General features: G+C 41.1%; 1 protein-coding gene across 1 annotated transcript; it reads left to right on the top strand.

Annotated features, from left to right (window-relative positions):
- The first annotated feature begins 106,625 nt into the window (after nucleotides 1–106,625).
- On the top strand, nucleotides 106,626–232,150 carry pcdh1a (protocadherin 1a). Its single transcript, XM_058076818.1, has 5 exons — nucleotides 106,626–107,136; nucleotides 122,850–123,664; nucleotides 123,760–125,943; nucleotides 196,834–197,053; nucleotides 225,370–232,150. The coding sequence occupies exons 2-5, from the start codon at nucleotides 122,870–122,872 to the stop codon at nucleotides 225,741–225,743; spliced, it is 3,573 nt and encodes a 1,190-aa protein (XP_057932801.1). The 5' UTR covers nucleotides 106,626–107,136; nucleotides 122,850–122,869; the 3' UTR covers nucleotides 225,744–232,150.
- Nucleotides 232,151–284,597: the final 52,447 nt, after the last annotated feature.

Below are 284,597 nucleotides of genomic sequence, written 5' to 3'. Positions count from 1 at the left end.
CATGGTTGCAAGGCAGGGTTGTGCCTGTAGAGGGCAGCACATGTCTGTAATCATTTTATCATAGCATTATGGATATGCTCCCCACCCTTTTAAGACACCATATTCTCATAGGGAAATCAATATTTACTATTTTTAAGCCGTTACCACGTGCCGATAACTAAAATAATGTCACTACTTCTTGAATGTAGTACTTTAGGGGTATTATGGTTCACTACTGTTAAAACACTTTGCTCTCATGATTACGGAACGTTTCAGTTGATATGAGTTTTTATTGATCACACTCGATGAGCACAATTTAAAAGCATAATTTAGCTGAGATTCCCATAAGCCTACGTACTGCCCTCACCGAGAAATTGCATGTCTAATGTAAACATTATGTAGATTCAGAAAGCACATTATTCTTGACACTGCATTAACCAAAATGCAAATAGTCAGAGAACACTCAATGCCGGGAGCAAAGTGTTCCACAGCGTCATTTATGTGGTTCCTTCTCGAGAAAAACGCAACGCTATAATCGTTCTGACAGACGGATACTGCATTCAAACGGCGTATTCAGCGGAATGAAAAGCAAACCGACACACGTGTAAATCGAACATAAGTTGCCAGGATAGCATGTGCTGGCTAAAATAGGCTAACATACAAATGCACGCTGTTAGCAACAACTTCATCTTTTCATGCAGGGGCCTTCAAACCTTTTCCAGCGAGGGCCACCCAGTGAAAAATTCCCACTTTGATATTTTGTAAAGCAACACGAGTAGATATGCTAACAAGTTAGCTTCATTATATAGTGCAAAGCCCACAATTACTAGCAACGTCACTCTTTGCTCTTTCACCCCACATTTTTGCTTTTTGTTTAAATTTCCAAATATTTTAACCCTCTTAAATGATCTTTGTAAATTTTCTTTTTTGGATTATTTTGACTTTATTCCCATAAAATTATAACTTCCTCATAATTGCAGAAAAGTGTGACTTTCTCGTTATAACATATACATAACTTTCAGTATTTCAACTCCCTTCTTGTAAATTTTCCTCTTGTAATGGCTTTAATCTTATATTTTATATTTTTATTTTTGGAACATAACAATTTCTGCAAGTTAATTAAGTTAAATTTTTTTTGTTCTTCATAATTTGAGGACTTTAAAAATGAGTTTTTTTTAATTTCCGTTTTTTTTCTTTAAAATATCCTTATTTTTCTCATAAAATTACCAATTTATCCTCATCAAATTGCAGCTTTTTGTCATTATGAAGAGAAAATTATTATTATTATAATTATAATTATTATTATTATTAAATTATTTTCATTAAATTCCAGCTGTTTTTGTTATGACTGGCATATGACCAGTAGTTGCACCCCAATGTGGAGAAGATAAAAAGGAGAAAAGGAAAAGAATGCTAGGGCAGCAAGAAACCAGAAAGAAGCTTGCCCTGAAACCATCTGGCAACTTCAACTTATTAACTTATTCGCTTAAAATGACAACTTTTTTCTCTTTACTCATTCAATCCCAGCCCGAAACATGTAAACATGAAATGGAACCAAGAGAAATATTAACAGAAAACGTTCTGTTAACGTCAACAGAAAAAAAGTAAATTTCCTTCTACACGCTCCACTCCTCCACGCTCTCGGACTTCCTCCTTCCTGTCATGTGTGATTCCTCTGTTGGCTTTTATCACATGCATGTCTGCCACCTTGTGGCCGCTTTTATGGCCTAAATGTGGTCTGACATGTTAATGCCTTAGTGCAGAGGTGCATCATCAATGCTTTTTGCCTTTCTCACAAAAAAATGGGATTGGGCGTTTGGGATTATAAAAATGTATAAATACGTCTTTGGTATTGGAACAGTTAATATTACTGTATTTTAAGTCACACTTTTTTCATAGATTGGCTGTTTATATTTGTATGGGCTTATAAATGAAAAAAATGATTTTGTTACATAAACACTGGACACTTGATTTTATTGTGTTAGCATATCTTATGTACACCTATTCAGCCTGTTCTCTATTCTTTTATTGGTAGAACTTGCCTTCTAAGAGGACGTAATGTCTGTTTTGGTCAAGTAGTTTGTAAAATAAATTACTCACAAAAAATGTGACTTATACTCCAGTGCGACTTATGTATGTTTTTTTCTACCTAATTATGCATTTTTGTCCTTGTGCGACTTATACTCCAGAGCGACTTATAGTCCAGAAAATACGGTATTGCTAACAAGTTATTGTTGGATTTCCTATCTTTTTTTTGTAGTTTTCTGGTTAGATTATGTTTTTAAGAGCCGCGAGTGGCGGATCACTCCCACCGGGCCGCACTTTGGACACCCCTGTATGAATGGTTTCATCGCCGCCAACTAAAATGCTGAATATTACGTGGGAGATCTGCTTAGACACGGTGTCATGTGATCATCTGTTATTCTTGTTTCTGTTGTCTCCGAGGCTTGAGGAGTCTAATTCATACGTTGAAACCCTCCAACACCAAAAGCACGTGTGGCAGTTGGCAGTGTAACATTTACAAAGTGCAAGTGAGAGACGTGAACAGCATGAGGTAGAGTACATACTCCACTTAAAATATGCAGAAGGTGTGCTATTTTAGCTCACTCCTTCCCTTCTTAAATTCTAGCCCACATTCAGGAGGGCTCTATCTTGCCAATTAATATTAGCTGGAATCGGTCAAAGTCAAAACATGCCAAAATGGATTATTGACTACATTTATAACTTTATAACTAACGCCTCAAGGTAAGTCTCTAACTTATACATCATATTCCAATCTTTCTACTCTAATTTGCAAATTAATTTTCAACAAAATGGGTCACATTTAGGTGCCAAACTCCTCTTTTTCTGTCTTTTAAAGACTGTGAATAATAGGAAAAGGCTGCACAGAAATAGCCAAAGTGACACTGTGTGTCTTTGGAAAGGTCAGCGTGTAAGGCTGCCTCTTTGGAGGTGTTGTTGGACATGTTTTGGATTTGGCCCCCATTCTGGAAGGGATATCATGGTTTTGTGCAGACACAGTGTATTAATTATCATACCAAGTCAAAAGATGAACATGAGACCAGATTTTATTTGCATCTGGTTCGGATGGAAACCACTTGATGTGGCACAGGCGTGTCCTATTATATTAATTATTCAATCAGTAAATAGCACTGAATTGCAGTTTCAAGCTTTAGGTTTTGCCTGTGCAGACGGCATTTAGAGGTTAAAACAACATGAAAATCTGTCTATGGCCAAAAAACACGCAATTGTGAATCTGAATGAAAATGGAAAATCAATCTGAGCCATTGCAACATTGAAAATAGCCACCATTAGCATTTGGAATGCACTGAAGAAGAACTAAACCACTGACATCGCAGTTGATGTCCAAATATAAATACTTCTTGCAGTCATTGTTTTATATTGACAAATCTCCAGTTCCTCGATTAGCACACCAAACCAAAAAGTGACTGGAAATTAAATTCCATTTTAAATATCAAACAGTTAAAAGCTCTTCTTTACGTGAAACCTCTAATGCACGACTTCATCCAATCTTCGACTTAGGACATATACAAAGGATTCACATGACTCTGTTCTGGGGGGAACAGTGTTGGGTAACCTCTCTACTGGTCACCCTTTGGCTGGTCTAAAATGTACTAACCAGAACCAGTAGAGATCATATTTGTGAGTGGTGGCCCGAGTTGTTAGCATGTAGGCCACACAATCAGTAGATCGTTCCAACTTGAATTGGAATCCCAGCTTTGGCATCTCTGTGTGGAGTTTGCATGTTCTCCATAGCTGTGAATGCAAGTGTGAAAGCGGCAAAGAAAATAAATGGATGGATATTGTCATGTCTTTGGGTCAAAGACATTAACAATTCATACGTTTCATAAGTTAGTTAAAATGAAAGTAATAAATAGCTAAAAGTTCTAATAAATATTGTTAAAAACGCTCAGGTTAAAAAGTTTACAGAGTGAGACATCATCTCTAGAAAGTATCGTTTTGGGCCACTAGAGAGTGCTCTCGTATATAGACAAGCTTTGTTGTTTGCTGTCGGTGAAAAGCAGGCTGGCCTCACAACAGAAACGAAACAGGAAAACCTCATAAACACGCAGAAAGTTGCTATAAATGCTTCTTTCTTGGGAAATTATCGTCTTTGTAAGTAAATTGGTATATAAAGCACTTACATAGATGCATCTTCTATTTCAAAAGTTGTACTTGTTTGTCAAGTTCGCTAACTTCATGCTACTGCTAGCTTGCATTTGCAGTTGGTGTACGTGTGTTAGCTAACTGTTAGCTGATGTGTGTTTAGCCTTCAACATGAGCAGTATTGGAACTTCATTTTATTTTTTCTGTATGTTTCAGGTACCACTTATTTTTACAAGAAAGCTTCATAAAGCAAGAACAGCAAGCCTTTGTATGCTGAGTTTTCCTTATTGGTTTGCTGGCTGTCTAGCAGCACACAGACACATTTTGTGAGGACAGCACAGATATTTTTGTTGTTACAGCATAGAAAAAACATTTCTAAATACATTTTAAAGCCTCTAGACATGAAGTAACACCCCTATAGTCACTTTTTGAGCATTTGTGGTGTCACTCTAGGTTCTCCAATGTACCCCAGGACAAGTTGGCCTCTCAGCTGGCCTGGGAAGACCTCAGGATCCAGAAGGAGAGGCATATGTGGATGGATTTAGCGAGATGAAATATAATCATATCAGAGCAGAATTGTTTGCTGATGTTTTTGGCACCACCTGGAGGCACCTGGGGGTTAGGCTGGTTAGGCTGGTTAGGCTCCATATGTCCAAAGTCCAGTCCAGTGTTGTTGTACACAACAGAACCAGTTTCGGTAAATGAAAAGCCAAATGCCAAATAACCATTTTTCATGCTTTCTAGCCCATTTTTGTGTGCCGTGTGTTGGATTTGAAAGGAGTCAGTCAGTGGAAAGATGAAGCTGGGGTTGGCAGCCTGGCTCCAAGTATTGGGTATAGAAATTGCCAAAGCAGTAGTCAGAGCCAGCGAAGAAGGACTAATTCCGCCTCCCACAAGTCCTCCAACAGTTGATTGCCTGGGTGGGCAGCGTGCAGGCAATCCCTGCTGCCCTCCTCTTTACTTTGGTGTTAGGTGACTAGCTCAGTGGCGAGCTACTGGCAAACAATAACGCTGTCATTCGGAAAACACAATGCAGTTTTTTTCCCCCTGCAGCAAAAAAATGGGATTGTGGCATGAGCGGAGGATATCAGGACACCCGTGACTCTTTACCGCCTATTCTGTATTCTCCTTTTTATCTCCTACTTGTGTGTTTTTTTTTAGAGCCATACCTTGCTTTTTGACGCTCTCTATGACATACTGGCTATTTCTATACTGAAGAATAACATTTAAAGAAGTATGTAGCTCTGTTCTGCTTAAAGACATAAAGAAGAAATATCCTTACTGGTTACAGGAAATATTCCTCTTGATAAAAAGATGCAATTCTAGATAGATGCTGAAAGCACAATAAAACACATTCTCTACATCTGCTGGGAAATTCATGATAGTACAGCACGAGGCTCTCAAGGGTTCCATCAGGAGTTCAGTTGATGTCCAGATAGAATAGATGTCTTAACATGAAAACACTTCAAGAGGATACTGTATTTTTTTCCATGTTAAAATGACACAATGTTCAAAAGTCACACTGGGGGCTAAGGGCACCCAAAGGGCACCCAAAGGGCACCCAAAGGGCTCCATCGATGTTCCGACAAGCTTTGGGCAGTACAAGCGGCCAAATGAGTTTTCTCTGCAGGGTGGCTGGATTCTCCCTTTAGAGATAAGGTGAGAAGCACCATCGTTGGGAAGAAACTCAGAGTATGGATGCTGCAGTTGAGGTGGCGCCGACCTGGTACATCTGACCGACAGGAGGCCTCGGGGAAGACTCAGGACACATTGGAGAGACTACATCTCTCAACTGGCCTGGAAATGCCCCAGGATTCGCCAGGAGGAGCTGGATAAAGCAGCCAGGGAGAGGAAGGTCCAGACTTTTCCGCTTTGGCTGCTGCTCCTACGACCCAACATTGGCTAAGGATGGATGGATGGATTCACACTCGTTAGCATTGGGAGAGTTTGGGAACGGTTTCTGTATGGTACTTCCTGTTGTGACTATTGTGTCATCATTGTAACATAACTGACACCTAGACCACTGTAGAATAAAACAAATTACTACATGCCTTTGAATGCGTCTTCTGAATGCCTTATTTTATTTTGTTTCATTTAGTCATATTGATGCTTAAAAAGTTTAATTTGGGCTAAAATACATAACATTTGCTTAAATATGCATATTTTTGGGCTGCATGGCGGTCGAGTGGTTAGCGCGCAGACCTCACAGCTAGGAAACAAGAGTTCAATTCCACCCTCAGCCATCCCTGCGTGGAGTTTGCATGTTGGATTTTTTTCTCCGGGTACTCCGGTTTCCTCCCACATTCCAAAAACATGCTAGGTTAATTGGTGACTCCAAATTGTCCATAGGTATGAATGTGAGTGTGAATGGTTGTTTGTCTATATGTGCCCTGTGATTGGCTGGCCACCAGTCCAGGGTGTACCCCGCCTCTCGCCCGAAGACAGCTGGGATAGGCTCCAGCACCCCAGTGACCCTCGTGAGGAAAAGCGGTAGAAAATGAATGAATGAATGAATGCATAATTTTGGACTAATACTAGTCCATGAGACGGCGAAGTCGTGAAATTTCAAGCGAAATGCCGTGAGGCACGAGTGTATTGGAGAAAATTCCCAGTTCCTTTATTCTGACAGAAGCCCTAAAAGCTCCAATATTACATGAAAGGACATCCACTATGGAGGATTTTCCACTTATCATGAACTCCTACAAAACAGTACTCATTCCGAACTTTTTGCAAGTTTTGATTTTACAGAGGCTTAATGGTGAATATCAAAGACAGATTAGTCCTACTGGTAATGCTCGTACATCAAATAAGTGTCACATTTGAGGGCTTGACACGAATGCAGCAATTCCTCCACTTGCACATCCAACAGCGAACATGCAGTCACTAACACAAACCAGCAAGAAATAGAAGTGCTGTATAAAAAGCGGCTTTACCAAAACAATATGCTAACCTTTACTTTGGTTACATTTGCATTTTATAGCTTCCACCCTCACTTTTGTCGCTTGGGGTTGAATTAAACCCCACAATTTTCCGCTTTTTGAGATTATATCGGAGCTGTAACGCAATGCCGAGTTGTGAACATCTGACACCCAAGACTCACTTCTCCGGCACTGTGTGGTGGAACGCGGCTGCTTCCAAATGACAAGTCACTCATTTTGGTGCTAAATGTATGCAGACTCCGCCTCCTGCAACGTGTGCTTGAAGGTTGCTCTCCACACCAACACACACCACTTCCTCATTATTCTGCAATCGCAGTCGCGGTGAGGTGAAATCACAAACACTGGAATTATGAACGTCAACATCACAACTTGGCCGCACGGCGGACGAGTGATAGGCTAGGAGACCCGAGTTCAATTCCACCCTCGACCATCTCTGTGTGGAGTTTGCATGTTCTGTGGGTTTCCTCCCACATTCCAAAAACATGCTAGGTTAATTGGCCACTCCAAATTGTCCATAGATATGAATGTGAGTGTGAATGGTTGTTTGTCTATATGTGCCCTGTGATTGGCTGGCCACCAGTCCAGGGTGGACCCCGCCTCTTGTCCGAAGACTTCTTGTTGCTCGCTGTCAGAACTGTTCCAATGGGGTGGCTAAGGTGAGACAATTGCTCAACATTTTTAGAGAAATGTTTGACTTAAGGGGCTGCGCAGACCTCACAGCTAGGACACCCGGGTTCAATTCCACCCTCGGCCATCCCTGTGTGGAGTTGCATGTTCTCCCCGTGCATGTGTGGGTTTTCTCTGGGTAATCCGGTTTCCTCCCACATTCCAAAAACATGCTAGGTTAATTGGTGACTCCAAATTGTCCATAGGTATGAATGTGAGTGTGAATGGTTGTTTGTCTATATGTGCCCTGTGATTGGCTGGCATTTTATAGCCTCCACGCTCACTTTTGTTGCTTGAGGTTGAATTAAAGGCCACAATTTTCCGCTTTTTGAGATTGTATCGGGTGGACGCTGCCTCTCGTCCGAAGTCTTCTTGTTGCTCGCTGTCAGAACTGTTCCAATGGGGTGGCCAAGGTGAGACCATTGCTCAACATTTTTACAGAAATGTTTGACCTAAAGTGAAAAACAGCACAAACCGAGGCAAACACTCCGAGATACCACTCTAATTATATTTTTACACTATAATTATTTCAATCGTCCCGTTGGTGGCTGCAATGCTAAGGTGAGAAGGAAAATATTCCATTATTATATATATTATTATTATTATTATATTATTATATTCCATTCCATTATAAATAAGGAATCACTTTGCGGAAACCAGTTAACCGTGATAAACACACAGTTATTGTACGTGTACCACACGTACCATGATGGAAATAAACCAAATCATTCTGAAGAAGGTGCATGTCATGAATTTGCTCCATGCAGCTGCTCCTAACGAATTGTGCGACAAGTGTATACAAACAATCTGGGATATTGGCAACCTCCATCAATAAGCAGCAAATAAATGGTGGTTATCACGATGAAGCTTTCTGATAATGGCTTCAACTTCCTTGTTGAGCTAATGGGGGGAATCAAAAGCAGGAGCTGAAAGAGACTGCAGAATCAATATGAAGCACTTATTCTGATTGGGCACAGTCCCCACAAACAAGAAGCCGGAAGGTGGTAGGTCACTTTTATTTCCAGCCTTTCTGAGAAAAAAAAATGCTTCCAGAGAGACTCAAAAATGGCGTAGTTTAGAGAGCTACATGAGTTCAAGGACATTCATCGTACATCACCCATGGAACGTCCGCTAGCTCGCTTTAAATGACCGTTATCTAGCTGTCAGCTATCATAATCTACATAGAGTGTTGTGTAAAAAGAACATGGCCCCTGGCCTGGAACATGTTATCTGTGTCCATTAACAAATGTTGAGCATATGACAGCTCATCAATAGCCCGGCTATTTTTAACTCTGCTCAAACACAACAGCCTGGGGGAGAAGGGTTAGATGAAAAAATATTAATCTCTCTCAACAAGTCAGTCTGTTCAGGACGAAAAAAACAAAAAGGTAGACGAGGCATACCAATCAATCAAACCGTTCCATTTTGCTGGATAGTGATGTCAACATCATCAAGCGGTTCCCAGACGTATGAAAGCGAATAGAAAGCTTTATTGTCATACGCTACATGACGTGCTTTTTTTTTTTTTTCTCATCAGAGCGATTGGTATACGGAGCGCGTAGCAGCGGTGTTGATTTGTAGCTTTGAGCCGGGCGCATGTCCATGATGGAGTTGAGTCCTGCATCTCGCCACTTTCAAAGAGCCACGGCTCAATGAATCTCACACCTTTCAGCTTGATGTGCACTCACAACCAGGAACACTCGCTCACTCTCCAGTCAACCCCCCCGCCCGCTTAAGTGGAAGCTTTCAATCGCAAATGTATGCATGACCCCACGCCGAATAAGCGTTCTTTAATGGATGCAGGTCAGCTTGTCCGATACGTTACTTAAGGGTCTTATAATAATTACCAGGTAATTGTTCTAGGCTGCGTGATCACACACCCATCACCACACACTCATTTCATAATATTATTTATTCACGCTAAATGCCAACTTTGGAGACTTTTTCTTAGGTGTCTCACATAATAAATAATAAATAATGCCCGTGGAATTAACACAGGCTGGCTCCTCCCAGCCCAAACCTCTTCTGTGTGAATGCTGTGTCTCAATCAGAATCACAAAAATCAGCATTATATACTCGTCATGCATATTTTTCACATTTGGATTCATTCATGGACGCAAAATAAGACAAACAGAAGGATGTTTATGTTTTTTTTTTGCTTTCATGAAAGAGTTCACCTGGAAGACCTTTGGAGACGAAGCAGCCAGCCTGCATCACTTATTTGGCGCCGTGACGCTGGCGCTGTGACGCTAGTGACTTCATGTTTTGCTTTAGATTAAAAAACAAATGATGATAAAAGGTTATTTGAGACGCTGAGTTCACCTGGTGGAGGTTTGGAGGGGGAGGAGCCAACCTCCGTCACTTATTTGGCACCGTGATGCTGGCGCTGGGACGCTAGTGACACTAGTGATGCTAGTGACTTCACTTTCTGCTTTAGATTAAAAACAAATGATAAAAAAGGTCATTTGAAACGCTGAGTTCACCTGGTGGAGGTTTGGAGGGGGAGGAGTCAACCTAAGTCGCTTATGCTGGTGCCGTGACGCTGGCGCCGTGACGCTGGCGACGCTGGGGGGTTCATTATTTTGCTTTAAATTTAAAAAATGACAAAAAAGGTCATTTGAGACTTTGAGTTCGTTATTTTGCTTTAAATAAAAAACGAATTATGAAAAAGGTAATTTGAGGTGCTGAGTTTGCCTGGTGGAGATTTGGAGGGGGTGGAGCCAACCTGCGTCGATAATACTCGCCATGACGCTAGTGCATAACTATGTTATACATTTTGGTGTACGTTTGGCTACTTTCAAAACGTGTTAGCATGTCAGCCTCCAAAGTTGCCATTCCTCCTCAGTCTTCTTCTACATCCGAGTCTACTCGATAGAGTCGAGGAATACACACTGTTTGAGTCACTCGCAGCCACACTACGCTCAACACTGGACCATCGCGACCGAAGGTCCTCTATTGATCAGGTCTACCCAGACGCTGTAAGGATAACAAGGAGGCCGTAAGACAATCATTTTCATTTAATTCTTCTTTTTAGAGTTTTATTGAGTATTTTGTGTCCTTGGTGTGTTTTGTGTGCAGAGTGAGTAACTTAGGAGTTAATTTGACAATCATTTATTTATCATGTCCGACGTAACCCGAGGATCACGTGTATTACATGCCTGCTCATTGTATACATCTTTTTCCTCTCAATATATCATTTATTACCTACTCTGGATGCCTTGAAGGCAAACATCGGTGATGTCTTTTGTGTAGATGATATTCATGGGAGACGCAGGGATAATGTAACTTCTGGCCTTTGAATGCTGTGAATTAGCTCTGAATATACACCAATTGTAAACAGCGGCTTATTATTATGAAGGTCAAGTTTGCTGTTGAACTGGTGTAATGTGTTTGCCAAAGGTGAACACAATAAACTGTCAGAAAAACAACAACATATTTACAGACTTGGTATACTGAATTTGTTCTCAAACACAACTGGCGGCTTTTAATGGATCAAACGGCTCCGCAAAAGTGGTGAGAACATTTGAATTAGACCCCCTCCAACCCTGGTAACATATTCAACGTGCATCCCCTTCTCTTTGACAAAGCTAACTCGGTGCCAACTTATCTGATGTCATCATGGAGTAATGACAGTCTCCCATTTTCCCTTTTCGGGTGTGTAATTTGGAATCTAAAATGATGATGCAATTTATAGTAATACATTCAATGCAATTAGAAAGTGAAGTAATTGCCCGCGGCTACAGCAGGTATGAAGTAACCGTTTTTAAAACGATATTTCTGTAGACATTCATCTTAAGAAGTCTTTTTTTGTACACTTTGACCTACCGTGTAACACGTGACACGTGGTGAGGGTCGTAGATGCCAGGCACCGACGGGTTCCTCATTTGGTTGAATATGAGTTTGAAAAACTTCCTATTCCCATTTATTCATTTTTCTAATGAACTAAAATCATCTGTGGTTTTACCTTTTTGTGCCATAGAGAAAATTTTCAACAAAAGTTCTTGATGACCTTCTGGTGAGTTTGGGTGTACAGTGGAATCGACTCCCCCATTAGTGTGTTTTTCAGTAACCTCAGTTAGTGGGCTGGTGTCTTGTCGTGTTATTAATACACTGAGTGAGTCCGACTTTTTTCTTAGTGTATTTTTTTTAATCACAAAACATGCTTAGCCTCTAATAAAGAAGCTAGCTTGCTAACAAAATGGAAGTCAAACTCGGAATCATTAACACAAAACACATTTTTATAATTTACAATAAATGATGACTCAAAGGGTTCAATGAGCATTTAAGGTTACTTTGACCTACTTTTCTTGACGTGAGTCTTCCCAAAGACACCATTGTGTTGTCATTCCATTTGGAATTGTTTACTGCATGTAAAGCTAACTGTAAAACCATGAAAACGTGTTTTGTGTTATAATTTTTTTATTAAATTTAGATCATTTCTTATGAAAAATTTTATTCACTTAGGCTACCCTTGGACCTTCTGGAACAAATTAATGATGCTAAACAATTATTTAATTGTTGCTGTCAAAACAATCCTGCTCGCTTTTACACCCTATGGAAGGACAGCAGTGACAAGCACCGTCCAGCTCATACACGCCTCACTCCTCTATTTTATTGTCCAATTAGCATGAATATATTAGCATGAATACATGACAGGCAATATACGGCCATCTCTGTGTGGAGTTTGCATGTTCTCCCCGTGCATGCGTGGGTCTCCGGTTTCCTCCCACATTCCAAAAACATGCTAGGTTAATTGGCCACTCCAAATTGTCCATAGGTATGAATGTGAGTGTGAATGGTTGTTTGTCTATATGTGCCCAGTGATTGGCTGGCCACTAGTCCAGTCCCGCCTCTCGCCTGAAGACAGCTGGGATAGGCTCCAGGACGCCCGCGACCCTCGTGAGGATAAGCGGTAAAAAATGAATGAATGAATGAATGAATATACGGGCTGTCAAAGACTGAAGTGTAGAATAAGTCTTTCTGCAACATTACAATAGTGGTGATGGGGGGTACGTGAATAAAAATTAAAAAACAATTACCGCCTAACACTCAAAATTACGAGTGCGCCTGAACCCCTTTTGATGCGAGGAAGGAGACAGAACAACACAGATGCTCTGTGTGCATCATATCAACAAATAGTAAGTTTGAATGATGACTTTGTGCACCTTGAAGATTCCATTTCTATTGGCGTTCCAATTCGTCCCCACACGGCCACAGTGGTGACAACCTGGCACCCCAAAATGAGGCTGTATTGTTGGTTGTATGTATTTTTGTATTTTAGATACTTTTAAGATGGCGGAAGTGGTTCTTTTAGAGTTGGGACACCATGGAAAGATTCCAGTCAGATCACGGACACTTCATAGTCAACAAGCAGGATCAAACTGCTGTTATCAGGTGCATCACGTAACTCCTGGGACACAATCAGGACTAGGGGGTACATTTCTGAAGGGCTACCTTCAGGGAACCACTTCACTAAACCAAGAGGAGACGCTGGTGGCAGCCTCATATTAGCATTCTGTCTTGTCTAGCAAATGTACAAATTCAGCAATTTTTACTGAAGAACTTTTTGACAAAGTTCAATGGATGAATATTAATATTTATTGCTATCATTGTCCATATTTTATTTATCAGCATTTGCAAAGGTTTGAATTTGTGTTTTGACATTTGATTCCAGATGTGTTGGGAATAAAAGATAAGCCATAACCTTTGAGAAATATGTTAAAAATCCCAGCGAACCTTCCATAGACCTCCATGAAGCCATTCAACTTAGCTGTTGCTTTCTAATATAAGCCAAGGCGTGAGGTCGACTCGCGGTTTTTCATATATAAAAGTGGTTAAAAAATGAAAAGCTTGAAAAAGTGTGTAATGGGTGACCTAGCTGACTTTCCCTAGTGGAGTTATGTTCGTGCCTCAAAAAGGGACTTTAGACTCAAGGACGTGGAAAGAAAAGAGAATCACTCGTCACAATTTGGCAAATTAATGTTAGCCGTGTTTGAGCGTACAGCCTATCCCAACCACACAATGAGAGCGCCTTTGAGTGCGTTGGACATGCAAGCGCATACCACATGGCTGTGTGTAAACGCCATCAACGCCTGTTAGCAATCGAACTCTAAAAGACCCGACTGAGCAAACTGAATGTGTCACAGGTCAAAGTTACATGTCTGATGTCCTCCTATTTAATTTCTGTTTTGATGTTTTTTCACACTAGAATATTTTCATAGGTACAACCGTGTAAAGATAAAGATCATAATCGAGGTTGTGATGTTAAGGAAGTTATTCTTTCTCTAATTAAATGGTAGTTACTTTACACAACTTCATGTCAAGGAGTCCATACATTCCATGACTTACTTATTACTTGGATGATTTTGATTTTGCAACCACATGCCGCTAATTTGATATCATACTCATCCACAGGCATTAAACTCCCTACTGAGGGCACTTTCTCTGTATAAAAATGATTAGCGCTACAAATGTAAACAGTATATGCCATAATAACCATCAAAGGGTGAATACCAACATATCATTTATATTGAGAACATTTAGAAGAGCACGGAGATGAATAAAGTGGTTGCAAATACATAACTCTATCCTGCTATATTCAATTACATTTATTGCATTTGCCTTTTACTGCAGGTATAAATTGTCTCATCAAGTTTAATGATCATGTCATTTACTACAAAATTAGCCACACAAAAAAGAAAATGTTCATCATTTTTGACTGGCATGTCCAGTTACATTTGGTATGGTGACCAAATGTCCTGTTTTCCCAGGATTAATGTTTTATCCTGGCTAATAATAATAACTATAAAAGCAATCTTCACTCGCTAAATGTACTGCAAAAAAGGTCAGTAAGGATAATTCATAATGCCGCCTACAGAGAACATACTAACTCCTTATTTCTAAAATCACAAATACTTCAACTTGCTGATATAGTTCATCTTCAAACAGCTAAAATAATGCATAAGGCTAAAAATAACCAATTAGCTAAAAATGTCATCCAATACTTCTCGACAAGAGAGGAGAAATACTTAAATACACGTACTTCGGTACGTGACAAAAAATAAAAAAATTAAATAACAAAAATACAATTAAAAAAAATTTAATTTAATTAAATTATATTAGGAAAGCAGGAAGTGAACAAATGTAACAGTTACTGATTATAAAAGTACCAGATGGAGGGGTAGGATTTAATAAGCTTTGCTTCTTCCTACTCCTTTTGGACATGTGGAACTGTGAACTGATTATGGGATGCACTCAATTGTAATCTGATGCATGTTCAAATGAAATTAAACCATTACCATCACCATAATTGCCCTTGTCCTTCCATTATTGTTTTAAACCGGCTTCTTAAGGAGTGTAAAGGGGTCTTTATGGCCTACATTTTGTCGCCACCGCCCCGCCCCCCACAGTCTATTGCTATGAAAAGATGTTTTTATAAGATGCATAATGCTTTACAGCCTTGTCACTATCATGGAATACTGTTTAGAAGACATTATCTAAACGAGACATGACTTACTTCCTGAAGTGTCCTTTTTTAGAATGCATTTATAGCGTATTCTCAAGCTAAATGCTTGAAAGTCATCAGTGAAATGATCACTGCAAAGAATAGAACCCAAAGTGGCCGTCCATCTGTCTCATTTGCTGCACTGGCTTCATCAATGTATGTCTTAAACCTTTCTCTTTTGGAAAACAACACAAACTTACAATGTCACTCGGATATTATGAACATCCAGCAGCAACACAACATTTTGGCACGACTATTTTGATGAAAAGTGTAACGAACCAAGTTGAAGATCTACCTCGAGGAGCATTTGTTGAGTCTGCTTTAGCCGAGAGGTGTCACCTCAATGACGTAACTTCCGTAAATGAAGCTGAACTGCAAGAGCGAGTTAATCATGGGTGGCATCATCAACTATAAATGCTATTTTCGCTAATTTATCATTCAAACATACAGTATTTAAGCAGAGTCGATAAATCGTGTCAGGCACCAGGATGTTTGATCACCTTATTCTGCAATACCAAGTCCATATTTTGCCATGTATTGTCTGTTTGCCTAATGATTTGTCTGGATGCCAGGAGGCAATACCGACCTCTCAGGAGAGCCAATGATATAACACATTTATTCCTCAAAGAAATAAACATTGTGAGAGCCCACAAATGGCAGGATAGTGAAGAAGAGCTTATCTCTTTACTGGGAATTGTGTATGGCCATGTCCAATACCTCCGCAACACTTTCAGCAAATAAAGGTTACGGGAATGAATCACTCCGATGTTGATTATTGGAAAACAGCCAAGCGAGGGAAGGATGGAAAGGCTTTCATTGTGCTTGGAAGCAAGATGAGTGCAGGGACTGGATTGATTCATTTACTTCTTAAAGTGTCAAAGCAGAGGATTTGGTGATGGGGCGAACGTTTCAAATATTCAAAGGAGTGAATGTTCTTGGGAATAATCTATTAATCATTGAGATTTTTAGCCGTGGAGATGAATTGCGTTGTCTGGATTCTGTGCCCACTGCCACGGAATCATTAGCTTCCACAGTCGCTCACTCTGCAGCATACACGGCAGCTAATCAGCAGCTCTAATGGACACACTTCATAACTGTCAATCTTTGCTGTACGGGGGAGAGACCTACAGTGGAAAGACTTTGAGCAGACCAGCAAATGGAAAGGTGATGTGTCCACATACATTTTAAGACACGGCGCTGCAGTGGATTCAAACTCCAAATGTGCTATTTATTGAAGCAGGTGAGCTCCCAATAACGAAGGTAACCTTATAGACGCACATACACGTATGAGTACCTGCCGTTGTAGATGTTTCATCTTTATTAGCCGATGCATGGTAAGTCTAGCTCTTCATGCGCTAATCCCCAGCTAAAGAAACAGCTTTCAAGGAATTAACATCAAAAGTAAAGCTTTGCATGCCAACGGGGGAGCTTTCAATAGAGCCTGCCTCAACTATCTTCTAAGTATTTTCAGAGCCTCGGGGATGAAATGGAAGTTAAGTTTAACTTGCTCGGTGCTCTTCTTCAAGTCTTTGACCTTGTTTTCAGGTCTCTTCATAATCCCTGAGATGCTTGAATCTGTGCAGCATACGGGGCATTTCCATGGGGCACTGCCCGGGGGGGACGTTGGTGGGTTTTGTTCCCCTTCAAATGAACTACCCACAATAAGACCGTTTATATTACCTGCAGTAGTGCCTGCATTGTCATCTACCTTGCCAGAGATCTAGATTATTTTATACAGACCTTGGTCCTTACAAATTAGCCATTGAAATACTGATTTAAAAAGAAAGTTCACATTTTAAACATCTTCTGCTTATCCTGGTCCGGGTCATGGGGGCATCAAACTAAAGAGAAAAGCCCGAACTTCCTTCTCCCTGGCTACCTTGCCAATCTCCTCCCAGATGACCCTGATGTGGTCTTCCCTGAGGTCTTCAACCGGTCGGTACGTAGCTTGAAGCTGAAGATCCTGACCTGATGAATCCAACACAACCACATCATCAGCAAGAAGCAGGGACCCAGAACCCAAACCCTGCAGCCACCAAACCGCATCTCCTCAATATCTTGCCTGCGCCGATACCGTACTTTGGTGAACACACTCTGTCAACATTACAGTAAATCATTAAATCTGTCATTTGGGGGTCCCTGTGGCCATAAGAGGGGCACCATTCTATATACTATTTATTACGGGACGTGATTTCCACATTTGCAATGAAGAACGTATGGTTGCACTCAAAATTATTCATTCATTCATTTTCTACCGCTTATCCTCACAAGGGTCGTGGGGGTGCTGGAGCCTATCCCAGCTGTCTTCGGGCGAACGGCGGGGAACACTCCGGACTGGTGGCCAGCCAATCACAGGGCACATATAGACAAACAACCATTCACACTCACATTCATACCTAGGGACAATTTGGAGTCGGCAAACCTAGCATGTTTTTGGAATGTGGCTGAGGGTGGGATTGAACCCTGGTCTCCTAGCTGTGAGGTCTGCACGCTAACCACTCGCCCGCCGTGCAGACCTGATTCAATTATCCTCTTTGTAAATTCTTTTGACAGTCAAAACTCTGTCATGAAACACCCCAGTTTTTGTATGTTTTCCCAGTTTTCTGCAAATATTTTCGCCGGGAGATGACTTGGGGACGACCCAGTACAGGATCCGCCTGGAGGAGCTGGACGAAAGAAGCCAAGAAGAGGGAAGTCTGTGCTTCTTGGATTAGGCTGCTGCCCCCCCAGACATAACTTGGGATGGGTGGAAGAAGATGAATGGATAACTGTATTTCGTACACTGTCTTGATTATTGTACAATACAGTTGTATTGTAACAAACTGTTGTATGTTATCCTTTGGTACGTTGAATCTTGTGGTACTTATTAATAAAATCTCATTATGAATTTAGACACAAAGGTTACAATATATAGAACAGAACCATTTCATCTGATTCCATTGGATTAGATTCAATTCTACCATGAATGTACATATGTTGACATTAAGACATTAATTGTACATTATAAAATAACATAGCAATTATATGAAAGTGGCATTCTCACAGTACATTCAATGTATAAAAGTTCAAGTTCAAAGTTCAAAAACACTTTATTTATCCCAGAGGGGCAATTTAAAGGACACAGAGAGCAGCATATGGAATAAAAATGTAAGAAGCAGAAAAGGACAAGTTAAAGAGCAGACACTACTGAACACACACATACCTAATAGAATAAATAGTAATTAAATATTTTAACGTCACATCACATCCCAAGCATGCCGTAAGGAAGTGGAGACAATAAAGTCAACACAATAACATGTTTCAATCAATAAATTCCACTAAATGCCTACTCCCTGGTTCAGATTGGCTGATTCTTATTGATACGGGAGGCTGTTACCAAACGCTGACACAATACTACATAGTTTACACAACACTGCAGTATCCTGTAAGGCCCAGTCAAATTAAAATGAGAATATTACACAAGCTAGTGTAAGGTACATAAAAAATAAGGTAACATGGTTTAAAATGCATAAATATGGTTTAGAGCATTTAAGAGGAGTAATAGTTCATGTCATAAATATAAAATTCAGTTGTAAAAGAAAAAAAGACACCCTACTATTTTTTTATATGTTTGTTTCTAAAATAACCAAAACTCTATTGTTGGCGTTCGGGTGTAATACCGCAAGGTCCACTAGGGAGTGCTAGCAGCGATGGTGGTATAGAGTAGGTGACAAAACGACAGAGGAAGAATAAATCGTGAAGGTGAATATATGTCAAGTCATCTTGGATTGTCTTCCTTATTCTGTACCACAGGTTAGTACAAAGTAGAGATAATTTATACTAACGGCTGTAAAGAGTTTAGAAAGTTGCTAGAGTAAACAGCTGACTGCATAATGTTTGTTACACAATGTGTTGTAGAGCATTTGAACGTCAGCAAAATGGCTAATGCTAGCAAGCCTGAATGTACAGTTGATAGCATGAAGCAGGCTAATTGAAATATGTGAAATGTGTCTGGAAACAAATGGGTAATTGTCGATCATCTTATGATATCTGAAGTGTTGTTATTTTGGATTGTCTTCTTTATTCTGTACCACAGGATTTTCAATGGCGACCCCTCTCCAGGTTGTGGAGGGTCAACACTAGTCTGTTTAGCACATTAGGAATACATTCCATCTTTCCATCAAGGAAGCTAATGGAGTTAAAAAGGTAAAGATGTTACAAAAGATCACAAATGACCAAAGATTAATTAATTAATTAATCCATGGGGAAATTTGCTTTGGTTTTCCTGGTGCCACTCAGTGTATAAACATGCAGCAGTTTGCATTAAACCGACAGACCAAACTTGGACATTTATTCATAGTTGGTACATTTTCAAAATAAATGTAACATGGAATGGAATATTCTTCACTGCTTACGGCGTGTTAAATTCTGGCTAATGATGCTGCTATTACCCCACCCATACTTAGACTTGTTCACGATAAGTGACAAACAGCATAACTTCCTTTTGCATATGAATGGAGTTGAAATAGTGCATATACAGTTCACTGTTAATCTCCACAGTGTGCGTGCCTAAAGGTAACCATGAAAAATCAGCGTTTCCTGTACCTACATACAAGGGATGCCTTTGCTCCTGCATATTTCCCTTCAACACGTTTAGTCTTTCAAAGAATGTGCTCAGGGACGGTTGTGATTCTTTCCTTTTTCTTTCCAAAGTACATTCAGAGAAATTAAAGGAGTGTGGCAGCTCTGCTTTGTAGCTTAAAGCAATAACACACTCGGCGTCTCATATCTCCTGAGGTTCTGCAAGAATTCTCTGCGGTAAAATGAATCGCTCATCAAATGGTAGCCCCCCCTCCGACGGACCATCTTTTATGCTTCCAAATTTGTTGACAACTTTCTTGACAGAGGGTTATTTAGGCCATTTATTTATTATTATAGGAAGTTATGTGCCTTTGAAAACCACGAAACAGCAATACGATGTCTCCGTTTGAGGCTTGGGCTGGAGTGGTGCATTGTGTTAGACTACACACAAATCCCTCCTTTATGGTGGGGAATTGGTTCCAGACCCCGCCGTGATAAGTGAATTTCGACAAAGTAGGATGGAATATTAATAAATGTAGTATTTTCATACTTCTGGAAAATAACATCTGTGTACAATTTATCGTTATTAGAGGTCTCAAGACATGAAATACTACTCCTATAGTCCCAATAAAGGCCACAGGGACCACTTTGGTAAATACATTTCACTTCCTCAAACGAGATTCATAATCCAACTGTTTACAGAAAGTATTGAAAAGAAGTCAGAGAGAATAGAATCACAATTTTTGGAATTCTGGGCTCAATGTGTCTTCTAATGTCCTCGAGCAACATCCTGATGAGAAGAAGAGAGTCACCCCCAAATTTTTTTGTAGGCATCTTCCAGACGGACGTGTGCGACTTACCTTCAGTTTCCAACAATCCACGATGAATGTGTTAAGTCACTTCCGTCAAGGTATCTTCCGTGGTCTTCTGTTAGCAACGGTCTCTGATTGGATTTTATATACATGCCTGCATCACGTCCAGGTTGACCTAATAGTGTTGTTGACCAGGTGTTTTACTTGTATTTCTATCTATCTATCTACTTGTAATAATAAATGTACTGCAAAAAAGGTCAGTCAGGATAATTCATAATGCCACCTACAAAGAACATACTAACTCCTTGTTTCTAAAATCACAAATACTTCAACTTGCTGATATAGTTCATCTTCAAACAGCTAAAATAATGCATAAGGCTAAAAATAACCAATTAGCTAAAAATGTCATCCAATACTTCTCTACAAGAGAAGAGAAATATGATCTCGGGGAAGAATTACATTTGAAACACTTCTATGCTAGGACTACGTTAAAAAAAAGCCATAGCATTTCAGTATGTGGAATCAAACTATGGAATGGATTGAGTAAGGACCTCAAACAATGCACAACGATGAGCCAATTCAAGAAACAATACAAGCAGTTGATGTTTGCTAAATACAAGGATGAAGAGTCTTGAACCAGTCATGATGTGCTATATATATCACTATATTGACACTTACTATGGTACCCATTATGGCATTGGATGCTCATATCACTTCAGTACTTCAGTACGAGGTGCATTATTTAAAAAAACAAACAAAAAAAACCTTAAACTGTATTATGGAAAGCAGGAAGTGAACAAATGTAACAGTTACTGATTGTAAAAGTACCAGATGGAGGGGTAGGATTTAATAAGCTTTGCTTCTTCCTACTCCTTTTGGACATGTGGAACTGGGAACTGATTATGGGATGCACTCAGTTGTAATCTGATGCATGTTCACATGAAATAAAACCATTACCATTACCATAAATGTTACATCTATCCAAGTGTACTATCCTATGCTACCTTCACGTTTATACTACCCAATGTAGTAGATAAACAGTATAACCTACAACCTAACCTATCTAGTCTGACTATCGTTTGTCCCCCCGAGTCTTTGAGCATGAACGGATGAAGCCTGCTCGGATGACACACAACCCGACCATTCCAGTTGCAGTCAATAAAAAACCCTGAGAATACAACGATCCGGATGAATGAATACTCACAGACATGGAGATATATTGTAAAGAGTATAAGAACCATCATATACTGCAGACAACAAAGAATATTTTATACACAGGCTTATTTGTCATCAGGATGAATATGCCCCCCCCCCCCATAAAGATGACTATGCTGTACCTATTTATGTCTGTGTGTGGTTTTACTCACACAAAGCACTGCAGAAGCTGACTTCAACTCGTCGGCTTGCTTTGTTGTGGGCAAATAGAACGTGAAGTCAGTTTGGATCAAGTGTCAAGGGCACAAAAGCAGAACTTTAAAGAGTAGCACCGCGGTGACAAGCTATTGCACTCTGAAAGGAACAATAATGTTTGTTGTTGTTTTAGCTTGAGAGAAAGAAGAGGAGAGCTGAAGGTGAGGCTCCCGAGAAGGCAGCCTAGATGTTCCCTCATAACCTGCGAGAAGCAACTCTCCCGGGAGCTGCCCTGTCTCTTTTTGCCCATCAATCACGGCAGACCAAATAATAGCAGAAGTTCTAATCCAAGGTAACAGTTATTGTATTATTGTTTAGGGCAGAAAGCCCTGCAGCTGAATCTAATATCATAATTCCAACTGCCACTTTTATTGCAATTGTTGATCAGAGAATGTCAACGGATGCCACGTTAACGGAAGGGTTTAGAGGGGGGTGAACCAGCCAGACGGCCATTTTTATGTTTGGTTTAGGTAATTCATTCATTCATTCATTTTCTACCGCTTTTCCTCACGAGGGTCACAGGAGTTGCTGGAGCCTATCCCAGCTCTCTCCGGGCGAGAGGCGGGGTACACCCTGGACTGGTCGCCAGCCAATCACAGGGCACATATAGACAAACAACCATTCACACTCACATTCATACCTATGGACAATTTGGAGTGGCCAATTAACCTAGCATGTTTTTGGAATGTGGGAGGAAACCGGAGTACCCAGAGAAAACCCACGCATGCACGGGGAGAACATGCAAACTCCACACAGAGATGGCCGAGGGTGGAATTGAATCCTGGTCTCCTAGCTGTGAGGTCTACGCGCTAACCACTCGCTAACGGCCAAATAAAACAACCCAAAACTCAGCCACATTCCCACCAAGCAGTCCAGTTCTGGTCTGTTTATGAGGATGGAACCCTGGAACCATGATCAGGCATGAATTCCCTTTGTGGGAATTGCTAATATGCTAATACTGTGTGAACAGTAAACAGGTTGATGCGATGATGAGAACCGCAACCAACACCCAGATGATAGAATACCGAAAAGAGAATTTGGTTTGATCATTTGGGTCTCTGGGTTCTGCTTTGTGAAATCAAGGCTTTTATTTTCTATTAAGGCAATGATTAGACTTCCTCTTTATGAAGTTCCTCCTCGTTCAATAGCTAATAACCTGCTCAATAAAGACCTCCAAATTGGGCTGCATATTACCCCCACTAATGAAAATCATTTTAAAAACAATTTAACTTCTAACTCATTTTATCATCAAACCTGTGCAATCGCTCTAACGCTATTAAATACGTCTAAATGTATAAACAGTGTGCTCCAAAAGTATTGGAGAATATTTGGGTTTGACATCCAAAGACGAATACAAGACCAAAGAGCAACAGGTCAGCTGTTGCTGTTGCATATTTAAAATCACGTATTTCCCTCGCACGCCTCCACGCTCCGCTCATCGCCGCCCTCCTGCTCGCCCAGCGCCGGGAGGGTTGTGTCCCAATTCGCGCGCCACAACGCGCCGATCTCCCCCTGCCCTTTTCCGGATCCCCGTTGCCTCCTTTGCAACACGTACAGGAGCACGCCGCATGTTCCCCTCCAGTGCCCAAACCACGCAGTCCCAAGGTTCAGCAAACCCTGGCTCCCGTGCCAAGCTGTGTGACGCCCCAGATTCCCCCCGTGCCTAAATCTCACAGTTTCAAGCCCCTGCAACCCCTGGCTCCCGTGCCCAGCGGCTTGATGCTCCAGACCCCTCCAGAGCCCAAACCCCATCTGAGGCCCTCTGTAGCTCCATTCGGGGAGGCTGGAACTTAAAACCCTCCTCCAGGTCCCCCTCCTCCCTTCCCTGGTTCCACGTCCAGCAGCATACAGCGTCTGGAATCGGCCTTCGGAAGGGGGGGCTAGTACGACCAGCCGTGCGTCTCTCTTCCACATCGGGACGACACGCCTCCTGTTCCGGCGTCACCTCCTCCACGTTGAGTCGCCACGCCTCTGGCCTCCCCGGCCAGGCTTGCCACCCTGGCCGCCCAGAGGGGTCCAGAGCGCCCACCAGAGGCCCCGCCCCCTTTAGGCCACTCACCTCTCAGGCCAGAGACCTCCAGAGAGGTCAGCCCAGCAACCCACATCTGGTCCCCCCACCTCCCACCCCTCTTTGCCTCTTTGCCAAGGATCTGTCCTTGAGGGGGGGGGGGGGGGGGTACTGTCATGATTGGGCTTCACCACCTTGTGACAGCTCTTAATTTTCCTCTTTTCCTCTGTTCCTGTATCTACGCCCTTATTTTGCCACTACTTCCTTTGTTCATTTTCTAGCTTAGTTTCCCCTAGTATGCTTTTAGTTTGGTACTCATTTCCTGTCTTGCCTCATTTCTGTTTCCTACCTTCCACACCTGTTTCCTATTTCTCCCTCTCCTATTTAGTTCAGGTGTGTGCCCCCTCAGTTTGCTGGTTCCTTACCTATCTTATGTTCTATTTGGCAAATCGCCGTTATCCCACTGCTGCAAAGCCATTGTCAATAAAGAAAATACCTTTTTATCTGCAACTTTGGTCCTGCTCTTTGCATCCTGGGGTCTCAACGCAACGACGTACCCGCCATGTGTGACAACTTTCATGCAATTGACCCAAACTATCTTGGTGATCCACCGTAATGGCCCATTACGATCTACATAATGGGCAACCCCGGGGTAGAGCAAGGAAAACATCAGTTGACGACAGAAACATTATTAGAGCAGTAAAGAAAGACCCTTGTTTTATGGGTCAGCAACAATCTGCAGAGGGCAGCAGGTAGAACTATCTGCTCTTCATAGAAGTGCAATGGCTACACTAGAAGATGCTAACCACATATGAGCATGAATAATTGGAAGACCAGGCTGGAATTTACCAAAGAGGACAGTGATCAGCCTCAAATATTCATCAGTCCACAAAACATTTGTCAATGAAAACAACACCATACTATTTATGGAGTCCAAAAATGTTCCCTAAAATGCTTCCTTTGTAGCCATGTTTCTGTTTATTCCCAGTTTATAGTTCAGGAGCTTCCCTGAACCTTCCTGTTGCAGCTCTTCCAAGGGTTGAATACACACATCAAGGTAAGTTTCTGATGTTTTGGACATGTCCAAGGAGTGTCTCACTCAGCTACAGTGGCCGCTATTGAATTAGGTTGCTGGGTATGATTCCATCTTATAGTTTTATGGCCCTTCGGCTAAATGGTGACAATAAAAAGGAAATAGCACGCTCCCATTAGCATCGCTATGATGTCATAGAGCACTGGTAAAGGGTAATGTTGCAGTTAGAATTGTGTTTTAATCTCTCATGCTGAGACAAGACGCTGGGGCCGGCTCCGTGCACAAAGGGGACAACATTTGCAAATCCGCACGCGGCACACTGTGCAAAGTATGCTGGACACAGAATCACGGATTCTTCACGGAAGAGTGTAGTGGGTCACCCTGCATTAAAACAACATTTCACAATGCCGTTTGTCACATGTTGTCACCGCTTGTCCTTGGACTCTCGCACATCGTTTTACTCCCACCGCGCTCACTTATCATCTTCCCCCCTTTGTTGCGTCTGGTCTATTCATGATTGTTTCCCTCAAACCACAGTTCCAACGTTGGTCTTGGAGTCAACGCAGCCGCTGGAGACATACCAACGTTTGTTGCGATCTTAATGCAGTGTGTGAGGTGTGTTGACCAGTCATAACATGCTGCTTCTAAAGCAGCTTTAGCTGAATTAGAATACATGAGTTGATCTCGTGTGGAGTTCTGGCAAAGGTTGTTCATACTGTATATACGTAGTGTAGCATCTGTGCTATCTTATTATGTCTCATGTAACAGAAGAAAGAAAATATGTTTGCACTGTTGAATGTTAAGGAGGACCGAAGTAGGGCTTCAAAATGCAAAAATAGATAGATAGATAGATAGATAGATAGATATATAGATAGATATATAGATAGATCTTTATTGTCATTGCACAATAACACAGCAGTGAAATTGCCAACGAAATGTCGTTGCCTGGCTCCCATATAATAATAAATAATAATGTGGAGAATAAATAGATGACTTCAAATATGAACAATGTACAGCGTAAACAGTAATTTGTACAAATAATTTAAATAATTTAGAAGAAATAATAATAATTTAAAGTTTTGCGTGTGTGTGTGGGCAGGTAGAGGCTTATTTGGCATTGAGCAGTCTGATGGCCAGGGGGAAGTAGCTGTCTCTAAACCTGGTTGTTCTACAGCGGATGCACGGTGGTTGAGTGGTTAGCATGCAGATCTCACAGCTAGGACACCCGAGTTCAATCCCACCTCGGCCATCTCTGTGTGGAGTTTGCATGTTCTCCCCGTGCATGTGTGGGTTTTCTCCGGGTACTCCGGTTTCCTCCCACATTCCAAAAACATGCTAGGTTAATTGGCCACTCCAAATTGTCCATAGGTATGAATGTGAGTGTGAATGGTTGTTTGTCTATATGTGCCCTGTGATTGGCTGGCCACCAGTCCAGGGTGTACCCCGCCTCTCGCCCGAAGACAGCTGGGATAGGCTTCTGCACCCGTTGTGACCCTCGTGAGGAAAAAGCGATAGAAAATGAATGAATGAAAAAAGCTTATTTTTTCAAGTACTTTGAGCATCGTGAAAACATTTCCCAGAAAGTGTATCAGACCTGGACTCCCTTATTTTGGTTCTGAACCGTCCGTGTGCTGGCTGGCGACACGGCTTATTAAAGCTTGTTGCATGCACGCTGCAACAGTGATACCGTAGCTTAACGTGCTTCAGTCATCAGCAGCAAGTTCTTTGTTGCACAGTTAGCACACCAAACACTCTCCAGTGGAAGGCTGAAGTTCTATGTTCTTTGCAACATGTTATTTTTTTTCTAGAATTGTAGTTAAAGTCTCAGTTCTAATGTTACTTTGGTAAATAACACGTCAGCCCTGTCGGATTGACCACAATTGATGTTTTCCAAATTGGGAAATCAGTGGCTATTAACCACAGTCTACAGTGCTGGCGACTAAGTTTGAGCTGTTCTGCATTGTTCTAGTTAAGATGTGGCATAGAAGGCAAGCAAGTCTCCCAGAGAACGCTGCAAATAAACACTTCCACAGGAGATAGTTTGATACATCCGAGCGTGCACTGGGGTAAAAGCGGCCCTGAATAGTCGTGATTTAATGAGTAGTGCAGGGGCCTGACAGGCACGTCTCTCATTAGACAGACAGAGTTTTAATTAGAAGGAGCACAGCAGTGCTGCAGGTGTTTACATTTAGTGAGGGAATCTATGCCATGAGCTGAGGGGCTCACACGGCTCACACCGTCACGGAGCAGTGCGAACGAGACGACACCGAGATGAGCACATAAAAACTTCTTTTAACAAAGCAATGCAATGCCTGCATTCATTAGGTCTCACCCTTCCTTCAAACGACCAGCATTTGCAAAAGACACCTTTAAAGGCGCAGAGTATGTTTTCCACTGGTACTTTTGTAGCCCTGAGCAAAATGTAATGAAAGCATTTTATGATAACAGTGCATCAAATCGATACAAAATGTTTTCTTTTTGTGATTAGCCCATATATTGTTTAGTTACCGTAAAGCTTTATCTTTAAGGCACTCTACAAAAGTACACACAAGTTTGTTGATGCACCTTTGGCATTTATTACATCCTCAAGTCCTTTTCATGCCACAAACGCAACACGTACCATTGGACTTAGCAGCACTTCTGAAGCTTCCTCAGTTTGGTTGGGAAGTGTCAGAGAACAGTCATTTTCAAGTCTGGGCTCCAGCTGGGTCCCTCAAGGACCTTCACAGCATTGTGCTGAACAAAGTCCTTTGAGCTGGCTGGTGTTTGCTTGGGATCATTGTCCTGCTGATAGGTCGAGAGCACTCTGGAGCCGGGACATCCAGGATGTTTCTGCACACTCATCTTTCCCTCTATCTCGACTCGTCTCCTGGTTCCGTCTGCTGATGCTGCAGCATGAAGAAGTCACCACTGTGTTTCAATGCTGTGGAGATATTGGTCAGGTGATGAGCGACGCCTGAATTCTTCACAGCAAATAATTTATTTGTTCTGCTGGTGTCTGGCTCCTCTACCATGCAGGCCTGATTGGTGGATTTCTGCAGAGATGGGTGTCCTTTACCCACAGAGGAATGTGGCGATCCGATCCCAATCACTCAGTTTGAATGGCCGCCGGGTCTAGGAAAGCTCTCTACGTTTCCAAACGTCTTCCATTGACAGATGGATGTACTCTACCCCAGATTTGCACTTGAGTCAATCGTGTCCCGGAGGTCTACGGACAATGTCTTTGACTTTGTGCTTGGGCAGGCACTGTCAACTGTGGGACTGTCTATAGACAAGTATGTGTCTATACACACTCACCTCTCGGGGTCTTACAAGTGAACACTGGTGCCATGTGAGCACTACACAGACCAAAGACATTGTGTTATTAAAACAACACAATGCTGATTATCGGATGACCTGACAGTCAACATGGTACAGTTCTAAATCAGCATCGGAAAAAAACGGTACTCTATATGTGGCTGTGTTTTCATCCATCCATTTTCCTCATTGGGATCAGAGGCGAGGTCCGCCCAGGACAATCCCAGGCTATATATACTGTAGACTCACATTCACACCGCTACAGGGCAATTTAGTCTCTGATATGAATGATTTGGTGGATGCTGAAGAAAAGCCGCAGAAAGTCCTCGCATCCGCAGGGACAACATGCCAACTCCGTACAGAGATGGTTCTTCGGTGATCTCCAGAGTGTGAGGCCAACATGCGAACCGCTACATAGACCAATCCACGAGGTGTTTCACTTCCTCCCTGTAAGCCAGTTCGTTGTTGTCCTGAATGAGGCCCACAACTGTTGTGTCGTCCGCGTACTTCAGGATGTGGTTGCTTCTGTATCTGGGGCGACAGTCATGGGTCATCAGGGTAAACAACAGGGGGCTGAGAACACATCCCTGGGGAGATGACACTGGATGTGTTGTTGCCCACTCTGACATACTGGGTTCTATTCGTGAGGAAGTCAAGCAGCCAGTTGCAGGTCTTGCATACCAGGTCCTGGGGGATGATTGTGTTGAATGCTGAGCTGAAGTCCAGGAACACCATCCATACGTGAGCTCCAGGCTCAGGTGGAGAGCAGTGGAGATGGTGTCCTCAGTGGAGCGGTTTGGCTGGTAAGCGAATTGGAATGGGTCGAGTGATGGTGGGAGTTTGAAGGTGAAGGTGGAGGTATGCCACCACACATGACCCTGCTCGGTTAATATTGCCAATGACATCCCTGTATCTGCCCCCATTGAGACAATATTTTAGAATCCCAAATGCAACGCATAAAAATGACTTTCTGTGGACCTCACCCACAATTTGGTTACGGGGCAAGCGAGCCAATTGAGATGTGTAGTTTTCCAACTGTCATTGTTTTTTACATACTGTCCTACTATTCACAGCATGACTTAGGGAGAGAATTTGTAATACGATGAAGAGAAAAAGCACACACACTCATATGGGCTGGCGGGCAAATGGTGTGTATGTGCAGCATTTACTAGGAATTAATACAGTGTTCAGTGAAGACTAAATTGCATTTGAAATGTTCATGATCATGATTATGCACACTTATGTAAAGCCTCAATGATTCCATAAGGATGTCAGATGTGCAAAGCTAAGAATGTTATATTTTACGATCAAAACGCCATCATTATGCTGTTTTTTTTTTTTTTTTTTTTTTTACCCAATAGGAGGTCACATTTAGACTTGCAAATATAAGCCCCCTCCAGGGGATGTCAGCGTTATAGAGGGTGACATCACAGCATTGTTTGTTTGTGTTTTTGAGTCCCTTCACTGTCGTTGTTGTGTTATCTTGTGGTAACATTGTCATTTTTTTGTTGTGCCCTGTGGTTGTACGTAGTTCAGCTATTACATACAATACCCGTTTAGCTTGTGTTCATCCTTTAACGAGTATAATGTATACAAAAGTGTACAAATACAAGTATTTTGTATTTGTGTTTTATTAATTTGTGTTTTATGTGTTTTGTAAGTCTGAAGTTTTTAACCAAGTTTTGAATCAAGTCTCAAGTAAAGATGAGCGATGATTGACTCATGACCCGAAGTCATCAGCTCAAAATTCCCGATGTACCACAAACTATTACATTTGGAAAATGCAATGAATGAGAACTGAACTGTTTGACTTTTTAAATACAATAAGACCAGTGTGACATACCTTGTGTGAATGAAAAGAGTGCTGACATCATGTAATTTATCATAACAATCACTTGGAATTCTTTGAATGGGGACACATTTGATTTCATCACACAGAATCACTCCAAAGGTATTTTCAAGTCATCAGACTAAAGTCCAAGTCAAACCCGAGGGGACGAAAGACAATTTTTAACAAACAGAGGATCACAGCAATCTTTTTCAAGTAGCTGGGTATAAACGTTTGTTGAGTCTCTGGGGTAACGGTTGATTGAGGAACTCCACTCTTGAGTCCACTTTAGTCCACTATCCACTGGGAGCCAAAAGAAAGATAGTCCCACCAGTTCGCTGCCGCTTCTGAAGGGCTTTCTTCAACAGTCCATAAAAACCTGATCTGTACAGACGTTTATTGAAGGGCTTTTCAATCAGCCAACCGGCAGTAAATTAGCAACCCCAAAAAACATGCATTTCCTTAATGGAGTTCAGAGTTAACGGCGCGATGGACGCTAGCAACCAATTTTCGTGCAACATATCTATGTAGCGGCCACAGACGTGGCTGGTGAGAGCGAAAAGGTCTGACTGCAAAGTTGTTTTCCAAAAGTGTTGTGAGCGTGCCGCTTGTTGTGACCAGCCACAGCAGGAGCCGCTGATTGCCTGCACCTGCTGGCACTCCACTGTTTTCATGCAGCAACGAGAGCGAATCAGGAGGGAACGTCATGTCATATGACCGCTTCTCCTTAGTGCACTTTGATGGTATTGTCAAGTCCAAAGACATCAAAAATGTGACTGAGCGCCACACTTCTGGTTTGAGGGAACGACCCCTGCCTGTATCGGTAACGGTAAAGAGGTTGGGTGGAAAAGAAAACCACACAGATTTCCAAGATGTCTTTTTACCCGCATCTAAAATTTATAGAATTTAGCCGGATATAAAATGCTGGTTAATTCATCACATTATTCAAGAGCAATCCCCAGATGCCAGATGTAAATCCTTCCCGACAGGACGGGGTAGGTCTTCTGGGGTCTCCTACAGCACAAAAACATGCATTTTACGTTAAGCAGTACAGAAAATGGATGGACGGCCATCTTGTGTGAGGGTAGTAAGGCACACATGTTTTCTTTCTTTCTCTATCATGATTACACAATTTACTAGGGCATGCCTCGTTGCATACTGTCACTTTAAGTCTTTATGGAGACAGGCATGTTCCAAAGCTCAGATTAACAACCAACCGGGTGCAGGCAACTTCATTATATTGATCGCTGATTAATTACATGGCATCCACCGGAGTGAAGTGCTTGAATGGTGTGATCAGTGCTGCCTCCTGCCCGTCCAAACAGAGTCAGAGATGGAACTAGACTATCGCTCCATGTTGGCTTGACTGGAGTATCAATGTGACCCAATTGTCCAACGGAGCACAATCCAAGATTATGTTGTGTGAACTCTTATGTGGTCACGTCAGTACATTATTAATAAATGCCTTAACAAGCCACTGCGTGCTTAGCAATCAGTTTTGAATGACGTTCCAAGCAGCGCTCAATATATTCCTCAAGTGGTCCTCATTACTTGTGTACTGCTGTGTCCAATGCAACAATACAATTATAATTAACAACTCTGATTACGCAGCCAGACAATCACTGCTTGCTACAGAAAGAGAATGAAAACATACATAAATAAGACCTGTTGGAGATAATTGCTGGGGTGCAACCACGTGACCAAGAGGCTGTCCGCATCACTGGGGTATTTACTAAGAAATAAAAAAAAGCAACAGTGAAAATTAAAAAATCAGTATTTGACAAGAATAAAGTCAAAATATCAAGTAGAAGAAACTGGAAACTAATGAGAAAAAACTGTAATAGTTTGAAATAACTAATAAAATATATGAAATATTTAATAAATAGCATTTATATATATATATATATATATATATATATATATATATATATATATATATATATATATTTATATAATATATATTTTTTAAACAGATGACTTTTTACGATAAACAAAACAACAAATAAAGTTAAAAACACATGCGGGTTTAGTTTGATGTCATTAAATAGATGTGGAGGCAAACCAGCATTTTCATCATTGTTTCTGTTTTTTACAGCTGATTTTATTTGTATAGCGCTTTTCAAAATACTCAAAGACTCCACAAAGAATGGAGTTGAATAAAGCAAGTAAACAGAGTAGAAGACACACCAAAATACAACATTCATTGGTTAATACACAGTTAAAACATGAGTAAAAGCGGGGCGGGGCACAGCAGTCAGATATAAAAAGTTAGACATTAAAAACAGATTTAAAGAGGTGAGTTTTTAGTTGTTTTTACTCGTGTTTTAACTGTGGATTAACAAATGAATGTTGTATTTTAATGTATCTTTTACTCTGTTTACTTGCTTTTATTCAACTCCGTTCTTCTGTAAAGTGTCTTTGAGTATTTTGAAAAGCGCTATACAAATAAAATGTATTATTATTATTATTATTATTATGATTCCCTATAAATTGTACCCAATAGTCACCTGTCCAAAGGAGCTGTCAGAAGACCTCACAAAGAAAGTTCTAGAGAAGCACAGACATGGGCAAAGCTAAGCAGCCATGGTAGCTGCCGTCAATGTGCCAAAAAGTACTGTTGCATCACTGGTCCAGAAGTGGAAGCGTCATGGTGCCACTGACAACCTCTGAAGAACAGGGCATCCCCCCAAATCACGGCAAAAGGCAGGAGAAACTGCTCAGGTAACTCCTGGAGGCCTGAAGCAGCCTCTCCAGGTTGCTGGGACTAATGTGCACAAGTCCATATGTCCCGCACTTTACACAAGGAAGATCTCCATGGGTGTTTTGCAAAGAAAAAAACATACCTGAAGAAACAACATCGCAGTAATGTGGGAAAGAGTGATCTGGTCAGATCAAACCAAAGTTGAACTTTTTGGCAAACGTAGACCAGGAAGTATGTTTGATGCAAAGCCAACACAGCTGATGAGCTGACTCATACCATCTCTACCTTGGGTTGTTTCTCTTCCTCTGGTCCTGTAGAAGAACGTCTTCATGTTTGCAAAAAGCCTGAACCTCGAAAGGAGGAATCTAAAAAAACACAGCTGGAGTGACACAAGAATGGCTCAGGAAGAAGAAAGTGAAGCTTCTATGGCCAAGTCAGAGCCTTGACCTCAACCCAATAGAAAACCTGTGGCAGGATGTGAAGATTGCCGTCCACCGAAGATCACCAAGGAACCTGACTCAGCTGGAGCGGTATTGCAAAGAGGAGTGGGCAAAACTGTCAAAACAACATGGCGCAAAACTCATGGCTGGCTATCCTGAGCGACTGGAAGACGGTATTGCTGCCAAAGAAGCTGCAACCAAGTACTGACAATAATTTGATGCCTCGATGTGAATATTTTTGCAACAATGAAATACAGACTTATGCAATCTATCTATAGTAAAGAGTACTTCTAAAATAAATCAGTGATATATTGTCATGTTTGTGCTATTTCCTTTGTTCTGTGTAGATAAATTGAGTGTTGCTCAACGGTATGAGTACTTTTGCAACCCACTGGAGTAGAACAATGTGACAAACACAACAAAATAAAGTTGTAATTTTTGTAAAATTAGTTTTTGGGAAAGTCAAAGCATTATGGTGATAAAGTGAAAACATGACAAAAAGAAAATTTATAAAGATTATTTCAGACATTCATTCATTCATTCGTTCGTTTTCTACCGCTTTTCCTCACGAGGGTCGTGGGGGTGCTGGAGCCTATCCCAGCTGTCTTCGGGCAAGAGGCGGGGTACACCCTGAACTGGTCGCCAGCCAATCACAGGGCACATATAGACAAACAACCATTCACACTCACATTCATACCTATGGACAATTTGGAGTGGCCAATTAACCTAGCATGTTTCTGGAATGTGGGAGGAAACCGGAGTACCCGAGTTCTCCCCACGCATGCACGGGGAGAACATGCAAACTCCACACAGAGATGGCCGAGGGAGGGTGGAATTGAACCCTGGTCTCCTAGCTGTGAGGTATTTCAGACATAAACTTAAAAATAAAAACAATAGTACAAAAACAACCAAAAAATAAATCGAAATATAATTACAGAAATCAATAAGAAAAAAACAGACAAAGTGAAATCAGCAGGGGATCAAACCATTATTTCTCCCCACGGTAAGCTTTGTTCTGGTTGTGCTATCCAGTTTACCAAATTTCCTCCAAGGGGCCAATTGTTATTTGATTTTTCCATTCTTTACCAACTAAGTATTTTTCTTAATCAGAACAACATGAAGGAGGTGTGCACACGGTGGACACAACATGTCCGACACAGTCTGGCTGCCAGCAAGGAGAGAGGAGAGGAACGCTCTTCATCAAAGCAATATTAATCCGTCAATCAGTAACAAAGGCATGTTGGGGGAGGGGGGGGGGGGTCAATATAAGTCAATCCAGTGCCTTGTAATTGTTGTTGGGCCTTTGTCATCTGCTGCACTCGTACAACTAAGAACATCCTATACAGGCATTCCGGCTCAATAATGACTAGTTTATTACCAGGGTACTGTATTATTCATGGCTTCCTCATTACACACTTCCTAACAGTGGGGATGTGATTTTGGTCCATGTTTCTGCTTAGCTGTAAGTGTGCTGACAAGTGTGGAGGTAACACAGACAGCTGGTGCAAAAACTGTCCTGTGTGTGATAACTTTAACCACATGAGAATTTAAAATGTGGGATGTATCACTTTTTGGCGACGCAAACACCGTCTCTGGAGTAAAGGAGTGAAACGAGAGAACATCTTTATGCATCTAGTTGGAGTATTTACAGTTTGAATATTTAGGATTTTGTTAGACTGGTCCAAGATACCGCAGGATGTTTTAACTCTATTCATATACCTTATTAACACAGGAATAGGCTTTGCTGCAAGTTGATTCAATCAGTTAATTAATTAGAAATTGAAGTGGAACCTTGGTTAGCATACGCCCCCAGTTTGCATTTTTTTGGTTAACATTGCACCCTCACCTTTTTGCTTTAGGTTTTCAAAAGTTGTATTAATTAGTGCCTAAACATCTGGGAGGGATCCTGAGCAGATGCCCGGCCACCACATTGGGCCACCACGTTGGGCTACCACGTTGGGCCACCACGTTGGGCCACCACGTTGGGCGACCACGTTGGGCGACCACATGTGGCCACCCATTGGGCTAGATGCCCGAGCCACCTCAACTGGCTCCTCTCCATGTAAAGGAGAAGCGACTCTACTCTGAGCCCCTCCCGGATGACTGAGCTCCTCACCCCATCTTTTGGGGTGAGTATCTATTTAATCTATTCCAAGTATGAAAATATATGCTTAGTCTTTATTATGATGTCCAAATATTTTTTTGCTCTTCACGTCGGTCAAAGTGCTCCAGTTCAAATCACACACCAAGCTGAGTATGTTTGCATGCTTCGGAAACTATTTCTGCTTCTGAGTGAGTGAATAAATAACAACCCACATGGTAATTTATCAAATGACGGACCAGAACACGCAGCGTTCTCCAAAACAATGCTGATGACCAATTTTAGTTTGATTGCTACACTGATTGCCTCTGTGTTTTTGAAGTTGATTACGACTGTGATTTTTCTGTAACATTTTCCAAAGACAACCTTTTGAGGAAGGTTGTGAAGTTAAAAATGTGTAGCAGATAATATGAAAGCCGCTGTTTGAGCTTCTTTATGGAATGTAAAACAACCTGGAACATCGTGCCCTTGGATGTCTCAAAACCCATCAATAAAATATGAAGTAAAACAAGCCTGTTAATGGTTAAGTAAAAAAAAAAAAGGGTGAGATTTTTTAAAAACTTGTCCATTACATGGCACCGTGTATCCTAGGGGTGGGCGAATATTTTGACTCGTGGGCCGCATTGAGGTAACAAATATGTCACAAGCAGGCTTGCGAGCTTAGCGATGCGACCCCAGGATGCAGTGAGCAGGACCAAAAATGTAGGTACAAGGGATTTAATGGCGTTTAAGCAAAGTAGACAGCAACTACAGGCAAACCTAACACAAAGACAATGAAACCACAACCGAAAGAGCACACACCTGAACTAAATAGGGAGAGTGGAAATTAGAGACAGGTGTGTTAAATGAGTCAGAGCGCAGAAGGGAACAAGAAAAGAAGTTGAACCAAAATAAGGGCATGAAAACCGGAACAGAGGCAAAGAAGGAAACTAAGAGAGCTGTCACGAGGGGGTGAAGCCCGCTCGTGACAGTTTTTTTTTTTTTTTTTACTAAATAAGACATCCGACTTGCAAGTCATGTTGCCAGTTTGTATGTTAAAAATACTTAGAAAGCAACTGGCGGGCCGGATTCAAATGCTTGTTGGGCCGCATGTGGCCCCCGGGCCGTAGTTTGCCCACCCCTGGCGCATACCATAATATACTATTGTGTTTCTGTTTTGTTGTTTTGGGTCCCCAAGACCTGAATACTTTGCATTATTACACCAAGTCTGAGATTTTGTGCCAAGTTGCAGATTGAATTGTGGCATACGCTGCGTATGAAGGCAGCCCCTTCACACTAAAAACGCTGAATCGACAGATGAATGGCGTATTTATAACAATGCTGACTCAGTTTGTGCAAATTGCACATTATGTAAAACATTCTGCTGTTTACAATTTATTCAGGCATAATATTTTCCATACAAAGTTGTACCAGTGGAATTAGACTGCAAAAAACACACAAATGTTTAAAGGTTAAATAAAGTGTACATATTGAATAAAATAAAAATACAAACGGGCCTTCTTCTTTCACTCAGCAATGTTCATAGAATTATAGTGTTGTGCAAGCTCATAGTTCTCACCAACAGGTTCAAGGTTCAGTTCAAACAGTATAAATAGGAATAGTTCACGTTCATGGTTCACCATTTCAATTTTGAACGAGTTCAAAGTTCATTTTAATTTTTTTGGGTGAGGTCAGAATGAAAGACTGACCTTGTTTTTATTTTCATTACTTTGTCCTGTCCAGCCATTGGGGCAGATAGTCTTGTTGGTCTGACCTCGTTTTTAAAGAAAACTGTGACATCCATCACCACCTAAAACTGTTTACAATGACATATTGTCCTAGTGGAGTTGTACAACCATATTGAATATCAAGTGGTTGTCTTTATGCTTTTTAGCCTTATTTCTTCATGCCCTGCTAACAAAAACAATAAGAAATTAGAGTGTTTGCATGCAATGAAATCAATTAGCAAACGGGGAGCTACGCGGCTGGAAGTCCTCGGGAGTGTGACCAACCACAGTGGAGTGGGCGCACCAGGAGGGTCGGGGTGGAGTCAATTAAACAGCCCGTTTGGGTCGGAAGCAGGAAGTCCATGGAAATACTACAGAAAGAGATACAGAATCTGGAAGATCTACAACGTTTTCTGTGGGGGTTATTGTGTGTCGCAGCTCTGACGGAGTCCACAACTCAATAATACAAAGCGCAGAAAATGAGCATAATAGGTCCACAATTGCTGGATTGTCACACGAGTGTGGGCAATGCAAGTCGAGTAGCTCGTATGCTGGTAAAATGTGGGCAGCGACCATAACGCGATGCTGGAGCAGGAGTGCAAATATCTCTCGTCGAGTAATAACTGGACCTAAACAGTAGTGCTGATTCTCACATGATCTGAATGAGTTCACGTTCAAGTTCTTTCTTTACAAATATGTTGCCTTTAGTTCAATGAACTCGTTCTTTTGGACTCGTTCGAGTACAACACTGACAGCAGGACACAGTAGGTTATAAACAACAATTAGGAGAATATAATGAATGAATGATATGACCAGTATTGGGCATGTTACTTTAAAAAAGTAATTACTGTATTTTCTGGACCATAAGTCACTCGGGAGTATAAGTCGCACAATGCCAAAAATGCATAATTAGGTAGAAAAAAACATATGTAAGTCACACTGCAGTATAAGTCGCATTTTTTGTGAGTAATTTATTTTACAAAATATTTTACGAAGCAGACATTACGGTCTCTTGGAAGGCAAGTTCTAGAATAGAGAACAGGCTGAATAGGTGTAAGATATGCTAACACAATGGTTATTCAGCTACACGAAAAATAAACATGAACAGAAAAGGTGTCCAGTGTTTATGTAACATAAACAGTTTTTTCATTTATAAGTCACTCTGGAGTATAAGTCACAGGAACAGCCAACCTATGAAAAAAAGTGTGACTTATAGTCCGGAAAATATGGTAGTTATAGTTACTTCTCCAAAAAAATAACTGATTTACTGAGTTACTCCACTACAAAAGTAACTAGTTACCAGTAAAAGTAACAACCCCCCCCAGCACCAACACGCACACAAGACGTGGACATATACATATACATATACATATACATATACATATACATATACATATACATATACATATACATATACATATTTTGGGGGGGGCATATACATTCAACGTGTACATTTTTACATTTCACCTCAACAAGGTTAAAGTAGTGTCTGTACTTCCCTTTGGTAAACGCCATATTCTTACTGGATGTGCTCTAAACACCCGCCCACCCAAGTTCTCTGATTGGCTGAAGACACAATCTTACTAAACCTTAGCCAATCCTTATTGCTTATGTGCAAAAATAGTAAGTGTTATGCTGACAATAAGAGTAATTAAAAAAAGAGAGTTAGATTACCCATCCAGCCATGCATTTTCCTCTGCTTATCCGGGTCCGGGTCACGGGGGCAGCAGTCTCAGTAGGAAAGCCCAGACTTCCCGGTCCCTGACCAGCTCCACCGGGAAGACACCAAGGCATTCCCAGGCCAGCTGTGAGACATAATCCCTCCAGCGTGTCCTAGGTCTGCCCCGGGGCCTTTTCCCGGCCTCAACTGACTCCTCTCGATGTGAAGGAGAAGAGTTAGATTACCCGTTACTGAAAAAAGTAACAGCGTTAGTAAGTAAATGCAGTTATTCCCCTGGCCGACACCCGATATCACAGATGGCTGTTCTGCTGTAAGACAGAGAGTTGACATGACCGTGTGACGATCCAGGCTCACGGGGTCATCATAAATCCGTCTGAAACCGACACTTATTTCTTCTCCCCTGATGATCCTGCATTTTAATGACTTATTGATTCATCTCATCAAGCTTTTATTGTCTGATATAAAAGCTATTTTGAGTCACATGCCCCTTTGGCTCTACTTCACCGTCCTCTGTATCTCATTCTGTGGCCTCTTGTCTCTGATTTTTCCTCAGATTTTTTTTTTTGGGGGGGGGGGTATTACGTAAGCAGAGTTCAAAACATGCAACATTTTCGACCAGTCTTGTCTTGTCAATGAAAACTCACACGTGACTTGCCACGTTTTAGTACGTATATTGTGTATGTTCTATATACAGGAAACACTGCAGTGCAAAAAATGATGAGAAGGGAAAAGAATGAGCAGCTGGTGTTGTTTGGAACGCCTCATCTAGGAAGCTGAATGTCGGCTCCTGAGACATTGTAAAGCTATTATGGTGTTCATCTTGCATCATTTAATTTACAGCATGAGGTCATTTCCTCAATGCGGGTACCTCCGTTCAAGATAGACAGCGAACACTGACGTTCACTACATCTGTGTCACGCTTGTTTAGGACCAAAAAACATGCTGTTTATTTAGCCATCTGTAGTTTTGCCACACGGAAATCCTCTTTGTGACTCATTTATTCAGCATTTTGTTAACCCAGAGAGATAAAGTGATCTTTTGTCAAAGTATCTTCATCAAGGAAACATCTGTTGCTAGCTCCAAAGTAGATGAGAGACAAGACAAGTTCTTTGTGAATAATGAGATGTACAATTTAAAGGTCATTCCAAATTCCTCAACACAGATAAAGTGAAGAAATAGCACATATTTTGGGGGGCATGAAATACACACAGTATACATTGCACAGATGTAAGTTTTAACTTTGAGGATAATAAACTTCAACGACAGCCTCGGTATATTTGGAAAGAATGCCAAGATTTTGTGTGATGGGAGGATGCAGTAGCGGCACATGCCTGATGAAAATATTACATTGAAAATGTAAAGCTAGGAGAATACACATCTGCAAGTTCATATATTACGTGCAGAGTTCCCCAGGGGTCAGTACTGAAACCAAAACTGTTCAACTTGTACATCAATGACATCTCCAAAGTCACCAAAGACTTAAAACTGCAGATGATATCATTGCTTTTAGTTCTGGAGGGAGTACAGACAAAATCATAAGAAAGGTAAGAGAAGAAATGGTCACACTAAAAAGATGGTTTGATGATAATAGATTGTCCTTGAACCAAAGTAAAACTAAAATAATGTTGTTTGGTAACAGAAAGGACACGTACCAGCAAATACAAATAGACGGTGTAGACATTGAAAGGGTGAAGTAAAATACATTTCTGGGGATCACAATAGATGAAAATATGAGCTGGAAACCTCATATTACAAATATACAACATAAGGTGATCAGAAATATTTCAATATTGAACAAAGGAAATTTGTTCTCAATCAGAAATCACTCCACACTCTTTATTGCTCTCTGCTTCTACCATATCTTACTTATTGTGTGGAAATATCGGCTAATAACTATAAAAGCAATCTTCACTCGCTAAATGTACTGCAAAAAAGGTCAGTAAGGATAATTCATAATGCCGCCTACAGAGAACATACTAACTCCTTATTTGTAAAATCACAAATACTTCAACTTGCTGATATAGTTCATCTTCAAACAGCTAAAATAATGCATAAGGCTAAAAATAAGCAATTAGCTAAAAATGTCATCCAATACTTCTCTACAAGAGAGGAGAAATATGATCTCAGGGAAGAAGTACATTTGAAACACTTCTATGCTAGGACTACGTTATGCTAGCCATAGCATTTCAGTATGTGGAATCAAACTATGGAATGGATTGAGTAAGGACCTCAAACAATGCACAACGATGAGCCAATTCAAGAAACAATACAAGCAGTTGATGTTTGCTAAATACAAGGATGAAGAGTCTTGAACCAGTCATGATGTGCTATATATATCACTATATTGACACTTACTATGGTACACATTATGGCATTGGATGCTCATATCACATCCTACTTCAGTACGTGAAAAAAGAAAAAGAACAACAAAAAAAACTTAAACTGTATAATGGAAAGCAGGAAGTGAACAAATGTAACAGTTACTGATTGTAAAAGTACCAGATGGAGGGGTAGGATTTAATAAGCTTTGCTTCTTCCTACTCCTTTTGGACATGTGGAACTGGGAACTGATTATGGGATGCACTCAAATGTAATCTGATGCATGTTCAAATGAAATCAAACCATTACCATTACCAAAAACTGCTAAATTGTACATTTTGCACTCTTGGGCAAAAATAAGAAATGGGAGTCAGGGACAAAGCAATTTACTGCAAGTTAAAAAGTTCTGAAAACCTGGCGAAATAGGAGGAGTCCTGGATGAGTAGCTGCACCATTCTTGTCCATCAGGTGAAAAACGGCTGTGGGCGTGCTCGATGCCAGTGTTTCCAGGAGCCGAAAGGGGATGTTGCTCCAGGTGCTGAACTGACAGGGCCGTCAATCATGAGGGATGGCAAGGTTCCATTTTTCCTCATCAGAGAAACTTTCTTCCATTTCACTGTCTCGTGGTTGATGCTCTCCTGCAAATTCCATTGGTGCCGTTGAAATAGACAAGGCCTTTGAAGACCTTTTTTCTTCTCTGGCAGATGGCATCTGATTAATATTGGCCTGCACACGGCACCAACAACAACCTTCATGCGGGCCGGGGAGGGTCCTGTGCTTTGACGGACAGGGGGATCCTGCGATCACATTTTCTGGGGTCTACCTTTTCTACTCTTCTACTCTTTCTACTCTTTTTTGCCTTTGCCATCAAGAGATGGCAGCCTAGTTGACTTTAATGCGTCTTTGCAATTAATTGCTTCCTGTTTTTTGTCCCGCTCCCTTTTTTATTTTATTTTATTTTTTTTTGCATTTTCAAGCTCAACTTCCTTAAGGTCCAACAGTGCAAAATGTACATTCTTGCAATTTTTCAAGTGGCCTTAAGCTTTTGATCAGGCGTAGATTTTCCTGCCAAAACACTTAATCATTCTATGTTTCATTCATGACTCATATTGATTATCATTTCAGTCCCCCAGTGGCATCATTAACATTTTTGTGATTCACATTAGGATTCTTCGCAGGGTGCAGCCTCAGGAACATCACTAATTAATCCTGATGATTGTCTTCAATCTTCTCCGCATGCAAACAGTAACAGCCTCAGAAATGTGTGACCTCTTCATTTGACATAACACGGGGCCGTGCTGCTGTGGTGCACAAAGAGAGAGAAAGCAAATGAACACCTGCCAACCCTGCTGGAATCATGAAAAGGTCACACTTACGTACGTCCAAGCCTCCAGCTGCCTTTACTTCAGAGGGCAGAAACAAGAAGCGCAGAGCAAAAGGTGGTTTGGTTTGAATGAGGGGACGTATGTAAGTGTCTGGCAAGGTGTCAATGCCTTTCTTGTTGACATGTACCGGGTGCTGGACACCACACGCTGTCAAGTTTCTGGTTTGTATTCCTGAGATGATTGACCATTGCCTTGACTGTAGGTGTCACAGGTTTAAGTCGCATCTTACACCTCAACTCCCAAGTCGCTGAGGACCACTTGTACTCATGTGTTTCTAGTCAGTTTAACCCTGACCTGTGTCTTTTAGTCGCATCTCAGATGAACTGACTCAATCCACATCTGTCCATGGATGAGCAGAGGACAGAAGACCAACCTCTCCAGGCCGTCTTGGTTTGCTTGTTTGGATAATAGTGGCCACACTTGGTAATGGTAATGGTTTTATTTCATTTGAACATGCATCAGATTACAATTGAATGCATCACATAATCAGTTCACAGTTCCACATGTCCAAAAGGAGTAGGAAGAAGCAAAGCTTATTAAATCCTACCCCTCCGTCTGGTACTTTTACAATCAGTAACTGTTACATTTGTTCACGTCCTGCTTTCCTAATATAGTTTAAGTTTATTTTTTTGTCACGTACCAAGGTGATATGACCTTCCAATGACATAATGGGTACCATAGTAAGTAGTTTTGGTGACCATGATGTACAAGACCGTAATTGAGATGTATGAAAATTTTGACATTATGCCTAAACCTGACACCAGCAAAGACACGTGTTGGCCATATGGACGATGCACAAACACGTCGAAAGTGGGTGACTTGGTCTTGCAACCTGAAAAAAACCCTGTGTGGCCAGTCTACGCTCAGTTTACCCTAAAAAATCAGCACGTCATATGTGCGCTCTTGCTTTTTTGAACATCTCCTTACATTCAATGTACTGGCATTTGAGAATAATAGAATTGTTTTAACTTTTCTTAAAATTAATGTTAAAATCTTGTCTTTATTCATTTTCATGAACCCAACCCCATTCATTGTCTCCTCTTGTGAGCTGGGTGTCAGGGTCCTTTCCAAGTTCTACCCCCCGAGCAGAGCTGTCTTTCGATGAATTCCTGCGGCCTTAAAGGGGTAAAATCGGCAAAATGGCCAAAAAAAATCATTCAGTGACATGACAGAGAAATGGCAGTGTTTCAATCAATACTGAGTGTACGGCATAATAGCGACAAACAGTTCAAAGTTTAACACAAACTGTTTTCCAGTCAACACATTTTGCACCCCACCCCCGTCCCCCATTTAAGAATGCCCAAGACTGTTATGTACTGCCAAACACAGACCAAATAATTATCATTTCTACATATAGCTGGTAATTTAGACTTTGACTGACAGCCTAAAAGTACAATAACAGTTCACTTGAAATCACATTCATGACATTGTAATGGCTAATGGAAAACTTCTGCCATTTACTCTGTCATTCAATTTAGTTCTGAGCAATATATTTAAATTCTTATGATTCACTGACATTACTTTCACCAAGCGTGCTAATGCCCTGGCTATATGCCCCCTCGTTCTGAAAGAATGAAGGCAGCCTATGTCAACGCATGTATGCAATTACAACACATTAGTAAGTACATTATGGTACGGCAGATTTTCTTTGTGTTTTTAAAGCTCCTGTCACATTAAGCACAAATGTGACACAGCAGGGCTAAAGTAGAACCGGACGGAGTGAAAAAGTTTCATAATTCATGCCACAGTTGAGAGAGGATTTGAAATTTGTACGCTTGGCGATGTTGTATTGTCATGTTAAATGATGCCAAAGTTTCAGATTTGGAAGTGAACCCTGAAAGATGCTTGGGATGGCTCTGAACACCCGGTTTCAGAGGGCGTTCTGACACTGGCGGTTTGTGATGTCACAGAGTGCTTCCTTGTATGGGCGTGAGCTGTCGGCCAGATACGCTCGCTGGACTCCTACAAACCCTGGTCTACCCGAGTTTTTTAAACACCGGTCGTCCGTCAACCACATTACACATTACTGATGCAGTAAAAACCTGATGCTGAAATGCTAAAGCTACGTACCATTGAGAAAATTCCAATTGTCCGGCTTCTACTCCCGGATCCGATTTGGTATCCAACTCATATGGCTGTATGTTAAAAGTGGACATTTTAAAAATAAATCGCTGTTTATTATCAACTCCTATACCGGGTTCAACAGCTTTCGACAAAACACCGGAAGTCCTCCACAGCACTTGGCAGTGTGGCCAACCACAAAGGAGTGGGCGTGCCTGGAGGCGGGCCGTGGGTGGAATGCATTAAAACAGATCCACAAAGCTCTCTGTGCTGGTTATTGTGTGGAGTCCACAACTCAATACAAAGGGACAGAAACTGAGCATCATAGGTTCCCTTTAAAGCAGAGTATGACCAAGGTTTTGGGGAAATACATACCTTCCAATGTGATGATCCTGTTTATAGCAAGCAACATGTTCCAGACCGTATTGCCACGAAACAGGATGCAATATGAAGAAACCGAATAATTTTGCTGAGAAAAACTGCTTATGACTTTCTAAATTGAAGTTTTTACATTATTAGAGCCCTGTAGTTATGAAATAGCACTCCAATGTGATTGGCTGGCGACCAGTCCAGGGTGTACCCCGCCTCTCGCCCGAAGACAGCTGGGATAGGCTCCAGCACCCCCCGCGACCCTCGTGAGGAAAAGCGGTAGAAAATGAATGGTCACTCTTACCCCATTATTTTACTTTGATCACACTGCGCAAGCTACGGCATCACTGCAGGGACATAACACACGACTGCTGATCAGATAGCAAGCAACTCAGCTCATGAGCTAGCCTCTTAAATTTACTGAGGAAACATAAGAAAATGTTTCAAACGGAGCCAAAAGCCAAAAACTTACCACTTCCACCCTGAATAAGAGGAAAAACTTTCTTTCACTTGATCTTAGCCATGGCGTGTCCATCTCAGCCATGGCGTGTCCATCTCAGCCATGGCATGTTTGTCTCAGCCATGGCGTGTCCGTCTCAGCAATGGCGTGTCCGTCTCAGCCATGGCATGTCTGTCTCAGCCATGGCGTGTCCGTCTCAGCCATGGTATCCGTCTTAGCCATGGCATGTTTGTCTTCGCCCTGGCGTTTCTGTCTTAGCCCTGGCATGTCCGTCTCAGCCCTGGCGTATCTGTCTCAGCCCTGGCGTGTCTGTCTCTGCCATGGCGTGTCCGTCTCAGCCCTGGTGTGTCTGTCCCAGCCCTGGCGTGTCTGTCTCAGCCCTGGCGTATCTGTCTCAGCCATGGCATGTCCATATCAGCCATGGCGTGTCCGTCTCAGCCATGGCGTGTCCGTCTCAGCCATGGCGTGTCCGTCTCAGCCATGGCATGTCAGCTGGCTGTGCTGGCTCAGTAGGCAGGCTGCATTCAGTGTGAAAGGTAATGCAATCTCACTTCATGTCTCATAACATTCCTGATACTTAGTGACCACAATGCTAAAAGGAACTTGTCCTTCAATATTTTTGTATTAATAATAGGCCATATTCTACCGCCAAACAGCCATCATTTGTTAAATAATTGATCTGCAAAAACCATGACATAGTGAGGGAGCATTATTCGAATGTCCTTTGCAATACTTTTAACGAGAATGTTACAAAATATGAAAAAAATTTACTTTAGAGAAAAATGAAATTACCAGCTTTCAAAAACGACAGATTGTGTTAGTGTCTTAGTACAAGTACTTTTGTCCAGTATTGAGTATTTCAGTACTATAGAAAATGCATATAGCGACAAATACGTACATACATGAAATGAATTATTGGTGAAATTAAATTAACCAAATTAACACATCGGTTACATATTGACCAGTTTTTTGCAGACAAAGGACATTGAGACTTTGGAGGGTAACTTGCTCTGCTACTTGTATGACAGTTAAACATACTTACATTGCATGTACAGTTAATAAAGTCTAAAGGAGGGTTATGGTTCTGACTATGACATATTTTTCCAAATATAAATATGTTTTAAAACCTGAACAAACAGTGTACAGTATATTAAAGTGTACAGCAAATTGGTTGTAAGAATGGGCTCTAGATTAATTTACTACTTGTACAGCAGTATTTTGACACCACTGTAAAGCAAAAAAACGACCGTCCTTCTGATATTATGTGAGGTGTCTAATCACAATTTGTTGCCCGTCACATATTTCTTGGAAAGGACGCCCATGGGAATCTCTTATCTGATGGACTCCTTCCAACAGCTTTGTGCACACTAAAAGGCTTGGAAAAGTCAACCATTTAGCTCAGCCCAGAGGTTTGGGATGGTGCTTTGTTTGTGGGAGCTCAAAGGCTTAGAAAGGCCAAATGCTTATCATAGACCAAAAGACCTTTAAGGCTTTAAGGCCACCTGCTCACAGAATGAAATCTGCTTCGTGACCATTCTGTTTCTGCCTATTAATGCTCCCGATATCTATGTAGACATTTTAGGACTTCGCTTTTCATAGACCAATCGACAGATTCGTCAAAAGCAAGATGAACAAAACCAAAACACGTTCAGTAGCGGCCATTTTAGACTATTTTGACTGATCTTTGAAAGGACACAGAGTATTGTGCTGTAAACATGGAACCCACCAAAGGAAAGATGAGCCTCTTGTCTTTCATCAGAAATGTGTGCATGTTTTTGTTGTTTAGCAATTAGCAGTGGAACATAAGGAAGTTTCAGGAAAATATCAGTTACCCACTAGGAAAGTTTTTGTGAAAAGCACAACTTTCACTTTGACACAAATGACATTTCAATTATCTAAACAACTATGCCAACATAAACAACACAAAATAACATCAAAATAACTATTTCCTTACAAATATAGCTCCATGAAATATTTACATTTTTCACATTTGGAACTGAACTACAGTATGTGTGATTTGTCTGCTCACATGATCTCTGCCAAGCTCTTATCAAAGCACTTCTGCCACTTCTGGCTGTTTTTACGGCTTAACATTGCTCTGAAGTGACATACATGAGTGGAGAGTTGCATCATCACCCCTTTTTGCGCCACATGCAAAAAACATGAAAAAGGTATAAATATGTTGTTTGTTTCAGGCATTCAGGATTATCTTGAGAGTTCATCTCAAGTCAAATCTCAGGTAAAGAGGTGCAAGTCTGAGTCAAGTCCGTAGTGATAGATTTGAAATGAAGTCATAACCTTGACCTTCCAATTTAGGGCACCGTCTCAAGAGTACAACACACAATTTTTGTGGGTTTGAATCTGTGCGCTAACCGCTATGCGTCCCAAGTCTTGTTGTCAAGTCGAGTCCAAAGTCATCAAATTGTGATTCGTATTTACTTGTATTATTTTGCTAGAATGAAGCATTTGTCATTGCTGACATCTAACGACTTACTGGCCAATCGCATTCTTGCATTCCCTCGTTATTGTCAACATGATACTTGACCTTGATCATCCAGATACCCGGGCTGCCCGCCTACCTGGTTGTCATGGGAACGTGTCTCATATGACCTGAAGTGAGACAAACTTTGAATGAGTGAGGATTGGCTTCCTGGAGGTTGTCCGCTGCCCTCTCAATTCATCTGACACAGTTGCCAAGGAAACAAGGCTGCGAGACAGAAAGCTGAGAAAAGATGTAAGCGCTTGTTTGTAGAAGAGAGAAGAAGCTGCTTAGCTCCTCAGGGATGTGCTATTAGTTTGACGCTTGAATTTAGTGTCTCGTTATCTGTTTATTTGCACGCCCTTTCTGTCAATCCTGCGTGTCATCTGTCCGTCAGCGTGTTCGGCTCCTTATGTACTGTATTTATTGATCGATTGATTTGATATTCACACACATCAGCTTTAACTTTGGGAAATGGTGATGGACATTTTGCCTCCCTTCTGATATGTTGCAGACTAAATCACTAACTATTTGTGTCTGGTTCATATTGATTGAAAAAAACTGCATCAAAAACTGAAAAATCCTATTATTCATATCAACTTCAATCTTTCCATCTCCGAAATGTTTCAACCTTCTCAAATAATGTAATCGTGTGACTTTATTGTCATAACATTTTGATAATTTATATGCACTTTATACAGTTCTATACATGTTATACAAGTAAAAGGTTTATTATGCGTTTATTGTATAGCATTTTTTAAGCGGTTTATATTACAGAATTTGGCAGCTGCAGGAAGGTGAGACCAGCCACGTGCTGCATACGGCCCCCAAACCACACTCTGGACACCACTGGTCTATACCGATGTGATTTGGTATAACCCAACACTAACAGCACTGAGCAGGAAGTATTTTGTCTTTCCCCGGGGATAGAATGCCATCATCATTTAACAGCAGAACAACATGGTAATAGCTTCATAAAAACATCATATCTGATATCAGCTCATCCTGACTCAGGCGTCATGAATGAGTAGCTTGGGTAAGTCCGCCGTTCAATCACAATGCTTTTCCTCTTCGACTTGATGCAATTATTCAACTTAGCGCCCAGAAAGAAATTCCTTTTTTGCTCTCGCCGCCTGATTTCTCACATCATTTAGGGGGCATAATGGCCCACTTATCTTTTAACGATACCATTTCTTTGGCGGGAAAACCGTGGCAACAATCACGGAGGAGCGCTCGCTGGCCTAACTTCTTCAATTCTCGCCTCCTTTGGTGCAACAAAAAGGCTTTTCCAACTGAACTAACACTGGATCTGTACACGACGATCCGCGGTCTGTAAGCAAAAAGTTCCATAATCAGTTGACCCACTTGATTTAATTGCTTACTCTCAAAGCCAACCACCAGGAAAAAGGATAAGTAGCACAATGAAGTTCATCCGTATCTTATGCCATAAATAACCAAGCGCCATTCCATCAAGGCACTGAAGCATGAAAGGGAATATATTAACCTAATATCGTAATAACCCCAGCTATGTTTTTGTTCAAAGCAATGGATTACAATCCGAGAAATAATTCAAACACCTAAGGACAGAAGAAAGCAAGCTACAGTATGACCTTGATTTCCAGGTTTACCCTAATGAGCAGAAACCTTTTTTGCTACGTTGTTTGTCAGGGGTTTTTCTTTCATCTGTTGGTCACACCAGAAGGTCTGCCCTCACAGGTCAGTGTCTCCAGGTTTCAACAGCGACCGAAACATTCAATCAGTATTTAGCAACTAGCATTTCTTTTCCATTCAGTCTGGAAGCATACAAAGAAATTCAAGAATAAACTAAATCACATTTTTCTCACATCTCCATAGTGGAGACTAAAAAAAACCTGCTTCACGTATTTCATAAAACCACAGCATGAAGTTACTAGATGTTGTATCTATAGAAGATTCAGATTCAGGGTGGGGGTGGTCAAGCGTTTTCCGGCGAGGGCGGGGCCGACACAGTGAAAGAATACAACTTTCCCACTTTGATATTTTGTATGTAAATATGCTAGCAAGTTATATATTGTTTAAATAAATGCTTTGTGAAGCATTTAATAATACGCTGCTTCACCTTTGTAGGTGAAGCAGCATATTATTGGTCAGTCAGTCAATCAGTCATTTTCTACCGCTTATCCTCACGAGGGTCGCAGGCGTGCTGGAGCCTATCCCAGCTGTCTTTGGGCGAGAGGCGGGGTACACCCTGGACTGGTGGCCAGCCAATCACAGGGCACATATAGACAAACAACCATTCACACTCACATTCATACCTATGGACAATTTGGAGTGGCCAATTAACCTAGCATGTTTTTGGAATGTGGGAGGAAACCGGAGTACCCGGAGAAAACCCACGCATGCACGGGGAGAACATGCAAACTCCACACAGAGATGGTCGATGTGAGATCTGTGCGCTAACCACTCGTCCGCCATGCAGCCGGTATTATCAGTATGAACTTTTTTTTTGAAAATTTTCAATTACTTCTTCTTTTCTTCTTAAATCATCTTATTCTTCTCATAATATTTTGACTCTTAACTTCCCCACCACATAATTTTCCACAAATGACATGTTTTTTACTGTTACTAAAATTTTTCTCATCATATAAAAAAAAGTTATTTTTGTAAAATTTAGACTTTTTTTCTTCCTAAAATGTGACCTTATTTTGTTAATAATTTAATAAAATTATGTTTTTATGAGTGTTTTTTTTTCATTTCTGCTGTTGCCTTTTTTGCAACTATTTCAACTCCATTCTGGTAAAGGTCATAATATTCTGACTTTATTCCCATAACTTAATCCTTTTTTCCCCTTTAGTATTGCAACTTCATGCTGCTACAATGACAATTTCTCATTAAAGGTCATTTTGACATTTTTAATCCCAAATATTTCAACCTTCTTTAAATTTTCCTCATGTACTGTTCTGACTTTTTCCCATAATATTCAAATTTCTTCCCTAATTTCATTTTCCAAAAATTACAGCAAAAACTAAAAAAGAAAATATGTTTTTCTTTAACATTTTAACTTTATGCTGAAATTATGATGTTATGCTAAGAGTCCACTCGCCAGTTGGTGCCAGTTCGCGCCAAATATTATGTGATTGGTGCCAGAGTGAGCCACTATGCGGCAATCACATTATCTTTGGCGCGAACTGCCACCAACTGGCGCCGGCCCAGTGGACTACTAGCATCACTTGGCTCGCGCCATTACATTCCAGTGGATTCCAATAGGCGGATTGTTTGCGGCATTTGGTTCTACTTGGTGGACACTTCGCGCTGATTGCTTGATGAAAGAAAGAAAATTTTAAATATTTTGAACTTTTGAACCAAACTCAATTTTTGCCGCCTTTATGGGCCATCACGAGCCAGTTGGGAGGCAGTTTGAGCCACTGCACGCCACTCGGCACCTTATTGGGGACACTAGGCGCCACAGCAAATTGCCATGGCTTGAACCTGCACCAGCTGGCGCCGGCCAATTGGACTCTTAGCATTACATTTTAGCACAATATTGCAACATTGTTTCTGTGAAATTACACAATTTTTTCTCTACTTTTCTTTATTCCTGTAAAATTTGGCTGCTGTGTTCTTGTCAAATGATATGTTTAAAATGTGCGTGGGCCCCCAGGCTGCACTTTGGACACCCCGGCTTGTGTGCTAGGTGTGGGGGTTCTCTGACATGCATGCTCGGTGCAGTGGAGACTCTAAATTGTCCATAGGTGTAAATGCTCGGTCGTCTACGCCACATGAATGACTGCCGACCAAACTCACAGGCTGTGACTCGAACCCAGCCTATGACCTCCAACAGGATGAGCCCTACAAAATGAATGACTAACAAGTGAAAAATGCGAGTGAGGAGCACCGCCAGTGAAAGGTTAATATCAGCTGCTTGTCTGTGAGGTCAGCAGTTGGGGTTAATGATGGAGAATCCTCATCTCCTGCTGATGACACTTTCCATGGCCGTATATACATTCTGGACTTGAAAGGGCAGCATAGGTACACAGCCAATGGTGCTTTCCAGTAATTGTATCAGAATGTCAGTGGGTGAACATGCACAGCACCAAGTCTTGGTCTCATTACACCCGCAATTATCATTGTGACAGGAATACTGTCTGAATAATAAGTATACTGCTGTGGAAAAGTCTTTGCCCCCTTCCACATTTATTCTTTTTTTCACATTTGTCGCACTTAAATGTTACAGCTCATAACACAAATTGAAATATTACTTCATGACAACACACATGCAGTTTTTAAATGCAATTTTTTTTTATTAATGGAGAAAAAAATACAAAGGTACAGTATATGCTTTTCCAGGATGCTCATTCATGGTTCCATTTACCACAACAAGGCCTCCAGGTCCTGAAGCAGCAAAACAGCTCCACATCATTACACTACCACCACCATATTTTACTGCTGCTACAATACCTTTCTTTGTCATAATAATATGAAAAAAATTGCATTTTCTTGAATATTTTAAAACTATGACACTAAAATGACACTATTTTTGTTCATATTATTATGATTTTATTCCTATAAACTTGTAAACTTTCTTTCATCTTTCTCAAAATGACCCTGTTGTTGTTTTTTCATATTATTATGAATTATTTAAAAAAAATATTAAATGCATTTTTAAAAAATAGTTCAACACTAAGCGATGAAAATGATTATTTAAAATTGTTTCATTCTTCATTTATAGGCTTCATTTTATACATGTCATTCTTGTAAAATTCTTGCTTATTTTTCATTTTAAATTCTATTTTTAGAACGTACAGGGCACCAATAAAAGAAAAAAACAGTGAACGCAAATGGCTACGCATTTAATGGAGCTCCAGATTCACCGACTGACAAAATAAGGGTTAGTTGCAGTCCTACATTGTGTGCTGTCAAGTGTTTATGGAAGTCCACGCACAGTTGTCCAAGTAAGTAAGTACTGTTGACTATTAAGGACACGTGAAGCAGTCTTTCCTAATCATAGTTCCTAATTCATCACTTAACAGGGAAAGAATGTTCAAGGAGATGCTACCAACTCTCATAGCTTACATGCCCCCTGCTCTGCTTGACGAGCAGCAAATCCTAACCCATCTGCCCACACAGCGAGTCGGAGGTAGGAGTATATCATTTGCAAACAAATATGCTAATATGTTCCATTTCACTTGCACATAATGTTTAGGGGACTTGATCAGAGTTTGTTTTAGTAACAGATGCTGCAATGCCCCAAGTTAGCACGAGTAAAGCAGGGATGTTGAATTGAGGAGCGATGATTTTCTAACAAGCTCATACAACAATAAGATAAAACCAAATCAGTTTAAATAATAAATGATGTACATCCATTCATTCATTGAAGAACGCTTAACCCAGTTAACAGAGTTTCCACTTCATTGTTATTATAATCCTGCTAAAAAAATATGCCAAATTGTTCGCTAACTTGGAAAAGCACATTAACCGAGGCAATATTTGGGCATACATTTCGTACGTTCACGAAGAAACACGCTAACTGAGGCGTACACTAACCAAAAGTCTACAGTATCCTGCTAACATGGATGTTTTGTGACGAAAATACATTTAGGACTCACACAGCGTACTTACCATAATAAGACACGCACCCTTTTGTATGCTAACCGCAAAATGTATGTGGACCAAGACCACATTTTGGTGTAAACTTTCCACGCTAACCGAAAATCACACTGAGAGGTTCAACTTTTTTTTTTACACGACATGATGCCCTCCATGTTGTATGCTAACCGGAAAATGTACGCAAACTGGGGAAACATTTTGGTGTGAATTTTTGACACTAACCAGCGTGTATGCTAACCAAGTATCCACTGTATTTTTATTATAAATCCTGCTAACAAGGCCATTTTGACATAAAAACTAATTTAAGACTCACACAGTCAAATAATAACACGACAAGACCTGTACCATATTGTATTGTTAATTGTTTTGGGCCTGAATTTTTGACACTAACTGAAACATACGCTAACCGAGGTTCCACTGAATCTTACTATGAATTCTGCTACAAGGATGTTTTGTGATAATAAATACAGTCAGGACTCACTCTGTGTATTAATAACACGACAAGGCATAGGCAAAAGGTATGATAGGTGTCCTGCAAGATACTAACAATTTTACCATAAAAATACACAAAGAACAAAGTTGGACTCATGATGCATTCCATATTGTATGCTAACCGGAAAATGTACGCAAACTGGGGAAACAATTTGGTGTGAATTTTTGACACTAACCGGCGTGTACGCTAACCAAGTTACCACTGTATTTTTATTATAAATCCTGCTAACAAGGGCATTTTGACATAAAAACTAATTTAAGACTCATGCAGTGAAATAATAACACAACAAGACCTATGCTATATTGTATTGTTAATTGTTTTGGGGCTGAATTTTTGACACTAACTTAAACGTACGCTAACCGAGGTTCAACTGAATCTTACTATGAATTCTGCTACAAGTTTTTTTTGATAATAAATACATTCAGGACTCACTCTGTGTATTAATAACACGACAAGGCATAGGCAACAGGTATGATAAGTGCAATTTTACAATTTTAACAATTTCTAACAATTTTACCATCAAAATACACAAAGAACAAAGTTGGACTCACGATGCATTCCTTATTGTATGCTAACGGGAATGTACGCAAAACCCAAACAAAAATCACCTCAGCTCACCTAAGTGTGGACATTGTTTAACATCTCTACGAACTCTACGAGACGCACTGAAACTGAAACGTGTATTGTATATTTGGCCTTCAATCCTAAACCGAGTATTTATTCAAATTTTTCCCGATTTTTGCGGCTGACTGCTGATGCTCAGAGACATCACATATGGACTTTGTCATACTTCACTGAACAGACTGCAGTTTAATCTTACAATCTTTCATTTGCATAGCGGGACATGTTTATTTTTAATTGGGTGCACTTGATGTATATCCCCCCCGCTTTGTCTTACGTGACGCTCACTCGGCTGGTCACGGGACAAATCACGCTTTAGCTAACATTTTTCAGTACGTCAGTAGCAGACAGCTAGTTTTCTAAACATATGCAGCAATTACAAAAGCCATTAATATCCATAATGTTCTGTCATAAATCATATACTCTCGCTGGGCACCCGGCCGAACTGGAATTATTGCTGAGCAAGAAACAGAACTCTCTGATTAGGTTTAGTCATTACTTCCTGTGCGTGATTGATCTCGGCTTTGAAATAACGTGAAAAGTGAAAAATATGCTCAAGCTCACGTTTGAATGTGACAGCAGATATCTGCTGTCGTCGGGCACAACTATTAATTATGGGCGCTGCCGTGTGGTAAACATTTTGATTAGAAACATGTCAAAGAAAAACTGACTGAGCTGATGAGTTGGATACTTTCCTCATTTCACGTTTTTGCTATTTTTACCAGCCCAGCTTCTAAAATGCATCCTAAACATAAAAATGAAAGGATCCAAATTTGCCATTTTGATATTTTGTGACGCAACATGTGTAAGGTAAATGATATACTAAAATTTTTTTCAATTTTATTCTCGTAAAAATAATGTGATTTCCCTTTTACAGGCAGCTGAGGTATTGTAGAGCTGGATGTTGTGTGAAAAGAAGGAAGTCCTGAAGCGTTCACTGTGGGAACGGAACTGGAGGAGTCTGTTGGAAAAAGTGGTCTTATGGAGTTTTTATCCATGATGGCGAGCAGTTTATCCAGTTCCCTCCAGTCTCTCACTGTGACAAATGACTCCAACTGAGTGCCGACAAAATCCGGTCTTTTTTGGGTGGGGGCGGGGCGTCTAGCATACACACAGAAAGTAACGTATACATTTGTAGATTGCAATATATTGTCACAGATTTTTTTTTCCATCTTTCTTAAAAGTAGCGTCGTGTTGACCTAATCTATCTATCCCCTGGCGACAATCCTAATTAAGTCTTTCAATTGTTTTATTTAGTGTTATGTAATTTTCCAAGCTTTTAGTGAAAGATTGAGAGAATTCCAGGGAACTCACATCTCTTCAAGCTTGAGTGAACAATGACTATCGACAAAGGTTCAGGGTCTTGCCCCCCAGTACCAGTGAAGCACATTAGCAGGTAATAAACCAAATTCAATAGAGACTCTAATTCAAATTTCTCCATGTAGATTTGTCATCACCACAGAAAGTTGTTTACTTTCATCTTATTGATCTCTTTTGCTGGCAATTTCTCTTCATTATGAAAGTAATAAAGTTTATGGCCGCGTATATGCGGAATTAAAAACCTCACCTTCAAACCGCCGCATGTTGTGCGATTCTTTGCCTACCTGGCGAGGCTGATAAATGGCTCGTGGCGCAGCAGAATCTTGGGAAATCTTGCTCAATCACAAGCCCAGGCCAAAATCTGGCCAGTGGAATGACGGAAAGCGTATTACCTTTAATGCAAACCCTATTATCAGTGACACACGCATGTATTATTTAGTGGATGCCAGTTGGGTAAGGGCTGGTTGAAAAACAAACATGAATAATTGATCCGAGGAAGAATGAGTAGGATGAATCAGGCTTTCTAAATATAATAAACACAAGAAATCACAAATGAATGGCAGCATACAGATAATAGAACACATAGAAGCTAAATGTGCACACCTCCAGGAGGTTTATTGATCCAAGTCCAGGTTAAAGGTCCAGCCATTATTTTTCCACACAGAGGGGATCACCTTTTTTGTCCCGGGATCAATGGAGAGCCAGCAGCTATAATTACGATACACTTGATGGCGTTATTACTGCGACTCAGTCTCAAACTATATAGACCCAAAGGCGCGTCAGCACACCCTGAAATATAACCACTGTGTCAATATCTATTTTGGTTGCAGTCAAATAAGCTGTTAACACGCCCCGCAATTAATACAACTGCTGGCGGAGTCTCACAGGCAACCTGCGACTGTCTGCCAACGCTTTGCCGATGAGTCAGTCGCTGAATTGTGATCATATGACCAGCATTTTAAAGAGGAAGGAGATTTATAACGGGAGTGAAGACATTGGCTTTTCAACATGAATTATTCACAATTATTGGAGGCGTTTATTCAAGGAGAATGATGCTGCCTGTAAATATCGTAACGTTTCCGCAGCATTAAACATTCATGTTTTTTAAAATGTATTCATTAAGAAGAATTTACAACTCAATTTTCTTAAGAAATACATTGTTTTTTTTGTTTGTTTGTTTAAGATTGTAATCTCTAAGTCATTTTATAGTCATAATAAAAAAAAATTATTTAAAAAAGAATGGAAAATTCTGGTCTTTTCACCAACATTTCTCAGATTTTCCTTTATTTTCTATTATTTTTCTTTTCCCTTATTTTCAAAGAGTTTAGTAGTCATTTTATAGTTATAATATTTCATTTAAAAATAATGGAAAGTTCTGGTCTTTTTGCCCAAATTTCCCTGATTTTCTTAAAAGTTTCACTTGTTTTCCAAATTTTGTATTTTTCTGTGTTGAAAAAATTCTGGTCTTTCCACCAAAATTTCCCTAATTTTCAAAGAATTTAATAGTCTCCTGTATCATTACATCCTTTACATGAACAAAGGAATTCATGGAAAATTGTGGTCTTTCTAAAAGAATTTTCGCTAATTTTCTGGAAATTTTATAGCCTCCTGTATTTTCATGATATCTTTCTTCGTCAGTTTACATCGGCCCCAGTTTTTTCCAGTTCCAGTCTCACATTCACGCCAAACCTCTGCCGGGGTTTGCGTAAATTTTCTGCAGCGCTAACCGTGCATATACCAGTTCATAACTAATTGGATGCTGGATAATCTACTCCCTTCTGCATCTGTTGCGGTGCCAGTCATGTGTCTGTTTCACAAGTCTGTGGATGCTTTATGCTTTCTACCGTTCAATCAACCGATCAATCAATGACAACAAAAGATATTCTGGCTGGCTATATCCACTGAGCGCTCTCGTGTGTGCACAACGCACATGTGACACAGGGAAGTGCGATTAATAAGTAATAAGAGGTGGATGGTTGCCTGGAAACCAGATGACTGCTCTTTCTGATGTACCCGTCGCGACCTACGGGAGAAAACTTGGCCATTAAATGTGAAACATTTTTAATTAGATGACACTGATGTGCAATATTTCTGCCCTGTGCTTTATGTCACATCTTTTTGATGTCGACTGGCATGAGAATTTTGCTTTGACAGTCTAATACATCCAGCTTTATGATCATTTATTTTCGAGCTTGCTGCATTTGATATTTTACACTCCTGGTTCCTGTTTGTATAAGCAAGCTAATAGGCTGTTAACAAGGCTGTTTTGTCATTAAAATATATTTAAGACCCATGCAATGTATAAAAGCACACAAGACGCGGGGGCATATTGTATGCTAACCGGAAAATGTACACAAACCGACACCAAATTTTGCAGCACATTTAACTGAAAAATGTGCAAACCGGGACAGATGCCATCAAAGGTTTGACTGTATTAGGACGCTAATAAGCTCCTGATAAAGATGTTTTGTGATAAAAATACATTAAGGACTCACACAGTGTATTAATAACGCTATCAATAACACGACAAGTTGCGCAGCCTGTTGTAAGCTAAGCAAACAAAGCTTTGGAGTAAATTTTTAGACGTTGACCGAAATACACAGTGACTGCATTAGCAGCTCTTTGGCAGCTAAAAAGGACATTTGTGAGAAAAAATACATTAAATCACAATCGGATTTGTGCAAATTATTAATGACAAAAGAAAAATGTATGCAAACTGTGGCAAAAATTTGACAATGTTCATGAATGCTAACCGAGGTTCCACGGTATGGAAGTTAGCATGCATGCCAAGTGGGTGGGGTTGTGTTTTTTTGGCGACGCATTAGCACAGTGGTGCGTTTCTACGATTGTTAAAGGGATTAGCGGGGGGAGCCGGGCTGCACGACGGTCGAGTGGTTACCGCGCAGACCTCACAGCTAGGAGACCAGGGTTCAATTCCACCCTCGGCCATCTCTGTGTGGAGTTTGCATGTTCTCCCCGTGTACTCCGGGTACTCCGGTTTCCTCCCACATTCCAAAAACATTAGCGTCATTGGCCACTCCAAATTGTCCATAGGTATGAATGTGAGTGTGAATGGTTGTTTGTCTATATGTGCCCTGTGATTGGCTGGCCACCAGTCCAGGGTGTAATCCGTCTCTCACCTGAAGACAGCTGGGATAGGCTGCATCAACCCCTGCGACCCTCTTGAGGAAAAGCGGTAGAAAATGAAACCTAGATTTGGGGAATTGTACCACAGTGCAAAAAGCAATGTCTGTAATGTTGGTGAAGAACTTGATAGACCTAAATGTAACTCCAAAAGTAACATCTTTACATGAAAGTGGAAGGTTTCAGCTTGGAGGAAATTTTTTCTTCCATTTCCTGTTCCTCTATATGTTCCTCTAAAGTGTAGACATAAAATAGACATATTCTTGGTACGTATGCCTTGTGTGTCGTGTGCGACAACACCGTGGTCTTCACAATTACATGAGCATCAACCAACAAGTTTTTTGCATCTGCACAGCGTGGCATCTCTATTCAACCAATTCATTATCAACGACAAACACAATACCTAGCAATTACTTTCACGCGAAAAGATGTGTACTTCTTCATCCAGCCACCTGAATATACACAACCGAATACACCGTAATAATTCACTGAACAAGCTCCAAAACAAACTTGTTTTTGAGTGGTCCTGGAAAAACTGCTCGAAGAAATTGGATGAAACAGACATTCTGTTCCGGCGAAGAGGAGTCTGCCTGTAAACCCGATTAAGCAGATTCACTGCATCTGTACTTCTGATACGGGCTTCAAAGCCCAGGCTGGTAACCAACAAACCCCCGGGGAAGCGCAATCTGTTATTCGAAAAAGCCTGGCATATCATACAATCGGATTCAGCTCTACCCAAATGTTTAACCACACAATCCTGCACTGTGTACAAGGAGACCATGCAATCTGAGAAACACACCGGTGGAAGTTGACCTTCACTGACACAGTCATCTCTTCCGGCCGATTCCTCACTGCCATGACAGATGAGGCAACTGCTCACAGTGAAATTCCGCTCCAAATGCCACTACTTTTACTCAGGAAAATGTTTTGTCTTGTATGAAAGCCTTTTAGCGTTAGCAGCGACTTTTGGCTCCAAGTGACACTTTCTTCACCCCAAGAACGACACCAGCGGCCGGAATACATTACCGGCAGGGCTTTCAAAGAACGGATTGTATTCTATACAATTGAGTTAAACTGATTTAACAGGGGCTGCACGGCGGTCTAGTGGTTAGCGTGCAGACCTCACAGCTAGGAGACCAGGGTTCAATGCCAATCCTCGGCCATCTCTGTGTGGAGTTTGCATGTTTGGTTTCCTCCCACATTCCAAAAACATGCTAGGTTAATTGGCCACTCCAAATTGTCCATAGGTATGAATGTGAGTGTGAATTGTTGTTTGTCTATATGTGCCCTGTGATTGGCTGGCCACCAGTCCAGGGTGTACCCCGCCTCTCGCCGGAAAATAGCTGGGATAGGCTCCAGCACCCCCTGCGACCCTCGTGAGGATAAGCGGTAGAAAATGAATGAATGAATGATTTAACAGGGGCTGCAGGGCTAGTGTCTAGTGGTTAGCGCGCAGACCTCACAGCTGGGAGACAAAGGTTCAATCCCACCCTCGGGCCATCTCTGTGTGGAGTTTGCATGTTCTCCCCGTGCATGCGTGGGTTTTCTCCGGGTACTCCGGGTTCCTCCCACATTCCAAAATCATGCTAGGTTAATTGGCCACTCCAAATTGTCCATAGGTATGAATGTGAGTGTGAATGGTTGTTTGTCTATATGTGCCCTGTGATTGGCTGGACACCAGTCCAGGGTGTACCCCTGAAGAGCACCCCCTGCGACCCTCGTGAGGAAAAAGCGGTAGAAAATGAATGATTTAACAGAATGACAACAAAAAGAAGAGTAAAATACTCTGATGCTTTGTTGTAAACGTCTGATCAGCCTCTGTTGAGCTCGGCTTTACAGCCGTTACTTTTTCAGAAATAAATCAATAAATAAATGGTGGCTGATTGGTGGTAGACTACGGGCTATTACTGGTCAAAACTACAAGGGACATGTAGTATTGCAGTCACTCGGCGGCAGTAATGACACAAAACATCGAGACATGACCTTAAGTTGCCTGATCACTGCATGAGTGAAAAAAGTTTAACTCCTATTCTGTGTGGAAGTGGTAGGTTTTCTGCTTCAGAAGTTGAGAAGAAATACATCCTAGGCTAGCTTGTTAAGTCCCTGCAACATAAGAGTTACACTGCGGTGTAAACAGTGACTAATAGGATTGTGTATGCGACTATATCAGTGTTATTTCATGTCTACCATGTTCTAATCCTTTTTAAAACTGTATTTACAAAATCATAAACATGTTTTCTATGCAATATTCTGCTTATTAACATTGAATCCTATATTGTGGAAATTCATATATTGTGGATGTAATATGTTTCAACGCTAGCATCCCACATTGAAGTTGCTAACCACGACAGACAGAACCTTGAAGCAGCCATGGCGGCATCATGTTGGCATGCTAAAGGTGATCACAGATGCTATGCTAAATGCTAAATGCTTCAGTTAAAGTTCCATTGACTATACATCATATGGCCAATCTATACATAATATGGCCCATAATAAGCACAGTACAGCTGTTTCTAATATTTTGGTTCCCTTGAAGCCACCAGTCACAATTTCAGACAATGTATTTGACTGGAAGAGTGTGTATGAAAAATGACAGCTCTTAACTGATGAGTATTTTTCTATTTCATTGTACACGGCGCTTACTTTTCATAGTTGCCATGGTTACTAATGTTTGCAATATATCATCACCCAAATGTTCAGGGGTATGTGAATGGTCTATTTTATTTAGAAAGATGGGCCCAGTCAGGAATTTGTGGCTGACAGAGATTTTTTTTTTAACCCTTAGATGCATAAGTGGGTAAAAAATTACCCGGTCAGGTTGTTTTCTTGAAATATCTTTGTAATGAAAATTTTTTATCATTTCGTATTCCAAGTATTCCACAAAAAACATGTTTTTGATATCATGCCATTCACATTTTTAACTTATCTTTTCTACATTTTAAGAAATGTTCGTTTTTGTGTTACTACAACCATCCATAAATGGGTCAAAAATGACCCCATCGGGTTGTTTTCTTGAAATATCTTTGTAATGAAAAACTGTTATCATTTCATATTCCAGGTATTCCTCAAAAAACATATTTTGATATCAGGCCATTCACATTTCTAACTTACCTTTATGCAACACACAATGGATACTCACATTTTCTATTGTTGTACGGGGTCATTTTCTTTTTCAAAGATGGAAAAAAGTGAAAAATGAAGATGTTTTTAACATGAAATCATTCTTGTGTGGTCCTAAATATAATACTAAATATCATACAAGTGATTTTTCCTAACCAAAAGGGCAAAATTGGCATAAAAACGCATTGATTCTAGTATGGGTCATTTTTGACCCACTTATGGAAGAGTGTAGGGTCTAGTCACTCGTGCATCTAAGGGTTAAAATTGGTTTTAGTGTTGCACTGAATGCAAAAAATTCTAACCCAGCAAACTCATCTGTCTCAAATCAAAAATCTAAATGCCCCCAAAACGGGGGTAATATCTTGGTATCTCATGAAAACAATTCAATATAGCAATTCAATTCAATAAGTCTGGTTGTAATCCAAAATTAGATGTAATTTTCTGAAGAATACCTCCTCAGGCAGCTGAGACTTTTTAGCCCACAAGACCTGGAATTCAGACATCAGCTCGTGGTATTTACCTCATAAATATGGATGGGAGTTTTGCTATGTGAAAGGTCAAAGAGGAAAATCACATTGCTGACAATGCTGGCGTGCGGCTGCACTCTTTTTAGGTCGGACATTGTAGAAGGTGGAAAAATGGATTTAATTAATTCATATTGAAGACCCGTGTTTAACATTGGTTAACAGAAAAGCTCACCATCCTGTGTCGGTTTACTGATTCCTTATTGCACAGAAAATATACTTCATATAATATGTAAATGGTGTTCAGAGCATACCGACCTGTATACAAAATACTGCATATGGTTAAATGAAGAAAAACGATGACAAAAAACAGATCAGACAGGATTTATCAAATTGATAAATCAATCTATTCCAGAAAGCCAAAAAAAACCTACACAAAATATGTTTTTTCAGTTCAACAATTACAATTTTACATGCAGAAAACCTCTCAAATTAATGGGAAAATGATAAATGAGCATGATGGAAGACGTGATTGTTGGTAGCGTGACCAACCCCCTTCACTGACTGTATGTTTTGCTATTACTTAGTTATTCGTGGTGGAAGAGTGGGAGGGCTAAAGTACTATTGCATAATAATATATACAATATTTGATGATGTTGACATTAATCTTGCATAATACAATAAGGAAGCCACTTGTATAAAAGTGATATTCTTACAGTATTTTCACATGTGTAAAGAAGCGCAGCACATCCCCAAGCATGCTCCATGAAAGGGGTCCCCAACCACTGGACCACAGGAAACGTTCAGGCGCAAAAGTTACAAAAAAAAATTGTTTGAAAATAACTATATCAAATTTCATGTAGAGGGTTTTTTTTTTTTTTGCAAAGATGGGTCATTATTTTATTTGAAAAATAATATACAGTTATAAATCCCACAGTTTTTGTGTCTTTTGTGACTTATCTGATAGTCCTTGAACACAACTTTATCCGGCTGCACAGATAGACTACTATACTGTATTTTGGCCTTTTTCTTTCCCCTCATATTTGCTCCCAAATGCTGATACTATGTGGGAATGCTAATGTGGGAGTGCTAATGTGCATATTTCTTCGGTACACAACCTCTGAAAAACCGAGTCCAGGCTGGTACTGGTGGACGGTGGCTCTGTGTTCATTTAGTACTCTTAATTTGATGTTGTTACTGTATTACTTTTAAACAATACATAATAAACGACATCAGTTACATGGATATTCATTCATTCGTTCATTTTCTACCGCTTATCCTCACAAGGGCTGCGGGGGGTGCTGGAGCCTATCCCAGCTGTCTTTGGGCGAGAGGCGGGGTACACCCTGGACTGGTGGCCAGCCAATCACAGGGCACATATAGACAAACAACCATTCACACTCACATTCATACCTATGGACAATTTGGAGTGGCCAATTAACCTAGCATGTTTTTGGAATGTGGGAGGAAACCGGAGTACCCGGAGAAAACCCACACATGCACGGGGAGAACATGCAAACTCCACACAGAGATGGCCGAGGGAGGTTGGAATTGAACCCGGGTCTCCTAGCTCTGAGGTCTGCGCGTTAACCACTCGACCACCGTGCATGGATATATTAAAACACATCCCGGTGACTAGCTAGCACGTTGCTAATGCTATTGAGAGCCATTCTTCTCTCAATGATGCTAATGTGTGACATTAGCATTCCTTTGGTCAGAAGCCCAGGCTCTCGTGTTGTTTATGAGACGCACAGTCAACCGGTTGCTAGTCTTGCGATATCGTGTACACATCTTAAGGTTCATGGATTGTTCTCCATCCAAGAGGCTGTTACTGATCTCGCTCGTCAAAACGAATACCTGGTCACATGCGTTTATCTGTCACAACACTTGGTTCTACTTTATTTCACGGTGTAGTGCGCGGTTTTGCACAATGTCGACCGGTGTGCATCCATCTGAAAAATAGGAAATCATATGTGAAAAATTCCAAATTGGCATTTGTTAAAACTGAAAACTGTCCTTGTTAGAAGCCAGTGTATATGCTACCTGCATCATTCTCTAAGTCTTACACCAGATTATTACACAGTGCTGCTTTAAATGTAAACCAATTAGCATTCAGACACTTCAAATAATTGCTGATTATTTAGTTTATTCTAATAATACATCTGAAAAAGAAAGTCAAATCCAGTAAGTCATCTTTGTAGGATGAGGTCATGGTTTTAATATGATGTATTTCTCAATTGCTGCGTGTGTGGGATGTCCCCTACAGCGAGTAAACCAAGTTAAGTGAGAAAGGGTGAATTGTGTATGTGCGGGCTAGAGGTGATATTTAGCCTCTCTGTGTGCCTGTGTAACTTTTTGGTCTCTCAGTGTGAGCATCCTGTGCCAGACTACCCTTCAGTGTTTTGTGTGATGTTTTCCCATCTGACCTACTGAGCTTATGAGAGATATGGAGTCTGCAAAATATTCTATCAAACGTTATAGTGACAAACCTCTGAGGTTAATCGATACACTCAGCGTTTGATAGAAACGAGACTCAAGAAAATGTTGTAGCTTTTCCATGAATATACTTAGTCCATCCTAGTTTAGACTACTATGACCCAACAACCGGGACTTACGTGGCTATACATACACAGTAGAACCTCCATTTTCATAGGATATGGCACTAAACGAATATCAGTACCAAAAATGTGTCTCAGTTATTGCACGGCCAAACACTAGTCCTACCAAACTAGTCCTGGTTCTAACTAGGGATCAAGTGCTGTTCCAACTGTGGTTGTAAGTGTTTTGGAAGTTTTGAGTCTGTCACTTAGTCTCAGCTTGTTTTTGGACTGTTTGACTCATTCCAGGAGAAAAAAAGATATTTTCATTTTGCCTTTTTCTTTGTTATAAATAAATTCAAGTGAACGGCTGTCGAGTGGTTAGCGCACAGGCCACACAGCTAGGAGACCTGAGTTCGATTCCACCCTCGGCCAGTTTACATGTTCTCCCTGCGACCTTTCCTCCCACATTCCAAAAACATGCTAGGTTACTTGGCGACTCCAAATTGTCCATAGGTATGGATGTGGGTGGGAATGTTTTTTTTGTCTATATGTGCCCTGTGATTGGCTGGCCACCAGTCCAGGGTGTACCCCGCCTCTCGCCCGAAGACAGTTGGAATAGGCTCTAGCAACCCCACGACCCTTGTGAGGATAGAAAATGAATGAATGAATAAATAAATTCATGTCTTTCACAAAGAAAAGTTGTAGAGAGAGTTGGGACCTGGTCTTTACATTAGGACCAGTTTGGGCATAGCTAGCACCCAAACAAAGCATTCATGCACTGGTGATTCAGTCTCATTAATGGTAATGGTTTTATTTTATTTGAACATGCATCAGATTACAATTGAGTGCATCCCATAATCAGTTCACAGTTCCACATGTCCAAAAGGAGTAGGAAGAAGCAAAGCTTATTAAATCCTACCCCTCCATCTGGTACTTTTACAATCAGTAACTGTTACATTTGTTCACTTCCTGCTTTCCATAATACAGTTTAAGTTTTTTTTGTTTTTTTTTAATAATGCACCTTGTACCGAAGTACTGGGAGAGTACTAAAGACTGGGAAGTATGTAATAGCTCAATAACTCCCGTAACCTCAGACACTTTTCCAGTTCCTGTTTAGAGCGCTAATCCTTTTGGCTAAAGTACACAAAAACTAACCAAAAGAATCGTGTCCCAACTCTCATTTTCTCTCAGTTACCAGTAAAATCTTGTTCACAAGCGAGGGAAGGATGGAACCTAAGATCGCCAGGCGTACTGGTGCGGCATCTGCGGTGATGCTGTCTCTGCATCAGTCCATTCTAGTAAGAGTTCAGAAGTTACGGGTCAAGCTATGTTCCTACCCTCACCATGATCACAAACCTCGGGTCGTGATTGGAAGGACATGATCGCGAGTACAAGCAGCCCAAGTTTTCTCTCTAGGGTGGATGGGCTCTCCCTTGGAAGCATTGGGGAACTCATCCAGGACCGCCGGAAGGAGCTGGACGAAGAAAAAGAAGTCTGGGCTTTCCTGCTCAGGCTGTTGCCCCCGCAAACCGATTTCGGGTCTGTAGTAGAATAGAAATGGATGATGGAATGGTTTCAAATAGACGGCATCATTGCTTCAGACAAGACATTGTGTCTGTTTTTGTTTGATTCCATGATAGACTGACCCTTTGAAAGGGAGGAATCATATGTACATTCACAATACATACGTATAGGACAGTGGAGTTATACAAATGTTCCTCAAACATTTTGTAATTGCATTTTGCAGATGTTCAGCTCCAGTTGAAGATCCCTCAGTTTGGTGCTTGTGATCTCACTGGGCTAGGAATGAATCCAGCACATCCTTTCCCACCTCACCTCACCCTGTCACCTCTCGACTTGGCTGTGTGAACAAAGAGCTTGAAAAAAAAAAAAAAACGAGTGCACCAAACCGTGACAGAAGCCAGAAAGTGAAGCAATTGGTGCCAAATGAGTTTATTTGTTTGTTGTGCCAAGACAACTGGTCTTCACTTTATACTGTACATTTGAGCTGGAATGGCACGCCGCTCCTTGGCTGCTGTTGCCCCACAAATAAAACAGTCCCTTCACTCTCTGCGGCTAATTATCTTTTAATTAAGGACCCATTCGGGGTATCTAATATTGCGCGCTCATTTCTCCTGAACACCCCCTTTTTATTGTCAGTTTCCTCCAGTGAGCAGGGCTGGCCATTGATGCCGGGCCAGGGTTGTTTCCACGGTAATGAGCTGTCAGGGCTATAACAAAGGTTGCTGCTTTTTTTGCATTTCCCCCTCTTTCAAATCGGTACTGTAGACGACGGAGCTTGTCTGGCAGCAGCATCTGTTGCGAACATGCCCTGGGGATTTTAGTGTCACATATGCGGTGTCAGGACCATGTGGATGAGGCGGCGTACCTTAACTGCAGGCTGCGCTGCTGGCATGATGAGACCTTTACATGTCGTGGTCAAAAAAACCTACGGCATCTGAAGAAAAAAATCTCTATTCGTTAACTGCCCCTTTGGTTTCGCCGTTTCTCTCTGATTGTACTAGTTCTAATTGTCTCTTTAATCGTACATTAGAACTTGGCATGAGCATATTCTCCAGTCGGAATCATAGCTATCAGCCGGTACCTTTGTTCTTTAGATTTAAGTGTTCTGCTGTCAAGTCAAGGTAGTTTGAATATACATCAAATAAAATAAAATGCAAGACAGATTGTAGTTTCATTGCCTTATTTTGTGGGCAGCGCGGTGGCCTGGTGGTCAGCATGTTGGCCATGCAGTCAGACGACCAGGAATATCTGAAGTTCAGTCTCCGATTGGGCTTTTTTTCCCCCATGCATGGGTTTTCTCCGGGTCCTACCATATTCCAAAAATGTACATGATAGCTTAATTGGAGACTTGTCCGATGTGAGTGTGAATTGTTGGTAGTCTATGGTCTTCCCTGACCCTCGTCCAAAGTCAGCTGGACGATCCAGCATACCCCCGTCACCCTAGTGAGGACAAGTGGCATAGAAAACGGATGGATGCATGTTGTGCTAATGTGTGGAAAAGTCAAATGAAAGTATACAGGAAATTCCTACGTTTAAGCAGACCTTCAACGTCTCACATTTGTTTAGTCGGGTTTCAGTTTGCAGTAACAGCCAATAAGAGCCAAGTGAGTTGATCATTGCTAATCAGAAACCAGAGTTGCAGAGACATACAGTTCATGGTAGCGTTGCAAACATTTCTTTGTGTGATAAATAAGTTGTACTGTTCAGCAAAGTTGGCTGCTGGTGGTTTTAGAAGTTTGTGCACCGACCTGAGTGAGTTGTGTGTACCGCTAGCATGACTCCCGCTATCTGCAGACGGGACTTCACTGTTTTCCTTTGCTTCCAGGCATATTGGCAGTCAGTGAAGGTGCTCTGCATACCTGGATCTTCACTTCAACATTGAATGCATCGCCTTTTCGTCCACTTCTAAGCGCTCGGGCTGGTGCATGGCAATGTTGAATGCACACTTCCTGTGCCAGACTTTAAATGGGGGAAGTCGCTACGCCTTTGTACCAAAGAAAAGGTTCCTTGCTGAAACAAAACAGATAAAGATTACATGTATGCTCATGGTTATGGTTTAATTTGTAATATTGTGATATTTGAACATGCATCAAGTTACAATGGAATACATCACATAATTCAATTCACATTTCTCCATATCCAAAAGGAGTAGGAAGAAGCAAGTAAATAAATCCTAAATCCTACTGCTACCAAACAGATGATGATTTTAGTTATATTTAGGTTCAAGGATAATCTATTATAATCAAACCATGATTTTAATATGACCATTTCTTTTCTGACCTTTTTAATGATTTCTCCTGTGCTCCCTACGGAACAAAAAGCAGTGATATCATCCATCAATGATACCAGCTTTTTAAGTCTTTCGTAACTTTACGGATGTCATTGATGTACTAGTTGAACGGTTTTGGTCCCAGTATTGACCCCTGGGGTACTCCACAAGTAATATTTACACTTTCTGATGTGTGTGTTCTAGTTTTACGTATTGCTTCCTGCCAGCTAAGTAGCTTTTGATCCAGTTCAGAACTAATCCTCTTATTCCGTACCTTTCTAATGTAGTTATTAGGATGTCATGATTGATTGTATCAAAGGCTTTTGTCAGATCCATGAATACTGTGGCTGCACACTTCCTGTGATCTATAGCGTTAGTGATTTCCTCCCTAAATTTAATCAGTGGCATGGAGGTAGAAATGTTAGCTCTGTATCTAGTAATTAATTTGTATTAATACATTTGTCCAACCTGTTTTTTTACCTTCTTGGTCATTTTAGAGAATTGTGGTAATAAGGAGACTGGTCAGTAGTTTGTAAATGGATGTTTGTCTCCATTTTTAAAAATGTAACTACTTTGGCTGTTTTCATTTTGTGAGGGAATTCCCCAGTCTGGAATGATAAATGACTGATGTACTGTACGTCAGCGGTGTATAGTATTTTTCTGTTCGAAAATGTACCACAAATTCTTGTACATTTCACAGAATGGGTTGATAGTATGGATTGAAAGGAATTTCTAAATCTAAGTTGATATGATAATGGTCATGGTCATGGTTTTATTTCATTTGAACATGCATCAGATTACAATTGAGTGCATCCCATAATCAGTTCACAGTTCCACATGTCCAAAAGGAGTAGGAAGAAGCAAAGCTTATTAAATCCTACCCCTCCATCTGGTACTTTTACAATCAGTAACTGTTACATTTGTTCACTTCCTGCTTTCCATAATACAGTTTAAGGTTTTTTTTGTTTTTTTTGTTTTTTAATAATGCACCTCGTACCGAAGTACGAGGTGATATGACCATACAATGACATAATGGGTACCATAGTAACTGTCTATATAGTGATATATATAGCACATCATGATTGGTTCAAGATAACCTTCAGCTGTAGGAAGAACATCAACATGTATAGTCAGTCTCTCTCGATGTTAAATGGGCAGTTATCCACAGTTATTTTAGTGTTTGAATATAAACATCCATAAGTACAGAAAACTGGGATACTTCCAGGACAAAAAATAGCAGATGGCCTCTTCCAGCAACAGACAGCACTTTGCTTTTCTGTGCAAATAGACACATTTCATGCTCCGATATGTCGCTTCCATTGAGACGACATAAATCCATACTTAAGGCAGTGTAAGACTTGACAAATGTGCATATCAAACACAGGTTTATGGCAGATTAAGAAAGAGGAGTTGACTCCCTCATGTGATGTGCCCAGTTTGTGTAATAACTATAATAATCATTCCAATGTTGCATTGAAGCGTGAGCTGTGTTGCCAAAAATGGCCAACTTAAACATAGCCAGCGGTGACATTTGCTGCCCTATTACAGTAGCATCAAGCGGCGTCGGTGTGACAAGAACTTCTTGGAGTTTTGCATTGCGTGTGCATTTAGTGTGTATTTCACATTGCCCACAACAATACAAGCAGTTGTTGTTTCAAAAGTACAAGAATCCCGAACCACTGTGTACATACGTACAATGCCATGTCTAATCACTCTGTACTACTTTTCTACTTCTTATTTCTTCAGACTATTGAAGATTTACATTGTCTGTACTCGCTCATCATTCAACAATATTACTGTCAGCTACTAATGTATCCATCAATTATTATTATATAGTCACTATTATTATTTATTTGAATGGTGTATACTTTATTTACATTGACTTGCAAACCTTAGCTCCTGTTGATTACAGGAAGTGAACAAATGTATTGGCAGTCCATTGTAGGATCCGATAGAATGAGCTTCTTCCTACTCCTTTTTGGATATGTGATGTAGTCCAATGTAACATGTACCATGTAACATGTACTATGTAACATGTACCATGTACCATACCATAGCATCAACTTGGTGATTCAAGCAAATTCACATTCCAACAACTCCAAAACACATTCACCCTACTATGAAATAATAAAAAAAAACATTATCATTTGTTTAAATATACGTATGAAATATGTTGTGACTTTTTTGGAGCCTCTGATTGAGCCAGTCATTACATTTATTTGCAGTTTACAATATTTATTGTCTTGTGATGAGTCGCAGGAGAAACTGCCTTTTATTTATAATTTTAGGAATCATTCAGTGGTTGTTTGTCTATATGTGCCCTGTGATTGGCTGGCGACCAGTCCAGGGTGTACCCCACCTCTCGCCGAAGACAGCTGGGATAGGCTCCGGCACCCCCTGCGACCCTCGTGAGAAAAAGCAGTATAAAATGACTGAATGACATTGCTTAAAAATGTTCTTTTCAATAAAGATATTTCAAAATAACAGCTTTAGTTGTGATTGTTATTTTTGTTATACTAACATGAAACTGTGATATTTTTGCCTAAGGTTATAATACTATCACAATCTCATACCAGCCCACTCATCCCATGTTGGTTGCTCGCCTGCAAATTCCAAACAGGCAAAAAAAAAAACCGAACAAATAAAAAAACAAAAACAAATCAACAATCCCCAAATTTGAAATTGTGAATGCTGAATTGTGACTGTGTGGGGATTAGAAATTGTTGACACTTTTGTGGCAGCCTGTTTCCCCCTTCCACCCGTATCCCTGAATAGATTTAGACACTCCCCGAATGAATAATTTACGCATGGCAACAATGTTCACACCACGAGTTGACAAACATTTCACTGAATCCATCACCACTGAGAATGTGCGCTTTCACAGGAAATGACACAAATGAAAATAACTAGTCAAGCACGCAAAAAAAGGTTCACAAAATGAAGAATTGACTCGCAGCCTGTACTTTTTACAACACCCATAAATAAGTACAATAAATGCTTATGAAACATTGACTGACCGGTCAATTTGACCCTCTATGAAAAAGATATGCTGTTTTCTGAAATCCCACTTGCATTAGTTTCCATCTGCACTTTTTTTTCTTTTTTTTCCACTTAACTTTCAATTCTTCTAAAATTAAACTTTGAACATCCCTGGGTGATGAAGCCAACACCTTTTAATAATCAAATTTGGATCTCTTTATTTATTTACTGCATACTTCGTTATCGCTGTTGTGATGTTTAGTTAAGCATGGACCCTGGGATGCGGAGATGAGGCGGAACTGAGTGAACAAAAAGAGTCTTTTAATTAAACCTCTTAAGGCTAGACAGTCTAAAGCGAAAAGGAGTTGGCAAAACATAGCAAACACACTTGTAACAAACACTGAATTAAAAACTATGGTCCTTGAATCCACCATGCCAAAGGTAACAAGTGTAAATGTGAGGCAGAATAAGCGCAGGTAGATGAGGTAAAGTAAACAGCAGTCATCAAGAAAAGAGTGTCCAGTTGTCCCTCGGGGTCACCTACGTGAATTTCCGTAGGATTCTTTAGTTATAAACTGAATATTTTTTGTAGTTAGAGCATAGGAAATAAATATGTTTTTTAACATTAAAAGAACCATGAACATGAAATGAAATAACACCCCTATTGTCACCTTTCTATTCGTAATACCTAATATAGTAGACATAGTATTTGCTGCTTTGTGTTGAGCAGTGGATGAGCTAACATTTTTAACGCTAACCTTTTTCTAACTCAGAATGCATATCTCTACATCTTTATCAATATTTTTTAATGGAAATTCCCAATTCATTGCAATGAAAACTGGTCCAATGTCCAATCAGCAGATTAAATCTATCCTTCATTTTCACCTCCCTGCTACTCACCTTGCCCTCCCATCTACAATGGGAGCCAAACAATGTCCACTTCAGGACTATTTGTTCTCCACCTGCAACCACTTAGGAACAAGATGCCCAACTTTCATACAGAAAATGAAAACTTATTTTAATGTGCTTTAAAAAAAATTATTAATGAATCACAATTCATGTAGTGTTCTTTCTTTTTCTTCAGGTGGTGTTCTTTTGTTATTTGTGGTTAAAAAAAGGGTTTGGGATAGTATTTAAGGAAAAGGAAGAAATGCAATTGTTAAACACAAAAATCTAATAATTGTAATACAATTTGTAATTTCTGGATATAAATGAAGCAGTAACGTATTGCTGATGATTAGGGATATGGAACTAGGATGGAAAACAGGAAGCAATAAGAGGGGATAAGACAAAACTTTTGTCCCTCACTTAAATGTCCCCTGATATGAAATGTATGTGGTATAACTGCTTCACATCTTACTGCCTTTTTGTGTTTTGCACCAACCATGATCAATTGCCGTGTTGGTCAGAGGTATTACCTAAATAAATTGCCTTGTCTCTAACGTATTGCGCTATAACCAGTCAAGCAAATAAAGTCAATAGTTTGTCAAATGGCATAAAGCATTTCCCTCCCTTTTTAAAATTCCAAATTCATCCTGCTGCTGAATTTTGATACTGTCAGGCGAGGGGAGTCCGCATGTGTGTGTGTGTGTGGGGGGGGGGGCTCGTCTCGCTAGTGTTTTTTGTTGGAAAAGTTGGTAGATGGTTTATTTGTTTCAGACATTTGAGGCCCACAGCACATTCATGTGTATAAATATGGTCAATTCTGTCCACCATTTTTATCAACGTTTTGGGATTCTCCCTTTTACGTGCAATATTAAGTTCTAAGTGAAGTATTTCTATAATACCTCATATTAACTCACTAGCAAGATCTCATAGTGTATAGACTGGTCATATATTTCACCTCATTTCATATTATCTGCAAACTATATTTGTATATAACGCTGGGTAAAATTGTTGATTTGTTAATACTTGGGTTGTTTATATTGTTTATTTTTTATATTGTGTACTTTGTACTGCTTAACTGATTCTGTACTCTTGCTGCTGTGCAATGCAAATTTCCCCACTGAGGGACGAATAAAGGCATATCTTATCTTATCTTATCTTTTTGTTCGTTGAAAGATGACAAATGATTGATTTACTCTACATGAAATCACGCCAAATGTTTGATGTTTATGGACCGTTTTGGGGACACAGGGAGGTTGTTAAAATACTCCACAGGCAAGTTGAAAAACAACCCTAAAACCCCCAACCTCAACTTCCTGTCCACCACTCACTCTGCGCCCCCTCGGGAACACATTTATAGTAACACACAGGAGCACGAGTCTCCTGTACTATGTCTACTGTATTGTATAACAGGAGTGTAAAGGTGACTATGGGGTGTTATTTCATATCTACAGACGTCTAATAATGTTAAAAACTGAATTTAGAGGGTAGCAAACAGAATTTCTGTGCTTTAACTATGAAAATATTTAATCTGTAAATAAGGAATTCCACTTCACGCAAACGAGGGATTACTTTTATTTAGTAAAATAGGGATTTTGTTCACCATGTTTATAAACCTTTTTGTGAATCTCCCCTTTTTTGTTTTTCGAGCAGCTGGTTGGTAGAAAGTACACAGATGGAAACAAGTGATTGATTTACATTCAATGATTATTTATGGACCATTTTGGTGACAGACAATGTTGGAAGTTGAGACAGAAGTTGTTGATCAAAAGTTTCGACTTCTCTCAGCTGCAATGCAACGTGTGATGACCTACGTATGTGCATACGGGCTGCAAAGGCGCCTGCAGCAAACACAATTTAGATACACTGATATAATACCAACATCAGTATGCAGGTTTCCAGCTTTAATGTGGCATAACGTCACCTGTGGGCTGACCGATATCTTGTCTGTGGCTTGAAATGCTAAGCCTGTGTTCATAGGTGCACTGTACCTGCCGTGCATGACATGCCAAAATGATAAATGCAAGTGAAAAGGCCAGTTTGTGTTTGAGTCTTCATTTCAAGTTGGACTAAACTTTTTGTATTCAACTAACCACAGAGTCTGTGCAAGTGTAAAAATATAAAAACACAGCTCTCCTGGGCAGAGTTAGCACTAGCACCAAGCAGATGTTGTCAAGTGAGCAACTTTTACTCCCTGACACTTTATGAGATGTGCTGGCAACATATGGCAGCACCCACGGGTCTTTGCCTCTCGCCTTGTACGCCCACCATCCTGGCTGTGGTCGGGAGTCCGACACGGCACAATCGCTTTGTCGTCCCTCACATGTGCGATTTCAAATCATCCATAGTTTCATTCGCTAACACATGGCTACATCGTTCATAGGAATGATAAACAATACAGTCGTTCCTCGTTTATCACAGTGAATTTCTGCAAAGCAGGATTCAATATTAATGAATGGAATATTTTTATAGAGCATAGAAAACCTGTGATATTCACATTTGAGCCGCGATATGCGAGGGACGACTGTATGTGATAGTTGGTAGAAGCTGAGCCAAATTTAGCATCCCCAATTTATGATGCTACTGACCAAATAAAGGCTGCCATTAATGATAATTTTTTTAATCAATTGTTTTGATTAGACATTAGATTATACATAGACATTAACTAGACATTTCCCCCCAACCCACATGGATATATTTGGAAATGTGCATTTTTTTCGTGTCCATTCACTTGGAATTTTGACTTTCTGGCTGTTAGATGGCTGATTTGGCGTTTGTTTGGCGTTTGTTTCAATCAAACACTACTTCCTCATTCTTGCAATGCCCAGGCAAAAGTTACAGTATTTTTAGTTTGCAGCTGTGGAATGGGCAGATTATGTGTTTCCCAGCATGCTTTGCTGCAGTTAAATTGATGACTTTTTACTGTCTTATGCCTTTTAAGGTGTATATGTTGGGCAGACAAAGTCGTGTACAATTCAATTATTTTGACTTTTGATCTGAATCTGGCACCCGTATTAAGATTGGTTATTAATTTGATGCAATAGGAAATATTGTTTCTACTTTTAAAATGAAAATTCCAGCGGAGTAGTTTATACTCAATGAATCGCTTAATTACGCAGATCGTTGCCAGTACTTCGTTTGATAAGGTCTGCCAGACGGGCCAACTGAATGCTACTTCACAAACAGTTCTGCGGGCCGGATAAAATTGCATCGTGGGTCGGATTTGGCCCCGAGGGCCTGAGTTTGACACTTGTACCCTAGACGGACCAAAGTTAGTTTTGCTTTCTGCTAAGGAAATTTAAACATCTTCACATTTGAGAGACATTTTGAAGTCAAAAGACAACTTATTGAAATACCAAAGGAGTTGTTGATTAATTGAACGATTAAAATCGATTAATTGTTGCAGCTGTAGTCCGATGTCATGTACAGATGCAGAAATTTCTTTCAAACCGATAATAATAACTAGGTTATTATGGTGCTGATGACCAATAACTGTGTGGTACTTTTTTCTTCTTAGAGATAAGAGTTTTTTGTCTCTGTCAAAACATTTGCATATCTTTTTAAATTATTGGCTATCTGAGCTATTTTTAATGTTATCATATTTATCAGAGCTGCACGGCGAAAGAGTGGTGAGCACTCATACCTCACAGCTAGGAGACCAGGGTTCAATTCCACCCTCGGCCATCTCTGTGTGGAGTTTGCATGTTCTCCCCGTGCATGCGTGGGTTTTCTCCGGGTACTCCGGTTTGCTCCCACATTCCAAAAACATGCTAGGTTAATTGGCCACTCCAAATTGTCCATAGGTATGAATGTGAGTGTGAATGGTTGTTTGTCTATATGTGCCCTGTGATTTGCTGGCCACCAGTCCAGGGTGTACCCCGCCTCTCGCCTGAAGACTGCTGGGATAGGCTCCAGCACCCCCGCGACCCTCGTTAGGAGAAGTGGTAGAAAATATTTTCTATTGACAGCTATTGATAGCTATAATATTTTCTTTTTTAATATGAATATTTATCAGTATATAATTCTCTCATATCGGTCCAATAATTATTGTTCACCCCTGGTATTATGTGGCTGAACTTCTCTTGACAACTCCATGCAGATGCATTAAACCTTTTCAACACAAGAGTCAATACTGAAAACGTTGTAATCTCTTCAGTTAGGCCTCTCAGTACAAGGACAAGCCCACAAGATGCTTTACAATGAAGAGCACACACGAGAAAAATAGTTGTGTGCTTGGTATTTGTACAATATCTGGGTGTATGAAACTGTTTTTGTTATTTGGAAAGCAACATATAGCCATCAGCACCGCCACAGGGGTCCAGAGATCTGAAGGGACTGGCTGCGATGGCTGGTGCTTTCCTCCTCTTCAAATGAGAATTTCTATTATTAGTTGGCTGACTGTCTAGTGTCAGATGCCTCCATTGGTCGGCTCACTGCACTCATCGTGTGTCTGTATTGTTCAAGTGGTGGAAAATACAGGTATTGTTTTTAACTCTGTCAAGCAAGAAAGAAAAGGTATTGTTTGGTTGGTAAATTGGCTTTTTAGCACAGAAATTGGTGGTAAGATAGCACATGACTGGAGAAAGAGCACATTGACCTCTGGTGTGCTAGGTGAGGAATATTTTCCACTCTGTTTTGGATAAGTACTGCAACATATTTGCTCTTGTCTTGGAACAGGCACACACTGTCCTCTAAGTTAGCCGGCACGCACACACACACACACACACAGTTTTATTATGAGTCACCTGTCTCCTGCGTGAAAGCTCAGCCATCCAGCCAAGAGATTCTTGACCAGAAAACGGAATAGAAAAACTAGCTAGACTCAAATAATAGTATACAAATAGTAAGAACCCACAGTCCAGTCACGTTCGGGCACATGGGTGTCATCTCTTCAGTCTTCCTTCATGAAGTTGGAAGTGGGCTGTTTACATTTGGCCTGACAAACACAAACATGGTGGTCATCAAATCTTTATTATGTTTATTAGCTGTCCCTCCTTTGCAATGTTCCCATTGTAGTCCATAAGTGGAATTGTGATATTGATGGCCATGTAATGATGGTAATTCTGGTATTATTATCACACGAGTGGGTATCATCGTAGGTCAAAAGCCTCAATTCAGGATACATGAGATTAAATAAATGACTGTCGATCCATTTTTTTCTTCCTCCAAATAGCTACCCAATATCTGTGAGTTTGGATGAAAATGATCCAAACAGTAATATGCTCTACCCACTGCATGATGTCACCATCTCATTGTACTCAAATGCAGATTTTCCACATTATGTTGTCCGTTCGTCTGTCCGACCGTCCATCCGTCCGTCCGTCCGTCCGTCTGTCCCTCCAAGGTCAGGTTGCGGGAGAAGCAGCCTGAGCAGACAGGACAAGGCTTCCCTCTCCCTGTCGTCTCTGCAACGTTGCCTGGGTCTCTTCCGAGGTCTCCTACCAGTCGGGCCTGCCCTGAACACCTCCCCAGGGAGGCGTTTTAGGAAGAATCCTAAACAGGATCACTATCTGATGATCTTGGATTCAATCCTTCCCTCACTCGTGAACGCCTCCACTTGGGGCAGGATCTCATCTCCGACTCAGCAGTCCTTTTTTCGGGCACGAACCTTTGCACCTGACTGCGAAGCAATACAGGGAGAGCTGAAGATCGCGGCCCGATGAAGCTGAAGCATCTGCAAAAAGCCAATCCTAGAGCCACCAAACCAAATCCCTTGACGCTTGGCTATGCCTAGAAATTCTGTCCATTAAGGTAATGAACAGAATCAGTGACAGCGGCCACCCTGGTCAACCCTCACTGGACACGAGTCAGACGCATTGACACTGGTCATACTGGGAATGAACTGCAGCATACATTTGTTAAATGACCCTTTAGCCAATACTATCATTTTCTATCCAATCATATTTCAATTATCCAATTCATATTTTAATACAACTCTACCATGAATCAGTGCAACATGCTTTGGCATATGCAAAACCTTTGTTTTGGAAAGAATGCGACTCAAAATGACCTGGGAGTTTTCCTAAGCAAAAGTGATTTTAATGATAATATTCATTTTCCCAATCTATTAATCTGTAATAACATGACTGAAACTATTGGCATATGTACAGTGTCAAGACCGCGGGACACAGGCCTACAAGATGCCAAATCATCAAATATGAATGAGTTCAATCATTGAAAGATGACAAAAATAACAGTTGCTGACCTGAATCAGCAGCTGAAGTGATGTGTTCAGTGTATCCTCTATTCAAAACCAGAGCACTACAACTTGGAGTAAATGGTAATGGTAATGCTTTAATTTCATGTCAACATGCATCAGGTTACAATTGAGTGCATCACATAATCATTTTTAATGAGTTCTTCTGTGGTATCATCCACAAATAATACCAGTTTTAAGTCTTTTGTGACTTTGGAGATGTTATTGATGTACAAGTTGAACAGTTTTGGTCCCAGTATTGACCCCTGGGGTACTCCGCACGTAATATATAAACTTGCTGATGTGTGTTCTCTTAGCTTTACGTATTCCTTCCTGTCAGCTAAGTAGATTTTGACCCAGTTCAGAACTAATCCTCTTATTCCGTACCTTTCTAATTTAGTTATTAGGATGTCATGATTGATTGTATCAAAGGAGTAAACTTTGTCATTCTTGCACAAACATCACAAAATGTAAGAGGGAATCTACTGAGAGCAAGGCAGATAAAGAGCATGATTTGTTGGTCTAATTGTGTATACAAGATATGTAACGTAACTGCCATTTTAAAATAAAACTGCTACTGAGATTAATTGAAAATGGTTGGTAAATTTTGAATAATGTGGTGCCATCCATTTTCTGTAGCAGTCGATGTTGAATTCTGTTATTTTTTCCTTCAATGGCCCAATTTGAAAATGTGTCACAGTCGTGTTAGCAGAAGAAAACATGCTTTACAATTGAATATCCTCAGAGCCTTGGGATCAGGCCTCAATCAAATGTGGATAAAACGTATATCCGTATATCTATCGCTCAAAGAGTGTACAAACTGCATACCGGCACTAAATTGGAATTGGACATTAAGACCTGTAGTCTATTTCCAGGCATATTTCCATATCTTTTTGACTTTCCGCTGAAGCAAGACCGGCCAACATGTTACCGACCAGATCAATCAAACCCTGTTCGCCGTCGGGTAGTCAGTATTTGGGGCAACTACGGATTATAGTTTGTGTATTCATGGCTCAGGTGGTAGGCTGGTCATCTCCTGACATGAAGGTTGCTGGTTCAATGCTTAGCCCCCCCTTCCCCTATGAATCAGTTCATTAATCAATGAATCATTGAATCGATTGCAACTGAACTGTTCTGTCGATTCAATGCCCTGAGAATAAAAAGATCTGAATGAATGAGCGTGTTCATATTCCAATTTCACTGCAAGTCATGATTTTAATCCTGAAGTTGTTGGTCATCTTTAAATCCGAGGGATAAAAATATAGTCCGGGTCCAGGTCCTACTCAGGGACATGACATCATTGACATAGGGTTGTAGGACATGGTTTTGCTGACTTCACTGGACTCTCCATCTAATGTTAACCAGAGCAGCATGGGAAATGTTAGCTGGTGCCTTTTAAAGAAGGTCTTGGACCTGGATTGCAAAAGGGTGCTGCAATTTGAAGCGCACTTGTGGTGGTGTTTCTCTGACCCTGTAATGAAGAAGATGGCATTCGCTGATTTGTGGTGCTAGAGAGAAGGCCAAGATGGCAGCCTCCCAGGTGATGTTGGCTGAGGCGATACCAGCATAGACGGGCAGTTGGTTTGGTGGAGTGTCTCCATCCAGGGACAGTCTTCTTGGTGCGAGGGCTACGCTGTTACAGCTAGACTGTGGTATAGTACTCAGTTGTTCATTTACCTATAGTCACTGCTAAAACCAGTGCACTTATGTTAAAGATAGTGTGTAAAAGTGTGTTTCTCTTGGTTTTGTACAAGCCAATAAGGTCCTATTGTGGGCTCTGATACAGGATGTTCATGTCTGTGACTCCCGGTGAGCGAGACACTCTTGTCAGCGTGTCCTGGTCGGGGAAGGTGGCATTAACCTCCTCTCCTGCCTTTGCTAACGCTGTAGGCCATGTATGCTGGTAGAATTAATGATCAGACTCAGGCATGAAAAAAAAATCAGGCTCAGCCAAAGGGTACACTGAGCTGTCAGCTGGAATAATGACTGCAGCGCCGCAGATCACTAATGAGAATTGTTCCATGGTATTGCCAGAAGATGAAAGAAGATATACTATAGCCTGCGTTCATGGTAACACGATTTTAACCTGATGTGTTAACACTGTTTCATAAAAGGAGATTACAATCTGGGGGTGTTTTGGTGAAAAATGAAACGCCAACAAAACAAATACTGATGGCTTTTGGTCAACTACGTCTTGATGTGATGACCACACACAGATTAGCCAGGGCAGGCACACTCATTGAAATCAACAATAATTACATTTGTTGATGGAATTAGCAGTTCCCAATAAAGCTATGTAACATGAAACCGAATGCTGAAAAAATACAAACAAAGATAGGATGCTCTGATCACGGTTTTATGAAACCGAAGCCAATTACCCAAGATTGGCCGGTACTGATACAGATCATGTGGATTAACTGTACATTTTTCAACAACCACATCCAAGTCGTGTTTTGAATACAAGACATCATTAGTATGATGACATCGAGATAGTAAAGCTGTTCAGTCGCCACGTATACATGGACTCAAATATTCCAATTCCATTCGGGTTATTTGCTCAAACGGAAAGAATGTAACCTTTGTATACACCTCATTCCGAAAGAAAAGTGCCAATCCGAATGAATATATAATCGGATTCACATTCCTTTCCCCAATCCAATTGAGGTATCTTGTACCCGCTCAAACAGAAAGTTGTCAGACTGCGTTCTTCTTCCTGGTGTTTTTCTTCTTCTGTTGTTTATTGGCGGTTGGCAAGCAGCTTTGGTGTGCATTGGCGCCATCTGTGGAACAGAATCTATACGCCATTCACAAGTCCAGTTTTATTCAAAAAGAAAATACATAGTTCATATTTCTTTCAGCGAATGCTGAGATATGACGTAACACGCAGCTCCAGACGTTCTTTGATTTAAAAAAATGGAGGCGAGCAATCGGCACTGGACTGCTGTGGAAAGTTTGTTTTTGATTCAAACTAATTTTCCAGACTGGACGAAGGAAAAACTGGCAATACGGAGTTATTCCAACAAGTGAAAGAAAAACTGGAGGAAGTCGGTATCACGTGATGTTGGTGTTTACGCTTTACTGGGCATGCCCCATTGACTATTCTGGTTGATTATAGCGGCGCATGGAGACAAGAGATTGGGATATTCCTTTCCATGTATACCATTGCTTTTGGAAAGGTCATTCGGAAAGATTACATTTGGAAAGAGAAAAACTCCTCATGTAAACTTGGCTAGTGACGCTTGAGATAGTTAATACATACGCCATGAACGTGATATCCACTTCCCCTTGGAAAGAACTTTTTGTTTAAAAACAAAATGTGATTGTGGTAAAAGTTCACTTTTGGAGTCTGAAGACCAGAAGCTAGGTGGATAACTCGAGCTAGCTAGCTGTGTCCAATGCTGTAAACAAAGATGCAAGAAAAGTCAAACGGGAATAGGTTTGATAAGGAAGTGATCAAACACGCTGCCATGGATTGACGCCGCTTGAGTCAAGCTGTCAACATGAAGCCATGGAGGTTTTACAGAATATAGTTTTGTTTCTCGCAGCAATATGAGTCAAAGTGCATCCCTTGTTGGATCAAGACAAGCTGTATCGTTTTGCTGGTGACCTTAATAACCAGACACACCAGTTGGGTTTTGTGATTGGCTTTGAAAAGCGTTTATCCGCATATTCTGATATACATGTTTTTTTTTTTTTACAGAAATCAGCTAATATTGATTGATGGCAGATCGATCGGAGCATCCCTAAAGTCAACTATATCAACCAAGATACGTGCAGTACTCAGTTTTTCTTTCTAAACACTTCTTGTGCTGTTTTGAGTAACGATTTCTGATTCCCAGGTGAGTGATTGTGGGAAAAAAAAGGCTGCTCAGCAGAAATGGGCTTCATGAGAGTAAGTTGAACTTTCAATCTGAGCTAATTGGTATCACAAATGTGCTTAAACCCTCGAGTGCAGGCTTTCAGCTTCCGGCTCTGTGCACACTCCCATAAAAGGGGACATTTCACTCATCATTTTACGCTACACTACCACCCTCTAAAGACATTCTATTAAATTTAAAGCTTCAGAGTCCGCTGGATTTCTCAAAAAATGGCCATTTCCAAGGTAGTGAATAGGCCTTAACCAACATTGTGCTTTTTATTGGCAATGCTGGGAGAAAGTGGGGACATTAGCTACTTTAGACTGGAGTGAGTTTGGAACATAAGTTACCGTTATTGTCTCTCCAGGTTAATAGAGAGCCGCCCTGGTGGTTTTAAGCACCGGGTACTTCACTAACACACTTATCTCACTTCTTTACACATTCAGGATCAGGTATGAATCAAATTGTTACATTTACATGGCTCATGGAACGATTAAGGTGAATGCAAGCAAAGAGCTGTACTAAAAATGTCAATTCTTATATTTCATTCATTGTCCATCTTCCAGGAAGTACTTTAAACAGGTAGGTCTACCTAAAGTATATCTAGTAAACCTATGGAATGCAGTCTCCCAGTTTAGTACTTAGAACCACAATCAAGTGGTGACAGATGTGATTCAGGATCTTAATAAAGGTCAATAAAAAGTAGTGTTTCATCCAGAGCCGTTATTTCTTCTGTCATAATTTCCTACCTGCACAATCTCGATGACATCGGAAATATTGTTAACATTGTGGTTGAGGCAGAGAGAATGGTAGACGATTTTAAGATGTTGGCAGACACCTATTAGTAGACTATAGTCTAATGGTAGACTATTCTATGATGTTGGCACCTACGTATTAGCAGACTAATAGTAGACTATCCTATGGTGCTGGCAGACACCTATTAGCTCGGAGATTCTCAGGGAACTTTTGTATTATTGTTATTTTTTTCAAACCCTGTCCTCAAGAGTCTGGTCCTTTCAGACAAACCTTACTGCTCGTTCATGCTGTGTGCATATCACCATGGCAACACACCAGGCCCTGCAGGCGTCTGACAAATTGACAGTGTAAAACAGAGCCCACTCATCCACCCATTCATCCAGCCCACCCCTCCTCTTTGGAGCCATGATACCGGTTGTATACTTAATTAGCTTATGTGAACGTATCTTTAAGATCATTTGTGAGCCAGCATGCACTATAGACTATAAACATCACCTGACTCGTCCCCTGTCAATGGTTCATTTGTTGGCATCAAGAGAAGCCGAGGTAAATAGCAAAAGGTGTTTCTGGCCAAAAGCCTCACAGGTTGAGATGGAATCAGGCGTAGGAGCGGGATCACAGTGTAGGAGGATTTAATAGACTCTTACCTGCAGGGTACACAGGCATTTTCAACAATTGAGTCATGATGCTGGTATGCTGCGCTGTTAGAAAGCTGGAGATGACTCTCACGGCGACAGTTCACCACTCTGCTCATGCAGACCGTCATCGTGTTATCAGGACAAAGCATGTGTCGAAAGTACGTCCTTTTGAGAGATGAATGAATTACATTTACAGTCGACGCTCGTTTATAGCGGTTCGTCTGACTGCGATAAATGAATTTGTGCGATATAGATATATAGATGTCAATAAATGGAATGATCTCGTACCCTGTACAATGTGTTGTAAACAAAGAATAATAGAGGGCAAAAGGGACTATCACGTGTCTGCAAGGCTATAAAAACCCGTATTTAGATATTCTGTTTATTTATACGGGCTGCACGGCGGTCGAGTGGTTAGCACACAGACCTCACTACTAGAAGACCCGAGTTCAATCCCACCCTCGGCCATCTCTGTGTGGAATTTACATGTTCTTCCCGTGCATGCGTGGGTTTTCTCCGGGTACTCCAGTTTCCTCCCACATTCCAAAAACATGCTAGGTGAATGGTTGTTTGTTTATATGTGCCCTGTGATTGGCTGGCCACCAGTCCAGGGTGTACCCCGCCTCTCGCCTGAAGACTCCAGCACCCCCCGCCACCCTCGTGAGGATAAGCGGTAGAAAATTGATGGATAGATGTTTATTTATACTTCCATGGAAATTCACTTATCGCAGTCGACTTTGGAACCAATGAACCTTCCTAAACCAGGGCCAAGTGTACATGTATGGGGGGGGGGCAACACTACGCAAAATTCACCATTTGATTCAATACTTTAATGTTACGGTTTGACATGGATTAAAAAAAAAACTTCTATCTAAAATTGTGTATTGTTCCATTGGTAGTGCATAGTGTATATAATTATTTATATAATTATTTATATAATTATTTAATTGGTAAATAATAATAATCTAATAATCGAATTATTTATTCATCTATTTTTATCTATTTTATAGATTTATACATTTTTATAGATTATTCCATGTTTGCACTAAAAGGAGCCACTCTCAATCTCATTGTATATGTGTATAGTGACAATAATGGCATTTTATTCTATTCTATTCTAATCTATTCTATTCTAATCTATTCTATGCCATACCGTTGCCTATTGTTGCACTTCATCATTCCCTTGCTAAATCAGACACCGCATACCTGGAAATGATCTGCTGGAAGCAATTGAGTGAACACCAAATGAACAGTGCATGCTTGTTTGAAGACATATTTTTTCTCCAGAAGTGTAAACCATGAAGCGAGCCTGCTGTGTGCAAGGTGTTTTTAATAGGCACTCCCAAAGGACTTCCAGTGCCCTCATGCTCCCAGGCTGTGTATGAAGCACTTGTCAGTCTCGCCTTGTTCTTCCAGCTCAAGCAAATGTAAGTCATCAATTAAAATGTGGGCGATTCTGCATGATTACATCAGTGTCAAGTAGTAAGCAAAACACAAGCATCATATTATCAAGGATATTTGCATATTATTTGCAAAGAACCCCATTTTTAGCAATCAGTGTTGTGCATTTTTCATAATAAACCAAAACAGCAATGCAACATAATTCACACAGATTTCAACATATATGGTCTTCAGCTGTTGTGGGGGGGGGGGCTGGTGGGTCACACTGTGCTAAAATTGAAATGATCTATGCTCATTAACAGTCCCCAGTGCGGTCTAATTAACATGTAATAGGACACCCAATCTAGCACAGGAGGCTTGTTATTTAAGGATAAAGCTCATCTCTCATTTGAATGCATTTTTCATAAGCTGCTCTAATTAAGGTTCATTAGCATTATTAATTAAACATGAAACGCTTCTCATTTCCTCTGTTTCATGGCATCTACTTCAAAACACATCAGACTGACAGTCGTCATAATTCTTGGAAAAGGCTCCCTCACGATGCGGACTAAATCGTGGCTTTCAATTCGAGCTGCACGATGTATTTTTTTAAACTGATATCATTAACTTTCTGCTTCTCAAGGCCGATATGATACCAATAACTTCCTTAAAGGGGACCTATAATGCTTATATTTAGCCCTTTGTATTGAGTTGTGGACTCCTATAGAGCAGCTTCACACAATAACATCCAGACAGCTTTCTAGATCTTCTAGAATCTAACCCTACTCCAACCCTATTTTCGAGGATTTCCACAATGGTCTGTTTTAATTTATTCCACCCATGGCCCGCCTCTGGGCACACCCACTCCGCTGTGATTGGTCACACTGTGCTAACAGGGGGAAATCTTCACAGTGCAGAAGCAGAATGGGGGGAGGGCAGGTCTACAGCTCGTACCCTGTTGTGTAGCTCTCTGAAACCGGGCACAGAAACCCAACACCCAAACAACTTTCAGGACTCACCTCCAAACTTTGGTTTAACACGAGAATACAACATTTAATTACATTTATAGGTCAGAAAAGTGGAAAATGCACAATTTTGAATTTGAAAATGTAGATTTAACTATAGTTTGTGCACACCTGCAGGTAAGAAGTGTTCGAACATTTGACCGAGTGTACCTCTTGATTCGTCCTAATCAAATATCATGACATTACTATGACCACCTCAGCGAACCAGAGTACCACCTGGTTTGGCCCAGCAGGGTGCACTGTATTGGGGCACACGCTCCGAGCAGCCGGTGTGATGTCCTGTATGTCTCCAGCAATCCTTTTGCACTTTTCAAACGCTGATGGTTAATGGGTTAATGGTTTTTTTTCCCCTCATCATTTGGCATTCGGTAGCATTAGCACGCGAAATGACTCTGAAAGTGAATGTTTGTTTACAAGTGATATCAGGGGCCATTCATTCACAAGTAGGAGAAAAAAGGAGTGCCTGATTTGCACCTGCACAGTACGGATAATCTCACCTGATTGGATATTTTTTTTTAAATGATTGATTATCGGAGCTATTTTTATGTTCAGTTATTAGTTCATAGGTATGACGTTATTAGTTATCAGCCCGATTAACGCACACAACTATCTCAGAATGCTGGACTTCTTCCCTTTGAAATTTTCATCAAATAAGTCACATTTCTACAATGTTTTGCAAAAATCCAAAATGAGCTGCTACCATTGGAATGAGATTCCTTGGAGAGGAAGACAAGCAGCAGCCTAACACGCCGCCATCCTCTGATTTCTGACAAGTAATTGGCTTCTTCCTTCTCTGTGTGATGGTTGTTTGGCCAACATGTTTGTTTCTGCCCAGACAATCAACCACCCAGTCTGTTCCACCTTACCTTAAAAGAGAGGAGAGCAGTTTTGCTATCTGCGGAACATAAATTCAATGAAGCTCCACTCTCGGGAGGCACAAAAACAAGTGCAATCATTGGTAACCCAGCAGGAGACTTTTCAAAACAAACATTGGTGCCATACTTATGCGCACCACACAACTATAAGACCAGTCCACATATGCCCTTGACCCCTTGAGAGAGCTTTGTTCATTATGCATTTTCAATGCATTGTTCTTCCCGCAATAGATAATGGTGATGGTGTGAGCACGCCACATGTATATTCAATACATTATGACAACATATCATAACAACAATCCCTGTATTTCACATAGAAGTGCTGCTTGTGCCGTTCATGTTCCTGTCTGACTGCATGCTAATCAATAAGGCATTGTTTTCTGACTGCATTGGAGGTTTTGATAACACCAAACATACTGGTACAATAATCATACAGTCCTAATCAAAATGTGAAGACCAGTGGAAACATTGAACAGATTTACATTTTGTCACGATAAATTGTGTAAAAAAAAACTGTAAATATTTCAATATGAGCACACATCTAACAGGAAATATGCCTTTTTAATGTTATATTTCACATGAGAATAACAAGATGAACATGAGCACTTTAGCGGCTAAATTGTGGAGAAGTATTGGATGACATTTTTAGGTAATTGGTTATTTTTAGCCTTATGCATTATTTTAGCTGTTTGAAGATGAACTATATCAGCAAGTTGAAGTATTTGTGATTTTAGAAATAAGGAGTTAGTATGTTCTCTGTAGGCGGCATTATGAATTATCCTTACTGACCTTTTTTGCAGTACACTTAGCGAGTGAAGATTGCTTTTATAGTTATTACCCCATATTTCCACACAATAACGTCTTGTTACGTCTTGGCTTCGGCATTGTGACGCGACCACAGTATGCAGAGAGCAGGAGACCCAAGTGCAGATAAAAAGTTAACTTTTAATGATTATGGCTGATATACAGCAGCAGGACACGAGCGAAGATGGTTGGCGTAGCGTGGGGGGGGGGGGCTACAACAAACAATCCAACAACAAACTAGGGTGCACGCACCTGAACTAAATAGAAAGGGAACACAAATAGCAACAGGTGCGAGCAGAGCAGACGGACAAAACTCAGGGCAAACAGGAAATGTTACCAAAATAAGAGCATCAAACAAAGAACCAAAGGCATAGAAGCGGAAAATAACTAAACTTGAGGATCGTGACAATAATTCTGCAAATGGCATCCATAACGGCATATTAGCCGTTGTTAGGGTTTGCTTGCGCCAGCAAGTGGAACAACAATAGGTTGGATGAGGGTGTGGGCATGGATTGGCGTGGCCTGTGTGAGGCTAACGGTGAGGTTTTACGGACTTGTGTTGATTCCCAACGGATCGGCTTTGAAAGGCATTTCTCTGCAAAGCCGATCATGTATATTTGACCGATATCGTCCGATATTCATCGATCGATCAGAGTGTCTGTGCTTTGTAGACATGATTACATTGGCAGGCATTACTGTGAAGAAGGAAGTGTGACTCACCAGATCCTTTGAAATGTCGACTTCTGTCATGTTGGGGAAATCGTTTAAATCTTTAGAAAAGTCCTTTCATCCACTCCATCACATTCAGCTATTTTTTTAAGGCATCTGGCTTGTTTAGTCGGCTCTAAACCTTTTCTAATACTGTGACATCTGCGGTAAATGAACGGAGGCCTGCTGAATGTTTCAAAGAAAGTGGGAGACTATTTGTTACTTCCAAAGCAAAAAAAAAGTCGGCAGAGAGAAAAGTTAAGCTCTTTTGTGGGTACATTTCCGGGCTTCACATGCATCACTTTGCAAAGATAAGGCATTCTTGGGCTTGCAAGGTCAGAGTTGGTCAGTGTGGGAATGCCATGCATAATATTGACTGAAGAAAATCATGCTCGGAGAGATTGATGTCTGAAAACATTGAAGCCTTTTAGGTCAGTGAAGCAGCAACTCTCCTCCTTGTCTGCTGGAAACTCTTTGCCTTTTCTGCTTCACTGCCAGTTGCACTTCACATGAACTGGACTCATTTGCGCATATAAAACTTCAAATCAAATAAACAACCTGACAAAATTGATTTACTTGTGTGCTCTGCCAACTCGCTCTATGTGACTTTCCAAGTTTTTGCTCCAACAACAAAGCCATCAATTTGAATGCTAACATATTTTCCCAAGTAAAGTAAGTGGGCGTGTCTTACAGATAATGTCTGTAACGCCATTTTCCTTATACGCCATCCTTCTTATATGCCATCGTCCTTATACGCCATCCTTCTTTTCGCCATCCTTCTTATATGCCATCGTCCTTATACGCCATCCTTCTTATACACCATCCTCCTTATACGCAATCCTCCTTATACGCCATCCTTCTTATATGCCATCATCCTTATATGCCATCATCCTTATTCGCCGTCCTCCTTATACACCGTCCTTCTTATACGCCATCCTCCTTATACGCCATCCACCTTATACGCCATCCTCATTATACGCCATCCTCCTGATACGCCATCCTCCTCATACACCATCCTCCTTATAAGGCATCCTTCTCATACGCCATTTTCCTTATACGCCATTCTCCTTATAAAGCATCCTCTTATACGCCATCTTCCATACGCCATCCTCCTTATACGCCACCCTCCATATAAGGCATCGTCCTTATAAGCCATCCTCCTTATACGCTGTCCTCCTTATACGCCATCCTTCTTATACGCCATCCTCCTTTTACGCCATCCTTCATATATGCCATTCTCCTTATACGCCATTCTCCTTATAAAGCATCCTCCTTATACGCCATCTTCCATACGCCATCCTCCTTATACGCCATCCTCCTTATATGCCATCCTTCATATACACCATGCTCCTTATAAGGCATCCATCCTCCTTCCATAATGTCACTGCCGCCAGAGGTTATTTTCCACATGAAACGGCAAGAATATTTGTTTGATATATTTTTACATGTTTGCAAATTGCGGTTGCAGCAGAATAATGTGTTTATTTTTGTCTTATTTTGTGAATTGATAGTTTCATGGACTACGTAAAGTGATGTTAAATGTTTTCATGTGTAATTATTTTGGCATAAAAAAATTATAATTTATTTTGTGTCAACATTTGTGGGTGTCTGGAACGGATGAATTGGATTTTGATTATTTTCTAGGAGGACATTTCGAGTCAGTTTTGGTTTAAGTCTGGTACAGATTAATGACGTTAACCAAGGCACCACTGTATCTGAATACAAAGCATAATTTGCACCTTAAATGAAAAATGAATGGAATACTCGGTGCATGTTGTCAAGTAATCCCCAGGGATTAGACACATCCCAGTATGTGAAATGAAAGAACTCCCAGTGGTTAAGTCTAATTAAAATTTGGAGGCCAGATGCTTTCCTTCTCTCTTTACCCCGATGAATACATTTGGCTGCCACCGGCTTCTACATTTTTCAAGAAGCTGTTTGGATGCACAATAAAGCAAGAAGAATGTGCTACATTTTCATCCAGTGACTATTCTTATATCAGTGGCCTTTGGAAAAAGATAAGATTGCAGACGGCGTTGAGATATGGGACATCGCCATGGCACTGTTATATTCCATCTCATTAGCGATAACCACATCAAAATTACAAGACTGGTTGACAACACCTTCCCCTTCAGCCTCCCACCCGTCCCCATGGTCCTCAAATCTTTTTAGAACTCTTCCTGCTTTTGACTCTGAAAATTGGTTCAAATGACAACATCTGAGTTTATTTTGTCCGTTTAGAGTCGTTTTCCATAAAGGTTGATGGAATGAGTGCATTTGTGAGTGCATGAGTCCGTTTCTGTGCACTGCAGGAGCAGCCTGACAATAAATCCGCCCGTTTCGAGGATTGCAATGTGTCATTTTATTGACTCCAAATGAAAGAATCCATGTTAGTCACCGTGAAGGCTGTAATTTCCGGCATTGTTGAGCCCTTCTGGCGTCATCATCTGCGATGGATTTGAGTTGGGTGTAAAACTGGCGACCACAGGAGTGGAAAATGGTACATTTGACCAAGATTGAAATAATGCTTCGTATGATAATAACACAGATGCCCACATTATCCAGTCTCTGGGGCATTTATACAAATCTTTTATACAAATCTATAGCAGCAACAATTATGCTCAGTGCACACCTCCACATGGGAGCGGAATGAAGAGGCTGCATTGGAAAATATGTCATTGTGCTTGTAAATGGGCTGCATTGTATCGAGGTATAGGTACAGTAATTGTGCAGGCATGTTGTGGCGGACGGGTTTACAATTCAATGGCACAATTCCACTTTCACAAATCTGAAGTCTAATAATATTGCTTAAGTTGTGCTTTTATAGAAATGAGTGATTTGCTGGTCGATACTGGAATATCGATACCCCAATACTGATAATGGATTCAAAATATCAAATAATAATCAAAATATCACTACTTTGATACTATATGTGCCCTGTGATTGGCTGGCGACCGGTCCAGGGTGTACCCCGCCTCTCGCCCAAAGACAGCTGGGAAAGGCTCCAGCACCCCAGCGACCCTCGTGAGGAAAAGCGGGAGAAAATGAATGATAGAATAAACATTATTTGAGCATTACAGACATAAAACAACACCCCTATAGTCACATCTACAATTTACACTCCTATTATTGTCATCAGATTGTGCAACTATTTTTCTGTTGGGACTCGGGGTGGCTGCTAACCAGTTAGCCTCAATTCTTTTTTTTCTAAACTTACCACTTCCACATGGAATGGGAGTAGATGATTTTTCATTCTATAATGTGGGGCAGCCATGGCTGCTTCATGGCTTCATGTAGGGTTAAAGTTATGTCACCTGAGCCAATGTCGTAATGTTATGCGTCATTACTGCCTACTCACCGCAATATTACATGTCACTTGTGATAATTGAAGCAAGATGTTGCGGGGGACGGCCAAATGCTATTCCTGCTAACAGGAGTAATACAACAGCAACATTACATCAAACAATAATCAATCATTGATCAAATACCAAAATATAGATCAATGTTATTCATTCATTGATCATTATTAATAGGTTGTTGCTTCATATACATTCAGCATCCATTTATCAAATTATGATGTTTCTGTCACATGCAGTATTGTCTCATTTATTCATCTCTTTGCTTATTGTAAATGATTTTATTCAACATTAATTATAAATTCAAATCTTTCCTACTTTTTGTGCAAACGTAAACACGATGCGCCATACCATCCCAATTCTTTGCTCTTGTACAAAAGCACATTATTGTATTTTCACACGCAACCTTCTTAGGATATGCTCCCCACTTGCATATCTCCCACATAGCCGCTCCTCCATTGGCAACGCCGCATGATTTGATCCGCCCAGCCTGTCAAGTTGTATCTTGTCAGCGCACATACACTTCTGCAAGCTGATCGAAAGCCGTGCCGGTATAAATATAACTACTCTTGCAGCGGTCATATTATAGGGATTGTTACGTCACTGTTTTGTAAGGTTCAAGGCTGTCATGAGTACAGTTGTTGGACGATGTCTTCAATAAGTAAGCACAGATCTCCACGTTCCCTGAATCAATGCCTTGAGACACCACACTATTTTTTTCACTCCAATGCTTGATATGTAGAAATTATGAATACGGGAGATCACCAGAGGAACAGCTTTAAAATGTCAAACAGTAACAATGTGACCTTATACTATGGCGTTCTTTCACGTTCACTTTTAGTTCAGCCTTGATTAGGGCATCTCTTTGCTAAAAATAAGAACTACTCTAAATTACACATCAAGCCTCGTTTGCCGACAGATACACCTTGATGACTTTTTTGGTCAGGTTTATCTGCACGGGGGCTTGGAGACCTGCCAAGTCAGACTCCAGTCACAATTTGATGACTGTGGATTCGACTTGACAAGATCAGCAAAGACTTGCAATCCACTCGGACTTTGACATCAATGAGTTGCCTTGAATTTTACGTCTGATGACTTGAAAATACGTCATGAAAGTCATAATAATAAAAGTTGAAATTATAATGTTGACATTTACATGACTTTCCTTTTTCATATTTGTGTTTATATCTCGTAATTATGACTTACCATTATGATTTTTTGTGGGGAAGGGTTCCCATATCTGTCAGTTTTGTCAGATGAAATACCAAAAAAGTACAGAAAATATCAAAGCTGAGAAGAAAAACAAATGTGGATTGAGGCAGATTTGTCTGTTCCTCGTGACCCCCCCCCCCACCACTCCTTTTCCCCTTTGCAACACATAAATTGTATTTCATTTGAAGTAATTTCAAATTTTATACTGCATATTATACAGTATCACACCACATGGAACTTAATTTCACACATCATTAGAGGATAACATCTTTTAAAGCAGGTCATTAAAGGCAGCCTGTAATCGACCGACTGGTTTACCACAATGTGTGATAAATAACGAAAAAATAAAAGTTTGAGGTAGAGGGAAAGTAAGTATTAAATTACTGGGACGTCTGACTCGGACTGCAAGGCTATGAATTCTGCCTCCAAATTAATTTCTGACCTTGCAATTCCACATGCAATCCCGTTCCATCCGGTCTCTCCGCTTTCACTGTGGATGGGGAAGGGTTTGCAGAAAATGACAGCTTTGTGATCAAATGTGTTATTGTTGCTGCACAGCCGGGATCATGTGGATATAATCTTAGCCCGGTGGCAAATATAGACAATAAGCTAAAAACAGAAATGTAAAGTATATATCGCAGCTGTGGGCAATGTTCAAATCACTGCAAGCCCCCAACACCGAACAGACAACGGCACAGATAAACACTGACTAAAATAAATAGAGGACACAGAGACTGGAATTGGATTACTGGATATTGTGCTTTTTAAAAATGATCTCATGAATTAATGATGCTTCTTCTTGATTGATGATTATTAGTCCAAAAATATTGAAACGCAACTGATATGTAGGACTGTGGTCACTGGAGGCATTACGTTCGATGACATGAGCAGAGACACCGACACTTCATGCTTGAGATTGGGGTTCTGCTCTCGCTCCATGTGGAAGTGGTACATTTTTTGTTTCTTTGTTCTTCTTCCTCGCTCTATTTCAAACATTTTCTTGAGTTTAAAGTAAATTGGAAAGACCAACTAGTTAGTTTCTATGCTAGCAGCACCCGACTGTTAGGTCCCTGCACTGATACCGTAATCTGTGCAATGTGATGTAAACAATGAATAGGAGTTTATAAGTGACAATGGGTGTTATTTCTTGTCAACCGTTCTTTGAGAAGGTTTCAATCTGTATTTAGAAAATCACATAAACATAGTTTCTATGTTTCTATCAAAATATTCAAATTATTAATAATGAATTCTACTTGGTAGAAATCCACCGATTGGAAATAACCATGATGAACGAGGCAAGACTATTCATCTCACATATGCACATGTTACATATCGTTGTTTAAGTCACAGGTTTGATAAGGATGACGGCTTCTAAAACATCTCCATCTTCTCCTTTAAAACAAATACTGCAACGATGCAGAGCCTCCCACCAGCCAGCCATCGATTCCCTTCACAGACGACTTTAGTAATTAGCTAAATAAAGTTGCATGGGGCAGCCGACTGCGTGTGCAAACCGGGTACCAAGACATTTGAGTGCCTCTAAAAGCCGATAAGCAAATGCATGTGCAAAGTAGTAACTACAGCGTGTGCTCATTTGGAATCAAACAGTAAATCCACAACTAAATATACTTTGCTGTCACTGATTCTGGAAGGCTTTGTAGCCGAAATCTTGAGATTTTGTTATGATGAGAAATAAGACCGATCATAAGAAACAATACATATAAATATTTGTCTGTTGAACTATATTCAAAACCATTCCTGTCCTGAACATAAAAATCATTGCATTTTCATAACTTCTGATCATGGTGCCTGCCGCTTTCTGTTTGACAACAAGTCGCCGACATTATGTTGCAGAAATATTTATTTTACGCCAAGGCTTTCTGCAGCCTGTGTATTGTTTTTACACAGTGTGACATGAGTATTCTTGCTAATGGGACAATAAAATGAAGGGAAATGGCATAAGTGAAGAGGAGTGTGACCTTTAAAGGTTGCGGTCTTCTTTTTTTTGATCAGCTGATGAACAGCAAATTTTAAAATTATGGTAATGGTAATGGTTTTATTTCATTTGAACATGCATCAGATTACAATTGAGTGCATCCCATAATTAGTTCACAGTTCCACATGTCCAAAAGGAGTAGGAAGAAGCAAAGCTTATTAAATCCTACCCCTCCATCTAGTACTTTTACAATCAGTAACTGTTACATTTGTTCACTTCCTGCTTTCCTAATATAGTTTTGTTTTTTGTTTTTTTTAATCACGTACCGAAGTAGGAGGTGATATGAGCATCCAATGCCATAATGGGTACCATAGTAAGTGTCAATATAGTGATATATATAGCACATCATGACTGGTTCAAGACTCTTCATCCTTGTATTTAGCAAACATCAACTGCTTGTATTGTTTCTTGAATTGGCTCATCGTTGTGCATTGTTTGAGGTCCTTACTCAATCCATTCCATAGTTTGATTCCACATACTGAAATGCTATGGCTTTTTAACGTAGTCCTAGCATAGAAGTGTTTCAAATGTACTTCTTCTCTGAGATCATATTTCTCCTCTCTTGTAGAGAAGTATTGGATGACATTTTTAGCTAATTGGTTATTTTTAGCCTTATGCATTATTTTAGCTGTTTGAAGATGAACTATATCAGCAAGTTGAAGTATTTGTGATTTTAGAAATAAGGAGTTAGTATGTTCTCTGTAGGCGGCATTATGAATTATCCTAACTGACTTTTTTTGCAGTACATTTAGTTATTAGCCCATATTTCCACACAATAAGTAAGATATGGTGGAAGCAGAGAGCAATAAAGAGTGTGGAGTGATTTCTGATTGAGAACAAATTTTGCTTTGTTCAATATTGAAATATTTCTGGCCACCTTATGTTGTATATTTGCAATATGAGGTTTCCAGCTCATATTTTCCATCTATTGTGATCCCCAGAAATTTATTTTGATTCACCCTTTCAATGTCTACACCGTCTATTTGTATTTGCTGGTGCGTGTCCTTTCTGCTGTTGCCAAACAGCATGATTTTAGTTTTACTTAGGTTCAAGTAAAACTAAAATCATGCTCAATTACTTACTTACTAAAAATTACCAAAATTACTTTTTCAACAATGTTTGCATTTTGAAGCTCTACTTAGAAACTTACTTACTTACGATCCAAAAGTGCAAAACATAAAGCTCCCCGCATGTCACTGGTAATGTGGTGGATAAAATGCTTGCTTTCACAGCCTGGCCTCTTTGACAACAGAGGTGATGCTCTTATCTGCTCTGGTGCGGACATACCGGCTATGTTTTCTTTTTAATTGGCTGATGAAAGCCGGGGAAGGAGGTCTGTTGGTCCGGTGGCGAGTCAGACGTCCCTGCACATCAGTAAGTTGAAGTGATTTACAACGATAATAAACACATTGTTAAAAGTATTTGTACCTCTTAAAGCATCTTAAGGCCTGAGTGTGCTTTTCCCCCCCAAAACACACCCAGCTAACCACACACGGACAAACGAAGCTGAATCATGACAGGAATGGTGATGCCTTGTTTGTGCGCTGCTGACAGCGTTGTAAACACATCTCTTAAAGTAGATTGGATGCCCGCGTGCCGGTGGGAAATCAGCTGTCAATTACCCCGCTTCTGTCATTAGATCCTTCACACTGTCATGGCGTTGTGTGCTCTGTATTTATTATTAACATGAAACGCTTTTGAGACTAATTTGATACACTGTCTTTTGAAACAAAATCTGAACACCGCTTTTGCAAATACATGTTTATTTGGCACCTGGTGTATTTTAATGGTAAATAAACAGTCATTAAAGTAAGAATACAACTAAATAGGAGTTTTTTTAAATAAAGTTTTTCAAAGCTCCACCATATTGTGAACAAAACATAAAGCACAAGTATTTATTAATAGTAGGGCAAGTCTAGAAACCTACGCTCACAACACGAACCTACACTCTTTTGACAATCCCGAGAGCCGGACAAAAGGCTCTAGAGCCTTTTCCATTCGGGCCCCAACGCCATAGAATGCTATACCTAAAATTAAAATTAGAGCTGCTACCTCAGTAGAAATGTTTAAGTCCAGACTTAAGACCATTTCTACACTTAAGCGTTTAGTTAAAAATATTTCCTGCCTGTTTTGACTGCCGTTCTTTCTCTCTCGCTCCCATTCCCTCATCTGCGGTACCTTCTCAAGGTTTCTTTTTCCCTAATGGGTTTTGAGTTTTTCCTTGCCCTGATAGGGGGTTCAGATCAGGGAGGTTGTCTATTGTCTATCATCTACTGTGTCTACTGTTACCTGCTTCTTAAGCCCTTTTGTGATTAAGGGCTATACGAATAAACTTGACTTGACAAGTTCAGATTAGTGTAAGGCTGACGTTCCCAAACGTTTGACCTGAAGCCATGTACCCCCACCCACTTAAAAACCCTTCATATATTGAATGAATTATTTTAAGGTTACATACCATAATTTACGGACTATGGAGTGCACTGGTGTATAAGTCACAGGGGACACCATAACAACGACTACTTAGTACCCAGAATGATACTACATGAAAATACTAGTATATATTCCTTTACTTTGTTTAAAGAAATGATTCTTTCCAAACACAACAAAAGTGTGTAACACAGCTAAACGATGACTACTGAATGTAAAAAGACTAGTTTAAAAGTGTAAAACAGTGTAACACAAATCAAACAGTAGTCATATTTACATGAGGAGTTTTTCATCTTTCCGAATGGAATCTTTCTGAATGACTTTTCCAAAAACAATGGCATACATGGAAAGGAATATTCCAATCTCTTGTCTACATGCGCCGCTAGAATCAAACAGAATAGTCAATGCGGCATGCCCAGTAAAACGTAAAAGTCAACATCACGTGATACTGGCTTCCCCGAGTTCTTCTTTCACTTGTTGGAATAATCGTCCAGTCTTGAAATTTAGTTTGGTTTGAAACAAACTTTCCACAGAAGTCCAGTGCTGATTGCTCGCCTCCATTTTTAAAACCGAGGAACGTTTGTAGCTGCTTGCGATGTCATATCTGAGCATACGTCGAAAGAACGCACGTGGGATACGTATAAACAGGAAAAGGTCAAATTCAATCTTGCTAATATTTTATAATTAAACTCGGGACATGTTTTATATAGATATATGTTTTCTGTTTTAAGACAAACTGGAATAGATTATAGAAGGGTTTTGATTCTGTTCCAAAGATGGCGTTAATGCACACCGAACGCTGCTTGCTAGAAGAAGAAGAAGAAGAAGACTCCGTTTGAGCGGGTACTAGATACCTCAATCGGATTGGGAAAAGGAATATTCCACCCCTGGGAATCCGATTATACGTATAAGTAAGTAAGGATAATTCATAATGCTGCCTACAGAGAACATACAAACTCCTTACTTACTATGGTACCCATTATGTCATTGGATGCTCATATCACCTCCTACTTTGGTACGTGACAAAAAATAAAAATAAAAATAAAAATAAAAATAAAAATAAAAATAAAAATAAAAATAAAAATAAAAATAAAAATAAAAATAAAAATAAAAATAAAAATAAAAATAAAAATAAAAATAAAAATAAATAAACAAACAAAAAACACTTAAAATGTATTATGGAAAGCAGGAAGTGAACAAATGTAACACTGATTGTAAAAGTACCAGATGGAGGGGTAGGATTTAATAAGCTTTGCTTCTCCCTACTCCTTTTGGACATGTGGAACTGTGAACTGATTATGGGATGCACTCAATTGTAATCTGATGCATATTCTCATGAAATAAAACCATATATATTCATTCGGATTGCCACTTTTCTTTGGGAAAGAGGTGTATATACAAAGGTTCAATTCTTTCCGTTTGAACAAATAAACTGAATGTAAGCGAAATATTTGGGTCCATGTATACGTGGCTAGTGAGTGTAATATGGCTAGTTAAACTTCAGATAAAAGCGATATTAAATGTTCATTTGTCCAATTCATTTACCATTTGTAATGTAAAGCTATATTTTTTCACCATAAAATGTGTTTTTGTTCACATATTTGCAGGTACAGAGCAAGCAAATTAAATGATCCCGTCTGAGAAGAATCGCTTCGGTTTTCGTACATTTCACTTTCTGGAACGAATGACTAACTAAAACGGAGGTACGACACTATTATGTCTCTTATCCATCATTCTTGCGCCCTGTTGGCCCGTCTGCAAATGCTCCTTCAGAAGCTTAACTTTTCTCAAACGCTTAAGAAGTAAATCCGTGTCCGCGCAAAATCACATGGCGGGTCCTAGAGTGATTCCTGTTGGCTTAAATGCTATAGCATGTCTTGCCACACCCCGGGATGCGAGTGCGGGTGTTTTCAATCAGCTGTCAAAGGCGAAACGCATGCTGTGAAAGCATCCTTGAAGATTTGTGCCCTCGGAGGGCTGTGCGGCAGCAGATGTTCCCCATTCTCATTCACTGTGGATTTACTCCAACCGTTTGTTGACACCTTGTTTTTTGGGGGGCACTTTTTCAATATACATCTTGTTGGCTTATCTCCTCTTTTTACATTTCTCCTCAAATGCAGTACGTGCTCCTAGACCCCTGTGTTTGTGGAGGCGGGGCAGTGTGCTCCAGGTGCGCCGTGTGATAAGAGGTTAGAGAGATGCAAATGAGCACAGATCATTTTCACTTAGTGTGTTGCTGTGAACCCAAAAATAGCAAACCCGCCGTGGGTTTAGAGTTCCACCTGTGATTTTAGTCAACTATTCAAGCAGAAGGTGCTGGTGTGACTGGAGAGTGCTCACAAATTTAAAATTACCTCCGCCAAGTGCAGCACTGCAAAAGAAGGAGATATTGCTTTTACCCATGTTGGTAGGGAGTTCTTCTTTCCTTGAAAGCTTGTGTTTAGGTGCCAGATGTGCACAACAAATACCCGTTTGTTGCATTTCAATAAAAGTGCAGCTATGTGATTTTTTTAAATAGCACTGCAACCCATCTTACAATATGGCAGGGGTGTCCAAACTTTTTCCAGCAAGGGCCATGTACTGAAATATGAAAGGATGCGACTTTTCCACTTTCATATGTTGTAAAGATATCCTCAAAAGTTATTTCCAGAAAAAAATCTTCTCATCTTCATGATATTGGTGAAAAACATAGGTTTTTTATCTTTTTGTCCCATTTTTTCCATTACAAAATTTTGTTTTTAAACATTTATTTTTCTTTAACATGTCAACTCTATACGACTAAAATATTACAACATACAATAAAAAAAAAAATCAATTTTTTTTTTATAATGTTTCTCCTCTCATTCCATGTGGAAGTGTTGCATTATTTTGCTATGTTGTCCTTCTTCCCCGCTCCAATTGAAACACTTAGGGGCCATCCATAATTTTCAACATTTAGCGTGAGAGCGTACCAGTCCACGCGATACTCCACGTAGCTCTGCGTGCTTCGCATTCCAACACAACAATCAGACAATGGCCGACCCCGGTGATTTCGATTACCTATTTTCATTCATCAAAAAGAGAATTACTGCCATTCATCGCTCACCGAGCAATGCATACGAACAATACATCAATGTTTACTGCTTTGTGCGTTCGGAAAGAAAGCGGAAGGACGCTGTCGTGGCTGGCCAGGCGGCTTGGAAAGGTTCCAAATCGAAGGAATCGAGCAGGGCGGATTTGTTCCGATGTGCCGTTGCGAAAATGGAGAAGATCAAAACTAAACCGACCATCCTGAATCTATTCGCCAGCTCTGTGTTTATTTTCTATATTTGGGCATGGACCTGGCTGTGATTGCCATTTTCTGAATTGCTCTGTGGTGGTGAATTTGACTTTGTGGACAGTGCAGTAACAATCAATGTGGTTTTCACTTCCTGTGATACACTGACTAGACTATAGGTGTGATTGTTGAGCCTTTTCAAAACAGTTGTGGCATCTTTATTGCATACTTCGCATTGAGTTGAGTTCAAGGGTTGTGTCCATCATTTCAAAGAAGATTTTATCTCCTCAGGCTTTTGGAAACCAGGGGCAACCTGCTCCTTGAGTAATCATGTGTGTATACAAGAAGTATTCCCTTGTTTAAAAAATCCTGTGGAAAACAGTTGTTGCATCAGGACTTTTCTACATGTATCATTTGATAGAAAGAACAATACAAAAAGACCAAATTTGTAATACATTTGTATTTTCTTGAAAGAAAAATACAAAAAAGAGGCATTTGATATAATTTTTTATCTTGTTCGTGTTCAATACAATGTTGATGGGCAGTGACTGATTGACCAGAGTCCCAAAATACAGCCAGAGAACACTATTGGACATGTTCGAATTTTCTGGCTGTATTGGGTCAGTTGGTCATGGACCTATCAACATTTTTCATTTGGGATTGTACTCTTTTTAGAGGGTGAGGGGGGTTGCTCAAAATAGTTCTCTTTGTACTCTTGTGAAAATGTTGAAAATTATGGATGGCCCCTTAGTAAACATTAGTGAGCTAACAAGTTTAGTTTTGTTTAGTTTTATTTGTTTCTCATAATTTTACAAGTTTTTAAACATTTATTTTTCTTTAACATTTCAACTCTATACGACTAAAATATTACAACATACAATAATTTTTTTTTATAATGTTGCCTAAAATGTTTCTCCTCTCATTTCATGTGGAAGTGGTGCATTTTTTGCTTTGTTGTGCTTCTTCCTCGCTCCATTAGAAACACTTAGTAAACATTATTATACTAAATAAATTGGTGAAGCTAACAAGTTAGCCTGCTAGCTTGCTCTGGTAGCGGTAGTGGTTTGTTTTATCCCTGTAGTTATCCCTTAGCCTGGTCAGTGTCATGTAAACAGTGTAAATGTGACTTGGGGTGTTAGTTCATGTCTAGAATGATGAACGATGTCAAAACTCACATTTAGAAAAAAAATATATTCCATTTATGAATATATTATTGAATCTGACTTTGCTGTCGGGTCTGGAACCAATTGATGTCAGTTTCAGACACACTGGCTTAAATAATGAAAACACTGGCTAATTTATTTAATTTATTTCAAGAATTACAGTTCCCATGATGCTTAGAGAGCAAAAACAGAAAGCCGTGCATTTCCGCGATAAAAGCTAACATTGCAAGTTTTATGCAGTGAAGGTGGTTTAATCTGACAAATGTTAAGTACGTTTGATCGAGTGTACAATTACTACATTTTCTGCTTGGATGAAAACCTCACTCAAAAGAACTAATGAGTGACCCAGGAAACACAGAGTTTAAGTTGCATGGCAAGGTTTACAGTGTGCCTTTCTGTGTAAATATCCCATGTTAAAACTGCAGCTTATGTTCGAATGTTTTAGTATTGTAATGTTTTAATATTCAGGTGTCTGGAATTGACGGGACATAGACGTTCATGAGGTGTCCTTGTCGGTTCACGAGACCGTACATACATACATGTAAATCCATGAACACACCCTGATTCGATTCATTGACACGACACACCACTGTTGAACGAGTTAAAATGTATGATCGAGGTAGACCACAGGTTGCATGGCGGTCTAGTGGTTAGCGCGCAGACCTCACAGCTAGGAGACCCTGGTTCAATTCCACCCTCGGCCATCTCTGTGTGGAGTTTGCATGTTCTCCCCGTGCATGCGTGGGTTTTCTCCGGGTACTCCGGTTTCCTCCCACATTCGAAAACATGCTAGGTTAATTGGCCACTCCAAATTGTCCATAGGTATGAATGTGAGTGTGAATGGTTGTTTGTCTATATGTGCCCTGTGATTGGTCTCACCCAAAGACAGCTGGGATAGGCTCCAGCAACCCCGCCACCCTTGTGAGGATAAGCGGTAGAAAATGAATGAATGATCGAGTTAGACGGCATCCCTGTATCAATACAGATAGATTGATGGATAGCTCTTCATCTGGCATTTTCTCCTTCTTCTCTTTTGAGACGGATCACAGGCCACCTGTGGAAAAAAGGCTGTAATATTATTAATGCGACTGGTTAGAAGCAGCTTTGCAGTAGTATCGCGTAGGTGGGTGCTGTAATATGATTGGCTCAGGGACATTGTAAGCCTGAGTAGCAGCCCTTAATGGGAGCCCAAGAGAGGTAACCCAACAGCTGTGTGTTTGCAGCTAATGAGAGATGGGGGGGTAAAGGATTGCAGACTGCAAAGCCTCTGATAAACTCTTGTTTCAGAATGGCGGGGAGAGATAGAAAATCAAGTTTCCTCCAGAGGACATCGCTCAAGGCTTTTGCGTTGTGGCAAAACACTATGTTTGTCTCATTGCTCCTAGTTCATTACTTATGACTAAGCGGTTATGATCATTGCCATTAGTGTTTCGGAAGAAAGGGAGAGAGCAATGTGGTGTGGGATGACTTTCACTCCCTGTAGAGTCTTGCTGATTTGTAGCCCTGGGCAAAGTTAGCATCTTTTTTTTAATTCTACTGGTGAAATTTCAGCTGACATAACTAGTTAATGTGTTACCTCAGTTAACATCCGCCTCGGTTAGAGCATTTCTCGGTTAACATCCCAAATTTTTGCAAAAATGTTGCTTTAGCTGGCGTTTGCCTGCTTGTTTAGCGTCCAAAATACAGTCAGGATTGTTTACACCCCCAAGACAAAATCTCACGATACTTGCACATTGTGGACCATGGGCGCCATTCTTACAAAAACAGTGTTTGTTCATATCAGAGTTGTAGAAAAATGCATGTAACAATGTAACAAAAACATGGACACAGTTACCTCCATATTTTTACATCTTACATAGAAAACTGTCGTCATTAGCTGCAGTCCACAAGTCCATGCATACACATCTACACTGGTTGTGCGTAACAGTTTATCAAACCGGCAGTGCATGGAGACACTCTGTTTTTCTGCCTGCCTCAGAACACTCATTTCGGCATCCAAACAAATAAAAATCAGCATTCAAACTACGCGTAGCATGCTTGCGGCGGCCGGCGCCAAACATAGCACACCTCACCAAGCATCGTCGCTGGCGCAATTCAGCCATGTCATTGCTGCCAGTGGTTGCTTATTTTTTTCATTTTCAATATTAAATGGCAAGGTTTATGTTTATTGGTTATGTTGGTATTTTGTTAGATTTTTTTTTTGCAAATTGTTTTTGCAGCAAAATAATGTGTTCATTTTGCGTTATTTTGCTAATTGATGGTTTTGGGTGTCCACCCTCGGCCATCTCTGTGTGGAGTTTGCATGTTCTCCCTGTGCATGCGTGGGTTTTCTCCGGGTACTCCGGTTTCCTCCCACATTCCAAAAACATGCTAGGTTAATTGGCCACTCCAAATTGTCCATAGGTATGAATGTGAGTGCGAATGGTTGTTTGTCTATATGTGCCCTGTGATTGGCTGGCCCCCAGTCCAGGGTGTACCTCGCCTCTCGCCCAAAGACAGCTGGGATAGGCTCCAGCACCCCCTGCGACTCTCGTGAGGATAAACGGTAGAAAATGAATGAATGAAGGAATGGTTTTGGGTGGTTTTGGAGATAAAAACAAGATAAACCTGATGTTGGAAAATTAATTTAAAATTAATTTAGTTTGGGGTTAATGTTTTTGGGGGTTTGAAACAGATTTCATTGGATTTCATTACATTTTCTATGGGAACATTTGCTTTGTTTAGAGCCCGTTTTGGTTTGAGTCATATGATGTTAACCAAGGCACCGCTGTACTTCAAAGTGGGAGGACCCAACATGTAAGAGTTGACCTCCACTGGGCTCAGATTAGTTTGACCGCATCATGATGACTTCCACAACTTTGCTATTAGAACTTTATGAAAAAAATCTGCCTTTCCAAATATTCATTTTGTTTGCGTTGAGGATCGCAGCTGAGGTGGTGCCTATCCCAGCTGACTTTGGGTGAGAAGTGGAGCACACCCTGGATTGGATCAATAGAGTGCCCTTTTTCAAACATCATAGTCGTCCATCGCCACTTTGCACTTTTAATTTCTCAGCTCCACAGTTGGCTGTTTTGTGGTTAACTACTGCTTATTAATAATCAAAACCCATGCATGTTTTAGCAACTTTTACCTCCAGGCATGCGTAACTACAGTTACATGGCAACAAAAAAGTCTGACTTATCTCAAAGTTATTGATATCGGTTAAAGAAAATCTATGGTAAATATTTAAATGGGGACGGCACAGTGGTTAGCGCGCAGACCTCACAGATAGGAGACCAGGGTTCAATTCCACCCTCGGCCATGTCTGTGTGGAGTTTGCATGTTCTCCCCGTGCATGCGTGGGTTTTCTCCGGGTACTCCGGTTTCCTCCCACATTCCAAAAACATGCTAGGTTAATTGGCCGCTCCAAATTGTCCATAGGTATGAATGTGAGTGTGAATGGTTGTTTGTCTATATGTGCCCTGTGATTGGCTGGCGACCAGTCCAGGGTGTAGCCTGCCTCTCGCCCGAAGACAGCTGGGATAGGCTCCAGCACCCCCCGTGACTCTCGTGAGGAAAAGCGGTAGAAAATGAAAGAATGAAATATTTAAATGGGATGGAAAGATGTTTCCTGGTGAAGACAAGATAACCAAAACATTAGAAGCAGCCGATAAGATATCATACATGCAATTTCAATGAAGTATAAAGTGAATATTATCATATTTGCACAGATCCTGTCTGTAAGTGTACAGTATGTCCTCCTATAATAACTGCCTGAGGGTGGCGCCAAATGAATAAATAGCAGACAGTACCTTGACTTTTTTTTCCCATCTTTTTTTTGTGGTCCTCTCATGTTGTACGTGGAATGCATATCAACAAGTCAACCGTCGCGCAGACTACCTGTTACACAAAATTAAACAAGTGGCACAATCACCGCATCAACATCATCCGCGGGGGGGCTTTTACAGGCGGGAATTAAATGACGTGCCAGACGCGCATCCAAGTCCCGATCGAAATGAAAGTGTGTTTCTTGCCCGTTTGAGGTGACCCAGTTTGATGGGGATCGTATTAAACTGCAGGAATCAAACAATTTCGTGGTAGGCAGCCCGGGCGTAATGTGATGTTGAGTGTGAAGTTGCTGCGTGCTGCGGCTGATGGGAGCCCCACCTCCTCCCATCTTCTGATGAGAGGAGAGAGGCAGCGAAGGGAGCAAGTCATCCACAGCATCTCACCACCACTTGCTCTCTGGAACCGCTTCAGATGGGCTCTTTTTATTTGGATTATTTCCCTTCCTCCGCCGTTTTAAGGCTCGTTCTTCTTTGCAAGTGACATACGTGTTGATTTGCCGTTTTGACTTTTGAGTCTTACTTTCTGGTGCGCAAACTTGGACCGAAGGGGATGCACGCAGCTCCCATTGAATGAGGATGGAACATGGCACATCGGGAAGCAATCCCCAATGGAATGAGGTCGCTCATTTCCCGGGGTAATCGTTAACTAGTTGAAACCAAACCGCTGAAAAAAAAAATCCATCTCTCTAAGACGACTGTCGGGGGACCAGGGAGGTTGCAGTCCTCTGAATTTTAATGCCGGAAAGTTCTAAACGGATTGAGTGGCTGCTGAAGTTATTTTGAGGAGGTCTTCTGGGTTGGTGGATGTACTGGAGCAGCTTTTTGGACGGATCCAAGTCTCTGGCTCAGGTAATTCAACTTCAAATATTGATCGATATTTGCACAAGTATATACAAATAAAAAAGAATCCATGCGTGCGTATAATTGCGCGGTAATTTGAGAGCGTAAGCCAATTGCGCACAATGCGATGCGGCCATTGCATGTTATAATAACATTATGGTTCTGTGAAGCAGAAAATGCGATCAATTTGTATCACGTGTTTTCCCATTTGACGCTGATTGCGTGTATTAGTTAAGTGTCCGCTCATGAGAAACATTTTTTTGCACAGCGTCTGGGAATGCTTGTGCGTTCATTCGGAGAGGAAATGTGCGCCTCCACATGGGAAATCTCCCACCCCCACCACCACCTCCACCCACCCACCCACTCCTCCCAGTGAGAGTCTTGGGTGTTGTTTCTCCCCACTCCATCGAGCACCGGGCTCATTGAAATAGGCTGCCAGACACAAAGTGTGCACACCACCAGGCTGGCAAAACACAGTCGACAAACACAACAGGGCTGTAAAGGCGTTCGAGCCCACAGCCTCCAAACTGTGTGGAACATCTGCCTTCTTGATGTGATCATCTCAGCAGTGGAGAGCTCACCGTGACATGTTGGAGTTCAGATGTTGCCAAGCCCTTAATTAGGCTGAAATAAGTATTTCAATATTCATTTCATCATTTGTATTCACATGTAGTCCTGTGCAAAAGTTTGGGCACCCCTGAAAATTTCCATCCTTTTCATTTAGGAATCAGTGGATGTTTATAGTTATTATATTTCAATAGATTAAATAACTGATCATATTTAAATAAAAAGCACACTTCTTCCAGCATGGCTCAGGTGGTAAAGTAGACGTCTCCAAACCTGATGGTTGTGGGTTGGATCCTCCTTCCTCCCGTGATCCTTGGGCAAGATACTAAACTCCCAGTTGCTCCAGATGCTGCGTCATCAGTCGGCAAATGTGGTAAAAGTGTCAAACGTTACAAAAACGCTACACAAGTGAAAGTCTTGCCCATCATCCACGATCCTTATGTGAGACATGGATACATTCTTTTATTCTAAAGGTATAAAAACAGGTAAAAAAAAGAGGCAGGTAATGAATGCAGGTGATGGGACACACCCATTCCACAGATGTAGCCCACTACGAAAACACCCCCAAAAAGCTCCCAAAAGGGTTATGGTTTTCTATCCATGCTGTGAGCATTTAGTAACACGTACATCCATAGTAACATGTAATACCTGTAGTATTTTGGGAACTTCCTTCCTGTGTGTTACTGTGTGAAATTAATCACATAGCAACACAGAAAAAGAAAAAAGACAGCAGCAACGGCGGCAGCTCCAACGTGTAGCGTTACCTTTCGCTAGTGGCCTGAGGCATTGTGAGCCAGTGTGTGGTCAAGCTAGTTGCTAATCGCTAGCCGACTAGTAGCTAGCTGATATTGTTCTTGGGCATAATCAGGATCAGAGTGGCCTTTACTCATCACTTGCAGTGTAACACTTGATAAATGGTGCAATAAATATTATTAACAATCATAATAACGATGTTAGTTAGGTCAATGGAGCCTTGGTGTTTTTTTGGAGTTTTTTTCAGAAGGCTTTGTAGGCGACATAGGTGCGTGCCATTACATGTGTTCTTAGCTGCCTCTTTTTAGCTGTTTATATATCTTTAGAATGCACAGAAAAGAGAAATACTTATTACTTAATACTTATATATACTAATACACACAAGGATTGTGGACAGCGACTTGCTCCACCACAAGGTAACGTTTGGACGTGCTTTGGAAAAACTTGATGTTTGGGTAGCGTCCCTTTCTATGTTGTAAACAATGCACAGAGGAAAGAAGTTCCGCTAATGCTTAAGATGACTAAAATATGACAAAACACAAAGTATTACATTACATCTTGAATGTACCTGTTACTACATGCTCACAGCATGGATAGAAAACCATAAAACCTTGTTGAAGCTTTTGGGGAGCGTTTCTTTTTAGCTGTTTTTTTATCTTTAGAATGTGTGTGTTCCTGTCTCACCCCCAAAAGTGCACTTCTCCTTTAATTAGGTGGAAATAAGTATTTAAATATCCATTATTTGTATTGATATCATTTGACCTGTAGCCTTTTGGACGTAACTTGTAATGCTCATTGGTCAGACACCAACACACAAAGTCTCGGTTTTGCGATCGATTCCATGGAAACATCAACTACATACTGTAAGGCCACTAGACGTGATGCAACCCATTAAGTCTGCATGTGGGAGGCTAATGGATTTCCCCTGCACCTCCAGTCTAAAGGCAGCCAATGTGTAAAGTCACCTTATGTGGTGAAATCATGAAATCAAACCTCAAACCTGGAGGGAGCACACACTCCACAGGAATGCATTAGAATATTTACATTTCTTAAAAAAAAAAAAAGAGAATATTTATATTTCTGAATCCAGGTGAATCTTCCCATACAAGCTGCTGCATCCGCTTTCATCCCAAAGCTCCTTCAAAGCAACAATCAAACATGTAATAAAAAGAGATTCATTTATTCCTTTAATGACATTTTCCAATGCCAGTCCACGGCTTATTGTTAATTTACTAACATGCCTGGCTTGATTTTCTGCTTGAGTCATTTCGGCTGTACCTGTAGCACAGCAAATGTCAGCCAGTCAGTCACTGAGTTGACTCAGTCCACAGAGTCATAGATCATCGTGTCTCCATGGTAACCAGGACAGGTGCCCAGGATGTGCAACCAAATTATCCGCGGCGTTCTGTCTAAATACTGCTGTTAATTTATCCAAAAAGACACACACGCGTAGCGCACACGACTCATTCAGATACATCTTAGCCAGAAAGACATCCCACGGATTCAACATGATCATCTTTTCTGTAATGTATGGGATTCCAATGCAATGCAGATTTCCCTAAATAAGAGTTGTTATGTTGTATTGCTACACAGTGACTTCAACTGTGAAAACAGTTGACTTGGAAGGTTGTCACAATACCTGAATTTGCAACATAGTGATGAATTAATCAACATATTTTTGTCGTTTTTTGTTTTTGGTCAGTCAAAAATTTCAGCCTGTCAATTGTGACTTTTTAAAAATAATTTCCATAGTCATCTGTGAAAGCTGCGATATTATTTTTGTGTAAACCGAGACATTCACACATATCAGCTTTGACTTTGGAAAACACTGATGGACATTCCCTGATATGTTGCATAGCAAACCACTAACTGTTTGTGTTTGCAACATATTGATTTGGTGTGTCTCGGCCCTAACCCATTACTCGATTAATCGAAACAACAAGCCTCGGATTGATCGACTAAGAAAATACTACCAATATTCCACAATTCTCTATTCTCGATCTCCGTCTTGTGCTCCGTCCTCCCACCGCAGTTCCTGTGCTGCAAAATGTAAGGTGTCTGCGTGATTGCATAGAAGTCAGACAAAGCCTCTTCCATAGGTACCGAGGTGCTGCAGATACACAATTTATGCAGGGTTTGTACCATTTACAAACTTGGCTGGTACATCCTTTTCAGAGGACCTTGTTACCACTAAGGTCAGCACTGTCTGTACCACTTAGACAGGAAACTATATCTCTCTCAGGACCCAAACTGCACAGTCTGATGTATAGCTAAAAGTTGATAATTGACTTGTAGAGGTTGAAATGCGATAGTGAACCCGGGGGTCGCTAAGGTGGCGCACTATGTGAGGGCTCCAGGTGAGAATCAATCACCTTGCAGGTGAAAGTGATGTTTTGCTGCAAGGCGCTGAGCTGCGGCCATGGATGGCGCTGAAGGCACTGAAGCCTTGAGGGAGGGCTGCCTAAATGGAGGCCTGCGGTCGGATGCTAAAAGGAATTTTGGGAGTTCACTGTCATTCAAGATGACATTGGAAGTAACATGTGGAAACATGACATGAGGATGGAGCGGAAGGAAGTGGAAAGGAAAGAACCATCCCGCTTTTCTCATTAAAAAAGTGGCTATGATTTCCCTTTTTTCCTTCATGTATTTTAACTCTATGTTCACCCTACATAATTATCACTCCAATATGAGGGAATTACTATGTCCTTTTGAGAAATCCCTATAAAAAAAAAAAAAAAACTCATTTGAGGTGAGATTACCTGTAGTATGCAGGTGAGCAAATCAAGCGCTTCTTTTCCCCTGCCTGTGGTAACTTCCCCAAAGCTCTAATGGAAACTCACATTCACTTTCTGAGGAAGATATTTTCCATGCAAATTTAACCTGATGAAGTGTAAAAAACCCACACACGAAATTTCTCGTACTGCTAAATCAGCTGCCTAATCCCCCAGCACCGCCGTGTTTGAAATGTGGAAAAAGGGTTACCAGAGACCTCCGCTGCTTCACGCTAGCTGCTCGGAGCGTGTGCCCGAATACAGTACACCCGACTGGGCCATAGCAGCTGGATCCTCCCACTCTATTCGCAGGTTGAAGGCCTGGTGGTGCCTGAAAAGTAGCCCTGAAACGGTAGCAGTGAGATGGTAGTAGTAATGTTGTCATATTTGATGAGGACAAATCAACTGGTACACTTGGTCAAATCTTAATTTCTTCGAGTTCTTCTTATCTCCAGGCGGGCAAAAACTATAGTTAAATCTAAATAAAGTTATCCGTTATCGGTACACATTGGTCTATACATGAAATAAAAGGGATACATCTATGTTTAAGGTTAGGTTAAAGCTGCTAAGAATTTGGCTCTCGTTATATGTGGTCATGAATAGATATTACATACAGTACAAACATATGTTACATGTGGTCATGAATATAAGTTACGTACAGTACGAACATATGTTACATGTGGTCATGAACAGATGTTACATACGGTACAAACATATGTTACATGTGGTCATGAATATAAGTTACGTACAGTACGAACATATGTTACATGTGGTCATGAACAGATGTTACATACGGTACAAACATATGTTATATGTGGTCATGAATAGATATTACGTACAGTACAAACATATGTTACATGTGGTCATGAATAAATGTTACATACAGTACAAACATGTTATGTGTGGTCATGAATAGATATTACGTACAGTACAAACATATGTTACATGTGTTCAAGAATAAATGTTACGTGCAGTACAAACATGTTGCGTGTGGTCATGAATAGATGTTATGTACAGTACAAACATATGTTACATGTGGTCATGAATAGGTGTTAAGTCGAGTACAAACATGTTGCGTGTGGTCATGAATAGATGTTACGTACAGTACAAACATGTTGCACGTGGCCATGAATAGATGTTACGTACAGTACAAACATATGTTACATGTGGTCATCAGTAGATGTTACATACAGTACAAACATATGTTACATCTGGTCATGAATAGATGTTACGTACAGTACAAATATGTTGCATGTGGCCTGTATGAACATAAACATAAACACAAACCATGAACCTCATAACAAGGATATCTGTTGTTACCTTTAAATGTTAAATGTCATTCCAGGCATGTACTTTATTCACCACTCCAATAGATGCATACCATTATAAGCGTTGTACATGTCATTATAACCGTGCCCATTTTGTCTAAGTGCGGCTGGACGGTGGATGTCAAGAACAAAGTGATTATATAGATATCAATCCCCACGCTTGTACATTTCAGAAATGTCAACATCAGTGACAACTGGCTCTCAAGTGAGACACTGGACGAGAGTGAGAAAACACTTTTTCCCTCCACTCGGAGCGATTCTTATCTGTCGAGGTCATTGACCAGTGACAGGGTGTGTTTGGGTGACCCTCTCCTGGGGCTTGTAGGTCCGCGAGGTGATGGCTGTGCTGTGCATGAATCATGAGACACAGCATCCCCGTCTCATTTTTTCCCCCTCAGATTCGCCACCCTGACAGCCTTAATAAGCTGGCTTTTGGCCAGGTACTCTTCTCTGCAGGGTAAGACTACTCTTTGCTCTCCTCAGGGTCCTAAACCCCAGTGCTGGAAAATTTTGCCTGGACTGCACTCTTTTCTGCAGAGTTAACCATCTTTGGCGAAGATGTAGCACATAGTGTTGCCGTTGGGCAGTTCTCGATAGTCTTTAAATGTCCACCAGCCTGCCTTTCCCCTTTTTTTATCTCTTCCAAGGAACCGTCTGGAGCGTTTCATGAGCACAGCATGAGATGATATACTATAATGAATGTTGATCTGACTTACATGTCTCTAAATACTTTGTGGATGTGTCTCTTGTTGTCTTTCTCAGAAGATTGCTTCGTAGTACTTTCACAAGTACCCATCATAGTGTGGTAGTAGAAAATTATTATTTTTTTTTATACCGATACCGATAACTCCTACTTGAGATTCAACTTGCGATTCAACTTGTAGTTTGTTCACTCCTGGAGGTAAGAAGGACTGGAGCAAATTAGGATTTGGCCAATTGTACCTGAGGATTTGTCCTAATGAAATATCATGACATTACTACGACCACATCACTACAATCAGAAGAGGCAGAGTATAGAGTAGGAAGGCCCAGCAAGGTGCACTGTATTCGGGCACATGCTCCGAGCAGTTGGGGTGACGCCACAGAGGTCTCTGGCAAACATTTTGCACTTTTCAAAAACCTCGGTGCTGGCGTTTGGGGTAACTGATGAGGTTTTTTTTTGTGTGCTTGTTTGCATTTGTGTGCATTTGGCAACCCGAGCATGCAAAATGTCTCCCTTGAATAGTGAATGTTTATTTCCAAGTTACGTCAGGCTGTTACGTCAGAAAAAAGAGTGCTTCATTTGCTCACTTATACAACACAGTTAATCTTTGTTTTTTTTTAATCTTGCTTTTTTAAATCTGTTATCGGAGCTATTTTTAATGTTATCAATTTTATCGGTATGATGTCATAATTGTCTCATATCAGCGCAATAATTATTGGGCTGATCGCTAATTATCGCACACTCCTTGTCTATACCACTTCCACAATCTAGTGAGATCCATTACAAGGAGTGGGCCAATATACAGCTAATATATATATATTCAACATCTTGTAATAACACATTATTATTATTATTATTGTAGAAGTAGCTGGCAACACAAGTGTGTACCAAGATTATTGTATCTTGCCGACAGTCAAACATGGTGGCAGCAAGTTATGACTTTGGTATTCCTTTATTCACTGATATCTCCTCTTATTTTGTTACGCCCATTTCCCGTTTTGCCCATTTTTGACTTCTCTTATCCTTGTTGCTTGTTGTCGACCAGCAGGCTCTTTGCACGCTGGGGTAGCGCTACAACAAATAATAGCTAAACAGTGACTGCATGAGTGCTGCCGGAAAAGGGCTGCGGCGGTTACCTGATTCCCAATGTGAACTGTATTTAAAGTTTTTTTACAGGTCCTGTGATTTATTGTCAGGTGCGACTTAGATTATTTGTTTCTTTTGCTTGATGACGCTGGACAAACGCATGTTAACCATTCCATTTTTAAGTCTTATGCTGGGGCCTATCCTAGCTGACTTTGGGCAGGGTAGACCCTGGTCTGGCCAATTGCAGTAAAAGTAACCTTAAAAGTTCATTCATCATTTATATGCATTTATTCTATGCACATTGTATAACTATCAAAATATGTTTTGAGATGATATCATAAACTTTGGTTTCCAGTTGCCATTTCGTAGGCAAGCTAATAGCATAGGAAGAACAATTAGTGATGAAAGATTCAGAACAGCGTTGGACTCATGCGGTGTATTCACAACATAACAAGATGCACGCCGAATTGTATGCTAACTGCAAAATGTACGCAAAATGGTGATGAATATTTTGGACATTAACCAAAAAACACGGTATCGGTGCTTCTAATGTACATGTGCTGCTTTAACTTAAAACGGGGTGCTGGTTGCTTTTTTGGCCACATCTCGTGGCTGCAATAATTCAATAATTCACACATTGAATGGCACAGAGCATTCATTAATTCATTTTCTACCGCTTATCCTCACAAGGGTTGCGGGCGGTGCTGGAGCCTATCCCAGCTGTCTTCGGGTGAAAGGCGGGGTACACCCTGGACCAGCCAATCACAGGGCACATATAGACAAACAACCATTCACACTCACATTCATACCTATGGACAATTTGGAGTGGCCAATTAACCTAGCATGTTTTTGGAATGTGGGAGGAAACCGGAGTACCCGGAGAAAACCCACGCATGCACGGGGAGAACATGCAAACTCCACACAGAGATGGCCGAGGGTGGAATTGAACACTGGTCTCCTAGCTGTGAGGTCTGCGCGCAAACCACTCGTCTGCCGTGCAGCCCTTTCACAGAGGCATCACAACATTTTTTGTTACTTTGAATACTTTGAAATACACGTCTGCAACTGCAATGTGTGGACTAAGAAATGTAATTGTTGTTATTTATTTGGGACGCTAATTATGTCGAGCTTGGAGTTTGTGTCAGCCACTGACTAAGTACACAAATATGATTTACATTCATTTGTGAATACGGAAAAGAAGTTTTGATGCAAAAATGGGACTTTTTGATATGTTATGTTAATATCGGTACATATTAAGAACATTCTTACATTCCAAGGCTTTTGTGTATTTCTATTGTTGGAAAAAAATCAGACTTATTTCAGCGTCTGTAGCTTTAGTTTGTCTCCTAGTTTGTCTCCATTATGTCATTGTATGATCACCTCGTACTTCGGTATGTGACAAACAAAAAAAACCAAAACTTAAACTATATTAGGGAAGCAGGAAGTGAACAAATGTCCACTCCAAATTGTCCATAGGTATGAATGTGAGTGTGAATGGTTGTTTGTCTATATGTGCCCTGTGATTGGCTGGCGACCAGTCCAGGGTGTACCCCGCCTCTCGCCCGAAGACAGCTGGGATAGGCTCCAGCACCCCCGCGACCCTCGTGAGGAAAAAGCGGTAGAAAATGAATGAATGAATGAACTTAAATTATATTAGGAAAGCAGGAAGTGAACAAATGTAACAGTTACTGATTGTAAAAGTACCAGATGGAGGGGTAGGATTTAATAAGCTTTGCTTCTTCTTACTACTTTTGGACATGTGGAACTGTGAACTGATTATGGGATGCACTCAATTGTAATCTGATGCATGTTCAAATGAAATAAAACCATTACCATTACCATTGTTGGGTTGAACATTGCCCACCCATGGCGTTGTCTGCAGACTTCTCGTGGTTGCTGAAATATGAGGGATGAGCGAGTCTTTATTCTTTTCACTTCTACACTTATACTCACTTTTGTGAGCTACTGTAAATGTATTATACGGTATCCGCATTTGGATATTAACATCCATTTAGAAGTGCAGTTCTGCTCCCCAGGTGAAAGAAAGTTGCATATTCAGCTCATCTCTTGTTTTGGCTCAGCAATCTATCTTTTTACAGAATTGTTACAACGCTCTTCAGTTTACTGTTAACCTTGGCTGCTTGCTGCGCCAAGCAGCGACTCTGAAATAAAAAAGTGAAATCTTCCCAGCTGAACAGCGGTATAGAACTGTGCAGAACTTTGGGGACCTTGGATGTCAAGGGGAGCAACTGGTGCATGCCGTCCCTCCTACACTAAACGTTATCGTTTTGCTATATTCGAGGAAAGGCAAGCCTGCATAACTGGAGCTGGATTCGCAGAAACATCAGCGGTGAGGACGCAAGCTTGGCATCTTAATGTGTCAACAGCTTCAGAAGGAAAATTAATAGAGAACAAATAAATCAGCGTGTCATAATTTTACCTTCAAACAAAAGTCTTAAATATTGATGAAGATAAACTGACTTGTTAAGCCGAATCGTGGCTTAGCAGTACTGTTGATGGACAGAATTTGTTATACAATATGATAACAGGATATGACCCAAAAACGCAAGACAGTATAATATGATACACCGGAGAAGATGGATCGATCAGAGATCTATATCGATCTATAGATCACTCTCTACAGCCAAGAGGTCGCATGAAGTTTTGGCTCGCTCCATCGTATCAATAACTCCTTTTCACAGATGTGAGAGTCATAGCCGGTCCTGTACCGTCTCACTTTCTCTGCCTGGTCCGTCATGCATCCTCTTCTCGTGTTTTCCGGTACGGTCGATTCTCGTCCAACCCAAATGCCAATCATGCTCCTTCTTGTGAATATCATGCCGCAATTCTCTTTTCCCTTTCTTCATCTTCTCTAAAAAGCAGACGAGATTCAATATCACCCAGCTTATGTTCTTTGCACATCTCTGATACACACACATATACATATATATATATATATATATAAATATGAGATATATCACTGATATATGTATCAATATCATCCATCTTTTGAACTTGGCATTAAGGGTTTTAGCAAAGGAAATAAGTCATTACGTTTCCTTCAGCGTTTTTTTCGCAACTAGGACTACAACTAATGATTATAAACTTCTTTCGATGCAACTAACGACTGCTGATTAATCTGAGGCTTATTGTTTCGATTAACCATGTAATCGTTTGGCCCCCAGATGGACCGAATCAGTATTAACTGGGCCTGCAAATACCGATTATTTTCTTAGTTGATTAATCCGAAGCTTGTTGTTTTGATTTATTGCATTATCATCAAAATATCCAAAGCGGACCAAATCAGTCGTAACTAGAGCTGGAGTTTCCTCATGTGGATCTAAAAGTCCTAGCTTTTTATAGTTGCAACTAACGAGTGCTTAATCTAAAGCTTCTTGTTTAGGTTAATAACATAACTGGCTCGGCCCAAGACAGACAAAACCAATAATAACGCAGGATGCAACTAACGATTTGGTCGATTAATCTGAAGCTTACTGTTTTAATTAATCACATAATTGGTTCGAACTTAAATGGACCAAATTAATAAAACAAACTAGAACTGCACTACATTGATGATTAATCTGAAGCTTGTGATTAATCACATAATCACTTCGGCCTTGTATAGACCAAATCAATATAAACCCTTGCTGCTTTTGATTCATTGCCCAATTTTGTTTTATCCAAAACACAAAGATGATAGGTCTGCTTTCATGGATGACTGGGGAATTTTCAAATTTTTCTAATCAGAAACGATTAATCAGCTAAAATGGTTGTCCATTAACTGCATCGTCGATGGATCGGCGATTAATCAGTTAATAGTTGCAGCTGCAGTAGCAACTCTCCCATGTTTGTATGCACCAGTGTGAAAAGCTGATGAAACTATCCAACAGCAGGGGGAGCCCTGGAGTAAACCTTTTTTTCCTACTTTGAGCATTAAATGAGCATTAAAATTGATGACACAACTTCCCACTGTTGTGTAGCCTCCCTGTTTCAGAAAGAATATTTGGGGCATCTTGAGTTTCCGCAGGAAGGGTTTTGAAAATGACAAAATGATTTGTGCTCCTCCAGCGATGGCAACGCCTGCCTTATTTATTGATTCATTGATTTATTTGGACTCGGTGTTGAACTCAGCTCGGTCTAGTCACATGCAACATATACAATGAATACCCTGCTCCCTTATCGGGTTTTATGCTGCGTTATGTGGTGCATCTGCCTGAATCAGCTTGTTGCCGTTCAGGTTGACCACACCATCTGGGGTGGCCAGATGATCATCACATTTTTAGGGGGGGGGAAAGTGCTGAGTTACAATAAGTGTCAGTTCTTGCAGTTGCTGTTTTAATGTAACCACTTTGCCATTAAGTTTCAGCCTTTCAATCAGCCAGCTCCTCCACCACGGCAGCATGGAAAAACAAGACAACTAAATACTTTCCGGGTTGCTGAAACTGAAACCCAACACCATTGTGTCAATACTGAGCTGATCAAATGGTCTTGCCAACTAAATGCTCAACATACGTACAGCATACTTTACAAACATGAATGTACGTCGGTAAAAAAGAAAGATAATGAAATAAGATGACTTTGCCGTAGCTGGCAGGCATGGTGCCATCTGGAAGACAGGCAAGAAGCCAACTGGAAGATATGAAGTCATGAGTGTCATCAACCATAACAATCATGTCACAATCAAGGCACGCCTATTAGTTCTAGAAATAGATAGAATGAAATGCTGGACAATTATATTACACGATGGGGAAACACAACGGAGAAGGGTTTTACTTTAAAAGCAGCATCCACAGATACAATATACCTTTGTATCACGGTAATCGGTAGGAGTCTTTATTTATACGTGTACTATTTTTGGAGTAAGAGCAAAGAAAACATTATTAGAGCCATCTAAACACCAAAAGAGTCACCTTTACATTCATATTCTCCAATATAGTAGAAACTATGTCTACACTTTTGGGCTGCTTTTCAGATAGCTAGTGGCTAGTTTTTTCCAAGACCTGGCAACACTGACGCACATACACCTAGCCCACAGTTTTTTCATATAATACGCTGACGACACGCTTATGTAGTAATCAGAGATGCAGGTTTTATTTTTTCCGAACTGATACTGATGACTTTCTGTTTCTCAACACCAATATGAGCCATAACTTTGTTCATATCGACTAATTTTAAATTTACATTGAACTGTATTTTGTGCAAGTTGCACGGCGGTCGTGTGGTTAGCGCACAGACCTCACAGCTTAGAGAACGGGGTTCAATTCCACCCTCGGCCATCTCAGTGTGGAGTTTGCATGTTCTCCCCGTGCATGGGTTTTCTCCGGGTACTCCGGTTTCCTCCCACATTCCAAAAACATGCTAGGTTAATTGGCCACTCCAAATTGTCCATAGGTATGAATGTGAGTGTGAATGGTTGTTTGTCTATATGTGCCCAGTGATTGGCTGGCCACCAGTCCAGGGTATACCCCGCCGCTCACCCGAAGACAGTTGGGCTAGGCTCCAGCACCCCCGCGACCCTCATGAGGATAAGCGGTAGAAAATGGATGAATGAATGTATTTTGTGCACACCCCGAGGTAAGAAGGACCGGAAGAAATGAGGATTTGAGCAAGTGTATCCGTTGAGTCCTAATCAAAGATCCTAGCTACCACGTCACCACTATCACGAGAACCAGAGAAGAGCGGCTGGAGCCACCTGCTGTGACCCAGCAAAGTGCACAAAATATGGACACATGCTGCGAGCAGCCGGTGTGACGCCACGGAGGTCTCTTTTGCACTTTTCGAATGCTGTGGCGTGGCCGTTTTAGGTGGCAGTCCTCTTAAAGTCTTTGAATGCATCTTCAGATTGCCTTACAGTGTATTTGTATTTGACTTTATTTTGCCATTTTCGTGTTTGGACATACTTATTTTTGGCAAAAAAAAAAAAGTAATTTGGTTAACCATGCATATTTTTGCTAATTAGAGGCCTTATTCAACCACGAAAAAACATGATTTATTCATCTATTTTTAAAAAACTGTGATATAGTGAAAGCGTGGAATTCCAAACTTACTGTGGTGAGGGACGACTGTATATCATACAGCTTGACTCTCTCAAATTTAGAGTGAATATGGCAAATAAATATGCAATTAGCCCATCGATGCCATGTATGTCTTATTTTAATGTATTCAATGGAAATTGGATTTCCTATTAGATGTTGCTGCTTTGTGTTTTGCTTTTTAGTTGAACAAATATTTACTCTGCTTTTGTCTGGAACGTTGGTCCATGTGTCGTCCTTTCACAGACGCCGAGAATAATGCAACAAGAAATGTCTCGGGTCTTTTATTGCTGTCATAATGGTTTTATTTATTCATTAGCTGATTCATAATTGATGGTGTTGTGTGGTTGGTGATTCAAAAATGGGGTAAAAATGCAGTGTTTGAGCTAAGGAAAACATTGACAACAAAGCTGCGGCTGTTCTGGTCCGGTCGATTGTTTCCTCATGCAATCATTTCAATGATTGATGCATCTCTAAAAGTGTGCTCAGACTCTGAAACGCCTGAAAATAAACCGTAAGGATGAGCGAGGAGACAGCCCCGGTGAACAAACACTACACATGCAAATGTGCTAAAACTGTCCACCCTGGAGTTTTCCAGAGCACTGGACCTTGATACTTAACCCCTATATCTGCTCTTATTTCAATTATACAAAGAGCCCCACGCACAGAAAATTATTTTAGCGTTAAATCATTGCGGCATGGAGAAAAAAAATGCTGCAGGGACCCTGGATCAAAGAAGACACTCAGATAACGTACCGTAATTACAGTTGTTGAAATTCAAACATAATGATTGCAGTGTGTGACTTTATCAGTAACAATGAAGCGTGGAAAAGCATACTTGAATTGTACATTGTTGCTCGTGGAACTCAACAGTAATAAGAACTTGCATAATCCTCCTATTATAATATTGTCACGCCACACTAAACGGAATATGTTCTGTGTATACTGCGTCACACTCGGCACCGTCGTTATTACGATTTATTTTGAAGCACATTTTTGCAGACTGAACTTTTAGCAGTGGCGCTTAACACAGGGGCCTGCAAAATGCGGCCCGGGGGTTATTTGCGCCCTGTTGTAGTTGTTTTTTTTTTATTGGCCAACGCCACATTCTAAAAATGTACCAAGAAATCATCTAAGAATAAAAAGTTGTAATTATATGTGAATAATGTTATAACATTTGAGAAAAAAAAACATTGTAATTCATAATTAATAATAAATAGAATTTAAGTCATTTTAATAGCATTGTTGAAATGTCAAAAAAATGCATTTCTTCTTAAGTCCTAATATCAGGGGGAACTAACAAAACAACGAATAATTAAGTATTAGCTTGCATAAAAGTTACAATATTAATAAGTCATATAGATAAGTCAGAAAAAACAGTTAGGCAAGTCAGGCAAGAAAAGTTGAAATATAAAAAAAACAATTAGTTGTAATATTATGAACATCAAACAATACAAATAAAGTTGTATTTGTTTGGAAAATTAGGGTGGAGGAGAAGTCCATCCATATTGGGCATAGTAAATAAGTGAGAATAATGTCATACTTCAAAATATAAATCAAAATTTACTAAAACAAAGTGGAAATATACAAAATAAAAAAATAAAACAGAAAAAAATAAAATAAAAAATGAAACAGAAAAAAATTGCGGGGGGCCGTCACACACTTTTCCACCTATATTAGAAACCTGATATGCAGGATATAAAAATATATATATACAGAATATAACTTGTACTTGTTGTTCCTTTCTCTGTTGCTATGTGAAAATAATGTACCAAGTTCAGTGAATAGTTCAAATGACCAAAATCCTTTAAGTATCTATCATGGATGTAGTACCTGTTACTACATGCTCACAGCATGGATAGAAAACCAGAAAACCTTGTTGGAGGTTTCTGGAGGTGTGTTAATAGTGTGCTTTGTAGGCGGAATAGGTGTATCTCAACGTGCATTAATGAACTGTCTCTTTTTTAGCTGTTTTTATATCTTTACAACGCACAGAAAAGCGTGAGATGTACATATGTTGGCGTCCCACATCGGGATTGTGGATGATGAGCGGACTTCCTAAAGAGTGTACTTTTCCTTTCAATGTATTGAAATCGTGAGGCATCTTAAACTATCTCATTGTCGGGCTGAGTGTCCTGCCTTTTTGTAATCAAAATACTCCCCCCCCCCCCAAAAAAAAAACAAAAAACAAAAACGACCCCCCAGTAATATACAGTACCGTACGTATTCTCCTGTTTTGAGTCTTTCATAAATCCATTCAGTTTCCATTTGATTATGCAACTGGACTAATCCACCCTGGCCCCTGAGATGTGTATGAAGCTCTGTGGCAAAGGAGCAGGAAAATAATTAGAATTCCAAAAATCCCATTTGTATGAATGTGTATTGAAGGCAATACTGTATATATTTTCCTGGCAGACTGTCACAGTTAAGTCTTTTGTCAGGAAAATGAACTTTGATAGACATTCTCCTTGTTGTTTTACAGGCAGATCTTCTGATGACCCCATGGAACGCAATTTACTCGTGATGCTGTTTTGGCTTCTGCTTCTGCTCTGTGGCTCTGCTGTCGGCAGCATCCTGTACAGGGTTCAGGAGGAGCAGCCTCCTAACTCTCTTATTGGTAGTCTGGCAGCAGACCAGGGGCTGCCAGACTCGGGTCATCTGTACAAGCTGGAGGTGGGTGCCCCTTATCTACGCGTTGATGGAAAGACTGGAGATATTTTCACCACTGAGATTCCCATCGACAGAGAGACACTGAGAGACTGCCGGTTGCTTGTTAAGGGTAAGCCCTGCTACCTGGAATTTGAAGTATCGGTGACAGATTTGATACAGAATCAGAGCCCCAGACTCATTGAAGGACGCATTGAGGTCCAGGACATCAATGACAACACCCCCCAGTTCCCTTCGTCTGTGCTCACCATCTCCGTACCCGAGAACACGATAATGGGGGCACTGTTCTCCATACCGCTCGCCACTGACAGGGACTCAGACAGGAATGGGGTGAGTGACTACGCCCTGACTGCCGGACCAGATGCAGCAACGTTATTTGGTTTACAAGTGGCTGACGACAGGGGTGGCAAGCTCCCGCAGCTTATCGTTCTGGGCAACTTAGATCGCGAGTTAAAGGATTCCTATGACCTCACCATCAAAGCAGTGGATGGCGGCAACCCACAACGCTACAGCAGCGCTTTGCTGCGAGTGGTCGTCACTGATACCAACGACAATGCCCCCAAGTTTGAAAAAGCCACCTATGAAGCTGAAGTGTTGGAGAATAGTCCAGTGGGGCACTCCGTGTTACAGGTGAGACTAATATCATGCAGTATTATGCAAATTATCCATTATTATTTCACATCTTTGCTGATAATTCACACGTTTAACTGTGACATTTTTTATAGGTCAAAGCAAATGACTCTGACATGGGCCCCAATGGAGAAATTGAGTACACACTCCATCAAGCAGGAGAACCGGTGCCGAAACTCTTACGAATCGATCGATCCACCGGCATCATCTATGTCAAAGGGTCACTAGATCGAGAGGAAATTGACAGCTTGTCCTTCTACGTGGTGGCGAGGGATAAGGGTCCGCAACCCAAGAGCTCTAAGACGTTTGTGACCATTGAGGTGACCGACCAGAATGACAACGCTCCAGCTGTGGAGATACGCGGGATTGGGCTTGTGACCCACAGCGAGGGAGTGGCTAACATTTCAGAAGACATGCCAGTTGGAACGGCGGTTGCCTTGGTGCAAGTGTCCGACAAGGATATGGGAGAGAATGCCGTGGTCACATGTGTGGTGGCGGGCGATGTGCCTTTCCAGCTTCGCCCTATCAGCGACTCATCCAGCGACAACAAGAGGAAGTACTTCCTACAAACCACCACTCCTCTCGACTACGAAAGGGTGAAGGATTATCGGGTGGAGATTGTGGCCGTAGATTCAGGAAATCCAGCACTCTCGAGCACCAACTCATTGAAAGTGCAGGTCACTGATGTGAATGATAACTCTCCGGTGTTCTCCCCAACCTTGTTTGAGGTCGAGTTCGCGGAGGAAAACCTACCAGGAGAAAAGGTTTTGGATGTCATAGCCTCAGATGCAGACAGCAGCACAAATGCTGAACTCTTGTACAACATCGTGGCAGACACATCCATCAAGGGTCTATTTGAGATTGATCCAAATACCGGAGCAGTCAAAGCCCGTAACCCACTGGATCGTGAACACAAAGAACATTATGAGTTCCGGGTCACTGCATCTGACAAAGGCTCACCTGTGCATAAAGGAACAGCAAGCGTTATGATAAGAGTCCTCGACCGCAACGACAACGATCCAAAATTCATGCTTAGCGGCTATAGCTTCTCGGTTTTAGAAAACATGCCTCCCCTCAGCCCAGTTGGCATGGTAACTGTCATGGATGTAGATAAAGGTGAGAATGCCCGTGTTCAGCTCTCTGTAGAGCCCGATGGAGGGAAATTTGTTGTTCAAAATGGAACTGGCACCATTCTATCGAGCATTTCATTTGACAGAGAGAAAGAAAGCAGCTACACTTTCCGTCTCAAAGCAGTGGATGGAGGTCAGCCACCTCGGTCCTCTTATGTGGGTGTTACCATCAACGTGCTGGATGAAAATGACAATGACCCGGTGGTCACAAAGCCCTCCAATACCTCCTTCACTCGCTTGTCACCTTTAGCTTCCCCAGACAGCCATGTGGAGATAGTGGAAGCTGAAGATCTGGACAGTGGGCCCAATGCAGATCTGATCTTCAGCATTGCAGGTGGAAACCCTTACCAGTTGTTTCGCATCTCCCCCTCCAGCGGGGAGATTACCCTGGCAAAGGAGATGACTCCCAAATATGGCGGACTACATCGCCTGGTGGTAAAAGTGAGTGACAGGGGGAAGCCTGCACGTCATGCCACAGCCTTGGTCCATATCTATGTCAATGAAACCATTACAAATGTCAGCTTAGTGGAGGCACTGGTGGGACACAGTATTTACACTCCACTAGACAGGGATATTGCAGGTGATCCTGATAGTGGTTTTGCCGCACAACGCAGCAACATTTTGTTTGGAAGTCTTGCTGGTGTGGCAGGTGTTGTTATGCTCATCTTGGTGGTGGTTTTCATCCGACACCGCATCCAGAGGGAGACAAAGAGTGGATATCAAGCGGGCAAGAAGGAAACAAAAGACTTATACGCACCCAAACAGGCACCAAAAAATGCCAAAGGTAAAAGAGGCAGGAAAGGAAAGCCTCAGAAATCTCCAAAACCACTTGGGGAAGAAGAGGAGGTCAGCCTCCAAAAAAGTCTCAAGTTCAACCTTGATGCAGTCAACGATAGCCCGAGGATACATCTACCGCTAACGTACTCACCAGAAAGCCCCGATATAGGCCGGCACTACCGCTCCAACTCCCCCTTGCCCTCCATTCAGCTGCAGGCCCAGTCTCCATCAGGCTCACAGAAGCATCAGGCGGTCCAGGACCTTCCGGCTACCAACACCTTTGTAGGAACGGGAGGAGATGACAACTCCACCGGGTCAGACCAGTACTCTGATTACAGCTACAAGAACAGTCAACCCAAATACAACAAGCAGGTAAGGTCATTAAACATTTAAACTGCATATCGAGTGTTGATGAAATAACTGTTTGGTGCCAACTTTATTTTGGAAGCGTACGTAGGCTTGTGGCTAAAAGAGGAATAACTAAACATCTAACTCATCAAGTTGACTTTACGTTGGTATTTACCTCAACTGCAGTTGTTAGAAAGTACAAATATCACAATGACAATACAAATACAGCCGAGCAGATAAAATATACAACATGACCTCGGTTTTGCCATTTATGTCTACCACAAGATGAAAAAAAAAATATATATATATCTATTGTGTAAAACTAAGACAGAAAAGGCATCAAATTAAAAGCACTAAATGAATAGAGAGCCCCCATCCACCAGTAAGAGCCTGGACTTTGTTTTCTGTAAGAGGCTGTGTGCTCGCGTGATTTAAGTTTAATTAATTTACATCATCAAATCTTACTTTTATGCATTCACACGTCAGACTTTGCTACTAAATGTGACTTGAAAGAAAAAGGGGTAAAAATACTGTGTCGTGGTTGTCTGTGCAGCGTGCAATGACCGATATTTCCAAAATTAGTATGTATTTACATAAAATTTGATTGAATTACTTCCTTTTTTGAATTAATTATTTTTATCATTGTGCCAGAAAGGATGAACCATTGGCTGGAGACCTCTGATTTAAAGCGACTGCGAATGATATGCAGTATTCTACACTCGTCAGTACTGTAACTGTAATGTCCTGTGTATTTTTTGTAGACGTATTTTTGCCAATAATTCTAAAACTGAGGTGCCACTGTATATTACTGTGATATTTACAACCACTCCACCATATTTATCAGCTCTGTTGGACAGCATTTGTCATATTTACGGCATTGAGAAAAAGCAATGTACCGCGTGTTGTACTTGTGTGCATCTTCCCACGAGGATGGAGCAAGTATGGCCAGAAAAATGAGACATGTTTTAACAAAATTGGCAGGCTATGTTAGCGAGAACGAGGGTCCATTTGTCAGCCACTTCTGCATGACCCCTAGTGTTCTGATCTGTGCAGGTCACTACCTTCTTATCTCCTTTCTTCTTACGCACTTATCTCCACTTATCAGTTCACCATTTGGCAAGGCGCAAATTACCATGGAAACAGAAATATTAATAGACTCAGAGGGGATTACAAAAGGGAAAGCAGTAGGATCTTGGGATTTAAAGCTTGTGTGTCTCTGGGTTTCTGTGCCATTTACAAAAGTGCGTACACTAAATGTGTCTTCAACTGGGCGAGCACGCTATATACACAGACCATCAGCATCTTCATGCGTAACACATTCAGCATATTCACTCCATCATTAAATGCTTTTCCGCCGAATTTTATGTGGAGGGATCGGTCTTTTTTCTTGCAAAGTAATCTGAAAGCTAATTATGTCCCTGCCACTAATTGTTTTATAAGTTAACAAGCAACGACTGAGCACTGACGAGAGTAGAATGTACCTCTGCCAAGGGCTACTCGGGATTGCTTGCATTCTGGGTGATATTTCGAGTATATTGAGGGTGACACACGGGTGGCAAAACAAACTCCTGCCTTGTAAAATTTATATTAGGCTCTGGTAATTCATTCTTAATAATTAGCAATGTATAATTTATGGGCTGATAATACATAACATAATCACAAATAAATTGTGAAATAATAAAGAGAAAACACAATACACAATTCAACTCAACATAACACAGCAATAAAGACAATCGCTCATAATTCATTAATAATTTCATTATTTCCAAATCTCATGTACTCATACATTTTTCTATTAAACATTACATTTATAAAATTTTTGAATGACAACACAGCCGTAGTGTAGCCCACACATAAAAAATTTAGCCATGAGAAGACTTTTTCAATTCACCATAAAATAATAGCAACAATAACGAGTATGTGTAGAAAAACACGTTTTCCTAATGGTGTTCAATATTGAATGGAACTAGCCGCTCCAAAAGCAATGATGTCTTTTAATGTATGCATATGCAGACGCTGGATAATAATGCATAGCATTGGAGACAGGAGCCCCTGATTGCTTGCCTTTGGGTATTTTGATGATTATTACTTATGTATTGTTGCATGTTATGAAATAGACCTGGACAATATGCTGCTATGATAAATGACATTTTTATGGAGACATCAGAGCAAGTCTCACTGTCGGCTCAGTTGGTACTTCCAGCAGATGCTACCTGACATCTTCGGCGATCACAAGCTTTTGTGGATGGTGTCACTTTAGCGAACAATCACCACTGTCACCTTGAATGACAACATTAGGGAACAAAAGCCACGGGGCGTGTCTCTGTGTGTAGTGTCAGTCTGCATGGAGATGTGTCTCTTACCATAAGAGTGGAAGCTAAAATGTGACGCAGATGTAAGCTCTCAGCGCTTGACATTGTTTTCTCAATATGATGGCATCAAGGCATGCGAGCAAAAAGAAGCCGGGCCGATCGACACGCTGCGAAACGTCAACAGATGTTGGAGCTCTTTGACATAACTCTGCAGATGTTGTCTGGTGTACAGCATCCTATCTCACATCAGGAAGAACAGATTGACCAAAATATATAATTAAAGCAGCTGCCAAGGGATGTGACAGATGTAGCCTGGTGCCCTTTACCTTAATTAACAACATCGCTCTTGACAATGCCTTCCTTGCCTTAACGGGAATACGTGCTATTGTGTTTGCTGTTTCCAACACTGTGTTGAATATTCATCTTTATGCAACCGCTAATGCTGCAGTTCAGTTACATCAGTTACTGTGAAAGTGAAAGTGAAAGTTTATAAAACGAACAACAAAGCCCACAAATGATAATAATCCCACTTTGCAGTCTGTGAATGCTTGCTGTGCTTAACTAACTTTGGCATATCTATGGTGGTTCATCTTTCACAAGGTCAGCAGGAAAATATAAGGGAAAAAAACAATGTCTGTACCGATACTCCTCTGGAACAACCCGAGGCTATCCGGAGTGGAATATTTAACTATTGTTTACTGAAGGAAGCATCCAAAATACATAATAATTAGATAAATATTGGCTCAGTTTTGCCTGCGAAAGTGTACACTGCATTTCAACTCCTTTCTATGTTGCTTTCTCTAGCGAGCGCTGCACGAGGAATCGGAACATTTTCATCTTCTCCAAACATTTGTAGCTTATCAGCCCTCTAATTGCTTTAGATTAACCCACTTTTGTACAGAATTCGGCAACTGCAGTGATGGGAAACATGAATTGTTGCAGGCACGCTGCCTGTAAACACAGTCGGTGTGTGTTGTGGAAAAAAAAAAATACATTCTGTCTTCCAGTAAATTGGGAACAGGTCCGTCTGCAAAAATGGTTATACACCACAAAAAATTAGGATTACATACCTGAATAAAATACACCAACCACAGTTGAAGTTAGTCATAGTTATGTACAGTACAGTAATGTACAGTAATCCCTCATAACTAGAGCATAGAAACCCTGTTTATGACTTTATAAATGCAGTTTTTAACATTATTAGAGCCCTGTATACGTGACATAACACGCATATCGTCACCTTTACACTCTTTACACTCTTCTTGCTGCAGGCATGTTAGTGAGAGAACCAGTTAGCCGGGAATTTATTTCTTCTAAACTTGAGGAATTAACCACTTCCACACTGAATGGGAGGATAAGATTGTGTTAAGGTAACGTAATGTGAGCTCATGTTTTGTGTCATGTGCCGCCTAGTGACTAGAATATGACATGTTACTCATTTCAATATGTTTCATCACTAATTAATTCATTTGTGAAAAAGGGAGAGATAATCAAACTATAACTGTAGTAGATGGACGTATAAATACATGTACAGTAGATTTGGGCTGCATGGTGGTCAAGTGGTTAGCACGCAGACCTCACAGCTAGGAGACCAGGGTTCAATCCCACCCTCTGCCATTTCTGTGTGGAGTTTGCATGTTCTCCCCGTGCATGCGTGGGTTTCCTCCAGGTACTATGGTTTCTTCCCACATTCCAAAAACATGCTAGGTTAATTGGCAACTCCAAATTGTCCATAGGTATGAATGTGAGTGTGAATGGTTGTTTGTCTATATGTGCCCTGTGATTGGCTGGCGACCAGTCCAGGGTGCACCCCGCCTCTCGCCCGAAGACAGCTGGGATAGGCTCCAGCACCCCTCGTGACCCTTGTGAGGAAAAGTGGTAGAAAATGAATGAATGAATACAGTAGATACAGTGAAGCCTTGGTTAGCGCCCTTCTTCTTTTCCACAGAGCCAACAATGTTAACACAAAACATTTTTTAACATGCAGAAAACATTTCCAGTGACTATACTACAAATATAGTTATGAGGGAACATTGAAGCTAACTTTCTTACTTTTTCACCCTATTAAACGTGTAGTGAGAGCATAATTGTAGCATTAAATGGCCCTAAAATGCATCATACACGCTGTAATAGCTTCTCTTTAATGCAGAAAGGTCCTAATGTTTGCTTCTGTACTGCTTGCATCTGGGTACTAAGGTAATATTTTAACTAGAGTGAGGACACTGGGAATGTTTCTCAGGTCTTGGCAAGGTAAACAGCTCTCAGTTGTTGAGCACAATGTTGCACCATTGTTTGCCTCGACAATGAATGCAACGGGGAAATAATTATCTGTATGCTCTTTAGTGTAGGCGCACATATTTTGTGTTTGTGTTTTGTGTCGATCTACACATACATATATGTAAGCATTTGCTGCTGACATACTACGGCTGCAAACACAATAACAGTCATTATAATGATTACATTTTGGAAATCAATCGTCATGCATTTTTAATGCATTACCATTCTTTGTCGTCATATCCAGACAAAACCGACTAAAGAATTAAGGTGACGTCTAATAACTGCTATCTGGGTACTTTCCTTTTTTTTTCCTTGTTGCCTCTGAATGTGTGATATTGTATGATGGTTGCTGTAGGAACCAATGACTCACGTCAGCCATTAGATGCTCATAATTAGCCCTGGTGGGTCTAAGAGCGAGCACTGATTTTTAACACCCCACTAATGAGAGTCCCACGTTTGTGCAAAACACGATGACGTAGTCCAAGTCAGACGGGATAGTTGGTGTTCCAGTCTGGGGGTTCATCTCAGTTGCTTCCTGCTGTTCCTTGAAGCGATCCGGGGGGGTTCATGCAGCCTGGAAATGTAAAGAGTCTTAATTAATCTGCTCTGTTATTAACAAGGTCCTCACTTTGGGAACTTTAGCCATTCCTTTGAGCTGGGATTAGCCCAATTTGGACCCGTGCTTTGTATTTGACGCTTCTACACCTTACAGTAGCACTTGTTCTTCAGGATCAACGTTTCCACAGTATGCACCATTGAAACCTGGAAAACCTAAGAACAGGGGTAGCGAACATGATGAAATGTGTTTATTTATTTCTTTTTTGCTGACATTTAAAGTCAACCATTACAGAAGTCACAGCGTTCTAAATATTAAACTTTCTTTTCATGCATTCAAGTCCGTCCATCTGTTTTCCAGAGCCAATGCCAGCTGTCCTTCCAATATTTTCCAGGTTAGACTCCAAAACCTGATTATTACTGGATAATTGGTCAGCCTAGTTGGGTCATTGACATGTCCAAAAGTCAACGTCCCCCCTTTAGTCAAATATATAGCTCACTGATTCTGTGCAGCCAACCTTTTTGACAAAGAGGAAGTCATCAAGGAAGAGTACGCAGTATGTACGCAGTAGAAGTACGAGAAGTCCCATTAATGGTAAGAAGTATTTTATTCATTAAGGGTGGATGGATGGATGGATGGAATTAATGGATGGATGGATGGATGGATGGAATGGATGGATGATGGAAGGATGGATGGATGAGTGGATGGAAGGATGAATGATGGATGGATGGAAGGATGGAAGGGTTGATGGATTGAACGTTGGAAAGGTGTATGGATGGATGGATGGATGAGTGGATGGAAGGATGAATGATGGATGGATGGAAGAGTGGATGGATGGATGGAATGATGGAAGGGTGGATGCATGGATGGACGGATGGAACGATGGAAGGGTGGATAGATGATGGATGGAAGGATGGAAGGATCGATGGATGGATGAAAGGATGAAAGGATAGAAGAATGCCACTTTTAAATGATGAGGCTGTATAACAATGTGGTATAGTATGAGTGGAGGATGGAAGGATGGATGGATGGATGGATGGATGGATGGATGATGGATGGATGGAAGGATGGAAGGGTGGATGGCTGGATGGATGGAACGATGCAAGGGTGGATAGATGGATGGATAGATGGAAGGATGGAAGGGTGGATAGATGATGGATGGAAGGATGGATGGATGGATGGATGGATGGATGGATGGATGGATGGATGGATGGAAGGGTGGATAGATGATGGATGGAAAGATGGATGGATGGATGGATGGATGGAAGGATGGAAGGATGGAAGGATGGATGGATGGCTGGATGGCTGGATGGCTGGATGGAAGGATGGATGGATGGATGGATGATTAGACTTGACATTGTATTCCTTGTACTTTGTCAACATCAATTGATTGTACTGTCACTTGGAATTCCTCCTTGTTAGAAATATTACTTACTTCTTTTGGAAATACAGTACATTCCAAAATACTGTATGTGGCTTTCATGGCTCTTTAGCCAAGGTTCCCGACCCCTGTCTTAGAAATATGTTTGTTTGTGACGTTTCTGCAGAGATCAAGTCGGCAATGCAGGGAATGAGGCAGAACTTTAGCAGTTATTTTATTATCCTCCCCTTCAGTCTGCCTTCCAATATTGCTCAGACCGACGTGCCCACACAGACACACACAGCTCTTTGTGAGCGTCACGTTTCCTTGAACTTGATTACCCAGAAAAGAAAGCGTAGAAACAAAGCTTTGCAGATGAAATGCGATGTTCTCGCTCCTGCTTTGTGTAGTTTTATATCTTCAGAACATCTCTTAACGCGGGGCTTCTCAAATGGCGGGGTGCGATGCGTCAGACTTTTCACGATCGGGTTGTTCTGCTCCCGCTAACGTTTGGTCACGACTTGCTAGGTCAGCAGACAGATAACAGATTCTCAATAAAAAATGTCATTTCAGTGCCTTTACTTTGAAAAATGCACCATATAGTTGTGACTTACAAATAATGAATCAAACAAATTCCTAATTTTCTGTATATTGGAAATCCCATATACATGCTAATAAGTAGCGTTAGTGCTTCACATGGTGGTTTGGAACACCTTGCACACCAACACACTTAAAATTAAAAAAGTGACGCACAAAACATGCACACAAGCATAAACATCGCCCCAAATTGTGAATGATGTTTTTACACAGTATCTATAGAATTTTACCATGATCTAACTTTGGACATTTTTTCCGATATTTTTTCCGGGGGGATAAGGAGCTAACCCTCCTTATGTGGGACACAAACACGCGTCCTTCTCTTTTCTGAGCATTCTAAAAGTATCCAAACATCTAAAAAAAGACACAGGTAATTACTGCATGTAATGGGACACACCTATTCCACCTATAAAGCCCGTGATTAAACACCTCCTAAAAGCTCCAACAAAGTTTTATGTTTTATATCCATGGGCAGGCAGTAACAGGTACATTCACGCTAACATAAAATAGCACACTTTGAGTAGTTTTGCTCTCAGCGATGAATGGGGGATTAACTGTACAGGATAAATATGATCTCTTCTCCTGGTTCTGGTTAGTACTCGTGCAGCAGCATTTTGGACCAGCTGGAGGGTCTTTTCAGACCAGCAGAGAGGTAAACCAACACGGTCACCCTCCAACAGAGTCCTGCATTTCTGTCTCAGAAGTATAAGGTCAGATCAAGTCCTGCTTTAGAAGGTTTACGTAAAATCTCAATAAGAGGTGAAACAGAAGGAGAAAATATAAATTCATTTCTGGTGGTCGGGTCTGGAGCCAAGTAACTGCTAGAAATGAGGGATGGTATTTGTAATAAATACCGGAGAAAAAGGGCCAAGGACAACACCTTTAATTTTACAACCGAACAAAGTAGCATAGGGTCAACATGGAAGTTTCATTTCAACGTTACCAAGGAAGATGTATCGGCATTACTTGAACTGGATGACCTTTGGCTTGGACTGGATCACACATGGTAGACGTGACACCGGCAGACTCGGGAGTCAGATTTCAAAGTTTGAAATCATTGAAACCGGGCATTGTCTGTCGAACAACAAAACAATCACGGGCTGCTTTCACATCTTTCATGCTCTGTAAAGTAAGTAAATCACGGGCAAGTGCTTTGGCAAGATGAGACATCAACAATGCAGCCATCGATACCGACAGGGCGGCTGATGAGGCGTGTTCTGGGTGAATGACTTTTCCAACCTAAAAGTCAGCGGCAAGGAGGCTGATTCAAATGAAGGCAGCAGCAAGTTGACAGGATGCAAGCAGGTCAATCGGGGAACAAATGATTCAGGGAAGCTGCGAGTAGCGGCAAGACAAACGCTTAGGCTGCTCCAGAAATGAAACACAACTATCTTTCTACTCGCATTTGACCTAAGAGCTAGTGACGTCCATGACAGATAATTATACATCCAGGACTTGAAGGCAGGGTGTTGTTGGGAGATGCGGAACGATGGTGAACACACTCAAGGATTCATTAGGTACGCCATCGCTATTGTGGAAGATCTTTACTTTGTTAGCATGTAGTCATGAAGCGGCACAAAGTGCAAAGGAAAGATTTTCTACGGCACTTTGCACAGCCAGGCGATTTGGATCAATGAAATCATTTTTAATTTTCCATTGTTAACAAATTACAGATACATTTAAAAACATCAGAAATACACCATCAATAAAGCTGTCCCTAGTTTATCACGGATAAATTGGTTCAAGACCCGATCTCGATAAATGAATTTCTGCTTTATATAATTCAGTGTTTATATAATTTATTATATAATTTATTATATATTATATTATTGTATATTTATATTATTTATTTTGTAATTTATTATATAATATATTATTTTATATTTATTTATATTATTTACTTTTTTTACTAATTTATTATATGTATTTATTTATTTATAGTTATATTTTATTTTAATATTTTCATTTTGAGTTTTCTAAATACGTTTTTTTAAGCTTATTAGAGCCCTGTAGACATGAAGTAACACCCCTATAGTCAACATTTATTTCTTCTAAACTTAAGAAGTCGAAAATGTACCACTTCCACGTGGGAAGGAGGGTAAAGTTTTTCGCCCAATGATGTGGGACATGCCATGTCTGTGTTAAGGTGAGGTCATGTAAGCTAATGTTGCAATGCTGAGTCATTACTGCCACCTAGTGAGCACAATTGTACATCACTTACGTATACCTACATATCTCCATATCATTTAATTTCTGAAAAAAACACAATGCAGCAAGAGAGCAATTATCAAACCTGCTTTTATTATTACCTGTTTTGTTCAGGTTGATCTCATTTTGCTCGATCAACATCGTGGTAACATCTTCCTGAGAATGTGAACAAAATGTGAACAGAACTCCATCAAATCATCAAGTTGATGTTATCTCAATTCTCTCCACCTAGAATGCAACAGCCCCAATTAAGTTTGCATGTTAAACCAAACTAAAAAGATGCAAAGCGAGTTGAAAGCAAGTCTCGACTTAATGTATCTGGAGTCTCCCCAGAAATATCCACACTGCCTTGCCAGACATGCTTTGAAGCTGGCGAGCAGATGGACAAGGTGTGTGTCACCTTGAGCCGCACACGATGGAGACGTCAACTGTAGCTCTGGCTGTGCACCATAAAAAGATGGCATAGCTCAATTATCAGGCCTGATGCAGAAAGCAGTCTGCTATACTCAGGACATTTGCATTTTACCCGCCTGCTGATGTCTTGTTTCACGTTCCCGCTAAGCCCGCCGTGCAGAACTGTCAATATGGAATATGTCCTGATATCACATGCTATCAGCCATGGAAGCTCGCCTCATGTGAGTCAATATTTCAAATCCTGTTTGATACATGTGATTGTAATTCATTAAGATTAGCGTGCCAGTTTTACACTCGTACCGACAGAATTACAAGATTTCTGGCAAGATTTGGGGAGATGAAAAAGAACATTGCAAATTGACTCCAAAATAGAAATCTACACAATTCTTGATCAACGCAGTCAGCGTTTCAAGTATGCATATGTCAGGAAGCTGCATAGTTATCCCTTTATTCATGGAAAGTGGCAGCCTGACAGTATTTCAAGTATACCGCTACTGTTAAATCCCTTTAAAAAGTGTGAGGTGCCAAAATGTGTGCTTTTTTTTCATGAACCAACTAAAACAAAACATGTTTGATGTGCCTGATACTGTGTCCTTATTTGATATAATGATATCAACTCTGGCATTGGTTGTTTCAATACAACTGATCAGCTTTTCAACAAGTCTGCCATTGACATGTTGAACAGTAGCATGCCGAACAGACTAACAAACCCTTTGTTATTGCAGTTCATCTTTCCAGACACGACCGTGATAAGTTCATTTTCTATGATTTCCTATTTAAAAAGTGAATCTTTTTGGAGCTAGAACAGGGACGACCTGTTCACAACCTTCAAAATACAACTTTTAATATTATTAGATTATATTAATAACGTCCCATAGTCATATTTATACCCCTATTTACCCAACATAAGCCATGTTTACATGAGGAGTTTTTCTCTTTGCGAATGGAATCTTTCTGAAAGCAATGGTATACATGGAAAGGAATATTCCAATCTCTTGTCTCCATGCGCCGCTATAATCAACCAGAATAGTCAATGGGGCATGCCCAGTAAAACGTAAACACCAACATCACGTGATACCGACTTCCTCCAGTTTTTCTTTCACTTGTTGGAATAACTTCTCCTTCGTCCAGTCTTGAAATTTAGTTTGAATCAAAAACAAACATTCCGCAGCAGTCCAGTGCCGATTGCTCGCCTCCATTTTTTTTAAATCGAAGAACGTCTGGAGCTGCGTGTTACGTCATATCTCAGCATTTGCTGAAAGAACGCACCTGGGAACAGGAAAAGATAAAGTTCAATCTTGCTAATATTTTATAATTAAGCTTGGCACATGTTTTATATAGATATGTATTTTCTTTTTGAATAAAAGTGGACTTGTGAATGGCGTATAGAAGGGTTTAGATTCTGTTCCACAGATGGCACTAATGCACACCAAAGCTGCTTGCCAACCGCCAATAAACAACAGAAGAAGAAAAACACCACGAAGAAGAACGCAGTCTGACAACCCGATACTGTGCGGGTGAGCAAATCAAGCACTCTTTTTGTCATCCGCCTATAATGTTAACAGCCTGTCGGAACAAGCCTTCACTCTTTGAGGAAGACATTTCAGGTGATAGTTGTACCAAATCCACATGCTAGCTGTACATCGTGCACACAACAAGCCTTACCAGCCACCTGAAACGCCAGTGCCGCGGTGTTTTAGTGCAAAGGTTTTGCCTGAGACATCTGTGGCGTCACACGGGCTGCTCGGACTACGTGCCTGAATGAAGTTCACCGTGCTGGGTCTCCTGCTTTATCGGAAGTATCGATATTTTATTTTTGCCTCTGTCCCAAAGCACTAACGATTTAGGTTTGCTTCATATTAATGTGGTCCGTCTAGGGACTAATCCACACAACAACCTTCAGATTTATCAACTCAAATCAAATAATGTTTACTTGCAGCCCTAAATAAGAAATCATGTAATATTTTGTATTGAAAAAATGCAATACATGCATCTAATTGTACCAACTATGACCCTTTGCTGCAATGCAAGGACTTAAAGTGATAGCACTGATTCATACACACGCCCCTATTGATTTTATGTGCCAGAAATTATAAATCTGCTTTCTCTTCCCCCCCGGGCTCATACGCTTTTTTGCGACTGGCACACGGTCAGATTCTCTCTTTTATGCTAAAAAAAAAAAAATCAAATAAAATAAGAATAAAATAAAGTGAGTAACTCCTTTAGGTAAAGCTGTGTGAAGGCTCAGCTTTCTGATGGCGTTCCCCTTAGCTGCGATATTATATCACCACACATCCCAGCCTCCTTACCTTCTGCCAGGCAGATTACTGCTTTTATCAATAAGCAGCTTAGCACCAAAGTGTCCCTCAATAATATGCCATGCTATTTTTTTTTCCTCTCTGGCTGCTTTAACTTCTCTTCAGGTGTTTTTTTTTCAACGCTATTACAAATTCTCATAACCTTCCATTTCCGTGTTTTCACTCCCCCAACACTCCACTTTATTTAACCCCACTGATACATTATGTATCCTGCTCTTCAGGTCACATTAGGAACCTAGAAATGGCCCAAGAGGCCCAGAGAGTTGCATCCCCACCAGACATACTTCCCCATTAGAAGTCTGCACTGCACCATAAAACCCATTAAGGTCCATTAGGGAAGCGCTCTGGTCCACAGACACCTTTAAGGCTCGTCAGGCTCAAAGGTGCACAGTTACAGATGATATAAAAGTTATATGATTTGTCATTGAATTGCCATGTTTTATCATGTCAGTGGTAGTTTACCATAAAGCGTTTCAGGTCGTAATCACTGTAAAATGAAAGATGTTTAGTGACAGCTGTGTTAACTATATAGTCATTAAACCATGTTCCTAATTAGCAAGGCAGTACATAATGCATCATATCATAAAATGTAAATCAGCACAAGAATCATCACGCTTAAACAGATCCCATCTGAGATTTCACGCACTCTTTTGTCATTTGCGAGCATTCTCTTCTGCAAATGCCAGCTCGGTCAGCTCCTCTGTTGGGGACGACTGCATGCAGCTGTGAGGTTTCAGCACCATGACTGGCACACTGCTTATTACTGCTTGATGAGCTTGACCCAAATTTTCCACATGCCGACACATTTTTCAAAGCCACTTTTCAAATCTAAACCCGAGATCAGCTCGAGAGCGAAGAACCTGACTTGGCTACAAATCAGATTTGACGGTGGGTTTTTTTCTGTCAACATTTACCGACATACCACGGGGACAGACCGTTGGCTGTTTTTCTTACATCAAATTGATAAACATTGTCAGAACTGCTACTAATATGCACATACTGTATTGTTTTGACGCAATTTAATATGCCACATGCTGACATCAAAATAATGTATTGGAGTACTGCCGAACATGGGGGATTTTTAGTTGCTAAGGGACACAAACATTTGTTTGACTAACTTTTATGGAGTTATGACCATATTGTTTCATATTACTGTTTTTGTGTCCAAAGTATTGTATATTGGGATTTTGAGCTAGATTCAGAACTGTGTAGAAAAATGTCCGTCATCTGTCTTTAATTCATCTGTAGACGAAGCTATGCTATTTCTTTACCGTTACTGAAAGCTGAGAAAAAAAAGTTTGGATCCTTAGCTAGCGTCCTTATTCCATTCCAGAGGGTTAGACGCAAACCGAAACATACTCTAACCGAACCAAATCCATTTTCATCATCAGAATGTAAATACATTAACAATGTTAACGCATTTTCTATTTCATAATACATATAGCCTTGGTTAGCGTACACCATGTTTAGCATTTTTCTTTTTCTGTTTAGTCCATCTATGATGTCATCAGAGGTTGACTCTGTAGTTCTTTGCTAGCTAACACAGTTATTCCACAAAACCCGTTTTTATAGTTTTATTTGAAATTTTATTTGAAATGCATATAAATGACAAATGTAAAAGATGAGTAAACATGTAAGGGTCCTTTCACCTTGATTGAAGGTGTGATTGACTGACTCTGTACTCTTGCTGCTGTGCAATACAAATTGCCCCACTGAGGGACGAATAAAGGCATATCTTAATCTTAATTGTTGACAAAGAAGCCAATGAGGCAGCAAGATCCACACTGTCCTGTTTTGTTTTGACTTATTTCTTTTAATTCTACAGTGTTTCTCACCTTCTTTATCAAAATGCTGCCATTGTGGGTTATTTTGCAGAAGAAAAGCAGCAACTTGTGTGTAACTGTGTTAGTTAGCAAATAACTACAGAGTCAACTGCTGATGATGTCGTAGACAGACACTGAGCTGGGGGAAAATTACTTCATGGTCCGGATTACATTTTGTTAGCATGCTAACAGGCTGCAAACAAGGAGAAGACAACAATACAACAAAACACATATTTTGTGCTAACCGGGAAACAAATGAACATTCTGTAAACATGCTACTGTACTTTCTTTTGAGTCCAACAACATGCATGCAAGGTGTGTTGGAGATTCCACAGGATCCATAAGCGTGAATACTTGTTGTATAAGTGTCCTGTGATGGATTGGCGACCGGTCCACGGTGTACCTCGCCTGGGGTAGGCTCCAGGTCACCAGTGATCCTGAACAGGACTAGCGGTAGAAAATAAATGAATGTACTTTTCATATCTCATTGACGGTATGTTTGAAATTGTCCAAAGTAAATCGCAAAACAAGTTAATTGGACATTATTATGATTATTTGTGATATCAACATTTATGACCAGATATTTTTCCACACCGGTTTTACAATGGAATAAATGACAGTTTCCTGAATAGCAATCCCTCCATATGATGTCATATTTTAATGTTGAGCTACCCATCTGATCAAACAGTCACTTCAAAATGAATCTCAGAGTTTTGCTTTTATTAAACGAGCTCCCGTGACCAAGCCATAGAGCCGGTTATTGACATTATAAGCAATGAATAAATCACCGGCTGTAGATATGAATGTCAAGCTATGACACGAAATGGTAAAGAGGAATGAGTCTTTATTAAATGAACAGCTCGGCTGTCAAAATGGCAGCGTTGGTTTGGGGAGAAAATACTTCCCCAAAAGACTCCAACGACTTCCTCCAAAAGACATATGGCGCGCTCACAAAGACAGTAGCAGCCAGAAAATCATTTCACGTGATATTTGAAAATTGCTTGCCAGATCATTGCAGAAGAAGCAAAAAAGAAAAATGATCTCACACTCGGGTGCAGCAATCGCGGGTAACCTGCACGGTGCACGTGCGCGATTCATGTTCATTACACTTGGTCAAGGATGTGTACACACATTTTCCACAGGGAATAGACATGCAAAATCCTCCCCAGCATCATCATACGCTTCTGAAGCCAAGTAGCAGTTTAAAGCCTTCAACTGAGTGCTTTTAGGACTATTAATGGATCCCTGCTTGGTGTTGATAACCGGGCAGTGACAGCTGGATGGAATTTGTCAATGGGGTTATTATTAAAAGTGACATGTGTGGAGCTGCAAGCAACCCAGTCGAGCAAGATGCTTGCATGCTAACATGCTAACTGTTAGCATTGCTTTTACCAGCTTGATACCATTGTTAACATGCTGCAGTTAGCATCTTAGCATATTTTGTGGGTATAAACTTTGCAATGCAGTTCAGCGTCTCATTTCTACTAATGAGTGTTGTGTGGAGCTGCAACAATGAATTAATTGATGATTAATCCATTATCCAGTTAATCTACAACTGTTTTGGTATTTTATTAATTGCGTTTTTAATGTAAAAATGTAAATATCCTGCGATTTCAGATGCCAAATTCACTCAGACATCAATGAAAGCAGACCTACAAGATATTCACACCTCAGTGTTGCCTCTGGAAAAGTGTGACAGACATCTTCACCTCTTTTCTGACATGTTTCGCAGCAAACCTCTTAACTGTTTGTGGTGGATTTATATTGTTTTGGACCGTCTATGACTCCACTGATTGAATAACAAGCTTCAGATCAATCAACTAAGAAAACCATCAATAGTTGTATCTCTATACAGCAAGCTAGCATGTTAACAGTGTACATTTTAGCATTGTTATTATGCTAAAGGTAGCATCTTAGCATATACTCAACCCAGTCGAGCAAGATACTTGCATGCTAACATGCTAACTCTTACCAGCTTGATACCATTGTTAACATGCTGCAGTTAGCATCTTAGCATATTTTGTGGGTATAAACTTTGCATTGCAGTTCAGCGTCACATTTCTATTAATGAGAGCTGTATAGATTATTGCTTATATAAAAGGCAACAATTGCATTAGCATGCCTTTTTCCCCATCAGTATATCTCATGAAAAAGATTTGCTAGCATCACTCGGGCGTGTCGTTGGACAGCTAATGTTACTCCAGGCTATAGGTTGCGACTGCTGCTGGGACATGCATTTGATTAAGCTCAATGAACACGTCCACGCAGGCAGACAAAATTGTGTGTGTACAGAGTGCAGCGTAGCGTGGGTCTTATCCCCAGCGATCGGAAACAGGGCAGGTGCTGGCAGAGGTTGGAGAATGGATGGCGATGGGGGGGGGGTTATGGAGGTTGCGGGCCAGATCCCGTCCTTGCAGTTATGAAGGAGAACAAACTGATGTGACAGTGACAAATGAACCATTTCCACGTCCCCAACTGCCACTTTTATGCCTCGCAAACTCCAGTCTCTTCCCAACCCCGTCCTTTGTTTTCTTCTTGGGTGCCCTCAACCCTTCAAGCCGTCTTTATTCTCACCTACTGAGAGCTTTTCAGCTTTCAGTCTCCACTCTGTGCTTCGTATTTTTAACTTTTCCTTTGTACTTCCTGTGGTGCTCTTTCACATCTCTACCTTCTATCATCACCCCCACCCCCTCCTCTTTCTCTCTCCGGCTTTGTGTTTGTGAAGTCTTAGAAATGTTTTGCACCAGAAGACATGTCATGCTGGATGTCTTCTCCGTCCTGTGAAAGTCGCGTGTCTCCGCTTTGTGGTTTTTCACCTGCACGCAGAATTAGATGAAGATTCATTCCGTCTTCTCCTGCATTCCCTGTAATGACGAAGCCAAACGACCAATGATAACACGGTGCGTGAAAAACTCAAACATTTTAATACAGTAATCCTTCATATGGCGGTAAATGGGACTTAAGTCCTGTCCAACTGTCCAACGCAGATTTTTATTAACAGGAACAACGAATAGTCCTAAAAATTCAGTGCTGATATAGTGATGGATTTTTTTTCTCATTCCAGTACAGTCATCCCTCATTTATCACGGTGAATTGATTGTGTGATAAGTGAATATCCACAGAGTAGAATTTTATATTTATTGCTATAGTATAAGCTGTAGTCACCTTTATGCTTTACAATATGTATAATATTTAATATAATCATAGATAATAATAGAGTAAATAAGACTCATGCTCCCATGTGGTATCATAAATATGCTCCCCTCAGGGACCCGAGAGTGGGGCGGACAGGAAGTGACATCTGGGGTTATGGCCCATTTTAATCAATGATTATTGTACCTTCAGCAACATTGACTGCAAGGTCCTTGAATGTGTCTTCTGAATGCCTTAACTTACTTTTAGCCATTTTCATTCTTGAAAAGGCTTCATTCAGGGAGAAAAATAGTGAACATTTTATCTGACTAACAGAGACAAACCACGAAACTGTTTGATTTATTATTGAATATATTTTTTGAAAACCGTGAGAGTGTAACCTCAAATTAAAAGTGCCAAGTGGCGACAGGACGACAGCACATACAAACGCTGCATGTCAGTAATGGGACTAACACGGAGTTTAAATACAATACATGTATTCCACGTATCACCACAGGCATTGTTGGGCATACCCGTCATCGCGGAGTGTCATTAAACAGGACACAGTCAAGTACCACAGGGGATGAAGGGATAGTTCAGTAGTGATTATTGTTGAGTTTTAATGACTATTTCCCTCCTGTAATAGACCTTCTGGGCTGTAGAAACAAGATGGCAAGCAGGGAAGACAATTAATTGCTAGGCTTCCTTTTGCTCCTGCCCCCATCGCCACAGGTACTGGGCTGAAACCTGATAAGATAAAGGCTTAGTGCACCCTAATACCTTCAGACACTCATCTCTCCTGCTTGCATTTCTTGTGGACGCATTGTTTGAGTCAGGTGTCCTTGTTGTCGTTGTTTGATACACAAGAGGCAACATCCAATATTCTCGGGGTCTGCTAAGCTACAATGGCAAACAGACACCACTTGTATACGGTACATACTATATCAAGTTGGTACACTTTATAAATATTTCACCAGGTTTATAATTCATGGAGTCAGGGAAGCTGTGTCCTTCTCTGTGCAATCTGGAGAAGTTTAGTGACAGGTTATTAATAAATACTGTCGATTAACATATGAAAGTCTTAGCACCCCCTATGGGCCAATCTGCATGTAAAATGCTCATTGCATGGTTAATGTGCACCATTTTGTTGGTGGCTGCTGTGTGCAATCATTTGTATGTTGACGGCAGGGAAGTGTCTTTTTGAAAATGTAAAAAAAAATGCATCACTCCAGTTTCTTCCAAAAGTGATCGGTATCAAATCTTATTAAAAAATTAATGTAAGTTTAATGAATGTTTTCCACAGAGCAAAACGGGCACAAAGCAATTTGAAATGCATATAAATGGCAAATGAATGAAGGGAATGGATATTTCTATGGAAAACTATGCAGTCGTCCGTGGCATCATTAGGCCTATTTTAGGGGGCTTCAGCCCCCCCTAAAATGTTCTTAAGCCCCCCTAAATAATTTGATATTTTTTATTTATTTTTTTTCTAGTTAGCTGCTCCAATTTACTTATTCTAAACTTAAGAACGTGTTTTTGTTTTTACAAAGAAAATCTCTGACAAATGTTATATAGTAGGGCAAGAATAGGGGTTAAAATAAATATTCACATTACCTGTCATTAATTTATTCTCATAAATATTTTCATTTGCTGCTAGCAAAGCACTAGTGCACTAACTAGTTAGCTGCTCCAATTTACTTATTTTAAACTTAAGAACGTGTTTTTTTTTTTAACAAAGAAAATCTCTGACAAATGTTATATAATAGGGCAAGAATAGGAGTTAAAATAAATAAATAAATTCACATTACCTGTCATTATAATTTATCATAAATCTAATCTAAGTAAGTATTCATCACTGCTGGTAGCATTTAGTTAGATCCAGCCCGCAGTTAACAGCAGATTGAACCACGAACCAAGCATTTCCCATTTTACAAAAAAGAAAGAAATATCAATAAAATAAATGAAAAAAAGACGTATAGGTGATCTCGGCTCATGTGTTTTACCTCTGTTGTTTTGCAGCCAAGAGGTAGATTCCAGCCATAAAGGAACACGGCATATGCTAAAATGCTAGCCAGTAGCTAATATTCAGCCTTAGGGGGCACAGCATCAGTTGTGCTTCTCTCACATTATGGATGCACACTGCGGGTTACTGAGTTGAGCTGATTCCACTATGATTCATTTATCATTATCATGAGTGGATGATAATAATAGTAATAATAAGCAGGCTAATACCAATCAGAAGAAGAATAACGATGACAGTAATAATAATAATAGGCTATCACTACATGATCACTGCAGGGACATAACGACCGGCCACTGCTAGCAAAGCACAAGCACACTAGCTAGTTAGCCGCTCCAATTTACTTATTCTAAACTTAAGAACATGTTTTTAAGAGAGTAGGCAAGAAGGATCTTGCCAATATCTTAAAGGATACTTTGACATTATTATGGGAGGACGGTGCATCAAACTCACAACTTTAACTTTGGGAGACGACTACTCTCCCATCCGAGCCATGCCGTTTTAATAATTATTAAATATTAATTACTTTATTTTGGAGAAACTACGATATAGTGAGGGAGGGGTAAAATAGGTGTTCCGCTAATAACCAAAGCCGATGAAATGTCAACATAGCAGCCCACCTTGCTGCTAGCACCATTATGGCAGTCACATGAACAGCTTCACACTCCGCATAGCCTTGTTTGCAAACATTAAAAAACGCATCATCTCAATCATTATGATGCAGATGTGAGTCTGTTAAGCGGAAGTGCATAGCACACATTAAATGAGTGCAAATCCGTCAGGCAGCGCTAAGAAATACAGCGCGCTGAATGTAATTGGAATAACAAAGAGGAGCCTGTACCATTCAAAGTATGGTCAATACCGTACAGATTGGAGTCGGAGTATGCTGAAGAAATAAATAAAAACACGTTCATTTGTGCACGGCACAATGTCGCGGCGCTATCAAGAGGACAGCACGCGGCGGGTAATGGAAAGTGTGACAAATAACACAAACTCAAATAAATGCCATCATTCAGTTAAATGTAGCCACCGATACCTCACGCCCGCATACAGCGTCAGCATCCTGTGTAAATATATGCATAATGTTCAAATATTGTAGTCACATAATTGATTTAAAAATCTGCTCCCATTTTTCCTTCTGCTTTAATATGACAGCACAATGCACTTTGGAAGGCGCTAAAGCAGCACAGTGTGAAATTTCAGCCCCCGACATAATGACTGCGAAGCTGCAGTGACTCACGCAGGGAAAGGGTAGTTTCTGGTCCGCAGTCATATGAAATGTCATATGGAATTTGACAAGATATGAAGAAGCAATCCCCTTTGAGAGCTCCACTGAGCTGCACATTTTCTTATATTGTTCTCGCGTTATAATCGCGCCCCTTACGGCTGACCCGTGTCGTTGGGAGATAAAACTAATTATTTGCTGCAAGAATGACTGTTAGCGCTGCTGTCTCGAGGTCAGAAAAACTGCCAGCTGCCGCGTGCCAATAATGATGATAATGCGTTATGTCTTTTGTGGCTTTGTTGGAACAATACGTATCATCGTGTCAGGCGGATTTCAGGCTTGTTTCTTTTAATTGGACGTTCATTTCAGGGTGTGATCTTGGTGGTTGCTTTTACGACCTCACCTCCTTTGGTGCCGTTTTGTGGAAATCGATGAGAGAGTTTCTCAACGCCATTTGTAGTCTCATTATCTGCTAAAGGAAAAGTGCACATCCACAATCCGAATGTGAGACGTGAACACATGTGGTTCTCATTTTCCAACTATTTATTTCTCGTCATTATGACTTTATTCCTGTAATATGTTGACTTTATTTCCACAATATTATTTGCCCCAACGTCTAAAAATTCCAACTTTTGTGTCACGCCCTTTGTGGGTTCCCAAGTGACAGTTTGAGTTTCCTGTCTGGGCTTTGGTTTCCGTTCTGGACTCTTATTTTGTATTTAACTTCCTGTTTTGCCCTGTCTTCCTTCGTTGCCTCAATCATCCACACTTGTCCCTAATTTGTCTTGGTATTTAGTTCAGGTGTGTGCTTCTCCCCGTGTGGGATCATTCTCGTTTGTCCTTCTGCTACCTGAGTTGCCTTTTTCCTGTTGCTGCAATTGCAAAAAAAATAATATTTTTACCTGCCTTCGGTCCTGCTCTCAGCATCCTGGGGTCGCATCGCAACACAGACATGCCGAACCGTGACATTTTGGGGGGTTTTGCATGTTACGACTTTTTTTTCAACTTTATTCTTGTAAAATAATATTATTTTTGAAAAAGTAATATTCAACTTTTTTTCTCAATATTCTGATTTTATTCTTATAAAATTACAGATAATTTGTTTTTTTTTCCTTGTTAAATTGTACTTACAGGACATGCTGTGGTCCACAAATGGCTCCATAAAGATAATAGCTCTGCTTTCATGCATGCCATATTGTATAAAATTAGAGCATATTGAGTTTTTAGTATGAAAATGGACTCCCATGCATTGCACGGGTGCGGTGCAGGTGCTGTATTATTGCTTGTAGACTGTAGGTATGGACCCCCATGTGACCTTCACAAGTGGCTTCATTCATTCTGGCATAGATGCAATAAGAAGTTGGAATTGACAGGAGAGCATTTTGCGGTTGGCGCAGATTTGCCGGCCGCTCATCTGTGATGCAAATCTTTGTGTCTCTTGTTCCGCACATCCCAAAGGCGCTCTATTGGATTGACATCCGCTGACTATGGAGGCCCGTTGAGTAGACCAACGTCATTGTCATGTTCAAGACACAATAAATCATTAAATGGAGGAACATGGTTCGAAAAAAGCGTAGGAGAGGAAAATGTCCCAGGCGCATTAAAGCGCCAGCACCAGCCATTGACAGGAGACTCCGTGTATGGCCTCACCGTTACCAGAAGCACTGACCTATATTTCAAACCCGAATTGTTGTATTTGCTTCATTAAATTATATTGCTTCATAATCTGGATCCGGATTCCAAACCCCTTGATGGCACATATTTTCTATCATTGTGTTGCTTTTGTTCCACTGCAACAATGTTACATAGATGAGACAGGTAAACACAGAACAACAAAAAGGATTTTTTCCAGCACTATGTGTCTTATTTCTGTCTTATATGTCTTATTTTCTCTCATATGTAAGTTAAAACTCAGTTCAGAACCCCTGCCACCAGAACACATTTACAGCAACGCACAAACATGAGTCTTATTTATGGCTTAATTGGCTTTAATTTTCTCTTTTCTTTATTTCTATGATTATTTCTATATTGGATCATTGACATGTAAAGGTGACTATGGGGTATCATTTCATGTCTGTAGGGCTCTGATAATGTTAAAAAAAAACATATTTAGGAGGTTGTAAACAGGTTTTTTCTACTCTGTTTATGAGAATATTCCATTCATAAATCAGGAATCCTACTTCATAAAAATTCACCGCAAACCAATTAACTAGGATAAACGAGGGATTACTGTGCCTGGGTTTTTGTACACCCCGATTTTTAAAGGATTTGATTTTTGATTAAAAATTATGTCTCGGTTTTCGTACATTATGTACATATTGAACAATGAACAATGACCATAGAACACAGAATATAGACCATAAACCATATACATAGAACATAGACAAAGGATAAGCTTTTTTAACTTCCATGTGTCATTTGAATGTATATAGTATTGTTTTCAGCATGTAAACCCATTGTCAGTAGATGTCTATTGTGTTCCTATATTTGGATGTCTGGAACAGACAATTTACATTGTTTCTTATTGGAAGAACTGATTCAGTTTTTGTATGTTTGGATTTTAGACGGAGCCTTTGGAAGGGCTGAATAACACAACAACTGTGTGTGGGTAGTTGGTGGTAGTTGTATGTGCTAAAGAAGCTGCTTTCAGTCAGGCATCTCGTCTTATGTGAGGTGGCAACACCCGACGAGTAAACAAACACAAAGTCTCTTGGTCAATCTGTCAATTTTCATGCACAATGCAACGTCAGGAAGGGGGCCTTATAGGTCAGTCAGCCCACCTCGACTCTTAAAATGTTTCTCCTCTACTGATAAGTTAATTCTCTGCATGCTGGAGGCATCAGATCACGTTTCCACTTCCAAGCTGGATATGATGCTTAGAGTAGGCTGCGCTTTACTTTGAGTTCAGTTGTGTTATCGAAAGTCACACTTGAATGTTTAGGAGGAGAGAAGCTGGTGTAAAACTGTATATTTAGTGGGGATGCCCCGATCAGGGTTGGTCTGCAGTCATGCAGACTTTGCATTGGTTGGTTGTGGTGAACTGAGCCAAACGGCAAAGGTTCCAATCTACTGGTGGATCTCCGTTCCTACCCTCACCCATGTTTGTGAGCTCTGGGTAGTGACCAAAAAGACAAAACTGTGGGGACGAGCGGCTGAAATGAGTTTTCTCCTTAAGGTGGCTGGGCTCTCCCTTAAAGATAAGGTGAGAAGTGCTGTCATCCGGGAGACACTAGAAGTGCTGCTCCACCGCATTGAGAGGAGCCAGATGAGGTTTCTCAGACATCTGGTTGGAGCATCGATCGGAGCATGCTTACTATTTAGCCAAAGTCATTCTATTTACATTCGCTTTGGATAGAGGCTGTTCTGGATTGAGTTGGAGCTTCTGGACGAATTAATGACTTTGATAAAGACACCACTGTATTTTCTTTGGGATGTGTTTAAGCAATCCTCCCACCAACATGGAGACTTCTTTGTTTGTTTGTCTGTCTAAATTTGTCCAGTAGCAGTTTGGTCTAGACACGTGTCAAAGTCAGGGCCCGGGGGCCAAACCTTGCCCGTGCGGCAATTTCATCCGGCCCGTTTGGGAAATAGTATTGAGTTGGCCCGCCTCACCGACCTTATGAAAAATCGCTTACAGCAATCAGTATAATGAAGCGATTCCTCCAGTATATAAAATTGATTTTTTATTCTATATAAAATATTGGTATTGTTTGTAGCACATAATTCACAGCAAGTCTTAATATGGGTGCCAGATTCAGACCAAAAATGGAACTAATTTAACTGTATATGACTAAAAAAGGGGTAATTTTAACGATTACACCTTGGCTGTACAAAAAAAAAACACCATAAGGAGGCAGAACACAGTGAACAGTGATTGTTTTAACTACAGCAAAGCATGATGGGAAATACGTAATTTGCACATATGTCGGGGGGGGGTCAAGTTCAGCCCCCAACCTAAAGTAGCTTTGAGTTTCGTTTGTAGCACATAATTCACAGTAAGTCTTAATAAGGGGCCAGATTCAGACCAAAAATGTAACTAATTTAACTGGACATGACTAAAAAAGGGGCAATTTTAACGAGTACACCTTGGATGTACACAATAACACCATAAGGAGGCAGAACACAATGAAAAGTGATTATTTTAACTATAGCAAAGCATGCTGGGAAATGTGTAATTTGCACATATGTCGGGGGCGGGGGGGTCAAGTTCAGACCCCAACCTAAAGTAGCTTTGAGTTTTGGCCCTCTGTGTGATTGAGTTTGACACTCCCAGTCTGGAGCATCCTTAACAGTCCTTGGGAATTGAATGTGAACTGAGAGAATATGAATGGGCTTGGCAATACTATGGCCTGTGTAAATCAGCATTAGATTTGCAGTAATTGAAAAAAAAAAAATCAACTGAACATCTTGGGCAGAACTGAGTGCTAAGCACATTTCACACAGAAGGCTCATTTTGCCAATTATGGTTATGTGGCCATTCATGTTGGCTGTGCCGAGAACAATAGCGGTAGTGGTAACGCTCAACTCTCAAAGGCATCACCACTTATCAGCACATTTCAGTAATGAAGTTATAGTATCACAACATGGGCACTTTCAGTGCGTTATTGGACAAAAAAACATATTGGAAAGTTCAAATGTGTCTCAAGCACACACACTTAAGTAATACTTAAGTATTACCCCCCAAACAACAGCAACAAAAAAAAAACCTCCAGAGTAAGTGTACACATATTACCACATGTGCACCGCCCCCTTCAACCTGTCTTCACTTTAAGTAATTCTTAGCCGGATAAGCTCACAATACATATTAATGTATCAGGAACCTACAGTTTTCCAATAACGTTTGAATAAATCCACGCGTTAATACTGTACGTCTTTCTGTATGAGCTTGATAAGCATGCGTTAGATCAATGTGCTGCAAATGTGCGATAAGGCTCGCATTTGCTAATAGTCCCGCACAAAGCCCTTGTCTTTGATTGTGTCATGTATTTTCATCCTAGCTTATGGATTATTGTCTGCAGTGCGGCTACTGTGTATCTCCTATCCTGCCCAATGGAGACACGGTTGCATTTCTCATGTTACACATTAACGTGGAGCAATTACTTAAGAATACATGGTGGCTGCAGCGTAGTATTATGGAAATATTTCTGACACAGGTAGTGAAGCGGCTCAAGCACAGTGGTAAGCGGTCTTAAATTCAATTAAGTTTTCTCATCAAATGTTTGTCTGGATAGAATAGTAGTACCTTACCTTGCTCCTTCAGGTACGGTACCATGTGTCCATGTCAATTTTACACCAGGACACTTTGACACATCCACGGGAGGACAAAGGATCAGGTTGGGAGACGACCAATCTACCATCTGGGCAACGCCACCCAAAGATATAGGCTCATTCGGAAATACATTTTCAAATTGACGATGATCACGGCTTCATGATTACGTCCGACACAAGATCTGTTTGCAAATGCCGAATATGTCACTCACCTTGTGACTTGATTGATTGTCATCCAATGGAAAATCCCCGAGGTAACTAAGCTCATCTCTTGTAAAAGAGGTTTATTTCCATTTTGTTCATTTAGCTAGACGCACTTGCACTCACCAAAACAAATCTATACACCGGCACCTGAGTTAAAGTTTGCCCCGGTTAGCACATTTCCAGTTGACATTAAAATTTTTGGGTTACAATTTAGTCTTGGCTTGTTTTGTATGATCGCCCCTTTGTGGGGTCATCCCAGTGACCCACTCTTCAGGCACGGCACCGTGTCGTTGTCAGCTGGTCGGAATCAGCCATTTACCTTCTGATGAAGCAGCATCAGTGGCAACTGTGTTCGGTATCTTGCACAAGAGTACATCAACAGTAACCTTAGGGTGGGGATGAGCACTCTGCCGCTTGAGCCATGCCGCTCTAACTTTCATTCATTTATTCATTCATTCTTTTTCTACTGCTTATCCTCACGAGGGTCGTGGGGGTGCTGGAGCCTATCCCAGCTGTCTTTGGGCGAGAGGCGGGGTACACTCTCGACTGGTTGCAAGCCAATCACAGGGCACATATAGACAAACAACCATTCACACTCACATTCATACCTATGGACAATTTGGAGTGGCCAATTAACCTAGCATGTTTTTGGAATGTGGGAGGAAACCGGAGTACCCGGAGAAAACCCACGCATGCACGGGGAGAACATGCAAACTCCACACAGACATGGCCGAGGGTGGAATTGAACTCGGGTCTCCTAGCTGTGAGGTAACCACTCACTGCACGCTAACCACTCGTCTGCCGTGCAACCCTGCTGCTCCAAATTTGAAATACATATTCAAATGACCAACAATCATGACTGTAAGACATTGTTTGATGATTATATCAGACACAAGATGTGTTTGCCGAGGTCAAATACCGTTTTATTCCAGCCACCTCTTGACTTGTCACTATTTTCATCCTGGGATGATTGCTCTCAGTCAACAAGAATCAAATTGATTTCCATCCGATGCGGTAGTTAAAGTCATATCTTGTCAAATTCCGGGTCTTTTGATACTTTAGTCGTTTCTGTTATGTCCATTTGCTCGCCGCAAAGGTTGATTCGCTGCAAGTGACTCAATTTACTGTGTCTGAGAATCCACAGACGTATCCATTTGCTGTATTTTCTGAATTCTACATTTGTGTCTCCAAATGTCTCCAGCTGGGAGCTGTCCCCTGTTTGTCAGCTTGTCGGCCTCGCAGTCAGAATCAGTCGTTGACTCAGAAACAATTACCCTCCCTGACTTGAAAATAATTCAATTAATTTCCTTCATTTCACAAGTAATAATGCATAACGTAGTTTCTTCATTCGTATGAAAGACACATCGCGTTCACAAGGGGCTACAATTGCTTTTGGCTCCCAGTCAGCTGTCCCCGTATGGACCCATTTTCATCAGGCTCTTCTCGTTGGAGATGCTCTATTACTCGAGCAGAATATCAAAATAAGTAGACTGTGAGGGTTTTATGTGCGTCTGTCTGTTCTTGGCATGTCCGCTTTTTAATGCGTCTGTCTCTTGCGGGTCTTAATGATGATGAAGCAAGATGTTTGAAAAGCACATGTTCTTAAATGTGACATTCAATCCCAGCGCAGATAACCTAACACTTGCCTTTCGCTTGGAAAACACGCGGTCTCCGCTCCCTGAAACCAGCTTTTTCTTCATAACTAATGGCTACTTTTCTTCCGTCTTCAAGATCAGTTCAGGGGTTAGTTGGCCTCTTGTATGATGTCTCGGAGTTTTCTTTTGTTTGTTTTTTTTTTGCAGTTTTGGCGCTAAGCCTTTAGTTGTTGTGAAGATCCCTACAAAGAATGGCTTATGGTTTTCTTTGCCGTTAGCGTTTTATTTCTTATTCTCCTACTTCCTCGGCCTTGTTTTTTCCTCCAACAAATAGTTCTTTATAAACTCAGCAGTCGGGTCAAAGAATAAATTGAGAGATTCAGCAGATGAAGCCGCTGAGCACTTCACAAACAAATTTAATACATTACAGCATATCACCACAATCCCAAGATATTTAATTGCATGTCTACCCCGTCCTTTGAACTTTCACTTTTGTTTTGTGCTTGTAGTATGTGTCTTAAAGATAACAATATTAGCATAGCCATCCCGAGGAAGATGCACATTTTATGTCAAGTGTATTTAATCTGTGTTGCCTCCCTTCTGGATTCCACTCAATACTTTTACCGGTTGCAGAAGATCTAAATAAGAAATCATTGGAATACGCTAGTTCGATATCATAGTTCACTGCCACATTCAGTCTATTAGCTCAGTGCGTTTTCAGCTTCTCGTCAGGCCACACTCACATAGCACAATCAGAGTCGCGCAGCAGTTACATCCGACTGATCCGACGAGAAATACTGGAAGAGGCGGAGACTCGATAGATGTGTCTCTCACACAAGCTTAGCATTCACTCAGCATGTCGGATGGCGAAAATACTCAGCTGTTCAATTCCGATACAGAAGATGAGGACTTTGATGGATTTGTGGGTGAAGATTAATTATTGGAGTTTATTGTTAATAATAATAATATTTGCCTCAGTAGCCGATGTGGTGCTGGGGCTTGGTACACACAGTAACTCATCCCGGAACGATTCAAGGGTGATTGAGGGTGTTGCCATCCGAAAGGTTCAAGCAATACGAAGAACCATTTTGTTGCGGTTTTTGAGTGTTAAGTTACGAGTTGAGTTGAACAAGAAAATCAAGTTTGTTCTTGCATTCGTTCTTCGGTGCTTCAACTGTATGTTTTAGTATGTGCCTTGTAAAAAGGGTGCGAGACTATGCCTTATAATACAAATACAGATACGCTACTTTTATTCCGGGTTCTTCTTCTTCCTTGTGGATATAGGGTCCAGCACGGTAATCAAATATATCGCTCTTAGTTTTTAATACGGTTTGAAAATCTTTTAATTGTGTGATCATTGACTACTTCTCCAAAAGCAATGCGGTCCCAAGAAAGCTAAGGGAAAGAAATAGCTTTTCCACACTAATTCCATTTCTTATTGCTTTCCTGTCCTATTGATAAATGGAGTGAGCTGCACATTTTGTTTTATTTTTTAATGCCTTCATATCCATTCTAAAACAGCTTTTTTTGTTTTATTCATTCCTCTGATATAAGTGGAAAAGGTGTTTGGTGGATTTATGAAGCTGTGGCCTGCATCAACATGGCACACAAAGGATCATCAGGAAAATAATGTGAAAAGGCTACACAAAGAGCAACGTTAGTTACCAGCGGAATAAAAAGGCATATTAGTTATTGTACAGCCATACAGCGTGCCGGACAAACTAATTAGCGCAATCCAGTCCACATCTTGCTGATTCTCTATGAAGAATGACAGTGGTTCTTATAGAGTTGGGACACTATAGACAGAATCCGACCAGAGAATGACTTAATCACCTTTATTGTGTTTGTGGTTTATTTGTTCATAGAACGTACACAAAACAATGAGCAATCCTTCCCACCGCTAATAAGCCTTTTCCTGTGCTAGTCTATACATAACATTGTTTCCTGATCATCCAGTGTGTTCGTTTTGCCTGATAAAATGAGGGGCCGCGTGGTGCTAATTCTCTATAAAGCGTGACCCAAATGAGCGGTTGCTAGCATGAATGTCAGAGGGTGTTTGTTTCCACCAAGTGTGAGCTGAAAGTAAATGCCAACATGTTGACTGCATATCAAGTCAGTGGCGAACACTGCAAGGGAAGCGAGAGAGAGAAAGAAAAAGGCAAGTAACATTATATTTACAGCATCAGAAGAAAAGGAACAACAGTGAGTGGGTTGAGGTGAGGAAAAAGTCTAGTAGGAGACTGAAGGTAGTGGCTCACCTGGGGATTAGGGCAGGTGCAGAGGGCACCGAGTGGGTGGAAGTGTGAATTTTGCTGTTGTTACTACTAGTGTTTAAAACACAGAAGCGGGTTGCTAGGATACAGCAAATGAGTTCAGACACTGGATGAAAGCATGCACAATTTATGGAGCTCATTCAAAATTTAGTCAAATGAACATCACTGTGATGAAAAATTCCTGGGCCACCACTATTTTTAAACTTTGTTTTTACTTTTTTCACCGTAGTCACTTTTCCACTGTAAAATAGTAAATAGAAGGCGAGACACAACAGGCACTCATAATATTTTGCTGAGGAGCTAGTGAAAGGGGATAACACATTTAGCCATTTAATACTGTATTTTCCGGACTATAAGTCGCACTTTTTTTCATAGGTTGGCTGTTCCTGCGACTTAGACTTAAAAATGAAAAAAAAACAAACTGTTTATGTTACATAAACACTGGACACCTTTTCTGTTCATGTTTATTTTTCGTTTAGCTGAATAACCATTGTGTTAGCATATCTTACACCTATTCAGCCTGTTCTCTATTCTTTTATTGTTAGAACTTGCCTTCCAAGAGGACGTAATGTCCGTTTTGGTCAAGTAGTTTGTAAAATAAATTACCCGCAAAAAATGCAACTTATACTCCAATGCGACTTATGTATGTTTTATAATACATAATACATTTAATACATTTACAAATTCAGTCACTGAGTTAGCCCCAAATTGTAAGGGCGGCACCGCCCGTTTGCCATCCACACCAACAAATTTTGTTAACAATTAACCTCGGTGGCAGTCTGTCTGATAATCTCCCATTTAGGGTCTTTAAATGGTTCCAGATCCAAAGTAGGAAAACCTACTTTTCTAACTCTAACCCACATTAAGAGTAGTGGCACCAAAGAAGGATCCATCACATTTTGGTGGGGATCTGGAGAAAGGGCATAACACATTTAGTCATTTATTATTACAGATCCATCGTGATAAGTGAATTTTCACAAGCAAGCACCCCTGAATATTAACTGAATATTTTTGGAGTTAGAGCATAGAAAACCTGTTTTCTAATCCTAATCCTAACCCTTCATATAGCTAAAATGAGAACGCGAAAGAACGACCCTTCACATTGTGGTGAGGCTCCGACGAAAGGGGATCGTACATTTAGTTATTAGTATTTAGTATTAGTATTTAGTATTTATCATTACAAATTCAGCCACTGAATCAGCCTCAAATCATAAGGGCACCCCCACCTGTTTGCCATTCACACATTTCTGTGTTTTTTTTTATTCTTTAAAATTATAATAATCCCTCATTTATCACGGTTAATTGGTTAGAGACTCAGCATGAGAAAATGAAAATAAATGAAAGAAATCATGGATATAATAAGTCAACTAATGACTCTACACCCATTTGACCAATCCCATCCCAATGGGGGGCACCCAATCACACACCTACTTAGAACCTTCTCTGTGCATGGGAAGTATTTTGCAGTACTGCAGTCAAATCAGGTTAAAACTTGAGGGTGCCCCCACAGCAATCAAGAAGCGTTGCACTTGAAAAAAAGATATATTGTGGCAAGCTCCCTCTTCAGTATCGAATGAGCGACTAAAACAAAGATGTTGTGTCGGGAGGATAAATGACCCCTTATCCGATCTCTCAAGATGCATCCAGAACGGGAAGGTTTGGATATTGTGAGCTTTGGTAATTGAATCGTCTTCTGGCTAATGGAAATGTGTCAAGACATCAGCGCCTCCACCCAGCAGACTGCAGACAGTGAGTGACGGAGCATCGGGACAAGTGAGTGAGACGTGAAAAGAAGAAGAAAGGAAATTCTGACTTATTATTTTGCTTGGCTGTAGAAAAGAAGATGTCGTGATGAGAAAGAGTTCCTGGGTCATGCTGTTCTCCTGCCACCCTTTTTTTCCGATCTTTTTCATCTAATATTTATCTTATGATAAACTCACAGTTAGCTCCAGGGCTATCTGAGTCCTGTTGGTTTTGTTCTTATCAAAGCCCTTCTGGCTTTTTAGTTATGTCTGACAGCAGACCAAGAAAAGATGTTCTTTTCTCTTGGGTACCATGACAAATGGTATTTACGGGTACTTTGCTAATCGCCATACGCGGGAATCACGTGGACTGTTTGAAATGGGTAGATGACATCTTTCTTGTCATCATCAACTCCGCCTTTGTCATCATGATGATGCCTCTGTACTACCTGTACTGCATACTCAGGTGATGACCAGGAAGGTGATTGTCGCTGCCGCGCTACATTTAGTCAAATTAATTTATGCAAGGTATTTGTATGTATACTACATGAATGAATGAATGAAGTACTTCAATGAATGAATGTACTTCATATACATTAAAAAATAACCTTCAAAAGAGTCAGTAGCCACGTTTACATGAGGAGAGTTTCCTCTTTCCGAATGGAATCTTTCCAAATGACGTACCAGACAACAGTGTATACATGGAAAGGAATATTCTCAAGTTAGCCTCAAATGTATTTCTTCTAAACTTATAACTCACCACTTCCACACTGAATGGGAGGATATCTTTTTCACTTTATCATATCGGACATGCCAGTAATGTACTTTATGCAGTAATGTATGCAGTATGTTTTGTGTCATTACTGCTTCCTATTGACCTGCATACTACATATCACTTGTTTTGTGTAAAAATAGACCGTAGTTTAAAACCAAACACCCAACATTATTCATTTCTGAAATTGTGAGGGAGCGATAATGAAATTGCAACATTGCGAGGGGCGACTGTATTACTTCATCAATGTCAGCGACTGGCAATAAAACAAATTTGATATTCCTTAGTTCCTCAACAGTTGCTTGAGGACTCTACTTCATCTTCAAATTGGCATCCTTTGTTGTTTGCTGCCTGGCACGACATTCCAGACATTCCCTGCATTTCTCCAGGTAACTGATGTGTGTTAGAGCCGGCAAGAAAAACAGTGACTTGCTCTGGGAGAAGTCGTTTGCCACCGCCAGTTGGATGACCGTTCTTGGCTAGACTTTTTTTTATGGAAAATACGATGTCTTATTTTTGGTAAATATTAGCACTGCATGCTAATTATCAGGCTCCTTCTGCCCGCGACGTTAACAGCCTGTTGTAACCTACCTGAAGTTCACTTGTAACTACACAATTGCTCCACAATCAGGCAGTCTCACACTGGCTTCTCTGCGCGTGTGCCCAAGTACAGTGCACCTTACACCTAATTTCAATTTTAAATCCCAATTTCTTCCACTTTTTCTTACCTCCAATCTAAAAAGTAGATGTTATGGGTATCATGTCAGTCTTGAGAAGCTGAAAAGCAGAACGTTTCAGTTTCTGTTTGAAAAAAAGATGTTGCGTATCTCTAGTAGAGCTCTAGTAAATACGGCATTTCCCATGCAGTCACTAGAGGTGGAGCAACATTAGCGCATTGAGGTCGCGTCTGGCGTGTCCGACAGTGAGAATTGCTTTGAACACAACAGGGCGGGATAAGTGAGTCTCAGGTGTTAAACGTGACACCCGGGTCCCAGCGTAACACAGCACAACACCGTTCACGCGGTTACGCCACTGATACTACCCCAGAAACTGACATCTTTGGGTGTCTACTCCGACAACCTTTTCTGTGTCTGCTTTTCATAGCGACCTCAAACGAGGCAGCTTTAATAGGCATGGTGAAAGGGGCTATTGTTGTTATTGATTGCAGTGTAGTCTGGTGTTATTTGTTGCATCATCTGCTTCATTGGTAACACCAATGAAAGCGTGCCCCCACATGATGAAACACGCCATTGTGCATTCTTTCTCCATCCAATCCATTCATTGCAGCATCAGGTAGTGAAGTGACAGCGCCTGTGTACGATAATGTTTTTGTACGTACAGAACCGTAGTACTAAGTCCTACCCACAGTGGAGGGGATAACAATGCACTCTATTGACTAACGTGTCTCGTTGTTGGATCCCCCGGTGAGAAAAACAATGCCTAAAAGCTCCCTGTGTTCCGTGATGACCAACCAAGGAAACAGACAAGGACGCAATCAGACACAGAAACATTATAAGGGAAAATGATCTGACACATTTGTAGGTTAAATAAAAGGCAAATAAAGTAAAGAAACAAAATATAATATAATATAATTTCATTGCTTTTCGTTTATTTTTCAGTCGCTGCCATGAATTGGACTGGTGAGCATGGCGCTTTCATTGTGGAAACGTTTATCAAAACAAACGAATCTGTAACTGCAACACAACGAACGTTCTGTTTGCACTTCAATCATGGTAGACATGATCCCATAGCAGCTGGAAACACCATCTAGTTACGGGTTACCAACTTCACTGCTACTGGATCTAAATCGAAACCAAACTAATTTTGAAAATAAAAACACTTTTTTGTTTCTTTACTTTATTGACTTTATTTGGGCAAATATATGAAACATATGTAAACATATATGAAATATATGTGCATTTCTTACAACTTTCCATTATTTACATTTGTATTCAACTATCTGATCACAAGCTCAAAAGGAGTAGGCTGAAGCAAAAGCTTATAAATGCCTACCCCTTTTTGCAAGATATAATCATGTTCATGCCACAGTCTTGTTTTTCCCTGTAATTATTATCATTGCAATATTATTATTGTTATTATCATTATCATTATCATTATTTTTATAGTCTTTATCATTATTACCATTATTATTGCTATTATTATCACCATTATTATAATACCATTTTCATCCTTATAGTTGTAACAATTTTTGGTTTATTTTTAATTTTTTAAACGATTTAATTATTTAATTATTTATTTATTAGTTTAACCTACAAATGTGTCATATCATTTTGCCTGACCGTATATTATTCATTCATTTATTCATTCATTCATTCATTTTCTACCGCTTATCCCCACGAGGGTCGCGGGGGTGCTGGAGCCTATCCCAGCGGTCTTCGGGCGAGAGGCGGGGTACACCCTGGACTGGTGGCCAGCCAATCACAGGGCACATATAGACAAACAACCATTCACACTCACATTCATACCTATGGACAATTTAGAGTGGCCAATTAACCTAGCATGTTTTTGGAATGTGGGAGGAAACCGGAGTACCCGGAGAAAACCCACACATGCACAGGGAGAACATGCAAACTCCACACAGAGATGACCGAGGGTGGGATTGAACCCTGGTCTCCTAGCTGTGAGGTCTGCGCGCTAACCACTTGACCGCTGTGCCGCCCTACCGTATATTATTATTATTATTAAAATTGATAAATAAATCAGCAAAAAAAGAGCCCTCCGTGGCTCCGCCCCTTCTGGACTCTGGTTCTCCTGGTAGGTGGGATGTGGTAGCACTAATGTCACCATATTGGACCCGTAAGTCTCCCAAGCTCCACGCACGCTACAACTGAGTCTGACGGTAAGCGTTAGGAACGTTCCAGCATTGTGAAGGCAGAGAAGCGTCTTCGGCAATTTAGCTCTCTTAACAGCAAATAATAATATTCATCATTGGACAAATTGGTAGCTCATGTAGTCCGTTATAGTCACAAGCATCGTGTCAGCGTTTCCTCCCCTGGCATTTTTTATCACGGCACTGATTGTTCTTTCCTCCGGCGGGCGGAGCTTTGCGAGAGTGATGTGTTGTGCTCCGCGTCTCCCTTTTGAGGAATGCAACACCCCGGCAAAATGTCGACAGTTGACAGGCCCTCTTGAATTCCATTTTCACCATGACAGCATAAGAAAAGAGGCACGTAATGTGTTGTTTTGACGCTTGTTAGCTCCACAAGCGTATCATACCAAAGTAAAAGTGACTGAAATGTGGATTTCAATCCTGCATGCGAGATAGTTGGGAAGTTGTTTTGTTTCTGTGGCAGTTCAGCAAAGTCTAAAATTGGAAGCAGATGCCAACAACAAATCGGCTGCATTTTTTTTTTTTTTGCTTGATTAATCTGACACTTGTTGTTTCGATGAATCGGTCGGACAAGGGGTGTCAAAACTTTTTCACACACTGTAAAATGAAATTATTCTAACTTAACTAACTTATTCTGGTATTTTTTTCTCATAATATTACTTTAATCCCATAAAACAGTATTTTGATTTTATTCTAATAAAATTTTAACTATTTCAAAAATTCCAACTTCATAGCCAGTTTTCTTCATTTTTAATGGTATTAAATAAAATTTGTATTTTCTTTTGCAGTTTTTCTTGTTTTTTGATTTTCTGAATATTTATTTTTCTGATCATATTTTGACTTTATTCTCGTAACACTTTTTGTGCTACTTAATTTTCCAACTATTACAAGTACTGTTTTTGTTTTTTCATCATATTATGGCTTAAAAACAACATATTTCTTTAATATTTTAACTTTATTCAAATAATATGAGTTTTTCTTATAATCTTATGACATTATTCTAAAATTGTATATCTTTCTTGTTAGGTTACAACATTTTTTTTGCCAAATACTTTGGCCTTTTTTCTTGAAAACTACCAATTTTTACTGCTCTTGTTCAATTGTATTATCAGAATGTGGTGCATTCAACATTTATATTTGCAAATCAAAAACGATGATTAAATACCAAAATAGTCGCCGTGTATGGGATAACGCTTGCTCGTCTATGATGTCATCAGCGGTAGTTCTGTGCTAACTGACACAGTTACGCCACAAGCGCCGGCATGCCTGAAAAATAAGCCACTTTAGACCCAAAACAAAACATACAGTATTTGCGTTTTGAACCTAAAAAAATAAATGAATCCAATAACAAAATAGCTGTTGATTAATTGTATAATGAATTAATCATGGATTAATTGCTGCAACTCCAAGCAATTTTCATCTTCTGAAATGTTTTTTGCTGGCGTGTCATACAGTGCATGTCATATTCCATATCATCTGCTGGAGACTGATGATGATGTCATTAAACATAAAAGCCAGCCTGCATCCGTTTTGATAACAGCGGCGGACGGAACGAGCAGACATTTCCAAGGTGGCTCACACAGCTTCTCTGCAGTTATTCTGTTCAGGCCTTAGTAATTGCAAAATTCAATAGCTCTTGTTCTTTATAAATCAAGTTAGCACATTGATCTAGCAGGAAGCCGTCCTCAAACAACAAAGAGTGGGCCAGAGGAAAATAGCATCATCGGTCTCTCCAAGTTAGCAGCACTTTGCCGCATTTACAGTTATTGCAAAACCCATTTTTGTCTGCAGAGAGTTTTTCCTTTCGGTACCACTGGATTTTTATCGGCGTCATAATGCAAATGCATGTACACCGAATGACAAGCGGTAATGCAGTTTTCTTTAAAAAACACAACGGTACTACATTAGCATGGGCCGTGCGTTGCTCGAGCACAAAAGCGCAGCCTTGTCATGATTGTTTTGAAGATATTATGCCGCCACAAAGCATGCGGCAAAGACAAAGACGTTCCAGCTCGAGCAAAACAAACCGTCGTTTGTGAGGTGAAATGCAAAATGTCAGCACTCTCTCCCAGCAGACAGCAGGCGTTGTTTCAGATGTTCTGAGGATGGTTGAGACTATTTCTGTTGTGATTGACTGGCATGTCAGCGGCGGAGCAACCATCAACAGCTGCTGAAATAACCCCATTTGGGGTTATAGCTGTTTGTTTTATGGTTTGATTTTTGTGGGTCAGGATGCAGAAGGAACATCACTTAGAAAGGAATATTTAACAATGTGCCAAAATGGAATATCTGGGGACGTACTGTTGAAACCAGGACATGTTCATCTATTTCAAAGAGCACTCTGGACTCCTACTGTGTCACCGAAAATGGAGGCGCAGTCTACATTTCAACTTACCTCTCAAACCATTCTTATTGTGACACTATGTGGAATCATTTGTGACTTTTTAAGCCAATCAAATGAGAGTGGATTCAGTCCTTGCGTCCTGCTTAAAATGGCTCAAAATTTGTTCTTCAAAATCCAAACCAGAAGACTGCCTTAAATCATGTCTTGTTCTTCTTTTTGCATTTTCAAGCGCTACTTCAAACCTCCCAACGAGCAAAATGTACATTCCTGCAATTTTTTGATCAAGAAAACCAGGGCTCGACAATAACGATGTACTGATGGCCCGGGGCAAGTTAAAACAAAATTGGGGCAAGTAAATCCAATCAGTGATATTCCCGTCGGGCAAGTGCATTTTGGCATGCCGTACTGCCAAGAGTTTTTTTTTTAAAGCGGTTCTTGTTGGGTGTTGGTAAAACACGGACTGCGTAATTCCGGTGGTAATTTGCAAACCAATCCTTGCAAATCTTGAAATGGACCAATCAGAATTGTTTATTTAGACTGTGGTCCATAGTCCACAGTCCGCGTTTTACCCACACTCGTTCTTGTTCGCGATCAACCAATCAGCGATGGTTTGACTAGGAAAACATCTATCATGGCGTCCTGCCATGGTGGAATTCTTCAACAACTTGTGAAGGAAAACAGCAAAAAGTGATGAACCAGTGCCTCCTAAACAAGTATTTTATTAGCGGCAGCAAATCAAATGATGGCACAGGTGAGTGAATCACATTGCTGTGACAATTTGAAGTGGTCACAATGAAACACCACCCATTAGATCCAATACCAAGTGCTGATTTTGCACAAGCTACAAAATCTAGCGCTTCCATTTCTCTGTGTATTCTTCTCACCTTTGCTTCACAAATTATTATTTGACCATTGAGCATTTTTTTCTGGATTAAAAACACTTTACTAGTACACAAATGTGTCTATTTAATAATGTTTCATTGTGGTGCACAACTTCTAAATATCACTGCTTACTACAACTACGATGTGTAAGGTAGTATGGCATGGCATGTTAACATACATCTACACATTTTTTTTTGTTTTTAAGCACAATGTTTATTCAATCATGAATGTACTTTTATTTATCAAGGCAAAGTGCCTAGAAGTCTCTTGACAATCCAGATTTCCATGCAACGTCATGATCTATGTAGGAAAACAACCATAAGAAATGATAATCATTTCATCTTTATTTGAGATTCTCATGTGATGCCACAAAAATTAGATGATATCATTATGGCAGTCTTTTCATTTTACATGGGGCAAGTTCGAGCAAGTAGTTCTCACCTTAAGGATTCCCCATGGGCAAGTATTTTTTTTTTTAATGTAGAGCCCTGAAAACCAAAGATTTGCATCACTTTGCCCCACAATAGGTATTGGTCTTCATCCACTGGCAGGCAATGAAGTCCCGTCTCCTTCAGAGTAGCTACCATTTAAATGGCAGCGCCAATATCTACTGCAGAATATTAGAGGGCAACACAATGCTCTGACTATTAGTCAAACCGTGGACAAATAATTATCCTCCGCACTATTAAACCAAGAAGGAGCAGGAGAGAGATGGATTTGATGGGGGTGGGAATAACTGTATGACACCAAAGAAATTAATCCTGGATATCCACTGCTCCCTATGCACCTCTACAATTGGAGGCTCAGCCAGTCTCGTCCATTCATGAATCACCGGGCCTTCGAGACACGCCGGAGAAAAATCACCCGCTCTCATAAATAAAGCAGCAACTTACTGCTGTCGTGCCAATGAGTCATCCAGGTCTGCTCTCATTCACTTTTGAAAAGTGGAAAAGCATTTGAAACTGCCACCGATATGCCCAAAAACCTCTGCGTGAGTAGCCTCCGTCCCGCCACACTCGCTCTGTCCAACATGGAAACTTACATGCTTTTTTTTTTTTGAAGGTTTTTGGGTGGAATAGGTACGTTCCATTCCATGCATTCTTAGCTGCCTCTTTTTGGCTGCTTTCATATGACCCATCATCCACAGTCCTTATGTGACACATCAACACACACACCTTGCTCTTTTCTTTGTGTTCTAAGGATAGAAAAACAGGCAGGTTATTAATGCACCCCATGGGACACACCTACCCCGCCGAGAAAACACCTCTAAAAACCTCCTAAAACCCTTTTAGTTTTCCATCCATGCTGTAAGCAGCGTAAGCAATGCAGCAACAGGTACATTGGTCAACAGGTACTTGTCATGCATGCAATATTTAGGCCATATCTTGGTCATTATAAGCATTGATTTCATATCTAAACTAAAACCAGAATTATTCTGCCATTTGAACCAAGCTTCAATGAAATTCAACACTAGAAAGTTAGTAATGTGAACACAAAACATGTGTTTAGAGTTTTACAATTACAATATTTTTACATGCAGAAAACAATTCCAAATGTACATAAGTCTACGGTCACGCTCAGGTCTGATATTTAATATTTTTTGCTCATATGTGACCTGTTTCGGATTCTTTAAATTCTACGTTCGTATGTGGCTCTGAATCTGATATACCAAAACTTTAAATTATTGTTATTTATTCTAAATTATTTAAATTATTTGTACAAATTACTGTTTACGCTGTACATTGTTGTTCATATTTGATGTAATCTATTTATTCTCCACATTATTATTTATTATTTATTATTACACAGGAGCCAGGCAACCACATTTCGTTGGCAATTTCACTGCTGTGTTATTGTGCAATGACAATAAAGAAAGTCTATGTCTATATATGTCTCTCTCTCGAGTTCAATCCCACCCTCGGCCCACCCTTGCTTCATGCTCGTCAAAAATGTCTTATTCAATTTTGGGGTTGACGGTAGCTTATTACTAGTCAATATTGAAATACATAGTCATATTTTGCTCATGAGGTGTCAGTAATGTTACATTGATGAGACATTAACCTTAGCATACATAAACGTAATGGGAATTGCACTTTTTGGGGAATTTTTCCCATCATTCCCAATCCTTATGTGACCCACGAACACATTTATTCGCCCGAAGACAGCTGGGATAAGCTCCAGCACCCCCGCGACCCTCGTGAGGATAAGCGGTAATGAATCAATGAACATATATAGAAAAGAAAAATCACTTGAAAAAATAAATTTGTAATAACTACATTGAATTTTACCTGCCTGTGATTGGCTGGCCACCAGTCCAGGGTGTACCCTGCCTCTTCCTCCTAAGACAGCTGGAATAGGCTCCAGCATACTCCAACCCTAGCAAGGATTAGTTGCATAGAAAACGGATGAATGGAAGGATGAATATTATGTGAACGGATAGTCATTTGGCAAAAATGAACCATTGTTTGGCTGTCCTTGAACACACCACTGTGCAATACTGTGATAACCAATACTCTTACTGTTTTCTTTCACCTCATATTTGGTCCTAAATAAAGGTGGGACCATGCCATGCATCTTCCAAAGGCATTTGTTGCCATGCAGGACTCAGGGGAAAGCGCTCCCTGATGTTGGCAAACTTTTTGAAAATAATTTAAAAAATCAATGAATGTCTGGCCAGTCCTGGCTCCACCAACCACCCACCCACCCGCTCCTTGGAGCAGACGTCTCCAACGGCCAAAGGTCTCGCCCTCATACTTCTTCATCTCCTACTTGAAATCATTTGGTTAAAAAAATGTTGACTCCAGTTAGTCACAAATGCTCCAGGGAGACCACGAGTGCTGGGACCACGATGTTTACTTTACTTACTGACGTCAACACACGGCACAGTGTGCGATGGTATCGACTCTGCGTCACCTGCCCCCTCCTGACTGCACGTCACCGCAAATGGCTGGAAATATTCGGGATGTTTAAGATGAGTTCAAGCACATTCATGTTTCCTGTTCTACATTGTTCATACACATAAACTACTCAATTGGTGATGGTCGAAGGCTGTTTTCACTTACGGATGCTCCACTGCTTCTATTACATCGAACACAGTCAGTCCCCATTACAATGTCAACACACACACACACACACACACACACACACATACAATCCCCTTTGCTTATGAGGGAACCTGGATAAAGATTAGATAAGAGGCACACATTTAATTTCCTTTTATTGATTTAGAGTGGTCATCAGGATTTTGTCTCCTGCCATCGATCTGAGATAGATGATACAAGATGGTTATCGCGCACCAACAGTGTTGTGTTTGAACATACATAAATACCACGTTCCTGCTCAAATCACCAGAGAGGCCTCACATCAAAATGTCACTAAAATGCCACAGGGGAAATAGAGCTATTTTTTCCCATAAGCCTTAAATGTTTTGAGGGAAGAAAAAAAAATGTCTGAAAATCCTGCGGCAGTTGTTTATTATCTTTGTCAAATAAGACTGACATCAAACCAGGCCTATCTGGTGGTGATCGCTGTCTGCTCCGTTTAGATTTCTAATATGAACAATGCAGCTGTTGAAATGTCTTAGGTCTCCTGTTACAAAGCCTGACTATTTTATCGTACAGTTACTGCTAATTGTATCAAATATCTATATTTTTCTTGAGTATTTTAAGTGCTCATGACACCATAAAATGTGAATTTCTGGATCCGATATTAATAATCTGAATATGTTTGTAGTTAAAGCATAGAAAACAGACTACAACTGGTACAGGATCAACGCAGGGACCTAGCAGACGGCAACCCGTTACTAAGCTAACTAGCTAGCCTGCAATTTATTTGTTCTAAACTCAAGAAAGCGTTTCAGTGCAAAAGAAGGACAAATAAGAAGCCAAAAACATACTACTTCCACACAGAATGGGAGGATAGTTGTTGTTTTCTTTCACTCCGTCATGCAGTGTTAAAGAGGAACTGCACCCAATCCTTTAAAAAACATTTTTTTTTCCCTTTTCCGTTCTTTACAAACCAGCATCTTCTTGTGAGCTAAGTATCCACTCCTCCATCTGTGAGTGACGCTGGTATAAGCCGCTAGCAAGGCGTGTTAGTCCGCCAATATAGTATTTCGTGTTAGCTGCTAAAATAACAATATTGCTGTAGCTTGGTTTGTATAGAAGTCTGTGATGTAAAAGGAACATTGTTGCCATTGTTTTAGTTTTTTTATTTTTTTGGTGAGGGCTTTAGCGTAAAAATTGGTATTTCCTATGACGTCCATTGTTAACTAGCTCATATTAACTCATTTTCCTGCCCTTAAATGCACAGAAATGGGAAATAAATATGTGTTTATGTGTCACATAAGGATTGGGAATGATGGGAAAAATTCCCCAAAAATTACGTTTATGTATGCTAAGGTTAATGTCTCATCAATGTTACATTACTGACACCTCATGAGCAAAATATGACTATGTATTTCAATATTGACTAATAATAAGCCACCGTCAACCCCAAAAATAAATAAGTCATCTTTGACGAGCACGATGCAACACGGGATGACTGACCTTCCACAGTCTTTGTCATACTGATGTGACCCAATCTCGACCATGAATCTCCCTTTGTGGTCTGAGACTCAGGATCACAGTCAAGGTCTTATTGTGTCTTTGCATTTTTTTTTTTTTTTTTAGGAAATGATGAATTCATTCATTCATTAATTTTCTACCGCTTTTCATCATGAGGGTCGCGGGGGTGCTGGAGTCTATCCCAGCTGTCTTCAGGCGAGAGGCGGGCTACACCCTGGACTGATCACCAGCTAATCACAGGGCACATATAGACAAACAACCATTCACACTCACATTCATACCTATGGACAATTTGGAGTGGCCAATTAACCTAGCATGTTTTTGGAATGTGGGAGGAAACCGGAGTACCCGGAGAAAACCCACGCATGCACGGGGAGAACATGCAAACACACAGATGGCCGAGGGTGGATTGAACCCTGGTCTCCTAGCTGTGAGGTCTGCGCGCTAACCACTCAACCGCCGTGCAGCCAGAAATGATGAACTTTTTTTTGCAAATAGAAATCCTACGCCACATGCCTGTAAACGTTACATCACTGGCCGGGGAATACGCTGCGCCACATATCTGTCCTATAAAAATGAATAAACAATACACGTCGGCTCCTATATGATGTTTAGCCATCCAGTTGAATTATTTAATTCCCTCCTGACAAGGAAACGTGAGCCTAGGTTCAGCTCCGTCCTAGAAAGAAGGTTACATGAAAAGCACCACATGTTCTGCACCGACTGAGCGTCAGTTCGGAGCCTGCCGACACACTTTTCGACATTGAAAGGGGATTTGTCAATAAGGCAAATCAAGCCGAAGCATGATTGAAATGCCTCTCGTATTTCAAAACAGTTGGTTCTGAAATCTAACCAAGATTCAGAAGCTGCCTTGAATCAATGCAGTGGTGGGAGTGGATCTTTTCATCAATAATCGTTGATGATCGCGCGTGCCCTCTGACCTATTGACAAGTGAAGCTTTGAACCATTCTTTGCAGCGCTAATAGTCGAGATAACAACACAAGACACATTTCATGGCTGATGACAACTGCAGCCTGTGGTTGGCTGGTTGGTGAGCATGCGGTAGCCATGGCTTCCTCCGGCACGCTGACGGACGGGGTCAAACACCACAATCTGTATTTATCAGCGAGATGCTGTTTCTGTGCTGTAAATGTGATTCTAAAGCCTCTTTATCCTCTTTGTGAGGATTTGCAGTATAGCAGCTCACATGTGATGATTCGGCCTGCACTTAAGCTTCGCCATCAGCGGCCCAGTAGGCTATCAACAACATGCGGCGGCACATCGTCTCTTTTTTGTATGTATTCATTGGAGCTGCTGTGTTTCGGGAAAGGATGAGCTGTCATGTATTAATTGTAGACCTGCACGTCATGTTTAGACCCGACGACCTTGAAGAAATTGTATTTTAGTTTTTCAACACAACATGACTTTATTGATATGTTATTCATGTAGACGTACGGGACAGACTGAACCTACACAGAGCAGTTACTGCACACCTGTGTGAAACTAAGAAAAGTGAAAGTGATTTTTTTTATAACAATGCATCTATTATATGCATCTCTTCTATAAAACAGAAGTGTTGCGCAACTCTTATTGTGCTAAATGAGAGTGTGTGTATTGTAAAGGCCTCCGTGAGAAGCAATTAGACTGAAAAAGTGTCAGTGCGTAGGCCTTATAACGTTCATGGGAGATTATACAAGAACATTTGTGATGGTTCCTGGGCTCCACGGAAGTCGTTGCTGATTTGAAAGATGATGTAGAGGCGTTAAAATGCACAGCCAAGTCAGTGGTGCCTCCGATGGAACAAAACATGACAAGCGTTGTCCAATTGTGTGGACAAATATATATATATATATACATATATATATATATATATATATATACATATATATATATATATATATATATATATATATATATATATATATATATATATATATATATATATATATTTTTTTTTTTTAACACAGACGTAAGGGGTTAGTGTGTTTTTGAAGATCAATATGTTTGTGTGGACATAGCATTATGATGTCATACTGAAAAACACTGAAAAAATTAATTAAAAAAAACACTGAAATGAGGCAAGATTACTGTGAAGGTGAAGCGCTCTTTTTCCTCCTGCCTGTGACATTAACAGCCTGTCGTAAAGTCCCCTGAGCTCACTTGTAAACAAGCATTTCCAGTGCTAGTTGTACCAAAAAAAAAAAAAAAACATCAAGCACCAAAAAAAGCCACCTGAAACGCCAGTGCCGTGGTCTTTGAAATGTGCAGAAAAGTGAAAAATTTGCCACAAACTTCTGTGGCATCACACCGGCTGCTCCGGGCGTGTGCCCGAATACAGTACACCTTGCTGGGCTACACCAGGTGGTACTCTGGTTCCACTGACAGTAGTGATGTGGTGATGTCATGGTGTTTGACTGGTACGCTAATTCTAATTTGTTCAAGTCCTTCTTACCTCCAGCTGTGCACAAATGTATCGGAATCGGTTTGAAAAGAATCTAATGTGCATCTCTAGTTGTCAAAGAGAGAATGGAAGTGTTCAAGCAACTGGAACTAACCGATGCGTGACTACAGTCAATGGATCAGAAGTTGCCAAGTCCTCAACGAGTCCTTTACAGACTGGAAATAGTGAGGACTGGGCGGACCGATCTTTGTTACGCTCCACCGTCACGGCGCTGACGCACGCAACGCCAGGTGGCACAACAAGGAAACTGAAACCAGCGAAATGCAACAAAATGCCTACCTGAGAGCACCCAAGCGTTCAAGCGTATTTAAGGGTCAAAAGGTCGTGCCGTGTCCAAAAAAATCGTGTTCATGTTACCAGGCCCGTAAGTGGCTTCCTGTGGAGACCTCGCAGTCGTTGCTAAAAGCTTTTGACAGCTGTGCGTCATCCTGCCATTCGTGAGGTATGCAGCATATGTTGTCCATATGACCATAAGTATGGACACTAAAATGTCATTTCTCTGCTTGAGCTTCATTCCAATGCAGTCAGAGATGCTTGTATTCTAATTTGTACAAACAAGCGCCACTCAGATCTCTCCTCAAGGTGAAATCGATATCCTGCTAAAAGCACTGTAAAACCAATGGATATCACGTCTGCTTGCAATGTGAGCTCCATCTGGAAAATTACTGAGCACTTGCTGTAGTAAATAACATTGTGACCGTCTATTTCATTTTAGAAATGCCAATCAATGGGTTGTCTGCTTGAATGAGTCAATGAATTCTCCAAATACTTTATTTATCATGTTTTTTCTCTGTCAAATAATCATTCCCCTACTAAGTTTTGGAATTTGGTTATGTGGTTTCTCTGGAACTGTCAGAATCTACAATCCAGATTACGACTATGGCACAAACTTCCTCTGGATATACGAACATAACTACTGACTAGTTACACAGCATCACAGTGACTTCTTGTTCAGTGCAAAATAAGCTTTAAGATAAAAGCAGTTCACTATGAACCTGTAGTTACCAAAACGTTCCTACTCTCACCTAACGTCATGAGCCTTGGGTAGCAACCAAAAGGACAAGCGGACAACAGCGGTTGGAGGTGGCTTGGGCATCTAGTCCTTGGGAAGACCTAGGGCACGCTGAAGGGATTATGTCTAAAAGCTGGTCTGGGAACGCTGACCGGGAAGTCTGGACTTCCATACTGAGACTGCTGCACCTGTGACGCGTGTCCAGATAAGCAGAAGAAAATTGATGGATGGACGGATGGATGGATGGATGGATAGACAGACAGATGGCCGGAGGGACGGCCGGCCAGACGGACAGATGGATGGATGGATGGATGGACGGATGTATGTATGTATGGATGGATGGACGGACGGACGGACGGACGGACGGACGGACGGACGGACGGATGGATGGATGGATAGATAGACAGATGGATGGACGGACAGACACATGGATGGACTGACTGACGGACGGACGGACGGATGGATGGACAGATGGACAGATGGACAGATGGATGGACTCCGGGTACTCCGGTTTCCTCCCCCATTCCAAAAACATGCTAGGTTAATTGGCCACTCCAAATTGTCCATAGGTATGAATGTGAGTGTGAATGGTTGTTTGTCTATATGTGCCCTGTGATTGGCTGGCCACCAGTCCAGGGTGTACCCCGCCTCTCGCCCGAAGACAGCTGGGATAGGCTCCAGCACCCTCGTGAGGATAAGCGGTAGAAAATGAATGAATGAATGAATCCACAAGCCTAATGTGAGTCATGAACACAGGTTTATTATAAGGCTTTTTAGGTGCAATAGGTGTGTCCCATTAGGTGCAGTTTTTCCTTTCAGTGTATGGTCGATAACAGAGGTAATTTTAATGACCCAAGATCATAAAGCATAGTGACATAATCTTTAAGCCTTGGCGGAGATCTGCACTCTTTGCTCCTATGTGTTCATTTTCATGAAGTAAAAAATCCAGACGTCACACATTCTGGATCCGGATCAGTCACCCAAAGTCAGAGTGTCATCTTATCACAGAGATGTCTTCCTACATGATGTCATACAAGCTTGCAAAAGAAAGGTAGCATATGGGAGAATGTGCTTTGGCAGCGAGGCCCTCTAAGCTCCTAAAAGAGACTTCATAGGGAATAAAGAAAGTTTGGGGATGCTGTAGGGAGGGGGGCGGCCCGTGGCGAGGAATTGTGTGCTGTCAGAGTCATGTCTGTCGAAGCTTCAAGAATCTGGGAAGCTAATGCAGTTTGATGTATTAACCATGATGTCGGGGGGGCAGGGACACACAGTCCTGTAAGGATCCGGTTACATTGTGTCTGAGTGTGCATGGGGGGGTGAGATTGTGTCCACATCCTTTGTATAACAGTTGTGTTGGTTGACGTAAAAGAGCAACTATGCTTGATGATGTTTGATGTTTTAATAATGTGATGACTTGCTCGGGTTCCGATCCTCCGCTTTGATGCTCATTTGGGTCCCTTTGTGAAAATGCTTCAAATTGTTGAGCAGAAAATAAATTGTTGATTTCGCTCGTGTTCGGTGCTTCAGACGGAGGAAGGAATCCAGTGGGGTTCACGGGACAAGACAATAAACGAAATTGGGTCAACAAGAGATTTTAAGGTTTCTTTTAGAAAAATTAAATGAAAAATAAAAGACAATGCTACGTTAAATTCCTATGCTTGGGTTTGGGCTGTGCGGTGCGTGAGTGGTTAGCATGCAGACCTCACAGCTAGGAGACCAGGGTCAATTCCACCCTTGGCCATCTCTGTGTGGAGTTTGCATGTTCTCCCTGTGCATGCGTGGGTTTTCTCCGGGTACTCCGGTTTCCTCCCACATTCCAAAAACATGCTAGGTTAATTGGCCACTCCAAATTGTCCATAGGTATGAATGTGAGTGTGAATGGTTGTTTGTCTATATGTGCCCTGTGATTGGCTGGCCACCAGTCCAGGGTGTACCTTGCCTCTCGCCTGAAGGCAGCTGGGATAGGCTCCAGCACCCCCGCGACCCTCGTGGGGATAAGCGGTAGATAATGAATGAATGAAATTATGAATAAATGAAAATGAAATGGATAATATATTGAATTAGTTTCAGCACCTTGGCATGTTTTGTAGAACAACGGCACACACAGTGAAACACAGTAGAAATTAAATGAACGGATTGCATAATATTATTTTGGTCCAAGTAATGTTAAAACCTGGTCTCACCTCCTCATCAACCTAATCTTGTGGACCATCGATTGTCCCGTGATACTCCTATTCAGCCATTCATTAACACATCTATTTTTGTCCCACTCAAAGTGCCTGTGACATTTTTTTTCTGAACGACAAATCTTGTCAATCTCAAAAAGATCTTGTGCCCCCCGCCCCCTCATCGAAGGACATAAAGAAATCTAGCCTCAATAAGAAGCATTAGACATGAGCCCACTTTAAAGCAAACATACCAAGCAGCTCTCAGTTTCTTTCCACAAACAGGAAATGTGTTTTCAAACAGCCGCTCCGTGGATGAATAATTCAATAATTCCGAGGACAAAGGTACGGTGCTGGTCTGTCTCCTATCATGGTCCATCAGCTCCGTGTCCACTCCTGTGACATGCTCCAACTACGTAAATCTCGGCATCCATTCCCATTCAACAGCCTTTGTTGTATTTCATTTGTCAAACATGTCTTCTCAGAGCCTCTAAAATCCTTCAAATATTTTCTCTTTTCCAATTAATTTAGTCAACGTTCCCAAGAACAAGTTGACCAACGGAACCCCCCCACCTCCAATGTAATCCATGTTAATTTTGGATTACAAATGTATTTTATTTGACACCTTAATTCACTGGTGAGGTGGACTTGTGTTGCCAGGCAACTATGTTAAGGTGCACACAAAAGGATCATTATAGATTTCTCGGGTGCTACTCTTAACTCGTAGGTCTTTATGAAAAAGTGCACCATTCACCATCCAGATAAGGCTAACTGGTGTGGAGATAATGCATTGTATTCCATTTCAACACACTTGGCTAAATATGTGTCATCATGAAATTGACTGAAATTGCGCTCTGGCTTTTATTTTTATTTTTCTGGAGCACAATGAAAGAATGAAATGGAGTTGTTCTTCTGCATCCTTCCGACATATGCTGCTAACAGGAGATGACAGCATGGCCCAAAGTATTTAAATGGTTCATGGTGCTTGTACTGTGATGTCTACGATACGACACGATGAGCCATAAATATGTCAGTTTTGACTCAAACCAGCTCTGAAAGGAGACGGCATCGGAGTATTCATACTCGATGCTTTTGCTTTGGGGCTTTTGTCTAAAGCCTATTTTCAAACAGTCTGCCAGAAATTTCATCAGAAGATTAATCAGATTTGTCATCAATATCATAGCGTATCTGTATCAACTGGGTGAGTCCGCCCCCCCGCTGTATTAGAGCTGGGAACGGGCTATGATCTGCTCACTTTTTTTTCAGCATTTCAAAATGAGAGCCCCTTGTTTTAATATGCTCAAGGCAGTCCACTTAGATGTCTTAATATCTTCTTTTTTTCTGCGCTAAATTTGGCATTAATGATATCCGCTCTGCTGTGGCACGAGAATATAAGGCAAGGACGGGGTCATTAAACTCCCAAACACGAGGGACACCATTTATTGAACTCGCTATATCAATTATTTATTATTATTTTAAAAATATATATAATACATTTCAATATAATATCATACTATAAATATATCTGTATAAATTCATTCATTCATTCATTTTTTACTGTTTTTCCTCACGAAGGTCGCGGGCAAGAGGCGAGAGGCGGGGTACACCCTGGACTGGTGGCCAGCCAATCCCAGGGCACATATAGACAAACAACCATTCACACTCACATTCATACCTATGGACAATTTGGAGTCACCAATTAACCTAGCATGTTTTTGGAATGTGGGAGGAAACCGGAGTACCCGGAGAAAACCCACGTAGAACATGCAAACTCCACACAGAGATGGCCGAGGGTGAAGGGTGGAATTGAACCCTGGTCTCCTAGCTGTGAGGTCTGCGCGCTAAACACTCGACCGCCGTGCCGCCCTACTATAAATATATCTGTATAAATTCTTTCATTTTCTACCGCTTATCCTCACGAGTCGCGTGGGTGCTGGAGCCTATCCCAGCTCGTGTACCCCACGAGAGGTGGTGTACACCCTGGACTGGTCGCCAACCAATACATCACATAATTTTATATTTAACATGTATAATTAATATAAATTTATAAAAAAATATATAGTATGAAATATGTAAGTAATTGTATATGAATTCCAATAGAATTCCAATGGAATATTAAAGTTGTTGCTGGCTGCTGCAGTCGGAGGTGGGAGGGAGGCGAGTTGGATCCAGGAGAGTGAAATGTGATTTAAGGCAGGAAGTGAGAAATGCAGTCGGATTTCACTGGCATGTGCTGGCTGAGACGGGGGGGTTGGTTGGGGGGGGCGTGACTCGGCGCTTATGTTCCATTGCTTTTGTGCGATGATTTGAGATGCGGTAGGTGGATTACAGGGCTCCCCCCACAAACCCTCCTAAAGGCCACAAACTAAACACACAAAGCAGCTCACTCAAACAAGGTAATCTCTTCATCTGATGCTTTTTCACAAGTTGTTTTCCTGCCTCCCTTCTTCTTGACTGCTGGAATCTGGAGGGCAGCCTCTCTTTGGCTCCGACTGACTGGACGCTTGGTGATGAAAAAGGCCAGAGTTGAACTAATTAGACTTTTTTTGTTTGTTTCTTGATGAGACGGAGGAAGATAAGCTTTGCCATCTACTGTACTTGCATCACAATAAGGACTCGGAGTGTAAGGATGATATGCCGACATTTCCAAAATCATCCAGGCCTTCCAACATATCACCCATCGGGATGCAGGATAACACATCCTGACAAGCAAAACCATAAGAGATGCTATTTATAGCCCGGCATATACATAGGCATGCACACACACTGTGAGAAACTGACTCACATGCAGACTATATTGGGTGGGGGGAATACAATTTTAAGCATGGTTGAAGGATTTTCATCCCCTCTCCCCAATCCAATTATGTTCCAGTTCAAACAAAACATAAGTGTATGCGTGCTTCTCCGTCAGATACCGCAGCAATAGATAGGAACTCTGACGACGGCGACTTTGAGAGGCAATAAGGTGTCCAACAGGGAATCCATATTGAGGATTAATTTCATTACAGCCCTTTTTCTTCTTAGTCCATCGCTCCCTCCTGCAGTTATTAACTATTTCCACGATGAACATGGAAGATTTGTTTTACGACATATCGCAGGAAATGTAGTGACGTCTGAGACAGGCTAACCAGCAATCCTCCACATAAGTACGCTCTTCGGGAAAGTCCTTGTAGCAAACCTGAGATTGGTTAAGCATTCGTGGCTGACATGAAGGCGCTGACAAAGTGTACCCAGAAACAGCCATTATGTTGTTATGGCTCTACAACTTCTGCCTGCAAATATTGACTGCATCCGGAGAACCTGAACGGCCTGCTTGCTGACTTAAACAAGCTCAAAGCCTAACGAGAAGCGCGACTCAGACGGTGGCAGGCGGTCCTTCTTCTGTTCTTCACACTGATGCAAACATCAGGATAATTGTGGTGTGTTGACCTCGATGCTTTTTTGGTCCAGTCGGTATTCCCTGTCATATCCTGCCTGCTGCCGTTTCTCACATTAGGTGACTTATTTGGTTAGCAAAGCAAATGACGAATGCATATTCTGGGCTGGTATTGCAATATCGGAGGGACATGACAGCTTTCAAACTGCCACACGCTTCAAAGCTACAATAACTTATAAAGAGCTCAAGCCAAATCACGATGCGCATCAAAAAGGATCCTCTGTGGCGACTCCGTAATCAAGAAAAAAGCCGAAAGAAACAAACAAGGAACAATAAAACCCATAATCATCTCCAACTAGATGAAGCAATTTCAGCAGGAATTGCGTGTGAATTCTGAAGCTGAATGAAACGGAGAGTGAATGTTGAAATATCCTCGAGATGTGTTGAAATCCCTTCACCGACTGAGGATTGAACCAGCAATTATCAATTGGAGGTGACCGCTCTACGACCTGAGCACCGATGAGGCACGAGCATGTTACTTGCAATGAAAATGAATTTGCACCACTGGGGGTGACCTTGAAATTTGACCTTTTCAGCGGGAAAAAAGTATTGTGGGATTTTTTACAACGGTCCTGATGGCCTACATCAGGGGTCTCCTAACACCGGTACCGCTCTGTGGGTGGGGCCGAACCGGGCCTTGGAAACTTTCAGGGAAACAATAACATTTTTGAAATAATGGCAAACTTTATGCAAATAGAAACCATTTTTGGAAATAAGTGCCATGAAGGCTGCACGGCAGTCGAGTGGTTAGTGCGCAGACCTCACAGCTACGAGACCCGAGTTCAATTCCACCCTCGGCATGTTCTCCCTGTGCATGTGGGGGTTTTTTCCGGGTACTCCGCTTTCCTCCCACATTCCAAAAACATGCTAGGTTAATTGGCGACTCCAAATTGTCCATAGGTATGAATGTGAGTGTGAATGGTTGTTTGTCTATATGTGCCCTGTGATTGGCTGGCCACCAGTCCAAGGTGGACCCCGCCTCTCGCCCGAAGACAGCTGGGATAGGCTCCAGCACTTTCGTGAGGATAAGTGTTAGTAAATGAATGAATGAATGAAAGTGCCATGAATTCATTCCAAAAATAATACACAGTCAGAACTTCCCACTTCTGCGTGTCAATGGTGTTTGTTGTGAGAAGCGAGTTGTCCTACTTTGTTCAACGGTCCTTGAACGCACCATCTAACTACTACACTGTATTTTTCAAATGAGGGAGTAGTTAGTGGGCGAGAATTGGAAATTTGGAGATTTAAATGAAAAATGACCAAGGATGGAACCAGCAACCATCAGGTTGGGAAATGACCGATGGACCACCTGAGTCACGTCACAGTGGAGAGTAAGTGGAATCTTACAGTAATGGGAGATTTCAAGTTTTACTTCACCAATAGGGGGCGCTGTTTAATTTGTTTTGTCTAAAAATTTGAAATTTTTACCCGAATTCATTGTAAAGTGAAAATGCTGACCGAATGTTGAAATGCAAAAATAGGTTGAATGATCAGGGATCAAACCAGCAACCATCAGGTTGGTAAACTGTATTGTAGAATAAGCACAATGTTACAGTAATGGAAAATGATACATACGCAACATAAGGTTTTCCGCAGTGAACTTCACTTTAGAAGCATTATTATGTTGCTCTTAGGGGTATATCTCAATATGAAGCAAAGTTTAGAATGTGGAAGTTGCAGCCAAGTCCTACTAGTTAGTATTCAAATCCTGCCTCTGCCTCCGAGATTCCCTCTTCACCTATACAACCCGCAAGGCTGACGTGGCGCTATTAAAGTGTCACTACTATTTCTGTATTGCTTTTAAAAGCCGCTTTAAAAAAATATGACCGTGGTTCTCAGGTACAAACAACTTGTTGGTGCAAATTAAAGGCACGGAACGTGAAACTTTTGAATTATGCGGCACTGAGGCGCTGCGTTAAAAGCAGGCCCAGCAGTGGAAGTCAAACTTTAAAACAGTATTTCAGCACTTGTCAGAAGTTGACAATCATTCCTCACAACAAACTATGTGGCTGCATTCAATATATTAATTATTAATACCAATAGCAACATATATCAATGAAAAATTGATTGAGGTGAAATGCTTCCAGACACGACTGCGATAAGTGAATTCCTTATTGATTATAAATAAAATATTTGAGTTCGAAATACAGTTTGTAATCTTATTAGAGCCCTCTAGATATGAAATAACACCCCTATGGTCACACATGCATGTGTGTGTTACTATAAATATGTTCCCCAGGGACCTGAAAGAGGGGCAGAGAGGAAGTGATTTTGGGGGTCCAGAGTTGAGTTTTATCTTTTTTTATGTCTATCGTTTTTTAATGTCTAACTTTTTATACTGACTGCTGTGCCCCGCCCTGCTTTTAGCCTTGTTTTAGCTCTGTATGAATGTTTGGATATTGTATTTTAATGCATCTCTTCCTCAACTCTATTTTTATTTATTTATTTTAAGCGCTATACAAATAAAATGTATTATTATTATTATTATTATTATTATTATTATTATTATTATTATTATTATTATTATTATTATTATTATTATTATTATTATTATTATTATTATTATTATTATTATTATTATTATTATTATTATTATTATTATTATTAATTATATATCAATGGGTGATGGCCTACATTACAGTATTATTATTGACACCTTCTGAGTGCCTTATATTTGCGTTTTAGTTTAGCCACTTTTATGTTTGCGAATGTTTCATTTTGGCAAAAGATCATTTGCTTAATTAGCATATTTTTGACTAATAAAAGGCCGCACGAACGCGCATGATTAGAGTGAAGAGTGAAAGAGTGAAGCTGCGAAATATAAGCATATCTCCGCCATGTTTGAGTTCTTCGTTCATTTGGGAATCTTCACAGCTCTGACTCTTGTCTGGAAGAGTAGTCTCTCACGTTGCATCACCATGGCAATCTGTCAACTTCCCTCTTTTGATTTTTCCTTCACCTCCACGCTGTGGCAGACGGTGGCTTCATGCGCTTCCTTTTGGTCTTTTTATTCAGGCTATTTTTCCGGCTTCTATTTTTTTTTTTTTTTTGTCTTTTTCTTCATCATGTCATCCATTTCTCTGCCCTGTTACCTTTTGTTTCTCTGCACCGAGCAATGATCCTTTTTTTAGAACGTAGTGGCGTGCCGCCTCAAACTGGGGGTCATGTTCTTTCTGTCTGACTTTTGTACTACTTTTGGGCTCACAGCAAGCATATTTGGTCCCTGCTGTTTAAGAAAATGAGGGTCACGGAAAAAAAAAGGGAATTCATTTTCTTAACCCAAAAACTCATCAAAATGTTAATCCTGTGCTCTTCCTAATTACGTTTTACCACTGATCCTTTCTCTTTATTTCCAAACGCTGAGAGCACCAATCTCCCCTGACACCAAAAGCATATTACATTTGTGCCTCCCGCTTTCCATCATCTCATTTCGTCATGTCAGAAGAAATATCAATTAATATCTTCTCTTTCTTGTTAATCGTCTCTCAACCGCACTTCGACTCATCCTGAGATCCCCCAAGTGAAGTGGAACCTTGGTTAGTGAACGCCTCGGTTTAAGCCCAAAATGTACGCAGAGGTGGTGCCTCGATTTGTCGTGCAATATTGTGCGCACGTAGCATTACCGTGTTAGCATGCTCTCCAGATCCACAACTAGTGATTATTTTCCTAGTCGATTAACCTGAAGTTTGTTGTTTCCATGAATCGAGTAATCGCAATCCCTGTGACCAAATGAAAACCATTGGCTTGGTACGCAATACGTCAGAAAAGAGGCAAAAATATATATCAGTGTTTTCTAAAGTCAAAGCTGATGTGTGTGAATATCCATCAATCCATCCATCCATCCATTTTCTATTCCGCTAATCCTCACTTTTTACTTAAAACACAAAGAAAAAGGAAGGAAATTCCACAATATTCACGTTTAAGAGGTTGAAAGTAGAGGATAATACCATTTTGAAATAAAATAACAATGACTTCAATACGTAAAAGCCGTCGGTTAATCGTCTGTGATGTCATCAGCAGTTGACTCTGTAGTTCTTTGCTAACTAACGCAGTCATGCTACAAGTCTCTGCTTTTCTTATTGATCACAGCTGCAAAATAACCTGCATTAGACCCAAAGAACTTTGCAAATGTTAGCTTTTTGATTTAAAAAAAGGTGATAAACTATTGAATTGGAGAAATAAATCATAGCAAAATCGGAATGTATCGTCCGTGTGCTTAGATTCTAATATCTTTATCACTTTTGTAGATAAGAAAGTTTCAATCAAGTTAAAAGTGACCTGAAATCTTCATTCATCTTCAAATTATTGTCATTTATTCAAAATTACTTAAATTATTTCTTATTTACGCTGCACATTGTTGTTCATTTTTTATTTCATCTATTTATTCACTACATTATTATTATTTATTATTATACGGGAGCCAGGCAACAACATTTCATTGGCAATTTCATTTCTATTGTGCAATGACAATAAAGAAAGTTTATCTATCTATCTATCTATCTATCTATCTATCTATCTATCTATCTATCTATCTATCTATCTATCTATCTATCTATCTATCTATCTATCTATCTATCCATCTATCCATCTATCCATCTATCCATCTATCCATCTATCCATCTATCCATCCATCCATCCATCCATCCATCCATCGATCCACCCACCCTTCCATCCATCCATCTATCTAGTTACCTTTTTCACTGGTCATCTGATTTGGTTAGCGTACATTTTGGGAAGGGATTAATGACGCTAACCAAGGTTTCACTGAATTGTCTTTTTTTGTGTGTGTTTTTCCAAACGTAAAACCTTATATATAAATTGCATTCCTATTAAGCAGCAACTAAAATGGGTTTGCTAAATATAATTCAGTGACCACAACTTTTAATATTAATTTCTAGTTTAAACTTCAAAGCACAGTAGAACATAACACACACACAATTTTCTCCTCAGGCACAGTTGGTGATGACATTTCATTTATTGTTTCTCTCTTGTTTACTGCGATGCCGCAGTGCTTCTCTGGTGTCGCTTACAAAAGCATTAGTAACACCACACAGTACGTTATACCACGTTTTACCACATAGTACCGCACCACTGGTATATTGTTCAATTCATGCAATCAAAGCTGAGCAAAAGGGCAGAATATATTACACAGGAACATTTTACTGGCTCTTATTTAGACTGTAGAGGAGAACATGCTGTATTGTGGCCAAGGGAAGCATACACGGCCACTTCTTTTGAACAGTCTGGAGAACTGACAAATTGATTAATGGAAACTTAACTTAAAGTTCACTTATTCTGACCTTTTTGCAACTTTTCCCCGAGCTGTGCTGACTTTTCCATAGCGTGTTGTCATTCACGAACTTCTTCATGATGCTCTGCCCTCCTGGTAGTGGTACTTAGTACTTCATTCCATCTCTGTTTATAGTTTTTCACTTTTGCTGACACCCCCCCCCCCTTCCCCTACATACGTAGTGTATACGTACAGTATACTTTACATTCAGATTGGACCATGGAAAACGCGACAGAATGGGCTGCTTTTGAATAGCTTCCCAAACTGATTGTTGCAGCAGCTGCCCTGGTGACGTTCTCAGACAATCCTGGAAGTGAAGAAGCTGGATGTATATCTGAGATGGCTTACGGTAGAGGAATGGACAGTAAACATGCAGTCATATTATCCTCCTATCCTGTGTGGAAGTGCGATGATTTTGGCTTCTTAAGTTTGGAAAAAAATATATTTGAGCCTGACTGGTTAGCTCGCTAGCTAGTGGCCGTCTCAAGTCCCTGCACCATAAGATATTGATGTTGTTGTAAACATTTTCTAGCAGGAGTGACGACTATAGGGGTGTTATACCATGTCTACCGGGCTCTAATAATGTTGAATGTACAATATATAACTACCGTATATTTTTTGAACAACCCATGAAAGAATCTTGGGAAATTGACAATAGGACTTCTAGCTCACACAAGCTTAAGTTTCACTTTCGAGAGCGGCAGGGCAACTTCTATGTGGACTCTGCGTACTTTCATTCCATGCTCGCGATGGTAGGAGTCCAGAAAGAAATATATCGCTCTCATTTATGAATGCAATATGAAAATATTTGAAATCGTGTGCTTGTTGACTACTCCACCAGTAGAGATGCGCTCCCAAGAACCGGGAAGAAAATCTAAAGTAAAGCTCCTGAAATACGATACCGACCCCATCGGCAGGTGGAAGATCTAAACCGTTTTGAGCATTAAAAAGAAATAATTACAGGAATTTGAGAAATTCTTTGATGGTCGGTGTGTTCCCTTTCTAGCTGTTGCCATGGAACAACACACAGCATCTCTTGGGCTGACAAGTGCTGCCTGTTTCAGAACAAACACGATGGTGGCATCCATCAACATTACCACATGGTGCTGGCAGGAGGATGTGTTTGTTCACGTAGGAAACCACCGTGTTCTGAAGGAGTCGTGCACAGAAAAGATTACCAACGGAAATTTGGATTTTCATGAGACATTAAATATGAATGACAAATTCCTTCAAACGGAGTCGCCCGTGTCGGGAGGTTCTGGGAGTCATTACAATATGATGGCCCGCAGCCGACAGCGGTGAAGCCACCAGAATGTTCCGTTTCCCACGCTGGCTTGAAATGCCTTCCAGTGTGAGACGTGTCCTTGGAATGGCGAATGGACACCCATAGCTCATTGCGGGGCCGAGGGGCTGACGAAGGGCTTTTTGTCAAAGGGTGATGCATTCACGGCAGCACTCCCACATCCTGTCATATGGAATGGCGTGAACGCTCCGATTTGTCATTAGATGTGGCAGCTATATTCACACTCGCCGGGTCCCGTTGCAGTAATACTTGATTTTACTGTAACAACATTATGGTATTTCAAGGCCAGTGCTTCCAGTGAAATGAAATTTTCTTTGCAAGGGGGGGCGGGGGTGAAATAGGTGGCGACACAGACAGTGAAGGATGGGAATTCAGTCTTGCCTATCAAGACCATTAGAGCCTGTGTGATTGTTTTTTAATGCATTCACTCTGGCTGTTTTTTTCTCCATTAACAGTATATGAACAAAAGGACTCCCGGTCTTTATCCACCCTCCCTTTTCCCCTTCCACTGTCTGATCACTTCATCCTCCACCCAAACCCATGCTGACTCTCCTGCACTCTTCTCCCCTCCCCGCCTCTCGCTTATGTTCTTTCCCTCCCCCTCTGCAGCGTGTCCCCTAGTTTTCTGGTAGCTGTGTCTCTTTGATAATCCAAGACTCTTTGAAGACTCCAATTCCACACTGCTTGCCTTGGAGCTATTGCACCTACAAAAAACAACTGTGTGTGTGTGAGTGTGTGTGTGTGTGTGTGTGTGTGTGTGTCGAGAGAGAGAAAGACGATGGCAGCAGAAGAAGGCATGTGAACGGAGGACATGATGGCAGAATAAGAGAAAGGAAAGTGAAATTCCATATGCATTCCCTGTGTAACCGCCTTAGTCTTGGCTTACATGCTTGCTGGATACACTAAGGGGTGCACTCCTTCATTGTCATCCTCGTTGGTCCGCCTCATTTTTTCTGGGGCTTCACAAGCAGCGCACATTGATCCCAGCGTACACAAATGCCACAGCCGGTATACCTGAACACAGGTATTTACTAATCCAATCCAACTTGGAGTGTCTCAATATCTTGCCAGACTAAAATGTGACAAGAAAAAAAATATATATCGCGAGGCCACAAGGCCAAGATGAATAATAATTTTACCAGATAAATTGACCCGTGCATGTGTGTTTGTTGGCCAAGCGAGTGCTGCAAGTGCGGAGTAACAAGCAAGCCAACACATTCTACTGAAAAGGCTCCCAGCCAATGAGAGTATTCACGGCATACTCGTGACGGTGCAGTGACTTTCGAAGGTCACGACACACAGTACAGTGATTCGCAGCCAAAACCAAAATGTACTGCAAACATATTGAATAAACAGACGAAATGCTGTGGAATACTTTATTGGTGCCTGCTGTGTATAAAATACCACCTGACGTCAATTTCAGCCTGTTTGTGTCATTTTGGGGCATCCAAAATATTACAATATAAGTATACGTAATATGGCTGGACGGTGAACGAGTGGTTCCACGCTAGGAGACCCGAGTTTGATTCCACCCCCGGCTCTCTCTGTGTGGAGTTTGCATGTTCTCCCCGTGCATGTGTGGGTTTTCTCCAGGTACTCCGGTTTCCTCCCACATTCCAAAAACATGCTAGGTTAATTGGCCACTCCAAATTGTCCATGGGTATGAATGTGAGTGTGAATGGTTGTTTGTCTATATGTGCCCTGTGATTGGCTAGCCACCAGTCCAGGGTGTACCCCGCCTCTCGCCCGAAGACGGCTGGGATAGGCTCCAGCACACCGGCGACCCTCGTGAGGATAAGCGGTAGAAAATGAATGAATGTATAAAGTATTGGTGCATTTGTTTTGCATTATACAGTTTTTGTGTTGTACAGTTTTTGGGCAGCATACACACAGAAGACTTAATAGATCGCAGTACAGTACATATTGACATTTACTATGGTACCCATTATGTCATTGTATGGTCATATCACCTCGTACTTTGTTACGTGACAAAAAAATAAAAAATATATAAAACTGTTTTATGAAAGCAGGAAGTGAACAAATGTAACAGTTACTGATTGTAAAAGTGCCTGAGGGAGGGGTAGGATTTAATAAGCTTTGCTTCTTCCTACTCCTTTTGGACATGTGGAACTGTGAACTGATTATGGGATGCACTCAATTGTAATCTGATGCATGTTCAAATGAAATAAAACAATTACCATATATTATTTTATTGTACTTTTTCTAAAAGTGATGTGCATTCCGGCCTTCCATCTTCCCACACTAGAAGATGTTGATGTGATGAAGAAGCAGATCAGATGAGGCAAACCAGTTGAAGAAAGAGAACCCTGTGAGAAGGCTAGATCAGATCAGACTTCCAAGCACTTCCAATGAGAGTTTGGTCCGCAGTCTGACTTTGCAAACATTGTTGTCTTGAGTTTGGGCTCTTTCCTTTCGTGGTCAGGACACATGTTGTTTTGATGTTGCCCAACGACTGGCACATCTATGAAATCATGGCACCAGTCGTCAATTTTATGCTACTAAAATTTCGAAATTGAGGAAACTACTTTTCCTCATAGTATTCTTGTAAAATGACATTTTCTTGTTATATTACGACTTTTTCCTTATCATATTTTGACTTGATTCTTGTAAATAACTGCCAATTTTACAACATTTTGGTGTTCATATTATTTTTTTACTTTTCTGATGCTGCGGCCTGCAAAACCCTAACTTTGAACACACCTGTCTTAGCGTGTCTATTCCTAATGTCACACGCAGCACCTCGCTGCATTTACACGCTGCAAAAAATGAGCAGTAACAGCTTGTCCAGCCCAGATCTATACAAAACTGATTTACTCGGATGGCTGTCAGACTGATGGAATTAGTCGGGCTGTACTCGAGATGCTCCGATCATCAAGATGAATCATTGCTAAAATATTTTCTCCCGTCCACTTCGCCTTTTACCTTTCAGCGAGTCTGGCCGCTCTCTGTGACTCAGCCGTTATTCCCTCCATTGTTTCCGTCTCAATCTGTAGTCCCCCTTCTTCCATCTTAGTCGGCAGCCCTGCCTGTTTGACTCCATCATGCCGCCTCACTTTGGCAGAGGAGCTTGCCACTGGGATTTTGAAGAAATGGAATTGAATTATGAAGGAATTTCTCTGCAGTACGATTGGCATCACTCCCTCCACACAATGGCGCGTCATTCTCATATCTCTCCATGTGGGGCGAATGAAAATAGGCCTTGCACCATTCTTTCTCCTGTGCTTTTAAATTGAATTTTTCATATCACGGGGGGCACTGAGACATCAGCCGTTTCCTTTAACATGGGCAGGGAACCCATTTCATAATATCTGAGTGACACGTAACTGTGATTCAATAGGAAATGGCTGGCTTCCAGCTCCAGCACACATTGGGCGGATCTCAACGGAGGGTTGCTCCAGTTTGAACACTTGAGAGTGCCGCATACAGTAGATAGGTTTTTGCCATAAAAAAGATAAAAGTCCTCTCTTGTGTAGGACCATTGTGCTCGTAACCTTACACAGCCACCTGTCTCATTGTGTGATGCCGTGCAGACCGGAAACATCCGCCTTCTCAAGCTCCCTGTTTAATTTTATCCCAAGGAAAGATATGACTCCCAAGCTGTTTTTGCAGGAGCTGTATTTTCCACTGGCAAATTACACTCGCATAGCCGGCTGTTATTCACAGTTATGAAACATAGTTGTCGTGCAGAAATGCTGCTTTTTCAGCACATAACGCTTGACAAAGTGAATCTGTGCGACAATTATTCATTTTCTTTACTGCTTTTTCTCCATCCTAGATGACTTGGGGGTGGGGGGTTGCCTGTCAAGCACAGGCCACATATAGACTTCAATTTTTAAGAATTTGTTAAAGCCTTATAAACTTTTAAAGGGTCCCTGGCCTGATGTATCTACTTTTTTTTTTTAAAGGGGGGGGGGGGCATTTATAGTTCATGCGACCGGCCATGACGAGCAAGCTCTCGCTGTTCAGTCGCATTTCTGGAAGTACGAGCACTCAGGTAAATAAACATAGCGATGCACAAAACAGACGATGTTTACAGTGATTATAGCCAAGATTTGAACAATGCGTCAATAGTGTTTGAGGATTGGACATGAAATAGAGAACTGGCTGCACATAGACTTAAGATTGGTTGCCATCAAAACACAGACTGGTAAGTGTAAATTGCTCTGGAGTTGCTTATCTATCAATTATTGTTTTAAATTGACTTCTTAATGACAGTAGATGGGTTCTTAGAGCATTTTTTATTGTAGATTGCATCTCCGTCGCAGCTGTCGCCCCCACCGCCACAGTAAACATAGTACATGCGGTATATGTATGTGAAAAGACGCTTATATAATATGCATAATGCTTTACAGTCTTGTTGCTATCATGGAATATTGTTTAGAAGACGTTAAATAAACAAGACACGACTTACTCTGTTCGGTGGTAACTTTGATGTCGTTTTTCTTGTCTTTTTTTCCTGTGTACTAGCGGAGTAGCAAATGTGTGTATAGCGTACTTTCAAGCCAAATGCTTCTTGTAAAGGTGTTCCTCCATGTGCAGTCATCAGTGAAATGATCACTGCAAAGAACAGAACTCGAGGTGTTCCTCTGCACTTGCTTTGTCCATTTTGGTCTTAAACAAAACAAACTTTGAGAGTTACTCGGATACTGTAAACATCCAGCAGCAGCACAACATTTTGGCATGACTGCTATTTTGATGAAATATATTCTGAACCACTTTGACCATCTACCTGTCGAAACGTTGACCCTATTTCTGATGTGTATGTGCCACTACAAAGTTCATACATTCATTCATTTTCTACTGCTTATCCTCACAAGGGTCGTGGGGGGTGTTGGAGACTATCCCAGCTGTCTTCGGGCGAGAGACTGGTGGCCAGCCAATCACAGGGCACATATAGACAAGCAACCATTCACACTCACATTCATACCTATGGACAATTTGGAGTGGCCAATTAACCTAGCATGTTTTTGGAATGTGGGAGGAAACCGAAGTACCCAGAGAAAACCCACGCGTGCACGAGGAGAACATGCCAACGCCACACAGAGATGGCCGAGGGTGGGATTGAACTTGGGTCTCCTAGCTGTGAGTTGTGCGCGCTAACCACTCGACCACAGTGCAGCCCCCACTACAAAGTATGGAAGTTAAAATGATGCCGATATATACAGTCTAGTCAAAACCGACAAAACAACCAAAAAAAAATCCCAGACATGAGGCATGCAAATGCAAAGTAGAGCTCATCGAGACCATCCTGCAGAAAGAGAAAAGGTGGTGGAGTTGATGAAAAAAGCTTGAGCATCTGCATAAGTACTGGCAATCAGTGAAGCTTGGCTGAGTGACAGGGCACCTGACGGGAAAGTGGTGTCACATAGCTCTGGGGTATTCACAATGGGCCGAGTAGCTGGTGCGGGGGGGGGGGGGACGCACAGCAGTGGGGTCCAATGTCCCACTCGGGACCTGTGGTGCAAATCAGCAGAAGCTATACAGATTCTCCGAGCAGGGTTTCTGCTCCAGATGCTGCATATTTCTCAGTGACAATACTAAATATAACTTATACTATTTAGTGGCGTTCCTTTCTTCCCAGGACATGCATGCACATTTCCAGCTGCAAGCGGGATGAAAACTAGACTTAAATCCACGTCATTATGCATCACATCACATTTGAAACTAACTGTGATGGTGAAGCGATAAAGGACATCTTCCAATGATCATATTCAAATTAGATATGAATGTGCTTTGAATCTTCTAAAAGAATCTCTTCCCTGGAATCAGGAGGGTTTCTCTAAAGCTGAGGTCCCAAACCCGCCAAACACCATCGACCAGTTGATCTTTGGGATTTGCCTGGTCGATGGCCGTTTATATTTAGTGCAGCACCTTGGCTCTGGCTTAGCTGCACGGCCAAGACCAGACATTTTGGGGTGAAAAAGGTTTCATGAATCCCCCATGTAGTGTATTATATATCATTAGCCAAGTATACATGGACCCAAATATTCCAATTCCATTCGGGTTATTTGCTCAAACGGAAAGAATGTAACCTTTGTATACACTTCATTCCGAAAGAAAAGTGCCAATCCGAATGAATATATAATCGGATTCCCAGGGGTGGAATATTCCTTTCCCCAATCCGATTGAGGTATCTTGTACCCGCTCAATCAGGGTGCGTCTTCTTCATGGTGTTTTTCTTCTTCTGTTGTTTATTGGCGGTTGGCAAGCAGCTTTGGTGTGCATTAGCGCCATCTGTGGAACAGAATCTAAACCCTTCTATACGCCATTCACTAGTCCACTTTTATTCAAAAAGAAAATACATATCTATATAAAACATGTGCCGAGCTTAATTATAAAATATTAGCAAGATTGAACTTTATCTTTTCCTGTTCTTCTTTCAGCGAATGCTGAGATATAACGTAACACGCAGCTCCAGACGCTCTTCGATTTAAAAAAATGGAGGCGAGCAATCGGCACTGGACTGCTGTGGAAAGTTTGTTTTTGATTCAAACTAAATTTCAAGACTGGACGAAGGAAAAACTGGCAATACGGAGTTATTCCAACAAGTGAAAGAAAAACTGGAGGAAGTCGGTTTACGCTTTACTGGGCATGCCCCATTGACTATTCTGGTTGATTATAGCGGCGCATGGAGACAAGAGATTGGAATATTCCTTTCCATGTATACCATTGCTTTCGGAAAGGTCATTCGGAAAGAGAAAAACTCCTCATGTAAACGTGGCTATTGTGTACTTTTCCTTCCTTTCTTATTTCCTTTTTCCACCCCACCTATGTATATTACAACCGAATATTGGTTGCAGGCAACACTGACGTGTGTGACTCGATATATTATGTCTCATTTATGTCTTATATGTCATATTTTCTTTTATTATGTCTACTACATTGGGTAGTAAGAGTGTTGATGGGGGTGTTTTTCATATCTAGACGGATCTAATAATGGTGTACTTTGAAGGTCATGAAAGTGCTCTATGAAAATATTCCATTTAAGGAATCCTACTAAATTCACTTATCACGATCGGGTCCGGAAATGCAACCAAAGATGGACGACTGCACTGAAATGTAGTTGACTTGGTGTCACCTTCAGCATAAAGGCAAAATGCAACAAAGAGATGATTAATTCCTTAAATTGTTGCCAGTTGATATTTTTGGCTTTGTGAAATATGAATGTGTTTATGGAAATGCAGAGGATCGTGTTCCTGGCAGCGTGTCTCTAAATGCTATGGGAGCTGTGTGTAGGAGGCAAAGGATGATTGGTGTTTATTACTACTTCAAAATGTGTCTCGGCCCCCTTGTGAAAAGCAAAATCCCTCCACCTGATTTTGGATCATAAAATTATGGACACAATGAAATTATTTCAAGTCAATCTAAAAGGGGTGCGATTTGAGTTGCCACATAAACGTTGCCTGGTTCGGTCTCCGCCTCATCGCTTCTAACTCCGACCCACAATGCCTAAACAACCCCCCCGCTGCCGCCCACAATCCAATCCTTCTGCTTGTCCCCCCCAGCCGTCTTTGTCTGCCTGACCAACTCCCCACTCCGGACCAGCCTCTTCTTCCATCCTTCTGTCTTGCCACATCTCTGCAGCCCCGAGGCCTGGCAAAGAATTTGTGTTCCGTCTCCAAAGAGAATCTATTTCCCATCTCTGCAGCCTTTGCTAGTTATCGTAGCCTGGAAACACACTGACTCTTTGGAGTGAAGCCTTGGGGAGAAGTTTAAATAAGAAGCCATATTTGAACAACTAAATGCCCCTTTCACATTGAAATAGTCTCTGAGCCATCGCACTATGCTAAGACTGCAACGCTGAAATAGACGTGTTGTGTGGTCAGCAGTGTGGGATGTTTGAGAAAACATCACAAAAACCTGGGAGAGAGAGACATTAGCAAAGGTAGTACGTCTTTTGGCGAGATGCTACACTTTTGGAGCTCTGATTGTGCTAGGTGTGTTTGTGTGTGTGTGTGTGTGTTTGTATGTGTGTGTATTCTGAAGGCCCGACAAGAAGACTGACAAAGCACTGAGCTTTTAGACTGATTCATACAGGGTGTCCATAGTGTGGCTCGTGGGCCATTTGCAGCACGCTGCTGTATTTTTATCGGCCCATGGACCATTGTAAAAGTATAATTTTAACCACAAAGCCCCCAAAAAATTCAACAGTAATTTTACACAAATAAAGTCAAAATATTAAGAGAAAAAAATAACACCGTAAAATTATGGGGGGAAAATACTATTGTTTTAGTTCATTAAGTTCAAGTATCAGAGGAAAAATCTACTGTTGTAATAACCCCAAAAAATATTACTAATTATTTTACTTTAATTATTATTAAAACAAAATAATTTTGGGAAAATTAAATTGTGTGGGTTCAAATATTAGTCCAAATATTAAGAGAAAAATGTGCATCTATGTGTATTGACTGGCCACCAGTCAACGGTGTACCCCGCCCCTTGCCCAAAGTCAGCTGGGATAGGCTCCAGCATACCCCCACTAGAGGATTAAGTGGCATAGAAAGTGAATGAAAGAAGTCATAATATTCCGATAATAAAATCTACGAGGCATATTTAAAAAGGATGTTGAAATATTTGGAAAATAATAAAAAATGGGATACAAGAGTGAAGTGGATATTAATAACTTTTTCACCGATATAACAAAGCTGAAACACTTTTTTTTTTTCTTGAAATATATATAACTTTATGCATATCTATCTGTTGCTTTCCAAAATATCCAAGTGGCAAAGTTGCATCATTTCATTTTTCACGATGTGAAAAAAGCCCTGGTATAAACGCCCCCAAAAAACAATGAGGTGAATAATGTTACTTTTCAACGGTATAGCCCTTAAAGAGTATACCCCTTTAATGGAAAGAAAAGCAATGGTTTCTTCTTGTTGGGCCCCATAAACCCCCACTCCCTTTTCTTGCTGCTGCACCGCGCATACAAATCCTAAGCACTATAAGGAGCCATTGTCTAGTCTTAGGAATCTCCACTTGCAGTGGGAAGTATACCTTTTAGTTTCCATCCAAGACTAACTGAGATGCCAAAGACGGCTTTATATGGCTCACAGTGTTTGATATATTGATGTAACAGCACTGCCTGCAGAAAACAAATATGATGCACACTAAAACTCAAATAAGATGAAAAATGGAGCGATGCGGCGGTACATCGAGAAAAAAACAGGAGCAGCTGTGATGGTTGCAGATGAACGGCAAACATTTTGAAGCCTTTTAACTGTATTAAGGACACCGTTTCCGTAGCACTTACTGACACTCTAAAAGTGTTTTCTCCATATCGGGCACATATGCACGGAGGGTGTGACGGTTGCGTGATTCCTAGCCAGGGGTTTTGTTTACCAGAAAAGTGGTTTGCACGGTGGAAATCAGAGAGCGGCGGTATCGATCCGGGCTGGCTGGCCCAGCAGAGGAAGACCTGTTCTGCTGTCTCAGTGCTTTCCCGACTTCTACCAGAGATGGACGCGTGGGGGTGGGGAGCCCGATTGGGTCGTCTTTCTGTTGTCAATCGGCGGTAAGTCGCCATTAGTAATTTGATCTTCAGAAGACCAAATGTAATGGTCCCCTAACTGTATTTACAATCCATTCAATTTGATAAAGGGTGTGATCTTGAATGATTTATTTGCCACCCTGTTCCTCCTCAAGCCATTGATTTCAGGATCTCCTTCACATGTTTTTATTCTTTCATCAAATTCTATCAGCATGTAACAAGGAAATAGCGACTGCCGCCAAACTTCAATGCTTCCTTTCCTGTGTGGAGACCTTCAGGTTCATTTTCCATGAAATCACAGTCATCTGTTCTGCTTTGTTAAACTTCAAAAGCGGTGCAAAAGTACAGTATGTTAATATGGGGATTTGGATGCTCGTTGGTTTAATGGGCGGATAGTTGGCATCAGAATAGTTTTAAAAGTAGCAACAGAAAAAACAAAGAAACAAAGTAGTCCACTTTATTTCTAAAGCACATTTTAAGACAAAACTGGAAAAGCAATACATGACGGTATATTTAAAATAACAATAGATAAATAAATACAACATGTAAAATAAATCAAATAAAAGTCATTGATACAGGTCAATTAAGAACCAAATAATTGGACTTGACCTGCAGTGTGAAGTTTAACTGCAGGTAACATCACCACTAGTCCACTGTACAGCCTTGGCTATTGTTTGGTTTTTTTTTTTTAATGCTCTATACACTTCTAATGTACCATGCAGAGATCATATTTAATGGACTCTTGATTTAACAAGGGTGGCCATTTTTATGCCTTGATATGTGCATTGAGATGTTACGCAGCCTACATTGACAGGTAGATCCGATCTGTCCATTCAGTCCAGATTTTTGGATATGTAATTCCAAATTAAATTCCAAATAAAGCATAATTCCCATAAGCAGCAGGTGTTCATAAGTTCAGTATCAGTGGAAACATTACAATATAAACTCCAACTGTACAAGATGGAGTCCTGAGACATAAGCAGGTGCTCATGTAAAGATCAGAAATGGGGGCTGTATTTAAAAATGGATGCCGTCCAAGCAACAGTGCCAGATGTAGGGAAGAGTGGTTGGGAGTAGATAAGAAGCCACTGGCTATCCGTTATAAGTCACAAAGCTTTGCTCTGTGTGTAGTGGGGATGGAAATGCAGGGTAGGTCTGGAGAGTGTGCACAAGTGTGAGTGTCGACATGTTCTACTTGCATATTGAACAGAAACATAATACATAACAGAAACATAAAACATATTTAAATGTGAATATTTTCAATTGTTGCTTGTACTTTAAAAATGTAAGCTTCTGGCTATTATCTCAATTACTTTTGCTCTGTGTATGTACTATAATAGTCTGTCTCTTTGCATACACTGGCCCAATCTTCCTTTACTGAAGGAAGGCTGTCACTTCCTTCCATCCATCCGTCCATCCATCCATCCATCTGTCTGTCCGTCCATCCATCTATCCATCGGTCCGTCCATCCATCCATCGGTCCGTCCATCAGCCCGTCCATCCATCCATCCATCCATCCATCCATCGGTCCGTCCATCCATCAGTCCATCCATCAGTCCATCCATCCATCCATCTATCGGTCCGTCCGTCCATCCATCCGTCCATCCATCCGTTCATCCATCCACCGGTCCGCCCATCGGTCTGTCCGTCCGTTCGTCCATCCATCGGTCCATCCATCGGTCCATCCATCGGTCCATCCATCGGTCCATCCATCGGTCCGTCCATCAGTCCGTCCATCCATCAGTCCATCCATCCATCGGTCCGTCCATCCATCAGTCCATCCAACCGTCCATCGGTCCGTCCATCCATCCTTCCATCCTTCCATCCTTCCATCCGTCCATCGGTCCGTCCAGCCATCCTTCCATCAATTGGTCCGTCCGTCCGTCCATACAGCCATCCATCGGTCCGTCCATCCATCCTTCCATCCGTCTATCGGTCTGTCCGTGCATCCATCCGTTCATCCGTCCACCGATCCGCCCATCAGTCTGTCCGTCCATTCATCCATTCATCGGTCCGTCCGTCCATCCATCCGTCCATCCATCCATCCATCCATCCATCCATCCATCCATCCATCCAACCATCCATTTCCTATTGTTTAGCCACTTAAGGGTCACTGGGAAACTAAAGCCTTGGATACAAAGGGCTGTACTGTCTCCTATGGCTGGTCTTTGAGCAAAAACCCACAAGAAGGCACAGAGGGTGCACATGTGACGTGCTGATTTTTTAGCTTCTTTTTCATGTCAGTTAAACTCTATATTTTTTTCAGGTTGCAAGACAAACCTATGCACTTTGTACGTCTTTGTGCGTCTTCCATATGGCCAACGTATAGCTTATGTATGTTTGCTGGTATCCGGTTTGGGCAAAATGTCTGTTTGACGGACGGTGGTCTTCCAACTTACGTCCGTTGGCCATATGAATTAAGAGAAAGCCGTACGTCCTCAGGTTTTGTGTGTGGTTCGCATGTTCAATGTACGGGTTTTACGCCGGGTGTAAGGTGATCTTACCCGTCATGTTCACCACAGATACGTTCTCCATGAGCAAAAAAAGTCTGTTTTCATGTACGGCTACATTCTTCCTTTACCGAAGGCTGTCACTTTCATCCATCCATCCATGTCCGACCCCTCATCTGGTTAAGGGTCACTGGAAGCTAAAGCTTAATTGCCAAGGGAGAATAATATACACCATATTCCTGCACATATAAAATTAATAGGACAGTGACACAGCCTTTCAGGTGACTAAATGAAATAATAACTCACGGGTACCTCCAGAATCTTGTCTTGTCTTCTGAGAAGAATGTAAGTTGTTACTGCTGCCAAGGGGACAACAACTCGATATTGTCTTCCATTTTCAGTTCCTGCAGATGTACCAATACTTTATAAAGTATATTTCATCGACGACTGCAATAATACTACCTGTAGGGTCTCTCAGTGGAGCACATAAACAAAAGGATAAGCGTTGCTTCCAAATAAATCTCTCATGTCGCCGTGTCCGTGTTTCCTAGCACCCCCATCGGCGAGTGACCTTCTCCACCACCAACCCCGTGCAGGACCTGCAGGATGCCTCCCAGCACAGTTACTATGACAGCGGCTTGGAAGAATCGGAGACACCCAGCAGCAAGTCGTCGTCTGGCCCTCGTATCGGACCCTTGACCCTGCCCGAGGACCACTATGAGCGAACCACTCCAGATGGCAGCATTGGAGAGAACGAACACCCTGAAAACGGTACGATGACAACACCCCCTCCGTTCCCTGCTCTTCCCTATGAATATGGATTTAAATGCAAATTCACCCATTAGGGGTTTTGTGTGTGTGTGTTTTGTGGACATTTGTGGGAGATTTGTTTTGCTCCCTGGCAAGTTTAAACTTGAAACATTGTGGCACCTAAGATGTCGAGTTGGCATGTTTGTCGACAACTTACTTTGGATTTGGACTGTTTTGTTGCTTGCGTAGGCCACCCTATGTTTGTGTGCGGTATCAAAGCCCGGGTTAGCCTTGTCTCAGTCCCCCTCATCAGCAGGTCCTCTGTCAGGCATTCTTAATGACCCTCCTTTCAGGGTGCTAATTAAAAAGCCCAACTAATGGAGCATTTGCCCTCTAAATAAATCTGAACCATGGCAACTGCGAAGACAACACTGGGATCAAAATAAGTAGCCCCTTGTTTCTTGGATCCAAATTGCATCTTTTTTTGTTCCGGGCCCACATTTGTCTCACCAAGACTGAAAAAGCCTTGTTCTCTCCATCATACGAGTCAATATTAATAGAAAGTCATTGACAAAGCTTTAACTGCCATACTGTGAACTGACATAAAAAACAATCTTATGGCCTTAGGCTGCCAAACATTATCTATATCCTGTCCAGTAACACACTGATTCACATGGTTTGGTTCCGGCTATTATAGCTTTCGCATTGGGCTGCCTCTCCAGAACAGACATTTTTACGTGGTCATATCTCGCCACTCACCCAGAACAGCTTCCATTTTCATTTTTATTTGCCGTAATGTATCCTTTTATCTCAGCTTGGTTCGGCTTTTGGGGCTTAATGCAGATTTAAGAGGTGGCATTACAGATTTTAGTGCCCTCTTTTCTGGTCAGTGAAAATAATAGCTACACCTTTGGTTAATGAGCCTCTGTATTCCTAGTTTTTTACATTTATTGATTTGTTTTTTGTGTTTTTTTTCTTTCTCTTTCCTTCAAACTTTTGCCACCTGGGGAAACATGTGTTTCTTTCATTGTGATATATTTTTCCTGGTGTGCGATGCCCATGCTTTGGACCTCCTGGTAACTCATTTAGATAAATTACTGGAACTCGCAAAGTATGGTGGTAAGTTTTAAAATGTGTGAAACTATTGTGTTAGTGTTTCACGAACCAATGGTTATCATTTCCATAGGTATAAAATTACATGTAATTACATGTAGGGCTATCACATACTGTATAGGTTACCATGCTAAACATTAAGCATGCTAACATTGTTCATTCATTCATTCATTCATTTTCTAACGCTTATCCTCACGAGGGTCACAGGGGTGCTTGAGCCTATCCCAGCTGTCTTCGGGCGAGAGGCGGGGTCGCCAGCCAATCACAGGGCACATATAGACAAACAACCATTCACACTCACATTCATACCTATGGACAATTTGGAGTCGCCAATTAACCTAGCATGTTTTTGGAATGTGGGAGGAAACCGGAGTACCCGGAGAAAACCCACGCATGCACGCGTAGAACATGCAAACTCCACACGGAGATGGCCGAGGGTGGAATTGAACCCTGGACTCTTAGCTGTGAGGACTGCGCGTTAACCACTCGAGCGCCGTACAGCCATTAACATTGTTAACAATTTAAAACATTTTCATAGGTATGAACTTACACAGACATTGCTATTATGTTTGGTGTTATGCTAAATGTTAGCATGCTACCATTGTTTGCATGTGGAAATCATGTGACCATTTGGATCAATTTTCATAGTTATAATATTACATAGACACGTAGTGTTATCAAGCTAGGGGATACCAAGATAATAGTTAGCATATTAGCCTTTTTTGCCATGTTCATAGGTAAGTTAGGTGCTAGCAGGTCAGAATTTAAGTTTTAATAAAAACATAGGGTTACCAGGTTAGTGCTAGCATTTTAATGTTTTTTTAGCCGTTTTCATAAACTTAGTGTTATCATGTTAGCTGATAGCATACTTAGCATTAACATAGTTGCTAGCATGCTAATGTTAGCATTGTAGCATTATAACATATATACACTATTCCCACACTTTCTCTGCACCTAGTATATATGACATTTTCGTGTTTTTTTTCTGGTGTCTATTTTTGTTCCTGTTTTTCTGCCCAGCCGCAGAATGCAGGTTTAAGTCAGACAGGGCCCTCTTTGTTGTCAGCAGCAGGAGAGCCCGCCTGTGAGCAGTGATGGAGCCGTTAAAGAATCCAAAGATGGCAAAGATGATGCGGGAGATGTTAGATTGTGACAGGGAGCGGGGACCGAGAGTCTCCGACTTGAGAACCCATAGGGCAAGCACATAGGACGGGGAGATGTGACGACGTAGCGCTAACCAAGGATAGACCTAATTAAAATGTGATTCCCACTTCAGGGAGATAACCTGGAGCCCAGATAAAAGGAAGAATTAGACAGGAAAATCAAAAGAGACAGCTGAAATTCTCCCCAGCTCCACCTCAGTGATGACATGAAGTTCTTTTAACGCATTTGAGTGACAGAGTGACAGGCTGCACTGGTGCAGAGTTGTGTTCATCACCGTCGAGATGACTGGCAGGCATGAAATGGGGAGGGGAGCATGACGTGTCGCTGTATTAAAAGTAGAATCAAACACAGTATGAGCCCAGCGAATACGGAGCGGGATGTTTCTTCTGTTACACGGGTTGAACTTTAGCAGTTGGAACTCTAATCATGTAGTCTGCGCTCACCGTGAGACTATATAGCCAATGTCATGCCGTAGGTGTGAACTTATGTCTATGTGAGTGTTTTGTTGTAAAACTGTGACTTTTGTATAATTAATGTGAATTAATTCATTAATTCATTAATCAATGAATTTTCTTCCCATAATTATAAGTATTATTTTGACAGTATTTTGATTATTTTTACATAATATTCAACTTTTTCTGCAAGCTAATTTCCTCAAAATTACTTTATTTTGAATCACAAAAAGAAAAAAAAGTATATCCATTTCGGAACTATGGGCCATTATTTAAAACAATAGTCAGCAAGCATATTTTTACATGACTATTTTTCTTTATTATTCGCATATTAGCTCTTAAACTGGCCCACAAACATTCAACAAATACAAAATGTGAGAGAATGAGACCTCTCACTTTGATGCAAACATGTTTTTTTTTTAGTTGATGATAGTGTCAGCTCAAAATAAGATGGGTTATTTATTTATTTATTTATTTATTTAGAGTAATTCCTCTTTTATGGCGATTCATTGGTTCCAGACCCAACTGTGGTGAGAGAAATGTAATACTTTCATAGAGCATAGAAAGTCTGTTTATAATCTTATGTATTTTTATATTTTTTTTTACATTATTAGAAGCCATGAGGTTTAAATTAGGTTACAATGTGACGAGAATAAAATCCAAATATTGTGTGAAATTTTTCTTAAAAGCTATGATATTATGGGAATAAACTGCAAATATTATGGGAATAAATTCTAATTATGAGAAGAAAATTCACAAATGTTAAATTGTTTAAATAGTTGCAATATTAATTTAAAAAAACAAAGAAATAAGGGGGGGTGAAATTTAGGGAGAATAACATTTGGAAAAAAGTCATTCGAACGTCAGAATTAAAAAGTAAAAAGTTCAAATTTGTACAAGAATAAATATGCAAAATGTGATTTTTTAAGCATATATAATATGAAGAACCGCCAAAACCAAATAAAATAGTAATCTTTAAATAATACTGGTTTTAAATTCTAAATGTTTATGAGTAAAAAGCTTATTTGGGAGCATTCAGAAAGGATTATTATTATGAAAGATTTACCACAATGAATCTTTCCTTATGAAATGTACAAATGAAAATACCTAAAAAAAATGTACATTTACAAAATTACAAAAAATGTAATTTTAACAACAATTAAGTTTGCAATTTGGATGCTTATGTACATTTTCTTCTAACCACAAATTTATTGTCTCGACCATATTCAATTTTTTTTCCTCCCAAAATTACATTTTGTTAAGTTCATTGCAACTTAATTACCGTCAGCCAATAAAAAGACAGCAGCGGACCGCAAATGGCCCCCAGGTCATATGTTTGACAACCCCCCACCCCCGGTTTACAAAGTGCATTAAAGCCATTAAAATGCATGTCATAAATGATTAAAAATAGATGACACGCTGCATCCATCCCTGCTTCAGACCTTCCAGTTCAGGTCTGGAATCTGGGATTGGTGGATGTTTTGCTTATGCTCTCCACGGCTTGGTTCTCCAAGTACTCTTTATGTAGGATGCTTCATTGGCAATTCATTCCTGTGGTTCTTCCTTTTTTCTTCTCCTTGTCTTCAGCCTGTGTTCCACTGCACTCCAGTTTCCCGTTTGGATTATTCACTCTTAGGTTCATGCATGCGGGCTTGACATTACACACCTGTTGGCTAATCCCATCCAAAGTCTTTCCACGGTGTGTGTGTGTGCCCACCTACATGGCAAGGTATTGTGTAGCATCCCCCAAATGGCCAAATCATTTTGATTGCAGTGCTGCTTTACTTTAATTGACTCCCATCATAATCATTGAGGTCAGTAATTTGGTTGAAACCATCGGCTATGAGCACAGTGAGCCATTCTATCTCATTTGCTTGCTGACTAGCAGCAAGGCTTATTTGTTACGAGGAATCTGTCCATCCACCATGTTCACGATGCTGCATCTTCTTTCTCTTTTCTCTTTTCCCTTCACGGGTCGCCACAGCGAACCGATCTCCTCCATCCAACACTGTCTTCTACCTTCATGTCCTCCTTCGTTACATCCATAAACGTCCTCTTTGGCTTCCTACCTGGCAGCATCCTTCTACCGATATATTCACTATCTCTCCTCTGGACATGTCCCAACCATCTTAGTCCGGCCAATAACTGACTTTATCTCCAAGGTCTCTAACATGTAATGTCCCTCTGATGGATTCGTTCCTGATCCTATCCATCCTGGTCACTCCCAATGTGAACCTCTAGACCAAACAATATGGCTGGTCTCACCAAAGTTTTTTCTTTCCTTTCATTTTAGCTGAAACTCTTCTATCACACATCATGCCTGACACACAGAGATGGCCGAGGGTGGGATTGAACTCGGGTCTTATTATATATTTTTAATTTAAATTAAATTTGACTGACTAAAACATCTCAGGAAAAACCATGCCATATGAACTAACACAACCAAAGTTATGATAAGCAAAACAGCAAATTAAGACAAAAAGCCTTCATTAGTAGATTGCAACATATTTTTTCCATTGTGTTTTTTGTAAGAAGTAATCTCGTGTCATCTGGTCCTGGTAAGTAAGTCAGTAAAGCGTATTTGTGTAGCGCTTAGTAGACCCGATCTCATCTGGTGGTAATCGCTCTTCTGGGTGACAGTGGTTGGATTCTCGTCGTGTGCACCAGGTTGCCACACACATAAAAAAAGCCTCTAATGTCCACAGATGGAGGAATTTGGATACGGACACTTGTCTGGCGTGCGGTCTCGCCGAGTCTTCCTCTGTGCGGACTCACTGCCATGTGGGATATCAAGTAGGGTGAGATTAAATGGCATGAATGCCATTTGCATGATAATGAGCTTCTTTAGAAATGCCGTCTGATTTCCCAGCCTTAGATCTCTCAGAGGATGCATGTAGTGTCACATGTTTGTTCTTTTTGAACTCCTGTCAGGGATTTTCCTCTGCTTTTAATGACTACCATGCCGGTATCATACGAGGTCCACTCCTTTCAGCCTCCACTGCCTCTTCTGGCAAGTATGCCCTCTCTCTGTGTGCTGAAATAATGAGCAAAGCGTGTGAAACATTTTAGTTTGGGAGGAAGGCATTGTGCGCTGAAAGGCAGAATGTCAACTTAATGCGGCTTTTTTGTCCTGTGAGTCACAGCCCGGGTCCCTGCCGGGTCCCGTGATATCTCACAGGTGTCCTCATCCAGGTGTCAGAGTCCTCTGAGTTCATACAGGATTGGACCGTGGTGGCTCTACCAAGTGGAAGCAGAGTGCAATCTGCAAGTCACTGTTGGGTTTGCTACCAGAAAGGACAAGTCATGAGAGGTTTTGGTTTTTTTTTTTTTTTCGAGGCGTCTGTAGGGGGAAGAAAAGCCCCATCAAGTGGTCCCCTGAGGCAAGTTGTCATGAGTAATACGCCTATAATTCTGAGATCATTCCAGCACACGCATTGTGCCTCGCTCACATCAGCTGCTGCTGTGCCCCCCCCCCCCCCCCATTTTATTGCAGAGCAAATAGGTCACTGGAAGGGCCTAACTGGAGCAGAATTAAACTTTCTAACCTGGATTAGTCTTTCACACCACAGACAATGGCTTATCAGCACCCTCTTTACCAGTGACCTAAACATTACAACTGGACCTGTCCACACAACGTCGCATCAGTAAATAGCCACGTCCACACAAGAAAACAAAGTACAGTAATTCCTCCTTTATGACGGTTCATCGGTTCCAGACCCAACTGTGGTGAGAGAAATGGAATACTTTCATAGAGCATAGAAAGCCTGTTTATGATCTTATATATATATATATAAGCTATGATCTTATAGGAATAAACTGCAAATATTATGGGAATAAATTCCTAATTACGAGAAGAAAACTCAAAAAAATAAAATTGTTTAAATAGTTGGAATATTAATAAAAAACAAAGAAATAAAAGGGGGCGTGACATTTTGGGAGAATAAAATTTAAGAAAAAAAGTAACATTCTAACATCAGAATTAAAAAGTAAAAAGTCGGAATTTGTACAAGAATAAATATGCAAAATTAGATTTTTTTTAAGCATATATAATATGAAAAACCGGCAAAACAAAATAAAGTTGTAATCTTTAAATTAGGTTACAATGTGATGAGAATAAAATCCAAATATTGTGTGCAATTTTTCTTAAAAGCTATGATTTTAAGGGAATGAACTGCAAATATTATGGGAATAAATTCCTAATTCCGAGAAGAAAATTCACAAATTGTAAATTGTTTAAATTATTGGAATATTAATTAAAAAAACAAAGAAATAAGGGTGGGGTAAAATTTTGGGAGAATAAAATTTAAGAAAAAAAGTCATATTCTAATGTCAGAATTAAAAAGTAAAAAGTCAGAATTTGTACAAGAATAGATATGCAAATTTTGATTTTTTTTAAGCATATATAATATGAAAAACAGGCAAAACAAAATAAAGTTTTAATCTTTAAATGAGGTTACAATGTGACGAGAATAAAATCCAAATATTGTGTGAATAAAGTCCTAATTAGGAGAAGAAAACATTGAAAAGTGAAAAGTCGGGGGCCACGCAGTGAAAAGCGGGTCCTGCAGATAGCAGCGTTTGTCACATGACTGCAGACCGGCCAAACCTCAGAATGAGGCGATGTGAGACACAGGCCATTAACCCCAGCAAATTATGAAATTGGCTTATTGTAAGAATGAGCTGACGTGTAATAGACCGGCGGCGATGGCGGCCATGGCGGCCACATGTGAAATCTAGAAGGAACCAGAATAGAAAGCCCATTATCCCAATAAATCTCCCCCCTCCAATTTCATAGCACCTTCTTTTGTACATGAAAATGATTTCTCTCCAGTTTCATCATGGTGTCCCACTGACTCCAATAACATTTTTTAAAACCTGAAATCTGTTGACGACTGACCTCCTGGAATATTTTCCATGAAAATCAGCACACGGAAAATGTTGATAAATAATACATACTACACCATTTTAATGTTGTTTGAATAATGAAAAAGAAGAAAGCGGGGGCAAAAAGCATATATAATTTAGAGGGATATTTGGGAAGCATCCTCTGGGACCGTTTCACAGCGCTGATCTGCTCAGGCTTTTATCCACACTTGGACCACATTGATGAAACACTGATTAGTGTTCTGAATAATTGCCAAAAAGAAAAGTACACGCTCATAAGCACACATTAGTCTCCGTAAATAGTGCTTCCAACTCCATGTTGTCACTGAAAAGGAAATGTCAGGGTTTTTTGTAAGGAAGGGGTGTCGCCTTCGTCAGAACCCCCCCCCCCCCCCCGCTTGGTATGAGCTCACGGTGGAACAAAAGTGGATGGCTCTCCATGTTGGCATGCGTGTCCTAAAGAATTATTCTTCTGTCTCTGACTTCAAGACTGAGCAACAGCATGCTGAAACAGCAGGTTTGGAGGCGGTAATGTGTTTTGGAACCGTGGGTTTGACCGTACACCTCCCTCCAAAAGTATTGCAACAACGAGGTAAACTTCTTGGGTTTTGCTGGACATTGAAAACACTTGGCGTTGACACGGAAGGATGGATATGAGACAACATTGCAGCTTTTATTTCCCACGTTTTTACAGCACCTTTTCTGGAACCCCACCCACCTTTTAGTATTGACGGCAGGTCTGTCCTATTTCAATCAATAAGAAGCACTGAATGTCTACGCTCACGTTCACGGTGGGCGGGGGAGCTTTTGCCTGCGTTGAGTCCACTTAGGCGTGAAAACAACATGAAAACCAGAGAGCTGTCTGTGGATGAAAAAGCATTGCTTAACTCAAGTTTGGGATTTATAAGGTGGAAAAACATCAAAGTATGAACTTTGTTCTTTTTCCCGTACCTGCTGGTGTCGTTTTTGATTCTCCAAATATTTCAACTGTATTCTGAATTGTTGAATCTCGGCCATTTCTCAAAAGACAACCCCGCCACGTTAGTTGGATCTTTCAAGGCACACAGATTATTGGGTTCTACAACCATGGAACGTACCGAAAAGTTCTTTAGTAATCAGCACTAGAAAAAAGCTGGGTTTGAGCAGCTTTTTGTGAAAAGATACTTTCAATTGGACACTAATAGCTTTTGCTTTTGCGACAGCTTAAATATCTTAGCAACTAAACCAACATAAACAGCACAAAAAGGTTGTTTTTGTCAAACTAACAACCCAACATGCGTTGAAATTGTGCTACTTTGTGCAACCTTCCACTCCTCTGTGACCCCCCCCCCAAAAAAAAAAACGTCGTCCTTCCTGTCACGTGTGATTCTTACTGGCCGTTTTCATAACTGACAATTGCTCTGAAGTGAAATACATTTAGGAAAAGTTACATCATCACCTGACACACACAAAAACCTGTAAAAGATAAATAAATATGTTGTTGGGAACGGCCGTTAAGGTTAATAAAAATGTATAAATACGCCTTTGGTATTGACAATAATCTTTCATTTTAATGTACTTTTATATTATTCCCATAATAGTTTGACTTTATTCCCATTCCATTTTTAGCCAACCTAATTTTCCAAAAATGACTATTTTTATTTAGTTTGTTTCTCATATTACGACTTAATCCAAAGGTCAATCAACAAATTAATGTCACACTTGCAATTCTTTTGCCTCCCCCCCCCAATTATTTTTGGTATCTCCCGTGGTTTTCTCACCGAGGTCTCCTCCAGACTGGCAGGTCCGCAGGCTTGGGAGTTTCAACTTTAAAGATGATGATAGCGGCCAACATTCAGGAGGTGCTCTTTCTCTCGCGGGGGCCGTCTTAAAAAGTGTCAACGCATTTCCAGAGCAGGTAGAGTGCTCCGGGGAGGGGGGTGGGGCGCAGACCCACTTCAACCAGAGTTTGTCAGGCAGCCCAGGCCGGCTTCAGAGAAAGGCCCTGGGGGGGTCGCCCCTCCACAGTGTGTCAGTGCTGAAGCTCCCTCTAACTAGTGTTGTGCCCCTCAATGATGGATGGAACCTGAGGGAGTGGAGTCACACTGTACGGCTGGGACATGCTTTTCCTTATTTCCAGTGACTTCAAGAAGAATGGACTTGCTTTCAGAAACCCTCACTGTCGATTTCGGATAATGCAGCATCCTCTGCAGCTCAAGGACCATCCAAGCTCAGCCATGAATATACTCCCTAGCAAAATGTTAGACCGGTTGAAGGATTGAAGGAATTGACATTTTGCACTTCAGCTCATAAGGAGGTTCTAAGTAGAGATCGGAAGAAACAACGCTGAGAAAAAAATTCAGCAAAGAAGCATTAAAGTGAAACAAGATAATCAAAAGTTTAAGACCATCGCTGAAAAGAAAACCTGAAAGCCCCCAAAATAGAAATGAAATGCTGAAAAAGGGGTGAGGGATGAGTAGCTGTGCCGTTCTTCTTCATGAGGTGAGACATGGCTTTAGGCATGCTTGATGCCAGTGTTGCTGCAGCTGCTGAAGATGGCTTCAGGGTCTGGAACTCATGTCCATTTTTGTAAATCCATCCAAATGTCTCCATTGGATTTAGATGAAGGGAAGACACAGGATGGTCCGGTTATTCTTCTGGAAGAAGTCCTGGAAAACTGATTTTCCCGTTTTGCTGAAATCCATCCGTCCATCCATCTATCCATCCATCCATTCGTCCATCCATCCATCGGGCCATCCATTCATTTGTCCAGCCATCCATTTGTCCATCCGTCCATCTATCCATCCATTCATTCGTCCAACCATCCATTTATCTATCCATCCATTCTTCCACCCATCCATCCATTCGTCCATCCATCCATTCATCCAGCCATCCATTCGTCCATCCATCCATCCATCCATTTGTCCATTCATCCGTCCATCCAGCCATCCATCCATTCGTCCATCCATCCATCCATCCATCCATCCATCCATCCATCCATTTTCTATACTGCTTATTTTCATCCATCCATCCGTCCATCCGTCCATCCGTCCATCCATCCATCATCCATCCATCCATCCATTCTTCCATCCATCCATCCATTCGTCCATCCATCCATCCATCCATCCATCCATTTTCTATACTGCTTATCTTCATCAATCCATTCGTCCCTCTGTCCATCCATTTATCCATCCATCCATCCATTCTTCCATCCATCCATCCATTCGTCCATCCATCTGTCCATCCATCCATCCATTTTCTATACTGCTTATCTTCATCTATCCATCCATTCATCCATTCATCCATTCATCCATTCATCCATTCATCCATTCATCCATTCATCCATTCATCCATCCATCCATCCATTTGGCCATTCATCCATCCATCCATTCATCCAGAGCCCCTTCAAAGTCCAACAGTGCCAAATGTCAGATGTAGATCAGGATTGTGTATGCAGTACAATGACAGCAAAAAGTAATACAGTAGTTGTACGTTTCCTTCCAGATGAATACCCGCCCAGTAAAAGGATCGATTCCTAATTTGCAGTCTCGCGTTAATGTCGTCAATATTCAAGATGCCTGCAGCTGCAGAGAAAAATGGCCGGAGTTGGTCTTCCATGGCCTTGGAGCCACGCGTGTTCTTATGTTTTGCTGTTTGACTTTTCCGTTCAAATGAAACACAACAGTGAACAATGTCAAATCTCACTAATCTCTTTTGCCGGCGTTTGAAACATGTCTTTCAAAGCACGAGTTTCCCCGAAGAGCTCTTGTTCTTCAAAAATCCTGACAGAATTGTTTTTTCTATAATGAAACTTTTTTCTTTTTTTTCTCCGATTCTGCTGGATATCCGCTTTAATTAGGCAGTCAACTCGCTAGCGCTGGAATATTGTCACTGATTTGTGCGGGTTTCCGTCAGAGATCCCTGTCGGTCTTGCAGTTCATTGGTGAAAACCACAGGTCCATCGCTCTTAAAGTGATAGATTGGATTGTTTCCACTTCCTTTCTCCATGTTCCCTTTGGCGAGCTGCCTCCTAGATGGCCATGTTGCAAGGCCCCTCTACACTTGTCACTCATCTTGATGAGCTATCTGCTTTGAAAGTGTGTCTGGCAGGGAAACGCGGAAGACATCATATGCAGACACTGAAGAACAGATGGCAAGAACAGCCATAAAAAAGACTGATGTTTACTCATCTTCCGCATTTCTGTTTCTTAGTTTTACTTCTTTCCTAGTTTTTTATAGCATGTGTACCTCACTGATAGACGTGTATGGAATATGTATAATAATTATCCAGATTATAAACAGGTTTTATATGCTCTAACTACGAAAAAATGTCATTTTATAGCATAGAATCCTGTATTGAAGAAATTAATTTAACACGGTCGACTTTTTCTGAAAATAATGAATAAATGGTCGCTGTTTTGCAGTAGACTATCCGCTAATGTTCATCAAAACGGGATATGTAGTATTCTGGTCCCTCAGTGGCAGTAGTGATGCAAAACAGGCAACTATTTATTTCATTTTAGGTTCTTTCTTCTCTAATCACGTTACAAACCACATTTGGACCTAACCAAGTTTCCGATGCTATGAAAACATTCCATTTCAGGAATCTAACTTTGTGAAAAAAAAAAAAATTCCTTTTATATTGGCTAATAAAAGTGGCTATAGGGTTATCAGTTCATGTCTCTAGGGCTCTAATAATGTTTAAACCATATTTAGAAGGTCATAAACAGATTTTCTATACTGTAACTATGAAAACATTACATTTTATTTGCAAAAATTCACTTATATATTGGCTAATATGATCTTAAATGTGACTGCATGGGTGTTATTTTATGTCTAGAGGGCTCTATGAATGTTCCAAACTGGATTTAGATGGCCGTACAAAAGTTTTCTATGCTCTAACTTCAAATTTTCAATTTAATGATTATTACTTTGTGGAAATGTATAATGGGTAGTGCAATTGTAAAAGTGACTATGTTGGTGTTATTTCATGTCTAGAAAGCTCTATTATTATTATTACTAATTTGAATGTTTAAACACGTTTTCTATGCTCTAAATATGATAATATTCCATCCAAGTAATCTTGAATCAAATTGAGTAATCAAATTCACTTACTGCACATATTGGTTACGATTGTAAATAATGACTGTAGGGGTGTTAGTTCATGCATCGAGGGCTCTAATTATGCTGTAAACCGTATTTAGAAAAGTTCAAATTTAGGTTGGAAACAGAAATGTTGAAAATGTTGAAAATATTCAATTTATAACAAATAATAAATAAAGGTTGTAGAGTAATACTAAGAAAGTCGCTAAGCTGCAGTGGTTTTCGGATGATGGGACCTCTTGGTCCATGGTTTGGGGGGTAAGCAGCATAATGAAAGGATACGTTTGTGTTCTTCAACTTGTATTCCATGCAGCCTGCCATGTTGGTATAAGGCTTAGTGGATCCTAATGTCAGCCATGTGTTAACGGGACCTCACACCGCGGATCAAAGCTCCAATTAGCCAGGGGATACATCAGGATCAATGCCAGGAAGAAAACAGCAAATGGCTCATGGAAGACATCTGTTTTACATGTCAATACGATCAATGACTGAACCATAGGTGGCGCAAGCGACAACTGCACTGGAATGTTGGAGTGTTTCCGCCCGACTACACAACCAAATATCGTTTCTTGTTGCACACCTTGGATCTTCAGGGTAATGTGCCTTGCACACAGGGCAATAGAGGGCAAACATAAAAACTCTTGGAAGTGTTTGGATGCTTCAGAGGTAGGAGGCCATAAAAAACACTCGACAGAAGAGCCCAAAAAAACTCACAATCCTCGGTTTGAGACAGGAATAGACACTCTTGGTCTCGCCAAGTAAATGTCACATCGTCATCAGGGGAGGGCTAGCTGATTAAACACAGTGTTCAACAATCATGACAGTATTTGGGGGGGGGGTGTTTAATCTGCCAAAAAAACTCGCAAAATTGATATTTTTGGTGGCTTGTTTTGTTCCGCGTCACCTTGAAGTCCAACCAGAGTGCAATCAAAAAGCCAAATAAGTATGACATGTTTTGCATAAAATAATCAGCAAAATGTCTGCAGCTTACAAGTGGCCAGTAACACAATTCACCCTCTGAATGAAAGCTAAATGGAATTTAAACTACCAGGAAGTGGCAAAAATAAAATAGAAAAATAATTAAAAAATCATTCATTTTTAAAACATGGCTCCCCTTTACCCCCTCCAAATCCTCTCCTCCGATTTTGGATCGACATTTGCAATAAAAGAGACGATGTGGGCGTGACCCCCTCGTGACAGATCTTTTAGTTTCCTTCTTTGCCTCTGTTCCGGTGTTCATGCCCTTATTTTGTAATTCACGCACCTGCCTCTAATTTCCTACTCCCTATTTAGTTCAGGTGTGTGCTCTTTCTTTGGTGGCTTCATTGTCATTTGTTTGGCTTGTTTGGTAGTTGCTGTCTGTTTGCTTGCTGCATTGTATCAAAAAGTATCAAAAGACACGTTTTTGTCGGCATTTTGGTCCTGCTCTCTGCCAACTAACCCGATCGTGACACCAGAACCTTCGCTCTTCAATTGCAGTTGTTGACTAGCAACCGGGGCTACACAGCGGACAAGTGGTTAGCACACAGACCTCACAGCTAGGAGACCAGGGTTCAATTCCACCCTCGGCCATCTCTGTGTGGAGTTTGCATGTTCTCCCCGTGCATGCGTGGGTTTTCTCCGGGTACTCCGGTTTCCTCCAACATTCCAAAAACATGCTAGGTTAATTGGCCACTCCAAATTGTCCATAGGTATGAATGTGAGTGTGAATGGTTGTTTGTCTATATGTGCCCTGTGATTGGCTGGACACCAGTCAAAAATTAGCTTAGCTTATTAGCATCTGGCTAACTTCCTTCCAAATTTGTGCTAGAGCTTGTGCTAAGTAGTTGGGACTTCAAACTTGGCTGGACATGGCGAGTCCATCGTTTTCAGCAGGTTTTTATAGCTTATATATTTTTTTCCACTTGCAACCGGGACCATATCCTGTATTAGCAATGAGATAGGTTGCTTTTCCTCTCATGAGGAACGTAACAGGAGCGGCAGACATGGCACACACTCCTCATATTGGAGTTTCAAGCTGGTGAAAATGATTTATTTAAGGCTCTGCTTTGGAAGTTCCTCCGTATTAGCGAGTTACTGCTCATTCCTTGCCGAGTTCTTCCACCGCAGACGAGCTAGCCTGTTAGCTTCTACTGAACCTCCGACCTTCTGCTACACCCTTCCTCCCTCCTTTGTCGGCATGAGGGAGATACAGAGATGCTTTTGATATCATTCATTTTCTGCCGCTTTTTCCTCACGAGGGTCGCTGGAGCCGATCCCAGCTGTCTTTGGGCGAGAGGCAGGGTACACCCTGGACTGGTGGCCAGCCAATCACAGGGCACATATAGACAAACAACCATTCACACTCACATTCATACCTATGGACAGTTTGGAGTGGCCAATTAACCTAGCATGTTTTTGGAATGTGGGAGGAAACCGGAGTACCCGGAGAAAACCCACGCATGCACGGGGAGAACATGGCAACTCCACACAGAGATGGCAGAGGGTGGAATTGAACCCTGGTCTCCTCGCTGTGAGGTCTGCGCACTAACCACTCGACCCCCTTTTGATATCATAAAGCAAATATCGATATTTTAAAAAATATCGATATTGCCCAGCCCTAGCTGTAGCTGTAGGGGTGTTATTTCATGTCCAGAGAGCTCTAATAATGTTAAACATAAACTTTATTCAGAAGCTTGTAAAAAGGCTTCAGAAATATGAACCCAGTTAACCTCAATAAGCAAGGGGTTTCTAAATTAGGACTACTATGGCTTATTTGGGGTGGGGGGGGGGGGGGTAAATTGAGTTTTTGACAAAAAAAATCTGTATGTGTGCAAATCCACGTGTCTTTATTTGAGCTTTTATCATTTGTATTTATATTGCATGAGTCAGACTAACAATACCTCATTTGGCCCAAAGGGTTCTAAATAAAAGCAGGGGCAATAAGGAATGGGATTTTACTCCATGTGCATGGTAAGCGCTAAAGTAAGAACATGCTGCATGAATTATTGCACCCAATAGCATAATTGGATAGCATAATTATTCTTCTTGAAGGCAAATGTATTGTGACAGAATAAATATGCCCAAAACACAAAGTGACAAAGTGATTCATGAGCTGATGTGAACTTGCAGAATTAAGTGTTTTGTTTTTTCTTGAAATACGTCTTTTTTTTTCGTTGTTTGGAGCAGCTGTGGATCAATATGATGAAATCAGCTTCACAATGCAAACCGTGCTGTCTTGTCCCAGTCCTTGCAGACGGCCGGTGTATGTTTTAGTGTAAAGATGCCCTCGTGGTGTTATCAGAGCCTTGGTGTGACTTGACACATCACATATCAACTCCTCAATTGGAGGAGCTGGTGCATCGCGTGATCTGTCAGCAGGTGCCAAGGCTTTGTCAAATGCAGCCCCTCGCCAAGTCGTATTCCAAACAAGGTGCTTCGTCGACAAAATTGTGCGTGTCGGAAGAACTGACAGGAGTAGCACCGTCACCCGGTGAACCATCCACAGAAGCTCTTCCTGACGTGCCGCCGCCCGACATTTCCGCTCAGACAAACACTTCAAGGTTCCATCCATGGGGAAGAAGATCAACAATTCTTTGTGAAACCATCATGGGGAGATTCGGTATTACACTCAAAATCAACCGCACTGGGGGGCAAAACCCAAAGCACACTTTAGGTCGCCAGCTGAATGGATTAATTGGCTCCAATTAAAAATGGAATATTTTCAAAGAGCACAGAAAACCTCTTTATGACTTTTTAGAGATTTTTATTAATTACACCATTAATAGAGCCGTGTAGAATCGTCAACTCCAAACAGCCGCTAGCTAGCAAGCTAGTGAGGCAACCAGTTACTCTCAAATTTATTTATTCTCCACTGAAAATGTCCAAAACTTACCACTTCCACACTACACAGGATAATTTTTTTTTCACTCTATGATGTGGGATATGCCATGGCTGACGTCATGCAGTGTAATAATATATAATATTTATATATAACTTGTATTTCAGTGTTTTGATTCATAGCTGATCGTCTACCAACAACCAATCATTTAGTTGGGATTCATTTCTCAAAAAAGGCAATTTAGCAAGACAGTGATAATCAAACCACAACATTATGATATTATTATTATTAATTGTAATATTACATTATATTACAGCTCCATTTTGTTGTAATTTTGTTGTATTTGTAAAATGTACTGAGCCGTGGCAGCTACGAGACCAGGGTTCGATTCCACCCTCGGCCATCTCTGTGTGGAGTTTGAGGTATGCCCTGTGATTGGTTGGCCACCTTTCCAGGGTGGACCCCACCTCTCGCCCGAAGACAGTTGGGATAGCGGTAGAAAATGAATGGATGAATGAACTATGGCATGGTGAAAAAACGGCCCCAGGCTACAAATGACCCATTTGTAGCAGCCAATCACAGGGCACATACAGACAAACAACCATTCACACTCACATTCATACCTATGGACAATTTGGAGTGGCCAATTAACCTAGCATGTTTTTGGAATGGGGGAGGAAACCCGGAAAAAAACCACGCATGCACAGGGAGAACGTGCAAACTCCACACAGAACTGGCTGAGGGTGGAATTGAATCGTGGTCTCTTAGCTGTGAGGTCTGCGCGCTAACCACTCGACCACAGTGCAGCCCTGCGTTGTTCATATTTTGTGCTATTTTTACTGAGCCGAGCTGTAGTGAAAAGAAATATTTGCTAAAATGTCGCTCTCTCTCGCTGACAGTGACGCGCTGCAGAGAGGTTGTGGCGGCTCTGACATGTTTATGTTTGTGAGCTTTATGCAGTCATTGCAGTTGCTGGCCAGTGTCTTTGGTCTGTGGGTTCAGACTTGTTGCAAGAGAGAACGCTTGTGAGGGTTGGATATTCCTTCCTGTGAACTTTAGCCTCGTTGTGAACTCGTTCCTGCCAAAACTTCACATCATTTACATGTTCAAGTGTTGCGTTCGTACCAAAGCCACAACAACAAGTGAAATGTGTTTTAAAAATAGACAGCACCCCCGAAAGCTGTCAAAGACACAATGATGCTTTGTGTTGGAGGCGCCGTACACAAAGCATGTTTTGGAATAAATGCATCCCAATTACGGCCGCGGCATTGCAGCACATAAACGTCAAGTTTGTGTCATGTCATTTCCAGTGAGCTGGAGGTGGCAAACGCCCCGACCTTGGAGAACATCCCAACAGAGATGTAAAAGTACAAGTGCGGGGTCACAAACGCCAGCATTTTTCTCTTCATTACACTGTGCAAGTCAAACGTGGATGTCAACAGTGTTTGTGTGCTCGCAGTTATCGTCTCTGAACAAAAAAAGTGCACCCTCTCTGGAGAACAAAAGGCTGTTTTCGGTTCCTTCGGCTTGCCATGAGAAACTGTTCTGAGCACTTGTACAAAAACAGGCTTGACATGTCACAGCTAAAGATATACAAAACCCTGGTCTGTTGTTTTTTTCCCCTTCACAGCCTGACAAACATGGTATGCATTCACAGCCAGTTATTATACCGACAGCCAGAACCAGACACTAATGTCTGCTTATTTTTCTTGCTGGAACTTTTTTAGTCATTTGCCACATAAACTGTTTGCAGGGACCACAAACACGCCATTAATATCGCCCACACACTCCATAACGATAGTGGCTGTTATCCCTCTATGAGCTGTGGCTCTCTCATATTTTTTCCGCCATCGATCATAGCCGTGCGGCACACGCGCTGGAAAGCAGCCGGTGGGTAGACGCAGCATTTGCAATCAAACGGAGAGCAGCAGTGTGAAATCTCAGGAAGAGGCAGCTTCCCCCCCTCCCATACCGCCACCTCCCAATGCCTTTGGGCAGGGGATCAGACGATGAGGAAGCCTGCTTCAGACACTCAACACCTCCCACTGGCACCCTGATGCAAGCGGCGTGCAAACCCACCCCTCACATGTATCAGTCAGCCGGAGGGCGTGGGGTGGGGGGGGTTAAGCTGCGTGTATACCCCTACCCCTGTGACTGCGCTGTGGAGGGCATGTTATGCCACTGCAGCCTGAGTGCTTTTAGGAGCTTTGCAAAGGTTCACACCGACTTGTTGATGCTAAAGACACCCAGGCTGTAGAAAATGACCTTTTTTGTGATAACGTTCGCTTAGATTACACTTGGGACTGATGCAATATAAATGGAGAAAGCTGCAGGTGTACTGGCTTCAAATTATTTCCCCCTCCCCACTTTGCCCCATCTTTTCATGCTGTTTCGTGGTAGAATATGGCCTATTAGTCCAAAAATACACTCCACAATTTCACACGTCTTTCTCTTTTCTGTGTGTTTTCTGTGTGTTTTAGCTGTTTTAAAGATATTAAAACAGCTAAAAAGGAGGCAGCTAAAAATGCACGCCTTGGGACACAACAATTCCGCCTGTAGAGCCGTCTGGAAAAAAACCTCCAAAAAGCATCACAGTGTTCCATTTCCATAATGAGCTGCATATGAAGCATATTACCATTATTATTAACAATAGCCACGTTTACATGAGGAGTTTTTCTCTTTCCGAATGGAATCTTTCCGAATGACCTTTCCGAAAGCAATGGTATACATGGAAAGGAATATTCCAATCGCGTGTCTACATGCGCCACTATAATCAACCAGAATAGTCAATGGGGCATGCCCAGTAAAGCGTAAACACCAACATCACGTGATACCGACTTCCTCCAGTTTTTCTTTCACTTGTTGGAATAACTCCGTATTGCCAGTTTTTCCTTCGTCCAGTCTGGAAATTTATTTTGAATCAAAAACAAACTTTCCGCAGCAGTCCAGTGCCGATTGCTCGCCTCCATTTTTTTTAAATCGAAGAACATCTGATATGTTACGTCATATCTCAGCATTCGCTGAAAGAACACACCCGGGAACAGGAAAAGATAAAGTTCAATCTTGCTAATATTTTATAATTAAGCTCGGCACATGTTTTATATAGATATGTATTTTCTTTTTGAATAAAAGTGGACTTGTGAATGGCGTATAGAAGGGTTTAGATTCTGTTCCACAGATGGCGCTAATGCACACCAAAGCTGATTGCCGACCGCCAATAAACAACAGAAGAAGAAAAACACCACGAAGAAGAACGCAGTCTGACAACTTTCCGTTTGGGCGGGTACAAGATACCTCAATCGGATGGGGGAAAGGAATATTCCACCCCTGTGAATCCCATTATATATTCATTCGGATTGGCACTTTTCTTTCGGAATGAAGTGTATACAAAGGTTGGATTCTTTTCGTTTGAGCAAATAACCCGAATGGAATTGGAATGTTTGGGTCCATGTAAACGTGGCTATTGTTACGCCCAGGAACTACGGTACGGACGTAGCGACACCATGCCACACCACAGCCAGCACACACTTGCTCCCAATGCCTCAGGTCACTAGCCAAAGCTAAGCTACATATTGGAGCTGTCTTTTTGTTTTTAACGCTAGGTGTAGCTTTCCTTTCTGTGTTGCTAAGTGAAACCAAATCACCCAGAAAGAAAGTTCCCATAATGCTTAGCTCATTTGTAGACGTAGTTATACGTTTTTATAAACCTGAATCCAACATTGTATTTTTACCTATTTCATGTTTTGCATGTCCGGAGGCTATAAGGGTGATGATGCAACTCCTCACCAATGGATTAGGATTTAGAGCAATTTTAAATGCCATTCAAAATGGCCACTAGGTGGCAGGAGTGCGTCATGAGAGGAAGGAGAAACATATCGCGATCATGACCAGAGGGCTCTAATAATGTAACAAAAAAACACTTAGAAAGGCTGCATGGCGGTTGAGTGGTTAGCGCACAGACCTCACAGCTAGGAGACCAGGGTTCAATTCCACCCGGGTACTCCGGTTTCCTCCCACATTCCAAAAACATGCTAGGTTAATTGGCCACTCCAAATTGTCCATAGGTATGAATGTGAGTGGGAATGGTTGTTTGTCCATATGTGCCCTGTGATTGGCTGGCTACCAGTCCAGGGACAAGACAGCTGGGATAGGCTCCAGCACCCCCCGCGACCCTCGTGAGGAAAAGCGGTAGAAAATGAATGAATGAATGAAAAACAGAAGGCCGTAATAAGGTTTTTTCTATGGTCTTAAAAATATATATTTACAAACGAGGCATCCTTCTGCTAATTTATTGTTAGGTCTGGAACTAATTAACCGCAGCACCGAGCTCGGCCTTATCTAGTACATGATCACCCCCCGCCCCACCCCTGTTCATCTGGGCCATCACATCTTGAAACTTTAGGATGACTTTAGCACCTCCTGTTTGTTTTGAGGAGCGAAGCAGACGCTGCTGATTTGTGTTCTGCAGCTTCAAGTCAACCTATGATAATAAATTATTCATTTCTTTCAGCGTGTGTGTGTGTGTGGGGGGGGGGGGGGGGGTTGCATTCCAGCATTCTGTCATAAATGCATGTACGCTTGTGCATTAGTGTTACTACATGTTGACAACTGCTGTAAGCTTGAAATAATATGCGTACACATGACAGCGGCAGCCACTCCAAAAGCAACTGCCATTCCTGAATTGAACTCTCACATGGAAGAGGAGATGAAACTCAAACATGGCTGGTAAATCACCGCTAAGGCCGCTGCTGTTTCAACATGCATGTTGTCTCCTGCTAATGTACAAAATGCGCTCTGACGCTGGAAGAAGAAAATGTCAGACTTTGGCAGGCGAGGGAGTGTATTTAGCTGTCATTGCCTATTTTATGGCCATTAATATTGTTGATGAGCACTCAGTGCTGCTTGGCATCACGTTGCATTACACGCTTGCTTTTAGTGTCAATAAATATGTCCAGTGTCCTGAAATCACAGTCAATCGGAAGTCAATTAGTTAAACTGACAATCAGTAAAGCTGCTGTCTTTTAAGAAGATTGTTGCATTTCGTTTCAAAGCTCAGCGTAAAGATTGGTAAGATGAGAACAGTAAACCAGCACTTTTCACGGAGATTCCGACCCGGGACCACCAGGAAATAGAGAAAACCATAAACATAGATGAGAGACCACACACGTTCTTTCAGATGAATGACAAGTGGATAAAGGTAGCTTCTAGAGAAAATGTCTAACTATACTGTTGTCCCTCGTTTATCAGGCTTAATTGATTCCACACCCAACAGCAATAAGTGAATTTAATATATATTAATTAAAAAATATTAATAGACTGAATATTTTCATAGTTAGAGCATAGAAAATATGTATATGTGTTTTATATGTGTTTTTACATGAATAGAGCTTTGTGGACATGAAATAACACCCCTATAGTCACTTTTACGTTCCTTTTTTTTACATCACATTGCGCAGGCTATGAGATCACTACAGGGACAGAGGAGAGATGAGCACTACTGACACAGCAAGCTAGCGAGCTCACTAGTTAGCCTCGTCAACTTAAACAGAGTGGGACAAAGAAAGAAAACCTACCACTTCCACACAAAATGAGAGGAGAACCTTTTTTCATTCGATTTCAGCCATGACGTGTTCTTCTCAGCCATGGCTGCCGTGTCTGTCTCTGCCATGGCATGTTCTTCTCAGCCATGCCGTGTCTCGCTCAGCTATGGCGTGTCCTCCTCAGCCATGCCGTGTCTGTCTCAGCCATGGCATGTCCTTCTCAGCCATGTCTGCTGTGTCTGTCTCAAGCTGCTGTGTCTGTCTCAGCCATGGCTGCTGTGTCTGTCTCAGCTATGGCGTGTCCTTCTCAGTCATGCCGTGCCTTTCTCTGCCATGGAGTGTCCTTCTCAGCTATGGCTGCGGTGTCTGTCTCAGCCATGCTGTGTCTGTCTTATCCATGGCTGGTGTCTCAGCCATGGCAGGTCAGCTGAGCTCTGCTGGCTCAGTAACCAGTCTCCATGCAGTGTGCAAGGTAATGTAATGTCTCATAATAATACTGGTGCCAAGTGACCACAATATTACGTATAATTTGTCTTTCAAAATTTTTGAACAGCCATCATTTTATTTATTTATTTATTTTAAAAACATGATAGAGCAAGGGACGTCAAGACATTCTTAAATGTTGGGCATGTGAGTCTTTCCTTCAGTGCCTCCTGTAAAGTACAGAGGTATTTTTGCGTGAACAGGTTTATAGAATATTTTGTTCATTAATATTGAATCCTAATTAGTGGAAATTCACTTACTGCGGTCGGGTTTGCAACCAATTAAGTAAAGTAAAAATGTGCCAGTGTTGAATGGTGAACATGTGGGGACCCACTGTAAACAATTTTTTGGTTTTGCAGCTGTGCAGAATTCGACACGTTGCGGCTTGGTGCGGAGTAAACCTCCTGGAAGCTGTGGAGAGGTTTTAATCAAGTGTGAAATCCTTTTGGAGTCTTTGCCTACATGAGTGTGTTCGCGCTCTGAAGCGCATTCCTCAACACTTGGCCAAACTCTCCTCCCTCGAACATCTTCTGTAAGCGGGGGTCCATTTGACCGCAGTGATGCATACAGACAATATTCTTGGGGGAGATGAGAAATAAACTGCAGTCATCACGCGTGAGACAGTCTTGCATCGCTTTTCTGTCTCTTAGAAAAGCCGTGCATGTGTGCACTTCTTTTAGCCGTGTACCGTATTTGTTATGAATCACGCTGAAAATAATCACAATTTCTTGGTCATAATTGTAGCAGGATGAAACCATTCAACTGGAATATGGAAAGGCATTGCTTAGTTGGGAGGCAAATGCCTTTAGAAGTCTTTACACCAGCAATTAGGATTAGGGGAACAATGAGCTTAAGAGTAGCAAAAAAATGGAGTAACCTTCTTTGTGCAGTAATTATCATTTTATGATACATTTGTCCTTGCAGTATAGGTTACCTTGTGTATGCTGCAGTTATATTATGCAGTCATTGTGTATTTTCAAATGTCTAATAAAATGTCTAGTAAAATACATATATAATTCACTCAGAAGCTACATTCAAAGACATGTTGTGATGGTATGTAGCATTCTACGCGTGGCACGGACTTGGTAATAGCCACCACAGTGAGTACGGCACAGAAACAGGAAGTACAAATGGAACATGTTGTCTTATTTATATCTTGGACATCTTATTTTCTCTTATGGTGTCTACCATATTGGATACCAGGTGTGTAAAGCTGCCTAGTGGTCTGTGATAATGTTAAAAAACATATTTGATGTCTCATGTCTTTATGTCTTATATGTCTCTTATATGTCTTATTTTCTCTTATGCCTACTATATTGGGTAATACAATTAGAAAGTGTGACTATAGGGTTGTTATTCCATGTCTAGAAGACTCTAATAATCTTGAAACCATATTGTATGTCTGATTATGTCTTATTGTGTCCACCATTTTGGGTAACAGGAGTGTAAAGGTGAATATAGGGTTGTTATTTCATGTCTGGAGGGCTCTAATAATGTAAAAAAAAAACATATTTAGAAGGTATGCATATCAGGTATACATATAAGCAGGTTTTCCATGCTGTAAATATTTGATTTATAAATAACAAATGCGGATGTCCTTGGTTAAGAGTCGTGCTAAACATCGAGTTGACAGTCTGGGCTTCTCACTCGATAGCTCTTGACTCTCATTCTGCCAACCCTGGTTCGAGTCCCTGGCCTGCATAGGGGCGGACAGATTACATTGGTGCCGTGACCCGCATAAGAGTGTAAAGGATGCTAGATTGTGCAGTTGTTGGGCTGTAAGTTGGTACATTGGTACGTTGGTACGTTGGCACATTGGTACATTGGTACGTTGGTACATTGGTACTTTGGTACATTGGTACATTGATATGTTGGCGCGTTGATATGTTGGTACATTGGTACGTTGGTACTTTGGTACATTGATATGTTGGTGCGTTGATATGTTGGTACATTGGTACGTTGGTACATGGTACGTTGATATGTTGGTACGTTGGTACATTGGTACATTGGTACGTTGATATGTTGGTACGTTGGTACATTGGTATGTTGGTACATGGTACGTTGATATGTTGGTACGTTGGTACATTGGTACGTTGATATGTTGGTACGTTGGTACGTTGGTACATTGGTATGTTGGTACGTTGGTACGTTGGTACATGATACGTTGATATGTTGGTACGTTGGCACATAGGTAGGTTGATACGTTGGTACGTTGGTACTTTAGCACATTGGTACGTTGGTACGTTGGTACATTGGTACGTTGGTACATTGGTACGTTGGTACTTTGGTACATTGGTACATTGATATGTTGGTGCGTTGATATGTTGGTACATTGGTACGTTGGTACATGGTACGTTGATATGTTGGTACGTTGGTACTTTGGTACATTGGTACATTGATATGTTGGTGCGTTGATATGTTGGTACATTGGTACGTTGGTACATGGTACGTTGATATGTTGGTACGTTGGTACATTGGTACGTTGATATGTTGGTACATTGGTATGTTGGTACATGGTATGTTGATATGTTGGTACGTTGGTACATTGGTACGTTGATATGTTGGTATGTTGGTACGTTGGTACATTGGTACGTTGGTACATGGTACGTTGATATGTTGGTACGTTGGCACATTGGTAGGTTGATCCGTTGGTACGTTGGTACATTGGTACGTTGATATGTTGGTACGTTGGCACATTGGTAGGTTGATACGTTGGTACATTGGTAGGTTGATACGTTGGTACATTGGTACGTTGATATGTTGGTACGTTGGTACATTGGTACGTTGATATGTTTGTATATTGGTACATTGGTAGGTTGATACGTTGGTACGTTCGTATGTTGTTACATTCGTACGTTGGTACGCTACTCTCTGACACCTTAAGAGTCCCACTAGATATCGATTTCACAGTCCCAGCTACTAGGTCGATGGCTAGCACTATCAACTCTCATTCTGCGGATCCCAAAGTATTACATTGGTGCCATGATCCGGATGAGAGTGTAACCGATGCTGTACGTTGGTAGACGTCACTCCCTGACACCTTAAGAGTGGTGCCTGACATTGATTTGATAGTCTGCCTAGCGCCTTCTAAAAATCTCTAGCTCCACCAAACGGGTCAAGACAGAAAATAATTTGTACCAAAATGTCAGAGGCCATCATTTGTGGGTTTTGTTAAATTGTACATTTTTTTCACTAATGGCTTAAACGTAATTGTCTTTGTAACTGTAGGGTGAGAGCGTAAGTAAAAACAAACAAACCCCCTACTTGTAGAACGTGGAATTAGAAATAATAGCATTTTTTAGCATTTCAAATATCATGACAAGCTTCGACACAAGCTGTCTCTTTCCAGCTTTTTGATTGATTTCAATATTGGTAGTCCAGATGTGCTTTTTCCAGCCGTCGAGGTCTGACATTTTGGTGGATAATTATGATGCTGCCGGTCACGGATGCAGTACTGATGTGGGGCTCTTTAAGATGGCATTGCCTCTCAGAGTTGTTCTAACTGCCGCTGGTACACCATCTCTTCTTCTTGCATCATTCACATGCAGCATCGGCTTTTTCATTTGTGAACCACCAAGCTCTTTGCTTTCCATACAAATAGGTCCACTCTGATGCTGTGTGTATTCAGGCATCTGTGGTGGGTGGTGGGCAGCCTCTTCTACTGTATGTGCAATGCAGACGTGACATTACAGTCCTGGATTTATTATAGCAATTAAAACATTACACGTGGCTGGTGTCAGAGCGAGACTGGCAGCTCGTTGCTCTACAGACATTGATCGCCTGTCCGTGTCTGTGAGAAGGGATAACAAAGACAAATTCCAAAGTATTTCAATTTAACCACAGCTGAATGCCGAGTCTGTCAACAGGTAGGCAGCATGACAAGTCAGCAGGGTGCCTGCTGCAAATACGTTAATGCCAGTGCATTCTTAGTGCACTGATGAAACCATTTCAAAGAAAATGAAGATACTAACTGATACATTTTTGATATCTACTTTTTAGATTTAGATGTAAGTGCAGTTGATGCACACCTGGAGGTACGATGGACTGAAAGAAATTAGGATGTGACCAAGTGTACCTGTTGATGTGTCCCAATCAAACATCATGATATTATGACTATCACATCACCTCTACCAGGAGAACCAGAGTATAGAGCTGGAGGAAGCCACCTGCTGTGGCCCAGCAAGGTGTGCTGTATTCGGAGACACGCTCCGAGCAGCCGGTGTGATAATGCGGACTCCTCTCGCCAACTTTTTGCACTTTTTAAACATCTCAGGTGCCGGATGTTTTCTTTTGCCGTAAATTGTCTTCCTCGGAAACAAGTGAGCTCAGGCTGTTAACGTCAGTCAGGAGCTCTTGATTTCATCACCTGCACTGTACAGCTGATGTCATAATTTCCTAATATCGGGCCAAAGTTATTTATTTTGTCATTTGTCGCTGCAGCCTCTCATCCACATGGAAACGTCATTCTGGGTGCCGTGAGGCGGTGGTTTTTGAAAACGGCTTCTAGAGTAGGAAAATATGAGAACGCCGGCTAGTTGTTTTCCTACAGACAGCCAAACCGATGTTTTTCAGAAACGATGACGTCACCGACCCGTCGCTTTCACATGACCAGAAGTGAGCTTTGACGAGAAGCCAACCTGACATCTGAATACCACATGACTTCCCCTGTCAACATTCTCCTGATATTTTCACATCACATGATCTTTTTCTCCTAAATGACTCAGAAGAAATTCCACTCTGAATTAAGTCTCGAAAAAAGACGACGGTCTTATGTGATTGTGTTCTGTCTTCTTCTTTGGTTTGGTGTGTCACGTGGTTCCCTCCGAGAGTCTGTTACAGCGCCCCATCCTTTTTACCCAGTGATCTATCCGGCACAATGTCCACACACCTTTCTTTAAAGCTCCCAGGAACCGGGCCGTAGTCGTACCAGGACCAGCAGGACCAGCCAAACTATGAACAAAAGTGTGACTTGGCTGACCTTGTTGGAACTGAAAGTTGATTTAATAGCATGACCATCAGGTTTAACATTTGTATTATTGAAGTGAGCTTATCAGGTTTTGACTAATTTTGTCTAATATCGCATTGCAATTTTTGATGCTTTTTTAAAAGACTCATTTTTATAGACTAGAGATAAAAAAAACTTCTTTTGGTGCTTTTTGTACATGGAAATAAGGTCACTGGGTCATGGACCCATTTTTGAAATTAGGAACACATAATGAAGGGCAGAGAACCCATTTCAGTGCTGTCAATCAATACCAATGTTTTTGCCTGGAGAAATCCATCCCTCCCCTCATTCAAGTCTGATGTATTGCGTCCATGCGTATGTTCCCTCCGCCCCAAAGCCCACCCCCCCACACCACCACCACTGATGCCAGCACATTTTTGGGCGCACACAAATGACATGTAGTGGAAATCAATATGCTGCTGTTGAAACTTAACGGTCTAGTGATGTGTTTGGAGCGTGCCAGACTAACCGCTGCTTGATACTTCTAAACGACACAGACGCAGCATGCCATCTCCTGAATGCATCGCATCAGCTAGTGGACTACACACAGTAGAGCTCATTACCCAGCGCATAGCAACAGCTACATAGCAACTGCTGCTCAGTGCTTAGCAACAGCTGCAAAGACCTTAAAAGCGGAGGGGGGGGGGGGGTTCAGGATTCGTTGGGCTCAGATGACACCATTTCTGATCGGATATGGCATTTTTTTTCTTTACACGTTTTGTGTGTGTTTGCTATGTTTGACTAACTTGACATTTCATAACAAACTGACAATCCCGTCTCTCTCCCGCCCACAGACATTCGCTCGCTGCCCGATGTGGCAATGACCGGAAACTGTACGACTGAGTGCAGCGAATTGGGCCACTCAGACGCCTGCTGGATGCCCGGGCATCCCTCTCCCGTACGCAGGACGACGAGGAACCCCCCGAAACTCTCCACCTTTGTGCCTTACCAGGAAAGAGGGAGTCTGGGACGCCTGGCGAACGGGAGCGCCATTCTGGGTGGCGAAGAGCACCGATCACGCCTTCCGCCCTCTCGCAGTGCCTACGCCAGCAGCGGTCAGGATGCCAGTCAGGACTGCCCTTTGGAGGAGATGTCCCTCAGCGTAACGTCTGAGTTCCCGCCCACCTCCCCGTCCGCCCACACTCCCAAACGAGAAATCTATCTGTGAATATCAACCTTGAATCCGTGCAGAGATGAAGACAAGAAGAAAACAGGCTACCTGCCCAGGTGTAACAGAAGACTGTGATTCATCCAATTGCTGGCATGATCACTTGGGTCATTTGCCATCTCCACCTATGAGCGTATTTGTTACAAATTTACAACATTTAATTGACACACGCATTCATTTATTTATACACAATCTTGCAGGATGCGTCATTACTACAAAAGTGGTAACTGATTATTGTTGTAGTTAGCCAACCTGCTACGGTGACCGTGAAGGAGAAGTACAAACATGTCAAGAAAAAGCACAACAAATTACAATTACTTCACCTGGAAGGGGAACGTGATTCATGTACCGCATGAATCAGACAGGAAGTTGTGGCGGTTGTTAATGGAGGACAGTCACATCATGCTTTGAGCGTTTTGCCCGTTTTGTCACACTCAAATACTCAAAACTGAGTACCAATGACAACACTGATATATTGGCTAACATTTACATGAGGAAATAGAGTCTTCAGTTGTGTTCTTCCCGAAACTGACCATAACTTTAACCCTAGCCCTAATCCTACCTTAACCCTAGCCCTAACTTTAGCCCTAACCTTAACCCTAACTGTAACCCTAGCCTTAACCCTAACCTTAGCCCTAGCCCTAACTTTAGCACTAACCTTAACTCTAACTGTAACCCTAGCCTTAACCTTAACTTTAACCCTAACTTTAACCCTGATGCTAACTTTAACCCTAACCCTAACTCATGCAATCCAGAAAATGATATGTTAATATCACAAAAAAGTGGGCTAATAAATTGACAATAAAAGCACAAATACTGCGGATTTCAGAAAATAACAGATGGAATGATACAGCACTCTACAAGAAGCAATGAAGTCTGTAAAATTAAATAATGAAAAAAATCCAAAAATTGTGAATTATAATGATGAAAATGGTAATATTAATGATGACTATAATGATGGTAATAATGATAAAGATGATAACAATAATGATAATAATGATAATAACAATAATAATATTACAATGATAATAATAACAGGGGAAAACAAGACAGTGGCATGAACATGATTATATCTTGCAAAAAGAGGTAGAGAGTAATGGAGAGTTGTATTTTGATTGGTGTGGGAAATGCACTGTGGTGTTTCGTGTATTTGCCCAAATAAATATATATATATATAAAAAAAAACCTAATCCTACCTTAACCTTTACCCTAACTTTAACCCTCACCCTAACTTTAACCCTGATGCTAACTTTAACCCTAACCCTAATCCTACCTTAACCTTAACCCTAACTTTAACCCTAACCTTAACTTTAACCTTAACCCTAACCCTAACCTTAACCCTAACCCTAACCCTAACCCTAACCCTAACCCTAACCCTAACCCTAACCCTAACCCTAACCATTAATTCATTCTTCAAAATGTGTTGTTGGCCATAGCAATATGATGATGGTGATGCTAATAATAATAAATTCATGAAGTATCCCAGGAATAGATGAAAGTTAGGCTGTCAACCTTATACCCAAGAATATTTTAGTCTGGGGTACTTTGGCCAGCTCCGGTGGTTGAAGTTGTTCAATGGTTCTTTCCAGACGCAAGGAACAGATGGACTCCTCTAGTATCTTTTAACCAGGGTGTGACAGGGGGCATGCTGGGATATGCACCCTTCCGGGTGGTCCAATTGGAATTTGTTTTGCTTTGTGTTCAGGTGTTTTGCCCTTCTCGGCGACCAACATGAACCGGAAAAGGAATGCAGCACCTCCCTGGACCTGATTGGTCCAAACATTTTCACTCCCTGTGAAAAACTGATTTTGGTACATTCCCCAGGTTTGCTTTTTCTTAATATGTTTTGCACTTCCCGGTCCCCGTAACTTGCGCTGTCCAGTGATCTTTTTGAAATTGAAACTGAAGTTGTGATCAGTGCTCTTTGTGCCATTCTTAGATCATTTTGATAGACAGGCAGTCAGGCTCTGCCGGAAGGCGTAACGCTTTTGACTAACAATCAGACAAAATGTTCTCTAGCTGTACAGTGCTGTAAATACATTTGAATGGTGTGCTCTACATATATTTTTGTCTGGCAGAGGCTGATAGCAAAAAAAGTCATTTGACTCTGAATTTTGAAGCTTTTTTTTTTTGGCGCTGCTGTTTAAAACTTTGATTGAAAACATCTCCGGGAGAGGAGCTCAATATTGTGGGAAAGCATTTATCCGCTCCATATAATCACACACACCTTCAACCCCTAATCATAGCAGAATGGCCTTTACCTCTGCTCCCTGCGGAGCCTCGCCGTGGGTGGAGAAACCTCCGCAGCAGACATTAGGTTCCGTTGACTCTCAGCACTGTGACCTAAAAGTTTATCATCAACCCGGTTGACTTGGTCACAACGACCAAACACCAAACTCAGATTGACTTCAAATTCGTCTGACTCACTCTGTTAGGGATCAGATTTTTTCCCCCGAGACAATCCATTCACTTGTTAGTCACTTCCCTTCCTGGAGGACTCCTCTCAGATCTAATGCATATGTAAGGGGTTATTTACCCCCATGAAAAAACAACCCTTGCATCTTACCAACAGTGGAGTACATCCTCATGTCCTTCTCTTCATTCTGAGCACTGCCATTGTTATTTCAAAGTATCCCATTCTAACCTCACCTACCTATGGTCAGAGGTGGCTCCTCCAAGAGCGTCGGAGAACTCAACCATCATTAGCCCGACTTAAAGGGAAAGGGCCCTTTTTTGCATGGTGTGCTAGTGGTTAGCATGTCAGGATCCGGAAGATCTGGGTTTGAATCTTTTTGTGGAGTTTGTATATTTGGGTTTTCTCCAGGTACTCCTCCCCCATTCCAAAAACATGCATGTTAGGTTAATTGGCGACTCCAAATTGCCCATAGATATGAATATGTGAGTCTATATGCGACGGGCTGGCGACCGGTCCAAGGTGTACTTGCCCAGACTCAGCTGGGATAGGCTCCAGCATCGCCCATCATTCACAATCCTTAGGTGAGACATGAACACAAGTCTTTCCCCTTTTTCTGTGCATTCTAAAGATATTACAACAGCTAAAACCTGGCAGGTAAGTCATGCATTATTGGGGCACAAATACAATTTTCAAATACCAGCAAAACTGGCTATCACGGGCCGTTACCAATTGACTCAAGTTTTGACAATGACAACAATCAGTGTCGCTATCACAATTGGCCAGGATCCCAATTTAGAGGCGAGTTAATCCATGTAACATGATTTTATCAACAAAAGGTAATACAAAATTCAAATACACAAAAAGGCAAAGTACAAGAATACACTGGAACTAAACCATCAAAAAATATGAAATAACAAAAGGTGGAAGGATCAAGATACAGGCGAGGAGCAGGGAACAATCTGGCAAGAAACACACCAAAGCAGCACAGCATAAGAAGTCCAGGTGACTTGAATGCAGGTGTGTACAGGTAGCTCCTCCCAGTGTAGTAGTACAGTGTAGTACAACAGCCAGCAGACAGGGGGCAGCAAAGCATGAAAGTTGCTGTAGCTCGGTTAATATGCAGGCCGCATTTTGGAAATGGAAGCTGTTGGTGCTTTTTGGAGTTTTTTCAGAAGGCTTTTTAGGCAGAATAGGCGCGTCCCATTACCTGCATTCTTAGCGGCCTCTTTTTAGATCTTTGTTGAGGAAAACGTGTGTTCATGTCTTGCATAAGGATTGTGGATGATGTGCAAAATTCCCCCAAAAGTGCACATTTCCTTTTTGAATACAAGCGACGTGCGCTCGATACATCAGTGAGCATCTCTGTCCTTTGGTGTCCAAAATAAAATGTAGGGATTTGTTTTCCCTTAATGGAGATTTTCCGAGTTAATCTGAAGGATATGCCTGAAGGACACTTTATATTAGTCAGTAATTGGATGCTAATAACGACTACATTAGCCTGTCTTGCAACACGGTATAGCGGCAGGCGGCATCTTTGATTCAAACATTGATTTGATTAGACTTGTAGATACCTTTCACCTCTGCAGCAAATTTCCATGGTGAGATTGTGTCTCTGAGTAAGGGCGAAAGATCCCCGAATAGACGCATCCTAATTAGGGTGAGTAATGAGTCCTGAGCTGTGGTGTGTGCGTGTATGTGTGTGTGTTTGTGTGAGAGAGAGAGAAGCACATCCCCAGGACAAAGCACCCACCAAATAATGCACATCCACCCGCAGCGCCACAATCAGTTAAAAGGATCAGCACTTACCTCATCATGCTGCCATTGAAAACTGCATTTAGAGTAATTGAACTGAAAACATATGGAAATGACTGGACATGGCCATGATTAAATAATGTGGGCGATTATGCCCGCCTTGAGGGGGGGAGAAAGCACATTTTCAAAGCCATTTAGCAACTGAAACAAAATTTAAACAACAGCCACGATGCACTGTGATTAAACCCCCCCGCCGGCACCCCCATAAGCAGCGGGTCCGATCACTGACCTGGAATTAACGACAAACGGAAAGATAGTAAGGAGTGATAAAGCCAACGCCACATCGCCTCAGTCCCAACTTTTATCTGTTGAAGTGTCTTGATGCATTTGTGAGACTTGGAGCTGCTTTGCGCCGATACGGTATGACTGACACGCACGCAGGCACGGCATCTCCTTGGTGCTGGGATGTCAAGGCGTAACTCACCACCAAAAAACCGGCCTGTTTGTTTGTTTTGCTTTTTTTTAAACTGAAGCCAATAGTGAGCCACAACTGGAACAAAAAAACCTCACTGACGCGGAGCGATGCCTCTCAGACAGAAAGAGGTCGCCCCTGATCGAAGGATAGGACGTCACGAAGCACCCACATGCACTCGGAAGCGTGTTGAATAATGTTTAATTTGTGCTTTGCATTGATTTGCTGTTGAATTCACCGGAGTATTTTTTGCCTCTCTGTAGTCCTGTATTGTAAAGTGATCATTTCTGTGGACAGATGGACAAATTACTGTGCTGAAATAGGCAAGGTTTTTTTTTTTCGTTTTGTATCGGTCAAAGAATCTTAGCCAAGCGGTTGTGTTAATAGAAATAGAAAAAGACAAAAAAATCTGTCGGTGGTGTTGGTGTACATAGATCTCCACAACCCTTTGTCTGCTGTCAAAGCAGGCTGGGATTTTTAGCATGAATTCCAAAGATAATTGGTAGAAACTGTTTTACTGTTTCTTTCACCTTCTGAAATGTCAGTGCTGGTTTTCATATTCCAAAAGGCCCTCCTCGTGAACTGAAATTAACTGCACATATATTTTCATCTTTTTCACACTCCATGGAGAACAAAGACAATTGCCTTGAGACGACGTCTTTGCAAGAGAGAATCTAGTTGTTATCCTAATTGTTGGTATATTTATATAGGATACAGATGCTTGTGATGCCATGTTTTTGTACAGTTTTATGTACATACAAGTGACGCTTTCTAAAAGTTCTGAGAAAAGCCGATGGCATATAAAAATTGTAACACGTTTTCTTGAGCTGTGCACATCTTTGCCTTGGTTGGATTGACCTTTGCTGAGTCGGTGTGAATGTGGCCGTTCTATGCCTGCACTGTAGTCATTCACTGGCTCCCACCCGCTGAGGACTTATGTTTATCGTGAACAGTGGTTTGTCTTATCTTACCAGTTTGTTAAACTCCTGTGTTCTTACTTTGTTCTGTTTCCGCATGTTGACAACTTCTCTTGTAATACTGTCCTCATGAACTTTGTAATAAAAGTACTTCAGGGAAAAAACAATGACTGATGTCCTTTGTGGTTTGTCTGAGACTGGACAAGAGGAGCGCAACTTCTGAGGTTGGGGGGATCCATTCCCCATTTGTTTGCCGTTCAATTCATCATTTTTTTTATGCATTGTGCTTATTTTCCCAACAATTCCAACTGAATTCTTGTGAGAACCGCAACCTCACAGACAGAATCTTGTTCCTCATACCTTTGTCAACGAGTCCCTTTATACCAGGGTCTGAAGTAGGTCAGTCCCAGGACCTGTGTTTAGAATTTAAGGAACTCCTCATCCTGTACTCGGCATAATTAGCTCTCTCTTGGAGACCAGAGAGAGAAAGAAAAGCTCATGAGTGGTGTCCAAACTTTTTCTCCCGAGGGGGGTTTACTGACCAATCAAAGAGTGATAGTTTCAACACTGAGCTGTGTTGTGATGTTCATTTTCCATGCCTGGTTTCCGATATATGATGTAGTCCATCAGAGTCTTTTCAGTGTTTAGTGGCAATGTTTGCTTTGCTTTGCCAAGAGTTGAACAGTGAAGGACACCTGACACTTCCAGCCATGTAATCGACCGGCAGGATCGGCCATATGATTAGAGATCTCTGCAGAGCTGTCTCTAATCAATCCATAAAGCCAACTATGGCTATGTCCATCTTTGCATATTGTCCTCACTTGCCATTTAGCACTACAAGGCCTAGATATTGTGCTTACATAGGATTATCGTTATTTATTATATATTTATGATGCTTGGCTGCACGGCGGACGAGTGGTTAGCGTGCCGACCTCACAGCTAGGAGACCCGAGTTCAATTCCACCCTCGGCCATCTCTGTGTGGAGTTTGCATGTTCTCCCCGTGCATGCGTGGTTTTCTCCAGGTACTCCGATTACCTCCAGAAAGCCCTGCGATCTCCCCTTGTGAGGATAAACGGCAGAATATATTTGGTAAATATATCAGGTAGGATGGAAAGTGTCAGGCATGATGTGTGATAGAAGAGTTTAAGATAAAATGAAAGGAAAGGTATACAAAACTGTGGTGAGACCAGCCATGTTGTTTGGTCTAGAGATTCACATTGGGAGTGACCAGGATGGATAGGATCAGGAACAAATCCATCAGAGGGACATTACATGTTAGAGACCTTGGAGATAAAGTCAGAGAGGCCGGACTGAGATAGTTGGGACATGTCCGGAGGAGAGATAGTGAATATATCGGTAGAAGGATGCTGCCAGGTAGGAGGCCACTCCTACTCCGGTTTCCTCCCACATTCCAAAAACATGCTAGGTTAATTGGCCACTCCAAATTGTCCATAGGTATGAATGTGAGTGTGAATGGTTGTTTGTCTATATGTGCCCTGTGATTGGCTGGCCACCAGTCCGGCGTCGACCCCGCCTCTCGCCGGAAGACAGCTGGGATAGGCTCCAGCACCCCCGCGACCCTCGTGAGGATAAGCGGTAGCTAATGAATGAATTAATGATTTATGATGTTCTAACAATTAATATATTATATATTATACATATACAATATATTATACATATATTATTTATGAATATCGAGTCTTATTTTGTGGAAATTCACTTACCACGGCCGAGTGTGGAAACCAATTAACCGCAGTAAAGGAGGGATTGTGCCACTTTGAAAATGTGGCACCAGCAGTGACGCTACTCTGCCAGAGGGGGCAGCACTGGCACTGCCGGTCACTTTATGCCATATGTCATTTTCTATTGAATACAAAAGATTGTGATTCTTGACCCCAAAAGTGTTGTTTTCTAAACCAACATCCATAAAGTCTGCGTCTTTCTAACTCCCTTTCCCTGCAGGTCCTCAATCTGAATGGTAATGCTTAACAAATTTCGCCGAGCAACAAGTGACCGAGCACACGTGATCTATTGTGCTTCATCTGCTAGATTGTTGCCAACAAGGCACGTTAGCCCGTGCTGTACGGTATATTGTTGCTGGGGGAGATTTTGGAAGGAGAATAAACACGAGGCAGAGGACTTTGGCTTCTCTTTCATTCAGCCAAATGAAGCAGTTGGTGCCCCCCCCCCCCCACCCTCCAGCACGTGATACAGTGTTGAGTCAGTGATTCTGCTGGAGTGTGTGTTTGCAAAGTCTGTCAGCACCAGTTGCACCTACAAAGTCAGCATTATGTGTTGTGCAGCGAGCTCTCCGATTGTGTCGGAAATGTTGCAGTTAAGCCATTTTCAGAACTAGAATGCAATATTTCATGTCGCCTCGCTCTGATGTTTTCCAGCGTCTGAGCTCATCCATCTTGTTTAGTTTGCTATCTCTGCTCTTACTACTCCCTTCGCCAAGAAAATGATCCCGGTGCACTGATGGGCTCCAGTGGCATTCCCCTTCTAGTCAAACATGAGATGATTCAATCTACTTGGGATTTTTAGGAGATCATGGTAGTTGTCGGTTGAGTATGCCTTCATGGGCCTCTTGGGACTGTTAGATCATCCTGGAGATTGGTATGAAAGCCCCCAGAAAAATATCGCTTTCCAGCTCAAATTGTTACACTTGCCCTGCTCCTACCCGGAACTGTCCCCCAAGAATACACACCATATACGTCTTGGAAAGGTTCCTTGTGCGCACACCCTTGGACTGCAATCGATATTGGCTCTTCATCAATGTCACATATGGCACTCCATTCGCAATATCAACCAATACAACCAATATACCAATACAAGCAGGTGGGTTGATCTTTTGTTTGCGCCAATCAAATCTACACGTATGTTGTTTTCAGGGTTGATTTTTAGTAGTCAAGAAGGCCGATAAGCTATATTTGGAAGCAATATTTATTTGGAGTAAAAGTGACAATGGTAACAAATTTTGGACTAATACTAATATGAATACTAGAATAATAAGAATAATAAGAATAGTAATATTCCAACTTTTAACTTCCATTAGCTGAAGCAGTACACTTTGGCTAAAAATAAGCAATTAGCTAAAAATGTCATCCAATACTTCTCTACAAGAGAGGAGAAATATGATCTCAGGGAAGAAGTACATTTGAAACACTTCTATGCTAGGACTACGTTATGCTAGCCATAGCATTTCAGTATGTGGAATCAAACTATGGAATGGATTGAGTAAGGACCTCAAACAATGCACAACGATGAGCCAATTCAAGAAACAATACAAGCAGTTGATGTTTGCTAAATACAAGGATGAAGAGTCTTGAACCAGTCATGATGTGCTATATATACCACTATATTGACACTTACTATGGTACCCATTATGGCATTGGATGCTCATATCACCTCCTACTTCGGTACGAGGTATATTATTAAAAAAAACAAACAAACAAAAAAAAGCCTTAAACTATATTAGGAAAGCAGGAAGTGAAGAAATGTAAATGTAAGTTACTGATTGTAAAAGTACCAGATGGAGGGGTAGGATTTAATAAGCTTTGCTTCTTCCTACTCCTTTTGGACATGTGGAACTGTGAACTGATTATCGGATGCACTCAATTGTAATCTGATGCATGTTCAAATGAAATAAAACCATTACCATTAAAAAAAAAAACTTTAGAATGATGGTTGCAATCATATTGCAGTGGATCCTTGTGTAGGGTTGCTGATCTATTCCATAGGGGTTAACCCAAAACATTGTTTTTATAGTTTTATGGTACCCATTATGTCATTGGATGCTCATATCACCTCCTACTTCAGTATGTTAATAAAAGAAAAAATACTTAAACTATATTAGGAAAGTAGGAAGTGAACAAATGTAACAGTTACTGGTTGTAAAAGTACCAGATGGAGGGGTAGGATTTAATAAGCTTTGCTTCTTCCTACTCCTTTTGGACATGTGGAACTGGGAACTGATTATGGGATGCATTCAATTGTAATCTGATGCATGTTCAAATGAAATAATTACCATTACCATTACTGTTGTCCCTCGTTTATTGTTCTTAATTGCTTCCAGACTGTGAAGGCAAACGCTCTTCTTGTTATCGGAAAATTATATTTAAAAATCAGTGTCACTCACCCGTCCCTTGGAACGGACGTCTCAGCAAGCCAATGTCCTTGCCATCTTCCTTCTTAATCCCAGACACCAAATACTGTGGTTAAGAAACCGTTGACTTCCAGATGCACAGAGTCCTTGAAAGCAGCACAAATGGACCACAAGTTGTGGTTTACTTCCGTAAACGACATACCAACATCCTGTTACATTCACATTACACACAAATATACAAATACGAGTCACAGTTTCTTGCTATTACATAAAAAGATTGAATTTCAACCAAAAATCTGAACCAGCCATCATATCCTGCAATGTGAAAGTAGTCTTGGATTAGAAGGCTCCGAATACCCAGAACTTGAATATAAAGGCGAAACCTGGATGAATTCCATATCCTGTGCTAGCAAGCTTGTTTCTGCAAGGACCATAGCTTCATCACTTGCATGCCGAACATTTTTATGCAAATGTTGGACTTCTTTTTATACTACTTTGTGCAGGGTTACCTTTTGTTGGTGTTGTGAAAATCTACTTTCCGGTCAATTATTTGGACTAATATCTTTCCTACTGTGATATCAACAACAAAAGGCTATTTGAATACTATTTGTTAAACTGCTCCAGGTAGAGTTTCCTAGCGATATAAACTCCTGCAGCTAAAATATCTGACAATTTGTTTTCTTTTTATATCTGACTATACATTTACATCCTGCATAGGGCATTTCTTTGTGCAAATAAAATGTTTTTATTTTGCAAGGCCACCTCTTCAAAGACTTGAAAAAAGTGTGGGGTTTTTTTCCTCTGCCATTGAACGCTTTGTTAGTAACTGACTAGAGAGCCCTTCGGTCAGACAAGAGCATAACCTCCATCCAAGCAGTGCGGCATATGATTGCAATGCATGGCTTCCTCCAAATGAGATGGATGATGAAAAGCATAGAACTGGACCTTCCTCAAGCCAAAAGTACTCCCAGTGGTGTTTGCTATGAAGGATGGGGTCTATCTCTGCTTGTCACAGCTCTGGTTCACCCTGATGAGAATGTAATGAACCAAGAGAACAAAATTTCTTGTTTGAGTTTATTTTTATCCGACCAAAACCAAACCTGCTACTCTAAATAGATGTTGTTCTACTAATGGATTAGCGTCACGTCTTGAATTATCATCTGAAAAATATAAACATGGGACTATGGAAATGAAGTTACTTTGTCTCAAGTCTAATTTATATTCATTTCATCAAATAGGCGCTTATTTTAATCGAGTAAATCAGTCCTCACAGAGTAATGCCAAAGCATTTCAGTGGCAGATTCTGCAGCAACAATGAGCCAAATGATATTAGATTAGATTATATTATGTTAGATTTAGATTTAGATTAGAATTTAATTGATCCCACTGGGAATTTAAGGCACCAGTAGCAGCAACACTATATGCCGTAGACAAGACAGTACTGGCAATAGCAACCCAGCAATCACAGTAATCAGATATAAATCAAATACAACAAAAATATGAATGAAAATTACAGTCTACACATTGTTGAGGTGTATAGGGTGAAGAAGAGGGTGGGGCCGACACAGAGCCTTGAGGAGCGCCTGTGCTGCTGACCACCGAGTCAAAAGTGACGTCGTTCAGCCGTACATACTACGATCCGTCCGGAACACCAGACAGGGGTCCAATCGCATCTGTGTCAGTTTCTCTTAGAACATTGGGACTGTATGGCGTTGACATGGGACTTGAGAAGTCAGGAAACAGTCCAGGTGTGAGTCCGAGGCAGAGGATGGCGTCCTTCACTGCAGAGGGTCCTGGGCATGCTGCAATTGGGGATGGACGACTACTGGTTAAGTTCCTTGGTCCTCCCAGAAGGTGGGTACTCTCCCAGGATGTGGACTCTGATCTGAAGACCTGATCCGTTCCCGTCTGGCTGCACTACAGACCTGATCAAAATAATAAGACCAGTTGAAAAATTGGTTGAATTGGTAGCATTTTGCACGTTTGGTCCTCAATTAGGTTTTAAATAAAGCTCCAATATGCAAAAGCAAGAGGGGGAGTCGGACAAAAAGCATTTGGAACTTAGCATTTGAAAAAATAAAAAAATGAAGTAGCTTATTTTTATACTTTTATACTATTTTATACTTGTGTTTTGCCTGTATGCCTTTTGCTGCTGCTTGTTCTGGCTAGTGTTGTTTCTGCCTAGCAACCACTGTTTATTTGTACTTTTACCCTGTGTGGACTCTTTTTGTTAACAAACATTTTTGTTGTATTCCTGCCTCCGCATCTTCGGTTCCAGACACCCCACCCCTCCGCCCCCACACCTCCCTTATTTCTTTTGCATATTGTAGCTCGACTTAAAACCTCACTAAGATCCCAATGTGCAAAAGGTTAATTCTAGCTATTTTTCAACTGGTCTGTATTTCCTAACCCAGCAGTGTGCACGCAAATGTTTTTTTCAAATCGCCCCCCCCCCCAAAAAAAAAAAAATAATAAAATAAAATAGAATTCTGTGTTGACAGGGCCTTAAACAGAGCTTCACCTCCTGCTGGGTTGTTTTTATTGCTTCTCTCTCCTCGCTCCTAAAAGCCACTTTCTTCCCATTGAGGACAACCTTGACTTGTCAAGGCTTGTAATTGGGGTAGCACTGGACAGTCTTGGGGGGCGGGGAGGGAGACTGCATCCAGACAGAAGTCCAGGTAAGCTGTTCTTGATGAGGCGAGTTGTTGCCTGCTGCCTTTGCTGCCTATCGAGGGGGGGGTTGGGTGCATCAGGGTAGAAGGTAGACCGGGTTGTGATCAATGGGGGTACAGCGTAGACGGTGTATGCAATCCCTCGCATTGCAAAACACAACCTCTTTTATCTTTTGCGCAGCACGTCGGAATAAAGAGGTTATTCCCTTCAGTTCATTGAATCCGAGGACAGACAGGTGTCAGTTTGAGGCTCGTTCGCCATCAAGCGTCTCTGTTGCAGCACATAAACGCAGCATGTGCTGTCAACGTACGTGCAGCCGCTTTGGTGCTGTTGAATACCGGCGTGTCATTGTTCTTCCCAATACCCACCAGCAGTACACTGCTGGTCCGTAGTGGGAGTTGCAGCTGCAGCGAGAGGGTAACGGAGATGCTGTGGCGGGCCGCCAGCTACCGTCAATCAAGCTGTCCAGCGGACTGACTTAAGATGTCAAATACATTTTCATCTTCCAATGACACCAAATGCTGGCATTACCGTTTGACTCAAAGGGGGGGTGCGTTCATTATTAGACAACGTTGTCGATCAGTCCGCAGCGAGCCACCACAGGAGGAGGGGGGCATCTCCAAACAGCACATCCTGACATTTACAATGCTGGACTTATAGATGCAATTAAGAGCGCCATTACCATACCACTTCTAATTAGTCTCTCTTTCATCCAAGTCATACGGAATAGGGAGCATGCGCTTCTTATCCTGCCTGGCTTTGTAAGGAGGGGAAGGAACCCAATCAATATCGTGTAAACATGACTGGGCAGGCATGAGATAGATAGCTTGCTGCAAAGACAGTAACATCATGCAGTGTGATGGCCGCAGAAGCCAGCTTAGGAATGTAATGCTACATGCAAGGGCGTCTTGTTTCTGGTGGTTAATTGGTTCCAGACGCAATAATGGTAAGTTGATTTCCACAAGTGTTCATAAATGGAACTTATTGGAACTTAATGGAACTTTATGGAACTTTATGGAACTTTATGTAACTTAACTTAAAATTATTAGAGAACTCTAGACATGAAATAACACCTCTATAATCACCTTTACATTCCTAATATTCTTTGTTTACAACACATTGCTTAACCCTTATGCTGCAGGGACTTTCATTCATTCATTTTCTACCGCTTGTCCTCACGAGGGTCATGGTGGGGTGCTGGAGTCTATCCCAGCTGTCTCCGGACGAGAGGCGTTGTACACCCTTGACTGGTGGCCAGCCAATCACAGGGCACATATAGGCAAACAACCATTCACACTCACATTCATACCTATGGACAATTTGGAGTGGCCAATAAACCTAGCATGTTTTTGGAATGTGGTACCCGGAGAAAATCCACGCATGCACAGGGAGAACATGCAAACTCCACACAGAGATGGCCGAGGGTGGGATTGAACTTGGGTCTCCTAGCTGTGAGGTCTACACGCTAACTGCTCGCCCACCATGCAGCTTGAGACGGCCAATAGCTGACAAGCTAGTGAGCAAACGAGCTTGTGAGCTAACCAACTAGCCACAAATCTATTTCTTCTCAACTTCAGGAGCCAAAAACCTACCACTTCCACACAGGATGAGAGGATAATTTACAACAAGCTATGACTTCATGCAGTGTTAAGGTAGTGTCATGTAAGCTAATGCCCCAATGTTTTTTTTCATTGGTATAATTTGGATTGGGAGGCCTGTAGTCCAACCCCATGAAAGCATGGATATTTCCACCGGAGCAGAATTTTCTTATTTATTAGTCTATTAAGAGTTCAGCTTTTCATTTCCCTTTTGTAGTGAAGAATGACATAACTGGCACCTTTAAGACCTCTTAGCTGCTGGGAGATTTTTCCCATGGCAGGCACCAGCCTTCTGAGACTTTCCGTGTAGTGCCGGCTTTCTATCTATCAATTATTTATGTGTCAATGTTCTCCGGGAGACCCTCTCACATGAGGGATGTGCTGTCTCAGTATTATGGTTATTATCTGCTTTTTGACTCATGGAAGTGTTTTGGTATTCAGCGTAGTGGCCCAGGATTGTGTGAGGGAGACCCGGGACCATGTGGTAATTGACAATCCGATAAAGATGGGACGGAGATGATGATAAATTAAAGATGTTAAATCCAGTCAATAACTGCGCTCATAACTCATGAGCTTCCTGACTTCTAATTCTGTTTTACAGCTCGTATTCTCTTTTACAGTGCAGTTCTGTGGTATAGCTTATCTGCTGTAAAATATGGAGTTGCTGTACGCTTGGCCATTATGAATGTTGATGAAAGTGAACATTACAACAAACAAAACTCACCGACCGATAAGTGTATGTTTTTTCTGTGACTTTTTCATTCGGAAATCTGATTTATGTAGCATTTACACAGCATTGTTCACCCAGGGATGTGAAATTCATTTCTTTGCAAATGTGTGCCTGCTAATCCTAATGAACATAGGAGAACGCCTACCCTTCGCCTATACTGTATAAAGCAATGAGACTGGAAGATGCAAGCAAAAGCCTAAAAAACTTCAGAGAACTTGTTGAGGGTTGGGATTACAATTCCTGGAGGGGTAGTTTAAAAATAAAAGGTGGCAAAATCCGGAGTGATATACTATGCTTTGCACATCTCTCACTTTGTCAAGGAGAAGCAGATCAAACGATGGGAGCAATATGTCCATTTTCTTCATACACCCGTCCCTCATAATAATGAGGTTCGATTATCGCTTCCTCATTGTATTGCGTTTTTTCTGAAATGAATGAACAAAGAAATGATGGCTGTTTGGCGGTAGACTATGGTCTATTAAAAAAACACATCAAAATACAAAGTATTCTGTAGTATTCTGGTCATTAGGCAGCAGTAATGACACAAAACATCGTCTCATTAGCTTACATGACATTACCTTAACACTGCATGAAATCAGTAAAGCAGCCATTGCATGTCCCACAATGAAAAAAGTTCTCCTCCCATCCCATGTGGAAGTGGTAGTTTTGGGATTTGTAAACATACAGGCGCCGTCATTCCTGCCTCTGTGTTTTTGGTTTTGAATTTGGAAAAGTTAACGCTAACTGTAGCGGTCCTTTCTATATGAAATCCAGGAAGGAAGTTGACAATAAAGAAATGACCAAATATGGCAAAATACTATAAGAAACCTTGAAAGTAAATTTGGAAGTATTTTAATAGCAGGCTTTTAAGGCGGAATAAGTGTGTCCCATGACTTGCATTAATTATCTGCCTCTTTTTTTAGCTGTTTTTCTATCTTTTTTCTATCTTTTCTATTGTCTATTAATGGGCAATTTTAAAAGTGCAATTTTCCTTGAAAAGAAAAAGAGACAAGAAAAACAACGGCTCCAGCTGGTTCATGTCGCTGACTTCAAACAGCCGACTCTTGGAGCCGTTTCATTGGTGACTTACACTTACACACACAACCTGCCTCGACATAAGCAAGTCGGTTCTATAAAGTGCAAAGGGAGCACTAATGCTTCACTGATGACAAAATGTCTGCATTTTAGCTGAATATGAAAGATTTGAATCAGAAAGCAGTTCACAGGGAATCGACCACATACACAAAAAAAAACAAGCCTCCAGAATCTGTGCACAAATATCAGAAATATGTTCCAGTAGGTTGCAACAGATGTGCTGCCGTACAGGATCAGGATCAGGATCAGGACCCCCCTCCCCAATGTTTAACATCAATCTTTGTTAAAACATCAGATGAACGTGAGCTTGTGAGGATCAAAGCATACAGCACAAGTCAAATCCAGAGGTTATGAAAAAAAAATGTGCTTCTCTGATCGATTTTTGTGGCTTAACTGTACAGCTTTGTGTCCCTTTTTCAGCCTTGAAACATTTCAACAAATACAACTATTACGGTATAGGTATTCATTATAGAACTTGAGGGAGCACAGCAGGGAAACGCTACTCTCCTGTAGCCTTTTCCACAAGATGAAAACACTACTTAGCTACCGCTGCTGTTGCCTAGGAAACCTGGTCACTCTCAATCCTTTACCCACACTCTTCCCCACTCGATTCATTAAGTGTATTGCTGCTGGCAATTAGAATAAAACCAGCGGCAGACCTGGCTGTCTTGAAATGCAGTCTCCAATTAAATACCTTCAAATAGCGCTGTTCCTTCAAGCTACATCTGCTCTCTATATAATAAAGCATGCACCTGGGAGCTATGTTTCTAGAAACCTGCACAGTGGTTGCTATACTGATGGGGTTGCTTTACTGTATTTTTTTTTTTGTTTAACACCATGAAAACCAAAGCAACACAGATCACATATCTTGCCTTATTACCGTGGAGCAAGTCTGTGTTGCAAACAAATGGGTAAAACAATGCTCCCGACACCCCTAGTTGTATATTTAAGAGTCATCAATCCCAGTCAGCATTTGAATTGTGGGACCGCAGAAACGCCCGCCAACATATCTCCACCAAACCAATCCAACGTCAAATTGTTCAGATTGTTCAGACACATTGGCAATCTATCAGGACTGTCTACCTTTAATTTCATATTTTTAACATTGACTGATCATTGCTGTTGCAGACAGTTTAGACATTATTTTATTTGTTTATTTTTTTCTCCTGTTTAGCCATTGTGGCAAATAGTATGATTGATCTAGTAAATGCAACAAGGCCACCCACCCCGCCGCCCCAGCTGAGCCGAGAAGGCAAGACCAGTGGTAGACCAACCGAAGGACCCCACCAGCCACCGGGAACCTGACTGCCCCCCGTCCCCAGAACCAACAGCGCACCCCCCACGCACTGGAGAAACCTCCCCGACAAGCCTGAAGACTGACCGGGACAGGCAAAGACAAGGAAAGCAGTGCAGAAAAGCACAAAGACCAGCGGTAGCAAACGGCCAACCACCCGGCACAGCACACCCTCCACACCCTGCCCACCACCCAGGCTTCGTAGCAGCTACCACAACGTAGCGACCCCAAGCCCCCGCAGAAAAAGGGCAGACAAGCTCGACAGACACATCCCACAGCCCAGGCGACCCCGAGCAAACCACCGCGCCCCAGCAGGGTGTATAGGCACGGGACAGAAGGCACCCCAGCCAAGCCTGCCACACCCGTGTGTGCGATGAATGATATTGTGTATATTATGCAATTAAAAATAAACAATGTACAGTATGTACAGTATATGTAAAATTATAACTTTTATTTTATAAGTGACTACATGAGCTATGGTGAGGTATGTCCCACCAAGTCCAAAATGTATAGTGCGGTTAAAATTGAAGGGTGACGGAGTCAGGGCCATGCCGCAGGCAGAGGAGCAGCCGCAGGGCAACCTGCCACGCCCAACTCTGGACCACCCCCCCAGGGTACATGTCTGTGAAGTGGTGCAGCAAAGATTTTTTAAAAAGATTTTTTTAAAAGCTAAAAAGAGGCAAATCTTGATTTGACCAAAGGGAACACACCTATTGTTCCTCGAAAAGTCGCTATTAAAACACAAAAACAAAGTGTTATGGTTTGATATCTATGCTGTGAGCGTGTGTTGACAGGTACATTGTAGTAACACAATGACAATCTTTTTTCTGCCTTTTATTTGTATTTAATTCGATCTTTTAGCCTTTTGTATGCTTGAACATAGTTCATCTACCAATAATAGTCAACCACCAAATCATCATTTATGAATTTGTGAGGGAGTGATAATCAAACTGTGATATCGAGAGGGAGTACTGTCGCGCTACATTCAGCTTCCGCATTTCAGCCTTCACAGGAATTTTTTTTACATAAAAAATAAATAAATGCTTTATCCGGTATTCTAAGCAGTTGCAATGGTTTGTTTACTGATCCACCCAAGTATTAAACAAGGGTCATTCAGCGATATCTTTTGACTTGTAATTGCATCACTTGTTAATTAAACACTGACATTGGTGAAGAAGATTGAAATGAATGAGCAGCAAGTGAATGTGCACTTCAGATATGTACTTGATGTTTCACGTTCGGCTGCAACTCAGGAGGTAGTGTGAGCTGTCTGTTAATGAGACAGTTTATGGTTTGATCCCGGGCTGTCGCTGTTGTGTCCTTGAGCATGATGCTAAACACCCAAACAGCTCCGAGTGCATTCACCAACAGCCTATTAATATGAGCAGAGAGTCTTACAGATACATAGAAAGTTGTTTAGCTTGTGATTTGTGGCCAATTTGTTTGCACACTCTAATAATTAGACATCACTACACGCAAGGTTTACTTTGTACTCATTCTGACTTCCCCGTAAACATTTCCAAAATGAATTCCAGAGTCAATATCCTCACTTCAATAAATCACTGTCCAAATGAAACCAGTTGGTGAATGCTAGCCAACATGAATTCAAACAAAAGTTCATCGGCAAACAGACACACAGACGACCCCACGGCAGCTCCACGACATTCTTGTAATGATCTCTTTTACATGGAAGAGACAGGATGGCGCCGAGGTTAATAAACCAAGACCAAAGCATTGCTGGAATCCCTGGGAATTCATACAAGGAAGAGCTGGTTCATTAAAAGTCACTGATCGACTAAAACACAGTTGGGTTTATCTCCACGCCAGACAAAACCACATTAGGCCCTTCTTTGCTTGTACAATGATTGTCACAATGTGGGCGTTACCCCCTTGTGACCGTTCTTTTAGTTTCCTTTCCTGCATTAGTTCCTGGTTCATGCCCTTATTTTGTATTCACTTCCTGTGTTGCTCTGTTCTGTTCTGAACTAAATAGGCATCACAGAAAATAGTGACAAAACAGGTGGGAGGTAATGCAAAGCAACGGAAAACAGAACAGAGCAACACAGGAAGTGAATACAAAATAAGGGCATGAAACAGGAACTAAGGCAACTAAAAGAACTGTCACAAGGGGGTAACGCTCACATCGTGATAATGGTCTTACCAAAAAGAGCTGTGATTCGGGGTTTGGACGACAGGGGGCGGTGGTGTTTGTCTGCCAGTTAGGGCCAGCCCGTGAAATCAGAGGAAGAGTCGCCATGTTTGTTTGTGTCGTGCTGGAAAGCAGGGGTGTCCAAAGTGAGGCTGGGGGGCCAAATGTGGCACACGGTTATTTTTTTATTGGCCCAAAAATATCATTTTAGCAAGAAAACTTTAAAAAAGAAACCAACGTAAAAAAAAATTTTTCAAGATAAATGTCAACATAAAATATCAATATCATTTCACTCCAATAAATTTGTAATTTTCTGAGGAAAGATAAGGTTATTTTAGTCGCATTCAGTCAAAATATTAGAGACCAAACAGTCATAATATGAGAGTCATAATAATGAGATGAAAAGTTACAATTCTGAGATAAAGTTATAATAATGGGATACAAAGTTGAAATTGAGATGAAAAATAGAAATGATGAAAAATGATCACATTTACAGTTGTATTTCACAATTCTGATCTTTTAATCTCATAATTCAGATGTTTTATTTCAACATTCTTTCTTATCTCATAATTACTGTTTGACTTTCTCATCACAAAATTACGACTTTCTTATCTCATAATTTCGACCTCTTATCTCTTTTATTTTCATCTTTAATCCCATAATTTGGAATTATGAATCATCTCATAAATAACATTTTTATCTCATAATTCTGACTTGCCCAGGGGATATTGAGATTTTTCTCTCGGTGGTGGAAAAGAAGCTTCCATACCAAACAGCCAAACTTTGCATGGCGTTATTAAATACTTCAAACAGCTTATATTTGCTTTGACAGGACCGTGCCTCGTCTGTGGGCATCGGCAGCCCTCACACCTGCCCCTGCCGGGGTGGGCACTAAGGAGTTAATGCGGCGCAGGTGTTGTAATTGAAGATTGCCACCAGCTGGTTGCAGCGGGCTTGGCAGGGCAGCCAGAGAAGAGTTGGCTGTCGGGCTGAGCAGGTGAGCGACGCTTCAGTGCCGCTGGCCTCGCTTCACAATGGCTGCCTATTTTTGTTTTTTTTTTTTTATGGAGAGGCTCTTGTGCCTTCAGGCACCACATACACACTAGCTTGCACACTAAAGTACAAAAGGGGGGAAGAACAAGCACTGAACTTTAATTTAAATCCAAAGACATGAGGAAGTCTGGACTAAAATTCAAAGCAACTGACTTAATTGGCATTGAACATTTGGAATTAAAAATATCAAACACCATTTCATTGTTCAAATACTTCCTTGCTTGAAAGTCACTCCAAATATTCATTCGGCTGAAAGTAAATCATGGACAAATTCAAAGGCATGCAAAGCATTAATGATTAAATTAAATTAGCCACAAACTAGATGAGCTCCCAGTTAGCTACTGAATAAATGTTCCATGTGGCCTTAAATGATACATTTAATGTTTTTCATTTGAATTTCTTAACCTCTCAAACACGGCATTTAAGAAATCAACTAATGAGGCAAGCGCTTGACATTCATGCAGCGGAGTATCAGCTCAGCATACACACTAAAAGATATTTTCACAGGTTTTAAGTGGATTTTCCTTTTTCTTCCCTTTCATACTTTGCACAGGGCTTGTAATGTACTGCTCTTGTACTGCTCTGTACTGTAATGTACTGCTCAATAACACGTAAACGAGCTCAATATCTGTTGCCATGGACGTCTGTTTTTGGCTTATTGGGATATCATTTGGCTGTTCTTTTTGATGCTAATCAAAATTGCACGACTGCTTGCTCTGGTTGAGTTTGAATCCAAAATAGTACATTTCATGACCTTTAAGTTATAACAAGTTATAGTTATATAAACAATCACCTAGAAGTCATGAGTGAACAAAGCTGTAGAACCTTTATGAACAAAATAATCCGGTAAAAGTACTACTTTTAATATTAGGACTAAGATGTGTCGCATTAATTACGATTCATTAATCACAGTTGCATTTAGTGTGCTTTTTTTTTTTTAAATCACAATCTCATTTTTAATCTCTAATTTTGGCCTTGTTAGTTTAGGATGATGGGCTGCTTTTGGAGTTGCGAGGGCAAGGTGAGCAGCGGAGAGGCGGCGCTAGAAGAATGAATCTATAGGTGTTAAAACACCTAAACATGGCACAATAGTAATAAAGGTGCACGAGCAAGTGCTGAGTCATGCCGGCCAATGGCTGCGATTGTGTGACTACTTCTCCGAAAGCAACGCGGTCCAAAGAAACCATGAATAAAGGCTAAAGAGAAGCGATAGCCTTTATAGTGCTGTACACAATACAGTATGTAAACAAAGACGAAACCAGTCCAGTCCTACTCAAAGTACTGCAGGGCCCCAAGATGTGGGACACTTTATGTAACCACCTGTACTCCCCGCTGCCCTTGAGAAATTTTAAATCGATCATCGCACTCACACACGGTGGCACTTAGTGGGGGGATGGGCGCAGCAGCACTCTGTTGAGAGACAAGTCAATAAGCAGTTATTGGGGGAGCTGGTTGTTTTTCCAGTGGGGGAGGGGGCTGAAGCAAACCGACATATCAGGTATAGACCGCAGGGCAAAGAAAACATCAAGAAAGGAATATAAACTAAGGCTGTCAAAAAAAACGCGTTAACAATGGTAACTATTTTGTTGAGTAATTAAGGCGTGGGCACGAGAACAAGCAGGTATACATGTATGTATCTCCAAGCTACACATCTCAACTTCCTTCATCTTGTCCTCCGCATTCTCATGACAAGAACGCCTTCAGCGACACTTTCAACATCACAAAAATGGCTTAATGATGTGTGTGGAAACAAACATAAATGAGAGGTTTTACACTCACTTTATAACTCTTAAGGACTAAAAGCCGCTACACGGAAGCTAATGCTACCGCTAGCAGCAGCCGCTAGCAGCAGCCGCTAGCAGCAGCCGCTAGCAGCAGCCGCTAGCAGCAGCCGCTAGCAGCAGCCGCTAGCAGCAGCCACTAGCAGCAGCCGCAACAGCAGTAGCTTCCGTGTAGTGGCTTTCAGTCCTTAAGAGTTAGGAAGTGAGGGATAAGAACCTCAAATTCATGGACTCCTAGCTTTGTGGCCTGTGCACTAACCACTCGGTCACCGTGCAGCCACATTCATTCTTAAATGAATTATTTAGTTATCATGTATTTAAATCAATATGGAGCCAGACATGATGTGCTATACATATCACTATATTGACAGTTACTATGGTACCCATTATGTCATTGGATGCTCATATCACCTCATACTTTGGTACGTGACAAAAATTTAATTAAAAAAATGAATAAATAAAAAATACACTATATAAGGAAAGCAGGAAGTGAACAAATGTAACAGTTACTGATTGTAAAAGTACCAGATGGAGGGGTAGGATTTAATAAGCTTTGCTTCTTCCTACTCCTTTTGGACATGTGGAACTGTGAACTGATTATGGGATGCATTCAATTGTAATCTGATGCATGTTCAAATGAAATTAAACCATTACCATTACCATAATTCATTTCATGGATAAAGTCATTGTCAGATGTCTCTAATGCGATTATATGTAATACACGACTTTTTAAAATTTATCAGAATTCATCAGAGGTGAATTTGCTCAAGTATCAGTGTCAGATCTGATCAGTTGCATCACACATCACTACTGTTTAGTGCTTTCAATACAAAATGGCGGACCTCGGCCCGGATCCAGTGAATGTAGGCTGGTGATCAATGAATGTCAACAATGTCATCATTCTGACTGATGACAACGGCATGTACGGTGGTGTGCAGGGTGTCATTACATGATGTTATGATGTCCATATGGGCTCATCTGTTGGACGCAATTTTAAGCCAAAATGAGGTTTGGACCTTTGTTGTGAAAAAATAATTGCATTAAAAAAAAGCTCTTATAGTAAAACTATAAAAACAATGTTTTGCGTTAACCCCTATGGAATAGATCAGTAACACTACACAAGGATCCACTGCAATATGATTGCAATCATCATCCTAAAGTTTGTTTTTTTTAATGGTAATGGTTTTATTTCATTTGAACATGCATCAGATTACAATTGAGTGCATCCCATATCAGTTCACAGTTCCACATGTCCAAAAGGAGTAGGAAGAAGCAAAGCTTATTAAATCCTACCCCTCCATCTGGTACTTTTACAATCAGTAACTGTTACATTTGTTCACTTCCTGCTTTCCTAATATAGTTTAAGTTGTTTTTTTTTTTATTTTATTTTGTCACGCACCAAAGTAGGAGGTGATATGAGCATCCAATGCCATAATGGGTACCATAGTAAGAGTCAATATAGTGATATATATAGCACATCATGACTGGTTCAAGACTCTTCATCCTTGTATTTAGCAAACATCAACTGCTTGTATTGTTTCTTGTAATTTGATTGTCGTATTTAGTTCAGCCGGGTGCGTCTTCAGTTGTTGGTGCATTGTTCATTTTGATGTGTTGTATGCCAGTGCTGCATTTGTTTTTTCGGGGAATAAAGCTAAGCTTTTACCTGCACCTTCTCGTCTTACTACCCTTTTTTGCAGTACATTTAGCGAGTGAAGATTGCTTTTATTGTTATTAGCCCATATTTCCACACAAAGAGTTTTTGTCAGTCAATGTGTCCACAAAATGCGGACACTAAATCTATTCATAAATGTAAAACCTACGAGTCAAAGAAAAATGTAAGCTTCCATAGCGATGCTGATTGGGCTTTTGCTTCAATTGCAGTTGAGCAGGTAATCAGTATCAGCCTTAGTGCTGGCTCATGTATTAGACTTGACGGCAAGTGCAATGGCAACAAATGTTGCCTGTAAGAACATTGGAAGTCTCACAGCAAATGAAATGTTAACATTGTAGAAGACGCTGTTGCCCTCGGGCGTCCCAGTCTCGATTGTTGGCGGATAGGCTTCGCTATGATCATGAAAAATTAAAACAATTTGTTAAGGAATATATAAACCAGATTGTACATCAACCACAATCACTTGTGGTGGTGCAGGGGGCGAGGGTGAGAGTAGTACTTTGGTAAAAGTAGACTACACAGATGCTTTGGTGGGCCGGTAAGGGGGTTTTGAAGTATCGGGCAAAGAAAGCTGCTTGAACGCATCAATCGTTGAATGTCTTTCACCAAAAAGAGCAAGCTTGTTAAGGACTTTTTTCAGCGGGGTATTAGTTTTCTCTCCTTTTCAACGTTATAATATTTCTATCTAAGTACAGAGTTCATAGCCAAATCATCTGAACTAATCACCTGCCTTACACAATCTGTCAACCTTTCATGGAGGCCTCCGGGTGACAGGATAATTGGTTGTGGTTGGCTTTCTTCTTGGAAGGAGTTTCTTTTGTGTTTTATGTTTCTCTCTCTGAGGATATTTTGGTTTAGGTGACAGCGGAGTCTTGTGCATAAAAGAAAGTCCCAATGCCATTTTGAAGGCCGTAAAACCTTGCTGAACGGTGCACTGAACGGAGCCAACTGCCAGCACATCTCAATAATTGATTGGCTAATTAGCGTTGGTCGGAGCATATTTCTCCTCTGGGACGCTTCATGTAGTTTTTAATAATCTCATAACTGTTTAAACAAGGTTGATTTTGCACATAATTCACTGATGGTTTTGACTATCTTTGATGCGCACAGAAAATGTTAACCTCAAACTATGCAAATGATACGCTTGGTAAATGTCCTGGAGGCTGTGGACTTTACAGCCTTTGAACATTTTCGAAGCATTTATCTATGAACACCAGCTTTGCTGATGTACTCTTTCAGTGGAAATCAATATTACATAACACCAAAGTGCATATTATTCTGAACCTCTCCGATGCACTTTTCTAATGCATGACGTTCATGTGCTAACCTGGCAAGGCAGCAAGTGGATTCCTGCGTCTTTCTCCTTTGTTGGCTGACAGGTTCCATCTGTCCTATGTTTTCATAGCACTTGTTGTCATCCAATCCTCTTTTCTGTGCGTCCCGAAAGATATAAAAACAGCTAAAAGAGGCAGGTAATTAACTTATTCAATCCCAACCATTTTGGCCATTTTGGATGATTTTGACACATAGAATATTGTGTTCTAGGACTATATACATATAGTACCACCCAAACAAAAGAGTAGATTCATCAGAAGTAAACTTTGTTTCTACTTTTTTTTTGTTTTTTGGTAACATAGTTTCATAGTAACATAGTTTCACCAAAATATCACTTCCTGGTTGCTGTGGAGCGCTTTGTCACATGGGAAAGATGCATGCCGAACTCTTATAAAATTCACCCCTGCCACCTTGTGGCGCTCCAAACATGATCTCTTCTTTTGAGGAATTGCGTCATCTCCTAAATATAAAAGAAACAAATATGAAAGATGTTCAAATACGTCTTGAAGGGAACATGCGGAGCAAGCGTTCAGGTTGACAAAGTGTTTGGTAGCGAATGATTTCAATTACGAAATGGGACACATTTATTGTGTCAAGAAAGGTCGCTGCTAAATTCATGATAACATGTCATACTTCAGGATTTTTGGTCCTTTTAAGCATTCATGGAACTTCTTCCTGAGTGCATTGAATTCACATAGCAACATAGAAGAAATCGCTAAACCTAGCATTAACTTTTCCAAACTCAAAACCAAAAAGACTATATGCCCGCCGGTGATGTAGTTCTTCATAGTATTGCAAGTATGTTAGACTTGATGGATGGTCTTGTCTTTCTCATTCGGTCTATTAGAAAACGTCAAGTGTCCTTCCCATTGGGAATGGCTGATAGGCCGCTGTCCAATGATGGGTGGATGTGACCTGACAGTCTGAGGGACGAGCTGCTACCAATATCAGTATTGCTATCACTATCAGATTTTGGTAATAAACAAAAAGATATAGTATTTTCCTCCAAGTGTTTGTCTTATTTTAAACAGTTTTGACAACACTTTTCCGAATGTGTCTGTTTTCCAAATCCAGATGGCTCGGTGAAATCAACCACCTGGCATGTCATGTTCATTTTGTGTTGCTCGCAATATGAAACATTAGCATTGTTGTCATAATTTAAGAAAAGCCACCTTACTGCACATTTTTGCAACATATGCCTTGAACATCCACACGACTACGGAAGCTTTTAGCAGTCAGTCCTTCATTAGCTACACACTCTTTTTGTGGTTATCACCACCTGACATGGTCTCTGTGAAGAGAGTTGACCTTCCTCCTATGGAATAACACAATCTAACCTTTAGCGAGAACTGACCCTTCTCCACGTGGACAGTCGGTGTCGACAGCAAATTCACAGCAAGCAAGTCTTTTAAGAGTCGAGCAAAAGGGCAGCCGCTTGCTGAGGGGGAAAGGCACACGACTCACGGATGTCAAACCCTTGGAGCCCTGCCTGCTCATCGCCTGATAATTGGTGGTCCAGTTCCTCTTCAGTGATTGTTTCGCTTCTAGTTAGCGTTTCCTTTTGTGGTCAACTCTTAACGTTTGGTTCTCTGACCGAGAACGTATTTCTGGTGTTTCAGTCAGTAGTTTATGGTAAAGATGCACGATATCAGACCAATACCCAGAACTCTCTGATTCCCAAGACCATTCGATCCTGAGAACTTTTTTTTTACATTAGCTATAAGTGTAGTTTGTACAAATCTGGAGGTAAGGAGGACTCGAACAAATTAGGATGTGATCAAGTGTAGCTGTTGATGAGTCCTAATGAAATATCATGATATTCCGAGTAGACCAGGAGAACCAGACTACAGAGCGGCGGCAGCCACCTGCTGCTGCCCAGCAAGGTGCACTGTAGTTGGACACAGGCTCCCAGCAGCCAGTGTGATGCCACGGAAGACTTTGACAAACTTTTGACAAAATTTCGTGTTTTATCGTCATAGGCGAGGAGAAAATAGCAGCGCCTGATTTGCTTACTCGCACGGTATGGGAAATCTTTAGAGAAATTATTGGTGTGATGTCATAATTCCCTTATAGCGGCCCAATTATTATGATGCACCCACAGTTGGCGATGTGAACAGGATATTAGAGAATAAGGCTGCTGGTGGTTCCCTGATATGAGGACCAGGAAGGAGGAAAGCACCATTCAAATCCAATCTGGTCAAAAAAAGATTAAAGTCAAACTTTAGTTTTTTAATGGCCAGATTTCGTAAGATTCAGTTTTCCAAAAAAAGCTGTCTCTGCTGTCACACCAAATCCCTCAATACTGCAATACTACTGTGTTCTATGAGGCGTGTTCTACTGCAAATAGTCCATTTGCTGCATTGACAATGCTTTTCAGTTTTAAAGGGATCTTTTTGAAGGGATCAAAAACAAAAATAGACGCTACCACCGTATTACAGGCAGAGAGAGGACATTATATTCATCAAATAATGTGTGTGGGAGACGGGAGCTTCGGAAGTAAAACAAGCCCTTCAAATGTGAGAGGTACAGAGTGGAGTAGTTGGAAAGTAGGTAGTTGTTATGGAATAAGAAATAAAATGAATAGAATGACAGCAACACCTTGAGGCCTACACAACATGACGGTAAAAGGGTCATTGAAATTATACCTAACAAAGGGGCAAAACATATCCTCAATGACAAAATAGTTTCATTTGATGCGTTCATTTGCGATGTGCTTGTTTGTCATCTAACAGCTTTATTTGCCTTAAGGTCACTGGTTTAATAAATCTGCTCCTACTTCAAATAAAATACTAATAAAATGATAGAGAGGCTGTTTATAGATGTTAGACTTTTCCAGTTGGGATATAGAATTAGATACTAAACCCATACTTGCACTTACTATGCAGCCAATAGAATATACATTGAAACAATGTATCCATTTATTTTCCACTAGCTATTCTGTTAGGATTAACATTTGAGCTGGAGCCTACCCCAGACACCCTGGACAGGTCACCAATCAATCACATTGACCAGTGCTTCTCTGATATGAATGCCGTATATGCAGGTATTGCACAAAGACACTGATACGGAAACTGACACCTCCCCAAGCCCCCGCCCCCTGACAGTGGGGGCGACCCACTGAGAGAGACTACAATTCACTCACCCGGCTTAGAGCAGGGGTGGCCAAACATTTTACAGCGCCACGTAGATATGCTCAGATGTTATACTATATACCAGTCCAGGGTGTACCCCGCCTCTCGCCCGAAGACGGCTGGGATAGGCTCCAGCACCGCCACGACCCTCGTGAGGATAAACGGTAGAAAATTAATGAATGAATGAATATACGTATACTATATACTACATACCAGTCCAGGGTGTACCCCGCCTCTCGCCCGAAGACGGCTGGGATAGGCTCCAGCACCCCCTCGACCCTCGTGAGGATAAACGGTAGAAAATGAATGAATGAATTAATATATACTATATACTATATAATATTTAATATATACTATATACCAGTCCAGGGTGGACCATGTCTCTTGCTCGAAGATGGCTGGGATAGGCTCCAGCACCCCCGCGACCCTCGTGAGAATAAGCGGTAGAAAATGAATGAATGAATGACTATATACTATATACTATATACTATATAGTGCAGCTAAATATTAATATCCCACAATATTACAGGTTTATTCTGGAAAAATTGTTTCTCACCGACTACAACATTCTTACCTTAATATTTTGCCGGAAACCGCCTGTTGATCGCCTGTTTGCCAGTTCGAGCACGACGGCCCATCCCTTCATGGTCTCTTCTTGATATGGTCCTTCACAAGGTAAGGTCCAAACAGGTCAACGAACATAGACTCAAATGGTGCAGCAGGACTGGACTTCTCCACATATAGGGATCCCGCCACTCCATCATGTCCCTCGCCGTGTGCTACTTTGGTTCCGTGTTATCTCTCCTTTTGTATCTTCCTGTCGTGACGTCAGGGTAAATATTAAGAACACCTGACAATGCCTCACTGTCTCAGAGGCTAGAATGTTCAAATTCGCTCCATCAACCGCGTGGGCTCGGTTTTTCCGAGTCTGCAGAGCTTGGATTTTGACGCAGCTAATGAGTGGAACTTTCAAATCGAGCTTAAAGAACAGCAGAAGCCTCAGGGCAGCCGGTGTTCTGACGAGCTGTGCACCGGCTGTGATAGTGTGATTATCAGCCGGCGATGCCGTTATCTAAGTGAAGCCTAAGTCAGGGGCTGGCAACCTTTACCATCAAAAGAGCAATTTGGCCTTTTTTTTCCAGCTAAGAAAAATAGTCTGTAGCCGCTAAACATGACACAGTTCATAAACGTTTCAAAATCTGTTTGAAACGTTACGTTATGTTAGTGAGGATTGCATGTGTAGGCCTACTTTACTTCCATTAAAACGTAAAAATGTCCTGTAGGCATAAGAGTGTCGTCTGATATCCTCCCATCACTTGACTCATCACAGGCAATTGAACATTCCTTCATTTTCTACCGCTTATCCTCACGAGGGTCGCGGGGGTGTTGGACCTATCCCAGCTGTCTTCGGGCGAGAGGCGGGGTACACCCTGAAGTGGTCGCCAGTCAATCACTGGGCACATATAGACAAACAACCATTCACACTCACATTCATACCTATGGACAATTTGGTGTCGCCAATTAACCTAGCATGTTTTTGGAATGTGGGAGGAAACCGGAGTACCCGGAGAAAACCCACGCATGCACGGGGAGAACATGTAAACTCCACACAGAGATGGCCGCGGGTGGAATTGAACCCTGGTCTCCTAGGTGTGAGGTCTGCGCGCTAACCACTTGACCGCCATGCCGCCACCAAATTGATATTATGAATTATGAATTTCCCATTCAAATTTGATGCACCCTAACACTTATAGAGTGACTTCCGGGAAGAGGGTCCCACCAGGCCCACCATAGGATTTTGGTCCCTGGACGTCTTTTAGACTTTCCAGTCGCTGGCAATATTTGTGGAAAAGGCCCAAAGTGTAAAAGATGCTCGATGTTCGATGTTCACTGTGTGGTTTGTTGAACAAAGTTATCTGCGTTCAACAGATGGCATTGGCTGAAATACTGATACCGACATTCTGTAGTCACGCTACATAAGTCGATTTTCATGACCTAATAAATTCAACAATGAATTTCACCGTTTAATAGGTTGCAGTCTAATGAGAAAGTACGGGAATGAATGCATGAAAGATGAAGATTCCTCCAAAGAGATGCACATTGGGAACATCTCGATAAGTCTGCTGCCGCCACGCTGAGATCTTTGAGTGCATAGCACAATTCTTTGGTGCCAAATTGCCCAATTTGTATCGACATTTCCATTTAGTTTGCTCGGACTCACATTTCGGTGGCAAGTGATGTCATAAAGTGCCCTGAAATGACCAAATGTGCCAGGACAGGGAAATATCTTGTGGCCAATGAAGTTGTCACTTTGCAGTGTAGTGAACTTGATGTGCAAAATGACAGCACTCTGTATAATGAAAATTAAATTGACAGGAAACTCATTTGCCAGTGAAACAGGCTATAAGAACTAATCACTTGTTCTGTAAAATGTCGCCCGTCGCGATTTAAAAGATACACCCTCTAGTCGTGCTTCCTGCATTTCATCTCCGTTATAATGAAGGATCTCATACAGTTGAGTGATCTCACTTTCAAAACCTTTTCTTTCCAAACTCACCCAATTAGACTCCACCACCTCTCGCTGTCAATCTAGACTAATTAAAGGTCTCACACTCTCTACCGTCTCTTCTCCATCCTAGAAAGGTCTCAATCCTAGCCTAATGTATGGCTCGCAATATGAACGTGTTTTCTGTAGTCAATTCCAAACACCAGACACTTTGCATAACCAACATGATGTGAATGCCGTACGATTCGCTGCATCAGTTCCTGAAGCTTTTGGGGTGAGGGTGGAGGGGGGGACTAAACATATGGGATGCAAATCTGCTTAATGAGGAAAGCATCTTGTTATCTTTGCTGTAGTTTATCACAGTCTAGTTTTGCAGTCTGGTGAGTGACATTTATTTATAGAAATGGGGCTGTTGACTTGTTAATATTGACGTGCTCATGACACCAAAATATGATAATCTTCTTATTTTTGCTGTGAAAAGTAACATTGAAAAGCATATTTCCTGTTTTACTAGGGTACTCAAATATTATATAAAAAGCAGTTGAGCAGCTCTTCCAGGTCTGAGGAGGAGGGGCAAGTGACAATCCCACCCGGAATGTCTCCTTCGCTCCATTGCTTTCTCAATGATTATGGTCCCGTTCTCCATCAATTGTTCAACTGTTGTTTGTTATATTTATTTCTATGAGGCACGCTCCTGTTGAATAGTTTTGCTGGAACACTTGAGGAGATGGAGTCAGCTTTGGGGTACAAATGTTTCCATGCCGTCCTACGGATGGAAAAGTCAACAAACCACACGACAAGTTTGCCAAGGTGGAAGTCATTTCTCCTGATAATAATCCTATTGTAGCCATTGTAGCTCCTTCTGCCCTTCACATTCTCCCCCATTTTTTAATGTAATATTTATATTTTTCCGTTTTTCGTCTTTAACACTGCCTTCATTTTTCAACCGATTCAAACCATTCATTCATTCATTTATTTTCTACTGCTTATCCTCATGAGGGTCGCGGGGTGCTGGAGCCTATCCCAGCTGTCTCCGAGCGAGAGGCGGGGTGGAATCTCCTCGCTGTGAGGCCTGCGCGCGAACCACTCGGCCACCCTGCAGACCCAATTCAAACCCTTTCACCATGAAAACGTATCCAGGTCTTCAAACAAACAATTCCACATTCCAAAAATTCCAACTTTTCCTGACATTCCTACTTTTCCTTTGATCTTCCATTCATCCATTTTCTATACTACTTATCCTCACAAGGGTCGCAGGCATGCTGGAGCCTATCCTAGCTGTCTTCGGGCGAGAAGTGGGGTACACCCTGGACTGGTGGCCAGCCAATCACAGGGAACATATAGACAAACAACCATTCACACTCACATTCATACCTATGGACAATTAACCTAGCATTAACCTAGTTTTTGGAATGTGGGAGGAAACCGGAGTCCCTGGAGAAAACCCACCCATGCACAGGGAGAACATGCAAACTCCACACAGAGATGCCAGAGTGGGGAATCAAACCCCAGTCTCCTAGTGGCCTGCGCGCTAACCACTCTGACACCGTGTCCTTTGACATTTCCAGACATTAAGGCTAACTAGTTTTCACAATTAAATTTTTTTTAATGTTTCCCCAAATTCACCCTTTTCCAGAAAACCTAATTTAAATTGACTTTTTAGGAATGCTTTTTCCGGATGGCTGAATGCCTTTGATCTAATTAGACCAAAGGCATTCACTTGCTTTCACATGCAATGTTTCCAGACATTGCAATCATCTAGTTCCTAGCAACGTGCTAGCTAGGCTATCGCTGCCAGTGAAATATACTACCTATACTACCTATACATACTTTTCTCAGCACAATATCAGTCAATAATAGTATTATTATTATTATTATTTTTGTTGTGAATACATCACTTTCATCGTTCTGCATTCATGGCTGTGCTTGCAGCTGGTTGCCAGTCACCCAGAAGTTTTGTACACCTGAATTAATAAAACACGGCTTGTCTTTCTAGTCTAGCTTGCAGACCATCTTTGACTACATCTGTACTACATATCTTAATATAAATAAATAATAATATTAAATATTATTATTCCAGGACTTTTATTTCTAGATTATTTTGCACCCCTATCATATTTTGTTCCTATTCAGTGTTTTCATCATGGTGACAGGCTCCACAGAGTTGAAGGAGTTTTGGAGGTAATTCGTTCCACGCTCCAGAGCAGGGCCTCCTGAGTTCCACCAAAGCAGAGAAGAAGAGAGTAGCAGAGATCTGCATGCGGGCTTTAACTATGATTAAATGTGACGTGAATTGAAATTTATTTTATTAAATGAGGCTGGCTGACAACACTTAAATTGTTTATTTGAGGGGGGTGTACATCCTTCTCCCCGGCGGTTTGTACCTCACGCTGTGAGGGGGGGTGTTTGAGATGAGGTAGCAGCTCACGTACTCTCGCCTAGCAGTTTGTATCCCACAGTGCAGGAAGCGTCTGAGGAAGCTAAATGCAGCCAAATTAACAGTTTACATCTCGCACCAAATGTTTTATTGATTGATGGCGTTTGACGTCATCTGGTGAGCAACGTGGACGACGGCCACATGCTCGCTTCACGCACAAGCGTGGAAAAGCTAATTAACCAGGCAACGATAAAATCCACGCCAACTGTGAAGGGTTGCCTCTTGGTGGGGAGGGGTAGGTTGAAGTGGGGGGGTTATCCGTCTAATCTCTGACACAAGGAGATGGAGAAAACATTCCCACAGCAGCTTCCAGCCAGACTGCCAGGAATCGACTGAGGCCAGCTACCTGCAAAGTAAAGGCGCGGCGTTATCCCCTCACTCAAAGGAACTCGATGGCGTCGTTGCTAATAACGCAGTGTGAAGCCACTCACCACTCACACGTTTACTGGATGGGGTCCAAAAACAGCTCCAGTCATCTGCCGCCTTTTAAGCCGCCAGCCAGTGCGTGCGGAATTCACTGACTGAAAGTCATCACTCTCAGGTACCGCCAAGCAATGATTAGGATTGCTGCAATTAAGCAGTTAATAGCGGATCCCTGGCCACATCGCACACGACATGAAGGAGCATGCATCTCTGATATCACAAGTACTCAAATGCATGTTTGCTGAACTTGTTTGGCGACAGTACTGCAGAGCTAACTCATTGGAAGGTATTCAATGAAATATCGTGTGGGGGAAAAGTGGATTTCAGCAAACTTTTTCCTAAAAATAAAGTAGTAAAATGTCTCTCAGAGGATGGAAGCCATTTTGGAACAGTGAGAAGCTGAATTATCAATTTATGTGCGTCAATACATTGAAATGACCGACCCCATGCAACCTCGCTCGATGACAGTTGTTACCAAATACTGAGGAACCCTGGTATGTGTCTACGTTCCAGAAGGGCCACTCTTCCCAAATCATTTTTCCCCGTAAGAAATGAAATACATCCAATCGATCCATTCTAGAAGGACAAAAATGTCAACATGGCACATTTTGTGTTAAATGCAGAAACAAGTTGGAAAGCATAGACATTCTCTCCGAATACCGCGTTTCCATGATGGCTCCAAAAATCAACACAGACACCACCTTCTTGTTTTGCCATGAGTTATTTCTTGAATTCAATCCTGCTTCTCAACTCCAGTTGTTGTTGTTGTTTTGATCACGGCTGCAAAAAAACCCCAAAATAGTGCCAAAGAAAGTGCCAGCATTTGGATAAAAATATGATTGAACTCAAGAAATAACTCATGGCAAACAGGAAGGTGGTGTCTATGTTGACCCTGGGGCCACATCACTGTCTTTGACAACAATTGTCAATTTTGATGAGCTAATAAACATCTTATTTTACTTGAATTGTTCTTTTCAACAAATTACTTTTGATTACGCCCCCCCCCCCCCCCCCCCTCTTGCGTTTGCATATTGTAGTTCTACTTAAAACCTCATTAAGATCCAAATGTGCAAAAGGTAAAGTCTAATTTTCAACTGGTTTTTAGATTTTGATTAGGTCTGTAATATAAGGCTGAATTATATCATCTATGATTTTAGACTGGGACGCATGGTGGATGAGTGGTTAGCATGTAGGCCACACAGTCAAGAGATGGGAAGACCTGGGTTTGATTCCCCCCTCGGCCATCTCTGTGTGGAGTTTGCATGTTCTCCCCGTGCATGCGTGGCTTTTCTCCGGGTACTCCGGTTTCCTCCCACATTCCAAAAACATGCTAGGTTAATTGGCCACTCCAAATTGTCCATAGGTATGAATGTGAGTGTGAATGGTTGTTTGTCTATATGTGCCCTGGGATTGGCTGGCCACCTTTTGCTCAAAGTCAGCTGGGATAGGCTCCAGCATACTCCCACCCTCGTGAGGATAAGCGGCATGGAAAATGGATGGAAGGATTTTTACAGCAAAGTTTCCTGGAGAAGGATTTATATCCACTTTATACTACTTTGTATCCAAACAAAAGGTCATTTCCGTTAATAAATACAGAAGTGTCTATTTTTTTCATTGAAGGACTTCATAAGAGTCCAAGAAGATGACACCTGCTGTGATATATGATGTAATATTTCCTTCCTTTCCTGGATTCCTTCCTAAATGATTTACCTAACCTCACCTAATACGACCTTCCCTTTGCAGAAGAGTTCACGTTATCATGTAGGAAGTAATGTGTGCCTGTTTTCCATTATAGCAGGGTCCGCTGTCTGCACATACGTTGTTGTGTTTTCCCCGTTTGGCCTTTTGGGAAGTTTGACAGTAGCCGACATACGCAGGAGTGTTTGCACCACACCCGCTTTCTGCGGACACCATCCACATTTGATGTTATCTGATTATTGTGGAGAAATCAAATCTTTTTTGATGTGCATGACTCGTTGCCGTGGGGCAGCATCTCTTATCAATTCCAAATGTTGTCACCTTCAGTGTAATTTGTAACACTATCTCTTGTGAGACAGGAGATTAATGGCACGGCCGATAGTACGCGTGTAAAGCGACCACCCCGTCGGATCGGTCTTGGAAATCCATGTTACAAAATGAGTGTTAATTTGGAGTTAAGCTTTCCATAATGAGTCATTTGGAAGGTGGCAGTTGTTAAATTGCCTTCATTAAATTTAAAAATATCAATCTGGGAGCTGCCGATATGACATATTTCACTTTTTATAACAAAGCGTTTATTTCACGCTGAGGCCACTTTCACCCGACACAGGAACGTTGGAGGAGATTTGACAGGCCTGGCAGGTTCCTCCGAGGCAACCTCCAACTGGAAAAGGAGAAAGCTGCAACTTCTGAAGCCAATTACTTAAGTTTGTCCTATTTTCTCACCCCCTCCTCTCACGAGAAAGGATTGAAAGAAACAGGCGTCTTATCATATGATAATAACGCATCACGGCCTGGAATGTTTTTATGTGCCAAGTCATCTTCACATCATCTATTCCCTTTATTTTTGCCGTGGATTCTAATCCCACCCCTTCGTCTAAAAAGGAAAGAAAGAAGGCACTTAGAAGATCCTTTAGCAGAATCGTCACTTTCTGTGCCGCTTAAGTGTGCCAAGAGAGAACATTTACTCTGAGATTCTTTGCAGTATTCTGTTAAGACTCTGGATGCTGGTGACAAATCAAATGCATGTCAGTGGGAGTGTGAGAGGACAGCCAGAGAGCCAATCATGCAAAGCTGCACGGCCAGGCTGCCAAAAAAAGATTCATATCGCCAGTTGAATAGCTGTTTTTTGAAAAAAGAAGCCCAAGAGTACTAAATACCCAACAGCGATGGAAGCCACCACTTGGACCGACTTGTACAAATATTTAGATATCGATGCCAAATAGCTTCATCGTGAATATACTCACACAAAGGATGTTCCATTTCTAAATGATGCACATTTATACTCTATATTTCCATGTGTTTTATATATTAGTCCTTACTTAGTCCTTACCTATTGTTAATACAGTGTAAGTAAGCCATCGGGACTTCTAAATACTTTCATTAAAGAGGCGTGTACAGTTTTGCCTCCACAGGTGATCAGTTGATCACTTTGTTTATGAATTGGACTATGATGTTATTATTTAGTGCAGCTGCCAGGTGACGACCTGCGAGGCGTCTTTGTCTTAAACTACACACTCTCAGATATTTGTCTTCTTGCACAGTTGTGCATCGTTTTTCTGTCCTTGTTAGACCCAGTTTGTGCTTCTCTTTGAAGGGAGTAGTTAACAGCATGGTAAGAGATTTTAGTTTTAGTTGAGATTTTTAGATGGGTTTTCTAATATTCTATTAGCCTTATAAAATGATGAACTTGGATTAGCAGTCATACCAGGAGATTGATGCAGAGGACTGACAGTTGTTGATAGTAGGCCTCTATGCAAAAATGTAGATCATTCTTTGAAAATAATTTAATTTAATTTAATTTAATTTAATTTAATTTAATTTAATTTAATTTAATTTAATTTAATTTAATTTAATTTAATTTAATTTAATTGTTCAGCCTGGTCACCCCCCCCCACCCCCCCCCCCACACACACAGTCCCTTTTTGCTTTTTATGAGGCAGTCATGACATCATCTGATCCCACTGAAGTCCCACTGCAAGCATCACCCCGAGCTTCATGAATTCCACTATTTCCAAAAGACCTACAAGATGTTGTCCTCCAGAGAAGAAGCTCCTGCAACAAAGAAGAGTAAGTTGTAGCTGCAGGTAAAGAATGTGCCAAGAGCAGGGAGGAGGCAATAAACTAGACTGTGAGAGACGGGATTGCTGATTGGAAGATATCACTTTGGGCGTTATAGTCGCTTATTAACAGAAAATCACAAGGAAGATCCAAGACGCGACAGAAATTACTTGAGAATTCCACAGATTAAAATCTTTCAAATCACCCGAAGAAACACCGTAAGCTATTGCTAGCAATGTAAACACACAAGCGGCGCTTGGGAGAGCGCAGAGAGATATCTGGCCTACAGCCACGCCCATATTAGGAAGTCTACCCATGTGTGACATCACACACCTCCACCTCTGAAAGCCAAGGTTTAGGCCATCCCAAACGTCGGTCAGGGCTCACCTCCATGTGATCTAACCTCATTATCTGAAACTTTGGCATTGTTTAACACAAGAATACAACATTGTAATTACACTAATACCGTAACTACCGTAGGTCAATAATTGACTACCGTAGGTCACAAAAGTGGAAAAAGCATAATCGTCCTCTTTAATGAAAACGTGATTTGACTAGGAAGTGTCTGAAAACATTTTTTTTTTTCTTCAACCAAAGTGAATTACTCTCTTCTATTTCTTGTCATTCTCTTAATGGGCAAACCAAGTTAAAGGAGTCAGGGACTCACCAGCCATGAACCTCACAGACCATGACGGCTCTCTTAGAACGATTATAAAACAGCAGCGGTGACCATAAGACGTGGTTTTAAGAAGTATGGAATGGAAAGACTTGAGTGTTGACTTGAGACTTTGTTAAAGCACTTGCATGCACTCATGACATAAGGTCCTTTTCAACTGGACCAGATGATAATGTATCTGCCAACAAAAGCAGCGCCAGAGCTGGAGGAGGTAACAGGTCACGGTGGGACTGACCTCTGCAAGGAAAAAGAAAAACAATCTGGCAAGGAAAAGATATCAATACCGCATTGAAAAGTCAAGCCATTAAAAGAGTGTGATGATGACGGATAATGATTTTTCTTATTCTATTTCTTTTTCTTATCCCGTAAGTTACAATTTGACGTTTTGACACAGGAGCACTGATACAGTACATGCTAAGCCAACGGCCAAAGTACATTACTTCTATAGAGCTGTGTCATAACATGGTCTTAGAATAGTCGACTATTTGGTCAATGGATTTGGATGAGTTTTATGTGACTATCAATCTGGTAGTCTTTGTTTTTGTGATTAATGGCCAACTTTGATACAAAGTTTATGTTCATAAAAACCTGAAAATGAAGACCCGTACTTACGCTGTCCTTATTTTTGCTCACATCGGGTCTGGTTTAACATCTTAAACTCAACATGACCTTTTGGATATTACATTTTGCAGCGCCAACATTGTTATCGTCAATCTTCGACTCATCCCTGGGATCTCCAGAGAGCAGAGTAAGAAACAAGAAAGCCCGGCCAGGCGGGAGTGTTCGCAAAGTTCATAAAGAAAGGAGGAATACAAGCTAAGCTCAAGCTTACATTTTTACATAAAATGTCTTTGTTGCTATAAATAGCCTGTTTTGGTAGCTCATTTGTGCTAATAAAGGTTTCAACATGATGTGTGTTTTAACAGAAAAACTATACTTACACAGCCACGCCCAGCATCTTTTCCAGATTTGCAGTTGGTTATCCATCCATCCATCCATGCATCCATCCATCCATGCATCCATCCATCCATCCATCCATCCATCCATCCACCCATCCATCCACCCATCCACCCACCTGTCTAGCATCCATCTGTTCGTCCATCCATCCATCCTTCAATCCGTCTGTCCATCCATCATCTATCCATTCATCCATCCATCCATCTTTCTGTCCATCCATCCATCCATGGATCCATCCATGGACCCATCCATCCATGGACCCATCCACCATCTATCCATATATCCCTCTATCCATGTATCCAGCCAACCATCTACGCAACCATCTATCATCCATCTGTTTGTTCATCCATCTATCATCTATCCATTCATCCATCCGTCCTTCTGTCTGTCCGACCATCCATCCATCATCCATCCATCCATCCATCCATCATCCATCATCCATCATCCATCATCCATCATCCATCATCCATCCATCCACCCATCCATCCATCCATAGACCCATCATCATCTATCCATCCATCCCTCTATCCATGTATCCATCCACCCATCCATCTATCATCCATCTGTTCGTCCAGCCATGCATCCATCCATCCTTCTGTCCGTTTGTCCATCCATCCATCATCTAGACATTCATCCATCCATCCTTCTGTCCGTCCATCCATCCATCATCTATCGATTTATCCATCCAGCCATCATCCATCCATCCATCCATCCATCCTTTATCTATCCATCCATCATCTATCCATCATCCATCCATCCATCCTTCTGTCCATCCTTCCATCCATCCATCCATCCATTCTCTGTACTGCTTATCCTCTCGTGCTAGAGCCCTTTTGTGGTTATTATTTTGCTAATATCTGCAAATCTGTTTTTCCTGAACAGCTTTGGTTATTGGTTATAACATCTTACACCTGACAAGAGTTTTGGTGCATTGGTTTTCATCACTGATCTGTCACTCATCCCTGAAAGTCCAGAGTACCAACCAACCAGAGTCTGCACACACACATAACCCAGCGGTCAAGAATGTCAACAAAGACAAAAGAGCTAACACCACATAGACGTCCGTACCAAGTATTCTCCTCACTAAGGTGTGGTCACTCCTGAATAAAATGGACCAGTTGCGTTCTCCAGCAGATATCTGCAGCTGTGTGTTCCACTGACGGCAGGTACAATATCCACTCGATGTCCTTCCCCTCCCACTCAAGCTTGACAGCCGCCCAGAAGGGTGGCATTTTTTTATAGTCTGAATAAAGTCTTTTCAACATTTAATTGGTCCCTGAAGTATTGGCGCTCTTACTTTTGCTCTCCTGATATGCTTCACTTGGTTATTCCGATGCAAATAATCATTTAAAAGACAAATCAGCTGACAAATTAATTTGCAAAAATGACATTTTAATACAATTGATGTCTTGAGGTGGTGTTTTAGTTCTGCTTGTGTGGTGGCGCTGACAAAGTATACGGGCGGGTCCAGGTGTAATGTGTCATGAGAGGCATTTGACATGTTTTAATTGGATCCGTCAAGCAGCTGGCTCCATCATATGTTATGGTCTGTGGGGGGGTTACCAATTGCTTAGAGATTTAATACATCATTTAATGATACCTAGCACTGCTTTTAAATGTGACTCCATTGTCCTGTCCTAACTTTTCCAACTCATAACAAGCCCGGTTGCATCAACTGATCTGTTTAGCTTTTCTACCAGCGTGATGCCCCCCTTCCCTCATCAGTACAGTGGAACCTCGGCTAGGGTCAGCAAGCCATCCCAATAGGTCAGACTCTAGCCAAAACGTACATGAACCAAATCAGTTATTCCTGTAAGGAATAATGTAAATCCAATTCATTCATTCTGGACACTAAAAAGTGACTTAAAAACATTTTTTTACAATTACAATCATCCATCACAATATCCAATTTTTCAGAAATGAATTGACAGTGGCTGTTTGGTTGTTTTAGTCATATGAAGTGTTGTGGTCATTAGGCAGTAATGACACAAAACACTGAGACCTTAGCTTACATGACATTACCTGAACACTACATGACTGGCATGTCCCACGGGATAGAGAGGAAAAAGCTCTACTCCCGCTCCGTGTGGAAGTGGTAACTTTTTGGCTTCATAAGTCTGGAGGAAATACATTTGAGGCTAGTTGGTTAGCTCGCTAGGTTTTTAGCTAGTGGCCGCATTAAGTCCCTTCAGTATAAGAATTGTAAACAATGAATACTCACTACTTTCTCAGTTTATGTTATCACAGAAATGGAAAAGTATAAGATTGTATTGACCTTTGACTGTAAAGTGTATGGAATGGTGGAGCAATGAATATGTCATGTATGTATTTCAGTGGCGCATCACCGCTGTTACAAATCATACACTTGTCTACTGACCACATTCAATGTGCTCTAATAAATGTAGGAAATGACGCTTGTTTGGGATATTTGCAATTAGCTGCGGCACATTTTCAATCTCTGCGGATAGTAAAGCCTATTAGTGACATTTCAAATGGAGCCTTTTTGTGTTTGCGGACTGCCAGCCAGTCACCATTCCGACAGAGTGACTAACCTTTTGCCAATCACGTAGACCCAGATCATGTTTTTGACCTTTCCCACGTTCCGACAGTCTGAAACCAGCACTATCAATATGGATGCCATTTCAATATGTGTATGCTACAAATTCATCAGTCATCCATTTCAATTTCCCGGCTTTACTTGATCACAGTTTTTAAAAAATTATTGAATTCAAAAATCATCGCTGGTTTGTAGTTGAATATGGTGAATGATAAATAAAAAAAATATGCATATTGAAGTAAATGTTATGTATTTTTGGCTTAAATTAAGTACAATAGGGTTGAACGGCAGTCGAGTGGTTAGCGCGCAGACCTCACAGCTAGGAGACCAGGATTCAATTCCACCCTCGGCCATCTTTGTGGGGAGTTTGCATGTTCTCCTCTTGCATGCGTGGGTTTTTGGTATGAATGTGAGTGTGAATGGTTGTTTGTCTATATGTGCCCTGTGATTGGATGGCAAACAGTTCAGGGTGTACCCCGCCTCTCACCCAAAGACAGCTGGGATAGGCTCCAGCACTCCACGCGACCCTCGTGAGGAGAAGCGGTAGAAAATGAATGAATGAATGGTAAAAGAGGACCGCTCATGAAGACATAGCTTCTGATGTTGTCGTGAATATCCATTTTGTCCTGACACTCTGGACATGCCAGAGCCTATCCCAGCCGTCTTTGGGCGAGAGGCGGGTTAAACCCTGGACTGGTGGCATCAATGTCATTGTTTTGCATTTTTATATCAACTTCTAATATATGTGCCCTGTGATTGGCTGGCCACCACTCCAGGGTGTATCCCGTCCTCTTGCCTGAGGACAGCTGGGATAGGCTCCAGCACTCCTAGCAACCCTTGTGAGGAGAAGTGGTAGAAATGAATGAATGAAGTACAATACAAATTTGTAGGCCTTCAGAAGATTGTGATGCTATGTAGCAGGGGTGCTAATTATCATGAAAAATAGCTCATAACTGATCATTGAAAAACTTGATTACACATACTGTATAGGTGAGCGAATCAAACACTCCTTTTCTTCTCCTGTCTGGGATGTTAACGGCCGTAACTTCCCACTCCCCTTAAACATTCACTTTCTGAGGAAGATGTTTCTTCTTATAATCGTAATGAATGCTCCGAGGGAATAGAACCATCAAGTATACAAAACATCTAATCACCCACCTGAAACGCCAGGGCTGCAGTGTAAAAAAGTGTAAAAAGTTTGACAGAGACCTCCGTGGCATCACACCGGCTGCTCGGAGCGCGTGCCTGAACACAGTGCACCTTGCCGGGTCCCTCCCCTGTATTCTGTGATCCTCCTGATAGCAGTGAAATGATATATTTGTATCATGCTGGTCTTTACAAGCACAAAGTTATCAGTATTGCTTTGATAAAAAAAAGGTTTTCATGCATCTCTAATCAATTTAACACCAATCATTTCTGTTCAACGTTTATATTGGCTACATTTGATTGTGTTGCAGCCGCCTTGGGTTTGTTTGTATTGTCTTAATCTGGTTTGGAAATAAGAGCAGTGAAAGTGTTACAGCCGCCGCTCGCGACATAATGCATCTTTGTTTTGACAGCATACACCTTTGAAAATGGAGCGATAGCTTGTCTCTGAGCCAGACCTTGGAAATGATTGCTGAAGCTCATTATGGTGAACATTTGTTTCCACGAATAAAGGCTTTCAAACACACATTGCACGCAAGCGGCGCAAATGCACCATTGTGACATTGGAACTTAGATAAAAGGAGGAAACTTTCACCCTCAAGATTTTAAAACTTTGCAGTTTGAATACTCCACTTATAATATGTTTAATTTGGATCTTGAATAGAATAGTGAAACTTAAAGCCGTCTCGAGCTTCTTCTGTAGTTGGTTATTTCTCTGCCATTCATTTCAGTTGTCTCAGTGAAAAATAGTTTAGTCATGCTTACAGCGCTGTCCTTCCCGTTAAAAAATGGGGTACCACCCCTTGTTCTCTGGCAAAACCTGTTTCTTCTAACTTCTACTTCCTAACTTTGGTGATATCGTGAGTTTCTCCGCACCATGAGTGAGCCACATCGGAAGCACTCTGCGGAATGGAATCACATGAACGCTCTGCTTTATCATATCGGTGAAAAAGGATTATGTATTATTAGAACTATTATACTATTATTAGTGTCAACTTCACTCGTTGCTCCTTTTATCACCATTCTTGGTGTGTCTTCTTAAATTATCTTTTGTAAATTACAATTCAGAGAGCTGTGGCTCCAAATTACCTCACTATTACCTCACAATATAAATTACTGTTTACGCTGTACATTGTTTATATTTGATGTCATCTATTTAATCTCCACATTTCGTTAGCAATTTCACTGCTGTGATATTGTGCAATGACAATAAAGGAAGTCTATCTATCTATCTATCTATCTATCTATCTATCTATCTATCTATCTATCTATCTATCTATCTATCTATCTATCTATCTATCTATCTATCTATCTATCTATCTATCTATCTATCTATCTATCTATCTATCTATCTATCTATCTATCTATCTATCTATCTATCTATCTATCTATCTATCTATCTATCTATCTATCTATCTATCTATCTATCTATCTATCTATCTATCTCCCCCCCTCTCTCTCTCTCTCTCTCTCTCTTCTCTCTCTCTCTCTCTCTCTCTCTCTCTCTCAGTCTTTCTTTCTTTCTTTCCGTGCAATCCGTCAATACAGGGGAACCCAACCTGTGTGCAATACACTGTTTTATGTGTGTTTTATGATGTAGTATTTATGTATACTGTGTACACTGACACTGGCCAAGCCTTTTTTCAATCTTGTTGTACTTTAAAATAAAATTTGTTAATATTATGACTTAAAAAAACATATTTTTTCCAACTCCTTGCCACTACAATGACATTATTTTTCCTCATAATTTGATAATTTAACATTTTTTCCCTCAATATTTTGACTTTATTTTCTAAAAATTGCAGTATTTTTCATTTTTTCTAAATCTGTAATTCCAAGATGGGGAACGTCATACCTTTGTGAAAATTAAAGCTGAAGTTCTCCACTTCTCCATGCACATATGCTATACACACGCCTTACCCCATCCCACACCTTCCCACCCAGTGTGGACCACCCCCCTTTCCCCATCTCCTGGTGGAAGTCTTTGAGTTCTTAGAGTGTAAAGTGTGCTTATTTGTGCCCATGTTACTGAGTTCCATCGTCCTGTCTACCCTGCTATCGTATGGTATATGAGGTATATGTATGGGTGATTTTTCTTGTACCTGATGAGTGATGAGTAAAGGCCACGTTAATCGTGATTCAAGTCAAATGTATTGTAAAACATACATAACAACCGTCGATGAACCGTGTGACGGAAATGCTTTGACAAAACCCATTGGCATTAAAATGAATACTAACAGCACTTGGTTTGCAACCCTTCTCCCACCTCCAGGAGACGGATTTTCTTCAATGACCTCGGACAAACTTGCTGCCCAATCAAGTTGCTTTCTTTGAGTTTGCCTTTCTATTGCTTCTATGCCATATGGAATTCACGAAGGAACATCAAAAACACTCCTCCTTGGATGTCAGCTTTGTTCATTTCCGCATACACAACTTTACTATCATGGAAATCTGGATTTCTTCATAATTTAGAGGAATTGGCAAAACATGTGTCCTAATTACAGGAGCCTGGATGATACCTCTGGCTGTTTGTGCTGCTGCAGCAACAAACATCAACAATCTTTTCAAGAGCAGAATGCTACTCCTCCATTTGGTGGTGGGCGTCATGTGGGGATATTGGACTCATTCTGGCCAAAACATAAAACAAATCTCAAAATATGTGTGAATGGAACTGCATAGGGGTTTTCATACCCGAGGGAAAATGAGCTGTGGCATAGTCGCATTTCAAATTTCACAATGATACGACAAAAACTGAGTATTCTACACAAGTTTTTCTGAAGTTAACACTTGGTCACACTTGGTGACTTAGTCTTTACTAACTCCATCCAAACACAGCTCCATGACTTCCTCAACCTGTGTCCTGTTTTTAAGGCCGTTTTGTCAAAATTTGGATAAACAGAGACCAACCATCCATCCGTCCGGCTATCCATCCATTCATTCGTCCGTCTATCCAACCATCCGTCCACCCATCCGTTCGCTCGTCCGTCCATCCATCCATCCAGCTATCCGTCCTTCCATCCATCCGTCCGTCCATCCAACCATCCATCCGTCCATCCGTCCATCCGTCCGTCCGTCCGTCCGTCCGTCTGTCCAACCATCCGTCCATCCATCCGTCCGTCCATCCATCTGTCCATCCATCCGTCCATCCATCCAGCCAGCTATCCGTCCTTCCATCCATCCATCCATCCATCCATCCACCATGATGCATCCATTTTCTATACCGCTTATCTTCACTAGGGCGTGCTGGGGCCTATCCCGGCTGTCTTTGGGCGAGAGGCGGGGTACACCCTGGACTGGTGGCCAGCCAATCACAGGGCACATATAGACAAACAACCATTCACACTCAAATTCATACCGATGGACAATTTTAAGTGGCCAATGAAGCTAACATGTGCTGATACATCCATGCTAACCCATGCTAATAAACTGGTTAACGTGTATTTACGGAATTAAGGCTTGGTGTGGATTAAGTATCTTACAGGAGTACGTTTATTGTTCGTTGTCAAAATATCAGGACGATCTGAATACTTTGAGGCTCATTTTACATCAGCAACTTCCTTAACATTTGGTTGTGTGCCCCTGCAGTTCTAATTGTAGCCTAGAATGCTGGAATCAGTCGGATCTCAACTAAGTAGTTTTCCAATGATGTGAAATATGCCGAGGCACAAAAATGGAGGGCAGTTTTAAACCCTGGTTTTGTCGTCTGTCAAGTTATTTTGGACATAAGCTAGCCTGCTCTCCGAAAGGCTGAGAAGATTGCAGAAAATGCTTTATCAACTCTACTCCGGTAGACTCTCTTGAGTTTTATTCCACACCTTAAATATTTACATTGTGTTCGACAGGGTGACATGGTAGCTTGGCCGTCTCCCAACCCAATGGTTGCTGGTTCAATCCTCTGTGGGTGACTAGATTTATAGGATAATCCATCATGCATTCTATATTTCTACTGAAGTTCATTTTATTGAATTGGGGAGATGTAAAAAGGTAAAATCATAAAAACACCATCCCTTAAATACTTACTGAACATTAAGAAAGAAGCATTGTGACCACAACGTGAAAGCAGTGCAGTATAGAATCTCAACTAGTCTGTTAGTCACACTGTTGGCCGTACGATAACCGAGATATATTTTTAGCAGTGATGTTCTACGATGAATAATAGGACATCAGCACCATCGTCAAGATTTTATGGGAGGGTAAAATTTGCGGCTGGACTGTAAATGCAACGCTGCAACATGAATGAGAGGCATGAATCCCATGCAGATGTGTGTATATATATATATATATATATATATATATATATATACCTCTTGGCAGGAGTGAAAGCTCGCTAATGGTCCTGTAGTGTTGTTTTTGGCCTAGCAGCAGTCGCAAACATGTTGCCGGGCGAAGTGGGTACCTGCACTGTAATGTATTTACTGTCTAATTTGTGTCTCAGTGAGAGGCCATATATCCTGTTTAGGGAGTGACACCTCTCCTCCTCCACTTTATGGTGCTGTGCAGGCATTTGATGAGGACGTGAACATGCTGTGCTGATGGATGAGCTTGTCAAAGCTCCACCTCGATGCTGTGCTCCCCACAGAATGTACGCTGCTAAAGAAATGCAATCAGAGGAACCGGCGTCACTTGAAAAACATAGCATCTTATTCAAAACAGCACAAAATCATTTACTGAAACAAGGATTTGCTTGACAACTGGGGTTCAGTGTTGGCCAATTACTTTAAAAAAATTATTCATTATCGTTAGTGATTTTCCCCACAAAACAGGGAAAGTAATTATTGTGTTTTGTTTTTTTTGTTTTTTTTTAGAAATAACCTTCAAATGTGTCTAAGAATTGGGATTTAGCTTTGATGCAAAATTTTGCTATGGAACATGATGCACACTTCACACGTATGCTTCAAGTTCTAATCTGGTGTGTGTATGTGTGTGAGTGTGGTACTTATTGTCTTAGCAATGCTGAGAGAGATTATCCTATATAGAGACTATATGCTTTAGCCAATCATCGTTGCTCATGTGTGTAACCCCTCCCTTTCGCCAAAGGACAATCAAACCAACCAAAATGGTTGGCGTTAAATCACACTCTTCCCAATCAAGTCGTCCAACATGATAAGTCAATCCTAATAAGAATATCCGCTTATTGCTTTTCCTTGTCTTCCTGTTTACTTGCAACACAAATACACTGTCAGTGAATGCACCTTGCAGCAGTATGGCGGGAATGAGGAAGTGAGGTATGACTGACTGCCATGATAATTATGTTTTGCGAAGAATATTAGTTAAGTTAATTAGTTAATTACTACTTTAATTAATGTTAATTAGTTAAGTTATATTAGTTAATATTAGTTAAATAGAGTAGCTAATGCAGATAACATGTTATTTTTGACAGCTCGGAGAAAACAAAAAAATCACCGCTTACTGGCATTGCCATCGTTGGTCACTCTGCGGCCACCCCAGTGGCCACCCCCATGGATGGGGGACAATTGTGACAAACACGGCTCTGTGGTGCAGAACATTAGTTCAGCCTAACTGCCGTATCTGCTTGGACGCATTTCACTGCAGCACACAACTTTCCATCGGAGAGCAGAAGAGAGTTGCCTATTTTGAGGAGGAGCTGTCAATAAAAATGTGTCTAGCGGTAGGTTAGTTTTCCATGATTACTTCAGTTCCGGTCATGTTTTCACACTATATTGACTTTGACTTCAATTCTGAAGCAATTCAACCACCTTCAGCGGATTTGGCCGCCATGATGGTGAGCAGACTCCAGGAAGTACTATGCATTGAAAACTTGTCCCCGGGCCATTGTTCAGCAATACGGGGTGGCCACCCCACTGGCCATCTATCTTATGGCCACCCCTATGTGAGTAATGGTCTCACCCTGGCCGCCCCAATGAAACATTTCTGGCTCGGCCATTGTTAACGGCTGCCAGCAAGCCAAGCTGACCGGCTAACTGCTCTTCAAAGTTGCTTAAAAAATTCCATTATTGGACAATGTTGTTAGTTTTAGCGTGGTTACCCCCCAACATTGAGCTATTCTGCTCTCCTCCAGATACAGTACATTTGAAAATGTTTGACAGAGAAATGTAAATGTGTTGTGTTGTACCAGCTCCCTGCATAAATGAGCAACATTTTTTTTTTTATTCCTGCTATTTGCGTTGGCTTGTCTGTGTCGGCTGCCAGTGTGCATACACGTCTACTGTCTGTCTCCCAAGTCAGGGATTCAGCACAGGAATTGGCGTGTGATTCCCTCAGGCGGAAGTTCTGAATGGCTGACAGGTGTTTCAAAGTGTTCAATTGGTGAAGGTTCTAAAACAAATCCTTGAAAAAAACACACAAAAAAAAGAACATGTCTTACCGAGTTTCTTTCAACACTATTTTGGGGCTTCTATTTTTGCTCTTGAATTTCTCATTGTGAAAAAGCAACAGCGTTCTCCATCGCTGCATACCTGGCTAACATAATACAAGAAATTCTTACTGGAATTTGACATCCATCCCATATAATGGATGTCTTTCATATGCTGCTAAAGAGAGTCATGTATCATGCTGGAGTGGACAGAAAGTCGCCTGCATGAGCAGTCAGGTTGAACATCCCCTGCAAGGGAGCGCAATCTGCTCCGATAGAAGGAAAAATGTCTTATATTCACTCTTTTATTTTCCCTATTGACTTGAGAAATAGACACCAGTCCCAACATTACAAGTTGGTATAAAAATGCAAAACAATGACATTGATGCCACCGGTCCAGGGTGTACCCCACCTCTCGCCCAAAGACGGCTGGGATAGGCTCCAGCATGTCCAGAGTGTCAGGACAACATGGATATTCACGACGACATCAGAAGCTCTGTCTTCATGAGCGGTTCTCTTCTACCATTCATTCATTCATTTTCTACCGTTTATCCTCACAGGGGTGGCAGGGGATGCTGGAGCCTATCCCAGCTGTCTTGGGGCGGGAGGCGGGGTACACCCCAGCCAATCACAGGGCACATATAGACAAACAACCATTCCCACCCACAGTCATACCTATGGACAATTTGGAGCAGCCAATAAAGCTAACATGTTTTTGGAATGTGGGAGGAAACCGGAATACCTTACATACTAACCACTTGTCCACTGTGCGGCCTGTATTTAAGCACATACTTCCTATTTTTTGCCTAAAAATGTTGCCTAAAAATTGCTTAATGAACTAAAATATGAACACAAGAACTTCAGAAGATGCACTGAATGACATTGGTGTAGTACTCTATACTGGTCACTAGGTGGCAGTAATGTTACTGATGTTAATGATGTAATATAATGTACTCTGATGTTGGGTGAGACACACAAGCACCAGACTTGATCGCCGGAACAACAGGCTTTTATTGAAGGTTTGAATAATCCCAAACATGACGGGAACATTTTATTATGTCTACTATATTGGTTTATACAAGTGTGAAGATGACTATGGGGGTGTTAGTTCATGTCTAGAGGTCTCTAATAACATTAAATTAAAGGTTTTCTATGCTGGAACTACAAAAATATTTTATACTTTTATACTTTTGTTAGACTTATGGGGTACCGATGCACAATGCTCAATGTTCAAAAAGTCATCTTCCTGGAATATTCCTCACATTGAACATCTGCCAATGTCGTGCTTGATGTGAAGTGAGATCAGGGAAGCTTAGACTGGGTCTGGGTGTCTAATATGCTCTGACACTGACATGGCAGCTTTTATGTTGTCCATCACAGTCATTACACCCAGCAATTGGAGACTTAATAGCTTTATTGATCTAAATAGATGACAAAAATCTATCATTAAAATGACATTTCCCCCACATTAAATATTATACTCATATCTGTACACACATCTTTGACAGTATTCCAAAAGGTACAGAGATGCCTATTCATATTTAATGAATGCCCCAAAAAAAGCAAACCCCAAATCAATTCCAGCACTGACAGCTGACAGGTAATTGCTGAAATGGTGAAATGGTGAGATATCACCACGTGGTCCTGGCAGCTTGTACGTTCCACTTGCAGTCAACGCAAAGGTCTTTAAAGTAGGCAGTGCAGTAAATGAACAGGCTGAATGGCATTGCAATTACACATATTACATGTACAATCATCTTCGCTTTCAATGGTGCGGGTCCAAGTGCCCCCACATCGGGAGGATAACAACAGTGTGATACAGTCGTGCCTCGCCATATCGTGTTTATTGAAAATATAATTAATTACATTTCACACTGCATGGAGACCAGCTACTGAGCCAGCAGAGGCTGATACCATGGCTGAGAGTGAAAAAAAGGTTCTCCTCTCATTCAGTGTGGAAGTGGTTGGCTTCTGGCTACTTTGTCTTTCATCCCCATTCCGTTTGAAACACAGTTTAGAATAATTCAGTTGGAGAGGCTAACTAGTTAGCCCGCCAGCTAGCAGTGGCAGTTTGTTGTGTCCCTGCAGTGATCCCGTAGCCTGGGCAATGTGATATAATGGGATTGTAAAAGTGACTATAGGGGTGTTATTTCAGGTCTACAGGGCTCTAATAATGTTAAAACCCGTATTTAAGTCATAAACTATGCTGTAACTACAAAAAATATTGTGTTTAAAAAATATTAAACCCGCTGCACGGGGGAGAGTAGTTAGCATGCAGGCCCCACAGCTAGGAGACCTGGGTTAGATTCTCTGCTTAGGCATCTCTGTGTGGAGTTTGTGTGTTCTCCCCGTGCATATGTGGGATTTCTCCGGGTACCCCCCCCCCCCCCCCCGCCCCCCATTCCAAAAACATGTTAGCTTCATTGGCCACTCCAAATTGTCCATAGGTATGAATGTGGGTGGGAATGGATGTTTGTCTATTTGTGCCCTGTGATTGGCTGGCGACCAGTCCAGGGTGTACCCCGCCTCTCGGCCTAAGACAGCTGGGATAGGCTCCAGCATAGCCCCACGCTAGTGAGGATAAGCGGTATAGAAAATGAATGAATAAATATTGAACCCCAAAATTCACTTTTCGTGGTCGCGTATGGAACAAGTTCACCGCCATAAACGAGGGACAGCTTGTATTGTGAGTAATGATAACTATCAACATCACAATATATGCAGTATAATAATATACATAATGCACAATATATGCAATTACCAAAACATATTCCCATCATCATCATCATCATCATTGTATACTTTTTTTCCATTAGCAAATGAAAGTGCTTCATTTGTAATTTGATATGAAAGAAGCAGACAAGGACAAATGTGTCCTAACTTTGAGGACCCTGTGGTGGTCCGCGTTTATAAACAAGATTCAAGCACGGGGTAATGGAGCGAGCAAAATGCAGCCTGCCTCCAATTGTAACAAGGTTTCCTTTTATTGAGTGCTTGTGCTACGCAAAAAGTCAGGTGGACACATCATTTGTTTTAAATTAACCTTTGCCAAGTAGATACAGACTTTCAGAGATTGTATGCACTCCCACTGAGGCTCACTGCATGAAGACGGGAAAATATCATTCTATTCAAAACAAATGCACTATATTTTTTTCTCTTTAGGACCGGGTTCCTGTCCTGGCCGTCCTGTTTGTCTTTTTACAAAGTGATGAAAATGTCCTGCTTTCCATTGGGAGGCATTCGGGTGCTCTGCTGCATGTGACATAATCCCTGAGAGGCTGCCGTGTGGGCGGCTTTTTGAATTAGTGTTGCCAAAAAGCCACAAAAAGCCAAAAAAAAAAAAAAAAACACATGCACGGAGTTAATCCTCTGATGGTTGCTGAGTGGAGGTCTAGTAAAATTGGGGAAGTGGTGGTTCCACTCCAAAACAAGCGTTTGACCTCAGGGTTCTGTGTCATTGTGTTTTTGGAATCGTTCCTGTTTCAGTTTTTGAACATTTTTCATTTTTGTTATTTTGCAATATGGTGGAAACCTGGTAGGCATCATTAATCCGTTCCAGAAGGTCCAACTCTTGCCAAAACAAACACGAACCAAATCCATTTTTCTCATAAGAAATCATGTAAATCCAATTAATACATTACAGAAAGCTAAACATTTGAAACAAAATGTTTTTACATAATAATAATAATACATTTTATTTGTATAGCGCTTTTCAAAATACTCAAAGACACTTTACAGAAAAATGGAGTTGAACAAAAGCAAGTAAACAGAGTAGAAGACACACCAAAATACAACATTCATTGGTTAATACACAGTTAAAACATGAGAAAAAGCGGGGCGGGGCACAGCAGTCAGATATAAAAAGTTAGACATTAAAAACAGATTTAAAGAGGTGGGTTTTTAGTTGTTTTTTGAAACTGGGAAGGTCAGGGCAAACACGGAGTGAATGGGGCAAAGAGTTCCAGAGGGTGGGGGCAGCGATGGAGAAGTCTCTGTCACCCCAGGTACATGCAGAAAACGTTTCAAACGAAAGGAAAATGAGCATCGAAGATCACTTTGGTCTTCACCGAAGACGCGATTGTTGACACGATTCAGATCAATTCAGATCAGCAGTCAGATCAACACGGACGCCACTTTCCTGTTTTGCTATGAGTAATTCCTTGTATTGCATAGTATTTCTCACCTCAAGTATTTGCTGTGCTTTTTAACGCAAAGTGACGTGGATAACGAAGAAGACAAAACAGGAAGTTGGCGTCAGAGTTGATCTGGCTGTCTTCAGTGTCGGTAAAAGTAACCTTAAATGTACATTTGTTACAATGTACAGTATGTACTACCAGCTGGGGAAGTAGTGAGTGAATTTACTCCCATGACAAACGTTGGGTCATACTGATGATTTATCTTTTTAGAGTATGCCTTTATCTGAACCAACTTGTCATGACAACGGCCTTTCCCCAGGGGGCACGCCCCACAGTTTGGAAACCACTGGTCCAGGCAAAGGTACAAGCCCAATCACTGCCATCCGCCGTGGCCATATTGGATTGAACAGAAAAAAATCCACGTTTATGAGAGATATATAACTTTTAAACTGCTTACTGCTTTTAAAGACCAAAATGATACCAAACAGCCATTAATACTACCACATCACTACTATCAGGAGAACCAGAGTATAGAGGGGGGAGGAGCCACCTGCTGTGGCCCAGCAAGGTGCACTGTATTCGGGCACATGCTCCAAGCAGCTGGTGCGATGCCATGGAGGTCTCTGGAAAACTCTGTGCACTTTTTAAACGCCAGGGCTGGCGTTCCTGGTAAATAATGAGGCCTTTTGTGTGTCCCTGATCACAGACCTTTTGGTACGTTCCTCCTCTTAAAGTGAAGGCTTACAAAGGAGCATGGCAAGTTATCACAGGCAGGAGGAAACGAGGAGCGCTTCATTTTCTCACAGGAGGAAGTGGGGTAGACCTGGAGGAATGATGTCCCCCTGGTGGAACTGGAAGAGGTGGCGGGAGACTGACTTTCCCCCTGAAACCACCGCCCCTGCCACCCGGACCAGAACAAGCAGTAAAAATGGATGGATGGATCTTATCTGGACCACCATGCATGCAAACTGGAACCCTGAAAGTGTTTTCTAAAAGAGAGAGAGAGAAAGAACGCTTATATTGACCTAAGGCAGCCTACTAATTAGGGATCTCAAGTCATGGAGAAAAGCCTGGAGCGTTATTTAGTGCCACTGAAATTGTTTTTGTGTGTGTGAACGTCAATTCCCTCTGAGGCGAAAATTTAAACCATGACATTTGTATGCTCAGATGGAGATGTCAGAATGACAAAATGGTGTGTGACAGTTTAGAAATCTGACCAAATGATTCATGAAAGTGCATCATTCTACCAAATGACCGCCGTACAAGCTCGAGATGAGGCAAGGACTGACCTCCATACGTTGGACCAAACAACCTCATCAGGCTGCAGGTGTGATGCATTCACATCACACACAAATGTGGACGGCTACATAAAAAGATTGGATTTTAATTGGGCATCATACCCTGCAGTGGGAACCTAGCCTTAGGCTGAGGCTGCAGTGCAGAATATTTCCATGCAGCTTCAACGGAGGCTGAGTCAGATGTTGATATCCATGAAATAGTGGCTTACCACTGCAAACCAAACCACGGACAGCCCAGATGTGCAAATAATTAGCTACATAAAAGCGTCAATACAACATTTTGTAAAAGGGCACCGAGAAAGATCTTGTATTGGATCTAATAAAAGTCTTGCTTTGACTTTGGGTATCTTCTATGTATTCAAAATGTGACCGTAAGTCTTTGGTAAGGTAGAAATCAATAAGACAAAACCGTTGTGGACAGTAGCCACGTTTATATGAGGAGTTTTTCGTCTTTCCGAATAGAATCTTTCCCAATGACCTTTCCCAAAACAATGGTATACATGGAAAGGAATATTCCAATCTCTTGTCTACATGCGCGGCTAGAATCAAACAGAATAGTCAATGGGGCATGCCCAGTAAAACGTAAACATCAACATCACATGTTACCGACTTCTCTTTCTTTCACCTGTTGGAATAACTAAAATAACGTATTGTGAGGTTTTCGTTCGTCCAGTCTTCAAATTAGTTTGGATCAAAAAAAATTTCCGCAGCAGTCCAGTGCCGATTGCTGGCCTCCATTTTTAAAATTGAACAACGTCTGGAGCTGCATGTTATGCCATATCTGAGAATGCGTTGAAAGAACGCATGCGGGATCAATTTAAACAGGAAAAGATCAAATTCAATCTTCCTAATATTTTCTACTTAAACTCGGAACATGTTTTATATAGATAGATATTTTCAATTTTAACAAAACATAGAAGGGTTTAGATTCTGTTCCACAGATGGCGGTAATGCACACCAAAGCTGCTTGCCAACCGCAGAAGAAGAAAAACACGACAAAGAAGAACCCACCCTGACAACTTTCTGTTTGAGCGAGTACAAGATACCTCAATCGGATTGGGGAAAGGAATATTCCACCCCTGGGAATCCGATTATATATTCATTCGGATTGGCACTTTTCTTTCGGAATGAAGTGTATACAAAGGTTACATTCTTTCCGTTTGAGCAAATAAACCCAATACCATTGGAATATTTGGGTCCATGTATAGGTGGCTACTGAAGGCTTTCCTCACATCTTCATGCTGTAAAGTTCTATTCAAACCTTTGAACAGCGGTGATGGAGCCAAGCCCACGGACCAATAACAATTTACAGGCTCTGGAATAGCAGGACAAAATAGTCCTTCTTAAAGCCTGTCATCATTTTAGAATAGTGCTTGTTACAACCTAGTTGATGAACCCACTTCCTGGCCCTGCCACTTCCCGACCCTCATCTCGGATGAGGTCCTCTCAAAAGTCCCGTTCATGTCGTGTTACGAACTCCTCTCTTCTCAGCGTAGATGCGGTCGACAAGGGCGCCATCCACCTTCACACCTATCCGCCTGTTATCGGTGGTGGCGGTCCTTTATTCTCCCCAGTCTGTGAAACCCTTCGGTTTTATTTCCTCCCTCTTATCTTGCCTCTGTCCCTCTACTCTCTCGCTCCATCTCAGTTGACTCTGCAGTCTGCTTTCTGTTTCAGAGGGTTTTCTTTGCCTCCGCCTCCAAGGGCTTGCTAATATGGGCTTTCTCTTAAATGTATAAGGGGCGTGTTTGCAGACCTGATCCATGTGTAAAGTGCCCCGAGGTGCTCCATAAATAAAAGTGAACTGAATTGAGTTGGGGCGGCACGGCGGTCCAGTGGTTATCGCACAGATCTCACAGGGTTCAATTCCACCCTAGGCCATCTCTGTGTGGAGTTTGCATGTTCTCCCCGTGCATGCATGGGTTTCCTCCCCCATTCCAAAAACATGCTAGGTTAATTGACACAATAACGTCATACATGAATGTTGTATTTTGGAACATGCTAGGTTAATTGGCGACTCCAAATTGTCCATAGGTATGAATGTGAGTGTGAATGGTTGTTTGTCTATATGTACCCTGTGATTGGCTGGCGACCAGTCCAGGGTGTACCCCGCCTGAAGGGTGTACACCCGAAGACAGCTGGGATAGGCTCCAGCACCCCCCGCGACCCTTGTGAGGAAAATGAATTAATGAATGATTGTTGTATTTTGGTATGTCTTCTACTCTGTTTACTTGTTTTTATTCAACTCCATTCTTCTGTAAAGTGTCTTTGAGTATTTTGAAAAGCGTTATACAAATAAAATGTATTATTATGATTATTATTACAGAACTGCTTCGCTCTGTGGCGTCATGAATCAGCAAAGAATTCAACTCAACCTCAAAGTAAACACAAATCCATAGATATTGTATATCTGCCATGGTAAAATGTCATCCACACATTAAGGTGCATGAACCGACATGAAGATCCCAACCGACTCCATGACGATATCGATACGCCTGGGTTTCATTTCATGTCATTAGCGGCAGAATAACCGCTATCATCACTCACCCTCCTGTAATTACAGTGGGTCTACAATGGAGGCATAATTTCATGCGCGTCACTTCATATGTGGAAAGGAATAATACTTAATACTCAGTAATAATAATACATAATACTTCAGTCCATTGCTTCCAGCGCTGAGCACCGACTCTCTGGCTCCGGAAACAACGGAGCCCAACTTGTCATGAATTCATTGTCTTCATTAAAGCGTCATGATCTGTTCTATCATTCATGATGTCCATGCAGCAGAGTCGTGTAATTGGAGTGTGAGCCAAAAGTGAGGCGGCACTCTCAACAGGATTTCAACCGCGCTATCAGAGTCGTTACCGTTCCCGCGCCGCTTCGTCTTTCCCTTTCTACTTGCACATCACATACATATCAAAGTCACATTTCAAGCCGTGCCCAGCAGTAATGATTGCCCCACATTCCTGCAGCTTAACTGCGATGCTTCACTTCAGTTTTTTTTTTCCTGTCTTTCTTTTACCGAGAATGTCTTCACAGCCTGATAACCGTTTTCCGATATTAGAAGTCCGGTGTGTTGTACAATAGACCGGGAATGTCTATGTCATTGGAAGACATTTAATTATAATACACGTGTTGAGTGTATACAATGGCATGTAAAAATAGAGTTTAACAAGAAAACTAAAAAACACAGCAACAATGGAAAAAGCACCACTTATTTTACGAGAATGAAGTAAAAGTATTAACACAAAATAATTGTAATCTAACAAGACAAAGTAATAATGTTACAATTCTAGTATTATGAGGAAAAATGTCATTTTATTAATAATGTTTAAATATTAAAGAAAAAATATGTGCATTAAAAAAATATATTGGGGCTGCGCAGCGGTTGAGTGGTTAGCGCGCAGACCTCACAGCTAGGAGACCCGAGTTCAATCTCACACTCGGCCATCTCTGTGTGGAGTTTGCATGCGTGGGTTTTCTCCGGTTTCCTCCCACATTCCAAAAACATGCTAGGTTAATTGGTGACTCCAAATTGTCCATATGTATGAATGTGAGTGTGAATGGTTGTTTGTCTATATGTGCCCTATGATTGGCTGGCCACCAGTCCAGGGTGTACCCCGCCTCTTGCCGGAAGACAGCTGGGATAGGCTCCAGCACCCATCGCGACCCTCATGAGGATAAGCGGTAGAAAATGAATGAATGAAAAATATATTGCATTGGACTTGCTGCTTTTATGCTATAACTACAGAGATTGGCTTATCACGATGGAAGCAATTAGCGGCCATAAACAACCGTATGGAGGAGACATCCCTCAAGGTTTTTTTGTCATGTGGAAAATAAAGTACAGCTTTGTTAAGCTGAGAAAGTCAAGTGTCATGGCTCCTCAAGCGCTACCTTTCGAGACTACTGTCCCGGTAACGAGCCATTACACCACTAATGGTAGATTATTTAGACGTTTTTTCTCATGGTGGAGAAGCTCACACCCTGACGGATATTGTGTTTTGGTTTGTTTTCTACACAAAAAAGAAACTTCTCTCCAATCATCTTCAATATTTACTTTCAGATTTGACCTTGGCTCCCCCACAAACCAGTTTCCATAATAGCGAGCATTTGGAGGACGGCGTTCATTGTAGCTTCAACAATCACTCGCTTGCTGCTTAATTTGATAGCTCTTCCATTAGCATAGGCTCTGTCACTCGGGAGGCGGATTTATGATCATTCTAAGAGTCGTTTGGAGGCATCAAACTGCTGATCGGCCAGTGATCAGCACTTTGCTTTAATGCTTATGCGTCACCTAAGCCGTCTGTTGGTGGAGGATGTTAGTGCGTTTAGTACGCGTTATCGCCGTTCTGTTATCGCTTCCATTGCAGGAAATCTAAACACTTGGAGGCATCAAAACATGTTCTTTGCTCTTTTTCAATCTTTTTTTACTAATATTTTAACT

The sequence above is a fragment of the Doryrhamphus excisus genome, chromosome 7 (assembly GCF_030265055.1).
Source record: "Doryrhamphus excisus isolate RoL2022-K1 chromosome 7, RoL_Dexc_1.0, whole genome shotgun sequence".
Lineage (NCBI taxonomy): Eukaryota > Metazoa > Chordata > Actinopteri > Syngnathiformes > Syngnathidae > Doryrhamphus > Doryrhamphus excisus.
This window is presented reverse-complemented; position numbering and strand designations above follow the sequence as displayed.

Excerpts from the sequence above, each read along its gene's own strand:
- pcdh1a (XM_058076818.1), top strand. The coding sequence starts at position 122,870 with ATGGAACGCAATTTACTCGTGATGCTGTTTTGGCTTCTGCTTCTGCTC. Across the intron at positions 125,944-196,833 it reads AACCCAAATACAACAAGCAG|CACCCCCATCGGCGAGTGAC; the intron begins GTAAGGTCATTA and ends CGTGTTTCCTAG. Across the intron at positions 197,054-225,369 it reads GAACGAACACCCTGAAAACG|ACATTCGCTCGCTGCCCGAT; the intron begins GTACGATGACAA and ends TCCCGCCCACAG.